Genomic DNA, 285565 nt, shown 5'->3' with positions numbered 1-285565 from the left:
CTCAGTCGCTTTCTTTCATTCTCATTTGAAGGGAGCTTTTAGACAGAGCAATTAACATACTTCCCACAGGCGTGCAAAGTTTATGTCTTGATTGATGGACTTAAGGTGTTAAAAGAAAATCTCTAATGGTGGAAACACCATGGAGGTACAGCACAAATCGCCGCCTCCACTTGGAAAGTCAGTGCTTTTCATGAGACAGGACAGTCCTCGCCCAGAGGGGAGGGAGCACGTCCTCAGAGAAAGAGGGGCAGGGTCGTGATTAAGAGCAACGCACACGTGTGTGTGTGTGGGAATGTGTGTGTATGTATGTGTGTATTATTGTTGTTTAGCCGCTCAGTCGTGTCTGACTCTTTGTGACCCCATGAACTGTAGCCCACCGGCCTCCTCTGTCCATGGCATTCTCCAGGCAGTAACACTGGAGTGGGTTGCCATTCCCTTCTCCAGGGGATCTTCCCCACCCAGGGATCGAACCTGCATCTCTTATGTCTCCTGCACTGGCAGGCAGGTTCTTTACCACTAGCGCCACCTGGGAAGCCATATGTATATGTGTCTATGTGTAAAGGTATGTGTGCATGTGTGTGCAGATGTGTATGCATGTATATGTGTGTGTTCATAAGTATGTATGTGTGAATGTGTATGTGTATGTATCCATGTGTGTGTATGTCTGTGTATGTGTATGTGGGTGTATGTGTGTGTATGTGTGTATATATGTGTGAGTCCGTGTGTATGAGTGTGGATACGTAAGTTTCTGTGTGTATGCCTCTCTGTAGTCTCTGTGTGTGTCTGTGTGTCTGTGTGTATATGCGTGTGTCTGTGTGTGTGAGTGTGTATAAGTTTCTGTGTGTATGCCTCTCTACATGTCTCTGTGTGTATATGCCTGTGTGTGTGTGTGTCCGTGGGATACCGCGGTCTGAGGCTCAGCAGTGCCTGGAAGACAAAGTGCCAGCTCACTGATGCTTTAGTCACGCTGAGGGGAGGCCCGGCGTGAAGCCACAGGAAGACGCGAGAGGACAGGACTCAGATGCGCTGGAAACGAGAACGGCTCACCACAGCGCCTGGCTCGCCCTCTGCCCTCACTCCGGCTGTCAGTGCTCACAACGGGAAAGTAACAAGTCTCACCCTGAAGCCACTTTTCAGAAACCGACCTCACACCACTGTTGTCTCGGCCCAAAAAGAAACTCGGAGCTGACGCCAGGCAAAGGGTCACTGACGGGCCCGTCCAGGGGGGTGGAGCCCCGGGGGCAGATGCGGGAGGCGTGGGGTGAGGTGCCAGGACCGAGCATGCGGGGGCCGCGCCGGAGCTCCCCGCTCACGCTCCTCTCCGGGGGCTCCGGGTCAGGCTGGCACCGGGGCTCGGCGGATCCTCCCCCTGGCTGCCTCGGGACAGGACTGTCCTCCGCTGGACAGACCCACGGCCCCTGAGAGGAGACACATCCTTCCTCTGCGCAGAAACAGGCTGAGATCGGAGCCGAGATGCCCGGCTGAGCGCCGCCCTGGGCTGTAAGCTCGGCCGTCGGCCTGTCTCTGCACAGCTCGGAGTCTTTCCATCACATCAGGTCCTCAGTTGGGACCTCACAGAGCTGGGCGGGGGGACAGGGCGAGGGGGGGTTTCCGAGGGTGCATCCACACCTCCCTGATAGTGTTTGAAGTTCCTGGTTACTGAGATGAGGCTTCTCTTCTGACAAGGACGTTTATAGTTGAAAGACATTGTCAAAGCAGAAGGTGCTGGGTTTTCAGCCAGCATTGCCCACAAGGGCCCTCATCAGCAGGGGCTTACCCGGCCCTGCCTGGCTCATCCCAGACCTGCAGACCTTGTGAATCCACGGGGAGAAGGCGGACGATGGCTACGGGGCACAGGACGCTCCCCCTTGGGCCAGGCCCCGCTGTGGGCTTCACACCCACACCCCTTCCTGAGCAGAGGCTACGGCTGTGCCAGAGGGTCAGCCATCTGTGTGCAAAGCTATTGGGTTCATCAGATGCAAGAGACAACTTGGTTATTAGACGGCTTCTCGTCTGTGGGCAGCTGACTGTCCCACGGCGATGCCAGTTTATCTGTGCCTTGGCGTCCCTTTTGAAGGGCCCGGGATTGGGTCTGCAGTTGCTGATTTGCGCCAAGGCTGGGGACAAGCCCTCCTCTCACCGTGAGGAGCGGAGGTTTTGGCCGCGGAAGGCGGGGCTGCTCTGGCCAGCTGGAGGGACTCCTGCGGGGCGAGGTTCCTTGGGGGTGGGGGGGTCTCTGCTCTGTGACCAGCTCCTCCCTCTGTCTGCAGCCACAGGGCTGCTCCTTAGGCAGGGCGGCTGGACTGATGCTGCTTCCACGTGTAACAGAACGCAGGACACCTTCAGCCAGTGGTGTTTCAGTTCGGTTCAGTTCAGTTCAGTCGCTCAGTCATGTCCGACTCTCTGCGACCCCATGAATTGCAGCACACCAGGCCTCTTGGTCCATCACCAACTCCCGGAGTCCACCCAAACCCATGTCCATCGAGTTGGTGATGCCATCCAACCATCTCATCCTCTGTCGTCCCCTTCTCCTCCCGCCCTCAATCCTTCCCAGCATTAGGGTCTTTTCCAATGAGTCAACTCTTCGCATGAGGTGGCCAAAGTATTGGAGTTTCAGCTTCAACATCAGTCCTTCCAATGAACACCCAGGATTGATCTCTTTTAGGATGGACTGATTGGATCTCCTTCAGGAGTTTGCAGATTTATTTCATGCGGGGTTGGGTTGGGGAATGTTGGTCCATCTACAGAACTGACATTACAGCGATGAGCTTTATAAAATTTTAACTAAGTTAGAGGATGCCTGGAGGACTTCCTGGTGGAGAAAGTGCCAACCCAGCCCTGTATTCTTGCCTGGAAGATTCCATGGACAGAGGAGCCCGGCGGGCTACAGCCCGAGGAGTCACAAAGAGTTGACACGACTGGACAACAGCACTTGCATTCATGCACTCCCACTGCACTCCCTCTTGATAAAAATCTAACGCTTATCTCCCTTCAGACACACGTTTTTCTGAATCCCCCCGTCCCCTGCCTCTGAAAGAGACCTCTCTCCTGGCGTTTTCCTGCCAGCTCTTACTCTTGATAATCACAGCGGGCGATGCTGCCAGGCATCTCTGGGCTTCCCTGCCTTACCCGTCAAGGGCTGAGAGGGAGAGGCAGCCCCGTGCCGGGATGGGGGCCAAGCCGTGAGCAGAGGTGCGCCACGGAGTGAGGTGCGCAGGGACCCCCGTGCCCGAGCTGGAGGGCGCCAAGGGGACGCGGGGCGGAGCGCAGGAGGGGCCCCAGGCCCCTGCCCCGGGGAAGCTGGGAGCGGCGCCCAGGCTGACTGGTGCAGGTGAGCCAGCAAGACCTGGAGGAGAGGTGAGCTCCCGACAGCCAAGAGCAGGCGTCAGTCTCGGGTTTGGGCGACAGGGGAGGGGCTCTGGGAACTTCCAGGGACGTCCGGCGAGGGCGCAAAGCCGCCAGGACATCCGGGAGCGGCGGGCCAGGGTTCTCCAAGGGCAGGGAGAAGCCCGTGCAGTGAGGAGTATTTGCATAGCGCCCAGGCCATGTTTCCGGAAGGGACGCTTTCACGGAGTAATGATCGCCCTGGAACAAAAACTGTGTCCTGTGAACCGGTCCGCCTGCAGGCTGAGCCCAGACCTGTGGGGGCCGCAGGGCCGAGAGGGAGATTCGGAAAGCCAGCTCTGTGGACACTCGCCTGCCAGTGGCCACCATGAAACAAGGACTTTTTGCTACTCATTCAAGATGATTTCAGTCACTTAAGTCAGACTTGTCCAGCGGTATAATATTTTTCCCCAAGAACCGCCCTGTGAAGCTGAGGAATGAGGCTCGACACAGAAGTGACGTCATAAAGTTTAGACTGGAGACATAGGGAGGTAAAGCTCGGGACGCTTGGGGGACGTTTTCCTTGAATTCATCCAGTCCAGACAGACCCAGGACATGGACAATGACTAGCTGATGAAGCCTCCAGGATACAGGACTGTGATGAATGAGTCATCAGCCAAAGGACTCGTCCTGCACCTGGCTAGGACATCAGACAGGAAATGCAGCAAACATCTATGGTCCCCACATAGCTGCAGACTGCCTGCCACCTCATCCACATCCCCCTTCCCCGTGGTCTCCCTGCGGGGGCCTGGGAGGCCTCCACGCCCACCCCTGTGCAGGTAGCCATGGTTTTCTTCCCTGGAATGTTCCTCTTTCTCCTTATGCTCTAGAAACTTCCACCATCTTTCCAGACCCCCCTCTTTCCAGGTCTCCCTCCCTCGCCTCCCACCCTTCCCCATACCCCCAATCCTGCCCATGCCTTTGGAGTTCCCCAGTCTTTCCCCATCTACAGGGCAAGGTAGGTCCTTCTTCAGCCTCAGGTACTGTAGTGGAAAACGACAGACCTGAGAAAATAAGGCAGCAGCCCTCCCTTACTGTGGGACCTCAACCCGGTGGGACTTCTGTTTCTCCTCTGCCCTCCAGGCTGTCTGTTCGGGTAGGCGGAGACCTCTTCCCACTCCCAACATCCTTAGTGCATTTTCCCTTCTCTTTCTTTTATTCCGTGTATTTTTGTTAAAAGTTCACCCATCAGCCAGCTGCACTGAGCCTCAGTGAAGGATTGAAGCATGCGGAGGTGTTTCAGAGCCTGGAGCACTCGCTGCAGCTTGCAGCTTGTCAAGAGAGATTCAGATCTTTGAAAAACCAGAGAAGCTACAGACTTTCTATCATGCTTGCTAAGTCCCTTCAGTCGTATCTGACTCTTTGTGACCCCATGGACTGTAGCCCGCCAGGCTCCTCTGTGCATGGGACTCTCCAGGCAAGAATACTGGAGCGGGTTGCCATGCCCTCCTCCAGGGGATCTTCCTGACCCAGGGATGGAACCTGTGTCTCTTATGTCTCCAGCATTGTCAGGCAGGTTCTTTACCACTAGCGCCACCTGGGAAGCCTGTCTATCATGATAGATTTTCCCTTATAACTAAAAAGCCCAAGGAACAGTGCTGTCCTTCTGCTGAAGGCAAGTCCCCCATGGGCCGACCTGGGAGGGACCTCGGCAGCTGCAGGACTTCGTGGGTCCCTGACCGGTAGAGAGAGCCCCGTGCCCCCAGAGGCCCCATCACAATGCTATTTGCAGGCTTGAACTGCCACCTACTGGAACCAAGCAGAAAGAAGACGAAAGGAAAGCAGGTTTCGCCCAGAGAGCCTTCCACTCTTGGCCTTTTGTTGCTGGAAACCTGGCACCAAGGTGACGAGTGCACACGTCAGGACTTGTGGGAAGGGGAGAGGGTCCGCTCAGAGCTCAGAGAGCCGCTGCACCGCCCTACGACTTAGCCCAAACACTAGGTCAAAGGACCAACCGAGCAGGAAGAATCCATGAGGCAATTGACGACTGAATAAACTTGTCACACAGGGAAGTATCACAAGTCACACAAACATGTGTCCTACATGAAACCTAAGAACAGACTCATACGTGTCTTTAGCCTCAGTAGTTTCTCATTATATGGTGGCCTTCTGTAACCTACTGAGGTATTTTAAGTATCCTTAGATATAGGATCCAAATGGCAAAATTTACAAAATTCCCAGCAAGTACCCCCTTGACCCTGAGATCGAGCTCTGGCGGAGGGTGGGAGGTATGACAATGATGACGCTGGCCACAGTGGCGGCCGTTTGCGAGAACTCAGTGTATCACTTCCTTGGAGTCTCTAACATGATGAAGGGTCTGGTCCTGGGATTATCTCCATTCTATAGGTGAGATTGTTCAGTCACTAAGTCCTGTCCGACTCTGAGACCCCATGGGCTGCAGCACACCAGGCTTCCCCATCCTTCACCAACTGCCGGAGCTTCTTTAAACTCGTGTCCATGGAGTCGGTGATGCCATCCAACCATCTCATCCTCTGGCGTCCCCTTCTCCTCCTGCCTTCAATCTTTCCCAGCATCAGGGTCTTTTCAAATGAGTCAGCTCTTCGCATCAGGTGGCCACTTCAGCTTCAGCATCAGTTTCTCCAATGAATATCAGTGTTGGTTTCCTTTAGGACTCACTGGGTTGATCTCCTTGCAATCCAAGGGACTCTCAAGAGTCTTCTCCTCTACAGGTGAGGAAACAGGCATAAAGGAACTAAGAAGCTTACCGAGGGTCCCGCACACCTGGAAGTGGCAGAAATGGACTCTCCACTTTTGCTAAATTTAATCCTGGAGCAATTTATACTTTTCACAGGTGTGTGAATCTGAGAATCACGGATGTTCCCAATGTGATCCAACACATAGGAAGATACTTTCCCAAAGGAAGACGACTTGCAGAATGCATCCCCAAACCAAATACAGGAGATGCTTACCTGTGCCGTTTAGGTGAGGGACATGTTTCTCTTCATCGTGGAGGTGCTTGAAGTCCACTCCAGAGCTCTCCCCGGATTCACAGCACAGCACAGCCCTGCATCTCTGACCCCCACCCCTTCCTGATCTCTGACCCCCACCCCTTCCCTGATCTCTGAGCCCCACCCCTTCCCTGATGGCTGAGCTCCCAGCCCTTTAGGTGCTGGAGGCTGGCAGGATCTCATCCCCTCTAAATGACTCATTGTGCCTGCTCCATTGGGCTTGTTGGTGCTTTGTTACTGCAGCCGCAGAAACTCGCTCCAGCTCTGGGTCTGTGCAGTCTGAGCCCGCCATGGCCCTGAACTTCAGCAGGAAATCATGGAGCCCGAAGGCCTCTGAGATCTTGTTCAGTTTTCACCACATCCAGTGACCTTGAGATTCGGGAAGAAACAGGATCCTAGTGACTTCAGGGTGAAAAGCACTCATCGTACGCCTCGGTTGCCCGTATTCCTCGGTTGTCCGTATGCCTCGGTTGTTGGCATCTCTGTTTCTATTGCATCCTCTTAACATTCTTAGTGACGCTTCTCTCAGCTTCCAGAGCCCAAGGCTCTCGAGATCACCCAGGAAGTGGTCACTGGGGCCACCCCCCTGCCGATTGTTGAGAGGCGACCTAGCAGTTCTCAGGGGGCGTCACATCTGAGTGTTTACATTCTGGGCGGGAAGGCTTAGGTTCACTTCCTTTGATATCCTCACTTAATCTTCAAAGCAGTCACAGCATTATTCAATAGCTTCTAAGACACTGCTTGGCAGTTCTATTTAATCCAAGAAATTTAATTGAGGGTTTAGGGTTTGTGGAGACTGGATGAATCGCGCTATTTCATCTCAAATCGGAGGCGGTGGGTACACCCCACAGAGGCCACACTGTGGGAACGTTTTCTCACTTCCCGTTTCCGAAGCGCGAACCTCACATCCTGTTCAGATTAGAAATTAGACAGGAGCCCGCCGCGGAGCTGACAGCCCCTGTGCTTCTTAGGAAAACGTCTGGTGAACACTTGGCGGCCATATTGCAATAAGAACATACAGAGAAAAGAGGTCGTTTCAGCCCAGCTCCGAGTTCACCATCTCTCCTGGGCACCACGGGGAAACCAACCCCAAGCAGACCCACGTCTGAGCTCAGACCAGCTCGGGCTCAATGGGCTCATGTGATGCAAAGCTCCCAGCCCCACACTGGACCCCCAGCCCTCCCCGCATAGCTGCGTCACGGCGTCCCACGTGCAGGAAAGGGCCGTGCGTGTGACAGAGAATGATGGGGGCTGAGGGACGACAAGACTGGGGGCTCGTGCGAGCTGCAGACTCAGGTGCCTCCGGGGCCTCTCGAGGGCCGTGTGCTCTGGGGCGCGGGTTCACGAAGAATGAGGCAGCCCACGGCCCCCACCGCCCGCACCTCCCACCCCCATCTGTAAGGCCAGCAGCAGGGAGCCTTCTGGGACCAGATGACCAGCCTGAGGCTGGAAGTGGACACCAGCCAGCAGAGGGGCAGTGTCCACAGGACAGACGAGCCAGGGCCCAAGGCAGATCACCAAGAGCCAGGGAGAAGGGCGCCTAGGCCAGGCTGTGTGGAGGAAAGAGGCGACCCCTGGGGCCACCCACCATGGTGGCAGGAAGGAACCCAGGGTGGACACAGAGCGGCCTCTGGATACGGGAATACCCAGTGCCTTGCAGCCAACAGACAGCTGCTCTGGGGCCCCCGTACATGGGGGGACAGGTCTGCCACAGGTGCTCCTGGCCCGACAGTGAGAGCAAGTGTACCAGCGCTTGTCCCCTCAAAGTCCGGAGGTTTCTTTCTCCATCACTGGCTATCCCACGGGAGCACATATTTGAGTCTGAAACAGAAGCTATTTCACACATTTGAGGTGTTTTAAAATTATTAGTGGATAATGTTGGCAATTTGATCGCTTGCCCTTTGGAAGAAAATCTATGGCCAACCTAGACAGCGTATTAAAAAGCAGAGACATTAGTTTGCCAAAAAAGGTCCATCTAATCAAACTTATGGTTTTTCCAGTAGTCATGTATGGGTGTGAAAGTTGGACCGTAAAGAAAGCTGAGCACCGAAGAATTGATGCTTTTGAACTGTGGTGTTGGAAAAGACTCTTGAGAGTCCCTTGGACTGCAAGGAGATGCAACCAGTCCATCCTAAAGGAAATCAGTCCCGAATATTCATTAGAAGGACTGATGCTGAAGCTCCAATACTTTGGCCACCTGGTATGAAGAACTGACTCACTGGAAAAAACCTTGATGCTGGGAAGGATTGAAGGTGGGAGGAGAAGGGGATGACAAAGGATGAGATGATTGGATGGCATCACCAACTCAATGGACATGAGTTTGAGTAAGCTCTGGGAGTTGGTGAAGGACAGGGAAGCCTGGTGTGCAGTCCATGGGGTCAAAAAGAGTCGGACACGACTGAGCGACTGAACTGGATAATGACTTTTCCGTGAAGAATGTCATGTCTCAGCCTTGATTCTGCAGCTGCCCCCTCCTATGTCCCGGGGTCTGAGTCACGGCAACACTGCCCCCTCCTCGCCCCCTTGACAGGGAGGGTCTGAGCTGCGGAGGGGTCTGGATGAGCAGAGAGCTGGTGTTTCCTGCAGCCGGGGGTGAGGTCAGCCGTGGACTGCAGGCTGTGTGCGCAGGGTGCGGGGGAGGCGTGTGCCGGGCTCTACAGTCCGCTCTGCTCACACGGCTCCCTCTCTCTCCTCCTCACACTAATTCCTCCTTCCCAGGTGCTGTGCGGTGTTTAAGGGTCTCCTTCAGGGTGACTGTCCTTAAACGTTTCCGTCAATTTCTCTAAGGTCCCCTCTCCTTAACTTCTCTCAGCACCAGTTTGGAAAGGGGCCCCTCACTCATCTCCGAGCCGTCCCGGGGCCTCCTCCCGGACACCGGACAGTGGTCAGGGGAGCCGGGCTCCGAGAAGCCGGGACGAGCTCGGCGCCCCGCCCCCAAGGCCCGGCCCCGCCCGCCCGCGAGAGCAGCCCTCCAGGCACTCTATCCCCTATCCCCGGGGTGGCAGAGGCCATCGATGCCGCTGCCACTCAGACCTGCAGGCCCAGCAAACCTTCCCGGCTCCTCCCAGGCCGAGCCCGGCTTCCTGTGAAGTTTGGAGACCGGGCAGGTCCCAGCCTGGTGCTCTGAGTGAGGTGGGGTGGCCCGACCCTCAAAGGGGTGCTCGTGCCCGCGACACCGCACCCCTGATCCTGGGACTGGAGGGACTGCCGCCCCGTGGGTGGGGGGCCTCACCCCCGGTCCTGTCCAGCGTTTGACGGGGACATTCTGGGACACATGGGAGGAAGCTTGCCGGACATGGGCAGGCCGTCAGCTTCCGGGCTCTAGTCCAGGGACGCTGTCCGTTCGACTTGTCCTTTGCATCCTTATCGAGCCCTTTATTGAGACCCTGCAGGCTGACAGAGTCTGCGGTGACAGAGTTGCAAAGGTGAACAGAATGCCCTGGTTCCTGGCTGGGGGGTGAGACCGACAGTTACCAAACCAAACAAGGGACTCAGAAGGTGGAAAGTTCTGGAAGGAGACAGGATGGTCCAGGACATGGAGAGGACTGGCCTTCACAGCCAGGTGGCCCTCCCCCTGCTCCCCTCCCTCCCTCCCCTCCCCTCCCTCCCTCCCCTCCCCTCCCCTCCCCTCCCTCCCTCCCCTCTCCTCCCTCCCTCCCCTCCCCCTCCCCTCCCTCCCTCCCCTCCCCCCTCCCCTCCCCTCCCTCCCTTCCCCCTCCTCTCTCTTGCTTTACCCCTGAGCCACCAGGGAAGCCAACGCTTGACTTCAGTGCTGGATATTGTGGGTGGTTCGGGAAGATTTTCTTTTTGTGTATTATCTGTGGATTTGTTGTTGTTCAGTCGCTAAGTTGTGTCCCGCTCTTTGCAACCTCATGGACTGCAGTACAGCAGACGTCCCTGTCCTCCACTATCTCCCAGAGTTTGCTCAAATTCATGTCCATATCTGTGGATGATTGTGTTAAAAAACAATTCTCAAGGTCTGAGGATTTATGTAAAACATGACAATGATTGTTAAAACCACACTATGTATAACTGAAATTTTCTAAGAGAGCAGAACTTTATTGTTACCAAAAAAGAGAAAAATATGTGAGGTGATGAATATGTTAATTAACTAGATGGGGGGGGTCTTTTCACAGTGTTATGTTTAAACAATCATGCCGTACACTCTAATATCTTACAATTTTGTCAATAATACCTCAATAAAGCTGAAAAATATGTATAAATGGAAAAATGTATAAATTCCTATGAAGCAAAAAGATAGTAATAGTTTTCAGAGATTTGAAGGCAAGTGCTACTAAGCTCCCTTGATTTCAGAGTTCTATGTCTGTTTTGAATGCACTGGTATGAATCTAAGAATATGAAAAGAAAGACATTTTTGTGAAAATCCATGTTGACAAACACTGGATGGCAAAGTTGAACTGTCAACTAAAACAAATTTCTAGTCTCTGGTCACCTGCCATCACCAAGTCCCAGACCACCGTCCAATCCAATTTTCTCCCCAGTGCAGGACCCAGGTCTAGAGCTTTTCCTGGACCAGTGACAAGAGTTAAGAGCACCAGACAACCTTGCAGGCCGGTCTCAGGGGCTCCCATGTGACCTGAGTCCATGTGCGCCTCGGGGAGACTGGGGCCATCTGTCTGTCCGTCTGTCCATCCGTAAGGCCGGCGCTCCTGTCTTCTCATGGCTGTCTGTGGGTCTCTTCCAAGGATGACAGCCTGACTCCCATTTCAGGGCCTCCCCCACCAGCCCCCAGCGGAGACGGGATCCAAGCGGGGGCCTCAGGAAAAGACGGGTTCCAGAGCCTCAATCCCTGAAAAGAGTCTGACCAGCGGCCGTCCTTTCTCACTGCTCTGCAGACCTGAGGAATCGTCTGAGACGCTGGGGAGCGACCAGGGCTGCATTGTCCACACGCTGGCCGCCCACCGGGTGTGTTGGTGAAGGGCTCAGAAAGTGAACTCGAAGCTAAAAAGCTGCAGGCTGTCCCGCCAGGAGCACCAGCCGGCAGAGGATGCTTCGCCCCAGTCCCCACCCTGCTTGGCCTCCACACGGGCCCTGCCTCTCCTGGCCAACAACCACCTTTGCTGAAAAGAGGGGTTGGAACTCAGTGTTACTCCAACCCAGCGGTCAGGCCTGCAACACTGGCTCACATGCCTCTGCAACTGGGGAGCTGCCTCCAGGACTATGGGGCCTGGGACAGCAGGGTCCACCTGTGGGCCCGTTGCCCCCATGGCCCACCGCCTGCTCCAGCCAACTGGGCCCGGCTCCAGCGGCCTCTGTGTGTCACCGAGTGGCACCCCCATCCCAGGAGGACACAGCCCGGACGTGGGTGGGGCTCAACCTCTGCCTTCAGGGCTGGCCGAGCTTCTGGCTGGCCCCCGGGCTCCAGCCCTGGCCGAGGCCCCCGGGGTGTTGCTCAGGGACCCCACAAGCGCCGCGAGCTGCAGGAGGCAGCCTGCTGTTCCTGCCCTCTCCCCTGCCCTCCTGTGCTGGCCACAGGTCCCAGGCGTGGCCCACGTGTTAACATCTGTGCCTGGCCTGGCCACCATCAGATGGACAGGAGCGGCGGTGTGCTGAAATGACCCCTGGGACCTGCCTGTCCTGAGTGCTCACTCCCTTCCTCTCTCTTTTCACCGCATCCCTAGAACTTCCTGCCGCTCTGCCAGCCTCTTAGGAGACACCACACCCTGACCCCAGATGTCTGAGCAGTCCTCTAGGAGAGCCCCGCCTCCTGCTCCCGTCCCCCTGGGGCTGGAAGCAGCTTTGGCCCTGCTCTGCTTCGGCTTTACCCTGAGACCCTATGCTCTGGTCTCTCCAGTATCCCGCACGGATGTGAGAGCTGGACCATAAGAAGGCTGAGCGCCGAAGAATTGACGCTTTCCTGTTGTGGTGCTGCAGAAGATTCTTGAGTCCCTTGGACTGCAAGGAGATCCAACCAGTCAATCCTAAAGGAAATCAACTCATATTCATTGGAAGGACTGATGCTAAAGCTGAAGCTCCAGTGCTTCGGCCACCTGATGCAAAGAGCCAACTCATTGGAAAAGACCCTGATGCGGGGAAAGGCTAAAGGCCGGAGGAGAAGCGGGTGACAGAGGATGAGACGGTTGGATGTTATCATCAACTCAATGGACATGAGTCTGAGCAAACTCCAGGAGACAGTGAAAGACAGGGAAGCTTGGCATGCTGCAGTCCATGGAGTCTCAAAGAATCAGACATGATTTAGTGACTGAACAACAGCAATAAATGGTTCATCTGTTTTTAAAATTCTTTTTTTTTTTTTGCTATTCCTCTAATCTGGCATTTGTATATTTGGCACTTCTAATTCTACCCTTGGTATCTCTTTACTTTTCTCGAGCAACTTGTATTTCTTTACTCTTTCCTGCAGACTCCTGAGGGCTGTCTCCATCTGATTTCTACTTTATTCCTTCATCCTGTATGTATCTACCTGTGATATTGTGATTTGTAATGAAAAATATGTATTTGGTCTCCTATTCCTGCAACAGAGCTCCTCAAACTCTTGAAGATCCCTAAGTGATAAACGGTAAGCTGTCTTTTGTTGTGCTAATGAGGTGACTTTAGCAAAGCTTCTAAGGATGTGGGCTTGTTGCCAAGAAACCAACCATGTGATTAGAGGATTAGACCTTTCAGTCCGGGAGGTAAGAGTGGCTGGAGATCCAGTTCAGTCACCAATGGCCCCTGCCTGAACGAATCCTGCCTGTGTAATGAACCCAGAAGGACGGATTTGGAAGCGTCCGGGTTGGTGACGACCTGGACGCAGGCGCTGGGAGGGCGGCGCACTTGGGCGGCACGAAGCCCCTCCCCCAGCCTCGCCCAGCCCATCTCCTCTCTGGCTTTTCCTAGTTACATCCTTTCTTAATAAACCCAGTAATCTAGTGAGTTTCCTGAGTTCACTGGTCACACCAGTTTAGCTGGTTTCCTGAAACCTTGCTGTACTCAAGCAAATTAATGGAAACCAAGAACAGGGGTCCTTGGAGCCTCAGATGTATATCCTGTGGGTCAGAAGCACAGGTGAGGACCTGGAATTGGTGTCTGACACGGGGCGGGGTGGGGGACGTGGGGGGGGGGGAGTCTCCTGGGACTGCGCTGTTACCCTCCCCATCTCCAGGCTGCTGTTTAGCGGCCCAGATGGTGCCAGAACTGAGTGGAACCGCAGGACCCCGGCTGGTGCTGGGGAGGCCTGGTGGAGGACCCCTCCCCACCCCAGGAACTGGGACAGCTATCTCCGCCCCGCCTCAGCGATGCTATCTACCTGCTCTTATTGTAGCAACTGCATTTTCCACGCCCGGTGTCCAGTCAGGGCTTCTATGGTTTCATTTCATATTGATATCTGTTCTTTATCTGCTTTGATATATTTAACATAATTATTTTAAATCCTTGGCCAATCCACTTTAATAATTCTGATTCAGATTATAATATTGTCTGTTTCAGGGTAGTGACCAGCCAATCCTTCTATGTGAATTTTAAAAGGCAAAATTCTTTTTCAAGTAAACCTTGTCATATCAATATATTATTTATTTATCAACAATTAGTATAACAAAGTCAATTTGTATAATTGTATACTTGTTAAACATGAAATAATAAAAAATTTAATTTTTAATCACAATGATTAGAAATTCCATGCCACTAGAGTATAATATTTATAAAAGTATGTTTTGCTTTGGCTGAGAAAATGTTTTAAATGCATTTCATTACGTCCTGGCTTCAATATTGCATTTTATAAACGGGCACTTGCTGCTGCTACTAAGTCACTTCAGTCGTGTCTGACTCTATGCGACCCCATATATGGCAGCCCACCAGGCTCCCCCATCCCTGGGATTCTCCAGGCAAGAACACTGGAGTGGGTTGCCATTTCCTTCTCCAGGGTATGAAAGTGAAAAGTGAAAGTGAAGTCTCTCAGTCGAGTCCAACTCTTCGAGACCCCATGGACTACAGCCAACCAGGCTCCTCCGTTCATGGGATTTTCCAGGCAAGAGTTGGAAATGGAGTGGGTTGCCATTGCCTTCTCTGAAAAGGGCACTTGATTTGACAGTTTTTATGACACTGTGGATCACAACCAACTTTAGGTAAATTTTGAGAAGCTACACTTTCCACTAGCAAATGATAGCTGTACATGTCCCAAGAGATTCAAAATTATTCAGCAATATTTCCAATAAATCACTGCTGCAAATAGATCATAGTACTTTAGTGGGAGTCATCCAATCTTAGAAAATAGCCTGAAATTTTTAGATTCTCATACACAACCCGCCCCTCCCCCCAGCCCCCCAACCCCCACCCACCCCAGGCATTGTCATCTTCTCCCTTGTTCAGCGGTAGATTGAGTACAGACACACTTTCGGAGCTGGTGGAATATCAATTCATTTAATTTCCAGATTTCATAAGTCATCTGGAAAACTGTAAAGGCCATAAAATTATTTCAGTATCTCAAAACCTTATTTCAAAATTATCATTGCTTCTAACATAGAAAAAAATTGATTTTTAAATTTCCTTATGTTTCAAAGATGGGCTGAATATAGGAAGAAAGAGGATTTTTTTTTTCTTTTTCTATTATTTTCTTTGTTGGCACACTTGGCATAAAATGTCAAGAGACCTCATCATCTTTATTTCAGCATTGATAGTATCATTTTGTAAACATGATCACTTTCTTTTCATTGAAATAATTTCTTGTCTATTCAATGATTTTCCGTGCGTTAAAGTTTGGTTCCTGCATCACTTTGCTATAACATTAATTTTATTTAGAATATTATGCCAGATCAGTAGAGAACAGATACAAACAAGAATAAGTAAAAAGGTATGATTTTGACTTGTGTTATGGAGTCTTCGTTTTTACTAATATCAATAAATTCCAAAGGAATGCTGGACGCTGCTTCTAAGAAGCGTCTCGGAACAACGCATCCTGCAGTTAGCCCCCTTCTCAGCGCATCACGGCCTCTGCCTCCTCGCTGCGCGGGGCAGCCTGCGTCTACGTGGCCCTGAAGCTGGGAAACAGCACCCTTGATTCCTCCTGCTTGCACTCCGAACGGCTGGTGGGTCTTCGCACTCTGGCCTTTCCTAGGTTGACTTCCCGTCCGCTGGAGGCTCTGAGGTCTCTGAGTGAAGACTCTACCAGATTTAAGCATTAACTGAGGTGTGAATTCACTTACAGACCAGGAGGAAGTTCCATTTTCTATAACAAATCTGAGCAGGCTCCCCAGCGACTTTGGCACAGACTCGGCCGTTTTCCTCCTCACTCTGCGATGCCCTGTCACTCACTCGGCGGTGTGTTTCCTGCCTCTCCCCGCTGGAGGGCACGAGCCCCGGCAGGTAGAGAGACACGCCAGGCAGCTTACAAGGACGTGCCCCTGGGTGCCATTCCTAAAGCGATGACCTTCCTGAAGTTTTGACCTGTATCGACCAGGTGTCTACAGCGAGGCGTCTGCTCCCCGTAGCACCCGGATTCCCAGCGATGCGTTTCAGCGACCTTCTGAGCCCCGGAGGGGGGTTTCCAGCTGGGTTCCATCTGCTTTGTTCTCCAAGGTGAGTGAAACCCCAGACGCTGGTCCCGACATGAGGTTAGTCTTTGTTTACTGAGGAGACAGTGAAATGGTCTCTTCACCTTCATCACCCCAGACTGGAGACACCGAAGGCCGGACTTAGATTTCACTTTGAAGCCTTTCCCCTTGAACGCTGACACCCACTGGTATCTGATGGCGCTGATAACGCTGCCGTTTCAAGGCGGGACGTTCACCCAGGCTCCTGGTGGTGCCAGATGACAAGCAGCCACACCACTGAGATGGGCTTTGCTCTGTCACTGCTGCAGGTAAGACCACCAGAGCTCCTCCCTCTAAGACAAAAGGCCTGGGGCTGAGCACAGGCTTCACAGTGTTATTTTGTTTGTTTGTTTAATTCTTACAGCTCTGTGTTGGTTTCTGCCATAAACAATTCGAGTCAGCCGTAATTATACAAATGTTCCCTTGTCTTGAGCCCCTCCTCCCCCCGCCCCACCCGTCCCAGTCATCACAGAGCCCCAGGCTGGGCCCCTGTGCTTCTCGCCAGCTCTCCATTTCACACACAACAGTGTCTGTGCATTGGTCTGCACTGTTGCATGTTGCTTTGTTAAGTAGAAAAAAGCAGAGAGACCAAATCTCATAGAGCCCCTACAGGCCAGGCACTTTCTGAATGTTTTACGAATATTAACTCAATTAATCCTCGAACTCCTCCTTAAGTTCTATCATTACCCCCATTTTAGGCAAAGAGAGATTAAGTAGCCTCAGATCACATAGCAGTAAAGTGACAAAGACAGGGTTTGGACCCCAAAAGTCAGAATCTCTATGCTTAGCCATGGCATAATACCTTCTCTGCCAATTTTCACTTTGGCCAATTGCATGAGAGGTAAGGCTATTCTGAAGGGGCTTCCCTGGTGGCTCAGTGGTAAAGAATCTGCCTGCCAGTGCAAGAGATGTGGGTTCGATCCCTGGGTTGGGAAGATCCCCTGGAGAAGGCAATGGCAACTCACTCCAATGTTCTTGCCTGGAAAATTCCATGGACAGGGAGCCTGGCAGGCTGCAGTCCATGGGGCAACAAAGAGTTGGACACAACTGAAGACACACACACACACTGTTTTGAAAGATTTTAAGTTAAATAAATGTAAGGGAATAATTTATAATGATTCGCTGATCAATTTAGCCACCAAGTCTCTGGCTCCCCTCTGCTTAGCAGTGCCACCTCCCAGAGTTGATCTGCTCTGGCCTCGGGGTCCTGCTCTGTAAAATGGGAAGACTGGTTCCTGCCTTGCAGAATTAAGCACACTACCGAATACACAGTAGAAAACCGGCATCATGAAAAAACAGCTTGTCCCCAGCCAGCAGGCTCTCATGGTAGAGTGGGGGGTGGGGGGGAGTTCAATTTAGTTCAGTCACTCAGTCGTGTCCGACTCTTTGCGACCCCATGGATTGCAGCACTCCAGGCCTCCCTGTCCATCACCAACTCCCAGAGTTTACTGAAACTCATGTCCATTGGGTCGGTGATGCCAACCAACTGTCTCATCCTCTGTCATCCCTTTCTCCCACCTTCAATCTTTCCCAGCATCAGGGTCTTTTCAAATGAGTCAGTGGCCAAAGTATTGAAGTTTCAACTTCAGCATCAATCCTTCCAATGAATAATCAAGATTGATTTCCTTTAGGATGGACTGATTGGATCTCCTTGCAGTCCAAGGGACTCTCAAGAGTCTTCTTCTCCAACACCACAGTTCAAAAACATCAATTCTTCTGCGCTCAGCTTTCTTTATACTCCAACTCTCACATCCACACATGACTACTAGAAAAACCATAGCTTTGACTAGACAGACCTTTGCTGGCAAAGTAATGTCTCTGCTTTTTAATATGCTGTCTAGGTTGGTCATAGCTTTTCTTCCAAGGAGCAAGCATCTTTGAATTTCATGGCTGCAGTCACCATCTGCAGTGACTTTGGAGCCCCAAAAATAAGTCTGTCACTGTTTCCATTGTTTCCCCATCTATTTGCCATGAAGTGATGGGACCAGATGCCATGATCTTAGTTTTCTGAATGTTGAGCTTTAAGCCAACTTTTTCAGTCTCCTCTTTCACTTTCATCAAGAGGCTCTTTAGTTCTTCTTCGCTTTCTGCCATAAGAGTGGTGTCATCTGCATATCTGAGGTTATTGATATTTCTCCCAGCAATCTTGATTCCAGCTTGTGCTTCATCCAGCCAGGCATTTTGCATGATGTACTCTGCATAGAAGTTAAATAAGCAAAGTGACAACATACAGGCTTGACGTACTCCTTTCCCAATTTGGTACCAGTCCATTGTTTCATGTCCAGTTCTATCTGTTGCTTCTTGACCTGCACACAGATTTCTCAGGAGGCAGATAAGGTGGCCTGGCATCCCCATCTCTTTAAGAATTTTCCAGTTTGTTGTGATCCACACAGTCAAAGGCTTTAGCGTAGTCAGTGAAGCAAAAATAGATGTTTTTATTGAATTCTCTTACTGTGATTCAATGGGTGTCGGCAATTTGATCTCTGGTTCCTCTGCCTTTTCTAAATCCAGCTTGAACATCTGGAAGTTCTCCATTCACATACTGTTGAAGCCTAGACAAACGCCTAAAAAAAAAACCACACTGCAAATGAATCTGTGGCAAACATAACCCAGGTGTGAATTGAGCACTGGCAGAGTCCCTGGGAAGCCGGAATCTTCACCCCAGTGGTCGGTTTGCACGTGGCCCTGAGGCTGAACAAACAACCATGAGGTGCCAGCCACTCCTCCCGGTGTTCGGGTTTCAACAGCAAACAGAAACACCTCCCCCGGTGGAGCTTACACTCTAACTGGGGGACCCGATCAGAATGAGAGTAAGTAACTGAAATACTAGAAGCAGACACGAACTGTGTAGAGAAGCGAGGCTGGGACCTGGTGACTTTGGGGTTCGGGGTACGCACTCGCAGGGCCCTCACCTGCTTCTCTCCGGATCACGACCCCCGCTTCCTGCGGGCCCCAGCGCCGTGCCCAGAGCGCGGAGCCCTCGCGCGTCCCCCGAGGGAGTCAGGCTCCCCGCACCTCCTCTGCACGGCTCCGCGCTCTCCGCTGCGCCTCCAGTACCAGCTGAGGTCAGGCGGGACCTTTCCACTGGGTCCCCCGGTGGGCCTGGGCTCGTGGTACCCCCGGAGAGGGGCACCAAGGACCTCGCGAACCTGTGCAGCTGCAACCCTGGGAAGGCGCAACGGGGACGGTGCGAGCCCGCGACTGGGCAACCTCAGGAAGGTGGGCGAAGTGGGCCAGCGAGGGCGGGGCTGGGGGGGACGGCGGAGGAGCAGGCGGGCGGGGCGGGGAGCGCCGGCCCCTCCCGAGCCCGGGCCCCTCCCCCGGGGACGCCCCCAACCGCCGCCCCCGAGGGTTCCACTCTGACCGCAACCCAGCGGCGGCCAAGTTCACGCTGCCGCCAGGACCCAGACCTGGACGCTCGCCGCGACCCTCAGCCCCCCGACCCGGATCCGGGCCCCGACCCTCAGCCGCCCGACCCGGATCCGGGCCCCGACCCTCAGCCGCCCGACCCGGACCCAGATCCAGACCCGGACCCGGACCCCGATCCGGACCCAGACCCGGACCCGGACCCAGACCCGGATCCGGACCCCGACCCCCACCCGGACCCGGACCCGGACCCTGACCCGGATCCGGACCCCGACCCCCACCCGGACCCCGACCCGGACCCGTGAGCCCTGCCTGGACCGGGACTCCCATGCCCGCAGGTGAGCGTGTCAGGGCGCGAGAGACGCCCCTTCCTGCTCCCCAGCCTGGACCTGGCCAATGGCTGTCGCCTCCGCCGCGACTAGCTGGGTCCAGAGCCGAAGCCTCGGTACCGCCCCTGGGCCTGCTGTAGAGGCGGGTCGGTCAGGCTGTGCTGTGGAGACCGGGTCGGGCCGGCTCTGCTGTAGGGGCCGGGTCGGGCCGGGTCGGGCCGGCTCTGCTGTAGGGGCCGGGTCGGGCCGGTCGGGCCGGGTCGGACCGGGTCGGGCCGGGTCGGGCCGGCTCCGCGCACAGCACTCGGCGCTCCGCCTGCCCGTTCTTCGCGAGGAGCCCCGGCCCAGCCCTCCAAGCCCTCCCTGTCTCCTCTCCGCCGGCCTCTGCTCCCGCCTCTGTACCCCGGCCCCCACCCTCCATCCAGGGGTGGCCTGAAATGCGGGTTTTCCGAGTCTGTTCCTGAGGGCTAGACTCTGAAAGGGCCAGAGGCCGTCCTGCAGGGGTGGCACCCAGGTTCTAGGCAGAGTTCCTGTCTCTTGTTGTCCCCAGAGGTATCCAGAGGGAAACGCGGGGTGCGGGGTACCTGCAGGTCAGGAGGTTGGGTGGTCCTGGAGGTTTGTGCATGGGTGCTGGGGGCTGGCAGTGAGCAAGGCTACAGAATGACTCGGGCAGCAAGTCGCCAAGCGGAAGGCCCTCCGGGGCTCCCCTGACCGTCCGGAGCCCCTCTCTCCTTCAGGTCCCGGGAGGCGGCAGGGGGCTGGCAGGCTCTGTGGGGTGGGGGCTGAGGCGAGCGCCGGGGTACAGGAGGTGCTCTGAGGTCCGCGGGCCAGTGTCTCTGTTTCCACCTGTCAGGTCTCCTTGAAAACAGAGGGGGCTTTTCTAGGACACTGTCGGCAGGGAGCTGGGCCCTGAAACGGCCCTGTACCCCCGTTTCTGTGGGACCTCGGCCGCCCTGCCTCCATTAAAATGTGCCTGGAGACAAAGTGTACCCCGCACCCACCCACCCAATTCCGGCGGGGGGTAGGAGGGGGTGTAGGCCGACAGAGAGTGCCCATAGGAAGGCCCCATCCAGGCTGGGCAACTGGTCTCACCTGGAGGGGGTGGGGGTGGGTGGCTGTGGGGGTCAGCTGCTTGTTGACAAGAGGAGGCTCCCCGAGTCACCCCTGCTTACCATGGCCGCGTCCGGCTCCCTCCTCCTGGACTTCCAAGGGTTTTCCCGCGCCCAGGATCCTGGTGACACAGGGAGAGGCCCCGGCCGCCCGCTGACCTGGGTCTGGTTAGGCAGAGCGGGGGCCTCAGCGTTGGTGTTCTGTTGCCCTCGTTCCAGGCCCTGGGCTGGGCCGGGTGCCGGCGGGGCTGTGGGCAGCAGGCACTGTGCGTTGGCGGGTCTTCCAAAAGCAGTTGTCATCTTTGCTCATCCTCCTGGACACCGGTCCGGCCCCATTCCCTTCAGGGGATGAGAGATGTGAGCCTGACCATCAGGAGACCCTTTGCCCATAAGACTTGGAAGACGGGCCCCTGGGACCTCAGTGTGCTTTGCAGCAGGATGAGGCGGGGTGGCTTCAGAGAGCAGGGCCTGCTCGCCCGTCGCCTGGGTAGCCAGGACCGGTCTCCCCACAGGGACCGCTGTTGGCACCCTGCCCTCCTCCCAGCAGGGTCTTTCTTCTAGAAGCAATAACTGCCCAGGAGCCTAAGTCAGCCAGACCTGGCTGCGCCGTTCTGCTCTCAACAAGGGTGGGCTGAGCACTGGCGGTGCGGACGGAGGGCAGGCCTGTGCGTCCCCCAGGCCTTGGTCACCTGACCCCCAGGGGCCGCTGGTGCGTCGTCGCAGGCATGGCTGGGGCTGCCCCCCCAGCAGAGGGGTGACCCTGTGCTCGGGCCTGGCAGACCCGCTCCTGCACTCCTGGCTCGTCCGTTTAAGTCCCCAGTTTTTTTAGGAAGGTGGTTGGTTTGGAAAAGTACAAGAACTGGCCTCCCCAGAATCTCTGGCTTCCTCAAAGTGTGGCGTGTCCTTGGCACGCCGACCGGGCACTTTGTACTTGACAGGACCTGTGCCCGGTGTGCAGCGTGGCTGGATTATGAGGGGGTGGTCCGGTCTCTGCTCCCACAAGCCGGCCCCGGGGCTGGGAACTTCTCAGATCATACCTGTCGTCCCAGGGCGGCTGTCACTCAGGAGAGGGTCAGAGTCGCCTGATCCTCCCGTCGTCCTGTCCTTACACCCGGGCACCAGCCTGGGCCAGAGGGTGGGTGGCACGGGGGGACGTCTCTGATTCTGGGAGCCTGGCATCTCCCTCCGCCCTGGGCTCCGCCCCCTCCCCGTCCCTCCGCCCTGGGCCCCGCCCCCTCCCCATCCCTGCCCCCTGGGCTCCGCCCCCCCCTAGGCTCCGCCCCTCCTCCCTCACCTAGGCTCCGCCCCCTTTCCGCCCCTCCCCACCCCTCCCCTAGGCTCCGCCCCCTCCCCATCCCTCAGCCCTGGGCCGCGCCCCTCTTCCTAGGTCTGCACCCTTAGGCTCCGCCCCCTCCCCTAGGCCCCGCCCCTCGACCCTCCCCCGGGCCCCGCCCCACCCCTTCCCTAGGCTCCGCCCTTCCCCGCCCCTCCTCCAGACCCAGCCCCCCTGGGCTCCTCCCCATCCCCCCCTCACCTAGGCCCCGCCCCTTTCCCGCCCCATGGGCCCCGCCCCCTCCCCATCCCTCAGCCCTGGGCCGTGCCCCTCTCCCTAGGTCTGCACCCTTAGGCTCCGCCCCCTCCCCTGTTCCTCCCCCTGGGCTCCGCCCCCTCCCCTCCCCCGGGCCCCGCCCCCTCCCCGTCCCTCCCCGCCAGGGCACTGCTCCCTTCCCCCGGCCCCGCCCCCTCCCCGTCCCTGCCTCCTGGACTCCGCCCCCTCCCCCGTCCCTCACCCCCTGCTGATCCTGCTCACTGCCCTGCCATGGAGCACCCCAGGCCCCCAGCTGCCCCTCCCAGGGGCCCTTAGAGGGACACGCGGTGGCTGCGGCCGGCATCCCCTCTGGACTGGCCTCGTGGGTGCTGGCATCACCAAGAGGGCTGTTCTTGGGGTTATTCCACTCGATAACGTGAGGAGGAGGAAGGAGCAGAGGTTTGCAGGGTGCCCGTGGGCACTGGGCCCCAGGTCCAGCTGTCGGGACACGGAGAGCAGGACCGAGACTAAGTGAGGGAGGCGAGACCGCGAGGCACCCACGGGAGGGAGGCCGAGCGTCTGCAAGGACGCGCCCCGAGACTCGCCCCACCGCGCCTGCGCGTTGGTGCCAGGCCCCCACACCTCGGGGACCCCGCTCCCGGCTGTTTCCTCCTTGTCCCCAAGGCCTGCTCAGCCAAGACGCCCTGGAGGCACTGCCCTCCAGACCCAGCGGCCCGGGGAACGGCACAGTGGATGTTGACAGTCGGTTCTTTCTTAGGGGATCTTGCAGGGTACACGCCTTGTGCCAGGAGTGGGGTGAGCGGACGCCGCTCTTGTAAAGGAAGCCACGGGTAGTTGGTGACCGCTCCCCAGAGAGGGACATGGCCTCTGGGGCCTCACGCGTGTCCGGCGAGCAGCTGGGCCCAGGGCCAGTGCAGCAGCCAGGCATGGACCTGTGCAGGGAGTGTGGGGAGCTAGCCAGGGGACTGGCCCCGGGACACGGGAGTCACAGAGTCTGGGACACGCTCGAGCCCCACTGTCTGCAAGGCACAGGGTCGGGCCAGGGTGACCGGCTGGTAGAGGCCAGTGGACGGTGGGAAGGGCTGAGGCCCGAGGAAGCGTTTCCCAGGCCCAGGGAACAGTGCTGGGGAAGGTGCAGAGGTGGAGGGTCCCGGAAGAATTCTGGGTGAGGAGGGGCTGGGAAGGAGAGAGGGAGGGTAAGGTGATGGAGAGGCAGTCAGGGTTAGAGGCCCCAGGGGGCAGGGGGGCATTAGGAGGGTTTGCCTGGAAGTGACTCCTCATCAATTCTCAGACATCTGGGGTGTGGTGAGGAGGGAGAGGTGTCGGGGAGCAGCCCCTCTGGTGGCCCGAGTAAAGGTGGGGCACAGGCCGGGGCGGCGGGAGCTGAGTCAGCGAGGGCTGCGTGGGGAGGGCAGGCTGGTGGGGGGAGAGAGCAGGGGGAAGCCTGCAAGAGGAGGAGGGAAGGGTCTGCTCTCTGAACCAGGGGGCTCTGGGCCCCAGAAGGAAGAAGGGAGGAGGGCAGCCCCCCCACCCCCCGCCACCACATGCTGCTCCTGGCACCACCAGGGAGCAGGGAGTGTCCCCCGAGATGCACACAGTAGGTGCAGAGTGGGCAGGGGGTAGGCAGGGTGCTCTGGAGAGAGAGAACCAACAGAAGAGACAGACAGACAGACAGACGCACCTTGAGCTGGCCCACGTGACCGCGGGGCTGGCAGGTCTGGACCCCACAGGGTGGGTGGCCGGCGCTGTGGCCGAAGTCGGAGGCCGTCTAGGGAGGGGCATCCTCTCCCTCCAGGGGCCTGGTCTTTCCTGGCCTTCACCTCCTAGGGGGCAGCCCACTTGCGCCGTGGAGGGTCATCGGCTTTACCTAAAGGCCAACTGATCGCGACATCCGAGAATCCCATCACAGCAACACCCCGCACCGAGCACGTGGTCCAGCCAGGAGGACACACAGGGGCCAGGAGGACACACAGGGGCCAGGAGGCCACACAGGGGCCAGGAGGCCACACGGCCATGCGTGGTCCTGAGCCCTTAGGACCCTTCAGGGTGCTGTAGCCCTGGGGTCCCAGGGCGGCCAGCTAACGTTGGTGACTGGGCCCCCAGCGCACGCCCACAGATCAGGAACAGCGATGAGGGGGGCAGTGCCCACCACCGCTGACCACGCTTTGCTTGGTTGGTTTGCAGTCTCGGAGTTTGCTGGGTGAGACTTGGACCGGCTCGGTACACGGAGGGCTCGGAGAGTCCCGGACGGCAGGCGCAGTTGATAAGCGGGGGACTCAGATGCCGCGCTCACCGTGGGCAGCAGCAGGCAGGACTGGCCCGTTGCCGGCAGTCTCAGGTTCACACAGAGGCCGTAAAGGGTTCCGTCACGGTCACCTCCCGGCCGTCTCAGCCCCACGGAGCTGCCGCAAGGCCACCTCCCTAACATGGTCCCTGGTGCGTGAACGGTGGGCAGAGGCCGCGTTCCGAGGACAGGGGCATGGACGGTCTGGGTCCAGCCAGTGGTCAGCCGGCAGTCACGCCTTCCATCACGGGAGGCCCGCTGGAGGCCTCACACTCCCTGACAGCCCACACGCGTGACCCGGATCATAGAATAAAGGGTGTTCTTCCAAGAGCCATGACTGACAAGCTGGCACAGCCCTGGGGGTCCCGGGCAGGGCCAGGCTGGGACTCGAGGGAGGGATCCGGGGCTGCTTGCCGAGGCCCCGTCCCATAACCTTACAGGCCTCGTGGTAGATGCAAAATAAATGGTAATGAAGACCCTTTGGGAGAGGGCACGGCAACCTCCTCCAGGATTCCTACCTGGAGAATCCCATGGACAGAGGAGCCTGGTGGGCTACAGTCCACGGGGGTCACAGCGGGACACTACTGAAGCTACAGCATGCGTGCACACACAGAGTCCTTTGGGGTCCCCCAGCATAGGAAGCCTCTGCTTCCCCAGGAGGTACCCCGCTGTGGGGGTGAGGTTCCTGCTCCGTGGAGCTTGGGCCCTGAGCCCTCCCCTTCCTGGGGGCCTCTGTGTCCTGGGCTGACCCTCAAGTTCGCTCTGGAACGAGCATGTCAGGATAGAAGCCCTGGTGTTCACCATGCGGGCAGAGGGCTCATGGGCAGCACACGCCCTCAGCACGTCAGGGCGCCCCCCTCCCCGGCGCCACCATCACTGAGGGAGGAAGGCAGGAAGGAAGAATGCTTTACAGGGTCTATTTCAGGGCTCTGCAAGCTCTGGCAGGGTTCCTCCATGAAGCCTGGGAACCTTGAAGGGAACAGCCACTCCCTGCCTGTCCTGGGGACCCCCGCCCTCCCTCAGGATGCTGCCACCCCAGTCCCCGCCTCGGGCTCCAACAGCGTCAGGCCTGCCCCTTGGGGTCCAGTCATGGCCAGTCGGGAGGAGTCACCTAGCTCGCTGGAGGCCCCTGCCAGCAAGTGGGGGGCAACCCGGTGTGTCAAGAGTCCCACACTGAACGAGGGGCCCTGGGGTCACCGCGCACGACCCAGGGGACAGCAGGCTCGTTTCAAGCCACCCGCCCACCAGAGGGGCCTGTCTGTGGGGTCCACCCGCACCAGAACTCGGCTTCCCCGGCGCAGAAGCAGAAAGCGCGGCAACAGCAGCCATCCCGACGGCCATTCCGAGAGGCTCCTCACGAGGGCGGGTCCAGCTGACCCCGAGTCTCTGCTCCCAGCACACGCGGTCAACAGTGCCCCGGGCCCCTCGTGGGCCTGCACAGCAGATGTGCCTGCTCCAGAGACCCGCGAACCCCCTGGAGAGTCTGCGAAGCGGCTCTGAATCTGCGTGGTTCGCGTCTCTCGTGTACTGCTGTGACCTGGAGCAAGTGGAAACCGTGGGTTGGTCCAGGAAATCCAAGCCACCTCGTAAAAGTCAACAGGCCGTAAACTCGGAAGGATCCTGGTCAGGGTCTACGGTGATGCTCTGCTCAGGGCATGGCGGCCTGTAGCACCAAGTGCGTTGGTCCAGCGCCTTTGACAGGGCTTCTCTTCAGCCAGAAGGGGACAAGGGGATGACCAGACGGCCATGACCTTGAGTCCTGGGGTGCACACACGCAAAGGTCCAGGGGCAGAGAACAGACAGGGCTGGCCCTCGGAGGGCACGAAGGCCAAGGACCCCGCTTCTCTGGGGGAGGTGGGAGCCGTTCTCAGGCTAGAGTGTGTGATCCGCCCCATTTCAGCAAGAGGTCAGGGCTGAGGTGTCGAGAGTCCTGGGGTGGGGGCAGCTGAGAGAGGAGGATCTGGGAGCTCCCCGAAGTTCACACTGGAGGTGAGGTGGGGTGTGGACTGGGAGGTGGAGGCGGGGCATGGCCTGAAGGTGAAGCCATGAGCACTTGCTGCCCTCGGGACTTGGAGGTGGGAGAAAGACCCCAGGCACACCTCCCCCCCCCGAGGGTGCTGTCCTGGGGGGGGCGGGGGGTGTGCCCAGGCGGGGGGCGAGGGCGGGGGTGTGCCCAGGCAGGGGGCTGGGGGCGCGGGGCATCCAGGCGGAGGGGCTCGTCTTGTTTCCCAGGGACCTGGATGGCTCTGTGGCTCCACAGATGCCTCCCGAGCGATTGTAGGAAAGGGCCCGCCAGGCATGGGGGCGGCTCGTCTCTCCTCGTCGGCGGGCACCAGCACCGCGTGTCCCGCGACTTTCCTTCTTTGCTGAGACCCTCACACCGGTTCCAGGGCAGAGTCCTGCTTTCAGATGAGCAGGCCCACTGTGGCCGGCTCTGCCCTTGGTTCTGTGCAGCCCACGTGGGACTCCCGAAGGCCTCACGGGACCCGAGAGCAGGGGCCGCACCTACCCGGCACTGCTGAGACGTGCCCTCCAGGGTGCAGAGGGTTCAGAAGCAGCAAAAAATTGTGCTACGCCCGTCTGCTTTCCACTCACCCCGCACAGAGTAAACCACACGCCCCCCTTCTCCGCGGTGGACCGCCCCCACCTCACCCCTCTGCCCCACACCCACCGAGTCCCTTAGCCCAGGACCTGCGGGGCCTCGGGGACCCAGGGACCCCTCCTCACTCTCTCGCTGACGGCGGCCAGTCTGGGTTTGAACCTGTGGCCAGCTCTGCACCCAGCACAGCCTCCGAGACCAAACGGGGCTCCAGCGTGAGGTCCTGGCACCTGGCAGCCTTTTGCCTAAACCCAGAGCACTCTGTGCTGAGGACAGGGCCCCCCAGCGGGGGCAGGGGCTACTCGGAAGAGCTGGCGGGCGCCTCTAGCCGGAGAGAGGCGTCCAGCCAGCAGACACAGACAGGTGCATCATGGCCTGTTTGTTCAGGTAACTCGCCTACTTGGAAGCACTCAGCCTCGCTAAATGCTGGGGAAGGCAGGTGCTCCCGCAGCGGAGGATGTGCCAGACGCCCCTAGGCCGTGGGCCAGGCTGACCTGCCCCCAAAGCCCTTGGCCCCCGGCTCCACGTGGTTGGGCAAACTGTTGGGCAAACTGCCGTCTGGCACAGCTGGCTGCTTTCTCTGGGCAGGGAGGGTGGGGACGGTGGGAGTATTGTGCCTCTAGATCCTAAGTTCCTGGTCCTGGCTGGGTCAGCAGAGAGGAGGCTCCCGGAGGGAATTCTAAGAATCTGCTCTCCTGGCTGAAAGGCAGCTGGAGCCGTGGGTGGGCCCGGCCACTGCCTGGTGAGGCCACTGCCTGGTGAGGCCACTGCCCGGTGACGACCGCTGACTTGCGTCCTTCTGGCACCTCCCTCCTCCCGGCCTGCACGGCCCTGCAGCAGGGCTGGGGGTTGACGCGGGGCAATGCTAGGGGTCCTCCGCCGTCCTCACGGGGCTGGTGAGGGTGATGGGGAGGGGTGGCTGGAGCGATTGCAAGCCTGGGCACACCCCGGTTTGACCCCCGCCCCCCAAGTGACGGCCGCAGGCTTCGGACGAGCGCCGGCCCCTGCCGTCTGGGTGACCTTGCCCCCCTCCTGTCGTCGAGTGAGGGGCTGGTCAGTGTGGCTCCGCCTGCTCTCCCCAGGGTCCCCGGCCCTGCCATCCTTCGGGGGCGGTTCCAGCAGACCCCAAATCCTGCCCTCTGCCCACCCCCTGTGCTGTGACCGCCCCCCAGCCCCAGCTCCCGGGTCCCATGTCTGTGCTCTGCGTGCACCTTTAGGCCCCTTCCACAGGGGAGACCCCGCAGGACGGGGGGACAAGGACAGCGTCCCTGTCCCTCATGACGGGACTCCTGGACAGCCGACACCGGGGAGGGGAGGAACTGAGAGCCGCGGGGACCCCCCCCCCGCTGCCCTGGCCCCCAGCGCCCCCCAGCGCCCCCATTCTCAGCCTCAGGGGTCAGGCTTAGGGTTGCCACCCTGTTTCCTGGGTCAGCCCCCCTGGTCCGTGCCTGCCGCACTCCTGCCAAAGCTGGAGTGAGACGGGAAGTGGGGGTGGGTGTGCAAGGGCTGCTCAGGGGACAGTGGCCGGGACGTAGGACGGGCCAGGACCATCCAGGGCCCTAGGACCGCTTTCTGGAAGCGGCACAGCCGGGCTGAGTCGGGGTGGGTGAGGAAGGCTCGGCGAGGGGGCTGTGGGGAGGGGGCAGCAGGGGGCAGTGATCATGCCCAGAGGCTCCATCCCGGACGTGGGCCCAGGCCGTTTGGGGGCGAGCTCTCCCCGACCTTTCAGGGGCCCCGCCCGCCAGGGGTCCTGCCCCCCCAGACAGGAGGGCGAGGCTCTGCCCCCGCCGACCCCACGTCCCCGTTTGCTCTGCCCTCGTATCCCGACCCCATCCCTGAGAGCTGTGTGGGCTGGAAAAGCCAAGCGCCCCCACAATGGGCCCTCGACCCAGGCGCTCTGGCACCCGGCGCCCGGCCGGGGAGGGACCCGGGAGTGGGCCCCACCGGGACCAGGTCCCTTCGCTCGCAGCCACGCCCGGACTGGCTGGTGGGGCTGGGCAGGGGCTGCGGCGGCCCCCGGACGGGCAGCGCTGATGGTGAGACGTGAGGAATTCCAGTGCATTTCTCCGTGCAGGGCCCGCGGTGGCGCCTGGCCGTAGGTCAGCGGGAGGAGAGGCGGCTTGCGCGCCGAGGGGTGGACGGCGGGCTCTCTGCCCTCATCCCCACCAGGGCGCTGGGCTCTCACTGAGGTCCAGAGGTGCGGCCGGCGCATGGGCAGCAGGGAGAGTGCCCCGTCCCTGCCTTCCCTCCCTCCGGCCTGGGCACCCTCAGGGTGTACCGCCTGCGTCATCACCAGGCCGGGGCTGTGGGGGGTCCTCAGTTCCCAGCGGGGGCGCATCGGGGAGGACTCAGCACTCTGCCCGCACTCCCCACCCAGCGGCACTGAGACCCCTGCACTTCCCACCAGGCTGAGTCTGCTGCTCACAATTCGGAGCCACCCTGGACATGCTGTGAGAGCAAGTGTGTGTCCCTGAGTCCAGCGGGGTCTGCAGTGGGGATCTCCGAGGCGCTGGAGCAGGGGCCTCTCTGCGTCAGGCTCCCCACAGATGAAGCCAGCAAGCCTCATTGCCTCTGGCCAAAGGCCCCTCCAGGAAGAGGGAGACTAAAAGCAGCACCTTAAGAAGCGGTGGGGCTGGACCAGGCTCCTCACTGGGCACGGGGGGGGGGGGGGCAGGCGGGTGACTCTCAGGGGGGCGGGCAAAGGGCGCTTGGGCGGGGTGGAGTGGGGGCAGGGTGGGCAGCGAGGGGCAGACAGAGCCCAGAAGGGCTTTGCATCTCCCCGCCCATGGCCCATGCCTTCCAACCCCTGTGGGGCCAGACATAAGGACAGCGGGAACCGAGTTCCACGGATCGGCCAGCCGCCCTCCAGGGGCCTCCTGTCTGTGGCCTGGAAGCCTCTCCCAGCCCCTCTCAGAGGGGGCAGCTCAGGGCCCCCCGGGCTCACCCAGGGACAGACATCTGGCATGCGGGCCGGCAGCGGGGCAGAAGCCACCTGCGGGCCCACCCATCCCCTGCGCTCTCCCAGCAGCTGAGAGGTCAGAAGCTCAGCTCTTCAGGGGCCCCTGGCCGGCAGGGGGCAGTGACCCCGGCCTGAAGGGCCAGGGTGGCCTTCAGGGAGACCTTGTCTGGGGCCTGGCATCGCCACTTCTGGGTTCACCTCCCTCTAGATGTGAGGGGAAGCAGGGAGCCACAGGGACCAGGGGTGCCTGCCCCTCCGGACGCCCCTCCAGCTCCTCCAGGCTTCCCTGCAGGGCCCTGGGTCTGCTGTCCACACTGGGGGCCTTGGGGCCATGCCCAGTCCCTGATCTGGAGGAGGAGGTGGTCCGTTGGGGAGAGGGGTCAGCGGGAGCAGGGTGGAGCCAGTCGCCGTGTTTATTTGCATTCCAGGCATCGCGGCTACTTAGGAGCCTGGACCTTGGCCTGGCCCCAGTGCCAGCGTTTTCCCAGCCAGGAGCTCACAGGGCGCCCGTCCCTGGAAGCCAGCAGCTGGGTGAGTCTGGGTGTGGTGCCCCGCCTGCGGCCGGATGGCAGAAGAGGGCCCCGTGCGGGTGACACGCAGCCCATCCACCTGGGAGCACCCCGGCTGCCGGCCCCTCCCGGCCCTGATGAGTCCTCCCTGCAGAAGCAGACAGAGGGCCCGGGTCCCAGGAACCGTGTGTCACCAGCGGGAGCAGCCCTAGGCCGGCGGGATGACTGTGGAGCTCCGGGACGTGCTGGTGCTGCTGCCCACGCAGGAGCGGCTGCGGCTGGCCGTGGGGGTGAGCGTGGAGGGGAGCGGGGCCTGGGGCCGGGGAGGCCGGGGGGTGAGCGTGGAGGGGAGCGGGGGTGCCCCAAGCCGGTGTGAGGGGGACGGCGGGGACCGCAGGGCTCCGCCTGGGGACAGCATGGGTTCTACCTACGTCCTGGCCGCCCACACCCTGGAGAAACGGACTCTGGCCCCAGCTGCCTTCACGCAGCGTGTGTCCCTCTCGCTCTGCGGCCCCCAGCTGTGGCCGAGGCTGAACACAGCCTGGAGCCGGTGTCAGGACGTGTCCTGGGCCCGAGGGCTGCCCGGTTCCCCTGAGGTGCCTGATGTCCAGCGTCTTCGTGGGCTTATTTTGCTCCGAGGGTCCCATCCCTTCTGAAGCCTCATCCCAGGACCTGGGGGGGCTCGGGGTGGACCTGCAGGCAGCTGAGTCGTCGGCCTGGAATAAGCACTCCAGTGGGTTAGAGGACCAGGCTGAGACCTGGGCAATGAGAGTCAGGCCCCTCCCGCCCTGGCTGTGGGTGACCGTGAGGTCCCGCCTGGGAGAGGAGACCACGGTCCGTCCTCCCACGAAGGGGAGAAGGCACGTTTTCACAGCAGGTGTCCTCCCCAGACCCCAGAGCTTCCTGACTCTCAGAGCAGCTGCCGTCACGCAGCCCCGGGTCCTGCATCCCCTCGACCCTTCACCGTCCACTTCCGCGTCCCAAGTGGCCAGGCTTCCCCCTGAGGTCCCCATCCCGAGTCTTCAGGGAGGGGCTCTCACGCAAAGCCGCCTCCCAGACCCCCCTCCCGCAGAGTCCCCGCCCTCCACAGCGATGCCCACTGTGTGGGCCTCCTGTGGACATGAGGCTCAGACCCTAGAGCCCCCGCCTTCCCTGCAAAGGGCAGCCCCTGAGTGCTGGGCCCGGGACGTGGGGCGGGAGCTTCACTGGACTCAGGTCGTCCTCTCGGGAGCGGCGTGCACTCATGAACGCCTGGCCCTGCTCAGCAGGCACAGGGCCACCCCGGGCGGGGGCACCAGGCGCAGGCTCTGCGGCAGCGAGCGGCCTGCGGGCTCCCAGCAGACGGCCCCACGGTCTCTGGCAGAGAAGCCGCTGCTCGTCCCCGTGGCAGAGGTGACGTGCGCTGGTCTGGGTCACCAGTCGTCTGTGAGGACTAGCGCAGCCCTGGGGACCAAGCTTGCCTCCCCACCGCTTGCCCCAGGCCCTGGCCACCCCAGGGACCCTCTGCAGGCGTTCTCGGGGCCCCTGCAGTCAGCCAGTACCGGGTGCATACAGGCTGGACCCTGCTCGCTCCGCCCTCCCTGGAGGGGGCTCCTGGAACACCGGAGGGACCAGAGACCACCCCCAGCACCCCGACAGGACAGCCCCGGGGAGCGGCTGGCGTGTGGGGTGTGTGGGGCCTGGTCTGAGCAGGAACACGGCGGGGACCCACTGGGCAGGTTGGCAGGGAGACTCAGCCCCCCGTGGGGCCTCTGGCACCCAGCCTGGCCCTCGGCATTCGGGGGCGGCTAGTGGGTCGGTGATGGGCTGGGCGGGTCCAGCCGGGACCTGGTGGCGGCTGTGGTCGGGGACCGGGTCTCCCACTCGCCCCAGGTGCTGAGCGGAAGTGACAGGCATTCAGGTTCCTCTGCGCCCAGTGTGGCCCTCAGGGCAGCTGCTCTCCCGGCGGATCTGAGCTGCGGGCCCCTCTGGCCCGTCCTCTCTTTGCTGTCCGGCCCAGGGCAGCCCCTTCCACACTGACCAGAGCCCTGGTGCGTCGGGCTCTGCCCCCTCCCTCCACCCTCCCCATGCGCAGCCTGCCCCTGCCCATTGGTCTGACTTCCCAGATGGGGAAACTGAGGCCCAGGGCTGGGGGAACTGGGAGCCCAGCCGGGGCTGCAGCCCGGGCCCTGCCCCTGCCCGCGGGGGTGGGGGTGCAGGCGTAGGGGAACGGGGTGCTCCGGAGGCCCCACGGGGGTGAGGTGCTGGGGAGGGGAGGCAGCCCTCACCTGGCCCATGAAGGGAGCAATTCTGATGGCGACTGTGAGGAGGAAGCTCCTGTTTCTGCACCTTCCTGGGAACGTGGGGTGGAGGGGGCGGGGGGGGGATCGGGGCGCAGGAAGCTGCTGTCCACAGGGAAGCATCTGTCTTGTGTGCTCAGCTGGCACGGGTGCTCAGGCCGAGGAGGACGGACTCTGTCTCTCTGTCCTTACTGCTCCCCTCACTGGCCTGTCTTAGTCGAGTTTAGATGCAGAGAGAAGTGCCTAGGAAGCTGGCTGGTCCCTGAGGGGCGTCCTCACTGAAGGATTTTTGGTGGTGGTGGTGTTCAGTTGCTCAGTCGTGTCCGACTCTTTGTGATCTCCTGGACTGCAGCACGCCAGACCTCCCTGTCCATCACCAACTCCCAGAGTTTACTCAAACTCATCCATCGAGTCGGTGATGCCATCCAGCCATCTCATCCTCTGTCGTCCCCTTCTCCTCCTGCCTTCAATCTTTCCCAGCATCAGGGTCTTTTCCAATGAGTCAGTTCTTCTCATCAGGTGGCCAAAGTATTGGAGCTTCAGCTTCAACATCAGTCCTTCCAATGAACACCCAGGACTGATCTCCTTTAGGATGGACTGGTTGGATCTCCTTGCTGTCCAAGGGACTCTCAAGAGTCTTCTCCAACACCACAGTTCAAAAGCATCAATTCTTCAGTGCTCAGCTTTCTTCACAGTCCAACTCTCACACTCATACATGACTACTGGAAAAACCATAGCCTTGACTAGACGGACCTTTGTTGCAAAGTAATGTCTCTGCTTTTTAATATGCTGTCTAGGTTGGTCACAACTTTTCTTCCAAGGAGCAAGCATCTTTGAATTTTACGGCTGCGGTCACCATCTGCAGTGATTTTGGAGTTCCAAAAAATAAAAGTCTGTCACTGTTTCCACTTTTTCCCCATCTGTCTGCCTTGAGGTGATGGCACTGAAAGATAGCTGTGGTTTATGAAAAAGCAGAACTTACCGTGAGAGGGGCCTGGCGAAGAGCTGGCTCCAGGGGCCTGGCGAAGAGCTGGCTCCAAGGGGCTGCCCTTGGGGCGAGGCGGGAGGGACCGCAGCGCCCCATGGCTTCTCTGCTCAGGGCCACGCTTCTGGTTTGCAGCCGAGCCCTCAAGCCCTGTGTCCCCATCCAGCGAGCTGGTCGTGGGTCTTCAGGGGGTTCACTGTGTCCTTAGAGCTGCCGCCGGCCGTGGGGAGGGGGCAGCAGGAGGAACTAGGGGAGGAGGGAAGGGAGGTGCTGGGTGTGGGCCGCGCACACATGAGGGCCTCAATTCCGGAGGGCTGTGTGTCTCCCTGCACTTTCTGAGCCTTGCTCCCTGGCTCCACAGAGACCCTCGGGGGCAGGTTCCCTGAAGGACAAGGATGCGCAGCCAGAAGGAAGGTGAGCCCGTGGATGCAGGCGCGGAGCTCCGCTGTGATGGGCCCCACAGGGCCGGCCTCCAGCACCTGCAGGCCTCCCAGTCCAACCCTGCACCTTGGGGCCAGCTTGCTTCCAGGGGTGTGCCCGCCGGGCTGAGCGCAGGGGCGGACCCCATGTTTGCCTGTACCGCGGCTTCACCCCGAGCGTCAGGAGACGATGGCTGGGAAGACCCAGATGGTCATTGCAGGCTGAGGGACCGACCTTCAACAAGTCAGATGGACAGTGGCAAGGCCGGCCCACAGCAACTGACCACTAAGAAGCGGGACGCCTATGACTGAAGATGGTGTAGGAGCCCTGATGACAGAGCTTCCTGAAGTCCCAGGAGCCACAGCCTCCCCAGGAAGCCTGCAACAGCGTCCTCGGACGACCCAGGCAGGCCCCTCGCTTAGCACGCGGGCCCACTGCACTCCAGCACCACAGCCGCCCTGGGCGAGCGGGTCCACCACCTGGGGCCTCCGCCAGCCTCCCACACACGGACGCGGCGCCGCACGGGAGCTTCCGTCTGTCGGGCCCAACCGCCAGTCCGGGAAACGCAGAGGATGGAGGCGCAGAGGCACCGGGGAGACGTGTCAGCCATGGGGGGCAGCACCCGGGTGCCCCGAAGTCGAGGCCTTGAGCTCTGATTCCAATCAACAAAGCGTGAAAACGCTGGCACTCGTGAGACCACTGGAAATTTACACTTGTGGGATGTTTGGTATAATGAACTTTTTAGGTGGACTGAAGCGTTTTTGGACAATGGAAAGCAGACTGGCTAATAGTTGAGCGAGCGCACGCCCTCCTCTGGGCACACGCGGGTGAAAGGGCCACTTGGGCTCTGACCGTGCGGGGTGGGCACACACCCAGGATGGGCCGCGTGGAGCTGGGAGGGGCGGGAAGGCGGCAGGGCTGGGGGCTCGGCCTGGGCCCTATGGGGTGTGTGGAGTCACAGACCCCCCACACACACCACAGGCGCCTTTCAGGGGTGCCCAGACCCCAGCCCCACTTCCAGGAGTGGCCAGGCAACATTGGCTTAGGGTGGGGAGAAAGCCTAGTGGGAGGCGTGGGGGCACTCAGCCTCTGTCCCTGGAGGGGGCAGGCTCTCTCTGGGGTCGGGAGGCGTGGGAGGCACCCGGCCTCTGTCCCTGGAGGGGGCAGGCTCTCTCTGGGGTTGGGAGGCGTGGGAGGCACCCGGTCTCTGTCCCTGGAGGGGGCAGGCTCTCTCTGGGGTGGGGAGGCGTGGGGGCACCCAGCCTCTGTCCCTGGAGGGGGCAGGCTCTTCTGGGGTTGGGAGGCATGGGGGCACCCGGCCTCTGTCCCTGGAGGGGGCAGGCTCTCTCTGGGGTTGGGAGGCATGGGGGCACCCGGCCTCTGTCCCTGGAGGGGGCAGGCTCTCTCTGGGGTCGGGCACCCCTCCCTCTTTCACAGGAGGCCCACTGCACGGAGGGACCCCTCATCGTCAGCCCAGGGGCCTCCGGGGACCCTGAGCGCTGACCCCGCTGGGTGGGAAGCCCCCTGAGCCGGGCCCCTGCTTACCAGCTCTGGTGGGTGGAGCCCCTCCTCTGCACGCCCCCCTCCCGGGGGCTGCCCTTCTCTGTGCCCTGAGTGCCTCCTGCCCTCGCACAGGTGCAGGCCACCGGGCGTGAGCTCTTCCAGCAGGTGTGCGACCTGACCGGCATCAGAGAAGCCCACTTCTTTGGCCTCAGCGTGGTCAGAAGTAAGAAAGTACCGCCCGCGACTCCGGGGCCCCAAACTCTTCCCAGAGCAGGTGTGGCAGGTGCTCGGGGCAGATGATCCCAGGCCTCTGCCTGGTGCCCCTCCACCGGCGTGTTCCAGGGGCATGCAGCTATTCCTCCTCCCTGCATCAGAGCACGCACGTGCTCACACAGGCACAGTCACATGCACACTTGCACACTCAGACAAATACATGCTCAAGTATCCACGTGCACACACACATGATCACACTCATGCACACCATCTCACATGTTTACATGTTTATACATTCACACCCATGCACCACTCACGCACTCACACTCACATTACACTTACATGCACATACTCGTGGGCACACACGCCCATGTATTTACACGCTCTCACACTGGTGGCACTCATGTGCACGCACACATACACACTCACTCCCAGCACGCTCTGCTCAGGCCCTGCCTCTCTTCGTAGACAACGAGCACGTCTTCATGGATCTGGAGCAGAAGCTCAGCACGTACTTCTCCAAGGACTGGAAGAGGCAGACACGCATAGTGAGTCAGCGCGCCGGGCGGGAGGCCGGGGTGCTGGCCCTCGAGTGGCCTGTCCCCCGGGTCGTGGCATGGAGCCGGCCCTGAGGGTGCAGGCACGTGTCCTGAGTGTTCTGGACGTTGCTTTTCCTTCTAACAAAGTGACATAAAGCCACGAGCTGCCCACGGGACGCACGTGGGCTCAGGCTGGTCTGCGGGGACGGGGTGGCTGCTCCGTCTGGTGCACCAGGCGGCAGTCAGCCCCCACCCCAAGGCCTCACTGCGGCCTGCTCTCCACGCTTCCAGCCCCAGGGCTGCGGCAGGCCGGGCGCCCCCTTTGTGGCCTTCCTCGGGGTGCAGTACTATGTGGACAACGGGAGGCTCATCAGGTAGGAGCTCGCTGTTCTCACGCCGTCAGGACGTGGTGCTGAGGCTGGAAGGGAGGGTGGGGGGCAGCCGGCCGTGTGGAGACCAGAGTAGAAACAGCAGGTTTTTATTAAGCGCAGGTGCTTTTATGCCCTCAGGTGCTGGGAGGGCCTGAGGGTTCTTGCGCAAGTGGGGGGCCGCCCTCCTGTGCAGCCCAGCGCCGGTGCCCCGCCCAGAGGGGAAGGCGGGCACACTGCAGGCTCCCCCTGAGCTCCTGGGCTGCGTTCCCGAGAGAACCCCTCGGAGCCCGTGTAGGGTAACAGGGACCCTGGAACCCGGGCCTGGGGGCGAGCAGGGCCTGGGTCCAGGAACCACCCCCCAGCAGGCGAGTGGGGCCCCCACAGGCCTCCCCAGGTGTGTGAGGTTCTGGAAAAGTCTCAAGGGGCAATCAGGCAGGTTGGGGGTAGGGAGGGTGGCCCTGTGCCATGGGGCCAGTCACGCCAGTGGTGGTAGAAGGTGTGGACTTGCCCCCCTCCCCCCGGGGCCCCTGCCCCCCGCCGTCTAGTCTGGGCAGTGAGCAGAGGAAAGGGGCCCACCCCCGGAGGTGGGCGGCTGCAAACCGGGCCTGCCTGCCGGTCCCTGGGCCCTGCTCACCTGGCTTCTCAGGAGCCACACGTCCACCTGTGCCTGCCCCGCCGCCAGGCCCTGAGGGCCCGGGGGGTGGCCCCTGAGCCCGGCCTGCCCCAACCACAGCCCCCTCCCCGCAGGGACCGGGCGGCCCGGCGCCTGTACTACCGCCACCTGAAGGAGCGCGTGCTGCGCTCGCAGTGCGTCCACCGCGAGGAGGCCTACTTCCTGCTGGCCGCCTACGCGCTGCAGGCCGACCTGGGCAACCACCGCCCCGCCGCGCACGCCGGCCGCTACTTCCAGCCGCAGGCCTACTTCCCGCCGTGGGTGAGGGTCTCCCTCCTTCCGGGGGGCGGGGGTCAACGCAGGTGGGGGGAGTGGGGGTGAAGGTCAGGGGAGCGTGTGGGGGCGGGGGGGCGGGGAGTCCACGGGGGGCGGGGAGTCCATGGGGGTGGGGGACCACGGAGGGGAGGGGCGAGGGGGGGAGTCCACGTGGGCGGGGGAGGGGGAGTCCACGGGGGGCGGGGAGTCCATGGGGGGCGGGGAGTCCATGGGGGTGGGGGGCCACGGAGGGGAGGGGCGAGGGGGGAGTCCACGTGGGCGGGGGGGAGTCCACGGGGGGCGGGGAGTCCATGGGGGTGGGGGACCACGGAGGGGAGGGGCGAGGGGGGGAGTCCACGTGGGCGGGGGAGGGGGAGTCCACGGGGGGCGGGGAGTCCATGGGGGGCGGGGAGTCCATGGGGGTGGGGGGCCACGGAGGGGAGGGGCGAGGGGGGAGTCCACGTGGGCGGGGGTAGCCACGGGGGGCGGGGTGTCCCCGGTGGGGGGGGGAGGAGTCCGGGGGGGCGGAGTCCACCGGGGGCCGGGAGGGTCCACCGGAGAGGGGCGGACGCAGGCTGGACCAGGCTGCGGCTCCCCGCACAGATCATCGCCAAGAGGGGCAGCGCCTACGTCCTCAGACACGCGCCCGCCCTGCACCGCGAGCAGCGCGGCCTGAGCCCCCGGGAGGCCGAGCTGCGCTTCATCCGAGAGGCCTGCCGGCTGGAGGACGTGCCGGTGCATTTCTTCAGGCTCCACAAGGTCCGCGCGGGGTGCGGGGGCGCGCCTCCAGGACCAGGACAGGCCGAGCCACCGGCCCGCCAGGACGGGGGCGGGGGGGGAGCGACAGTGTCCCCACGGCCGTCCTGGGACCACGACTCTGACCCGGACCAGAGGGGAAGTGAGAGGAGGCCTGGGGCCCCACCTCAGCCCGTAGACGCCCCGATCCACCAGTGAGGGTCAGTGAGGACGTCCACGGGCCTAGACCTCACTGATATCCATGTCCCTTTAGGATGAGAAGGAGGACCGACCCAGCGTGGTCCTGGGCCTGACGCTCGGAGGGGTGCAGGTCTTCCAGGTGACTGGAGGGGCCCTCTCCCCCGCCTCGTGCCCCCTCCTGCCCCCTCCCCCGCCCCCAGCACGGGCCTTGCCCCTCCCTGGCTGACTGTGGACTCAGCCCACCCTGCTGTCTTGCAGGAGGTGAACCGCACCCCACAACTGCTCTACGACTTCCCCTGGCCGCACGTTGAGAAACTGGCCTTTCTGGTGCGTGTCTGAGGGAGTCAAGGTTAGGGGGTGGGCCTCTGCCCCCAGGGGAGCCTGGCAGACGCTTGTCCTGCAGGGCATTGACCGGGCACGTCATCTCCTACGAGTGCAGGCCCAGCCCAAGGTCTGCGTCTGCGGGCGTCAGGCCGTGGAGACGGCCCCCGTCCTGGAAGCGCCCTTGTGAGGCGCCAGCTGCTCGGTTCTCATCACCAGAAGAACTTCTGACTCCTGGGTGGGGACAGTAAAGGGGTCAGGAGGGAGCCACGGAGACCCTGCACCAGGGGCTCTGCTTCCAGACCTCACGGCTGGGCCTGGCACCCGGTAGGGGGGCGGACGGGGGGTGCTCCCACCCTGGGCCGTTGGCTCCTTCTCTGGCCTCAGGTGCCCCACACACTGTGGGCCCAGGGGTCCGGACCCCCCCAGCCCAGCGCAGTGGGCCCCACGTTACAGCCACTCTCAGCCCCCCACCCTCCACCAGGCGAAATCAGACAGCGAGACAGAGACTGGGAGGGAGCCTCCCAGCCCCAGGCCTGGCGATGCCGCCGCCTGGTTTCCTCATGAAGTCACATCCATCTCTGCTCAGGGCAAGAGGTTTGAGCTCTGGCCGCATGGGCAGCCCGCGGCCCGGAGGCTTGTGTACCACACGGGCTGCGCCTGGCGCTCCCGCCACCTGCTGCGCCTGCTCCGCTCCAGCCACCAGCTGCATCTGGGCCTGCAGCAGGCACGCCAGCAGCTGCAGCGGCTCGAGGAGGCAGAAGGTGGGCACCATCCTGGCCCGGCCTACAGGCCCTGCACGCGAGCATGCGAACGTGCGTGGTGTGCCTGTGTGCGTGTGCCTGTGTGTGTGCCCAGGCTGAGATGTGAGGGCTTTGGGGCAGAGAGGACGAGGCGGGTGACAGCTTCCGCCTGGGGCCCAGGTGGTGACGGCACACACGGGGGCCCTGGTCTCGGGTGGCACTTCCCTCCCCCCCACCACGCCTCCAGGAGGCCTCGGCTCGCAGGGTCTGGCGGCAGACCAGACCCCAGGGCCTCCCTCAGCGTGCGGCCCCTCCGCCTCCTGTGCTGTCCTCACGGCCACTGCCCCTCCCCACACAGAGAAGCAGTGCTACCGGGAGTCCTATGTCAGTGACATGCTGGACGGCAACCAGGACGCGGAGCCGGCCGGCAGCGGGGACCACGCAGAGGCAGACCGATGTCCCCCCAGTCTCCGCTCGCTCCTCTTGGCCGGCAGCCGCTGCAGCTCCTGCTCATCGGGCGTCGAGGTGGACCCCCAGCGGGTGGGGCCCACGGAGCCGGGCGAGATATCGGTGGACGAGCCCAAGGGGGTTGCGGCGCTCTCCTCAGAGGAGTCCCCCGGCAGCCCGAGCACCAGCCGGAGTAGCCCTGGCACAGTTGGCGGCGGCAGAGGTGGGTGCGTGGGGGACACCAGGGCCAGGGGACGTGGAGCCTGCCGCCTGGCCAGACCCTGGCTGGGCCACCGCTGTGGGCACCACTGGGGGCCAGGGCCTGCATGACCCTGGCTCCTGGGGACTCAGTCACATAGGAGTCCCTGCACCACGGGGCGGACGGGGAGGGGCAGGGAGCATTGGGCTCCCTGCAGACACGGCGGGTGGTGGTCCCTCGGCCTGCCGCAGCCAGCCCCTCATAGGGAACCCAGCCCGGCCAGTGCCCCTCGTTTAAGACCCCACCGCGGGGAGGCATTCTGCAGCTTTCTCTCTTGCTGCCCAGGGTTAGCAGAAGCCATGTGACAGGAGGCCACTGATCACACTTGGCCGCTTGTGGGAGTTCCAGGACCAAGCGCCCACCCAGCTGAGTGTGGGCTCCTGGTCCTCAGAGATGCTTCCGCAGTAGGTCTGGGAGTGGGGAACCCTGAAGTGGCTCCTTGTCACCCCAGGAAGGTTACACAGACTCTGCTAGTCCCTGGGCGTCTGTAGCGCCTTGGAGAGTGGACGTGATGGGTGCAAGCCTCAGGGCCCGGTCACCCAGGCCCACCTAGAGGCACCCAAGGTCAGGCATGGGCACCCAGCATCACCCAAGGCCACCCAGAGTTGTTCAGGTCACCTAAGGTCACCCAGCATCATTCAGGATCACCCAGTGCTACCCAGGGTCACCCAGGGCCAACCAGGGTCACCCAAGGTCACCCAGGATCACACAGCAGGTTTGGGTCAACCGGCCCTGTCCACTTCACCTTCTGAGTGTCGGGTCCACCAGTAAAGGACAGACTGGCCTCCATTCCTGAGGCGTTGTCTGAGCATGTGGTCTGCGATCCAGCATGAGCAGTAATGTCAGTAATAGTAACATGGCGTCTGCCTGGATGTCAGAGCTTGGACAACCTCAGTGGCCAGTGTGGAAGGACGGGCAGCGGGAACTGGCAGGCGGGCACGGAGTTGGGGGGCTCCTGGGGGACCATCTGAGGGGAGGATCCTAGGTCGCCCACAGAAACCGTCGTTTCTTGAAGGGGCTCTGACCCCTCGTGTGGGGAACACATGTGATAGTCTCTGGGGTCGCAGGTGACCTGCAGGCAGGAGTCCGAGGTCAGCCCGCTGCTCTGCGACCCCAGGCCTGGGAGGAGGAGGGGGCGTGCAAGCCCGGGGTGGGCCCCCCTCTGCCGGGAGCAGGGGGGTGTCCCCAGGCCCTGCTCACACCCCGTTCACCCCGCAGCCTCCCCGCAGCAGCCGCTGGCCGTGGTGCAGGTCACGCTGGTCAGCATGAGGGGCCTGAGTGCTGAGGCCACCCTGCACCAGGTAGCTCCCCGCATGGGCCGGGCAGCCAGCTCTCTCCCTGTTCTCCCGTCAGGCCAGGGCCCCCCCAGAGGGTCCACGGGAGACTTGGTGGGCAGTGGGGGGTGGGTGAGGCTTTGGGGAACAAGGCAGGTGGGGGACTGAGAGCTTGGCCTGGAGTACGGGGATCTTCCTGGCTGCATGTGTGAGTTAAGGGGGGCGGGAAGGGGAAGGGAGCTGGACCACGATGGGGCAGCTACAGGATGGCCTCGTGGTCTCTCCCTGCAGATCCTGGAGCCCGAGGCGTCAGCTGGACACATGGACCAGCACAGCCGAAGCCTGGACCACACGTGCCCCGAGCCCGCTCCACGCCCGGCACCCCGCGGCCGTGCCCTCGGCCGAGCGCTGGACCCCGGGCCGAGGGGGTCCGTGAACTGCCTCTCCCCAGGCCAGCTCCGGAAGGACCAGCTCCAGGAGGAGTTTGTGGTGTAGACACCTCCGGGGTCTGCTTCACCACCGCAGGGCTCGGTCCACGCCACACACTCCACCCGCTTGGAGGTCTGTCCCTGCAGCACAGCTCCATCCACTCGGGGCTCCGCCTGCCCCCCGGCTCAGTCCCTCTGTCCATCTGAGCCGCCTCCCCGAGGCCCCACCTCCCCGGCCGGGCTGAACGCAGCCTCTGGCTCTGCCCCCTTCACCTGTGGTGGTGTGGGCCAGCCCTGACTGCCAGGCCTGGAGGTGCCTAGTAGGCCTCACCTGCCCTGCCGTGGGGACCACGGCCAGTCTGAGCTCCTTCCATCCGCACCTCCAGAAGGCAGAAAGCCACAGTTTGGGGGTCTGGTCCCTGCCCAGTGGGGTGTGGGCTGACTCCCACCTGCAGGGAAGAGGTCTTAGCAAGCTTCCCGGGACCCTGGAGCTCAGGGCTGCTGTTGTCCTCACTGCACTGGCCACAGGCTCCCCAGACCACCGTGTCCGAAGCGCCTGCCCCTCACAGTCCCAGGACTGTTGGACAGAGGCCCCTGGGGGAGGCGTGGGCCCAGCTGTGTCGCCCCAGACCCCCGGCGGACCCCACTCTGACCGCCGTATGCAAGAGCCACCAAGCCTGGAACTGCACACAGGGCTGCGTGGACACTGGTCCCGGGGAGCTCGTGAATCTGGCGACGGGAAGCGGGAGGGGCAGGCTCAGCCATGGTCCCCTCTGAGGGCACAGAAGGCATGTTCCAGAAGGAAGCCCTGAGTGTCCTCCTTTCGCGTCACAAGTCAGGCTCTGAAGGTGGCCCCTCCCCACCTCCAGCCCCAGTGTCCATCCAGCCCCAGGCCATCTGGATGTCAGGCAGCCCTGGCCTCTGGTCAGGTCAGCACCGGTCACCACCGCCCCCGGGCCATAGGTTGCCACCGCCCCCTACCCGGCGTCAGGAGGCCGGATGGGAGGTGGGGGGAGATGGGGCGAGACCTCCCCCTGAGCTTCTCCACCTCTCCGCTTGGGGTCCACCGGTGGCTGAATGGCTGAGTGGAGTTTCACGGGGATTTCTGGAAAGCACGCTGAGAGACTTTGACCCTCACCAGAGGCTGCACTGTGGGTGACTGAGAGGCGGGTGAGGGGCGCTGGGAAGGTGGGCTGCAGGTGTGCCGTCTCCCGTCAGGAGTCAGGGCGGCTGCCCCCGGGCAGAGACACGGCCCCCACCATCCCTGGAGGGCCCTGCGGGTGTGGGCCCTTCTCAAAGCCGTCCACTTGGAGGCTGGTGCAGAGGGGTGGGCTGGGCCCAGCTGGGGCAGGGACCGGCCTCCGGCTGGTGTTCTGCTTTCCCAGACGTTCTGGTGCACGTCTCACCTGCCTCCTGACCCCAGATGGGCCCCTGCCTCCCTTCCAGAGGCTCTAGGGGGCCGCTCTGGACAGGTGAGACCCCACGGGCAATGCCAGCCTGAGGCAGGTGACAGGCACCTGTGTGCGGGTGGTGGCTTAACCCACCACAGGTCCTCCGGCCTACCCCTCGCACCCTTCTGCCCTCTTTGTCTGGTTGCACTGGCCTGTATGGTTCCAAACGCTGTGCCCAAGATGGCACTGTCCCCCCTCATTCTGCCCGGGTGTGAGGACCACACAGGGACAGACAGAGGGCAGAGGGTGCAGCCCAGTCTTAACTGGGCCTCTGGGTCCTTTCTGTGAAAGGAGTCTTGTTTGTGCACACACCGGGCACGTGTAATGAAGAGCTGGACGCTGGCCCGTGTCTGCACCTGGACGGCCCGTGCTGGGTGGGTGGGGAGGCACGGCCACACTGGTTTCCAGTTGCCCTGGTGAAGGTTCCTGGGCTTCACCCCATGGGGAACCAACTCTGCACAGCCTGAGGAGCTTGACAGGAAGGCCAGCCCTGCCATTGGAGCTCACGTTGATCTATTCCTTTTTTGAAGTGTGACAAGAAACCCACCCTCACCTGTGGTCTGGGGTTGCTGAAGGGGCCGGCTGGCAGGATGGCCTGGGCCAGTCAGGGAAGCCTCTACCCTAGGCAGGGGTCACCCAGGAGGTCAGGTGCAGCCCTGGGTAGGTGGCACACAAGGGCAGCCCCCCCAACGCCCAGCACGGTGTGCACCAAGGTCCACGGTAGTGGTGCTGGACCTCTGGGGCCACCCGTCAATCCCGGGGCAGGGGGTGCCCACATGCCCGGCTGGGGTCCTGCAAGCAGGGCTCCAGAGGACACCCAGCCGATGGCCACAGAAGCGGGCGGCGAGGGCGGTGAGGCGAGGGCCTGGAGGACAGGGCGGGGCACCCGGAGCCCTCAGGTGGGGTCGCAGCCCCGCTTCTCTGCGAGTTCCCGAGGTCACACCAGGACGGTCCTAGTGGTCGGACACGAGGTCACATCAGCCCCGATCCGGGTGGGGTCCACAATGATCTTTTTTTCCTTTAAAGGAGCTTGTGAGCGCAAGAGCTCAGCCCGATGAACTGCCTTGCTGTTGCGCAGAGCTGAGCGTCAGGTTGGGGCTGGGACCCACATACACCCCTAGGCGAGCCCGCGTGTGCACACGATCGCAGAGCTCCCGCCCCAGTGCGTCCCACGGCGGCCAGCACAGGGAGCTGCGGCCCTGGGGGGCAGGGCTGGGTGGGGAGGGCGTGTATGGACGGAGGGGGAGTGTCTGGGTGGAGGAGGCGGGGCCCGGGGCGGGGCCTGTTGGGGGAGGTGCTGTGGCCCTGGGGGCGGGGCTGCCTGTGGAGGGGGCGTGTTCTGGGGCGGGGCCTGTTGGGGAGGCGTGCCTTGGCCCTGGCAGGGGGCGTGTCTGGGCGGAGGCGGGCATGCCCTGGGGCAGGGCCTGTTGGAGGCGTACCTGGCCCTGGGGCCGGGGCTGCCTGCGGAGGGGGCAAGCCTGGATGAAGGGGGCGTGTCCTGGGGCGGGGCCTGTTGGGGGACAGCATGTCCAGGCTGCCCTTCTGTTACCCTGATCCAACCCAGACCGGTGGAGGGTGGCCAGCACCAGGGCCGAGGGAGGCCGGCCCAGCATCCTGTGTCCTGGCAGATGGAGGCACCACTGCTGACCCGGAAACCACCAGAGCTCCGTTCCTATTTCTGCGCTCCCTCTGGGCCTTGTGGAGACGCAGAAAACTGTGCCCAGTGTCCACTCAGCAGCAGGCCATCCGTGGTGGTTGGGCAAGTACGGGATGGTCAGAGGCCGGAAGGGGCCTCGCTGTGGTCGCCAGCCTCTCCCGCAGCGGCCTCCCTCCGTCTCTGCCCACCAGGGGGCAGCAGAAAGCTAGGGCTGGAGCAGGAGAGGAAGGCGGCTTTTTAGCACGTCAGAAAGACCATCTTTTCATTTTGCCTGAATTAGACCAAAGGCCTTTAAAGCAAAGCAGATACTGGAGAGACCCAGGAAGACAGCTGTGAGCAGCAGACAAGCTGTGCTCTTCCCAGAGGGCCATCAGGGCTGCTGGTGGACTGATCACCGTCCCCCGAGGGCTGTGCAGACCCCGGGGCTGTGGCGGGGGGCTCCCACGCATGCCTCCCTCCACACTTGTCGGGACTGACAGGGAAGCCCCCAGGTTCCCTCTGACCCTGAAGCATGGGCAAATGGCTCAGGAAGTACAGGCCGGACATGACCACAGCTCCCCCAGCCCTGCCAGCTCGCTTTTGATGGAGACAGAGATCACACTAGCGGGTCATCCTCACAAGAAGCCCGGTGGCTTGCTCAAGCTTCACCCCCGGGCCAGCCACCAGCTGCTGGGGCCTGGGAACCTGCATGCTGACAATTCCCGCCCATCTGCCCAGGGGAATCTACCCAAGGTGCTGCCCTGCGGGAGAACTGGGAGGTGTCCCCCAGCTGCACTCAGGGGACTCTGGGGGCAGCCACCCCCCCACCCAGGGCTCCTGCGGTGTAGACTCCCCTGAGCCGGGCAGGCGGGGGACTCAGGGGGACGGCCTCTGCTGTACCAGGCGGGGCAGGGCAGGCTGACCGCCAGGCTGGCAGGGTTAGGCATTGGGCCCCGCTGGCATGTTCACGTGGTGACATGGTTTGGAAAAATTTGCAGAACCAGGATGTTTTTAACCATTAAGTGATTAGGCCGGCTGTGTCTCCACCCAGCTCACGCTCCATGACCCTCCCCATGGCCACGGTTTGGTGGGAAATACCCATGGGGTTCACAGTGACCGCCAGGAGGCCCCCTGGCTGCAGGGTTGGCCAGGGGGTCTGGGTCACGTCTCATGAGGACCTTGACTCCCGTGCCGGGCTGCAGTGGCAGGAAGGCCTTGCCACTCCTGTGTGTCTGCTGAGCCATGTCCCCGCAGAGGCACACTGGGATGGTCACTCAGAGCCTGGCCCAGGGCCGCGCTGTCCCCAGGGGGCACAGACTGCCTCGGCAGCCCAGCACCATGCGTGTTCCGTGGGCGGCTCCTTGGCCCCGCGGGACCCGGGGTGTGGCCTGTCCCTGTCTCTGGGCGCCCACGGCCCCAGCTCCCCCTCCACACCAGGTGCAGGACCAGCAGCAGTCCTGCCCGTTGCCGTGAGCGCATGTCCTGTGGAGAACCCAGAGCCCGCTGTCCTGCCTGTGAAGGCTTCTGATCCGCCCCCAACGCCTGGTCCCACTAGTGGGATTCCGAGCCTTGGCCAGCAGGCGAGGAACCACGTGAGACCCGGGGTCCCTGGAGTCACTCCCACCTGCTTAGGGCCAAGCCTTAAAGTCCTCAGAACACATCTTAGAGCTGCGGGTGGGGGTCTCAGGCTGGCACCGCGGCGGGGCTGGGGTCCTAGGCTCTGCAGTGCCAAGAAGGCCTGTTCCTCAAGCCCCGCCTCTCGTCCACACCCGCTGCTCACACCCCTCCCGACACTCCTGGGTGCGGACCGTGCGGGCGCTGAGCCCGGGGCACCGCCCTGCAGGAAGTCAGGCAGGATCACGCCCGCCGTTTCAACGCCATTCTTGGCAGGAAGGCCAGCGTCCTGTGAATCAAGGGAAGTTGACACCAGTTTGCTTGTCACATTACTGAGTTTTCACCGTTTTAGAAAATTCTGTCGCCATGGCCACACTGCTCACGATACCTGAGTTGAGAACATGAACACGCCCGTGTTGTTCTGCTTTTGTAGCCACATTCGTGGAGATGCCACACACAGAAGCATGTCCACGTAGCCCTTCTGTGTAAACTGCCCTCACTGACCCACCTACCATCGAGCTGATTGTCTATGTTACAAACCACGAGTGCAGACCGCCTCCCTCAGTCCCAGCCGTGCCCCGCTGCTGGGGGCCCCTTCTCCCCGGGCACCCTGGCTCCCTCTGTCTGCCCGCTGCCCTGAGTGGGCCTGGCCTGCTGGCCGCCAGCTGGGGGAAAGCACAGCCTGGAGCAGAAGCAGGAGGGCTGGGAGGCCGGTCAGTGACCTCCACCTGGGCCCGGCCCGGCCCACCCAGCACCCAGACAGGCTCAGACTGAAACGCTTTCCCGGACACTCAGCGGGGACAGGCTGGAGTCAGGACGCGCTGAAGCCATTTGGGCCACCAGGGCCACCATTGGCCGCGACAGCTCCAAGCCTGTTCAGGCCTCACGTCCACGCCAGAACCCACTGCAGGCCCAGGGCTGGTGGTGTCTGCGATTCCTCCGGGCAGCCCCCTTCAGCCCCCAGCACTGGCCCCTCTGGTCCCCAGGGAGCCACGTCCTGGCGGCCGGAACACCCGGGAAGCAGCCCCTGGCCGTCCCCTCCAGTGGCTGCCACCCCTCCCGCCGTGGGTGCCCCGGTGGGGTCCAGCCTGAGACACTGGGGGTCACTGTGGAGAGGAGCCCCCCCAGGCTGGGCCAGCGTGTGCCCTCTTCCCAGAGGTGCTGGCTGTGCCAGGCGCTGACCTGGGCCCACGTCAACCCACCCCTGAGCAGTCACAGCATCTCTGTCCGGCCGTCAGCGTTTCACGCCATCACTTTCCCATGAAGAAACAGCACAGATCTAAACCAGAGCGGGACTCCATTTGGCTCTCAGATCCCTCTGTCCCAAGCCTGGCAGCCCTTGGGGGGAGGGGGTTCTTCCCACCTGCACCCCCTCAACCCCTCACCTTCCTCCCTCCTCCCCACCCTCCTCCCTCCCCAGCCACCCTCCTTCCTCCTGCCTCACCCTCCTCCTTCCCTCTCCCTCTCCTCCAGTCCCCCTACTCCCTCCTCCCCACCCTTCTCCTTCCCCTCCCCCTCCTCCCTCCCCCTCCTCCCTCCCCACTCACCCTCCTCCCTCCCAACTCACTCTCCTCCCTCCCCAGCCACCCTCCTCCCTCCACACTCACCCTCCTCCCTCCACACTCACCCTCCTCCTTCCTCCCTCCCCCTCCTCCTCCCTCCCCACTCACCGTCCTCCCTCCCGACTCACTCTCCTCCCTCCCCAGCCACCCTCCTCCCTCCACACTCACCCTCCTCCTTCCTCCCTCCCCCTCCTCCTCCCTCCCCACTCACCGTCCTCCCTCCCGACTCACTCTCCTCCCTCCCCAGCCACCCTCCTCCCTCCACACTCACCCTCCTCCCTCCTGACTCATCCTCCTCCCTCCCCAGCCACCCTCCTCCCTGCGCTGCCCAGCCTCCAGCTGCCTCGATGGTCTGTCCACCCTTGGTTCGGCTTCACAAGCTGCACATTCAGCGTGTTTATTTTTACAGCACATACATTATAAGGAAAAGCCAGGAGCACATTTAAGGGAGAAAAGCTCTGAGCACGTCACCTCTCCTTCACCTGAGTTTTCTGGGCCCTGGACGGCCTCCCTCCACTTGCCTCGCTCGGGCGCCAAACCCCAGGCTCTGCAGCGTCTCGGCCACGTGCCTCTGGCCTGGGGACACGCACACAATCACCTGTAGCTTTGCTCACCTCCTTGGAGAAAGAAGTGACAATGTGCTGTTGGGAAGAGCCCAGGTGAAAGAAAAGCGTCTCTGAAGCCCAGCTCCGGAGGCATCAGCCGGCCCCCCGCGGCCTCCACACGAGCACCCAGAGGCCTGGGTGTGCCTGGGGAGGCTGGGGTCCCGCCTGGTGCTCTGTGGGCCCTCCAGGCCCTTGGGAAGGGGCAGCTGGGCTTCTCCCCGAAGTGGAAGCCCCCTCTCGCGTTGCTTGAAGGGCCAGCAGTAGGGGAAGCAGTTTGGAAAAAGACCTAAGGCAGGAAGAACAGCAGCGAGGGAGAGGAAGGAGGAAACCGCAGCTCGGCCGTGGGGATGAGAGCGTGGGGTGTGGGTGCCCGCCCCCACCCCAGCCCCGCGTGTCCCGGTCTGAGCGCTGGCCCCGGTCAGCATAGATCAGGGGCAGCAGCAGAGCTGGGAGCGGCCCCTTCCTCATCCTGTGGACAGAGCGAGAGGGGACCCTGAGGCCAGAGACGGAGCCACGTGGTCCCACGGCTCAGAGAAGCCCTGCGGTGCCACACCCGGGGAACGTGGGACCCGCCGGAGGGTCCACAACCACCCGGGTCAGACAGCCCTCGAGAACAGCGACCGTGTTAGCAAGAGCTGCGAGTCCTGAGGGGGGAGGCAGAGACCCCCAGACCAGCCAGCCCCCGGGCAGTGTGGCCAGGAGGAGCAGGCCCGGGGAGCAGGCCCAGCGGCAGGGGACAGGGCAGGGGCAGCGACCTCCCGGGCAGCCACGGCACAGCGGTACCAAGTGCGTCCTGCAGTAGGTGGGTGAGCCGGCTGTTCCGGTAGGGGATGTGGGCTCTGCCCTCCGCCAGCGCCCCCAGGACGTCCGAAAGTGCTGCCAGGCTCCGGTTGATGCAGGAAGTCTCCCTCAGGGCTGGCCCCGTCACTCCAGACACACCTGGGGGATGCAGAGACCTCCTCGTACAAGATTCGCATGAATCCTTGCTGACATCAAGAGGCAGCAGAAAAGTAAAACAGAGGCGCCACGGGGAACGTGCACTCTGCAGGGGCTGCGTGGGGGAGACCCGTCACTGGACGTCCCCCTGTGACGAGCTGAGGCCCCGTCAGGGAAAGCCCTGAGGCTCCCCTCCCGGCCGGGAGCCAGCGGGGTGGCGTGTGAACTGACACTCGCCTTGGTGCTGAGACGGCGCCAGGAGGGAGGGACGAGACTTAGAGGGCATTGGGGGCGACGCCACCCCTGGGACCCCCGTCTGCTCATGGTCAGGACCCCGGGGCCCGGCCACCCAGCGGCAGGCTCCCCGTGCTCACCGGCACACTCACCGCCCGCCAGGTCCACGAGCTGCAGGGTGGTGCGCACCTGCCCCAGTGGGTCTGGGGCCGCCCGCCCGAGTCTACGCCCTCGGGTCCTCGGGGGCACAGGTGGGCTCTGCCTCCTCTCGGTGGCTGGCGACCGGGCTCCAGGCCGGCGGGGCTCTGTGGACGCTGACCAATCTGACCGCGGGGCTGCAGCAGGGGTGTGACAAGAGACAACAGATGGTGCCCAAGCTCCCTGGGTCTCCCCTCCAGGTGGGAGCACCCCCAGCTCTGTCCTGCAGACCCGCGCCTCACAAGAAGTGAGACCCTTCCTCTTGAACACGGACAGGAAAAGGGCCCAGAGACCCTGAGGGGGTCAAAACATGAATTAACATCTAACTGTGCGTGCTCAGTCGCTAAGTCACGTCCAACTCTTTGTGACCCCGTGGACTGCAGCCCGTCAGGCTCCTCAGTCAATGGGATTCTCCAGGCAAGAACGCTGGAGTGGGTGCCAGGCCCTCCTCCAGGGGATCCTGCACTGGCAGGTGGATTCTTTACCACTGAGCCACCCGGGAAGCAGTGCCTAATTAGTCCCAGGAAAACTAAACAAGCTTCTCAGGGAGATTCGGTAATGCCTGTGCTTCAGGTGGCCTCGCGCCAGGCGGGTCAGGACTGTTTCCGCCTCCCTGGCCTGAGTCTGCAGTGCGGATGCAGTTTAGGGGTTAGCCCCTGGGCCGGGGGCTTCTCCGTGGCCTTTGTTACTGAGCACAGGGCAGGCCCTCGCCCTGGACGGGCGGCTTCCACGGGGCGCTGGCTCCCTGAACTTGGAGAAACATGCATCCAGGGCCCGATGGCGGGAAGGGCAGGGGGCGGAGAGAGGGTCACGCTCCCACCAGCCCCACAGGTGATGCCAGCGCACTGCCCTAGACCTTTGGGCCAATGAGGACCTGGCAACACGTGCGTTATTCTCTTACACAACTGGAACCATTGTGTGTGTGTGCCTCTGTACTGGTGTGTGCCCTCTTAAACCCAGGTCACAGAGTGATGTTCACGATGAACGCATCACGTCTCACGGGAAGACATGCCGTCTGTATTCTGGGCCCCCCTCGTTCTCGGCCTGGGTCCCCCTTCCTCCTGGAGTCCGGCTGCAGACCCTCCCCGGGCTCTGGGCGTGTCTCAGAGCCTGCAGTAGGCAGACTCTTCCCTTCCTCTGTGCATTTCTACCGCGGCCACTGACCAGGTGTGGACGGCAGCCCCCCGGGGCCACGGGGGGAGGTGGATGTGGCCACGGTCACCGTCATCACCAGGTGAGATCGGGAGGACTCGGCATGCACCGCGGTGGGATGCTTCACCCGCAGCTGCAGACCCCCGCCCACGAGCGTCAGGAATTGCGCGGCGCTGCGGACAGACCTGCGGGGGCACGAGAGGGTGCTGAGGGGCAGGGGGTGGTCGGGGAGGGCCTGCCCGCACGGACGCCTCCAACACGAGCCACGTGTACCCAGCTCAGGAAAGCAGTGCGTCTCAGACAGATGTAAACATAAGAAGTCCAACGCTTCACTTTATGAGATCAGTTTGACTTAGCGCGTCTCTCCTTGCTTTACCCTGAAATAATTAGCTGTTTTCGAACCAGACGGAGCTTCCCAATCTTCTCGACATCAAGCCTGCTGCATTTATGGTGCCCTCAAGGACCCCGAGATTTTAAAATACTTTGTCTGTCAAACCAAATTTCATCAACTTTATGAAATGCAAATTTAATTTACTTTCTCCTTTTAATTGATGAGATAAGAAGAACTTCTGATCTGCAGGAGAAAATGTTTTGATCATGACACCTATCAGTTAAAAGCTGACAGTTTGGGTTAGCTCGTGTAAACTTATGGTCAGATGTACGACCTCCTTTAGGATTTTTCAAATGTTAGAAATAACTCTCAACACATACATGTGTATGGCCGAGTCCCTCTGCTGTCCACTTGAAACTATCACAACATTGTTAACTGGCTATACACCAATACAAAATAGCATTAAAAAAAAAAAAAAAGAAATAGTCTGAAGACCCTTCCTCCGCTGACTTTGAGACCCCAGAATGGGCGGCAAGACCTTGACCCTTCATGCCTTCTCCTCCACGTGGGTCAGTCGGGTGACCCCTGCCTGGAGCAAACCTGATTCCTGAACGTGAGTTTAAGAACACAGAGCTCTGGAGGAGAAGCTGATTCCTTGGCGTATTCGGTAAAATTCTGATATGCCAACGGGACCCAAGGGCACGGGTGCCTAACCAAGGGGCCTCTGGCGGGTTCTGCGACTCCTCCACGCCCACCCCTCAGCTGAGCCCCGGGGATAACACCTGTTCCACCATCTCTTAAAGAAGATATTTTAAAGGACCATCTAATTTGTCTTCATTATGACTTTAAAAGATCGTTTCTAAAGCAAACTGAAAGTGATGAACCGCGCCCTGGGCAAACAAACATGGTGAACCGTCTCTTGGGAAGAGTGCCGACTCCGACGCCTCTCCTGGTTCTGCGAGGGGCCCCCTCGAAGCTGCTGCCGCTCACAGAGCTCGGCACCCAGTCACTCACTGGTAGGTCAGCTCGCGGACCTCCTTCTGTCCCTGCTGGGTCGTCAGCACCTGCCGCTTCACCCCAGAGGCCACTGGACAGCTGTCGTTAGCCAGAAGGTCAAAAATGTCATTGTTATAAACTTCCACTATGGAAACTCCCACCTCCGGGCTCCTTGACGGATCTTCTGAAATCAGCCTGGATGAGGGGTGAGACACACAAGACACTAAGCCATCAGAGGAACGTAGGTAACCCCAGGGAGACGGGTTAAAGAATGACTTCCGACAGGAGGCGGTCAGAGTCCGAGAAAGAGGCTGCAAAACTCAGGATTCAGGAGCACTGGGCAGCATCTCACTGACCAGGCAGGAAGAAGGGAACATCCTCTTTAAACTGCAGAGAAAATGACTGTCTTGGGAACACAGTTATTTTATCTGAGTTGTATCTAAATCAATACTTTCTGCCCTCAAACTCTAAATACACCGTAAAGATGCTTGAAGAGCCCACAGTCTTGACCCAGAAGTCACCACGCCCAAGTTGAGTCCCACACAGAAGCCCAAAGCTGGCTTTGAGCGCTGGCCCAGCACCCAGGCTTGTTTATTTTAAAATCTGTTCCATTTTGGGAAGCTTGAGTCCATGGTGTTGAGTCAGTCCCCCTCCTACAGCGCCTTTCAACGAAGCCCTCACCGTGCCCTCTCTAACACCCACCGAGGCTCTAAAGCAAACCAGCACACATCTTACTTTGCTTCAAGCTTTAAAGTACTACATGCAGACTGCAGACCAGTTTAAAAGACACGACACACTTAGCGAAAAACCCCATGGTCCCGCCCAGGAAGCAGTGACCACTGACCCTGGCTCGCTCTCCCCACAATTTCCCTGCTCCATCCCTTTGACCGAATGCCCTGCACCATCCGGTCACCAAGGACATCTCCTCGGGGCATGACCATGTCTCTGACGCTGGCCCAGGAAGGCCAGTCTGATTCTGACTGTGCTTCTCTCGTCGTAAAGACACTCTGAGCCCCGGTCTGGGTGAGTCCTTCACAAGCACTGCTAGGCGGGCTTTCCATCAGCATCCACAAGACACCTATGGCTAGAATGAGGCGTCAGCATTGTCCAACGACAAACAACTAAGGAAACCAAAAAGACTGCAATGAAGGAAAACATGAGCTAAGTTCTCTCGTGAAAGGAATTGCTGGCAAAGAGTTCTGGACATTTGGATAGTTCTCAGCACTGGGTTTTGCTGAGAAAACTCTAAGTGAATGTCTGAAAAGTGAAAAACCAAGGGAAGCTAAGCTAGAGACTCTACGTCCCCTCCCGACACATCAGGAAAGATGCACTCGGCTCCATGTCTCCGAGGGGCCCCAAACCGGAATGAGATTTCTCATCTCTACAGTACCAGGGAGCTCACTGAAACGATTTTCTTCTGTTTAATTATTTGATTTGTTTAATGCATCGATTCACTTGTCCCACAAGAATTACTCAATTGGTGGCAAATTTCGCAAACAATGTTAAAAACTAGTCCTCAGTCCTGGCTTTGAAGAAACTAAGTGCTTAGTAGGCAAATGACTCCAACAGAGTGTGATACGTTTTCTATAAAACATGCACAGGTTTCCTGAGATGTCACCGCAGGGTGGTCGCGGAGCCCAGAGGCGGTGGAGGGAGGTGGCCGGCCCCCCCACGAGCGTCCCTCCGGGTGCCCCGGCTCTGTGTCCTGTCCGTCTGTCCCCGCACCTGCGCCCCGGGCCCTGACCGCTCCCACTCTCTTGAGGGCTGGATGCTCTCACACGCATGACTCGTATTCCCTGTGCCTCCAGCGGTGTCTGTGCGTGTCAGTCGCTCAGTCGTGTCTGACTGTTTGTGACCCCATGGACTGTAACCCGCCAGGGCTGCCCATGGGATTCTCCAGGCAAGAACACTGGAGTGGGTTGCCATTCCATTCTCCAGGGGATCTTCCCGACCCTGGGATCGAACCTGTGTCTCCTTCATTGCAGCCAGATTCTTTACCACCGAGCCACCAGGGAAGCCCTCAGCGGTGTCCAGCAGGTAGAAAATTGAAAGTGAAAGTCACTCAGTCTTGTCCGACTCTTTGTGACCCCATGGACTGTACAGTCCATGGAATTCTCCAGGCCAGAATGCTGGAGTGGGTAGCCTTTCCCTTCTCCAGGGGATCTTCCCCACCCAGGGATCAAACCCAGGTCTCCCGTATTGCAGGCAGATTCTTTACCAGCTGAGCCCCCAGGGAAGCCTAGCAGGTAGAAAAGCCTTGCAAATGCCTTTGATGAGAGGGGCAGCTGAGCTCAACATGGAGGATGTGGGGGCCGCAGCCAGTTCCCAAGGAAGCGGGAAGGTGGAAGGAAGAAAGAATCCCCCCCGGACTTCATTGAAGATGCCGGGGACACCTTCCTTCGGTCCCCTCCGCAGTTTCGGAGTAATCATCTCAGGGCAAGAGGTCATATAAACACCCTCTGACACCGACGCCCGAGGTTATGGTGGTTTTGTGCTGGGTTTGGAGTCAGGCACAGACTCACCCGCCAACACGGCTGCACACGTTCCTTCCCGGGGTTTGTCCACTTCTGATTAGAAATCAAAGAGCTAGAAAACTTCCCACGTCTGGATCATTAGTCCTATTTTTGCAGGCGATGGCAGTGAGCCCTGGGGGCTGAGCTGCGCCCATAGCTCCCCACTCGGAAGAGAGTCAGCGTCGAGTCGGAAGGGTCTGACTCATTTCACTCCCAAGACTCAAAACGTGAAAGACCCGCTTTACAAGCAGGTGATTTAAATGCTCATTGACGGGAGGCCACCTTCAGGCGACGCCGTGTGTCCTGTCTGTGGAGATGCTGACTGTCCGAGCGTCGTCTGAACAGCCTCCCTCCAGGCGTTTTCAGGGGCTGCCGTCCTGCCCTGGGCCCTCGGCCTCTGTTTGCTGCCCTCGGGGACGAGCTCCATGACTTGTCAAGTGAGCACTACCTACGTTGGACTCACTGGATGTCGTGTGTCTGCAAGTCCAGCTTCAGTCTGGACCAGACCTGTGAGCAGGCACGTGGCTCACACTAGGCTTCAGTGAAGCAAAACAGAGGAATGCAGTCGGCCCGTGTCTCCGCAGGTCAGGGCTTTGCCTGCCCCCTGGGGCCCCTGCTTGAGAAGATGGCGGGGGTGCGAGGTTCAGAGCGGGCATCTCTGACTCCCACTGTCCCAGCCCCGTTTCTGGCCTGAGCTCATTCGATCGCTTCCTCTGTTTCTGGGCCTTGAAGGTCGGATTGGCAGGGAGGCATCACCGGTCGATGCTTTGAGACCTGCCCCAGCCACGATGTCCCCACGAGTCTGGACGGTTGTCTTAGCAGCACAGGTGCAGCTGCTTTAAATGTGGGCGGGGGAGTCGGGGGGCTTCTCCCCCAGAAGCTGTCGGTCCGCACCGCCCTCCCACCCACTCCCCGTCTCTCCGGGTCCCTCTCCCAGGACGCCCAGCAGAGCCTCACAGTCCTGCCTGGCTCACACAGGGCCACCCAGCTTCCAGCCAGCTGCCTCCTGCGGGGTCCCCGGGCAGGGACCAGGAGAGTCCCCTGGCAGTGCCGAGGCCTCAGTCTCTCAAAATAGAACAAAACACTTCATGCTGTCTGTGTCCCCAGAAGGAGGCCTTCGCCCTTGAACGGTGAGCCCTGCGTCTGCAAGAGCTGCTCTGCTGTTCACAGACGTCCCGCCCGCAGAGCTCAGGCCTGGCCGTTGCCTGCCCGGGCGGATGAAAGCCCGGGGTCCCCAAGGCTGGCCTTGGTCCCCGGGCCGCCTCCGTGTGTTCTGGCGGTCCCCCGAGCACCCCCCTTGAGGGCCTCATCCCATGGAGACCTGCAGGACACTTGTGACAGCTGCGACTCCCCAATGCTGACACTTTGATCTCCTAGGAAATGGTCTGATCTCAAAAATCACAAGGGGCAAGTGGAGAACAAGATCGACCAAAAACTGGGAAATATTTTCCCAAGGTTTATTTTCAGAAGGTTAGTAGAAGCGAATTAACAAAAACATCTTCTCTGTGCACTAATAATTGAAGAATATTGGTTCCAAGAGGCACCAAAACATCAGGCTTTTGTGGGAGTGACGTTTTGCCCTGATTTTGAGATGCTGAAGGATGATGTAGGGAGATACGGAGACAAACCTGAAATCTAGGGGTCGGGAGCTCAGACAGCACTCGGCCACGCGGCTCCCTGCTGCGGGAGACGCCTTACCCCCGGGACTTAGGACGCACGCAAAGGCTGCCCCTGCGACCCTGACAAAACGCACAGAAGCGAGGCCCTGCATCGCATGCGGGGCTCCCCGGGGCAGGAGGTCACGACATGCAGGAGGAGACGTCAGGACAAGACCTCGGCCCCGGGGCCCTGCCCCCTGGGCCACTGGGGCCACCGTCCCGGTTTCTCCTCGGAGAACGGTGGGAACAACATCCTGACAACGCAGAGAACGCGCCTCCATGACTCCCGGGCTCTCAGTGGGACAGGAGCCTCCTCAGTCGCCCACGAAGCGGACCAGCATGTCTGCTTCCCCGGGCAGGAGGCAAGGGTGAGACCACAGGGTTCCCTCTGTCCCGTCAGCTGCAGAACGGAAGCCCCACCTCCGCCCTCCCTTGACACAAGAAGCTGTCCAACTGGGGAGCCCTTTGAGGAGCGTTGCCTTACTTGGAACAGTCAGAATGTCGACATTATTGATAAATGTGCCATAAGGACTCGCAGCATCTGTGGTGGTAACGCCCGGTTCTGACCGCGTCCTAAAGGAGGATGGGCGTGGCCTCCCATCTCACGCCCGCGTCTGCTGCACCCCGCCCTTGTCCTCACCGCCCAGCGGTACCTGAAGAGCTCTCCAGCCGCCCTGGGGATGATGCCCACATCGCCGCGGGGTTCTGACGGCAGGGCCGGCTCCTCCTGGCAATGTGGGCCCAGCATGGTGAAGCTCTTCCCACTTCCTGTCTGCCCATAAGCCATGATGCAGACATTGTACCTGAAACGCAAGCCAGACTTCAGAGCAGAAAGACACGCAGAGGGCCTGGCGCCATGACCGGACCCTGAGAAGAGTGTTTGCATGAGTGATTCCCTCTGAATCCTGCTCCCTGAAAAGCCATCTTCAGCATAACCTGCCCCTGTGGCTGTCTGGGTGCACACTGGATGGTCATATTTGTGTTTACACACACGCATCTCACGACACCTGTTTCTTGTAGGCGTCTCTGCAGTTCCTCACGGGAGACCACGAGGATTCCTTCCTGGACCAGGCCCTCCTCCCAAATTCTACTCATTCCAATGTCTGGAGTCGCCTGAATTAAGTTCATCTTCATAAAATGAGGCTAACTAGAATGTATACGAAAGTTTGCATATTTTCATGTCTTAAAAATACTTTCCCCATTCCATTTTTTAAAAATAATTTTATTTGCTTGTTTCTTGCTGTGCCGGGTCTTCACTCTGCTCGGGCCTTCCTCTGGGTGTGGAGCGCGGGCTCCTCCCGGTGGCGGCTTCTCGTGCAGAGGAGCGCGGGCTCAGGGCGCGCGGGCTTCAGCAGTTGTGGCCCACACACGGGCTTAGTTGCTCCAAGGCGTGTGGGACCTTCCCGGAGCAGGAGTTGAACCGTGTCCCCAGCATCGGCAGGCGGACGCTTTATCACCGAGCCCCAGGGAAGCCCCCTGTTACATTTTGGATTCCTCACAGTGCTGACTCCAGGTGAGAAATGCCGTGAGGGGTTCTTACACCTTGTTTCCCGAAGGGTCTTGGGGTTCTCATTTCAGCCAGACTGTGCCGACCCTCTCGGGGCCCTACTGGCCTGCCCCACAGTCCTGGTCTGGGGTTATTTTAGTGCAGCTTGCTTCACAGAAGACGAAGACCCCTGAAGGATTTTTCTTCCACCTGCGCTGTTAGCCTAGAAGGTCAGTGAGAAGAGGGGAAGCATCTGTAGGAATATTTGAAGTAAGTCTACAGTGTAGCTTTACACACGTGGCCGTGGAGGTGCAGGGGAGCCTGGCACACAAGTGGCTGCAGCTGAGCCCAGACTGCCATCCGCCTCCCTGGGAAGGAACCCCCCAGAGGCAGGCCCCACCCTCGGAGGTTCTGATCCCGCTGCTCAACTGGGCTCAGAACCCTCCCCTCCTCCAGCCAGACAAGGGCTGTGGCTCCAGTAAAGTGACTCTGAATAGTGTTCTGCTGGGTTCATCCCTTGAACAGGGATCCAGAAAGCCCTCTTCCTCCAAGGGCAACTGTTCCCTCAATCGAAAAGACGATGGGAACCAAACGCGAGGGCGAGACCCATCAAGGCCCTCTCTGCCATCACCCTGCCCTTCTCTTCTCCCAGAACCGAGAGGACTCCAGGCATTTGTAACAACCCCCCACGTCCCACCTCTCACACCTTCCCTGAGAGATGCGCGTGTCTGGGGGTGGGGTGGGCAGGGGAGTGCCTTTGCCAGGACAGACGAGCGTCTGCAGCGACCTTCCAGACCACTGAGGAAAGGACAGAGGGAGACACAGCCCAGGACTCGACCTGAGCATCTGTTTCATATTTACAACAGGCAGAGACCATGTTAACCACGATAACATTTTTTATTTCTGGAATCTGCTTACTTGAAAGATGCCTACTTAGAAAAAAAAAAAGAGAGAGAAAGATTCTCCTATCACTTTCAATGGAAGAGCTCTCTTTGTCAGATGGATAGAAAAACCCCAGTGTTCCAGCGGGTGGGCCAGGTAGGCATGAGCAGTGATGACACGTGGCTTCTGTGCTGACCTGACTGTTGGGGTCACGAGCCTCCCCACAGCCCTGAGGTCAGATGCGGTCGCGCTGTGGCTGGGACCAACCCTGTCATTACAGTCCCCATTTCACTGGTGCTGGGAAAACTCAAATATGTCTTCTTCTGGATGTTTGATGTCAGCTTCTCCATCAAACCCAGATTCTTCAAAATGCCCTGAAGCGGAAAGTCTTCCTTTACTGGGTCTCAGCTAAGCCAGCAGAGCTATGCACGGCACTGCCAAAAAGTGACCTTTGTCCCGAGGTGATGGCCACTGCCTCGGAAGCCAGTAGCAGTGTCCACGGGGACAGGCTCCTTCTCACCGAGACAAGCCCCTCAATTTGGTGTCAGCCTTCTTAACAGACTTTACAGAAGGCTGAAATGTACAAACAATCCCGGAGAGAAGGCAGCTGCCCTCTCAGTCTGAAGATGACATGTACTTAGCAGGGTGATCGTCAGAGTTCCTGCCTGGAGGATCCCGTGGACAGAGGAGCCTGGTGGACCACGGGGCACAGGGTCTCAAAGAGTGGGACCCGACTGAGCACGGGTGCCCTGCACGCGACATAACAGAATGATCATCTGGACCCAAGGCACCCGTGTTCCTTTGACAGTCACTCCTCAGATCACGTCTCCGCCTCCTCCCGGGAAAGGGCCGTGGACACCGGGCCGTGGGTCTGCCCTACACACGCACAAAATACTCGGACACTAACAGCAGACCGTCATCTGTGGCAGAGATGAAATCTACTTACACGGACCTCCCACTGCGATAATCGGCCTCAGAAATGTTTGAACTCACCCATCTAAGAAGGACGTAAGAAGGGGACACACATCTTCAAACACCACGCTCTGAGATTCTGCTGGGCCATAAACTCTGAGAGGCAAAGGGAACATGATGTATTATTGGAAGAAAATGTAAATAAGTAAAGTAAGTGTGAGTCAGTCAGTCATGCCCGACTCTTTACGACCCCGTGGACTTTAGCCCACCAGGCTCCTCTGTCCATGGGATCTCCAGGCAAGAATACTGGAGTCAGTTGCCATTTCCTTCTCCAGGGATCTTCCCAACCCAGGGATCGAACCTGGGTCTCCTGCATTGCAGGCAGATTCTTTACCATCTGAGCCACCAAGGAAGCCCTGAGCTTTACTTTATTATCCAAATACAGAAACCTGAGACAAATAATATCCTTGTATATTTCTCATAGGAACCCCAACACAGTCACATTCATTTTTTTAGCAAAAAAAAATTAATTTTATTACTTTTCAAGCTAACAGAGGTTAAAGAAGAATGAAAATTGCTTCCTGTTATAAAAATGTAATAAGCATAAGCAAAGTTATAAATGCTTGCAAAGCAGAAAGAAAGAGCAAGCAAGAAAAAAAAGATATCATATAATTATCCCATAACTAACTTAGTTCCACTTAAGTGGGTCCAAAACAAGGATGTAAAAATCATACCATGGCAATATTTGATATGTAATACTTAATTTTTATGTTCACGCTCTTAAAAATGTTTTCCTAGGCCTCAGGTTGGTTCAGCCAAACGTTAATACACAAAATGGGGCTGGAATGCTGGCTATGAAAGGCAATCCAGTGCGGTTATGTGTTTATAAACTTGTATGAATAAGCCGAAGTAGGAAGTGACTTCCAGAAACCGCGGTTCACTGCACAGCATTAAACAAGATGGGACAAACGCTGGAGGGGAAAGGCAGGGCCTGCCTCCCGGAGCTGACGAAGCCGCGGAGTCGCGTGTGAACCGAGCGTGCTTGGATTTAAAGCTTCGTTTTCTGAAACACGGGTTTTCATTTAGCTGGAATCAAAGCTTTCTCTTCTTTCACTTTCAAACTGTGTCCTAATGCCCAGTGGAGCCCGTTCATCTCTAGAAGCAGGGCTGGTTTTCCACCTCAGGGGTCTTCCTTATAAATGCTGCTTGCTGAGCACAGCGAGGACGTTTAGAGCAGGGGACCGTCCAAGCGCTTATTGAACTGTCACCCCAAAACCCCACCAAGTAACAGAAGCAGGAAGAACAGCGAATGAGCCCAGTCTGTGCATCGCCAGCTCCGACAGTCACCCACCTCCTGACCTCATCTGAGCCCCCACCCGGAGCCCCGGAGCCCTCTGCAGCTGACTCAGGTCCATCTCTTCCACAAATGCTCACTACCTACCTCCAAGGGATGATGACTCTTTAATAAATCATCACAGTGTTTGTTACCACTGTCACACTTTTAAAAATTAACACTAATTTCTTGACATCATCCAGGAAGAGGGTAGTGTACACATTTCTCCAGTTTTCTGATATGTTTGTTTTTCCCATCAGTCTTTAAATAGCATTGCAGCTGGCCGAGCGTCTTCACAGATGTTCACGGGTGGCAAACTTTCTCAATGGGAAACATTTTAGGCTTCATGCACATCTTATTTAAAGAGACGCTGGAGTCTTTCTCACCGAGGAGGAAAGGCCTCTCACAGGCCTGCCGCCTGCTCGCTACTCAACATAGTACCTGCTAGCTACCTCAGGGACCCTAGGATCGCCAAGCGGAAGGACATGCTGACTCTGCTCAGAGCTGATTCAGCCAGACATCCAAGCAATCCGAAGCTGAATGATAAGAAAGTTACCAAATCAACCAGCAACTTTAGTAAAGTAGCAAGTGATACAATTCGTGTGCAAAAACCAACAGCGTTCAGGTATACTAACTAAACCAGCTCCCAGATATAACGGGAGAAAGACGGCACATGTGATAGGAAAACGAAAATAAAAAATCCTAGGCAGGAATTTGAAAAGAAATGTCTAAACCCTTTATGAAGAAAATCATAAACCACCCCTGAAAGACACGTAATCCCACCTGAATGAACGCACAGGCATTCGGCACCGTGTTCTGGGCTGTGAAGTCTCACCGTGGAGATGGCCCCGCCTCACCTGGATCACTAGGTCCCACCCGAAGTAGGCCACGCGGTCCGATCCACGTAAGAAATCGGACCCTGCAAGTAGCAGAGCCTGTGGGCGAATTCCTGTGTGACCAGGAGGCTCCCAGCTACGATCGTGGTCAAGGGAGAAAAAGACCTTTCACATGGCTGGACGATACCAGAAGCAAGGAAAAAGATACAAATGACTGAGCGAAATAGAGGCAACTTAAATCACAGACAAAAGGTTGATTTCCCTAATATATAAAGTGCCCCTAAAAATAGAGAAGAAAAAATTTAGAGTATAATAGAGCATTCCTTAAACTTCTAGTCAATTCCTTATATTAGAAAGCCTTTCTATACTTTTATGGAGAAACAGCTAGAGAAGGAAGACCTTGCAGAAACACGTCTGAGTCACATGAAGGACATCGGACCTGACCCCCAGGGGCGCCAGAGAGGCGCCGTTTCTCACCACGGCCTGCAGCCAACCTGGGGCCGGCGCGGGCCGGGGAAGCAGAGGGTCAGGACAGGCGGGCGGAGCGGGTGGAGGAAGGCAGGCCAGGGCGGGGGGACCCGCCTCTCCTCCCGGCTCCGCCCGGTCAGCTGGCTGTGGAGGCCCAGGGCCTGCGCCTCTGCCTGGCCCATCCCGCCCTCCCCTGAGCTGGACCCTGGCCACGGGGACTGGCCTAGCCTCGCCCGCTCCGTGGGCCCCTACACAGCATCTTGCCCGTAACAGGGGCTCAGTCATCACTGGAACGACTACACATGGACGTTACTACAGATATGCTGGCAGATACGTCGCAGCATAAACACACACACAACAGACACGGCCAAGAGGCCTCCTGCTGCCTGGTGCACAAATTATCCTCAAAACAATAAAAGCAGGGTCAGTTCCTGTCACTTTAAAAATAATAACATTCTGCTGTACTCAGGAGAGCCCGCTTTCTTCTGACCCTGGGTCCATTCATAGTTTCCTGAAAGGCAAGGCGTGTGCTTCCCTTGCATGCATTTGTTTTAAAAAGGAGTTAAGTGGGGCTTCCCTGGTGGTCCAGTGGCTAAGACTGCACTCCCAGTGCAGGGAGCCTGGGTTCCATCCCGGGTCAGGGAACTAAATCTCATGCTGCATGCCTCCGTGAACACCAAGGATCCCACGTACTGCACTAAAGCCCAGCACAGCCAAATAAAGAAACAAATATTTGAAAAAAAAAAGAGTTCAGTGCTAAAACTGTTGAGGTTTCCCTTCAGATGGAGATAAACTATTTTGACATTTACTCGTCCCATGAAAAGCTGCTAAAAAACAAACCGCACTGTGACTTGCTCAGACCCACGTGCTCCACCGCCTGTGACATCACCAGGCCCCGAGCCCCCTGACCGCCCAGCACGGAGACTTCAATTTCAGTTTTTCCTCCTCGCTGAGCCATCAGTGAGTTTCACAGATGGCTTCCTTTCTCTCTGGGCTCAGCCCAAGCCCCACAGTGCAGACGTCCCCTTCAATCCAAAGCCCTCACGTGGCCAGTGAGGCGCCGACAAGCGGGTGCTTATGTCTGAGCTGACGGCCCGCTGCCCGCTGCCCACTGCCCCCAGCCAAGGCGGGGGGCCACGGCGAGTCCCCCACCCTCCCCACTCATCCAAAAGGCAGCCAGTGGGATACAAAGACCTGACCACACTGGGCTGCCCGGGGCTGGGGTCTGCACCTGCCTCGCCCTCCCCAGGGACCCCCGAAGGCCAAGTGACCTCAGGTGCACGAACTAGCTTGGTGAAGTCGGACATGCTTATGCCCACGAGGGGTCGGACAGGCCCCGCCTGGCACAGGGTGGCCGAGTCAGGGTCTCCCGAAGCAGGCGGGTCTTCAGAGCCCTGGGGGCTGGAAGTGACCCCGGAGGCCGGAATGCAGCTGTGTCTGTCCCCTTGCAGCATCCTGGGTCAGGAGCCGGGCAGGGTTCATGCGTTTCCCGGTGGCGGATCCCCAGGGTGGCATCGTACCTGCGTGCTCCCGGGGTCTAGATACCGAGGAGCCCTGACCGGACGGCACGGGGGCCACCACCCTGAGGTCCGCTCGCCCCACCGGAGGGACACGGGGAGGCTGCTCCCCTCCCACTTCGTGAGGGCAAACGTTCACGCTGAGCTCCGCGTCCTCACCCATCCAATACTGACAGAGGAGCGTTAGCGTCTCTGGTCACAGTAACAGACTTACTGACTTTCTCTCAGGTTCTGTCGCATTTGTCTCTTATTCTGAAGCTCTGTCACAACCCTCAGGGCTGTGGTTCCTGTCAACGTAGATTCCTTTGTTATTGGGAAGTGACCCTCTTGCTCCCGAGTAATATTATTATTAATCTGAAATCAAGCAAAGAGGAAGCAGAGAGCCTCCTGATGCAGTGAAAGAGGAGAGTGAAAAAGCTGGCTTAAAACTCAACATTCAAAAAGCTAAGATCATGGCATCCAGTCCCATCCTTTATGGCAAATAGATGGGGAAACAGTGGAAAGACTGAGAGGCTCCAAAATCACTGTGGACGGTGACCGCAGCCACGATGTCAAAGACATTGCTCCTTGCAAGAAAAGTTATGACCCACCTAGACAGCATATTAAAAAGCAGAGGCATCACTTTACCAATTAAGGCCCATATAGTAAAAGCTATGGTTTTTCCAGCAATCACGTACAGATGTGAGAGTTGGACTGTAAAGAAGGCTGCATGCCAAAGAATTGATGCTTTCAAGTTGCGGTGTTGGAGAAGACTCCTAAGAGTCCCTTGGACAGCAAGGAGACCAAACCAGTCAATGCTGAAGGAAATCAGTCCTGAATATTCATGGGAAGGACTGACGCTGAAGCTGAAACTCCAATACTTTGGCCACCTGATGCGAAGAGCCAACTCACTAGAAAAGACTGATGCTGGGAAAGATGGAGGGCAGAAGGAGAAGGAGAATGAGATGGTTGGATGGCATCACTGACTCAGTGGATACGAGTCTGAGCAAGCTCCAGGAGACAGTGAAGGACACAGGAGGCTGGCGGGCTGCAGTCCACGGGGGTCACAAAGAGTCGGACACGACTGAGCGACTGACACTTTCTCCCCATCACCTCCCAGCAGCCACTAGAGTTCTGTCTTGTCCAGCATGTCTGTAAAGGAACAAATCCCAGTGAACCTCTGAGTCCGGCCTCCTCTGCCCACGACGGTGGTCTGTCGTCCCTTTGGGCTGCAGTCCATCCCCGGGACCCTCAGGCTCCACCTCCCACCGGCTGAGGGACAGCTGGCTTGTCCCCAGTTTTGTCGGTTATGAGTGAAGCAGCTGTAAACACCCACTGTCACAGTTTGTGCAAACACTGGTGTAAACGTTTCTGTACCTGTCTTGGGTGAATGCCCGGGGGAGGGTTGCTGGGTCCAGTGGACAGGGGTCCACCGCAATGCCTGCCACGGCCGCTTGGATTATCGGGGGCATTTCCCGAGTAACCGTAACCTGAGTCTCTGTCCTTGGAGCAATGCCTGTTTGGATGCTTGGCCTGCTTGTTCACTGGGCTGTCTGTTCTCTGATTTTCCAGAGTTCTGTGTGTATGCTGGATCCGGTCCTTTGTAAGCTACGTGATTTCCAAATATTTTCTCCACTGTGTGGCTTGTCCCCTCATCCTCTTAACAGTATCATAAACAAAAAAGAAAGTTTAACTTCTGATTCTTTTATGGATCATGCTTTTGGCACGTTTCTAAGAATCCCATGCTTAACCCAAGGTCACAAAGACTTTCTTCTGTGCTGCCTTCTAAAAGTTGTGTGGTTTCAGGCTTGACACTTAGTTTCCACTTTAGTTAATTTTTGCCAAAGCTGTGCCATCTGGACAAAGATTCATTTCATTTCTGCCCGAGGACGTCCAGTTGTTTCAGCATCACTTGTGGACAAGAGTGACCTTTCTCCACTGAATGGCCTTTGCCCCTTTGCAACTAGTCACAGTGACAGGATGAATTGTGCCTTTTATTAATCAAACCCTCGTGCAAAGTCTCCATTTGTGTAGCTTTGCGTTACCTGTCATCTCGAAAAGCACTTACCTTTCAAACGTGTATGTCTTATTAATCAGAGGCTGGCCAGGCCGGGCACACTCCACCAGGATGGTTTCCTAGAAGAAAAGAGTTAAAAACAAAAAAAGCAAGCTGCCGACCCCGCAGGGATCCGGCTGCTGCTGTAAACAGGCTCTGCAGGGACACAGCCCGCCCGGTCTGCAGACTATCTGTGCCTCAGTTTTCCCCCATGGAATGAGTAGCTGAGATACAGGCCACATGGTCCCAAGGACGGTGAGGTTCACGCTCTGGTCTTTTAGAGGGAAAGCCTGCCAGGCTCTGCTAGAAGCAAGGCAGGTCTACAGAGAGACACATCGCTCCTCCTCTGCCCCGAGCCAGGGTCAGCAGCCCCGGCGGCTCTTTCCAGTGAGGCGGCGTCAGACTTCCCGGGGCTAAAGGAATCTTTCTCAGATATCATCATAATTCAGTTACGACTGGTGGATTGTTTTTCAAACACATCAACTTTTGATCTGGCTAAACTATTTTCTTACACAACATCCTGTACGGAGAGAAGCAAAGGCTATTTGTTAGCAAGAAAGGAACCTGAGTTTCTCTCGAGCAAAGGAAGAACAAACCACTGGAGCTGGTTCCAAGCTTAAAATAAAATGCGAATCGTGAAAACACAACACAGAAAGAGGAAGAATGAACACCCCACAGCTGCAGGCACGCGAGACCTGTGGGCGCCCGGCATTTCCCTGGCAGCAGTCAGAGACCCTAGAGGAGGGCCCGGTCAAAGTCTTCCGACATCATCTTAGCAATATCACCAACTGATGTCAGCGTACACGGCGGTTTAGTCGCTCAGCCGTGTCCGACTCTGTGCGACCCCAAGGGCCGTAGCCCACCAGGCTCCTCCATCCATGGGATTCTCCAGGCACGAATAGTGGGCTGCCGTGCCCTTCTCCAGGGGATCTTCCCTGACCCAAAGATCAAACCGGCATCTTCTGCTGGGCAAGCGGATTCTTTGCCAACTGAGCCACCGGGGAAGCCCAATATTAGTGTGTGTGTGTATGTGTGTGTGTGTGTACACACTGATATTTATATATCTTAGTAATGCTGGTATCACCTATATATAATGTGTGTGTGTGTGTGTGTATACACACTGATATTTATATATCTTAGTAATGCTGGTATCACCTATATATGATGTGTGTGTGTGTACACACTGATATTCATATATCTTAGTAATGCTGGTATCACCTATATATGATGTGTGTGTGTGTGTGGGTATACACACTGATATTCATATATCTTAGTAATGCTGGTATCACCTATATATGACGTGTGTGTGTGTGTGTGTGTATACACACTGATATTCATATATCTTAGTAATGCTGGTATCACCTATATATGACGTGTGTGTGTGTGTGTGTGTGTGTGTACACACTGATATTCATATATCTTAGTAATGCTGGTATCACCTATATATGATGTGTGTGTGTGTGTGTGTGTGTGTGTGTGTACACACTGATATTCATATATCTTAGTAATGCTGGTATCACCTATATAATGTGTGTGTGTATACACACTGATATTTATATATCTTAGTAATGCTGGTATCACCTATATATAATGTGTGTGTGTATGTGTATACACACTGATATTCATACATCTTAGTAATGCTGGTATCACCTACATATGATGTGTGTGTGTGTGTGTGTGTGTATACACACTGATATTCATATATCTTAGTAATGCTGGTATCACCTATATATGATGTGTGTGTGTGTGTGTGTGTGTATACACACTGATATTCATATATCTTAGTAATGCTGGTATCACCTATATATGATGTGTGTGTGTGTGTGTATACACACTAATATTTATATTTTTTAGTAATGCTGGTATCACCTATATATAATATATGTGTGTGTATGTGTGTGTGTGTGTATATGCAAAATAAATACATATCAAAAAAGTGGCCTATTTAGGTTTTGCAGGCAAAAAATGTTCGCCTGTCACCCCGGCTCCTGGACCTGGAGTCTGCCCAGCAGCCTGGGCCCCGCGCCCGTGCCCTGCGGCGTTCCTTCCTTTTTCTGTTGCCTGATTGTGGGGCTGCTGCTTTAACATCAGCCAGAATGAAATCCTGGTGCCCCAGGAGGAACGGTGCGGACATACCCCCTGTCTGAAGCCTGGCTGAAGTCTACAAGTGCCTAGACTTGTTTTTCTGTTTACTCACACAGAAAAACAGCTGAGGACTGCTAAGGTGTACAGTCTCACCCCGAAGCTCCAGGTCACCATCTGAGGGCCATACAAAGCCATAAAGACAAGCCTGACCCCAGGAGATGCCCACGACCCCTTAGGAAGCCACCCCAGGGCGTGATCACTAGATTTCAAACAGCATCTGAGAGACGCCAAGGACAGAGCTTCATGTTTGCAAACACCGCGTCCGTGTTCTCTCCTGCCTCTCCTACATCACCCCCTCGCAACAACGCACACCCCTCCTTCTCGCAAACAAGAGTCCAGAGTAACCCCTCTTATCCAAATCCTCATGCCCTTGACCTCTAGACTTCCTCTCGGGTCCAAACACCAGGGTTCATCTCCGGAACTCACTTCATAGTCCCTGCCTCGCGGAATTACGAGGCTCTAAAGGAACAGCATGCTCAGAGTCAGTAATCAATAAGGGTCATTTATTTCCCTTACATTTAGCTGCTTTATCATCTATTTCATTTGCATCTAATTCCCTAGGAAGCTTTCAAAGCATATAGGGCGTAAAATTCTTAGTCATCAACTCGGTCATGTAGCCTTAGAGCTAATGGCAAATTTTAATTGAGCTCCCATGTTTTACAGAAACAAATCTGAGGCCAAGAGGGGTCAAGTCAGGCACATTCAGGAGGGAAGCCAAGCCTCTGGTTCCCTTGCCGCTTCCGCCCACCCTGGCTGCCATCAGGCTGTGCGGGTGGTTTCTAAGCCTCGGACACCCTTCTCTCCAAGGCCAGGGGTCCTCAGTCACGCCCTGGCCCCTCTGCAGCAGGGAGAGTGAGCCCACACTTTCCGGGACATCACAGCAGATGTCGGGGGTCCTCACTGTGCAGCCTGGGGCCTCATGTTTGGGGATGCTGCTCCTTCTCCTGTGACAGGCCGTGAGTCTGTAGACCTGGAGTGACAATCTCTCCTAGGAGGGGACACGGGGTACCTTGACCCCAAGAAGACGCCCTCTATCACCGCGCCCTTGCTGGGAACCCCACACTGATGGTTCCTGAACCAGTGTGGCCAAGTCTCAGCAAATCTGTGAGGGTAAAATACACCTGAAGCCAACCAATGACTTCCTGGGAGCAAATACAGGTTGGTTCATACCAGGTGATAGATTCAGAGAAGCTCGGAAATTATTAAAATAAACATGCAGGCACGGATTTTGAATCACCTTAAATCTCCACATTCAAAAACAGAACAACCAGATAGCAAAACCAAAGACCCACAGTATTCACTGTGAAAGTGAGAGACAGGTTTCCCTCCGACCTGCAGGCCCTGAGGGGGTGTGGAGGGGCCGGCTGGATGTGAGATAAGGATAAATCCATAAATCCACGGGGACAGAGTCCTCCCTGAGACTGGACAGGGAGGGACCTGAAGCAGCTCCTGGTGGGCAGAGATGGACCCTTCGGGCGCCAGGAGGCCAGCAGCGCATGAAAACCCACCGGCACGCTTCCCTCCACACGCTCACGACCTCAGCAAGAACTTCACCAGTGGCCTCCGCAGGACGCCAGGAGCCACCTCTTGGCTTGAGAGCCGATCGGTTTCAGGGGAGGAGCGATGCGTCGTCTGCCGTCCCTCGGGGGACAGCGGCTGGGTCAGAGGCTCCAGGGAGAGCCCACAGCCCCGACCACCACCTCCTCATCCTCGTGCTGCCGCCCCGCCAGAGCCCCCGCCAGAGCCCCCGCCTCCTGGGATCGAGCTGCCCGGCCAAGCCTGCGGTCCTGAGGTCCACTCCTCAGACGCGCAGAAGACACAGCGGCGGGCTGGGCGGCAGAGGATGTACCGCCGTGTGGATGGTGGGCGACTCCCAGGCCCCGGGCCGACACTGCTGGATGGACAAATGGTCGGTAAGAGGGAGACGAGGGAGGGGACCCAGAGGCCAGCCGGCTCGAGGAGGCCTGAAAGCGGGTCAGACTGAGCCGTGGGGCTGAGGGAGGTGCCTCGGGCAAGAGCGCACAGGGACCTGGATCCAGGCGGGTCTGACAGGCGGGTTTGCAGGAGCTGGACCAGCACGTGGCTGGTGAGGCCGCCCCGCCAGAGCCAGCTCCCAGCAAGGCCTCCTCAGCTCCGCCTGCACTTCCTTTCTCTTGTCCCCCTTGCCTGGAACAACGCGCGATCCATCTGTCATATTTGTAACATGTTAGTTTTTTTTATCTTTCTTATTTGCTCCGAGACACGCAAGATCCTCCCAGGCCAGGGATGAAACCTGTGTCTCCAGTGTTGGCAAGCAGGTTCTTTACCACTGAGCCTCCAGGGAAGCCCTTGCGGTGTGTTACTCCTTAATTGGCTTTTTAAGAGACATTATCCTGTATGCGAAGGGCTTACGAAACCATTTTCATTCCCACAGTGAACCTGGGTTAAGTCAATTGTTGGCAAAAAACCGTCTCAGTCTCTGAATACAATCTGCCCAGAAACAAATCAAGCTAGAAACATGCTTTCACCTTTCTATTCACTCAGGACAAGTATGTTTGGAGAGCTGCCCGAGGCGGAAGCTGAACGGAGCCTCCAGTGAACAGAAGGGACGTGCGCCTGTCTGTCTTAGAACAGAACTACCTGAAATACCACAAAGAACTCGAAGAACAGTACAGATGCGGTGAGACTGCAAGGGAGAGCGTGCTCGTTAGGCCAGACAGCAGGAAGGGCCTTCCTGAGGCCGTGATGCTCACCCTGCGTGCTGAGGATGGGTAGGTGAGCCGCGTGAGGGGGACATCAGGACGGGAGGGCACGTGCCAGGCCCTGAGGCGGCACGGGGTGGGGCTGACGGCCATCGGAGGGATGATGAGAACCCGCTCTGGAGCGCTTGTGTTTGAGACGCCGATGCGCCATCTCACACTCTTCCGGCCAAGCCAGCATCACTTCCTCCGCATCTGATTATCAAACAAGTAGACTAAGCAAGAGACGCAACGGGCAGCCCTGGAGACCCAGAGCCAGCACAGAAGCCGACTCCGTCTGAGCCGGGCTTTATTCGTAGGCTGAATTCAGAACCCTGCAATGTGGAATCGGATCGCAAATGGAAATCAAGCGCTAAAGGACTTCCCTGGTGGTCCAGCGGTGAAGGGCCCACCTTCCAATTCAGGGGACACGGGCTCAGTCCCTGGTCCGGGAACTAAGATCCCACCTGCTGCAGGGTGACAGCCCACGAGCCGCAACAAAAAAGCAGCACAGCCAAACAGAAGAATTGCACAGCTGCCTTACCCGCGCAGGACAAACGCGGACTCTCATTAGACTCTTGGAAATAAAAGCACAGCGCGGGAGCCCCCAGCTCCCGGGCCACAGAGCAGCTCACTTGGGTCTTCAGCACATCTAGTGACAGAAGTCCTTTAACAGGTCAAGTGAAGCTGAAAAGTGACTTGGATTCTGCTGGTTTCCTAAAGCACAATCGGAAATGCCGCAATGGAAAGAAATTTTATCTCATCTTGATGGGTAAAACATTTTCCTAAACCCTGGAAGTTCCGAATGTGAAGACTCAGTGGAATCTGACAGGATGGGCGGGGGCCACAGGGAGGATGAAGACGTAACCAAGCAACAGGGGGAGCCCCATACCCGGGGGCGGGGCTGGGGCGGATGTCCCCCCACGGGACGGGACGCTCCCCGCAGGGGGCACGTGCCCTCAGAGCGCTCGGGAGACGTAGGAAAGGCAGTAACTTAACCACTTAGAAACGGAGGTGGGGGCAGTAGGGTGGTCCTGAGGACCCCCTTTGACTCAAACTCCTAATAACAAGGATTAGCTGGCCTTCTTCTGCTCAGCCCCATGACACTTGTACTAAAGGCAGCCTACAAGGCACCGAATAATAGAAGGAAAAGTACTGAAAAGCGTGGAATTTTTTAAATGCTTATTTTATATGGAATTTTATAATCAGCTACAACAATTTTCATGGTTTCTTTATTTTAAAAAATTAAGCTATCAATCCATTAACTGAAGCTACTTTAAAAAGAGTTGCTGGGACTTCCTTGTCAGTCTAACAGTTAATACCCTGTGCTGCCACTGCGGGGGGCAGGGTTCGACCCCTGCTCAGGGAACTAAGATCCCGAATGCCTGACTGTGAGGCCAAGAAAAAGAGATTATATTTAAAAATAATAATAATGAAATGAAATGAAAACAAAAAGGGTTGCTCAAGTTTACAATACGTTATCACAATAAGACTGATTCAGACAACGGGCCTGGAGGACAAGCGCCGAGATTGAGAGCAATCAATGCAACCCAGGATCACCTTCCAAGAGGTCGCTGTACTCTAAAGGGCCTGGACTTACATGTTCAATGAAAATGACCAATAAGGGAACTAAAACTGTAGCAATTCATTTTGCGATGGTCATAATACAGCTAGAACATCTTTTGAACCTTTTATTTATGGAGACTTTCAGACACACACAGAATCGGATGAGGCAGGATAAAGGACCCTCACCCAGCATCTTGGGGCTTCCCTGGTGGCTCAGACAGTAAAGAACCCACCTGCAATCCCTGGGTCGGGAAGAATCGCTAGAGAAGGGAATGGCTACCCACTCCTGTACTCTCACCTGGAAAATTCCGTGGACAGGCTACAGTCCATGGGGTCGCAAAAGAGTCAGACATGACTGATATCTTTCACTTCCTGGATATATTCACTAGAATCTCCTATAAAGAAGAACTTTTCCTCATCAGTGAGGCATTTACCCTGAAACGCATTTCATCAGGAAGGGCCACACAAGGTTTCCTTCTTTCTTTATCGTGTCTTAGAATAAAGGACCGACACGCCAGCACTCTCCCAAGCTGATCAACAAGATCTAAAAATAATAATCGCTATGAACTGAAGGTTTTCGTAGGAATATGTTATTTTGGTCTGAGTCACTCACTCCCTAAGCTCCATCATCCCATCCGACACCCGTGGGCGCTCCGTTAAAAAGGCTCTGCGTCCTCCGGCGGGAAGTCCCGACCCTTCCCTTTCCTCTGCCCCGGGCTCTTCGGGACCTGTGACTCATGACCCCACAAGGAGCCCCACTGTCCTGCAGCCACTGCTGCTTCTGGCCTTTTCGACAGATAAATATGAGCAAAGAAAGTGAGGTGAGAGTCGCTCAGTTGTGTCCGATTCTTTGTGACCCCATGGCCTGCACTGTCCATGGAATTCTCCAGGCCAGAACACTGGAGTGGGTAGCCTTTCCCTTCTCCAGGGGATCTTCCCAACCCAGGGATCGAATCCAGGTCTCCCACACTGCAGGCAGATTCTTTACCAGCTGAGCCACCAGGGAAGCCCAAATATGAGGAAAATTTGGCTTTAAAGGGAAAACACACTCATGAGTTCATAACAGAAGTGTCTGTTTCAAATTTACACTACTAAGTTCATACTTAACTCTATTTGTTTTATACTTGCACTTCTTTCCTTGTGCTGCAAATGTTAGGACTCACTCACATGTGCACAGATTGATGTGGGGGCTGGAGAATTAATGAAAGAGGGTGGCTTCCCTCCCTTAGAGCTACCGGCGAACAGCCTTATGGGCTTGCGTGGGAAAGGCACCTAAGGGCTCGCATGGGAAACGCACCCAACACCCCGCAAATTTCACATCTGATAGAATTCAAGAAATAGAGACAATCTTTGTTAACTAAGAAAGCATGAATAAAGGAGGAAATTGCTTCATATTCACTCTGCCTCTGAATTACTCAGTGATTGAACCATCAAACAGAATGCTCCCAGATACAATGTGTAAGGAAAATTCACTCACGTCATCGACTGCATGGACCACTCCTCCGGACACAGAGCTGAGGGATAAAATGACATTTAAAACACACATTACGATGGATTCCCTCCGCGCATCCCCATTTCTCAGACTTCGGGCTCATTTCTGGCTCCCTCTCTTCCGGTCCCTGACATCTTGCATCTTGGTCTCGATTTTTCTATCCTTTCCTCCTTTCCACCTCCCGTCCCTCCTTCTGACCTTATCTTGGCATATTTCCCTCGCATACCTCCGCTCTGTTTGGTACTTCTGTATTCTCTAGCTGTGTTCTGTATTCTCTAGCTGTGTATCCCTCGCATACCTCCGCTCTGTTTGGTACTTCTGTATTCTCTAGCTGTGTATCCCTCGCATACCTCCGCTCTGTTTGGTACTTCTGTATTCTCTAGCTGTGTATCCCTCGCATACCTCCGCTCTGTTTGGTACTTCTGTATTCTCTAGCTGTGTTGTGTGATACATACGTCTACATGTAAATGCCTCCTACAGGTTAGAAGCTTGGGGGTGACTGAGACAGAAAGAAAGGCTTGGCAAGGTCTCTGCCCTCACGAGCCCCAGTATTAGAAAGCAATCGTGAATCCAGAGAGAGGTGACATGTGTCAGAGCTAAAATTAAGTAAACATAAATGATAGAAGAACATAAACAACAGTTTATGACGCCTCTTGGGAAGCTTTGCCAAGTCGAACAGCCCAGGGCAGTGCCGACTGATGGTTCTGTGATGAACCGTCCAGCAGCACACCTGAGATGTGGCCGGAGCAGCTGAGAAGCTACGCGTCTAGACGACTGAACTTTCACTCATTTAGTCACAGGACCACGTGAGGCGGGAAGTGACCCTGTCGGGCAGCACAGAAGCAGATGAATAATGTGACGAGGCCATCTGCAAACACCACTCCACGAGCGCAGGCACGGAGACACCACATTTCAGGGCCGCCGGCTGCCGGACCGCGCTGCAGAGCTGGACGGTCCGCCACGACTGGTTTCACACCACAGGGCTGACCAAGGGCTTCCTCAAGACCCTCTAAAGCCAAGTGTTACATTGTATCACGTGCAGAGAGGAGAGACTGGACGGGGCCTTTACAGAAGAATGAAGTGTGGCCAGGACACGGGGAGGGCCCTGAGGTGAGTGCAGTCACAGGGGCAGGTGTGAGCGGCCACCGCGTGGGTCTGGCCTCACCCGGCGGAGCAGAGGATGCTGCGGGCTGTGCGGGATGCGGGCCAGGTGAGCCCGGGGTCGAGAGCTGCTCCGACAGGCTGCGCAGTGGAGACGTCCATGGGGCATTTGTTTCATCGGAGAAAGAAGGAAAAGCCGGAGTATGATTTTCAAGGAAGCGAATTTCAGGTAATTTTGTGTCGCTCATCAATACCACGGACACTTCCTCTCAGTCAGGAGTGCTGAGTCAGTAGTAACCACCCCCTGAATTCTGAGGGGCCTCTGGGGGGAATCAGAGGGCAAGGACCCGCAAGAGCTGGCCCCGCACCACAAAGGCTGCCTGACCGCCTGGGCAGCAGGGCTCCTACGACCCCTCTCTTTCCTGCTCAGGTATTTTGGCCACGTTCAGGCACGTGCCGGAGAGACCGCCACCCACTCACTCTTAGCAAATCAGCTCCATCCAGAAAAGAGGGCCTCATCCGGAGACCAGAACACAGGAGGCGGGGTGCCACTTCTGTGCTTTGTCTCTGCACACACACACACACACACATGCACACAACACACACATGTGCACACAACACACACATGTGCACACAAGACACACACGTGTGCACACAATACACACCCCCCCCACACACGTGTGTGCACAGTGCACATATGCACTGAGAGGGTAACAGGCAGGAAGGCCAGGGGTCTCCACACGGAGGAAATAGGCTGCAAGTGGCACATTTTTTCTCTCTCTCTTAAGCGGCAGGAGGAAACAAACTAGTGTTATATTTTCCCTTCTCTATACAAATATAAAGAGAGGTTTCTCTTAAAATTTTGTGTTGCCATAGTTCCACCTGAACTTAACTTTTCTCAGACCTGTGCTAACCGATGCATTTTTCTTATGGAAATGTTTGTCTTCAGCTGTGTGACTGTGCCAGGCATTTACCTTAGACTCTGTCTTCAAGTCGGTTCCTCCTAAAGGCTCAGAACCGACTTGACAAACCGGTGTGTTATGCTCATACCTTGTTCTCCTAATTGGTGTTAATGAAACTATACGTTTGTATGGAAACCCGCCTTTCTTCAAGATTCATGTCAATCATTTTATGGCCCGGGATGACTCACCTGCTGCCAATGTTATCCCAGTGCATGTTGTGGGTGAGGGGCCTGGTGCCATTCTCTGAGTTTTGAGACATTTCCTTTCTTTAATTAGCAGACTGCTAGTAGCTATATAACATCCAGCTAAAGACTAGCAGGGGGCACTCTCTCTGCCCCTTCCGATGTCTCTGTCAGAAGCCTTCTCTATCTCTTTTATACTTTAATAGAACTTTATCACACAAAAGCTCTGAGCAACCAAGCCTTGTCTTTGGCCCTGGATTAAATTCTTCTCCTCTGGAGGCCAAGAATCTCTGCATCTTTCGTGGTTCAGCAACAGACTTTCAACACTACACACACATATGTACACAATACACATACAACATACATACACGCATGTGTGCATGCACACACATAAACACACACATACATGTGCACACAGAGGTGTGTGCACACACCACAGATATGTGTACACATGTCTGTGCACACGTGCATGCACACACACAGTGCAGAAGCAGATTACCTGTTCTGTGAGACCAGCTCCTGAGCCTCGTCATCAAAGGGCAGCAGAGGGCGGATCCGACAGTGGACTCTGATGTTGCCCTTCAGCTCCTGAAGCAGGAGGAGGTTTCCCATGAGCCTGGGAGCACGCAGAACCCAGGGACCATTTCCTCGATGAGCATCTGCTGAGGACTTTCCCCGAGACATGAGCGCTGGACTTACCACCAAGCCTCGACGCGGGAGAAAACCCCCACGGAGCAGGGACGGTCTGTGTCATCTCAAATTTTTAAAAATTCACTCTTCCATTTGCTCACGTGGCAAATGATTACCACTGGGCTGTGTGCATCAAGACACTACCGTGTAACAGCACCCCACACCCCGGGCTAATCTCTCGGGGATTTGAGAAGGCTTCTGAAATGTGGCTCGTTACCCAGACCCTCCCGGGGTGGGTGTGAAGAGACGATGCAGAAACGGAGAAGAAGAATGAGCCCCCGAACCTCCGCCAGCGAGGGAGCCACACCGTCCTGCACGCCGGGGGCTCAGAGCTGAGGCACTCGTTACCCCAGGAATTCACGGCAAGCTCGTGTTGAGTTTAGCCCGGTGGACATGGCCACGTTTCCGCCGGGCTGTGCCTGGGTCCCTCTAATGATGAGGGGGTCCTGTCTCCCAGGTGAGCTCTGAGTCACTGCTACACGGTTCTGCTGGAGCCTTTGACTCGCGGCCCTTTGATAACTTGGGGACCACACTGAAGGGGTCCTTCCTTTTCCACGTGCCAGCTTGTCGGAAGCCCTGCTCCTGCGTCCCTCAGAAACCTCCCTGCCTGCTCACCCCGCCAGCCTTCACTGCTCTGGGGCATGTCCACTGTCCTCCTGAGAAGGCTGAGATCAACCCAGCCCATCCATGTCCTTCCTGAAGCGTGTCGGGGATGAGAAGCACATCTCTAGGCAGAGGGAGTCCGCTCCGTCTCTACACTCGGAGGCTCTTCTGTCTACACTACTGGGCAAACCACTAGCTTCCTTGGCAGCCACGGACACGAATGGCCAGCCCCCTCCAGGACTCCCCGGGCACCCCGTGCCTTGGTGCCTGGGGGACTCTGGAGCCGTCAGCTCCTCCCCAGCCCCTCAGACTTTGGAGACAGTCCGGGAAAGCAGGAGAAATAGCAGCAAACTTGCCAGACGCCCGCAAACACCCCAGGCCAGAAATCTGGATGTGGGGCAGAAGCCACGGCTTCTCAGGGACCTGGGCAGACCCGTGGGGCACAAGAGGCCTGGGGAGAGGCGGCCGCTGGACGAGGTGGGGGACGCCCGGAGGTGGTGGCTGAGGGGTGAGCAATAGTGACCCGAGGCTTCTCACAGCTGCGAGTGACAGGCATGACCTCCCAGGACAGGTGGGCAGCCAGAGGCAGGGCAGAGGAGCCTGGAGACCAAGGGGCAGTGACCCGAGGGGACTTGTCACCTGAGCTTGCGCTGCAGGTCGGCCAGAGGGTCCCCTAGTAACGACAGTAACGGCGGCTCAGCGCGTGGGGAGACCCTAACGTGCTGGTCTGCCTAGGAACGGACCTCAGCCCAGCCAGGCGATGCCGTCACTGGCGGGGACCACACTGGGTCCCTGCACCAAGTGCCCGGCATCCTGGAGACAGGCCAGGTACAGCCTGCTGCTCCAGCCTGCTGAAATATTTTGCCGTTCAATCTGTCTGCGATCAATCCTTTCCAAACTTGTATCTTCAAATGTCATCAACTTGCCTGCTTATTTCTATCAAGTCACATGTAATTAGGACCCAAAGAGTCCAGGTCTGGACAGAGGCCGGAGCACATCCCCAGGGCCTTGCCCAGCTCTCACCTCTACGTAGACACTGGCCAGGTGGACAAGAGCTGGAGAAGGAGGCAGGGCCCGCCCCCTATGCCTGCGAGCATCTCAGAGGCGGCTCAGGCTTTACCGAGCTCCTGTCCTGCTTGGGGTCTCCGCCTCTGCAAACCGCTCCCCCACCCACAGCGCACCGGCCTGCCCAAAGGCCCCCCAGGTGCTGGGTGGTCACCTCCCAGCCCTGCGTCACCCAGCCTGGCCTGGGGTGGCCCAGCCCTGCCCCCGACAGAGCGCCCGGAGGACCGGGGAGGCGGCGGCCTGCGGAGGACAGGGACCCCGCCCCCGCTGGCCCCCGCTGTCTGGGTCGGGCGGACGGTCACCCACCGCCAGGGCCTCCTGCAGCCGCCGCCGCCGCTCCCGCTGCTCCCGCCGCCAGCGCTCAGTCACGTCCCGCAGGGACCGCTCAAGACGCCCCGCCTCCGCCGGCCAGGCCGCTGCAGGCAAGGTCACCCCATCAGAGCAGCTCTGGAGGGCCCGGCCCCTTCCACCAGCCCTGCGCCCAGAGCGTTGCGGGCCTTTGGCACCCAGGGCACCCGAAATACAGCCTGTGCCAGCCTCGGGGAAGGTCCTGGGTCTCAGGACAGCGGCCGTGGACGCTCATCTCCATCCTGACAGCCCGCTCCATGGTCTGGACAGGGGTGGGGGCACAAGGTGGGTTCCTGGGGTGCCATGGTGGGGTGGGGACCACAAGGTGGGTTCCTGGGGCGCCATGGTGGGGGCCCTTACACAGAGGGCCCTGTTCAGCCACAGGTTAAGGTCAAGGAGTCAAGCGGTCACCCAGAGAACAAGGACTCGGCCCTGCCCATGAGCCCGCAGGCCCTCGGCGCTGGGGGGCTGGACGCCGGCCTGCGGGCCCCGCCCCCATGTGGACCAGCGCACGCTCAGTCGGGGTCCGTCTTACCCTGCAGAGCCTCGCGGTGGAGCCGGGCAGTCTGGACGGCCCGCACTATCTCAGAAAGACAGTCCCGATGCTCCTCCTCCCGAGAAGAGGACTGCAGCGCCTCCACCTCTTGCTTCAGCTTCTGCAAAACAAGGACCCACACGACCAAGCTGATGGGCCTGAGCGCTGCTCGTCACAGCGCACTTGTAGGGCTTCCGCAAGGTGAGGACACAGCCCACACCAAACGACCACGCGTGGGTCATCATGACCCAGACCTGTTCACGCCGACGCCCTCAACCCCAGACCCGGGAACACCCGCCACCCCTGTGTTTCACTGACAGACACACCCCGGCTCACTCCCAGACCCTGAGCCCAGACCTGGGGTTTGCACTTCACAAAGCAGCCTGTGTGACTTGATACACTTATACAGATGAAGTACTTAAGAAAATCAAGTCTTTCACCCATTTCCGTAGGAAGCACAGCCCGTGGCCCGGTGGAGAGCTCGCCTGGGACGTTTTTCCGCCTGCTGTTTACTTCCTGCGACGCGGGGCTCCCCTCCCCGGAGCAAAGCTCTAATCTACTCCCCAGGCAGAGAACAATGCCCGCCTGGGTTATAAATGTGCACAGCGGAATTCCAGGCACATAAACACTGGATTCCAGAGCCCCGGGAACAATGCAACAACCCAACTAAACAGCATCCTCCATGTAAGGTGCGCTTTTTCTTCCTGAAATGACCTGAAGGTGTGTTGGCTCGAAGACCAGTCCATGGAATGAAAAAATGGAGGTGCTACTGTTTAATACCAAACACTTAACTCATGAAACCCTAACTGAACCTAAATACATGTTTACTGAACTTAAATACATGTTCTTTGTCCCTTTTGTTAAGTCTTTTCTGGCTATAAAGTGGAGACCCTTTCAGTGTGTTTAGGAAACATTTTCATAAAACATCAAAACTAAATTGAATTAAATTATTTTTACTTTATGGAACGCAGATAAAGTTATATACTTCATTGAAGGATGGAATAGTTTTAGCCAGTTGGAAGACAATGAAGAATTAATTCCATACAAACCCATTCTAAATAAACTAATGCAGTTCATCCTGGGGGGGGAGAAAAAAAACCACCCCAAGGGCAAGTTAATCCTCTTTACAGATGGTGTTTCTATTGTCGCAGTGATGACCTTTTTTCCTTCTAATCTTTACCCTGGTCACACTGTTTGTAACAAAAGGTGAACAATGCTTGAAAGGCGTCCACCTTGGAGAATTGCCCGTGGACTGTGTGCCGATGCCTCCAGCTCTTGTCAGGAGCCACGGTGCTTTTAAAGGAGGTGCTCTCCTGGATAATCTGCTGTATTAACGCCCTTTAATCAGATGTGTACAAGCCAGTTTCTAACTTTTGACGCAAAGAGTAAGTGAGAGCAGCTGTGATGCACAAACTTCCACGAGCAGGGAAGTGCAACACTTCACCTCGTGGCCAAAATGCGTTTTCCTTCCTGGCTCTGCACGAGGTCTCAACCGTGTTCTGAGGTTCAGCCTTCTATTTAGTTTCAGAAAGCAGAATGCCCACAGTGAACTGCGTCTACTACCGATTATAAAGATGGTAATCATTTGGTAGTTTAATAAACAAGACCAAGCCAGCCACATATAATACACTGTATTATCTACATATATACACTGACGGGCTTTGCTTCCTAAAATTAAAAGTGAAGTCGCTCAGTCGTGTCCGACTCTTTGTGACCCCATGGACTGTAAGCTACCAGGCTCCTCCATCCATGGGATTTTCCAGGCAAGAGTACTCGAGTGGGTTGCCATTTCCTTCTCCAGAGGATCTGCCCAACCCAGGGATCGAACCCGGGTCTCCCGCATGGTAGGCAGACACTTTACCATCTGAGCCACCAGGAAAGTCCTCCTAAAATTCAGGCTTCTTGTAATTCCGTGAGAGTAGATCATCAGGCTTCCCTGGTGGCTCAATGGCAGAGAATCCACCTGCCAGCGCAGGAGACAAGGGTTCGATGCCTGCTCGGGGAGGATCCCACACGCTTCACGGCAGCAAAGTCCGTGAGCCACAACTGCTGAGCCTGTGCTCTAGAGAATGGGAACCGCAGCTACCGAGGCTGGTGTGCCCTAGAGCATGCGTGCACAGCAAGAGAAGCCACTGCAATGAACCTGAGCACTGCAATCAGAGAGGAACCCCCACTTCCACAGCTGGAGAAAAGGCTGAACAGCAACGAAGACCCAGCACAGACGAAAAGAGACAAATGAAATCATTTAAAAAAGAGTAGATCCACCATGATAAATCACAAGGGAAAATAGTATTTAGAAACCCGAACTACATATGTAAGTGAATCACTTCTCTGCGCAGCAGAAACTAACATGACATTGTCAATCAGCTAAACTCCCATAACATAAACGCAGAGTGGATCTATTTTGACAGGCACGGCTTACACAATTCCCCCAGAAAATAGCCACTCTCCCGACTGAACACAAACGCTCATCCCGGGAGTGAAGACGGACCCTGGGAACGTCCTCACCTGGGCGGCGCAGCCGAGCTGGGTCAGGGCGGAGGGTGAGTGTCCTCGCCAGGGCGTCTGCTGCCTGAGAAGCGCGTGCGTCTCTGCCCTGCAGCCCCTTCCAGTCACTTCCCGGGACTGTGGCTCAGAAGAGAGGAAAAGACAACTTAGATCGTCAGGACGGACACAGGGGCCTTTTCTCTGAGGGAGACACTTCCTGATTGTCCACAGGGCCCCACCTGCCCACGAGGAGCTGCTGCCCAGGCCGAGGGCAAGCTCAGGGGTGACAGGGCATCAGTTCAGCTGCTCAGCCATGTCCGACTCTCTGCGACCCCGTGGACCGCAGCACACCAGGCCTCCCTATCCATCACCTCCTGGAGTTTACTCAAACTCATGTCCATTGAGTCGCTGATGCCATCAGCCATCTCATCCTTTGTCGTCCCCTTCTCCTCCCACCTTCAGTCTGTCCCAGCATCAGGGGCTTTTCCAATCAGTCGGCTCTTCGTATCAAAGTATTGGAGTTTCAGCTTCAGCATCAGTCCTTCCAATGAACACCCAGGACTGATCTCCTTTAGGATTGACTGGTTGGATCTCCTTGCAGTCCAAGGGACTCTCAAGAGTCTTCTCCAACATCACAGTTCAAAAGCATCAATTCTTTGGCACTCAGCTTTCTTTATAGTCCAACTCTCACATCCATACATGACCACTGGAAGAACCACAGCCTTTACTAGGCGGACCTTTGTTGGCAAAGTAGTGTCTCTGCTTTTTAATATGCTGTTGAGGTTTGTCATTACTTTCCTTCCGAGGAGCAAGCGTCTTTTAATCTCATGGCTGCAGTCACTGTCTGCAGTTCTAGTTCTCCCCAGAACTGCAAACAGTGATTCTAGAGCCTAAGAAAACAAAGTCTGTCACTGTTTCCATTGTTCCTCCATCGATTCGTTGTGAAGTGATGGGACCGCGGGGCACCAGCCACCAGAACAAGCCTGCAAGGGCCAGGCTGCGCGAGCAGGGCCCAGGTTAATGCTGCTTCAGGGGCAGGGCCGGCGCTGGGAAAGGCCCTGAGGCGAGGGGAGCAGCCCGCGGCTGGGGGGGCATCGGGGGGCCAGAGGCCCCCACAGTCTCCAGTGGGGGAGGGGCCTGCGGGGCGATTCCCTGGTCGACCCGCGGGTGGTGCCACGTCGCGGAGGACTTGCAGTCACTCTGGTGCCTGCGGGGAGGACAGGAGGGAAGGGGACAGGGCGCTCAGACTACGGACGACGGGCCCTCGTGGTCTGGACAGCAGAGCATCACTGTGGGAACGGCGATGGGCCAAACTCTCAGGATGGGACAGAAACGTGGACTCTGGCCTGAGCCGCTGGCGGGGAGGTGCGGGGAGGTCCTGGGCACAGCCAGCCAGCTTGGGTTTTCCTTCGACCCGACTGACTCCCACGGTGTTTATCCAGGCGTTTACGCTCTCACACTACGTCCTCACGAGCCAGCGAACGCTGCAAACAGTTTCTCCCCAGAACAGCACGCACACATTCCCACGCAGTGAGAACACGTGGTTAAACCACCCATGACCCCGATTTACCACGTGCCTGGGACAGAGACACACAGCTCAGAAGCCACACGAGAGATGGGTACGCGCTCACGTCATCAGCGGGAGCCACTGCTCGCCTTCCGGGGGCGGCCGGGCAGAGGGCAGAGGAGACGGCCGGGGGGCTGGTGGGACAAGCCGGTGAGGACACAGGCCCATCCCGTCCAGTGAACACGTGCTGGGGGCCTGCACTCGGCTGGTGGGACACCGGCCCCCGGGCAGGGCACAGGGGACACGGGAGATGATGCCAGCCGCAGGGGAGGCCAGGGCAGAGGCCCCAGGCGTGTGCTTGGAGCAGGGCACAGAAGCCTGGGAGGCGGGTCAGGGACCGAGCCAGGACGGGACCAGACGCTGAGCGCCTGTCAGCAGCCCACCGTCCAGGGGATGGGGCTCGGCAGCTGAGCAGCTGGGGTCGCAGGAAGGGCAGCCCTGCCCGGCGTGCCAGGGGACGCAGCTGACACAGGTGTCAGGCCCTGGGGGGAGCAAGTCCCCCCGGGACAGGAGGCCCGCGCCCCGGCAGGATGAGGGGCCATGCGGCAGCGGCTGGAGGAGCAGAGGCTGCAGAAGAGGGGAGGCGGTTTGGGACTTTCTCAGGGCGGGCGAACCCCAGGGAGAGGGAGAGAAGCAGGAGTCGGGCTGGACGAAGATCAACAGGAACACACGGGGCTGCTCAGGCAAAGGACCCGGGGCTCGTCCAGGCGACCGTGAACCTGAACACAGGAGTGTTACTCCTGGGAGGGCCGTGGAAACCAGACCCTCGCTCCTACCGTCGGGACGACAGCTGTCTTGGCCTGCACGGCAGGGGATGAAAATGGGAACCCCATTTCCTGGCAGAGTCCTTGAGAGCTGGACACACCGCCGTGGACACACACAGCCTGCTCCCACCCGGGCCGGAGGGGCTCAGCCAACGGTGTCAGATGCCGTGAGGGTACAGGGGATATGGGCCACAGAGACTGAGATTTCTCTGTCAATTTTCAAAAAAGAATATAGGGACTTATAAATGCTCGAAATTTTACAGGCTCTATCTGACAATCTATATCTAATGATCTTTACATGTAAAACAAGCAAAAAAAAATTGTCTCAAAGACAAACTGAAAAAACGGTTGGCATTCTGAAGCTCCCCCACCGGTAGAACATCAGATCCGAATAGAAGAATTGATGCTTTTGAATTGTGGTGTTGGAGAATACTCTTGAGAGTCACTTGGACTGCAAGGAGATTAAACCAGTCAATCCTAAAGGAGATCAGTGCTGAATATTCACTGCAAGGATTGATGCTGAAATTGAAGCTCCAATACTTTGTCCACCTGATGCGAAGAACCGACTCATTGGAAAAGACCCTGATGCCGGGAAAGATTGAAGGCGGGAGGAGAAGGGGACGACAGGATGAGATGGTTGGATGGCATCACCGACTCCATGGACAAGAGTTTGGGTAAACTCCGGGAGTTGGTGATGGACAGGGAGGCCTGGTGTGCTGCGGTCTATGGGGTCACAAAGAGTCAGACACACCTGAGCGACTGAAGAACAACAATCCACACTAACAGTGCAGACACACGTGAAAACCCCAAACATGAGCTGGAAGTTTATTCTGAGGTGTGAGCAGCCACGGCCACAAGGGGTTCCAGGCAGAGTGACCTGCCGGGGTGGCCTGAGTCCAGGACGATGAGGCTGGGGAAACGCCGCAGAATGAGTTCCGGCTGTCACCTCCCAGCAGTTCAGAGCAGCGGGTGGCCGAGAGAAGCCGTACCCTAAGTGTGCTCAGAAGCACCAGAAGATCACAGACTTGAAGATGAGCTGATAAATTAATATGCACTTTGTTTAAAGCTAGTGTGACTGCTGCTACTGCTGCTAAGTCGCTTCAGTCGTGTCCGACTCTGTGCGACCCCATAGACAGCAGCCCACCAGGCTCCGCCGTCCCTGGGATTCTCCAGGCAAGAACACTGGAGTGCGTTGCCATTTCCTTCTCCAGTGCATGAAAGGGAAAAGTGAAAGTGAAGTCGCTCAGTCGTGTCTGACTCTTAGCGACCCCATGGACTGTACCTACCAGGCTCCTCCATCCATGGGATTTTCCAGGCAAGAGTACTAGAGTGGGGTGCCATTGCCGACTAGCCCTAAATTAATAGGCTTTCCTTTTAAGCACTGCTTTGGTTGCATCCCATAAATTTTGGTGTGTGGAATCTTAATTTTCGTTCATCTCAAAATATTTCCTAATCTCTTTTTGGATTTCTTCTTTAATTTGTTGGTTATTTAGAAGTGTGTTAATTTTTACATATTTGTGAATTTATCAAAGTCCTCTCTGTCATTAATTCCTGACTTCCCTCTATTGGAATAAGATAACATATTGCATCTGATTTCTGCCTGTCTCAATCTATTGAGGTTTGTTTCATGGCCTTGCACGCCACCAGTGCTGGGCCCACCCTGCCCACCACACAGCCCCACTCAGGTCACCCCCAGGGCAGCTCGCTCCTCAACCCCTGACCCCACTCGCATCTCCCCAGGACTTGGCTCCACCTGCTCTGAGGAGACACTCCCGGACCCAGGTGAGGCCCACGGGGGCTGGACCAGAATGGTTGACCACACCCGGGAGCCCCTTCAGTTCCTTTCCAAGCTGACATTTACTTTGTGAGTATGAATTTAACTCAGATGACCATTTTATCTACTACTGTGGGCAGGAATCCTTTAGAAGAAATGGAGTAGCCCTCATAGTCAACCAAAGAGTCTGAAATGCAGTACTTGGATGCAATCTCAAAAACAACAGAATCATCTCTGTTTCCAAGGTAAACCATTCACTACCACAGTAATCCAAATCTGTGCCCCAACCGCTAATGCCAAAGAAGCTAAAGTTGAATGGTTCTACAAGGACCTACAAGAGCTTCTAGAAATAACAACAAAAAAGATGTCCCTTTCATCATAGGGGATTGGAATGCAAAAGTAGGAAGTGAAGAGATACCTTGAGTAACAGGCAAGTTTGGCCTTGGAGTACAAAATGAAGCAGGGCAAACGCTAACAGAGTTTTGCCAAGAAAACGCACTGGTCAGAGCAAACACCCTCTTCCAACAACACAAGAGAAGACTCTACACATGGACACCACCAGATGGTCAACACTGAAATCAGATTGATTAGATTCTTTGCAGTCAAAGATGGAGAAGCTCTATACTGTCAGCAAAAACAAGACTGGGAATTGACTGTGTCTCAGATCATGAACTCCTTATTGCAAAATTTAGACTTAAATTGAAGAAAGTAGGGAAAATCACTAGACCATCCAGATATGACCTAAATCAAATCCCTTATGATTATACAGTGGAAGTGAGAAATAGATTTAAGTGACTAGATCTGATAGACAGAGTGCCTGATGAACTATGGACGGAGGTTCGTGACATTGTACGGGAGACAGGAATCAAGACCATCCCCAAGAAAAAGAAATACAGAAAGGCAAAATGGTTGTCTGAGGAGGCCTTCCAAATTTTAGCTGAGAAAGGTATAGAAGCAAAAGGCAAAGGAGAAGAGGAAAGATATACCCATTTGAATGCAGAGTTTCAAAGCATAGCAAGGAGAGAGAAGAAAGCCTTCCTCAGCTATCAATGCAAAGAAATAGAGGAAAACAACAGAATGGGAAAGACTAGAGATCTCTTCAAGAAAATTAGAGATACCAAGGGAACATTTCATGCAAAGATGGGCTCAATAAAGGACAGAAATGGTAGGGACCTAACAGAAGCAGAAGATATTAAGAAGAGGTGGCAAGAATACACAGAAGAACTATGCAAAAAAGATCTTCATGACCCAGATAACCACGATGGTGTGATCACTCACCTAGAGCCAGGTATCCTGGAGTGCAAAGTCCAGTGGACCTTAGGAAGCATCACTACGAACAAAGATGGTGGAGGTGATGGAATTCCAGCTGAAATATTTCAAATCCTAAATGATGATGCTGTGAAAGTGTACTCAAAATGCTGGCAAATTTGGAAAACTCAGTAGTGGCCTCAGGACTGGAAAATGTCAGTTTTCATTTCAATCCCAAAGAAAGGCAATGCCAAAGAATGTTCAAACTACCGCACAATTGCACTCATCTCACATGGTAGCAAAGTAATGCTCAAAATTCTCCAAGCTAGCCTTCAACTATTTCATGGCAAATAGATGGGAAACAGTGGAAATAGTGGCTGACTTTATTTTTTTGGGCTCCAAAATCACTGCAGATGGTGATTGCAGCCATGAAATTAAAAGACACTCCTTGGAAGGAAAGTTATGACCAACCTAGACGGCATATTAAAAAGCAGAGACATTACTTTGTCAACAAAGGTCCATGTAGTCAAGGCTATGGTTTTTCCAGTGGTCATGTATGGATGTGAGAGTTGGACTATAAAGAAAGCTGAGAGCTGAAGAATTGATGCTTTTGAACTGTGGTGTTGGAGAAGACTTTTGAGAGTCCCTTGGACTGCAAGGAGATCAAACCAGTCCATTGTAAAGGAAATCAACCCTGGATATTCATTGGAAGGACTGATGCCACACTGAAACTCCAAAACTTTGGCCACCTGATGTGAAGAACTGACTCATTTGAAGAGACCCTGATGCTGGGAAAGATTGAGGGCAGGAGGAGAAGGGAACGACAGAGGATGAGATGGTTGGATGGCATCACCCACTCTATAGATATGAGTTTGAGCAAGTTTCGGGAGTTGCTGATGGACAGGGAAGCCTGGGTGCTGCAGTCCATGGGGTTGCAAAGAGTCCGACACGACTGACTGAACAACAATATTCCTCTTCCTCAACTGCGTATCCCCCGAGGGCAGGTGAGACAGCCTACACCTCTAGCCTGACTTCTGATATTTAGCTCAGGACTCAGAAGAGAGTAAAGTGGGGCGTGGGGCGTGGAGGGAGACAGACGTCCCTGGAGGGGGGAAACGGAGACCCTTGGGGGGGCGGGTGAGGCCCGGGAGGGGGTGGGGATGGGGAAGGCAGGGAGTGGGGAGGCGGGGATGCCCACCCCTGGCACGGGGCTGGGCGGGGCCCGCCGTTTGCAGCTCACGGATCCGCCCAAACCTGCCCGGGCTGGGCGGCGCCTTGAGTTGAGCGAGGGGCGGTGGGGTGCTGGTGGCCTGGGGTCCCGGGTCCCTCACCTGCAGTTGACGTTGCAGCTGCTTTGCCCGCAGCTCCCAGAAACCCCCCCAACGGCCGCCCCGCACTGGCATCGCCCTGGCCTGTGGGCCTTGGGTGGTCGCCAAGACGATGCAGGTGAGGGCGGGGGGTGGGGTGGGGGCATGAGTGGGGTGGGGGAGGGGCGCGCAGGTGGACGTGTAGGGGGACCGGGGGAGGGGGAGGGGGAGGGGCGGCGGGGGTCCGGGCAGGAGGGGCTGGGGCTCCGTGGCGCGCAGCCCACACCTGCCCAGAAGGATGACGGCAGTAACCGCCGGGCGCGCGGCCGCTTGGACGGAGCGCGGAGTTGCCTCTTCCGGCCCGGCGGACACCGCTCTAGAGGCTCCGGGCCGGGCCGGCGGGGACAAGGCCCCCAGCCCTCACTGTCCGCGCGGTGACCTGCCTCCAGCCCTGCGCCCTGCGCCCTGCCTCCAGCCCTGCGCCCTGCGCCCTGCGCACCGCGGCTGCAGCAGCTCCAGAGCAAAGTGCTGCCTCCGCGGCTTGGGGGCGTTTAGGCCCGAGGGGCGTCTCCACACACGGCGGAGATGAGCTGGCCACAGCTGGGATCTGCGCCCTCCACGCCTGGTGCCCCCGGGAGGCTGACCGCGAGACGGAGGCCGGGTGCAGCTGGGAGCCCACGCGAGGCCCCTCCGGAGGCCGCCCGACCCTGGCCCCACCCACAGGCCCCTCTCTCTGCTGTGATCGGTGGGGACGGGGGTCCACGGTTCCTTTGGCTGGCGCAGGAGACAGGGCTCCTTCCTGAGAGGAGACCGGGATGGAGGAGATGAAACTGCAGCAGCGGGATTTTTGAAAGATCAAATTAAGCAGCTGTCACTACCAGGAGAGAAACACATCACACTGTATCCAAAGCCTGGGAGGTTTGGGGATAGTTTTCATGGTCCCTGATAGCTCAGCTGGCAAAGAATCCGCCTGCAATGCAGGTGGATTGAACTTCTGTTCAATTCCTGGGTTGGGAAGATCCCCTGGAGAAGGGAACGACTACCCACTCCAGTATTCTGGCCTGGAGAATCCCATGGACTGTGTAGTCCATGGGGTCGCAAAGAGTCGGACACAACTGAGCGACTTTCACTTCGCTTTAGTTATCTTCAGTTACCCAAATGATGGTCCTTAAACAACAGCAATCAGCACAACCAAGAAGGCCCAACCCCAGCTGCGCCTCACCTCCCAGTTCTGGCATGCCTGGTGGACACTCTGTTCCTGAGGCTGCCCTTGTGTTTGGAGCCACCCTCCTGCAAAGGAACGGCTGGGGGCGGTGCAGGGTATTTTTTTTTGCCGCACAGTTCACCTGGTGTTTTTCTCAAAATTCCCAGTGTCCACTCAGCTATATTTAAAACAGATCATCAACAAGGACCTACCACCTACTGATAACACAGGGAACTCTACTCAGGACTCTGTAATGAGAAAGGAATCTGAAAAAGAAGAGGCACATGTGTATGTATAAATGAATCACACTGGTGTACACCTGAAACTAACACCACAATGTAAACCATCCTTGTTTGTTCACTGAGTCGTGCCCGACTGTTTGCGACCGCAGGAACTGCACCATGCCAGGCTTCCCTGTCCTTCACTCTCACAGAGTTTGCTCAGACTTATAACTCATGTCCATCGAGTTGGTGATGCCATCCAACCACCTGATCCTGTCGTCCCCTTCTTCTGCCTTCAATCCTTCCCAGCATCAGGGTCTTTAATGAGTCAATTCTTCACATCAGGTGGCCCAAGTATTGGAACTTCAGCTTCAGCATCAGTCCTTCAAATGAATATTCAGGATTAATTTCCTTTAGGATTGACTGATTTGATCTTGCTGTCCAAGGGACTCTCGAGTCTTCTCCAACACTACAGTTTGAAAACATCAATTCTTCAGTGCTCTGCCTTCTTTATTATGGTCCAGCTCTCACATCCGTACATGACTGCTGGAAAGACTATAGCTTTGATTATACAGATCTTGGTTGGCAAAGTGATGTCTTTGCTATTTTTAATACACCGACTAGGTTTATCATCGCTTTCCTGCCAAGAAGCATCTTCTAATTTCATGGCTGCAGTCACTACCCTCGGGGATTTTGGAGCCCAAGTAGAAATCTGTTACTGTTTCCATTGTTAACCCATCTATTTGCCATGAACTGATGGGACCAGATGCCATGATCTTAGTTAATATTGAGTTTTAAGCTGTTTCACTCACCTCTTTCACCCTCATCAAGAGGCTCTTTTAGTTTCTCTTCTCTTTCTGCTATTCAAGTGGTATCATCAACTATACTCCAGTATAAAAAAATTTTTTTTAACTAATTAATTAAAAAATAAAATAAAAATCCAATTTAACACCGGAACCATTGTTACCATTTTAGATTTAGGCCATTTTTACCTGTATTCTCTATAAAGAATAAGACACAAGTTCTTCAAGAGCAAAAAAAGAGGCCTAACCTAGTGAAGACGCGAGGACACTATGGCCCTCCCTTTCACGGTCACCCAGCCAGGTTCCCTGACGGCACCCCCTCTCCCCCAGACCTCAGCTGTGCCCCCATCTCCCTCATCAAACCATGGTCCACTTGGTGGTTCATGCTGGAAACCCACTGCAGGCAAACCCCAGGTATGCGGGCAAACCACCTGGCAGACGCTGTTCACTCTCCCTTCTCCCGCGATGGCCAGAGCCAGCAAGAAGCTGTGTCCCCCCGTATCCCGAGTTCCCCACCGGGATTGGGGCGCCCTGACCCACTGCTCGAGGGCAGCAGCCTTGCCTTGGTCCTCCTCTGCCTGCTCCAGTCTTTTCTCCCAAAGGGAGGACGGTTTTCTTAAGTCTACCATCTCCATGATTGCAGCGGGTCATTGTAGTAAACCTGCCAAGTGCCCAGGACATCCTCTTTACCCAGATCCAGCTACTAGGTGTATTAAATGAACCACGCATTCTGTCTCCCAAAGTCTGCTTTGGAGTACCTGGTGGCCAGGAATCACCGAGTAGGCATTCATGTTTATTTGTTGAATAAACTGTGCAAGGAGTTGGCTTTTTATATCCCAATTTCAAGTCAGATATGTTCCTGGGTAGCTCAGCTGGTAAAAGAATCTGCCTGAAATGTAGAAGACCGTGGTTCAATTCCTGGGTTGGGAAGATTCCCTGGAGGAGGGCATGCATGGCAACCCACTCTAGTATTCTTGCCTGGAGAATCCCCGTGGACACAGGAGCCTGGCAGGCTGCAGTCCATGGGGTAGCAGAGAGTTGGACACGAATGAGCGACTAGGCACATCTATCTTTTGGGGTGAAGTGACTTTAGATGAACTACATGAATATGGGCATGAAACTTGGTCACTTTTTGTACATAGTTCCCTTCTGCAAGTCATGCCACCTCAGCTTTGCTGGGGCCCAGCATTTCCTTAAATGGGTAAATCCTCGAGACCAGCCTTCCATGCACAAAGCAGAGAGGAGCTCCCTTTCCCGTGGCTACCCCAGAGAGCTGCCCAATGCTCGCTGACCCAGCACAGACCCCGCAGGCAGTCATTATTGCCACAAAAGCAACAGAGCCGTGTGGCCTAGGATGAAACCAAACCAATATTAACACAATCTCTAAGTCCCTGTCCTCCTTTCTGGGCATTAAAGTATACTAAACATGAATGCTTACAGCTCCAGTGTGGTAACACCCAGCTCTGCGAGGTCTCCACTTTCTACAATCCTGAGACCCCCCATTCCTTCATGAAGATCTTTCTTGAAATCCGATGGCCCTGCTCAGAGGCCGTGAAGGTGAACTGGCTGTGGGGGGACCTGCTCGCCGGCCCACCCCACCCCCAGCTGGACACGCAGGCACCCAAACATGTGCCCCTCGGTGCAGGGACGGGGCTCCCTGCCCTCAAGCACATCACATAGGCACCCTATTCACACAAGGGGTGATCAGAGGACAGGACGCTTAAGTGCAAGGCGTGTCCCGGACACCCGGAGGCTGAGTGTCCGAGTGGCGGCCACAGGGACTCGAACCCTCTGCTCGTCTGTGCGATCAGGAGGGGGAACGTCCCCAGGGTCCGGGGACACCGCCTGTCACAGCAGTGACGCTCGGTGGGCTGATGAGTGGGCGGGAGGGGGAGACAGGAAGGGGGGTTCTGTTGCCAATGAGTCTGTGAACACTGGTTAATAGCAAATACCCTTAAATACATACAAAGTTTATTAAAAATAGGTTGCAAATGAAATACAGTAGAAATGGAAAACTACAGCAGTTCTGATGTCTTCTCCATAGTAACGCACAGTCATGAAAAGCACTTTACACATATTCACATTTGACCTAATCGTCCAAGGACAGCCAAATCCACATGAATGGGTTTACAATCACACATAGAAATTCCCTGCATGTAAATATTTACATGTATTTGCATGTACTCATGTGTGTCTGTTGTTTTTCTATATATTAACAGGATAATAGTTCACCTGCATCTTTTTCTCTAAAGAAGGTGTGGATTCAGTCCCCGTAAGGCTGCCAGTGTTTGCGAGACGTCAGGAGGCGCAAGCATGCAGATCCTTCATAAACACTTAGAACTGTTTACTCGCTTACTTAACGAGGGAAATGAGAGAAGCACACTTCCAAATACGAACCCTGACGGACGCAGAAAATATTTACACTCGCGTTGTAATGATTTATCTTACAGCTTTGAGGAAAGGGATTTCTAAGGCAGACAGCCCCCCTTCTCCTGGAAAGTGTGCGCATCTTCCTAACACACCTATTGTTAAGAGAACAATACGGTAAAGTCATCTAGAGCCGCAGCAGGGCTTGTCAAATAGAAAATCTGCTCATGATCACAAAATCATTGACTGTTTTAACATCACATAATATGAAACAAAGTGAGGTCCGTCTCCCCAAAACCAGCCACATATTCACAGCTGAAGAAGTGACAGTGGTAACTAATAATTCAACACATGACAAGAACTCTATTCGAATGTAAAAAAATAGCCTGAACTGCCATGCGTCTCTCTTCCAGCATTTCAGTTACAGATGCCATTCGCAATGGACCCTTCCTTCCCTGACAGCAGACCGGTATAAATCCAGTTCTTTTTCTGAGTTTAAATTTCTGAGCAACAGCTGTGCACAAGCGTCACCTACTGAGCGCTCCTCTTCTTAGATATTTTTGTTCCTATTCATGTCAACACTGTTTAGTAGATATCCTCCTTTACAGATTCCCTTGGAAGAGTTGAAACATTTAGTTAACTTTCTAACTTAAGCGCCATCTTCAAAATCCCTAATGACTTATTGGCATAATAATCATCTGGTATTTATAAAAATAAAATTTCCTAAGCGTAAACCCTCAAAATTTTCTTCTTGGAGAAACTTGTTTCAGTCAAATACTAGAGCTGATTTGGAGGGCTGCCGGTGAGGACGGCGCTGCAGCAGTCATGCTCAGGTCCACCCGTTGCCCAGCTGGCACTCCTTGGCACACACACACGTCCGTGCGGTCTCCCCAGAGGCCATGCCTGACCCTCCTGCAGCAGTCTGCAGCTGCCTCTAAGTAGTGCAAACAACAGTCTGGGGAGTTCAAGCTACTCTGATCAGTGAACAGCAAGTTTTAGAAAAAGAACAGAAACAGGACTTCTTTGTGCTCCTTGGGGAAAGATGGGGGCGAAGACACATCTCAGGATCTTCTTCTGCCCCTTTCCAAACCCAGACCCTAAAGAGACTGACCAGAAAGCTATCTTCCTGGGAATCAGGTCATTAAGAAGACAGTGTCTAGATTGTAGAAATGACAATCTCTTGGTAAAGTAAAGCGGAATTTCTTAGTGATGGAACACTTCCACATGCCAAGCCTTCTAGAAGCAGGCTCCCTGGGGACCTGGGTCCTCAGGCGGCGCCGTCACCAGCCCCGAGGGACCGGGCTGGACACAGGGCCGTCCTCACTTCGTGTTCAGCTCGTTTTCCAGCTCTGTTAACTTGCGAGAGGCCTTGACTTTACTGGAGACATCGTGGCCTTGGGAGAAAAGGCGCTGGCGCTCCCTGAATGTCAGGTTTTCAGGGGCTCCGGGACCCCCGGGGACATCTGCTTCGTGGCTGCAGGAGAGACGGGAACAGGGTTATTTTTCAGAGTGGAAACGACCCGTCAGCAGGTAGCTCGGCTCATGTGAGGGTGATTAAGTAAAACTTTCTAAGGGAGAGGCTCATTCTTTGTTTCACTCTGTCATAACCCTGCCGGGGCTGCATTCAAACCCACGTGGGAACGGGCACAGGATTCTCCTTAATAAAAATGTTCACTTGCTCCAGTCACACCCAACTCTCAAAAAGCTAGCAACATCAGTGTTAGCAAGCAGACAATCCTTAGCAATTAAGTTTAACTGAAGAGTTCAGTTTTAAAATCCAGCACTTCAATGAACCCTACCTGCATCTGAGAAGCCTCTATCAACATACTAACGGACAGTGATAACAAGTTACCCTGAGATAGTAAAGAGGGAAGCACGCTTTGGGCATCGGCAGTTCTGACTACACCCAGCTGAGGACGTCTGCTGAACTGGGGGGTGACCTCGCGTGGTCCAGTAGACACGGGGCTCTCCCCTGGGCGTCCCGCTCCTCTGTGCTGGACGCAGACAGCAGCGTGTCTGGCTCCTTGCACAGTCCCCACCAGAACCCCTGGGACCTGCGCATCGTTTGCGGCAGAACCATATCAGCAACACGACGTAAACAAAGCCTCTGTGCTCACACCACTCTGCACAGCGAGAAACGCCTGAGCTGACAACCCAGCCTCTGAAATCTGAATCCAGCCTCACAGAAGGTAGTGCGAGAAAAGAAAAGCGCCCTCAGTGACAACGAGACACCGTGCAGCACAGCTTCAGTGAGTACCTCTTAGACGGTTTCTCTCTCGGATCCTGATAAGCATCATGGGCTCCAAAAACTGTTCCAGCAGATCCCACATAAGAGCTTGGTCCTTTTCCGTAAAAAGAAAAAGTCACGGTTAAAGTATCTGCATCATCTCCAGAACCACACTCATGATGAAGATGCAGTGCTCAGGATCTCTTAAGTCCTGAAAAAGAAGCAGCGAAAGGCTCTTCGAGTCAGTGGAAGATGCTCAATGGAAACTACATCCCTTGGTGGCCTGAGCAACCCCATCATAGCCCTTGCAGACGTGAACCTGGCCCGCAGCCTTGCTATTAAGGGAAACATAAGTCTAAGGGAGTAATAGCTACAAAGTTCAAGTCAGGTAAAATGTGTAACTAGCATGAATTCACAATAAAAATCCATAGATGGCAAAAATTTTTCAGACACCCTGATACTAAGAACTTTCTTACAAGATCACAGGGAGCAAATGTTCCTCTTTTCAGAGCAGTTACTAAATTTTCCCCGCAAAGTAAATGGCTATAATTCTTAAAACATTTAAAAAAAAAAGAAAAAAAGAAGGGGTCCTAAAACTCCCTAAGGTCTGAGAGTAATGCCGCAGACACAAAATCGCTGACCAAAAAGGAGACCCGAGGCAGCACAGCATGACTGTCAGACCTCTGGCTGGGGACCCAGCTCTGCGGGTCAGCTGGCCGGTAGCTTTGGGGGAGTGACCACCCGCCCATTACTGAAGAGTGCTGCCGAAGATCAAAATAGACGACACCTGTAAAAGCTTTGAATGTATCCAAATATAACATCAAAGTGCCACTAATGGTAAGATGGTCAAATCACAATGCAGTAAATCAGTCCCGGTGTCAGCAAGAAAATCTCACACTTTGAAGAATCTTTTGCTTCTAACCTAGGCTAGGATAATAAATGCTCAAAATACTCAGCAAGTGCTGACGACAGAGCTGCACACTGGACTCCACAGGCCAGGAGACAACCACAGTATCTCAGGGCTAAAATGACCCTTCTCCACAGGTTGCAGAGACGAGTCTATGCTTCTTTACTCCCTTTATAAAGAGGTATCTTTTGCACAGTCGTGTGGAGTGCATCCAAGGAGCCTGGCCACTCTTGGTACCCTCCCAGCACCCCTCCCGGGACCCCTCCAGGTACCCCTCCCAGCACCCTCCCGATAGCCTCCTGGCACCCCTCCAGGTACCCCTCCCGGCACCCCTCCCGGCAGCCTCCTGGCACCCCTCCAGGTACCCCTGGCACCCCTTCCAGCACCCTCCCGGTAGCCTCCTGGCACCCCTCCAGGTACCCCTTCTGGCACCCTCCCGGCACCCCTCCCAGCACCCTCCCGGTAGCCTCCTGGCATCCTTCCAGGTACCCCTCCTGGCACCCTCCTGGCACCCTCCCTGCACCCCTCTGGTACCCTCCCTGCACCCCTCTTGGCACTGCGTCTTTTTCATGAGTCAGCTCGGGGTCCCCACAACCAGGGTGCAGAAGTGGTCCTCTGCCAAGACTCAAGGATGAAACAGAAAAACGTCTCCAATTTAAAGTGACCCATTCTAGACCTTCAGATAAATTATTGGCAGAGTGAAAAACTTTCCATTTTAATTCTACGTTTTTTGTTCAATTTGCCTTAAAAACGTTGTGTTTCATCTTTTGAGTTTTGATTGAGGAATACTTGCTTCTTCCCACTGGTAAAAATAAATTGTTGAAAATTTTCAGAATTTTTGATCAGTGTATCAGACAGTCTGGGCTGAGAGCCGCCCGCAGAGTGGAAAAAGGAAACGGGAGTTGGAGGAGCACAGACAGGAGGGTCGCAGGCGGAGCAGATCACCCCCCACGCCGTGATCGGGAACCTGATTTCAAAGCCAGTGCTGATCAGAGGGGCCGCGCTGGGTGCGGGCGCGGGGGGTCAGGCGATGGGGGGCTGGGGCGCCCCGGCTTTACCTCGACCTCTGGAGTGGCCGGGCCGGGCGGGGCCGGGTTTGGAGGGAGGGGGCGGGGGCGGGCCGGCCCTGGGCCCGGTCCTGCTGGCGCGGGGCGGGGGCGGCTGGAATGGGCCGGAGAGCAAGATGCCGTCGGAGGCCGGGCGCGCCCTCAGCCCGGAGGGCCTGTCCTGACCTGCCGGCTCGTCGTCCTCATCCTCCTCCTCGTTGTAGGCCACGAACTTGGCGGTGTAGAGGGCGTCTGGGGAGAAGGCCTGCGTCTGCAGGTAGGAGGCGGTGCGCTGGGGCGGCGGCGGCGGAGGGCCAGCGGGCTCATAGCCGCGTGGGAGAGGCGGGCGGCCCAGGCCCGGCTCCTCAGGCTCCAGCAGCCGGCGCTCAGCCTCCTCGTGCAGTCGGCGGCGCTCGGCCTCCAGGCGGCTGTAGTAGCCGTCCTCCTGCCGCTTCTGTGGCCGGGAGACAAAGGGCGGGTCACAGGGGAGCAGGAGGGGGGTCCGCCCCAGGGTCCCCCCCAAGCTCCAGCGACTGCGACGGCAGCGGGCAGCTAGGCCTGGACACCGAGCCGCTGACACAGAACCAGGCGGAAACAGGAACGAACCCTGGGCTCCTTCCTCTCCTGCTTTCAGTGGGATATCCACTTACCTGTTGCTCCTGAGTTTAAAGACAAAAGGGTACGGTAACTAGGCTCTGACTGGCACCTGTGAGGGGCCAGCCCCCGCCCCGCCCCGGGGCGCGTGGAAGAAGGGCAGGCCTAAGTCGCCTGGCTCATTTCCAGTGACGCAAAGGGAAATTAATAGGAAATCCAGACTGTCTCTTCCCAAGGTGACCCCCAGCAAACACTTGTTCCCCAGCCCTTAGTTTGTGTCTCCCTGCCAGACAGGAAATCGGAGAGCCAGGCACGACAGCAACAGCAGCGGATAGTCCAGTGTATTTTGACACATACTGTACACTTCTGACATACATCTAGGTGCGCAAACTACAGTTGACAGTCTTAATTTAACATTGAAAAAGGTTAACAGCACAGTTTTGTTGAAGATTGACAGCAGATTCAGAGCACAAGAATAAAAGCGAAGAAAGGAGTGGAAAGACCCAACAGAACGATCTGCCTTCTGAAGCTGAGGTGTGCTCGGGGCGCAGACTTTAAACCCACGCACCCGGGGAGGCCGGCGGCACAGAGCTGCTGGCACCAGGAGCAGGGCTTCCAGTCCCCGTGTCACTGTGCACGCTTTGCCCCCTGCACTCTACACGCACGTGCGCACACACACACATGCAGAGTGAACACACAGAGTGAGCGCACACAGCCAGGGCGCTCTGCCATCCGGGGGCGGGGGACATGCCAGCCTCGTCGTGGCCCTGACCACTTTCCATGCTATGCTGAGCCATCTGGAAGGAGAGCCTCTTCATCTTACTTCTACACAGAATGAGCGTTCTCTTACAGAGGCGATCCCGTCTGAATGAGCTCCGTGTACTCTGAGTAGAGCCCGCGGGAGGCCCAGCGCTCCACGAACACCACTCGTGTGGTGACGTCTCAGGGAGACACCCCGGCTAGTCCTTCAGTTACATTAAGAGCAGACAGCCACGTGATGTCGTTCTGCCTGACAGGTGCGAGGTCCTCCTATGACAGAGCAAGCCCACCCATTCTGGACATTCTATATAAAAAAACAGCTCATCTGGCTTCTTTTTGCATGGAGCACTCAGTCATGGAAGCAGGTACCCAAACACAAGTGCATCTGACATAACCACAAGCTGTGAGAATGCACGCTGCAAAAAAACCCCAATGACTGAGTCTCCCCAGGTGGAGAACAGGCCGGCCGTCTCCCCACAGTGCTGCTTCCAGGTGGCCGGAGGCGCAGGGGAAGTGGACACTGCAGACCCGGGGCTGGGGGCTCAGACCGTCGAGGCCCACCTCCTCCGAGGGCTCACTGAAGCGCATGGGGTCTCCCCTGAAACCCAGACGCTCTGGGCACCTCGCGACTGCCCAGGCCCCACCAAGCGCTCGGGGGAGGGGAGGCGGAGTGGCCACCCTGTCACCCCCGGAGCCCACGTGGCTCCCTGCGGCCGGGCACTCTCGCCTGCACAGAAGGGACCACGTGGACAGCCAGCACTGCTTGTACCCCGTCCCTGGATCCTGAGGTCTGGCAGTGAGCCCAGGGCCAGTGGTGCGCCCAGAGTGGGGTTCTGCACTCGCATCTCAGATTGGGTCACGTGTGGTCACATTAAGACCGATTAAAAGGGTTCCCTGACCCTTAGAGAGTATCTACCTGTGGACACACTAAGTGGAATGGAAACCCCCTTGTGCTGCGTTTTCTGTAGCCCCCTGGCCAGAATCAGGTCACTTTCGTAAAGAATCGACTCTAGATCCTGTTTGTCCTCCTAGGCTCCTATCCTTCCCCAGGCCCAACCTAAACCGACCACTTCCCAGCTACCGGCCGGACGCCGCCCAGCGCAGCAGCACAGGCCCACGGTCTGCAGGCCGGTGGGACGCGCCCCGAGGATGGTGGCGGGGGCCGGTCCGCAGGCTGGGCGGGAGGCCAGCGCGGGAGGCCAGCGTGGGGGCGGCCCTGCCCGCCGCCCAGCCCCGCCCGCGCTCGGGCCGCAGCCCTCAGAGGACCAGGACCTTGTCTTCGGCCTCGCGCCTGACCCGTTCGTCCTCCTGCCGGCGCCGCTGCTCCTCCTGCCGCGCGCGCTCCTCCGCCTCCCGTGTCCGCATCTCCTCCAGCTGCTGCTGCCGCCGCCGCTCCTCATCCTGCAACTGACAACAGGGGCCCATCAGCCCGTGCCCCGGACCGGGGACGCGCCACGCAGCCGGCATGCACGCATATGCTCACGCCCGACAGACACGTGCACACGGCACACACGCACGACTGACGAATATGCACACACGCACGGCTGAGACACATGTGCACGCCCGCCGGACACGCGCACGGCCAAAGGACACGACATGTGCGTGGCTGACACACAATGGCATGACCGACACGCGCGCATGTGCACGCGACACACGTGCGGCCAACAGAGACAGCACACACGAAAGTCGAACAGTCGACAGACACACCCGACAAACACAGCACGGCCAACAGATGCACGTGTACATGACATTTGACACGCGCACAAAACACACGCACATGACACTCAACACACATGCACACGACACGCGCACACAACACTCAACACGGCCCAGCCCAGAAACGGCGTCCGGCTGACAGACGCACCCAACACACGCATGGCCAAGACACGGACACGCACGGCCAACAGACATGCACACGGCCGAGATGCACGCACATGGCCAATGGATGCACGCACACGACACACGCACGGCTGACGGACATGCACACACAACACATGTGTGGCCGAGACACAAGACACACATGCAGGACCAACAGACACGTGCACGCGCACAGCCGACAGACGCGCACACGACACGCAGGCGGCCAACAGACACATGACACTCGCACACACGACACCTAACACACATACATGATGCAGCAGGGCCGGCAGGCGCGCACACGACACTCGTGCACGTGACACTCGACATGCAGCTGACAGACGCAGCACACACGACACAGCACGCACACCACACATGCTCGGCTGACAGACACACGCGGACATGGCACTCGACACGTGCACGCACACCACACATGCACACGCTCACGGCCCAGACACGGCACTCAGCCGACAGACACATGCACACAACACACACACGCACGGCTGACAGACGCAGCGCACACGACACAGCACGCACACCACACATGCTGGGCTGAGCACAGACACCAGGCCAGGTCACACGGGGCCACCTCACAGCTGTCCCCACCCTCCAGAAGCACCTCAGAGGAGGAGGTGTATCCTACACACTCACACAGCAGACAGGCGTGACACTTCTACCAGAACAAACCCACGAACCAGCTCGTGGCCACCAGCAGTCGGACCCTGGCACATGGAACCACAAAACCCTGGACCGCCTCCTGCCTGTGCCCCATTCCCACTGCCACCATGACAGTCAAGAAGCATGCCTGCACTCCTGGCCCATGGCAGGTGAACCCCAGCCTCTCGGTGGGGTGGGCTGGCGGCCCTGGGGGGCGGGCCACCTGCCTAGTTTGGGGGCCAGGTTTCGAGCTCTCTTTCGGTCCTGGCCCTTTGCCATCCACTCCCTCTGGGTCCCATCCTGGACTTAAGAATGCCTCTCCAGCTCAGGGGTCCCCTAAATGCTGATTTGCAGAATCTGAGCCTGAAATCTGGGACAAACCTTATTCTCACTCTCTCCTGCTACACCTCTGCCAAGTAACATCCGCTGTGTCTGAACACCTCCAGGGTCTGGGGACCCAGAATCCACCTCCCACCAGAGCACATGCCATTTTCAGGGAACTGCTCGTCAAAAAGCACGCCTGCTCTTCTAAAACTACCACCTGACCACTTCCAAGTTTTTGTTTTTCAGGATCTGTCTTTTTCAAACAATATAAATTTAATCTCTCTCCTTCATACCATTCAAATTCTTAAGGACAACTTCAAAGTCCTAAGATGTATTGTATCTGGCTTTCAGCTCCTTCAGTCTCCTGGTCACATCTCCTATACGCTACAGGACGAAAATTCCTCAAGGGACCCTGGAAAAGCACGTGTGACTGGCAGAGAACAGAGAGTCTTTCCATCCTGTCCACAGGACACAGCGACTTCTGCTGTCACAGCCTAGGAGGACGCAGACTTTTTCTTCTCCATCACAGACCTGGGCCAGGCTAGCACCCACAGCCCCGTACCTCCCTACTTCAACGAGGAAGCCAGCAGAAGTGCCTGCTCCGTGGAGGTGCAGAGGCAGGCCCTAGCCGGGATCAGCTCGCTGGAGGGTCTGCAGCACCACTGCAGGAGGCATCAGCACAGATACAGGAAACAGCTCCCAAATAAGAGTGACGAAATAAAACAGCAATTGATCACACTAAGTATCTCCAGAAAGAGAAGTATGGAAGAAGGTAAAACTGCAAGAATGCAACAGAGACTCTTCTGTTACCCAACAAAATACAAACTAACTCATTATGTCTTACCTTTCCTAGATTTAATTAAAAACAAGTTCTAATCAAGAAAAAACATATACACTGAACTCACCAATGAGTTCTTTTACATTAAATAAAAGTATAGTTTTAAGAAGTCAGAATAATTTCAATTTTCACAACTACTAAATCTAAAAACAACCATTTTCCTCTTAAAAACCTTCCTCTTTTAAATCCTGAGGGTATAAGCAAGAAGCCTTCTCCCTGTGCCCAGTTCACTGGTTTCTATTTTTAAAGCAGCGAGTGAACCAGTGCTATTATAACTGAGGCAGTTTCTTCCCACTATTTGCTAAGTTGTTTCGGGTATTTTCATTTTCAAAACAAACTGTTTTGTTTTTCACAAATATTCTGCTTTACTCAAAAACAAGCAAACAACAAACAAAAAACCCAAAACACATAAATGAGAACACAATCTCTTAATCTGCCCCAAAAAACAGATCTAGATGCTACACTGAACTGTACAGTTCACTCACCTTTCACAACAGTTAGAGGACACCTCAAATTAAGTTAAAAAGTTAATGACTCTGAGCACCAATGACAAACCGCATGCATAAACACTGTAGCTAAATGCAGAGAAGACAAGCTTGCTGTCTGACACTGAAGGATGGAGAAAGTCGCACGCTACCAGAACAGCCTGGCAGGAAGCTGTATTTGGGGAAACACACCTGAAGAGATCAAACAGTAATTCTTACAGAGCGTCAGCCCAGCCCAGCCCAGACCACAGGCATGGAAACCAGCTATCGTGCTGGGATTTAAAAGCAGGATGCAAGCCTTGACCAACTTCTTACAACACTGGTGCAGCCCACATTTCTCAGAAAGGTATTTTCAGAGGTTAAAAAAAAACCAGTATGCTGAGATTTCTGTGTTTATATTTTTGTACCACAAAAATATACTTATTTCATCTTTAATTTACAACAGAAATCCCATCAAGGCAGACAATCACACTGAAATATCTGAGTATGAAACAGGGTCAAACTACTACCTGCTTTTTGACATTTTCTCTGAAAAGCAACTATAAGTCTAATAAGCACACGACCTGTAAGAAACCTCTCTCTCTGTGGGCCTTGTCTGCTTATGCTCCTACCCATTAAAAATACTCACCCTAAAGAATTTCAAGGGCCCCAATAAAGATGAATCATCCTGAGCAGCCAATTATTAGGACAGGACTTTGGGTCCCGGCCCGGCAAACACAGCTCCTGCCGCGTCTCCCAGAGGAATCTGCTCAGGGTGGGGGGTGGCTCCTAGGGAGGAGGGGCGGTCCCTCACTGGGTGACACAGTGCTCGCCCTCAGCCTGCAGGGCTCCCTTCACTTCTCTTCAGCAGAAGAAAGATACGTGGACCCAGAGCTCCAAGGTAAGCCTCCAGCTGCCGAGACACTGGCCGCGGAGAGAGCCGGAGGCGGGGCTCCCCGCACCCCCCCACGCAGACTCCCGCAGCTCCAGGCAGCGCACCGGGCAGAGTGGGGGAAGGCAGGAAGTCAGCTCAGAACAGGTGCAAAGCGGTCAGGTGGGCGCGTGCACACAGGAGTCGAGGGTGGGAGACAGGATGGAGTGCATGCGGGGTGCGTGGACCATGGGCCTGGAGGCAGCAGGCGTGGACGGAGGGAGTGGCGGACACCGGGAGAGCGGAGATACGGCAGCCCTTCCGCTTCTCTCATCACCATAGCAACCCGCACGGGGCGGGTCCTACACCAGCGGCCACGCCTCTGCCCCGTCCCCAGCGCCTCTGGGAGGCCAGGGCCTGACACACGGGTTCTGGCAGCAGAGCTGCCCCTGGGGACACGGCAAGAACTCAGCGATAACATTAACACCTTCGGGGTAATCGGGCTAAGAAACCTGGTGCCCACAGTCAGTATTAACACTGGAAATAATTATCTTTAAAGAAACAAAGAACAACGCTGAACTCGTCCTTTGAAACAAAAATCTCAGTGCACCCCATTCTAACAGATTGTGACTCACCTGTCACACACCCCGCAGACATGGGACTCTCTTGGGGGCCCAGGCCGGCCCGGCCCACACGCGTGTGATAAGGACATGGTAAGTGGGTGACTGCTGCTCCCCCCTTCCTCCCCCCACAGACACCTTAACACACACACAGGCAGAGAGAGCAGCACACTTCCTGTCTCTGTCTCACGTGGAAGAAAAAGTCAAGCTCAGAAGACACGCCTTTCAGTCACCGAGGAGAGGAGGGGTTCCCCTTCGCAGTGGCACTGCCACCGGGATATTTAAATTCAAAAAGGAAAACAGAACGAAACAAGGAGGGCTGCTGTTTGGGGGAAAGGCCGTTCAAGTCAAGCCTGGATTCAGATTCTTCTCCAAGGATGGTTAGATCTGGCCTTGTGTCATTTAAAAGTTGACCAGCAACAAAGGCTACTTAAGAGTCAGTATCAACACCCCGGTAAGAACATAAGTGACAGACACCCAGTCCTCAAGCACAGTGGGCGCTATTACAACCCACTCAATCCCCCGGCGTGGACGTGAGACACACCCCGGTCACTGCACAATGCGACTGTATTTTTCGCAAGGAGTGTTTTTCAGCAACGAACTGGTATGGCTGGTAAGTTAAACTGAAATCATGTGATATTAAAGAAAACAGAGTAACATTCACTAGAAATTCCTCTTTCTCTACCAACAGACAGTTAAATCCTAACTGGTAAACAATGTCAGAACCAGTTGAACTGAGCTTCTAATGTTACTTACGATGTACTTCTAATGTAACAAGAATGAGTCATTACTCGCTGCAAAGTTTGCTCTGTGTTTATGAGTACACAGGAATGTATAGTATGAACTTTAGGACTAAAGCTGAGTAAAGGTCAAAACCAAAACCAAACAGTAAGTGACACTTAAAATTAACAGAGAAGAGCAAAGGATACTACATCTAAACACATTGAAAGGCATGCTTCCAGAGTCAGGGAACTACAGACAGGTCCTGATCTAGGACACCCCTAGGACCAGATCTACTGAAAACATAAAACCACCACCACTAAAGGAAAAGAGGAAATCAGACAGGAAAAAGGTACCCAAGGGAAAGAAACAGGAACATACCAAATCTAGAACAGAGATTGCTGGCATAGCAGTCTGCTGCAGGCAACAGAGAAGGAAAAAAAAGAAAGACGAAGTGTGAAAAAAAGGCTCCGTTAGGACCTGGATCCGCCATCAGCACGTCTGTGGTCTCAGCTTCATCTGTGCTTGAGGACAACCCGGAAGAGAAGTCCAGACTAGACTAACTTCTAGTACTCAGAAACAGAAAAGTGCCCACAGGGTGTTAAACACTTGAGCTTCGTTAGTAAGACACACAGAAACCAAAAAAAGTAAAATTTCCCTTAGCTCTCTTACTTGGAGACTAAGACATCAATCTTTAACATAATTAATGATAAACACAGATTTATTAATTATCATAAAGAACTGTCTAAATAGCTTGACTCATACTAAAAGGCTTTGAAATATTCAGTGTTTCAATCACTTGGAAAAACTGATAGACCTTCAATAAAAATTTAGTCTTCAGAGAAAAGAATAACTGTAGAAATATTACAACATAGTTCCTAACTTTCCCCTAAGCAATAAATTTAATCATGTCCACTTATTTACCATGAACCTCAGCTTTAGGCTCAGAGTTAAGCCTTCTTTCCTCATGTGGGGCCAGAGCCCAGGGCCACGGCCATGCCCGCTGGGCAGGGGCCCACCTGCAGCGCACCCACGAGGCCCAGGTGCAGCAGGTGTGGCAGCCGGGACAAGCACACAGCTAACTGCCTACACATGGGGCCAGGGCGCCAGGCAGAGGTGGGCACAGCTCAAACGAGTCTTATGCTCCAAGTAACTGTTCATCAAACAGCTGCTCTGTCAAAGGAGACAGTCATTCTGGAGGAGGTGTACTCCTGATGACTTAACTAATAACACAGTGTAATAGTTAACACTTAGACCTTTGTTTATGAAACAAGTTTCTCAAGAGAGATTCCGGCCGAGTTTTGGACTAAGTCATATGCTTGTCTGTCTGCTAACGTCGATCTAACAAGAAACATATGCGGTGATGTCCCAGGCCTTAAGGGCCCACACTGCCCACTCAGGGCACTCTCTGCCAAGGGTCTAGGGCTGAATTTCATCCTGAGCTGGAAAGATTCGAGGGTCTGACAGCACAGCCACTGGTTCAGGTCTCCAGCACAGACGGCATCAGAGGGGAAATTAGACACAAAATCCAAAGACAAAAAGGACATGCCCTTTGCTGTCTTTCCTCGCAACACTGCATTACACTAAAAAAAAGAACATCACTAACATTTGTTAACATAAAACGGTCACTAGCACTCGCTGCAAATTAACACCAATAAGCGCTTCTCTGTCAACAGCTCTCCTGAGAGGGCACCAAGGGGTATCAGATTTGGCATTTTAATAGTCTAGACTGCCCAAATTAATATGGATTTTACTTTCTTCTTTTATGTGATACAAAGGCAACAGAAGTTACTTTCATAGTATGGAAAACTATAAAGTCCTGGGTTCTCAGTGCCTTCACACTACCACTGAAGCGTAACGCCGGTTGATTTAATAACAGCCACTTCATCAGTGTGTGACAACCACGCAGGGTCTGTTTCTGGGAGTGACAACGGACTTGCCTCTGCGGTTGTGCTCAGCCCCCCCCCGGACCCCAGGGAGCGCGGATGGTGGAGACCAGGGGCCGCCCGGTGGCACAGCCCGGAAGCAGCCTAGTGCTGCCGCCAGAGGCTTTCATGCTCTAGTAGTGGAGCCGGGCAGTTAAGAGCCTGGCCCACCAAGCCAGAGACACTGACTCTCTGGCCATTTTAGCAACCACCCCCGGATCACGGTGACCACTGGCTATTACGTAACTGGTCTCCACCAGCACTGGGGAGAGGGCTGAAGCCAAGTGTGCTCCCCGCACGGGTTCAGTGCCAGGCGCACCGCAGGAACCGCACATCTCCGGAGCAGCTCGCCCTGGTCCCCGGGGATAGCTCCGGCAAGGCACCCCGCCCACCCGCCCGCCCGCCCGGCCCGTTACCCGCGCTCTGCGCTCGGCCTCCAGGCGCTGCATGAGCAGCACGGTGTCCACGTCGTCGTCCTCCTCCTCCTCGTCGTCCTCGTCCTTCTGCTTGGACTCCTGCAGCCGCTTCTGGAACTGCCACTCCAGCAGCAGCTTGCGCAGCCGGTCGCTCTCCTCGGCCGAGCGCTCGGCCTTGCCCTGCAGCTCCTGGATCTCGCGGCTCAGCAGGTCCACGATGTGCAGCTGCTGCTGCTTCTCCAGCTTCTCGCGCGCGTCGCGCTTCCAGGGGTCGGGGGACAGGCTGTCTCCGGAGGCCAGCTCCTCCCTGCTGACCGTGATGTACTGCAGGTCCCTGCGCTCGATGGTGCGCGGCTGCTGCTGCGGCTGCAGCTCGCGGATCACGGTGTCGGGCGCGCGGGCGGGCGCGGGGGGCGGTGCGGGCGCGCGCAGCTGGCCCAGCCGGCGCTCCTGCTCCCGGCGCCGGCGCTCGCGCTCCTCGTCCAGGCGCGCCTTCTCCTTCTCGTACCAGCGCTGCTGCTCCTCGCGCTTCTTCCGCTCGGCGGCCGCCTGTGCCTGGGCGGCGGCGGCGGGCGGCGGGGGTGAGTCTGCGTCCGCCTCCCCGGCGTAGGGCCCGGGAGGCGGCGGCAGGGCCGGGTCGGTCCGCACGGGCGGGGAGGCGGCCGGGGTCTTCCAGCGCCCGGGGCCACTCTTGGTGAGCGTGGACGCGGGGGTGCCCGCCTTGGAGGGGGGCCCCAGGTGCTCCTGGCTGGACGCGCTGGAGCCCAGCGACGAGCCCTGGGTGGGCCAGGCATCGCCGCTGTCCGACCTGCGCTCCGCGGCCGCCTCCGCCCGCTGCCGCTCAGGGTGGTAGGCGTCCTCGCGGAGTTCCTCCTGGGAGCGGGTCACACGCTGGAGGGAGAGGGGCGCGCATGCCTCAGCCACGGGCAGCGGCTCCTGAGACTCCCCGAGGTTCCTCCCAGGAGAAGCGGGCGTTTGGGAAACTGCAGCGAGGCCCGCGGGGGCCATCCCGCACTCCCATGCCGGGGCAAGCGGCGACTGCCTCTGCCCCAAACCCCGGGGGGCAGACGGGGTGCAGCAGGAGCCAGCGCCTGAACTGAGCGACTGGACTAACACCCTGAATCCCAGACGGCAGACACCCCTCCCTGCCTTCCAGGCCTGGCCGGACCCAGCTCAACTGGAGTCTCCCCACTGCTGCGATCCCAGGACAAGTGGGGTGACTGCCTCCGCCCCCACACCCGCCAGCACCTGAAGTGAGCCACTGGACTGCAGACACCCCCTCCCCTTCCAGGCCCAGCCAGACCATCTCCCCACCACTGCGATTCCAGGAGGACAGTCTTTCCGAATTAGTGGGGCACGTGATTGTCACCAAGCCTAGGCTGGGCCTACTTTTAAGCGAACATTTAACTTCTTTCCCTAGTCTTTCGGTGTGGACAGTTACCTTTCACACATGGAAACACACCCGACAGCCCTACCCTGCTCAACTTCTACCGGACGGGGCCACATCCCCATCCCCGGGGTAGGAAGGGGGTGGGGGGCGGCAAGGTAGGGAGGTGGCTGGGGCGGCTCCCAGGAAGCATGGAGGCAGGCGTTATCCAAGCTATCTGCTAACTTCATAAAGCCCCAGGCCCTTGGTTTGGCCCCGAAGGCCCTTTCCTGCGGTCACCCTGCCTGGCAGCGCTCCTCTGATCAGGCGGCGGCACCAGCCCCCAGCGCCCTGCCTGTTCCTCCTCCCGCCGCTCGCTTCCGCCCCAGCTTCAGCCCCGCGGGTGGACCGTGATGTCTCTGCTTCCCCAGGCGTGAACAGCCACGTGCCCTGACGCGGTCCCAGTTCTCAGTCTGCCTCCCACAGTCTGTGAACCTCGCATGCAGACCGCAGCGAAGTCTCACGACGAGCGACGTTCATTAAGTGACACTGAGTGCGTGGAAAAGCCTGCACACGTCACGACAGGCCTCCTCTCCTCAGTGACCATAGACCCCAGGACAGAGAGGAGGCGGCAGCCCTGGCACTGCTGTACAGCGAACGCTGACTGGGCCCGTTTGCCTGCGTGCTGGTCTCCTGGGGGCTGTGGATGACCTGGGCCCGCCCCTCTCACCTGGACGGCGGCGCTGGAGTGGTTTCCGTCTCCCAGCCCGTGGGGCTTCTCCTCGAAACCCAGCCACTGGCTCTGTGGGGGTGCCACGCGGTCCTGGGACTTGGAAGCTGGGAAGGTGAAGTACTCCCTGGTGGACGTCTGGGTGGGAATGGGGTAGGCTTCGGGGCGGGGCGGAGGTGTCTGCTCCTGCGGGGGGGCGGGAGCAGCTTTTAGCAGTCTGTACCACAGACTGACTTACCTTCAGGGATCTGTTTTAAAATATAATCTGTGTATTTTAAAAAATGTTAAAAATGTAAACTGTTCAGTCCTATGCTGAGAATAATAAAAATGTTTTATTTTGTGCTGAGTTATTAACTTAAAGCTAATTAACCCATTATATTAAAACCTTAAAACCCAAACACTCAGGACCCACAAACACTGGGATGTTTTCCCGGAGGATGCAGGCACTCAGGGGAAACCCGTGTCTGCCTGCTCATCTCCCACACCTCAGCGCAGAGGTTCCCCGTGGAGACAGACGTGATCTTGGCTGCTGTTCCCGGGGCATATGCACTCTTCCCGCCAGGACTAGGAGGTTGATCTGTTGGTGGGAGACAGGAAAAGAAAGTTCAGTGTTAAATAAGCAACCCCGACGTCACGGCACGGGAGCTGTTCACGGGCAGCACCCGTGTTGGCCAGCGTCACTGCCAGGGAGAAGCGGAGCACAGACCTAAAGCCCAAGGCCTGCGGAGGTGGGGGCTCTTCAGTAACCAGACCCGGAGCCCCGAGTTTCCTGTGCGGACCAGGGACGGGCAGACATCTCCACCGTCTGACAAAGGGCCAGACGGGACGTCATTTCAGGCTCTGTGAACCTGGTACCTGGAGCACAGCCTCCTATGCCTGCTGCTTCCTGCCGACAGCCCTTTACAGTATAGAGATTGCCCGCACTTGCGGGGAGCCGGCCACCTTCTACCCCCATCAGTGCACCTGCCCAGGGCACCCCCGGAATCAAGGTCCCCAAACTAGCTTTTAGCTCCTGTTAGAACGTTAGTTGTAACGTCTCTCAGGGAAAACACACCCCAGTTAGCTAACCTATGCAGGTGAGAACGTTCTTTAATGACCGATAGCCCCGGAATGCCCCCCCCCCCCCCGCAGTGAGCAGACGTGTGTGGGGGCAGGCCGCGGGAAGGGCCACAGGCTCTCTCACTTGCGACGTTGGGGCTAGAGCGGTGGTCCGCCCTGTGCTTCGTCAGCCTGTCGTCGCCCGGCAGCTTCTTGGGCTCACTGTACTCGGCCCAGGGCGTCTGCGGGCTCTCCGGGGACCCGTTCTGAGCCGAGTTGTTGTACAGCTCAAAGCCTTCGCTCTTTGGTCGGGGTTTACCTGACCCACGGCGGTCTGAAACTGAAATCAAAATACATTGAAGATCTGGTCGCTTGTTCTCGATTCTATCTTAAACACTGCTTAGTTTTAAAGGCAACATAATTAATTTACCAACATCTAACATTCCCCAGGTAAGAACTGGTTTCTTATCAGAAGAAATGAGGTATTTTCACAGGAGAGCAGAGAGAGTCTGTCTAATGACTCTCCAGAAGGGGCTTCCGAGAAAGCGACACTGGTGAGCAGCAGCCCTCGGAGCTCACCTGCTTCGGTGACGAGACCCCCGCCACGGGGACGTCCTGGCTAAAGCGCACACACCCTTCCCGCACCTGGAGAGCCTCAATCCTCCGATCGCCCAGGGTGCCCCTCCTCCTGGGCTGCTCTCGTGTGCTGTGGTCACTCACTCCTTATACTTTCCTTGGCTGTCCTGCTACTCAACGGCCATGACGTTTGGCTCCAGTGCTTTCTCTCAGTGATTCCTACCTCATCATCAAGAATCAGAACACCCATACGTTAAGTGTTATGCTATGAAAAAAGCAAAAAACAGGTGCCGTATGAAGGCCGTGCCTTTTGCCCGTCTCCACGCACAGCAGCCCAGGCTCTCGGGTGATTTACATGAAGCCAGCGTGAGGCCAGGCTCTGGGCTTGCCCAGGGTACTGACCTACGCACCTACAGTGAGCCAAGGAAATGCAAAGTAGACAGCGATTTCTAAGATAATGGGACTCAGAACGGTTTTCCCCTGGCTTCTGAACTAATTCTTTAAAAAGTCTGACATTTATATTCACTTTTTTCTGAGATTTTTGATGTACCTTCAAAACCATGATTCTTATCAGCAAATTATTTTTCAAAAACTGACCGCTGACTTACAGTGGACTCTCTGTAACAATCGTGTCCTGTCACAGAGCACGTGATCCAGACCTAACTGCTCATAAACAGGCCTTCAGGAGAGAACTCTGCTTGCTCTCTGAAGACTCCACAGCCTGGGTCTGCCTGTCAGAACTGAGAAATCATTCCTCCACTCACTACAGACCAAGTTCCCTGAGTCGCTGGCACGGGGAACACTGGGTCCTCCGCAGTCACCAGGCCTGCGCAGGTGAGGCCGGGGGCTCCTGGGGGCCAAATAAATTAGCACTGTGTCCGAAGGCTGGCTGGCCACACCCAGCCCGGGCCCTGGAAACCCACGAGCATGCAATCCTGGGCATCCTCACGCCCTTCTCTACAATCTGGACAATGAACACAACAGGGCCTGCTTCGACGGGTCCGTGAGCGTTGGAAGAGGTCACGTTGGCTGCCCAGCCCACGGCAGGCAGTCGCGGCCCGTGGAGGAGACGGCCCCTCCACCCCCCTTACTTCTCTGCATCATAGGGGAAGGCTGGTTGAGCAGGGTGGCGAGGCCGTGGTAAATGGCTCCTTGCTTTGCTACTTCGAGCGTCACCACGGAGCTTGTCCTTGTCATCAGTTCTGCTGCCCTGGGAAGAGAGGTCACAGGGTGAGAGCGTGGGGCAGGTCCCCTGTCCCCAGGGCAGGCCAGGGTCAGAGGGGGCTGCACCCCGCGGCCCCCCGCTAGTCTGAGTCAAGGTCTCAAGCGCCCTGCCTCTGAGGACAACTCTGCACACAGCTCCTTTGGCTGTCCTGAGAACAGCGAGGCGACCCGCAGAGGTCTCAGCACACGCCAGAGGCAAAGACGCCTTTCAGAGTAAAACGCACACTCTGCTAAAGTCTTTTCCTCTGAAAGAGGAAGGGCACAGCTTTCAGCGTGGTTTCTGTCTTCTGATTCCAAAATTTAATGTGAAATACCCCCAGAAGTGCATACTGTCATCTTTAAACAAATAAACAGTACCTTTCTTGAGACAGTCCCACCAGACTCCGTCCATCCACGCTGAGCAGCTGGTCACCCGCGGCGAGCCGCCCGTCCTGAGCATCCCAAGGCGTGGGCAGGTGAGGAGGGGGCGACAGCGGGGGAGAGGGGAGGAGGAGGCCAGCGGTGAGCACACCCAGACTCGGGCTTTCGACAAACACACAACACGCTGGGGGCTTCCACCGTAACTACTGTGTACCCACCACGTCTGCAGCACCTCCCTTCACAACGGACTTGACGTAAATCCCAAGTTTGTCTTGACCGGCGCCCTAAACAAAGACAAGGAAAAACCCCACGCTGAGAACATGGTGAAAAACACAACAGCCAGTAAAAAGAATAAAATATGTATACAGGTGACTGGAATAAAACTCTTAGCTCTTGCTTTTACGTGAAAATTAGAAATACAAAAACTGTATTAATAGAATGAACGCTTCGGTAAGTATAAGGAAACTCACAGGAAATGTACGTACTTTGTTTTCAGATTAAGAAAACTTACAGAGGACCCTGGCAGGCTACAGTCCACAGGGACGCAGAGGCAGACACGACTGAGCTACTTCACTTTCACTTTTCTTTCACTCCTGAATACTCAGTTACCAGTCAGCTGACAGAGAGACCACAACAGACTTGCCTCCCTGAAGGCAGGGACGGGCTCTCTCCCAGTGGGTGAGCTGCGTTGAGACACGTGCAATAATCACTTTAGCACACAAGCAGCTCACCAGAGGGGTCTGCATTCCAATACTCACCTGCCTCCCTCACACCCTTATTCTTTCACTGCTGCTGTTGTTCAGTCACTCAGTCGTGTCCAGCTCTTTGTGATCCCATGGACTGTAGCCCGCCAGGCTCCTCTGTCCATGGGATTCTCCAGGCAAGAATACTGGAGCGGGTTGCCATGCCCTCCTCCAGGGGATCTTCCCGACCCAGGGATCGAACTCAGGTCTTCTGCACAGCAGGCGGATTCTTGACCACTGAGCCATCTGGAAGGCCCTATTCTTTCTGTACACATAGTTTAAAATTTAAAACAAGAAAAATCTTTCGTTGCAAACAATGAGAGGGACTTCGGCAGAGACAATTATGGAGAAAATACTCCACGTTGCCTCAATTTAAGGGTCATGTGCCGTAATGCTAAGGAAGTCCTGAAGCTATGAGCCCCCGTCCAGAGGGAGCATTCATATGTATGAAATGTCATTGGATACGTCCGTGCATATTCTACAGCTGAGTGTATTTTTTGGTTTGGAACCTCAATACTTAAAAGATATGGTGTCACAAAAGCAAAAATATCAGGCATCACAGAAACTTATAAAGACAGCTTGATAAACGATTAACGGACAGGTTTTTCTACAACATCCTGGAGCTGCATAATCTCCACCTGCACACTCCCTTTCCCCTCTGGTCAACAGGATGGGCTCAGAGGACCGTCTGGCGGCTCCTGGTCAGGGAGGACTGAGTAGAGGCCCTGCTGTGAGGCTGACAGCACCCCCCCGCTCCCCCGAGAGCCAGGCTCGCAGCTCCACCCCAGACCCCCGTGCCTACATACCCTTGAGCAGACTCCATGAAAGCTCCACACAGCCCCTGAGCGCACCGGGCTTTCTCGACTCTTCCCCTCAAGACCTGCCTCTGTCTGTCTGTACGTCCGCCCTGACCTCCTCACTTGTCTCTCTGGTCCAGACACATGACCACCCCCTGGAGGACTCAGCGGTCCTTCCACATGACGCAGTGCCCCTGCCCCGTGCTCCGGGCTGGGCCCCTCTGCCACACACGCTCAGTTACTGGGGTACTTGGGAAAACTTGCACTTTTGGGGTACATTTGAGGTTTCACACACACACACGTGCTTAGACATGTGTTTGTATAATCACTCAGTGGGTTTCCCAGGTGGTAAAGAATCTATCTGCCAATGCAGAAGACCTGGGTTTGATCCCTGGGTCGGGGAGGTCCCCTGGAGGAGGGCATGGCAACCCACCCCAGTACTCTTGCCTGGGGAATCCTGTGGCCAGAGGAGCCTGGTGGGGTACAGTCTATGGGGCCATGAAGAGTTGGACACAACTGAGCACACAATGAATGAATCACTCAATAATGGTAACTTTCTGAATTTTAGCCCATCTCTTAGCCAAGAGTCAACAAACGCAGCTTCCAACCGCCTTCGATGACAGCAGCACGGCCCTCCTGGAACCTGGGCTGGGGTCAGGGCCAGCCAGGCTGAGGGGAACCACCTCCAGGGCAGCCCCTCAGCACAACCTGATCAAACGGCTTCTTCAGGGCTGTCTGTGCTTCTGTGTGACCACGTTTCATCACCTAATCCAGCTGTCTGAAAAAGAGTTTCGCTCATCCCACAAACAGTCACGGAATGCCTGCATCGCCCCACCTCCTTAGACACGCGAACAGACAGACACCACCCCGCCTCCAACGCAGCTTACACGCGAGGCGGTTTTCACCGTGCCTGTCAGACAGCGTTTCTGATGGGGCACTGCAAATCCCTCTTTTCCTGCCATTATGTCCTTATAACTAAACCAGTTTTTTTTTAAAAAAAGGGTTTTAATGCATAATTCCTTTTTTCTTCTGTTCTCCATCTGACTGATAGAGAAAAACAACACTTCTAAACTTCAGATTCCCAGTTTTTAGTGCGAACCAACACACTATATTTCCATAAGCACTACTCTTGGGGAGTGTAATACTGTCCTTGTAATTTAAATAATAAAAATTGCACTTTTAATGAGATAATCAATTACCACCATCTATGACTAAAGAAATCTCTAGCAGTAATACCAGCATAGTAGTTTTAGTAAATGCTGCTGTAAAGGACATATCAAATACATACTTTCAATATATATGGATATTTTAATATGTATGGATATTTTAAAACAATTATATCAAGCCTTCCTCCCCCATTTCTGGCATACTTTCTAAGATTATTATTAACAAAGGAAAAATTTCATTTATTTAGCCCAACTGTAATAAGAAAACTTTAATCTTTCTATGGTCACCAAGCAGAATGATACAAGCAAACAGTGGGAATATGGTCCTCTCCCCCTAATAAACTAAGACCTGGCGAGCGTGCTTTTGCTGGACGTCTGTCCGTGAGGCTTCTGCGCGTCGCAGCTTCCTGCTCCCACGGCCACAGTAAGCTAGAGCCACGCCCCACGCCTCCGTCCTGTTCCCAGCCGCTCCACTCAGACCAGTCATCACAGGCCATTCTAGAGCAACACACAAGCTTCCACTCTGCGGACCCCGTGTGAGCTGTGGACGGCACCACACATTACATGCAATATATTTAATAAATCTAAGTTTAAATATGCAAGCAACTGAGCCCATAATATAGATATTTGATAGACTTATTAAAAATCTGACTGAAGTCACATCTGTAAACAAGCATTAGTTTACACTGTAAATTTCAGAAAAGTCCTGGCAAGATACGGACGCTCTCCTGAGACTGACCCGCCGGCTCCTCTATCCAAGCTGCCTTAGGAAATTCTTCCTGCAGGCAGCCCCCTGCCCCGAGAGGTGGCCAGTTGCCTGTAAGCAAGCAGAAGCCTCCTGCACGGGGCACCCACGTCAAGTGCAGGCCCCCCACACCGCCACATGCCCCCTTCCGCCCCTCAGCCACGTTCCTGCCACACACAACGACCTTCTGATGCAACAGGTCAGCCCGAATCCTTTGATCATCTGACTCCTGGGCTCACCTGCCCACCCACTCACCGCACCTGTCCAGGCACGATGCCGCCCTGGCTCACTCGTGTTCCCACGGCACCTCCCTCGTTCTCGAAGTCGGTACAGAGGGCCCTCGCCTGCTCCCTTCCAGGGGAGCTCCCGGACCTGTGGTCAGGCCATGGCAGCGCAGTCAATCTAGACGCTACCTGAATGAACACACCAGCAGGCTACGGAGCGGCTGATCGTCCACTACCAGTGAGCTGCCGACACCATACTGATGACAGCGCAAACTCCTGGTGCAGAGGTGAGAACCCTGAGCACTTCTGACCGTGACACCGATGTGCTGTCCTCGGAGGGACAGCAACCAAGCTACGAGAAACACTGCTTTCTTACATGATGGGAATTTACCTAAATTCTAAGTGACAGTCATTCCTTTTAATTCCAAATAAGTTCAATTTATAAGTACATGTCATTGTGACAAAAGGTTTACATCCGAGGGAAAAAAGGACTCAATTCAAAAGACCACTAGCATCTAAAAGGTCTATTTAAGGTTGGTCATAAGAACTGACTTTAACAAAAAGTCACTGAGAAAGCACCGTGAAATAGGACTGCTTAAAAAGACTCCTGGGGGTGGGGTGATAGTCTAAGAGGTGTCCGACCTCGGGGTGACATTTGAGCCTTCCAAATGTGGCCTCAACCTTGCACTGTTTACCTGGTACACACACTCTGGGCGACCCAGGGCTCTGCCTACACGTCTGCCAACGTGCCCCCACGCCCGCAGACCCGCTCGATTCAGCAGTGACTGTCTCTGGGGGGCGCCCTCCTCTCTGCCAATTTGAATCTTACACGTATTTCACATGTAGCTCACAGCTGTAAACTGACCATAAAAATTTGTAAATGCAACTAGTGTACAGATAAATCATAGGTTTTTCTGTAAGTTGCTATGAACTTTTTAGCCAACTCAAATACATAATATTAAATCAACAATACATATATTAAATCCTTTCAACCCCAAAGACCACAACCTTTGATCCAGTGCCTGGCTAAGGTGATCCAGTGCCTCAGTCTGGCCAGGGCAGGCTCAGCTGGACCAACCCCGGGACTTGGGGGACAGAGAGTTGGTGAGCTCTGCCTGGTCCCTGCCCACCGCCGTCTGAACTGGGAGCAGGTCAGCTCTTGGAAGGAACCAAGACATAGTCCTTCCTTAACACTCCCGAGTTCTCTTGCCACCAGCCCCATTTCATCTGAATAAAAACATTACAGACTGTGATAAAAAAATTCAACAAAACAAAATTACTTTCAGAAATATTAAACCACTCATGTCCTATTTCTATATAATAATGTACACACTAGTCCAGTAAGCCTGAACCTAAAAGAAAAAAAAAGTATTGAACAAATTCCATTAAGTTCCTCTTCTATTTACGTATACACACAATTAAAATTCATTTGCTGGTAACTCTACTTTTTAAATTAACAAATAAAAATAGGGCCCAGAAATTACACTTTCTTGCTACTAAATCAAGGCATCCCACCTATCTTTAAAAGAATATAAAGATGAACTACCTAAGCACCGACCAACAGCCAATAGAGGACCACAGGGAGTCTCCAGATGCTGGTGAAGCTGTGTCAGCGCTGGCGGCCACGAGGCCCAGGCCACGGGGGCTGGGGCGGGTGTGTCCCAACTGAAACTCACAGTCCAGAGCAAAGTCCGCCCCAACTTGAAAGACCGAGTAGGAAGAGTCTAAAGTGTCTCACCAGCAACACAGTGACTACTGCATCAAAGGAAACACACTGTTAATTTTAGTTTCCCTTATTTTTTTAATGCAGTTAATAGAAAATTTTGATTTATCTACGTGGCCTGAGTTACAGGACGATGTTGCCCTAAAACTAAGCTTTTCATAGTAAACCTATGTCATCAGTCACCGCAGATACCAGCAATAAATCTGTTATGCAGATAATTGTTTAAAACAAAATCTTCCCATAATGCAACATATATATTAACATTATACACCTTGATTTCCAACTGTGAGAAGAGTAACCACAGGATAATAACTAAACGCATAGCGTAAAAAATTTCAGTAACTACTTGCCTAAAGATATCTGAACTGGCATTTGAAAAAACATTACTATATTTTTGGTCTATTTGTATTCTTATCTATTTGGTCTATTTGTTACTTATGAAATCAAAATGAAAAGAAACACTATTCAGAATTATCCACTCCCCATGTGACAAATCAAATCCCTTTTTAAAAACTACCTTGTGGAAAGTGGTGATATATTGCACACGCATCAGGAATGACGAATTCCACTGGATAACATTTTGGAATTTAATGCCACTTAAATACTAAAAGTACATTTTAAAAAACCAAAATCGAGCCTTCCCTCCCAGAGGTGCTGAGGGTAGCACGGCCGCACAGCCCTGCAGCCGCTGTCCCACCTCCGTGACGTGAAACGTGGTTTCGGACGGAGCACCCGGAGCCGCTCGCGCCAGCCAGGGCACAGACGGAGGCCAGGGGCCAGACTGGGACCTGAGCACGCAGCCACGGTGGACCACTAAGGGCACGCCTGTGTGAGCTCAGGACTTCATCCTGAAACGCATCCTGGAGCTGCTTTCCTTTCCCATAAGAGGGAGAGGAGGAGGCTCCAGGAGAAGGAGCCCGCGAGGAGGAGAGGGGAGGGCGGCACCTCACCTGGAGTTTGCCCGGGGCAGGGACGAGGGCACGGCGGGGCTGGCAGAGGGGCCCGGACAGCAGGCAGAGCCACGCACGCCTCCCAGCACCTCTCGGGCAGCTGGCCTGCGGGTCCGAGGAACGGCTGTGAACCTGCAGGAGGCCGCCCCTCTACCTCCTCAGGCACCCGGGAAAGCCTGAAGCTCAGGTGCGCTGATCTCCCGCTCCGAGACGCCGTCAGAGGGGCCCACGCTCCCACCATTCCAGCTGCAATTTCCGACGGAGCGTGGGAGTGTGATGTGACTAATAGCATAAAAACATCATTACGACACAATCCAAAATGGAAAAAAAAGGCAGCAGCAGAAGGAAGACGGAGCTGCCAGCCAAAGAGCATGAATCCAGCCCATTGTTCCCAGGCATGGAAACAGGCAGGGCTGGGATGACCTAAGAGCCGGGCGTGTTTAAAACTCATCAGGCCATCCGGACAATGCTCCGCCGCCTCCTCCTTAGGGTCTGCAGCCGCTGCTTCTAGTCAGACAAGAGCTCTGATTCATGAACAACTGAGGTTCAGAGTAGAGGTTCAACAACAGCACTGCACTCTCGCTCTCTGCTAGGAGTGACCTTAGAACTGAGACAATCAGTATTAAAACCCACGCCCAGGACACTTCCCACCCTGGCCACCTGGACAGCCCCGTGAGGTGAGCGCCCTTTTGCCTGCAAGGTCAGGGCTGTGCACTCGTTTCCTGTTTACGTTCAGTACAGACAACGAACATCATGTTATCCATCTTCCCACTCCCCATGAGATAAAGGAGCAAACCACACAGCCTCTGACGCCGGGGCCCGAGACGGGCTGCAGGGGACCGAGGGGTCCTGAAGGGTGCACGCAGAAGTGGGTGCGAGGAGGGGTCTCCAGAGCAAAGGTGCAGCTTCCCGAGGGTCTCAGAGAGGGAGGTGATGACGCTGCCCCACAGGCCTCCGCACACGATGCCCAGGCAGGTGCCCCAGTGCGGGGAGCCCTGACCCCGGGCGGGGCTGAGGGCACCGGAGAGGCCGGGCCCTCTGGACCATCCCTAGGCAGGGTCCCCCACGGCCCTTCCCCCGGACGCCCTACACCATCTTTATCTACGAGAACCACCTTGGGAAAGGAGGTTCTGCTTCAGAGAACTAACACTCCTGTTTAATGACTTTCTTCTAGTTCTGCAACTGAGTCAGCATGGCAGTCAACCAAAGCAACGTGCGCTCACGCCGCGACTGTGAACGGAGAGGTAAACACATGGTTCTTTACACATTCTGCTGTGAGAACAGAAACACAAACTGTCCAGGTTCGCAGCAGCAGCCGTGTGGGGACGTCCTGTGACCCCGTGCGCTTTCGGGAAGGAGCCAAGCGCCTCCCGGGTGCCAGCAAAGGACGCACGTGAAGGGCCCGGGAGGCTCGCGCACTGAACGTGGCTCACAGAGACTGGTCCAGTGGTGAGGAGGTGCCGTGTCAGTGAACACTGCTTTCACCATCTCGTTCCTCAGGCACAGCAATTTTTTAAAGCTAACTAAAGATTTAAAACCTTAATACTGTATACACTTAGACGACAACCAAGATTCAATTAACCATTCATCTCTAAGTAAAACACTAAAACCTCCTAATAAGTACCTTTTCAACTGTCACTTTTATGCTTTCAGCAATGACCTGCCGTGGACAAAGCCTGCAGTAAACACCACCGGAACGGCCAACGTCCTGCATTATGGACATTCTTGCGTCTGTGCTCAGCAATTCTACAGCACTATTTCAAGCAGCATCCACCATACCACAGTTCATTTTTTTCTTATATAAAGTACAGAGAAGCCTCTTATTTTCTGAGCCCTAAGAAGCCACAGCTCGGAGCTACAGAGCAGTAAGCACCCAGGTGTGTGACCACGAGCTCCCCGAGCCGGGGCGGACAGCGGCCACCAGAGAACAGCTCGCCCACCGGGGCCCCAAGGAGACTCACCGCAGGCTCTGCCCTCCCGACAACGGAGAACCACATTCTGTCTCTCGGGCACATGGACCTCTCAGCCGGAACACAACTGCCTGGTCCCCACGGTGGTGACAGCCAACACACAGCTGGTCTCTCAAGAGTGGCCGCCGCGGGCATTGAGCAACTCCAACCAGCGCCCAGGCAACCTCGGGCTCTTACGTAACCAGGCAGCTCAGATTCTCGCTTACTTTGTACTTTATTAAACATTAAAAAGAGTTAGAAAAATAAAAAGGAGGAAACAGTTTCTATTTTAAAAACCCAAATTAAACAGGAAGCGCCATGCTGGCCCTCAGCTGAGCGAGAGGCAGCACCCTGACCCCCCCGGCCCGCAGGCCCCCACCATGGACGGCGCGGACGACCCACGGCATCTGGATTCCATAAAGTGGCCGCAGCCGGGAGGGGCGCTGGCGGGCTGACATCAGAGCCCGCCAGGCGCACGGCCCCGAAGCCACAGGCTAACTGGGAAGGCGGAGGACGGAGCCAAATACTGACACAAAGGCCCAGACAGCTCACAGGGAAAAACAAAGCACACAGACTCCAGTCAGGGCTACGGGGTGAATCCAACACAGGCTGAAAGGGGACCATGAGTGACCTCAGGGACCATCTCCAAGGCCCCCAGCCTTCCCCGTGGCTTGAGCTGCGGCCACGCCCAGGGATCCACGGGTGCCAAGCGGGGGGCAGGGTGGGCCTGAGCCCCGGTGCCCCCCTGGAGGAAGCAGCTGCGGGCAGAGCCCACCCACGCCGGGCACCAGCAGGGTGCCACCTAGCGACATGTGTACGGCACACGACCTGTTTTCCCTGCAAGTCCCGGAGAGACCACAGCTGAGCTGGACGAGAGAGGATTCGGTCAAGCAATCAATTCCACAGGTGAACAGACGCTAACATATGCCTTCCTGCCTGAGGACAGCATGCTGCCCAGCTACCAGGGCACAGTCTCTGAGCTACTTCCTTTACAGCACCTGTAAGCCGGCACAAGTCTGCATCTCTGCCTCCTGCCCTCTGGGTTGCACACTCTCGTATCCAACACAAGCAAACAGGAAAACACCCCCAGGTGCAGCTGCCTGCTCTCGCCCGCCCCGCCCACCCCGGCTGTCCCGAGCACCACACTCAGGACCTGTACGGGAAGGGGTCAGTCAGCTCGAGTCCCGGCCGGTGGGCTGGGCCAGGCGGCTCTGGACGGGCCCAGGTGACCCAGGGCCTCACCGCTGGCCGCCGTGCCCTGGGGCACCCCTGCTGCTGCGCCCCGGCCCCCGGCTCCAGTCCTGGCATGTAGTCCTCCCACACGCCACTGCCCTGAAACCACGGTTCCCACAGGTCCCCTTGCTGTTTCAAACCCTTCGTCTCTCTGTGGGGCGAGCTCCACCTGAGAACCGAGCGTCTTTAAAAGGAACGGAGCCCCCTCTCCCCCTCTGCTCCCCCAGACACGACTGGGGCACTGTTCCCTCACTGCAGCTCCCGCCACGCCACGCGTCTGGACAGGTGCCCAACGGCCCCTCCATGCACGGGCTCTGGAGCAGGTACCCTGAGAACACCACGCACGCAGCACATTGTTCCCACGCCCGGCCCCCAGTGCAGAACAGGACATGCCGCCGACTCGAGGACTAAAGGACAGGAGGGCGGCAGCCGCACCCGCACCCCGTCCTACCTTCGCAGCGACAATGCTAAGGCCCATTCCGTTCTGCTTTTTGAGGGTCACAGTGATGACTTCAGGTTCTTTACGCAGAGGCTGCGCCTAGGGGTGAAGAGAGAAGTTTACTGAGAGCTGAAACCAAAGAGGAAACAGAAGCAGTAAAAACCAACCCTTGATGGGGTAACCTGGCAAGGTAAATACCAGTATTCTTCCTTGACTCCAGAGCCGTCAAGAGAATCATCACAAATGCTAAATATTTACATGCTGTTTAAAGACCTTAATTTACAAAACAAAAAAAAAACCCTGGTATCACTACCATGTAAGAAAAACCTGGTCTTAAAGACATTACAATTTTACTTTATTATCTTTTAAAACAAAATTACTGGACATTTTTGGAAGAAATTTAAACTTACTCTATGCTATCCAAGGGGAAGACAGTTACAACAAAGATGCTCTCGCATCTCTGTATGTTGTGAAGAGTGAAGTCGCTCAGTCGTGCCCGATTCTTTGCAACCCCATGGATTGTAGCCTGCCTGGCTCCTCCGTCCACGGATTTTCCAGGCAAGAATACCGCAGTGAGTTGCCATTTCCTTCTCTGGGGATCTTCCCAAACCTGGGATCGAACCCGGGTTTCCCACACTGCAGGCAAACTCTTTACCGTCTGAGCCACCACAAACCTATCTTGTGAAAATTCAACAGCAAAAATACACTGCCTCAGCCGTCAGGCAGCGGGCCCAAAGCTCAGTGTGCCTCTGTGAAGCCTGTGGTGGGGGATCAACCGGAAGGGACGAAGTGCGTGTCCAGTAAGGCCAGCTCCCAACAGATCCACAGACAAATGAGACAAGGAAGTCACACACAGAGTCACAGGTTCTACGTACGTCCTTGCCTCACAGGAACAAGTTAACAAAGTTAGAGAAGAGTATCCCCAGGCCCACACACTGGGCGTTTAGTTAATTATACACGTAAGTATGAAGGCACGCTGCCAAAAAGTGGTGATTATACACGTAGCTTGTTTACTGGGAACCAAAGTCTGTATGAGAATATTTTAAGGGAAATAAATAAGATCAGGTGACAAACCTTCTACAAAGCATCAGGACCTAAAATCACCTGAGGGATCCATAAATAAACCAGAAAGATGGAAAAAAAAATCAGTGATTCCATCTAAGGTGTTTGTTTTTCTATAAAATCTGGAAACTAGAAATTGCTGCTATTAGCTAAACAACAGGTAACAAAGGGCATGCACGGCCCATTCACTGTGCCGACAGCCAAATGTGCTCTATCTGGTGTGACAGCAATCACCAGCTACGCCACGTTTTGGAGATGCGCAAAACAAAACTGCTCAGTTTTTCTACTGAGCAAAAACAACTGCTTTGGATTTAATAAACAAAACACACACCCACCGTTGCCTTAAGTTTAAGTATTGCCTCCTCACATGATCTGTCTTCTTAGAAATTAGGTGAGAACCAGGTGTGTGGTTCTGAGTGACCGATGGATAATTCAGGTCACCACAGGAAGCTTCTAAAGCTCCAGAAGACTCGTGGTCATTCTTCAGAGACGAGAGTCCGCAACCTTGGCCCAGGGGGCCGAACAGCCACGCCCCCCGCATGGAACACACTGGCCCCCGTCCACCGTTACCTGCCAGACGTGCAGCCACACCTGCTGGGCTCCTCCGAAGCCTCACATGGCTTAGGAGTCAGTTACACTTAAGGTGAATGAAAGGGAACAACGAGGTTCTAACAGGAAAAGACCTGACTCGTCTGTCCTCTGTGGACGGACGTGCAGTGCACGTAGGAAGACAACTCTGGTCTGGAGTCACTTTCTAAGACACGGTAAAGCTCCCTTTCTAATTTAAAACTCTCTGCAGGAAACAAGTAGGCTGGGTTTCCCCTAAAATCTATGAGCCAGCAAACATTAATAGGACTGGCCAGTCTTTCACTAAGATACAAAATATTAGTAAGTGATTTGGTACATAGCTAAGACAGGGTAGGGGCGTCCTTGGTGGCTCAGATGGTAAAGAATCTGCCTGCAAAGCAGGGGACGTGGGCTCAACCCCTGGGTTGGGAAGACGTCCTGGAGAAAGGAATGGCTACCCACTCCAGTATTCTTGCCTGGAGAGTTCCATGGACAGGAGCCCGGCGGGCTGGAGCCCATGGGGTCACAGAGAGTTGGACACGACTGAGCGACTAACACTTTCACTAAGGTAGAACTGACCAGAAAATAGAAAATCTTTTATCACAGAAAATTTTTTCTAATAAAGCCCATTAAGATTACCATAGTAATATATTTTAAAAATACGTGTGATGTTTAACTGTGGGTATCAACATACACTACTGTTCCGATCTGGCCTCTCTGTGTGGGCTCTGGGATCTGAACTCCTTGACCAGGACTGAACCTGTGCTCCGCGTTGGGAGCTACGAGTCTCAGCTACCGAGTGACCAAGGAAGTCCCCAAACAGGCATATTCTTAAAAGCAACATTTGTTTACAGATGAAACTGCATAGACACAGCCTGAAAATAATTAAAAAAGTATTTTCAAATCGAAAGGAATCAAGTTTCCTTTTCTGGTCCATCTACCACCTCACGATACTTGCCAGTTCTGTGCTCTCACGCAGAAGGTGACTCTCGTAATCTGCACCTTCAAAATATATCGTCCAGGTGCCTGGGGAGCGTGGGTGAGGAATTAACCTGCAAAACCCTGGGGAGAAAAACAGGCAGGTAGTGAGCATGAAAAGCCACCACGTCAGAGGCCTAAGCTTCAACAAGGGGGCAAGGTAAGGCACCAGCCGCAAGGTGTTTCCCTCATGACACTGCTGGCTGCTTCCACTCTATAACCTTCACCCTCTCTGAGAAGTGAGTTATCAGACACTTGACACCACGTGCCCATCTCAACACAGGACCTCCACACAAATATTTGTGTCAGCTTTACTCATGATTAAAATCTATTTGTTCTGGTCCAGTGTAATTTCAACACCAGCAGAAAAGCGAAACTGGTTTCCCCCTCTTTTTTATTTGAGAAAGCTTTCTTCTCACGTCTGTGAGAAATTACAGACTCGCACTGAAATGCTTCCGCGCACATCTGTCTCCTCCGCTGGACTAGGAGCTCCTCAGCCAGGCTCTCCTCACTCCTCTCCGTCATTTCCTTAGAGGTCACATTTACATTTTTTCCAAAAATGTGACAACGTTTTAAAGAACACCTTTAACATTTTCATCACGGACTACTGACATCTTTACAAAACTAAGCCTGTGTCATCCTTCATTTGTCAGATCTTACGGGGTCTTTCGGAAATTTTGTGACAAAATTGTATCACACACAAACACAGACACAATTCTTTCCTCTCAAGCACCAGCTGACAATTAGGAAGCGCACACTATTCCAGACGCCCCCCAGCCCCAGCGCCTCTTGTGCTCACCTGGCGGCACGATCGGGTCAGACATACAGACCAGAGCCAGGGGTGGTGCGGCCGCCCACTGCACAGGTGGAAGTTCGGGGGTGACGGGGGGCTCAGGGCTCGTCTGCTCCCGCTGCTGACCGCTCTGCTCCAGTGGCCCCGACACACAGGACTGATGGAGCCCCAGACGCACACGGACCCGGAGGGAAGACGGAGCCAGTGCCGGCGAGCGGAAGCCTCAACGCAGGCGAGCAGAGGCGCCTGGAGCGGCCGCGCCACGCCTGCTCTGACCCGACTGTGACGCCGCGTGAGCAGAGGTGCCCGGGGCGGCCGCGCCACGCCTGCTCTGACCCATGACGCCGCGTTGAGCAGAGGTGCCCCGGGCGGCCGCACCACGCCTGCTCTGACCCGACCACGACACAGGCGAGCAGAGGCGCCCCGGGCGGCCGTGCCACGCCTGACTCTGACCCCACATCACCACCGACCGCGTCTCTCCAAGCCCCGGGCCCCGATTTTCCCAGAAGCACACAGGGTGTGCACACGTGGGGTAGCGTGACACACGTCAACACACGACGAGCACAAGGCCCACGGGCACGCAGGGAGCGCAGACGCCAGGGTGGGCAGGCGACCCACCTCTCTGGCAGAGAGGGTCCAGGAACTCCTGCAGGCCATTGGGGACGTTCCTGACGACGTCACAGGAGTAGCCGTCCTCGGGCAGCAGGAAGGGCAGCTGCAGGTCGGGGTCCTCCTCCAGCCGCACCTCCCGCCCGTCGCTGCGCGCCAGCTCATCTGCCGTGTTCTCGGCCACGGCCACCACGTTCTCTATCAGGTCCTGCTCAGAAAACAGACACGGGCTCGGGAGGCGCTCGGCGAGCGGTGCAGCTGACCAGGGATCAGCAGACGCGCTTGGTCACCACACGCGGTGTGGCCACATACACGCGGGGCGCCTTACAGAGGGAAAGCCCGTTTGTCCACAATTCAAACCGGCCTGGAGAGCAACCAAACATCAGCACAGCACACACTCTTACTGTACGAGCTGAAGATGTCGTTAACTTGTAAATAAACATCTGTCAGTTTAAATAGAAATTGTTTGACCACAATAAGTTTTTTTCCTTTTCAAAAATAATTTTTTCCTTGCACATTTTTTAAACATCGAGTTGCTAATAACCTTATTTTTGTACTTAATGACAGGAAAAACTTCACACAATGTTAAATATTTAAAAAAATACATATTCCCAGGTTATGCAGAGGTTGTTGCCTTTTGATGGGTTTACAGGTGATTTCTGCTTAAGAACTTCCAGTTACTAGATAATGTACATACAGAACAGTTCACAGAGTGAACACCCCCTCCTCACCCCAGGTAGGGGACAGAACCACACCCCAGAGAAGCTGCCCTCCCTGCCCTGTCCTCTGTCCCCAAAGTCACGGTCACCAGGCTTCTCCCTGGGTCCTCATGTCCCTGAGCAAACATGGCCCAGAGTGTGGACCACGGCTCTACCCTCCTATGGGGCTGTGCGGCCACGTCAGGCCCCCTTTCGGGACTGTGACCCCCTCTATCTGGGGACAGTTGGTGGGTCCCAGGTTTTGGCGATATGGCCCCCACCTTCTGTCGGCATAAACTCAGCACTGGAGGGGAAGCCATCCATGTGATCGGGTCCCCTGCACACTCGACTCTCAGGACACCTGCATCCAGCTGCTGTTAACGCGGGGCTGTGCCTGGGCCGTGTTTCATGAAGAGCCGGCTGCATCGCGCACTCTTCTCTGTGATCTCTGCCCTCTGCTCCTCTGGCGAGATCTCTGGACAGCAGACTCTGCTCTGCGTGAGGATCTGACTTCCCCAGGCAGGCGCCTCGGTGCAGCTCTGGGAGGCAGTCCCTGGGGGAGGCCCTCCCCTGCTCCTGGCAGCCGACGTGAGGGGCCCTGGGATCTTGGGTCACAGCGCTGAGCACTGAACTCAGGGTCAGGGCAACTTCCTCACTCCCTGCCCCGGCTTTCCAAGAACCTCGTTCCCTGAATTAAATCCTCATCTACTAAAACGCTTATGTGGTTTCTACTTCTTGCAAGGAACCCTAACTCCTACAGACATCAACAGCACAAGTGACCTCGTAAGACAATTAAGTAAACACTCTCATTCTTTTTTCCTTTTCCCTGCACAGACGTGATGCATGGGGACTGGCGCCCCCACTTACCGCAGGGACAAAAGGCTCGTCGGGTGCACAGTGGTAATTCTGCAGTAAGGCTTGGAGCTGCAGCGAATTTAACTTGAAGCAGGTGCTGTTTATATTTGGAATGTCATCAGGGGCGTACTTATCCATCGTAAGCAGAGTGGTCGCCTGTGAGCAAGCGACAGGAAATACCATGATTTAAAAGTATTTCATAAACATTCCCCTTTATGTAATATTTGTGAAACTGAAGTAACTTGCTAATTTGACTTTAAAATGCAGGGTGTTTTTAAGAAAACACACTTCCATTCACATTACCTATATGCGTCAAGTTGAACTCAAAGCACCATCTACTTAAAGGGGTTAGATAACCTCTTGTGTGTGCGCTCCATAGATTCAGTCGTATCTGACTCTTTCTGACTCAATGGACTATAGCCCATCAGGCTCCTCTGTCCATGGAATTCCCCAGGCAAGAATACTGGAGTGGGTTGCCATTTCCTTCTCCTGGGGATCCTCTTTTATTAAAATTGTATATATAATGAGACTCAGTAATTTATGCAGAAAGCATTTAAAAAGCCTTAGAAACTTTAAACATTTATATAACCATTTGGATTACCAATTACTAAGGTCTGAATAAAATAACATTGCAACGAGCTTTCTAATAATTAGCTGATTCAATCAAAGTAAAAGAGCAGAAATCTCTACACGGTTCTCTTTAAAGGATTGAGAAAAACATACAAAATTATACACTAAAAATAACAAAACAGGTCGCAGGGGATGAGGCTACAGACACTTGTTTCCTTAACCGCACAGCACCAAGGTCTAGTTTCCGAGCACCAGGAAAGCCCCAGAACGGGTGAAGCTGCAGAGACCAGGCTCTTGTGTGTCCCATGTCCCTTCTGCTGCTCCTGCCCTCTTCCTGGTGATGTGATGAGTTTCTGAGTGGGGTGGTCACAGTCCTGTCTCTTTATCTGTGTTTCTACTATAGGTTTTTGCTTTGGGGTTACCTTCCTTGTAGTCTTAACTTTCTGGGTTACACTGGAGTGCAGCTGATTAACAGCGGTGTGTTAACTTCCTGTGTTACACTGGAGTGTAGCTGATTGATAGCGGTGTGTTAACTTTCTCTATTACACTGGAGCACAGCTGATTAACAGCAGTGTGTTAACTTCCTGTTACACTGGAGTGTAGCTGATTAACAGCAGTGTGTTAACTTCCTGTGCTACACTGGAGTGCAGCTGACTGACAGCGGTGTGTTAACTTCCTGTGTTACACTGGAGTGTAGCTGATTAACAGCGGTGTGTTAACTTTCTCTATTACACTAGAGCACAGCTGATTAACAGCGGTGTGTTAACTTCCTGTGTTACATTGGAGTGTAGCTGATTAACAGCGGTGTGTTAACTTTCTCTATGGAGTGCAGCTGATTGACAGCAGTGTGTTAGTTCAGGTGGACAGCAAAGTGATTTGGTTATACATACACATGAATCTATTCTTTTTCAAATTCTTTCCCCATTTAGGCTATTACAGAATACCGAGCAGTATTCCCTGTGCCATACAGGAGGTCCTTGTTGGTTATCCACTTTATTCTTCATATTATTAAAACGCCAGCTATCATCCATTCTTAAATAAAGAGTTTATCTTTCAGTGTATATAGCTTTATGAAACACACCTCACTGTTCTAGGTAGTTATTCTGCTGATCACTACCTGCTACAGGCTGTACTGTGTCCTCTGAAATTCACACTGTGAAACCCCAACCGTGTAAACCTCAGACTGTGACCTCATCTGGAGAAAGGATCTTAAGAGAAGGAATGAAGTTAACCGAGGCCAGTAGGTCTGGGGTCCCTATGAAAGGCAGAATCTGGGGCTGAGATGGGACGCTGGAGAGCAGCAGCGGCAGCGGAAGGCTCGGGAGCCAGGGGCATGCTCTCCATCCGGGAACCAGTGTGCCCCGACCTCAGCCTCAGACTTCTGGCCTCCGGGACAATGCGCTTCTTTTGTTTAAGCTACCAAATTGCTGTAACTTGTGAGAGCGGCCCAGGCAGACAAGTCCACCACTGTCTCATACTAGGTGCACGTGAAGACCCCGGGGAGGTGCTGAGATGCCCCGGGGGGAGTCAGAGAGGTTGGGGGCCACGGGGCCGCAAGGCCAGCCCACCCACCTGCACAATCCGGCTCAGGTGGCAGTCGGCCGCCAGCTCCAGGCCCTGCTTCTCGGCCCAGGCCTCCACGTGCCCGAGCTGCTGGCGGAGGATGGCGCCCCAGTAGTGGGAGCAGAGCCCCGATTCGGGGTCTGTCACTAGCCGGTTGAACAGCCACATGTTGATGAAGTGGAAGAGCTGGGAGAAGAGCTGGATGGTCAGCGCAGCGTTGACCCGGCAGCGACGCAGCAGGGACATGGCGCCCGTGAGCGTGTGCAGCACGTCGTCTGTGAGGGGAGCGGGCTCTCGGTCAGCGCTCGCCCCCGTCGGCTGACACCTGCCCGTCCAGCCACACGCAGGTGTTCACCACACCTACCGAGAGGCCCGGCAGGGCCTCCAAGAGGAGAGCTGTTCCCATACAGAACGCAAGGGGGCTCGCCACCCCAGCAGGACGTCTCGCGGACTCTGATCACACCCCCACCCTCAGACCGCGGACACGGCAACGACCACCCCTCGGACCGCGAATATTAAAATGAAGGTAAACGCAGAGGTGGGAAGGAGGGGCTGAAGCAGAAAGAGAAAGGCCTAACCTATTTTCGGCCTCTGCAGACTGTCCTCTTCGGGGTCGTCCAGAAAGGCGGGCATGTAATTATTCAGCTCTGACTGAAGACAGTGAACCAGGTACCTGAAAAACATTGACAGTTTTAATAACCTCAGCATGACGCCCTGCTACTATCACACAGATGAAACAATCTGTACTGTTTAGAAATATTTTCCATGTACAACACTTATGTAATAGTTTTCCTCTCAGGATTCTTGAAACCTATCTAATTGAACTCAATTTATTAAACCAACACATTTTGCATGTAGCTATTTATGCTTCAGTTGTGCTCCCATACTAGTAAGGTAATGCTCAAAATCCTTGCAGCTAGGCTTCAGTAGTACGTGAACTGAGAACTTCCAGGTGTACAAGATGGGTTTAGAAAAAGGCACAAGAACCAGAGATCAAATTGACAACATCCATTCAATCATAGAGAAAGGAAAGGAAGCCCAGAAAAACATCTACTTCTGCTTTATTGACTATGAGAGAATCTTTGACTGTGTGAAACACAATGAACTGTGGGAAATTCTTAAAAAAGATGGGAATACCAGACTACCTTACCTGTATGTGGGTCAAGAAGCAACAGTTAGAACTGGACATGAAAAAACAGACTGTTTCCAAATTGGGAAAGGAGTACATCGAGGCTGTATACTGTCACCCTGCTTATTTAACTTTAATGTAGAGCTCAGTTCAGTTCAGTCACTCAGTCGTGTCCAACTCTTTGCGACCCCATGAATCGCAGCACACCAGGCCTCCCTGTACATCACCAACTCCCGGAGTCTACCCAAACCCATCTCCATCGAGTCGGTGATGCCATCCAGCCATCTCATCCTCTGCCATCCCCTTCTCCTCCTGCCCTCAATCTTTCCCAGCATCAGGGCCTTTTCCAATGAGTCAGCTCTTCACATCAGGTGGCAAAAGTATTGGAGTTCCAGCTTCAGCATCAGTCCTTCCAATGAACACCCAGGACTGATCTCCTTTAGGATGGACTGGTTGGATCTCCTTGCAGTCCAAGGGACTCTCAAGAGTCTTCTCCAACACCACAGTTCAAAAGCATCAATTCTTCGGAGCTCAGCTTTCTTTATAGTCCAGCTCTCACATTCATACATGACCACTGGAAAAACCATAGCCTTGACTAGATGGACCTTTGCTGGCAGAGTAATGTCTCTGCTTTTTAATATGCTGTCTAGGTTGGTCACAACTTTCCTTCCAAGGAGTAAGCGTCTTTTAATGTCATGGCTGCAAGCACCATCTGCAGTGATTTTGGAGCCCAAAAAAATCAAGTCAGCCACTGTTTCCACTGTTTCCCCATCTATTTCCCATGAAGTGATGGGACCAGATGCCATGATCTTAGTTTTCTGAATGTTGAGCTTTAAGCCAACTTTTTCACTCTCCTCTTTCATCAAGAGGCTTTTCAGTTCTTCACTTTCTGCCATAAGGGTGGTGTCATCTGCATATCTGAGGTTATTGATATTTCTCCTGGCAATCTTGATTCCAGCTTGTGCTTCTTCCAGCCCAGTGTTTCTCGTGATGTACTCTGCATAGAAGTTAAATAAGCAGGGTGACAATATACAGCCTTGACGTACTCCTTTTCCTATTTGGAACCAGTCTGTTGTTCCATGTCCAGTTCTCACTGTTGCTTCCTGACCTGCATACAGGTTTCTCAAGAGGCAGGTCAGGTGGACTGGTATGCCCATCTCTTTCAGAATTTTCCACAGTTTATTCTGATCCACATAGCCAAAGGGTTTGGCATAGTCAATAAAGCAGAAATAGATGTTTTTCTGGAACTGTCTTGCTTTTTCAATGATCCAGCAGATGTTGGCAATTTGATCTCTGGTTCCTCTGCCTTTTCTAAAACCAGCTTGAACATCTGGAAGTTTACGGTTCACGTATTGCTGAAACCTGGCTTGGAGAATTTTAAGCATTACTTCACTAGCGTGTGAGATGAGTGCAATTGTGCGGTAGTTTGAGCATTCTTTGGCATTGCCTTTCTTTGGGATTGGAATGAAAACTGACCTTTTCCAATTCTGTGGCCACTGCTGAGTTTTCTAGATTTGCTGGCATATTGAATGCAGCACTTTAACAGCGTCATCTTTCAGGATTTGAAATAGCTCAACTGGAATTCCATCACCTCCACTAGCTTTTTTCATAGTGATGCTAAGGCCCATGTGACTTCACATTCCAGGATGTCTGGCTCTAGGTGAGTGATCACACCATCGTGGTTATCTGGGTCGTGAAGATCTTTTTTGTATAGTTCTTCTGTGTATTCTTGCCACCTCTTCTTAATATCTTCTGCTTCTGTTAGGTCCATACCATTTCTGTCCTTTATTGAGCCCATCTTTGCATGAAATGTTCCCTTGGTATCTCTAATTTTCTTGACGAGATCTCTAGTCTTTCCCAATCTGTTTTCTTCTATTTCTTTGTATTGATCACCGAGGAAGGCTTTCTTCTCTCTCCTTGCTATTCTTTGGAACTCTGCATTCAGATGGGAATATCTTTCCTTTTCTCCTTTGCTTTTCGCTTCCCTTCTTTTCACAGCTATTTGCAAGGCCTCCTCAGACAGCATTTTGCTTTTTTGCATTTCTTTTTCTTGGGGATGGTCTTGATTCCTGTCTCCTGTACAATGTCACGAACCTCCATCCATAGTTCATCAGGCATTCTGTCTATCAGATCTAGTCCCTTAAATCTATTTCTCACTTCTACTGTATAATCATAAGGGATTTGATTTAGGTCATATCTGAATGGTCTAGTGGTTTTCCCTACTTTCTTCAATTTCAGTCTGAATTTGGCAATAAGGAGTTCATGATCTGAGCCACAGTCAGCTCCCGGTCTTGTTTTTGCTGACTGTATAGAGCTTCTCCATCTTTGGCTGCAAAGAATATAATCAATCTGATCTCGGTGTTGACCATCTGGTGATGTCCATGTGCAGAGTCTTCTCTTGTGTTGTTGGAAGAGGGTGTCTGCTATGACCAGTGTGTTCTCTTGGCAAAACTCTATTAGCTTTTGCCCTGCTTCATTCTGTACTCCAAGGCCAAATTTGCCTGTTACTCCAGGTGTTTCTTGACTTCCTACTTTTGCATTCCAGTCCCCTATAATGAAAGGGACATCTTTTGGGGGTGTTAGTTCTAGAAGGTCTTGTAGGTCTTCATAGAACTGTTCAACTTCAGCTTCTTCAGCGTTACTGGTCAGGGCATAGACTTGGATTACTGTGATATTGAATGGTTTGCCTTGGAAACGAATAGAGATCTTTCTGTCGTTTTTGAGATTGCATCCAAGTACTGCATTTTGGACTCTTCTGTTGACCATGATGGCTACTCCATTTCTTCTAAGGGATTCCTGCCCACAGTAGTAGATATAATGGTCATCTGAGTTAAATTCACCCATTCTAGTCCATCTTAGTTCGCTGATTCCTAGAATGTCGATGTTCACTCTTGCCATCTCCTATTTGACCACTTCCAATTTGCCTTGATTCATGGACCTAACATTCCAGGTTCCTATGCAATATTGCTCTTTACAGCATCGGACCTTGCTTCTATCACCAGTCACATTCACAACTGAGTGTTGTTTTTGCTTTGGCTCCATCCCTCATTCTTTCTGGAGTTATTTCTCCACTGATCTCCAGTAGCATATCGGGCACCTACCGACCTGGGGAGTTCATCTTTCAGTGTCCTCTCTTTTTGCCTTTTTATACTGTTCATGGGGTTCTCAAGGCAAGAATACTGAATGAAGTATTCTTGTACTATTGAAGTATTCTTGTACTATTCCGTACTATGCAGAGTATATCATGAGAAATGCTGGACTGGATGAAGCACAAGCTCGAATCAAGATTTCCAGGAGGAATATCAATAACCTCAGATACGCAGATGACACCACCCTTATGGCAGAAAGTGAAGAGGAACGAAAGAGCCTCTTGATGAGAGTGAAAAAGCTGGCTTGAAGATCAGCCTTAAAAAACTAAGATATCTCAAGAGGGAGGGGACACATGTACACCTAGGGCTAATTCACGCTGATGGATGGCAGAAATCAAATCATATGATAAAGCAATTATCCTTCAATTAAAAATAAAGTAGGAAAAAAAAAAAAAGGCAAAAAACAATAGGATCATGGCATCCAGTCTCGGGCTTCAAAATCACGGTGAAAGGTTACTGCAGCCATGAAATTAAACGACACTTCCCCTTGGAAGCAAAGCTATGACAAACGTAGACAGCATATTAAAAAGCAGAGACATTACTTTGTTGACAAAGGTCCGTGTAGGCAAAGCTAAGGTTTACCAGTTGTCCTGTACGGATGTGAGAGTTGGATCTAAAGAAGGCTGAGCACTGAAGAATTGATGCTTCTGAACTGTGGTGTTGGAGAAGACTCTTGAGAGTCCCTTGGACTGCAAGCAGATCCAAGCAGTCCATGCTAAAAGAGATCAGTCCTGAATATTCATTGGAAGGACTGATGCTGAAGCTGAAACTCCAATACTTTGGCCACCTGATGCAAAGAGCCAGTTCACTGGAAAAGACCCTGATGGGGGGAAAGATTGAGGGTAGGAGGAGAAGGGGATGACAGAGGATGAGATGGCATCACAGACTCAATGGACATGAGGAGTCTGAGTAAGCTCCAGGAGATGGTGAAGGGCAGGGAATCCTGGTGTGCTGCAGTCTATGGGGTGGCAAAGCGTTGGACACGACTTAGCGACTGAACAACATTTACACTTCTTGATATCCATCTTCAGGTAGGGTGAGTGAAAATCTTTACCACGAGTTCTGAGCATTTAAGGAGAAAGCATGACCGAGGTCTTTACAGGACACGTGTTCTCACTTGAAGGCCATCTGCACCAAGTGCGCCAGGACGTCCTGCGCGTCCAGGGTGATCCGGCTGAGGTCTCGGTCCTGCTTGATGAAGTTGAGCAGCTCGGACGCGTTGGCCATCCAGAAAGCAAGGGCCCCCGCGATGTTCTTCTGTTTCTGCAGACAGAAGGCAGCTCCGTAAACAGCCACAGGACAAACAAAAAGCACAAACGTAAGGAATGCTCCTGAAAAGCTGCCGAAGATAGACCAGTACCTCCCCATTCTCGCCAGGGTACTGAGCACAGATACCAGATACTGGCAGAGGAATTTGGGTGCAGATGCAGCAATGGGCAGTAAGCCCCACTGCAACTCCTCAGGATTCAGGTACAGACACATGGCTCTAGTGAGCAACAATTTACGGCATCAGTGGGGAAAGGAGCCGTCAATACTACAACACTGAATTGGAGACTGCACGTTATCTGGTAATCTGCGATGCATACACACGTGTATCCATGGCTACCCACCGCCACCCTGATACTCGACGTCACTGGCGCGGACACCAAGCAACTCGGTATCAAGTACTGATCTATCGCGTCATCTCCCGACCATATGAGCAGGCCAGGCAACCTCAGATGAGATCCAAAGAATAGGAACCAAGGATAAACAACAAAGAGGAGAAACAGAACTTTTGTCATTTCATATCCACACTGAAGTGCATTAAGCAAAAGTTATGAAATGCTGATAAAGGTTGCACAGTCAAAAAAGGATTTTAGTACTGCATGTTCCAGCTGCTGAATGAGTGTTATGAGCCTCAGTCCAGTTGTTTTGTACTTTGACATGGAAGCAGCATGAGAAACTCAGCTAAGCCAACACAGCTAGGACCGGCTCCCAGCAGTATGTCCTACCTGATCAACCTGGTCTACTTCCTGGAGAAAAACAGACGAGGGGGAACCAAGCAGAACGAGAGAAAGAAACTCGTAAACAGTCATGATCGTTAAAAAAATCAAACACTAACACGAAGGCACGACATGAGGGCACGACATTGAGTTTTGTGTCCCACGTTACACATTCCTGTGGCTCCGAGGAGCTCGGGAAATCTAGGCATAAAGGGTGGGCTTCCTACTCTCAACGCTGGCACAAAAACTAAGGGAATTCCTAGACTCTGTCTGTACAGAAGATGTTGCAGTGAACAAATGAATACACTGACTTTCTTTGAAAGATTTCAAAGAATGGGCTTCCGAGTGTCTCTGAGCGACACTGTGTGTTTGAGACGACCTAAAGGTACATGACTTCAGAGTCTATTCCCCTGGACCAGCTAATTAGGATGAAGACGCAGGAAGGACCAACAGACACGGTAAGAGCTGAGAACTCTAAAATGCATCAAAAACTTGTGTTATTTCTATACTAGAAAGGAGCAAATTGCTTTTTGCAAGTAGGTTTCTCATAAATTAAAGATTTTTAATTATTCCAAAATTTCTCCCTAAAAAGTCAAGATTCTTTCAATCACACGCTGAACCTAAATCTTAAGTCTGAAAGCCCTGTCTTAATAATGTGATTTCACTGCCAGTTCCAATAAGAAAAGCCCATCAGAAGTGTCTGCTGATGGGAGTTTCATAATCTGAAATCCAAGCATGAGGGAGACAGATGGCAGCTCTGAACGGCAGCTGAAAAGGAAATCCATGTTTGTGTATAAAACAACAGGAGTAACACATTAGTGCGCAAACAGGAGCAGCTTCCTTTTCATCTACTTCCTCCCTCAGGGGAAGACTCTTAAACTCCTTAGTCACAGGCTAACCACTCACACAGGAGAAGTCTTTTTTTGAAAATGTTAAAAAAGCCTTCTATGACAGTTCTGAGGGGATGAAAAGATTAGCTTGCCTCCAACTATCCTGACAGGAGAAAAGCAACCAAATCATCTAATCATATTGCTTAAGATCACGTACCTAGAATCTCACAGCTGAATAATGCTGACAAGTGGTTTAGGAAAACTTTTTTTGGAAGTCTGTAAACTTACTTTTAAGGACTTTAAAGATTAAATCTCCAAGTTACCTCTAAGTATAAAAAACTGTTATGCCAATTTTATCAACTGTAGGCAAACAGTAATAAAGGAAACAAATCATTCTATCAAGAGAATATGCTAATTTCCTGAAATTTAAAAACTGGTTTATGAAAGAAGTTGAGCCTGATTTTCATCGTGAGTGAGAAATGTCATCACGTCCATGGTACCTACACCCATGATGGGAAACCCAGAGGCCGACTACCAGGAGCCACGTGGGATCATTGTCAAAGAGAGAGTCCTTTTTTACAGCAACTGAAAGATTTTGAGCAGGTGGTCGTTGGGGACCCATGGGGCGGGTGATGCAGAGAACTGCTGGGTGAGCAAGGGGTCCATCGGGAGGACGGGGACCTGGTGGAGCCAACCACAGGCAGCTGCGGGCCCTGAATGCGACCCAGCTGCTCACTTTATAATGGTTCATTTCACAATATGTAAATTCCTTTTTAAGTCTCAGCACCCTCTCACGACTAGTGTAATTTTAGGGTCTTTTTCATGAGCGTTATGTGACCACGCACAAGCTTTCTCCTCCCTTAACTTTTGTAGGAAAGAAAACAGAAGGGTTACATTTCTCCTCGACTTTAAAGCCGCACAACGCGGAATCCTGCTTACGTAACTTACGCTTTAAAGCCGCACAATGCGGAACCCTGCTTACGTAACTTATGCTTTAAAGCCGCACAACCCGGAACCCTGCTTACGTAACTTATGCTTTAAAGCCGTGCAACGCGGAACCCTGCTTACGTAACTTATGCTTTAAAGCCGCACAACGCGGAACCCTGCTTACGTAACTTATGCTTTAAAAAAAATTATTCAGATAAAGTCAAGCATGTAAGCAAATCTGAAACGTTAAAAAAAAAAAACTGACTTAGTTGATTTAAGAGTGACCGCCACGGTCATGGGCTGGTGCGGCCCTGCAAGTTGGTGCTTACCTGGATCACCCCTTCCATCATGCTCACCATCTTGTTGACGATGGCCATGACTTTGTGCGTGCGTTCCGCGGGGCTGACATCAGGTCTGTACTGGCTGGACAATACATACCGACATGCCATGTATAACACGTATGTAGGTGACAACTTAAAATGGACTGTAGAGCTATTAGTGTAGTTTATAATGGCGGATAAAAATGAATCTTCAGCTGTGAAAAGATTTCAAAAAAGAAAAAAAAAGCCATGAAAACTCAGATGAAGAAAAATGGAACAAGAAATAATTCACTACTAGTGGAATCTGAAATTACTCACAACTTTCCCTGAATTCAATGCTTGCAGGCAGAATCAGGTCAGGCCCGGGAGCATCCTGAGTTCTGAAAGAGCAAAGTGTCCATCTCTTAAAACCAGGTTACATTAGCTAACAGCACCCCAACAAACAGTGCGGATTCTGCAACTATTTTTTAAAAGTTGATGCTGTAAACAGAGTCTTGGCTCATTTTCACGTGGAGCCTATTCCAATATGCGGGTGAGGAAGCTGGGGGTCACTGCAGCCCAGCAGCTCACGGGTCAGCTCCTGAGTACCTGCTTCTGGCAGGAGGGCACACCCGACTACGAGTCTATCATTGATGAGACACCCTGCACTGTAACGACGGGGCTGCCGGGCACCTGCTACCACGATGGCTCGAGTAACAGTGAAAGACACCATTGGGAGAGAGAGAACGTCTACACCTCTCTGGGCTCGAAACGGAGCTCTCACACACAAGAGGGAAAAACGTCCTAACAGCCGGACACCGCCTGCCTCTCCCGGTCACGTCACACGGGTGGTCCCGGCTGGTCCGGCCCGCGGCCACGCTGTGTCAGCATCCGTCCAGGCGCACAGCGACGGCAGGTCAGGGGGACTGAGGCAGCTGACCACAGGGCTATGGGCCCGGCCTGGAGAACCACGGCAGCTCCTGCAACAGTCTCGTCCTGCCACACTCTCCCTCTCCACGCACCAAAGCCGAGGAAGGAGGAGATACAACAGGAATCCATTCAAGCTACTATAAGCGTCAGAAGTAAAAACAAAAACCTTCTTTTCACCAAACTACGTGCTTCCGAATTTATTACCCAGTCTACGATTTATTAATTTGGATTTAATTCCACACTTTAGGTATAAAAATGCTCTTAGAAACACAATATAATTCAAAAGCTCAATTGTTTCTAATATGTCTTTCTTACACCGCCATATTTGTAAACATCCAGAACTGTTCACCAAGCACTGATTTTTCAATTTAATACCCACAACATGAACCTGGGTAAAGTTTACCAATTTAATGCCTTATCACTTCAACAAATCTAATAAAAACAAGGAACTTAAATTCTCATTGAAAATTTTAAAAAATGTGTCAGTGATACTTTAAAAGTTATCCCCATCATTCAAAAAAATTTCTTCCTTGACTAAAATTAGTATTTAATCATTCACTGATTAAGCCTCTCAGATTTTATGACTAAACCAGTAAAGAGAACTGCAGATGCAAAAAAGAGATTGAAAATGGGAAGAACCACATTTCCATTACTGTCTTCATATCAACAAAATAACATAGATTTATATAGTTCAAGTAAAACTTTAATAAGTTTTGACAAAACAAATGACCTTGCAAAAAATTTAATTAAAATATATGTTCACAGAAAAAATAATTTGTGACATACAATTAATCATCACATGGCTATTCTGACGCCGTATTATCATACTATGTTTACTTATTAACCGTGTATACTTATTAATTTTTCATATACCGAAGACATTATGCCAATCAATCTTCCCCTGCCCCATCTCGGTTATTTGCTTCTTCAAATACCTGTGGGCTAAGAACCACGATCCATACATCTCTATCACCTTATAAGCAGACAGAGGTGCTCCGCATAGTACTAACTCACCATCCTGAACATCCTACTCTAGAACACACTACCAAAAACACGCATGCACACAGCAAGGAGATGACCCGTTATTACAGCTAAAAAAAAGCAATATAATTCATACTGTAATTATAAAAAAATTCACAAAAAATACTGAATAATAACCAAAAGCACACAATAAAAACGAAGTAAAAACATGAGGTTCCCATGAGTCTAGAGATTTAATTACTGGGATGAATGCTCCTTAAATCTCAGGAGGCACAGTGCCCTCTGCTGCAAGACTTCAGAACTGCACTGGCCACTTGTCACTCAACTGGTCCCTGAGCAGCCCTAGCTAACGCCCTGGTTACAGGATCTGTACTGGGATGGTCCGAAGGGCTCCGTCAACAACCTGAGGTCCACTGCTGATGGTGATGGTGAGAGAGTCACACGATGCTCCCTGCTTCCATCTCAGCACCGAACCGAACCATCTGCCCTCCCACACCGAAACATGCTATGAGTCACAGGGAGACAGAACTCTGACTTATTAAGGTGACATATACTTAAAAAAATCTTAAGAAAAGGAAGTAACAAAAGCTCCAAGCTCTCTTGTTCAAAGGATCTAGGCAAGAACAACACCAGCAGAAGAAACAACATCCCGTTTGTCAGTCACTGGAGCAGGAGACAAGGCAGGTGGGCACTCTGTGACTCCTGAACACACAGCTTCAACATCATTTTAAGCCTGAGCACTTCTTCTAGAAATGGGTACAATGACTGCTGCTGCTGCTAAGTCGCTTCAGTCGTGTCCAACTCTGTGCGACCCCACAGACAGCAGCCCACCAGGCTCCCCCGTCCCTGGGATTCTCCAGGCAAGAACACTGGAGTGGGTTGCCATTTCCTTCTCCAATGCGTGAAAGTGAAAGCGAAGTCGCTCAGTCATGTCTGACTCTTTGCGACCCCATGGACTGTAGCCTACCAGGTTCCTCCATCCATGGGATTTTCCAAGGAAGAGTACTGGGAGTGGCTTGCTATTTCCTTCTCGAGGGTAAAATGACTAGGCTCATCTAAATATAAAACTTACCAAATTATTAAAATCCTCTAAAAAGTCCCTTTCTCCTATTTTTACAGAGTAGCTAGCACATTTAACTGGAGAAGGCAGGCTACCATCTCTGGGGTCGCACAGAGTCAGATACGACTGAAGCGACTTAGCAGCAGCACATTTAACATAGAAACATTTTAATTCAGACTGCCTATTTCACCTAGACACAGCCAAAGTATAATACGATTGTTGATGAAGCATTTTCTTTTTTAATTAGGTGACATGAAAAGGAAATAACCGTAAGGTCTGCCAATATCCCAGAGGCGTTCAGCTGGACCTCGAGAGTGGACACCTGACCCAGCCCCTCCGTCACGCCCCCCTCCCGGGCAGCCAGGGCCCAGCCCCACCTGCTGTCCTGACGGCGGTAGTCCAGCTGCTGCTCCACGCGCACCATCGGCTTCACCATCCCTCTCTCGGCAGTGCTGGAGGCGGACGGCGTCCTGTCGCTGTCCAGCCTGGCGGCGCTCTGAGCCGGGGAGACACAGGCGCTTAAACAGAGCACGCGGCCCACCACGTGTGACAGCTGGTGTCACAGGGGATGCGGGTGGGGCCGGGGGGCCAGCACAGACCGGGAGGGGCCACAGCTGCGCACCCGAGCGCACAGAGCCCCCGTCCTGGGCAGAGAGCAAGACCGCGGCTCTGACACAGCTGCTGGGGTGCGGGCAGGGAGGGCCCCTGTGGCATCTGGACCCCAAGTGGGTCTCGGGTCAGGACACAGCGAAGAAAGCACATGCACAGTGTGAAGAGGCTGATCTCTGTTTTACTTGTGAGTTTTAAGAAAGGATCTGCAAGCTCACTCATGACAGCGCAAAACCCAACGAAGACCTCAGTGCAGAAACCGGCTCACTTCCTGCCCTTAATCGACACAAGGAAAAGACAGCCACGTGGCAACCCACATGGGCACAGACGCCCTTCCGAGCAGTGCCCGGTGCCTGCGGCCTGCGGCCGGTGGGGATGGCGGCCGCGGCTCAGAGAGCCATCAGAACAGACCTTTACATTTAGGCGCAGAGTCGTGCAGCAAAAATCTCTGCACTTCTTCTCACTGCACCCCTCCCTGCAGAAACTGAGCACAGACACTGAGGCCGCCAAGCAGAGATTTACACTGTGTGGGATGCATCTCCCCACTCCTTGTATCGAAGCAGAGATTTACACTGTGTGGGATGCATCTCCCCACTCCTTGTATCGAAGCAGAGATTTACACTGTGTGGAATGCATCTCCCCACTCCTTGTATCACCCCCAAATGAGGCAAGTGGAGAGACCCAGCTACCCCGTGTCCCAGCCACCAACCACCCCACCCCAGGAACCAGCAGCAAGGCAGCAACCACAGAGAAGGAAACACCTGCCGTCTCAGGCCCGGGTCGGGGGGGCCTGCTCCCCAGCGGTGGGCCGCTACCCAGAGCAAGGACGGTGCAGGCGAGGAGGGTCACGGGCAAGCGTGGTGCCCGCGGAGAGGAGGGGATGGCTGGGAGCTGGGACCAAGCTGATGTCACAAGAGCAGCAGCCATGACCTCTGGGGTGACGTGAGCGAGGAATCTGGTCCCAGAGGACAAGCCTGGGACACACTGCTTGGAGAGAAAGCGCACGCTCCCGGCCTCTGCAGCCGCCAGCACGCAGGCCCCGCAAAGCCCGCACCACGCTTCCCTATGGGTACCGTCAGCGGTTCACCACTGCCACCTGCCACGCTAACACAGTCCTGTCGGTGACGGACAAGCACCCACCTTGCTCGCTGGTAATGCCGCTCCACTGTGAACATCTCCTCCTAAATCAAAAGTTGTCTCCTGAACAATTCTGCTGACATAAAAAAGAAAGCCACAGAATTAATAGCTCTCAAATGATCAGAGGCAGTCTCGTCTTAATAGTACAAACTGTTAAAATCCCAGTGTTCAAAGATCTTCAAGAAATCACTTTACTGTCAGAATATGAATCTAATGAACTAAAAAAAAAAACTAGACTAACTTTATTGTCTGTTTTTTCCAACATATACTGAATGCTCTCAAGATCAGATTTTTTAAAACTAGTGACACAAAATTGAAAAGAAGCATAAAGAAAAAAAGGAGCTGTTCTGCTGTGCGAGTTTCTTAATTTTCCAGTTTAATATGGACCCGTTTGCACTGCATTCTGGGTATGTGAACAATTACGAAGTGACTCTATCATGACTTTGGTGGCAGAGCTCACGATGGCACGGTGCTCAGGGAGGCGGGCAAGATGAGCATGCAGGTCCATCGACACAGCACCAGACTGATCACCCCACATGGGTCATCAGCACCAACCGTGTTGCCCTAGGGGTACCCCACCACCAAGGCTTTGAAGACAGAGACCCCAGGTCTGCAGCTAAGAACACACACACATCATGCATCCTCTGAGCAAGCAGACTAAGAACAGCAAATGAAGCCCAGGTATAAACAAATGAAACGGGGGCTGAAAAGACAACAGAAAAGACCGTAAGAGACGGTCCTTTCAAAAGATAAACAAAGCAAACCCTCAGCTAGACTGACCGAGAAAAAAAAGAGGACTCAAGTCAACTGGAAATGAGAGAAAAGATACTGCAGTCAATACCACAGAGACACATCAGAACACAGCACTATGAACACCAACTGGAGAACCTGGAAGAAATGGATTAATTTCTAGAAACAAAATCTTGTAAGACTAAAGCATGAAGAAATAGAAATTCTGAACATATTGATAACTGGAAAGGAGAGGGAATCAGTAATCAAAGGCCTCCTGACAAACTAAAGTCCAGAACCAGATGGCTTCACTGGTGAGTTCTGCCCAACATTTAAAGAAGAGTTAACACAGACGCTCAAAACTCTTCCAAGACATAGAAGAGGGTGGGGGGACACTTTCAAACTCATTTTATGAGCCATCATCACCCTGATGCCAAAAGCAAGACAGGGACAGCACAAGAAAAGAAATTTTCAAGCCAACATCCCCACTGAGCACAGACACAAACATTTCAACAAAACACCAGCAAACCCAATTTAACAAGACATTAACAGGCTCATTATAACGGCGACTGATTCCAGCAACGCCAGACAGTTCAACACTCACAAATCAATCCACGTGGTACACCACGTTCACAAAAAGGAAGGGTAAAAATCACATGATCGTCTCAACACACACAGAACAAGATTCGACAAAACTCAACATCCATGTGTGGGACTCCCCTGGTGGCTCAGTGGTGAAGAGGCTGCCTTCCAATGAATGTGGCGTGGGTTCAATTCCTGGTCAGGGAAGTAAGATTGATCCCACATGCTACGGGGCAACGAAGCCCGTGTGCCACAACTAGAGAAGCACCTGGGCACTGCAACTAAGGAAAGCCGTGTGCTACAGCGAAGACCCACAGAGCCAAAGAAATAAAGGTGTCTCTACACACTAGTAACAACATCAGAGGGATCAGGAAAACAATTCCAATTTACAATGGCATCAAAAAGAATAAAACACCTGAATTCAACCAAGGAAGTAAAATACAAACACACTGAAAACTTTAGGACATTCATCATGGAAATGGAAGAAGACACAGATAAATGAAGATACTAGATATTCTGTGTTCATGGACTGGAAGAATTAATATAGCTAAAATGTCCATTCTACCCAATGTAAGACCAGAAACTATAAAACTGAGAGGAAAACATAGGCCAGGACACTCTGACCCACCTCCTAGAGGAATGGAAATAAAAACAAAAATAAACAAGCGGGACCTAATTAAACTTAAAAGCTTTTGCACAGCAAAGGAAATTATAAACAAAGTGAAAAGATAACCCTCAGAATGGGAGAAAATAATAGCAAATGAAACAGCTGACCAAGGATTAATCTCCAAAATATACAAGCAGCTCATGCAGCTGTATACCAGGGAAAAAAAAAACCCCAATCAAAAGTGGATGGACAAACATTTCTCCAAAGAAGACATACAGATGGCTATTAAACACATGAAAAGATGCTCAACCTCACTCATTATTAGAGAAATGCAAGTCAAAACTACAAAGAGGGATCATCTCACACCAGTCAGAATGTCCATCATCAAAAAATCTACAAACAATAAATGCTGGAGAGGGGGTGGAGGAAAGAGAACCCTTTCGGACTGTTGGTGGGAAGGTAAACTAATACAGCAACTAAGGAGAACAGTGAAGAGAGTCCTTACAAAGAAAAACAAACCAGGAATAAAACTACCGCATGACCCAACAATCCCACTACCGAGCACATACCCCGAGATCAAAATTGAAAAAGACACACGTACCCCAACGTTCATCGCAGCACTATTTACAACAGCTGGGACGTGGAAACAACCTAGCTGTCCACGGACAGATGAACAAAGCAGCTGTGGCACAGAGACACAGCGGGGTATCACTCAGCCATAAAAGGGGTGCACTCTGAGTCAGTTTAATGAGGTAGACGAAGGTAGAGCCTGTTATACAGAGTGAAGCGGTAAGCCAGAAAAACATTCTATTAAAATATATATATATAGAATCTAGAAAGACAGTGCTGATGAACCTATGTGCAGGGCAGCAATGGAGACGCGGACACAGAGGACAGAGCTGTGGACACAGGAAGGGAAGGAGAGGGTGGGACAGGTTGAGAGTAGCAGAGAAACGTGCCCTTCACCAAAGGGAAAACGGACAGCCAGTGGGCATTTGCTATTCGACACACGGAGCTCTGTGACCTGCAGGGCTGCAGGGCTGGAGGGCGGTGCCCGAGGGCGCAGACATGCACACCTGTGGCTGATTCACGCTGATGTGTGGCAGAAACCAGCACAACATTGTGAAGCAATTATCTTTCAATTAAAAATAAACTTTAAAAAATCACGTTAAAAGTAATAACAAAAAACCCAAGGTCATAGATACAAACGTACTGGTGGTAACCAGAGGCAGAGGGTTTGTAGGTGGGGGGGGGGGGGCGGGTGACGCACAGCACAGTGACCAGAGCTCAGTGGTCATTAAGAGAGCAGCCCTGAGTGTTCTCACCACAAGAAAAGAACTCCTGTAACTCTGACGGCGAGGGACAGCACCTCCGCTTACTGTGACCAGAGTCTGTAGGACGGTGCTGTATGTATGGAAGTCACTGAGAGCAATCTTGAGTGTTCTCATCACAAGAAATAAACTCCTGTAACTCTGACGGTGATGGACAGCATCTACATTTACTGTGATCATTTCATGTATGTGCAAATACTGAATCACTATGTCCCACACCTGAACTAGCACGTGAATTATATCTCATTTTAAAAGTATCCATAGATGTGTGTAAAAAAGAATACATGAGTTGCTTACCTAGAACTTTATGTAATGGTTTAACATTAGAACAATACTAATTTTTATAAAAGTGAGAAGTCTGTTCTATTTATGGATGTACATGTAAGTACTGGTATAATCAACTACTAAGCAGTTTCCACTAGTTTTGCAGGAAAAAGATTCCAGAGATGGAGTTTCACAGGGGCACCACCCCGCCACAATCCCAGCTCATCGGGAGACGTGACTAGACACCGCAGTCCCTCAAAACAGGACCCTCTGCGGCAAAACAGCAGCAGGAGGCCAAGTTCTCAGACAGACACACATCCCAGCAAGGCTGAAAGACTGACTGTAACAGGGGGACAGAGACAGCTCACAGAACTGTGTTTCTGACAGTGATGCTACAACGGACACCGTCGGAAGACAGACGGCACAAAGCCTAGGAGTAAACCCAGCTGCAGACGAGGGGCGCGGCGAGGAGAGAGGGGAGGCAGGGGCTGGATCCCCGGTGCCAGGAGCCGGCAGGAGACAACGTGGGAGACTGAAGGCCCAGGCACGGCCGAAGCACGTGCCCCAGGAGGCTCCAAGGCGGGCGGGGACCAGGGCAGACCTGCGCTGCCTGCAGCCTGAGCCTGCAACACCAGGGGGCAGGCTACGCACCTGCGGCCCGAGCCCCACACCCGCCAGCCTGAACACCGGCAGTAAAGCCTCTAACACCAGTTACTATCAGAGACGGCATCCTCCTCCCAGCCCTCGGACAGTAAGCCTTGCCTTTCCGGCCACAGGCCCGTGTCGCAGGTCCTCAGAGGGGCACTAGGTGGAGCCACAACGCTTTAAATTCCTTTAAAAAGACCGTGTTTTACCACTAGTGACAGAAAAGGTACATATGCCTCAAGAAAACCCCTAGATGTCTAGGTTCAGAACACTGTAACTGAAAGTATGGCTTTAAAGTATCTGCTAAAAGACAAAACTTAGAAAGAATTTAAAAAACCAGCCACAACTTCCAATTTCAAGACAAGGTTAAGACCCTTCTTTCTTCTTCTCTGAAACCAACCTAAACCCAACCTGAACCACAGATGGTGAACTCTGAATTTTTAGAAATTAAAAGACAACAAAACACACAGTCCATGGCTAATTTGCATCTGTTCCAGCATGATCACGCCCTCCAGAATTCTCAAAGGCACATGTGCTCTTACCCAGACTTATGTCTGGGGCCCTTCACGGTCAGGCCCCCGTCCACAGATCTCTTGGGGAGCGTGTGGTCCTGGCTGGGGTCCACGAACTTAAACACGTGGGACGCCCCGAACTGCACCTTCATCCCGCTCTGCAGCATTGTGGTCTCCGAGATGCGCTGCCCGTCCACGTAGGTCTCAGCGTCCATGCTTCTCGGCGTGACCGTGACCACCCCGTCCATGTTCGTGAGGTCACAGTGATGGGGCTGAATGCCTGAACCAAACAACTAGGAAAGAAGGAAAATCCAATAAACTTCCGTCAAGCACAGAGCATTTAAAACTGAATTTTAAGACTCTGAGTCCCTCTTTCATGATAAATATAACCTAATAAACTCTGGATTTTTGGTGGTTTCAGGGAACTTCTCTCAATAGTAAAAAAGTAATTAAATATTGTCAGAATAACTATTTTATTTTTAGCTTCCAGGAGCCTGATGCAAGGTGTTCTGTAACTGCATTAAAAAGCATAGTCATCCCGAGTGCTTCTAAGATGATAATGGACCCATGCGGACGGACCGCTGGAGTGCTCTGCTGTGGGAAGGATGGAGAAAGAGAAGGACCCGAGTCCGCCGAGAAGGACCCGGCGCACAGCTGAGAAATGAGGGCACAGAGAGCGTGGCCTGCCGAGCTCGGCCCCAGAAGGCGGGCCGAACGTCCTCACTCACAGGCACGCGGGGCCTGGCCCAGTCCAGCCCGAGCGCCGCGCTGAGTGGTCGTGATACCTGCCTCCTCCCAGCGCCTCCCACTGCGTGTGGGCCTGGGGGCGCGCCTGCGCGTATTGTCTCCTGAATCACCCTGTAACAGCAGCTCTGTGTTCCGGGGAAAAGCCAGCGGGCCAGAGCACTGGGCCGGCTGGAGACGGACGCTCACACCGCAGCCCAGAGCCCGCGCTGTCCGCGCCGAGACCGTCAGAGCCCGCGCACCGTCCACGCCTGATCTTCAAGGCGCTCTCTACGGCCCCGCCCCAGGACCGCCCACTGTCCGCGCACCTGGATGGAGCTGTCCTCGAACTTCTCGGTCCCCACCTCGGTGACGCTGAGCTGAAGGCGGTAGAGCTTTGGCTTGTCTCTGGAGTCAGAACCGTCTGCGGGAGGAGAACAGGCTTCACTGCGAGTTGAGGGCTCTCGCCACGTGATTTGAAACAAGCAAGCAAACAACAGGTGATCTTTGAAAAGACACAACCGCTCTCAGTTCTCAGGGTTTCTTTTCAAAGAACCCCCCAGGTTTACATCATGCAATTTAACTAACCGGATACACAAAATGCAAATGAAGACATGAAGGTATCAGTTTCTGCTTATTACATTACAAGGTACTAACACCAACCTTCTTACTAAGCTTTCTTATCACATAAAAAACGTTTCCCACCCACACGGTCCTGGACCCATCTGGTGCTGAATGAAGACCAGGGAGGAGACGCGCCTCCAGACTGGGCCGTCTCCCCGCGAGCCCAGCACACAGCTCTCCCGGACCTGGGGGCAGACCCGGGGAGGCGGCCCCACGCCACCCCGCGGCCGCTATCGCGCTGCGTCCCAGTAGGAACTGTGGTGAGGCGCCCACCTCCACGGAGCGCAACTGGGGAGACGCACAAATGGAGACTGCAGCTTTCTGTGTCATTTCAAACTTCCCAGAACCACGGAGACATTCCCCTGGCTGTGCAGGAACTTCTCTGACCTGGCGGGGTGGCCTAGGGGGCAGGCGACCACACGTGCTGAGACCCCTGCTCAGTGAGGCCCGGACGCTCACCCCCACATCCTGGCTAGCGCAGATGGTCACTCTGACCCCAGCCCCGGCGCACAGGCGGGGACGAGCCTCAGCCCCGACACGGCCACGCCAGGACGCGGTCCCGGGCCAGACAGCAGCCTCGCAAGAGCCCACGCTACGCGGATTCCCGCTGCACCAGAGGCTCACTGACTTCAGACCCACTCACCGAGGGGTCAGGGACATGCACTCCGGAGCGCACACAGGATGGTCCCAACGCTCACCGACCCCGACACCGGGAACGCGGGCACACAAGCCGGCAGGGGGTTGGTAACTTATGAGCGCACAAAAGAGCAGACCGGTGACAGGTTTCCTGTCTGCAAGCTACTGCGGCGATCCCTGAGATCGGGTGAAGAGGAGGCTGAGCCCGGCTCCGCGGACTCCGCCTCGAACAGACCCCACGTGGGGCATCCCCGTCGCAGGCGGGCGCAGCGGAAGCTTCCTCTGAGCCATTTTGTTTCACCGCCAAGTGCTGACCCAGAACGGGGCATCCGTCGTGTGGGGTCTTCCTGGACGGGCCGGTTCCGTCAGACCTACCGGGGGCGTATTACTCTGCTGGCTTTCAACACCTCGGGCAGCCCTGGGATCAGTCCTGGCTGAGAGGCACCGTCGGCCCTGCCGCCCCCCGCGGCAGCTTCCTCACCCCCACCCCCGAGCTCCCAAGCAGATGGGCGTCTAAAACAATCTCTTTACAGCTGGCACTCAGCACAGTGCGTGGTCCACAGCGTGCATCCCGTAAAGACAGGACCGGTTAACAGTGAGTAACTACTAACTAAAAATGAAGAGAACAGAATAATGCGGTATGGCCACACTGAATTACACTACTGAATCATAAAGAAAGCAAAAGAAGCAAATTAGTTATCAAGAACAACTGTCTCAATTACAATGTTTAAAAAAAAAACCGAAGAATGTGAAAATTGTGTTTAGCAGTGAAAGAAAAATGCACAGCTGCTTTCTTCTTAAATTCTGAATGCTTCTGAAGGGCATCTTGTGAGCTAATAACCTGATAACACAAACTTTTTATATCGACATTTACAGCCACGAATTTAGAAACATAAAAAAAGGGAGTGCTACCAACTTCCTCAGCCTCCCCTTTCCCACCATTTCCCCGCAGCAGAAACCTGCCGACGGACGAGCAGGAGCCCCCTTTCCAGTCCCCCCTTTCTCACTGCTCCCCAGGAATAATGCAAGAGAGACACCTTTACAGGGTGTATCTGGAGTAACCGAAACGCAGGCCACAGATGCCGGAGACAGAATGGAGCCCGGGGGCCGTGGGGAGAAACAGAAATGCAGGCAAGGAAGGTGCAAGGAGCCAACTTCTCCTTGTGGGTCCGCGTCCCCCTCCTTGGCAAAAGCAGTCATCTCAGGGCCCAGACACACACTACAACTGCTGCTTTTCTGTAAACAGGGATTCTGTAAACAATGCTTCTGCCTGGAGGGCAGGAGCACCCTTCTCCCTTCAAGCTACAGCAGCTCTGGCGAGGCCCGAAGCGGGAGGTTAAGTCCTCCTGAGGAACCCGACCACATACACTAGTGCTTCTCCCAGAGGTTTTCAAAGTTTTTTAAACTTTGCACTTTTGCCTTAAAAATATGTGTTGTTGTTCAGTTGCATTCGACTCTGCGACCCCATGGACTGCAGCACGCCAGGCTTCCCTGTCCTTCACCATCTCCTGGAGTTTGCTCAAACTCATGTCCATCGAGTCAAATAGGTATGTAACACAATCATATGGTTCAAAACTCAAAAGGCACGACAAGTCCAGGTGAAACATCCCCGCCTCCACCCAGAAGCAAACCTGCAGCGGAGAGAACAACCCGATACCCAGCTTCCTCCTTCTCCAGTGCTCACACCCGTCAGACCCAGTCAGGGCTACAGAACGCAATGCACAAAACCCAGTCAGGCGTCCAACACCTGACTAACCGGTGTCTCCCCTGACATTCACCCTGAATTTCGTTTGCCAACTCTGTCACCACGCCTCCACAGCCATGCACTCCTCCTGCACGCTGGTCTGCTGCAGCTTTCTTCAATATTCCCAGCTGTGCGAGCAAACACCAGAGACCACGCTGAACAAAGCCTACGAGCACGTCCATGGGCACCTGCCTTCTCACTCGACAGCACGTCCACACAGCCAGCTCTGCCTCTGCCCCCGACCGCCTCCTCTGGGCAGCCGGCTGGGAGAAGCGGCTGGGGTCCTCCCGGCCACCCCGCATGCGGATGGAGGGAGTGGGACTCGCACACGTAGGGAGGGCTGACCGTGACCACGGCCCAGGCGCCGTGCACGCACAGTGAGGAAGCGAGTGACGTTCACGTGCCCAGAGAGCTCACACTTCAACAAACCATCAAAAAAGAAATGTGAATCTTACTGAAATAGGACTATCGAGAATATTTTCACTAACTCTATTGGAAAAAAAAAAAATCCAAAAAACTAAGTCTCCTCAAATAGAACTGGCATAAAAACTAAGAACACTTTAGTAAAGTTAATGATTGTATCATATGTATTTTTGGTACATGCCAGGTAAAAAAAAGAATGTATTTTTCTCTCTATTGTTCCATTATTTTACAGTATGAAATTAAAAAACACAGGAAAACATTAGAGTCCTTTTCAGGAATAAAATAACAACTGAGACATGTCTAAGACTCTATTTATGTATTATATCAAAATAGGTGATAAATACTGGGTTCGATCCCTGGGTCGGGAAGATCCCCTGGAGGAGGGCAGGGCATCCCACTGCAGTGTTCCTGCCTGGAGGCTCCCACGGACGGAGGGGCCTGGGGGCTCCAGCCCAGGGGGTCCCATGGAGTCGGACACGACTGAGCGACTAGACGCAGCACACAGCACGGGTGATAAATACCATTTGTTTCTACTTTTCTTTAAAAAATGACCAAATCCCCCAAACTACAAGTTTGGCTAGTATCTGATGAAAACCTGTATGATCGGTTTGGACAAAGTTCAACAAACCAGTATAAGATGCTAAAAGGTGAATAAGCTTTATATATGAGAACGTATTTGACTGTTACATTCGACATGCAAAAAATGACATTTAAAAGATAAAAACAGACCAAAGAAATAATTCCACGTACTATTTAAGATAGACTCTACTGCACAAAATTTGAGAAACAAACCCTAAGAAAGCACAGCTCTGCTGACAAGAAATGAGTTTCAACTGGGAGAACAAGGAGAGCCCTAAGGACACCGCTGAGAGCCCCACCAGGGCGCCCAGGTGTGAGTGGCACCTGCTGGCCGGCGGGCTCCTCTGCAGCCTCCTGGGGCATCACACACGTGGCCTCGGGCAGCACCCCCGCCCCACGGACTGTGCCCCACCTCCCAGCCCAGGCCCTCTCTCTCTGGGCCTGGGTCTCAGGGGGTCTGTTCCCCGCCCCAGTCTCCTCCTCCCCCGCCTCGCCCCGTCTGCTTGATTGTTTGGGGGGAGAGAGGAGCCGAAGGTCAAGAAAACAGCTCTCTCCTTCCTCACTCCAAACTCTCACTTAAAACATCCTGAACAAAGGAACTGGAAATTTCTGAAAACAAGTTTCTCTTAAATGAATTCTGGATATGGAACAATTACTAGATACGTATAAAATGAAAGGACATTAAACTCTTAGGAAAAGTTATTTATATTAATTGAAAAATGAACATATCACGCATGTGGTCAGTTCACATTATTCTGCCCGTGAGGCGGTTAGTGCTCTAGTTAAGAAAGTAGTAGGAAGCATAGCGTTACCTTCAGAAGTGTGATAGCCGTAGCAGGCAAAGTGGTTCCTTCTCCCTGGGGTCGGAGACATGCACGGCACCCAGGTGAAGGCCGCAGCAGGACAGAGGCCATGCAGAAGGCGTGGGGGAGAGACAGGAGAGGGTGAGCTGCAGGGGCGACTGTCCGTGGGAAAAGCACATCACCTGAGCCCGGGGCGCGGACACGACAGCCGTGCTCCACGCGGCCGAGTGTGAGAGACCGAGGCCCACTGTTAGGGAGACACTGAGACAACAGGTGAGTGCCCGAGGCGGGCAGCACTTAGCCCAGCACAGGGAGACCCCCGCCCTGCCCGCAGCAGCCGATCGCTTCCGCCCAGAGAATAACATGGCTTGTTACCCCTGTCCCTCCGAAAGACAGTGGAAGCGTCCACCCACATCTCAGAAGCCTGGACAACACCTGCGGGCCTCAGCTCCCCCCGCACCCCAGCCAAGGACACGTGCTGGCTGACCACGCGGTGACACGGCCCTCACTCCCAAGCCGACAGCACACACCGTGCTCAGTGCGCGGCGGCGACACCGGCAGGTCAAGGAGCTCTGGAGAACGGCCTTGGGGGAAGAAGCCCGTGGCAGGCACTGGGCCCGCCTCCACGACCCCCGAGTGCGGCCTCCATGACCCCCGAGTGCGGCCTCCATGAGCAGAGAGGCTCCCCCGCAGCCTCCGCACCTGGCAGGGCGGCAGACCCCCGGGCGCATGACGCCCGCCCGCTCAGACTGAGACAGCGATCACACGAGGGCAGCGTGACCTCTGGCCCCTCCGCACCCACTGCCCAGGGGTTGGCAGCAGCTCCGTGACCCTGACTGGAGGTGGCAGCGGCTGGGGCACTAACAAGGGCGTGATGCATGCTGCCAGCGTCTGGTGGCAAGCAGGACACAACTGACATCTGTGCAGGACCTCCATCCATCCCTCTACACCTACAAAAGTTCTCCGCATTTTATGACCTGGGAGACAGTAAGTATGAGATAAGCAGTCAAAACAGCACCTTCCCGAGGGAATGCAAGTCCCAAGGTCGGGGGTTTAATCTGACTTGCTGCTGCTCCACCTCCAAGGCCCAGAACTGCATCTGCCACCTAAGAAGCACTCGTCATCCTGTCTCTACTACCACCCAGGTCAGCTTGCTGTTCTTCATTTCAAAACTATTCTATGTCAGCCGCTGTGTATCAAATATCTCTGGGCTAATACTATTTTCAAAAATTTTGGTTTGGTTTGGGAAATTAATCATTAATTTCCAGCACATACTGCAAAAATTTAAAGGACAGACCCAATGCCCAAAGACCCTGAAGACTAAGTTCCAAACCCAACGGCCGTCTCCCAGCCACCGTGCACTGCTGCACACATCTCAGCACCAACCCTCACACCCGATGCCAGACACGCCAGGTTTCCAAGCCAAAGCGTCCATGAACTTGTCAGACGGAGAACTCAGAGCAACACTCACATTTCCCCACAAACAGCTGATCAATTTAAAAACCTTCAGACACAGACACCACTGCCTGCAGCACAGGGCCATAGACTATAAACTACACTGTCAGTCAGAACAGCTGCCATTCTCCCTGTGTCAACACCACACAACCCAGCGGACACCCTGGACCACAGGGACCACGGCCGATCGTTAGTGAGTCAGAATTCTGTAAGCAAAAATAAATACTCAGGAGTCAAAGAGGAAAACATACTTCCTGCCCATGGATCCACAGGCTATCTACATACCAGTTTGCCTTTAGCTAACTTTTTCTAGGATTACTTACTAAGCTTCATTCAAAAGAAGCTCTGGGTGGGAGGGTCAACTCGGTTCTTGATAGCATTTTACGGTACAGGTCACACGGCACCATTTTAACCAAATAAACAGAAATGACGCAGTTCAGCTGAATGATACATGTGTCACACATGTATTAAGTATGTAAGCAGGTTAAGTACATTATATAACAATGTGTGTGTATAAGACATTTTAAGAAAGTCAATGTATTTCTCTACCTGATGGCTAACTTGTAACAACAGCTTTAGCTTAAGAGAGCTCAACAAACACACCGTTTAGAAGGCTGACCCGAATATAAACTTAGTCTATTATCATTTTAAAACTAAGCACATACCCTTCCTCTTACACATGGATTTCTTAGATACACAGGTAAGTTTACAGATAGTCTTTAGGACGTTCATACACTGAGCAACAGTGTGACATACACACACACACACCTGCCTCTAGAAAATCTGTCCTGAGAAGAGAGTGTCTCAGTTTCCTGATTTTTAGTAGCTTAAGTATTTTACAAGGTTGTTTTGGGAAAAAAAAATTTTTAAAGGGAGTACAGATCATTTAAATGTCTCAAAAACTCTCTATATTCACTATTTAAGATTTTGTTTTTCAATATCCATTTTTGTGCATGTGATGTTTATTCTTATGCATGAATATACATATCCTATGATCTTAACGGTTTTTGTTTTTTAATAAATACTGTCTAATGATAGCTACTTAAAAAAATAAATAAACGGTCTAAAAAAAAAAAAGGATGTCAACCAAAAGACAGGCTATTCAAGTAACATTCACCAAAAAGCGCAGCACGCCCACCATGGCCCTGCTCACCCGGGCTCAGCTCCACGAGGTAGGGCAGCTTCTCGGGGGGTAGAGCAGAGCCGTAGGCCGACCCGTCGGCTCTCTCCTTCCCCTGCAGGGGCTTCCCGTCCGCGTGCTTCTTACTCTTCTTTGGGATGTGGTCTGGTGGCCTCCTCTTCAACTGAAAGACTAAAATCCCTAGAACAGAAACACTGTAAATTATCAACTAACTCAAGTGAATGTTGATGGACAGCTGATTGACCATCAACTGCCTAAGGTTCATCAAGAAAATGCAATTGAACATCTATCTCCCAAGGTGGCTCTAGTGGTAACGAATCCACCTGCCAATACGGAAGATGCAGGAGACCTGGCTTGACCCCTGGGCTGGGAAGATCCCCTGGAGGAGGAAACAGCAGCCCACTCCAGTGTTCTTGCCTGGAGAATCCCATGGACAGAGGAGCCTGGCAGGCTACGGTCCATAGGGTCGCAAAGAGTCGGACATGACTGAAGCGACTTAGCACTGTACGGCACTGCCCAAGGCATAATTAAGAAAAGCTCACGCAATTTAACTTTGTGTTCTTGAAAACTCTTGCCATTCTATTGGCAAATGACCCTATGATCAATACGTCCATACACACATGTAGTAACATAGGCGCACATTAATACATATACACATATATTCTTAATTCAATTGAATTAACTCACAAGAGCAATTTGACTTTAATAAAGTTTAAGTTCATAGTGTCAAGGAAAAGTACTAAGCAAGTGTACGTTTAAAAGTACCAATCTACATTAAAATATGTCAGGATTAACCGGCAGTAAGTTTTCACGTCTTCATCAACACGAAGGCCCTCCACTGAGCAACAGTCAGCTTAAGCAGCACATCTGAAAGCAAGAAAACTGTTCTCTCATCAAAAACACACCTTTATGCCCTCACCGCTCTGAAATAATCAGGAGAAATAGTCTGAGTGGTGGAAAGCCTAGATTCCTTATACAAACTGATTAGACAGTATTTAGGGTTGAAGGTTGAAGGTTATCGTCCCTATTACGACAAGCCTGCCCAAAAGTCCCCAGTCCGTGTGGTCAGCAGGGAAGGAACCAGGTGCCCACAGGTGAGAGCCTCTCACGGCCTGACAAGGTGCTCTGGTCCGGCTTCTGTAGGACCCAGTGGCCCTGCCGCTGCCTGACGGCCTGTGCCAGGGCTCCTGCCGCACTCACCTGGCACAGAGCGGCCCTCAGGAAGAGGGGACCAGCGAGGAGCCCCTCCCGGAAGGAGGAGGAAGCCAGCCCAGCACACAGTCCTCAAGAGACACTGCCATGCACACCTCCTGCCTCTTCCGGCAGGTTAGACCCTAACCTATCACGTATCCCAGAGCTAATTCCTTAACAAATAAAATCTCTCTTTACCTCTGTCACTCGGCCATTCCCTGAAGATCTGTAAAGGACACTCGTCATCGTCAAGGATAACTTCTTTAGCACCTTTTTCATCAGAATGCTGGGCTCCAGGAGGAAGCATGACCTAAGAGGGAATAACAATTAACTGTGACTACACCCAAAAAGTGAATCAGTGGGTATTTAAAAGAATTTTTTGTTTTTGAGGAAATAAAAAAAAAAGTCACTGTAAAACTGAATTGTTCAAACACTAAAAACAATCCTGAAAAATATGGACAAAAGTGAAGGAAAAGTTTCCAATAAAAACCTCAGCCAGCTGACCAGACTGCTTTTACTGGCCTGCTCCTCTGTCCTGCCCCGAACGCTAGTCGGGTCTGCTCCCTGACACGCTCTGTCGGCAAGACTGCCTGCGATGCTCAACCTGTGAGGAGGTTCTTATAGACAGGTGACTGCATCACCGCAGACCCACTGGTCCACAGTCTACCTTCCACTATCACACTGGTGTGAATAAGGCAGTTTCATCTAACACATCCTCTGCAGGAGAACCATCACGTAGCAGCAGAAGAAGAAACCGGCTTTCCTCTTCTTGCACAAAATTCATTTTATGATTAAATTATAATCAGATAGTTTAGATGCAGTACACAGCCATTCATTCAACAAGTGCTTTAAGATACTGCACGCACGATACTCCCACCTCTGTAGCACTGTATTACTTTTTATTCTGTTTTAATGGCAAACAATTTTCTTAATCATTGGAGAAAACCCCCCATAACAGAGAGGAAAGAGCCAGTGACCAGGGCTCAGTCTCCGATGCCCTGCTGAGTTCCAGCCCATCTCTCAACAGCAACCAACACACGACTACAGAAGACAAAGCCAGTCACTCGCACCTCGAGATTATTTTCAACCTCGAGTTAATTCGGTAACGTTATAACAGATGTCATGCCCAATTACATCACATGCGCACATACCAAGTGGCTTGGATGTCTACAGAACCGTAAAACTTCTCTCTACACTGCTACAAATTACCCTAAAAAGACAAGTTTATTATTACTATGACACACCCTTACGCTAAAGTAACTGATATCTCCTCATAGTGTCTGGTACTAAACGTAGCATCCTGGGCTCGGAACGTGCGCTGCTCCAGGGTCTGACTCACACTTGTCTCTTTGGTCTCACACTCTGCCACGCAGCCTCAGAGAACAAGTCCCTCGGAACTTCTCTGGATTCTGCGCCGGGCCACGAGACCCCACGCTGCACTGTGCCTGCAAGGCCCCTCCCAGCTTCGGGGTCCAGCAAGCGCCCCCCTCACCCCTCGGCTCGGGGACAGCTCTTCCAGGGAGCCTTCCCCGACCTCTGCGCTCGGCGCAGACCGCTTGCCTGTATTTTTTTCTCGGCCGTCTCCCTTTACCAGGAACTCTTTTGAAGGCAGGTCTTATCTCTGACCTAACACAGTATCTAACACAGTTAGCATGGTATCTAACAAAGAAAAGGAACTTACCTATGCACTCAATAACTCACTGAAGAGACAGAATAGATGAGTGGATGAATATGAAAGAGCTTCATATCACATGATCAATGAGATGACAAGAAAGCAAGGATTTCTATTTCAAGGCCAAAAACGATCACCAACCCCTAACTCATTTTGCCTAAACTAGCAGGGAAAAAAAGAAAAAAATAATCAAAAACATAGTATTTAGAACAAAAACCCCAAACTACATGACAGTCAAAAGAAATCATCAAATGATTTCAAAGGGACTGTCAGAAAATGCCCAAAGAAAGTATTTTATAACTTCATGATCCTGACTAAGGTGCTCTTTCATGTTCTGATTTTCATCAATAAAATCAGGCAGAAACGAAGGAAAGGAAGAAACACACTATGAAGTCCACATCACACAGCCTCTCAAATGCAGCTTCATGGAACTGAGAATCACTGAACAGACTTAAACACACTAAAGATGCTCCCCTGGCAGACACCTGGGCATCCGTCCCAAGAGTCAGGCGGTGGTGGCCGAGCTCCAGCGCTCGGGGTCACAGCCTAACAGGCCCAGGTGGAAAAGGGTCAGGGCTCTGCTCAGCAGGGCAGACTCTACTCACACCACTGCTTTACTGCTTTTATCCTCAGACACTTTCCACAGCAGTTATTAACCGGAAGCATGAGGGAAATGGACCAAAAAGACTCAAATCCTTCAGGTCTGGGAGACACACTAGTGTTATTTCTTTGATAACTTCTATCTCTCCACTTCCTATTGCTTTTTGTACCTGATCCTCTGTTAGGAGATCCTAAATTTCCCTATCTCCTGTCTTTCTGTCCTCTGGCAGATATCCTTCACATCACCTTTCACCCCTGCTGCTAACATTTCACCCCGGCCCTTCTCTGCAGGCTCCTCCCACAGCACTCTGGTCCATCCCCCCAAGCACCAGCCCAGCCCTTCTGTCTCAAGTCTCAGCTTTTGAACAGTTCCATCTGCTTTGTCTCTTTCCTCTCAGGTTCTCTCATCTGCTTGGGTTGGTCTGTCTTTCACTTGAAAGGCATTTTCCAGCATCTGTTGAGTCTGGGTCGTCCTCTCACACTGACGGCGAGTCCAGGGAGGGCAGGTGGTTCTGGTGAGTGAGGGTGGCCGCTCGTGAACCAGGACGTCCAAACGTCAGCGCACATACAGACCGCTCCTCCCTGAGAGCCGGCGCCATCCGGAAGGGATCGCTCCTCTTCTGGCTGTCGGTACCCGGGACACAGCCTCCCTCCATCCTCCTGCTTGTGGTGAAGGCCTTGCTACACCAAGACCCCTAATCCCGCAGTGTGACCATGGCCTTCAGGAGGGGAGGTGACAGGGCAGTCAGAACAGCGGAGGCAGGCTGGTGGAGGCTACTCCCGGAAACAACTCTCAGGACAACCTGTCTTCAGACAGTTTTCAATGCTGCCTGGGGAAGTGCTGGAGCCCCGCACTCCTGGGTCCTCTGGGCTGGGACGCAGGCCCCTCTGCAGGTGGCTTCCGGCCCAGCAAGTGAGACACTCCTCCTTCAGGTCTTGCGTTCGTGTCTACGGCCACACCACCCTGAATGCGCCGGGCCTCAGAAGCTAAGCAGGGCCTGGTCAGCACGCGGGCGGGAGGCCTGCGCGTGGCTCTTGCAATCTCTTCTCTTGCTCCCTTTGTTCTTGGGCATTTACACCGGGCTTTTCATTCCTTTACTGTCATCTCAATGGGATAAAAACGTCTGTCTTATCTGTTTTCAGCTGAAAATTGGGCTTTATTCATAAAATTATAGATCTAGCAAATGGTTTTTCCAACAGAATATAAATTCTCAGCTTTACAACAACCAAAAAAAAGCCATAAAACTCAAGCAAGGCCCCTTATTTAACTCCCTCTGTAGCAACACTGCCAGTACCGCTGAGCGCTCAGAGCAGACGGCACTCGGCTCACAGCTTGAAAGACTGAGCACTGCCAGGGTTCTGAGTCGTCTGCACAGTCAGTGCAAACCCACCCACAATTCCAGCAGGTTTCAGGTAAAGACTGATAAGCTGATTCTAAAACTTATGTGTAAATGCAAATAAGTCAGAATTACCAAAGCAATTTATTAAGGCAAAAGGAAAAAGTGCAATAGGGACTTTATATGGTTTTAAAAGACTTACCATAATCTACAGTAATCAATACAGCTTGATATTGGCAAAAATAGACAAGATATGTAAATGAAACATCAGATTCCAGAATTATAACCAAATATATATATGGCCAACTGATTTTCCACAAAGGTGCCAAAGCACAGAGGGAAAAAAGAAAGTCTTGTAACAAATGGCACTGGGTCACCTGGGTGTCTGCACAGAAGCGACTCTAACCTCATACCATACACAGACATTACCTTGAAACAGAACATACAGCCCCAATGTAAGACCTAAAGCTATGACACTCCTAAAATAAAATACAGGTAAAAGTGTTCACAACCTTGGAGGAAGCAAATTCTCATATAGAATAAAAAAGTATAGAATGCTAAAACAGAATTAGCAAGCTAGACTTTAACGGTTTTAATCATTGAAAGATACTTTAAAAATGAAATGGCAAGCCAAGCCACAGACTGGGAAAAAACATTTACAGCCTATGTATCACACGTTGGACTATTTAGATCATCAGGGAAATGTAAGATTTTTCCAAAATGAGATACAACTACACCCATCAGAATGGCTAACAGGTAAGACGACTGACCAAACGAAAGATGGGAGCAGAGAGAGCAATGGGGTCTCTCGTCTACGTGTGGGGAGCTGTAAGTCGCATATCCACGCTGGACATGTCAACAGGATCTCTCGTCTACATGTATGGACGTGTAAGTGGTATATCCACGCTGGACACGTCAACGGGGTCTCTCGTCTACGTGTGGGGAGCTATAAGTCGCATATCCATGCTGGACATGTCAACAGGATCTCTCGTCTACATGTATGGACGTGTAAGTGGTATATCCACGCTGGACACGTCAACGGGGTCTCTCGTCTACGTGTGGGGAGCTGTAAGTGGTACAGCCATGCTGGACAAGCACACGTGCCTCCTGCGGACTGAGCCCTCTCCTGAGTCTTTCCTCAGGAAGAGAAGTACTGCTACGAGAAGACCTGCAACGTGTGCTCACAGCAGTCTCCCTGTAGGAGTTAAAAAATGAAAACTGGAAACAATGCAAATTCCGTCAACAGGTGATGGATGAACAAACCGCGACACACCCACATAATGAAATAAATACACAGTAGAGAGAGGCTCAAGGAGGCTTCTGAGGGGCCACTGTGCCGACTTGCCAAAACTGACAGTGATGTCAACTTCAATACATGTAACATGTTGTACTTTAATTATTCCTAAATAATCTTGTGGGAGGAGGAACTAAGACTACCACACTTTGATTATTTAACAATCAATTGCTAAGATGAAAGAACGGAGGATATTTTTTAAAATCTACTTTCAATGAGATTCTGACAGAAACAATGGTTACAAAGAAGCTAATACCTACTTGGCACTGACTTAAAGGTGATGGATTTACCAGAAAGTTTGTCTTACAAGAAAAATCTGCTTGATTTTACTTAGTGTGACCAAATCAATTCTGAGGTATAAAATTTCACTGTTATTTCTTGAGAACTAGGGTCAAAGACACAACCTTTATCTATAAGAGAGTATGGATGGCAACGAAGTCTATCAACCAAATATTGGTTAGTGGCAAACAGCAAACCAAGGTTTATTTAAATGTTGAGTCGTTACGATAAGAAACAAATCACTAAAGCAGATTTTACTAAAATAAAATTGTTACCTATATATTAGTATATATGCTAAATAAAAATTGGAAGGGTATGTATGAAAATGTAAATAGCTCTTATCCTTTGGCACTAGAACCACAAAGAATTTTTACCATCTTCAATTTGTCTTTTTATACTTAGTTTATAACAAACAGAAACACAAACTACTTTTGTAATGGAGGGAGAATGTTGTCTTTTATACATGTGCACACACGGTCTCGGTTTACCAGATTCTAACGATACGGTAGGGAGAAAGTCACCCCACATTCAACTCTATCTAAAGCACATCTGCCCACGCGAGTGCCACTCCCGGGCCCGGGTGACCTGGGGGCACTCACACGGGCGATGCAGTAATCCCTGGGGTTCTCCTTCTCCAGGCCGTACTTCTCCAAGGCTTCGGCCACAGCGAAGTCCGCAGGGTCTGTAGTGGACAGCAGGATCGTCTTGTAGGGAATATTTGGCTTTAAACTATCTGCGTAAATTCTCAATGTTCCACCTGAAAAAAAAAGTTTGACACCTTTAAGCCCAACTTTTATTTTACTTCAACAACAGAGAGCTGTACACAAATTCCAGCCCCACCTCCTCTTCAACGACCCACGTGGCAGGGCCGCGCTGGCCCAGTGACCCTTAGCCAGAGTGATAAGAAACAGTCCTGTGGGGTAAGGCTGCGTGTGTCCTCTCCTCGAGCCCATGCGGCTTTCACATCTGCTCTAGGTAAACGATGGAAAGGAGGAGACCCCGGAGCGTCCTGAGCGCTGCCCCTCCTTCACCTGCTTTCCCACTTCCTCACGTGCACCGAGCTAGACACCGCCTTCCCCCGTTCCTAGACTTCCTGACCAACAATCTGAAACCTGTCCCTTCTACCTGTGAACTCATTTGGAGGAAAAACAGTCAGCTAGAGCAGAGCAATTTGGATACCCCAAGGTTTTCTTCTTTGTATGTTTCTCTTTAATGGACTCTTTTACATGTTGTAATATTGCATTTTTGGTGTCATAATTTGCTTTCTACTTACAAGATTTTTAAGCCCTACAATTTTAGGTCTAGATGAAAGACTCCTGGGGCAGGTGTGTGCAAGTAAGGCAAGGCACATGTTCCCACGCCACGTGGGACCTGGAGGTGGGGGGCACGCTTCCTTGGACTTCTTTGTCCCACCTTTAAGTTAAAGAGTGAGAATAAAGATCTGTGCACCTCAACGCAAACTCTAAACTTCTGTGACTCCCTGCGTCTGCTGAATTCTAATGCAGTTATTCTGGCTACTGAATGCTTCTCACACCCTTTGCACACAAGTCTGGCACACACTGCATCAGGATAACCTGACAACAATAAAATAATGCTGGTCTCCTAAGATAATCAGCAAGTCCAGGGTAGCATTAGAATGCAGACCTGATGACACAGGCCAGGAGGAAAGCTATCTACAGACTCACAGGGACGAAGCCCCTCCTGGGTCAACAATGAGGACATAGCATGGACCAGTCACTGTCACAGACTTTCAACAGCTTGTAAAGGGTAGACATTAAGGGGAGAAAACTAACAAGAAGGGGAAGTAAAAAATATAGATCTTTTAGAATGTGTCTGAACTTAAATGACTGATAGTTTAACACAAGTAGATACAGACCAATGTATACGGATCCATAGTATCCACAAAAACCTACAATAAACACAAAAACTAGAAAGAAGGAAACACAAGACCACCACTAAAGAAAATCAACAAAATACAAGGGAAGAAACAAAGAAATGAACAGAGAAAAACTATGTACACTAGCAGAAAACAAGTAATGAAATGGCAGTAAGTACATATCTATCAGTAATTACTTCAAATGTCAATGGACTAAATGTTACAATCAAAACACACAGGACGGCTGATTAGATAAAAAACAAGAACCATCTACATGCTGCTTATAAGAAACTTCCTTCAGAGCTAAAGACACAAACCGAATGAAAGTGAGGAGACAGAAAAAGACAATTCATGCAAACAAACGACAAGAAAGTGGGGGCAGCAATAATGTAAAGGGATACAAACACAAGATGCTGATCCACTCACTCACACGCGTGTGCCTGTATATGAGCCCCTGACTGTATGAAGCTGATCCGAGCAGGCACGGGGAGAGGGCCTGACAGTAACACAACAGCACCGGGGAGCCTAACACCCAACTCATCCAGGGACAGGTCAACAGACAGACAAACGGACAGTCTGATTTAAGAGGTTTTCACTGTAAAAGCATAATACCACAGAATCAGCACAACAGAAACACACACCTCCCTAATCCCTGAGGAGGGGGAGACAGGAGAGAGGCTAACGTTTCAAAACTCCTACCGGCAACTATGACCCGTCTGTGTAAACACACGTTTCAGTTCTAAAGCTAAGGGAGGATCGCTCCCCTGTTGGGAAGATGTACAAAGCGTGGCCCACAGAGCAGAAGGATCCCGGCAGCACACGCGACTCCCAAGACTGTTCACAGGAAGCTGAGGCGGAAGGGCTGATCCCACGGGCACTCTGAGGTAGCTCACACTTGGGAGGCATCAGAGTAAATACACCTGAGTGCTAAAAACACTCCCCAAGGTGCAGGGCCAAAGCCGCTACGAGTGACGACTTCCGACACGTTGTGAAGGGAGGCGGACAGTGCGTGTGAGCCCCTCGTGAGAACCTGGGGGACCACCCTGAGGCTAAGAGGACGGGACATTTCTGTAAGTTACTAATCAGAAACAAACCGACAGCAAACTTCAACTCACTCCATTTGACTGTCTTAGTATCAACACAAACAGCTGTTCTACCAACAATCCCTGGTTCCTCAGGGTTTCCTGGAAGTCTGCACAGGTTCCTTGGACCACAGCCATCCCTTCAGCAGGCAAGCCCTCCGCTCCTGGGGGTTTGCGGTTTCTCCTCCTCGTCCTGCAGAGGTCTGTCCTGTCTACTCCTCAACAACGGCCTTCGTCCCACGTCTGTATTACCTGCACCAAGTCTCTCCCACGCCCAGTGACACCGCTGACTGGTTCTCAGTCACCAAGCTGGCGGCTCCTCCCAAGACACACAAGTGAATCCCGGGTACCCCTCCAGACGTCCCTTCACCCCGCTGACCCACAGCCATCCAGCTGAAAACGGTGTCATCCTGAAGGGCTCCCCTCGGCAAAGCCCACCAGGTGCTGGCTCCCTTCATCCCCTCTGCTAGCGCTTACCTCTCCTGTCTCTCCTTATGGCTACCGTCCATGACGGCTCAGACAGGCCGCCCTTCCAGGGCTGCACTCGCGTCTGACGGGGGGCCTGCTTCCAACCGCAGCCCCCTCACGTGGACCCTCTACTCCACTCTCAGAGCAACCGCCCGGATTTGAGGCCTGGGCTAGACTGGAAGCTTTCTACTGATAAGCGCCTAGCTTGAACTTTTTGGACGTTTTTCCTAAAACTTTTACATTCTTCCTTCTTCATTTTTGTAGTTCCTCTCTTCTTCCTCCTGGTTTTTCAATGCATATATTTTTAAGTCATTTCAAATCCTTGCTGGAAAAAGACAGGATAGGTCTCAAAATCCATCTATTAAATTATTTATAGAATAATAAGTCTCTCAGCGCCCTAGTTTTTTGAGTTACCGACACCACAATTCCCATGAAACACATAATGAAGACTCAGTTCGTAAGGGCCCTAATAGTCACAGGAAAGGCTGACAATGCCCGACTCTGAAGCACCTCAATGTGACCCTGTAGGAGAACCAGAGATGACGACCTACCAGGTCGGACATTTTCAGGAAATGCCACATCAGTGCCACAGTCTTCTAATACAGAGACTTTCTGAAACAAGCGATTATCTATTATTTCCTAACAAGTGAAACTACTGAATAACTAACTTGTGACTTTACCACAGACACTCATTCGCACACATCAGGCGCGTCACTGGACGGCAGCACTCGCGTCAGGTATAAGAAGGCGCGGCGCGGGGCCCGTACCCGAGTCCGGCCGCCCGTCCGAGCTCCGGAACTCCTGCATCCGCCTCTCTAGCTTCTGCTGCCGCCGCCGCTTCATGACCACCTCGGGGTTGGAGATGGTTCGCGTAAAGCTGGTCTCAGGCATGTCTTTGTAGACCTCAGCGGCCAGGCGAGAATTCTCACTGTGGGGAGAGGAGGGGGTAACAAGAGACACACCAGGTGTGACATCAGAGACAGGCACAGCGCTCTCGCGGACTCCCACGGCGCGGGTCCTCCAGCCGCCCCTGAACCCTGAGCAGTTCCGCCCTGCCCGGGTCTAATGACGACACATGAAGTTTCTCTCGGTACAAACTAAACCGCTGAACTAGGCAGAAACTCCTAATTAAAATTTTACAGTTGAGTTCACAGAACTTGAGTATTCACTAATAAAACTAAAAGAAAATGTATAAATTATACATTTCAATTATTTCTACAAGGTTTCTTTATCTCAAAGAGATTGAATAAGTAATACAGCATTCCAACCACAAGAAAAAGAACTGAATATACTTCAGCAAAAATCTGTCTGCAAATTACGTATGCACGCTCAGTCGCTCAATCATGTCCAACTCTTTGCGACCCGGTAAGTCTTGAAGAACCCACACGGCATGATTCTTTAACAACTGAAAAAGGAAACAGCTCCCAAAGTTCCTACAATAAGTCAAGTATATAGAATGATGAGTTGGAAACTGAATATTTAGGTAAGACTAATATACTTGACTGCTACTGCTACTGCTAAGTCGCTTCAGTCATGTCCGACTCTGTGCGACCCCACAGACGGCAGCCCACCAGGCTCCCCTGTCCCTGGGATTCTCCAGGCAAGAATCCTGGAGTGGGTTGCCATTTCCTTCTCCAATGCATGAAAGTGAAAAGTGAAAGTGAAGTCGCTCAGTCGTGTCCGACCCTTAGCGAACCCATGGACTGCAGCCTACCAGGCTCCTCTGTTCATAGGATTTTCCAGGCAAGAGTACTGGAGTGGGTTGCCATTTCCTTCTCCAGACTAAATTTTGATAAATATACTTTAAAGATGTCATAAAAATCATAAAATAGTTTCCTTAAATCAGTCAAGCTCTGAATCAGTCAAGTTGAACTTAACTCATTTTAAGTAACTTACTTTCTCAACACAAGTAATTGATCATCCTGTACGCTAAATTAACAGAATGACTATAGCCTAAGTTTTAAATTCTCCTCTTCCTTGATATGAACTATGGACAGAGGTTCGTGACATTGTACAGGAGACAGGGATCAAGACAATCCCCATGCAAAAGAAATGCAAAAAAGTAAAATGGCTGTCTGAGGAGGCCTTACAGATAGCTGGGAAGAGAAGAGAAGCGAAAAGCACAGGAGAAAAGGAAAGATATTCCCATCTGAATGCAGAGTTCCAAAGAATAGCAAGGAGAGGTAAGAAAGCCTTCCTCAGCAATCAATGCAAAGAAATACAGAAAAACAACAGATTGGGAAAGACTAGAGATCTCTTCAAGAAAATTAGAGATACCAAAGGAACATTTCATGCAAAGACAGGCTCGATAAAGGACAGAAATGGTATGGACCTAACAGAAGCAGAAGATATTAAGAAGAGGTGGCAAGAATACACAGAAGAACTGTACAAAAAAGATCTTCACGACACAGATAATCACGATGGTGTGATCACTCACCTAGAGCCAGATATCCTGGAATGTGAAGTCAAGTGGGCCTTAGAAAGCGTCACTACGAACAAAGCTAGTGGAGGTGATGGAATTCCAGTTGAGCTATTTCAAATCCTCAAAGATGATGCTGTGAAAATGCTGCACTCGATATGCCAGCAAATTTGGAAAACTCAGCAGTGGCCACAGGACTGGAAAAGGTCAGTTTTTGTTCCAATCCCAAAGAAAGGCAATGCCAAAGAATGCTCAAACTACCACACAATTGCACTCATCTCACATGCTAGTAAAGTAATGCTCAAAATTCTCCAAGCCAGGCTTCAGCAATACGTGAACCGTGAACTTCCAGATGTTCAAGCTGGTTTTAGAAAAGGCAGAGGAACCAGAGATCAAATTGCCAATATCTGCTGGATCATCAAGAAAAAGCAAGCGAGTTCCAGAAAAACATCTATTTCTGCTTTATTGACTATGCCAAAGCCTTTGACTGTGTGGATCACAATAAACTCTGGAAAATTCTGAAAGAGATGGAAATAACAGACCACCTGACCTGCCTCTTGAGAAACCTGTATGCAGGTCAGGAAGCAACAGTGAGAACTGGACATGGAACAACAGACTGGTTCCAAATAGGAAAAGGAGTACGTCAAGGCTGTATATTGTCACCCTGCTTATTTAACTTATATGCAGAGTACATCATGAGAAACGCTGGGCTGGAAGAAACACAAGCTGGAATCAAGATTGCCAGGAGAAATATCAATAACCTCAGATATGCAGATGACACCACCCTTATGGCAGAAAGTGAAGAACTAAAGAGCCTCTTGATGAAAGTGAAAGAGAGTGAAAAAGTTGGCTTGAAGCTCAACGTTCAGAAAACTAAGATCATGGCATCTGGTCCCATCACTTCATGGGAAATAGATGGGGAAACAGTGGAAACAGTGTCAGACTTTATTTTGGGGGGCTCCAAAATCACTGCTGATGGTGATTGCAGCCATGAAATTAAAAGACCCTTACTCCTTGGAAGGAGGGTTATGGCCAACCTAGATAGCATATTTAAAAGCAGAGACATTACTTTGCCAACAAAAGTCCATCTAGTTAAGGCTATGGTTTTTCCAGTGGTCATGTATGGATGTGAGAGTTGGACGGTGAAGAAAGCTGAGCATCGCAGAATTGATGCTTTTGAACTGTGGTGTTGGAGAAGACTCTTGAGAGTCCCTTGGACAGCAAGGAGATCCAATCAATCCATCCTAAAGGAGATCAGTCCTGGGTGTTCATTGGAAGGACTGATGTTGAAGCTGAAACTCCAATACTTTGGCCACCTCATGCGAAGAGTTGACTCATTGGAAAAGATCCTAATGCTGGGAAGGATTGGGGGTGGAAGGAGAAGGGGACGACAGAGGATGAGATGGTTGGATGGCATCACCGACTCGATGGACGTGGGTTTGGGTAGACTCCCGGAGTTGGTGATGGACAGAGAGGCCTGGCGTGCTGCAATTCATGGGGTCGCAGAGAGTCGGACACAACTGAGCGACTGAACTGAACTTCCTTGATATTTTTCATATGTGAGCAACCTATGTGTACAAGTTCTTCCTCTTGCATAAATACACTGAGTGGAGTTTTACTATGTAATATACTATACTCAGGAGTTCATGCCCATCACACAGGCATCTTTGCCTAACAGATTAAGATCTAAATCCACTCTGATGCAATCCACAGCGGGTTCCAACTCCACTCTGAAGTAAACATCCTTCACTGACAAATGGTTAACATCCTCAAGACACATGCAACACTTAGAATCAATCAAAATATGGGAAAAGACTTGAAGAGGTCACCGCAACAGAAGCACATAAACAGTTAAGAAGCCTGCAGAGACAACGGCCTTGTTAATGGTAAAGCAAGCTGCATTCACTGATGCTCACACACACTGCAGGGATCAGACACTGCCCTGTTACACTCGGCAGTTCTAAGGGAGGCATGAGGGACCCGTGGGCTGCAGACCCTTGCCTGGCAACACAAGCATGCCACAGTGTCTCTGAACCATTCTTCTGGAATATTTCCTAAGGAAGTATTCAAACGAGTCCTCGAAATTGTAGAAACAAGGACATTCGCTGGAGTGGATGCAGTCAACACCAAGACAAGGAGGCGGCCTTGGAAAAAGCAGCTGATGATGGAATGAACTGACTGGGCTGAAAACCAATGAGGCTACACCGAGGCCAGGAGACTCTGTGAAGAGGAGAGGCCAGGTCCTCCTCACGCCTCCTTTCTGTTAACCCCTCGGCTCCGAGGTCAGAGGCCTAAGTCCCTTCAGACAGGCGAGCACACCTGTGCTGGGGCCGGTGTACAGGAAGGAAGGAGAGGGGCTGGGTGGGCCCAATGGTGCCTCTGAACTGAGATGGGGACACCGGCTTTTCTCACTGGTCTTGCCAACTCCGATCAGGTGTTAAAGGTATCCAAGGTGTCTGAGAAACCACTGCTGCCTTAAGGACCGGAACAGCAGAGAGGGAGGGAAGGCAGGCAGGGATGACGAGAATCTGACCCCATGGTTCACCGGGAAAGGCAGCCCCGTTCGCGGGTTCACCACTCTAAGATGAGCAAGCGTCACAGACTGGCAGCGTCAGCAACACGTGCTGCTCAGCAGACGCCCAGCTCCCCTCGGCACGCGGAGCCAGGGCACGCCGGTCACTGAGCTGAAGTCACCCCTCCCCCGTTTATCTGGGAGTTTAAGGAGGCCTGCTGCGGTAAAAACATTTGGCTTAGGACACAAAGAAACAGGAATATTTCTGAAATCAACTTACATGTCATCCCCAGGGAAAGGTCTGTCATCTTTATCAGACGCCTGTCTCACTGCCTCTTTTTCTCTCTTCTTTTTTTCCTTCTTTTCCTTCTTTGAGAGAGTTCTCTTGAAGTTCTGGATAACACCTTCTTTTTCCTGCTTTTCAGGTCCGTTACTTTGAGCCTTCTGATAAAAGCAACATTATCACTCCACCGCTAAGACACAGAATCACACAGAGCCATCTATGGGGATCTAACCACATCTCACACGCTACAGCCTAAAACAGCCACTGGGGCAGGGAAGGCCTGGGGTGAGAGATCTTCTCTCGACTGTGCCAACAGGTACGTGAGTGTACTGATCCAAAGTTACACACTCAAGATCTCATTTCACAGAGTGAAAATTTCACCTAAATTCAAACCGATAACCAAGGAAGCAAGCAGACAAGAAAACCCAACCAAGTAAGAAAACTGGGGTGGGAATCACACCAGCTTATTTATCATTTTTAATAAATAAAAATCCAAATAATTAGTAATTTAAATAAATGGAACCTGATGGAAATACAGAAAGAACGTGTGAAACATTATCTACTTTATAGCTGTTTCCTTTAACTTCAGAAGAAACGCCAAGAGCCCTAAAAAATTGGCTTTTATGAAGCAAAGTTATAAGTATTGTATTTATGCAAAAACTTCTCATTTCTTTTCCTGATCTTATTTTTTTTTGCTTATTCTTAACTTATAGCATGACCTGCCTGCAAAAGACACAGAGACACATTATTTTTTATATGACTTCAGAGGCTGGCTGGTAAAGAATCAAGAAAAATAAAACATTATTTTATGGGGAAAGAAAACCGCCTTCAGCTGTGCCAGCGGGCACCTCCGTCTCCGTGCAAGCTGCCTTGGCCCCGTCCAGTCGTCCCGACCCTAAGAAGGGCTCTACTACACCCGGAGCGGGACCCGGGGCCCCACCAAAAGGCACACCAGCTGAAATCATGGGCTTAGTCGCTCAGTCGTGTCTTTCTCTCTGTGACCCCACGGAATGTAGCCCGCCAGGCTCCTCTGGCAGAAAAAAGTTATCCGTTCTTATTTTGTATGTGTTCACTGCAAAGGCGACAAGTCCTGGGAGCACAGCTGTGCCCCTGGATCTTCCACACGGGACGCTGACGTCACACAGACACTGTGAAAACTGCTGCCAGAAGCAAACGACAGCACTTTCCCCAGATCTACTGGGGAAAATTAAATGCAAGATTTTTCTCAAAATACTCTTAACCTCTGCCTTTGCTATCACTTGTCAACACCGAATTCTAGTGTGTAAGAGGCCACCTGACTTGAAACAGAATTATAATCATTTTAAAGCTTTCTCTGTACGTCACAGTAGTCCACGTGAAAAGAACAGCAGCACGGAGCCCCGATGTCCTACCAGCTGGGAGAGCGTCTGACTCGCTCTGTTACGGCACCAGAGACACTCAAGGAAGCTTCCTAAGTTTTAACCTTCCACATAATAATACGAAAAAGGTCTTAAATACGCCTTACTATTGAGTTGTATCTGAAAGTTCACATATAAATAAGTTATTCAAGTTTTATTTTCCCTTCTGATTCTCATTAAAACATATTTCGACTTTATAATTTGAGGGGAAAAAACCTGAAGCTGATTCCTTGATCATGAAGTCTTGGAGTGACAAAAGCTCACAGACTTCTTTGAAAAGGAGAGAATAATATTTGGGATTATTCCGTGAAATAGAGAATGAAGCAGGGAGAAGCTGGGCTACTCTTACAGTACTTTCCAGGAGGAAAGTAAAAGGGCAGTTTAGGGAGAGAAGCGAAGACGAGAATGAGCCCTGTGACCCCCAGTCATAGGCGGCCCTGGAACAGCATCAGCGAGGCCCCAGGCTCTCACCTTCGCAGGGATGGCATCATTCTCGTTCTTAAGGACAAACCTGCCCTCTCGGTCATCCTTATTCCAGTTCAGCTGCACCACCAGGGGTTTCTCATCTATATCCAGTCTTCTTTCTTCTTCACAACACGAAAAGAAAAAAAAACCAAAAAGCCATGGTTATTTAATGGCACTAGTCAATACAACATTACAACATTCTGATATACAGTAAATTTTATAGACAAAAAACGTCTTGTAACCTTCATTACTTACTGATAGACTGAGTGTAGTTTAATTCCTTTCATGTGGAAGTGAGCGTTTCAATGACTAATTCAGGATTTGGGTGCTACTGTATGTATACCTACCGTGTGTCCAGCGCCAGAGATGGCCCGGCACAACTTCCTGACAACATTTACAATCTAACCAGGAAAATACGAGAAATACAGACGGACTAGTAAAAAAATACATGTAGGGCCTTGCTATATGCTTATTTCTGTAAATCAAGCTCTCTCACATTCAACTGGAAAACGAGACACTCCTCTGATGGATGAGGCTCTTCTCACGTCAGTTATGTGCTGATGAGGCATGGCCCTGCCCTGCCAGCATCCATCCTGGGCGTGAGTGACCCCTGCGTGCCTCCTCCCACTCTGTGTTCTGACTCCAGCTCCAAAACGCTCTGGGCTCCACCCCGACACCCCGCCAGCCAGCAAGCACCACCATTCTCTATGTGGAGATAAAAGGCTAAGTTAAGAGTCTACTTCCTTCCTTATTTGAAATCTAAAAAGCTCTTGGCAGCCCCCTGAGGGGCCCCACACCTGACCACATAATAGGAGGTGACAGCTGGCAAAGACTATCCAGGTAAGAGGGCAGCAAAGATGGGCAATCACTGTGGTAAAGGAGGCGGAATCAACCAGATGAATCCAAAGATTTACAGAGGCTCTCAGTAAACGTTACGGGTCAACAGCAACGTTAACTACCAGAATACAGGTCAAACAAACTCTAAAGTATTATTGTATCAGCAGAAGATATGAGAAAAGACTAATAAATCAGAGATTGGGCCAAGCGATTTTGAAATTCCTGCTTCAAACCAAAGTTACCAAGTTGCCTAAGTGGCAAAATTTGCACTGGGTTGAAATCCCTCACAGCACATTTTTAGAGAACTAACATTCAGGACAATTAAGCCTAAATTGTAAAACAGCAGAGAGAGAGCTGCCTTGAAACACATGTGCCTGACAAATGCATGAAGATAAGTCAAGGTCCTGCTACAGTCTACATCACGTGTGCCTGACGACTGCACGCAGATAGTCAGGGTCCTATTACTGTCTACAGTCAACATCACATGTGCCTGATGACTCCATGCAGATACAGTCAGGGCCCTGCTACAGCCTAAAGTCAACATCACGTGTGCCTGATGACTCCATGCAGATACAGTCAGGGCCCTGCTATTGTCTACAGTCAACATCACGTGTGCCTGATGACTCCATGCAGATACAGTCAGGGCCCTGCTACAGCCTAAAGTCAACATCACGTGTGCCTGATGACTCCATGCAGATACAGTCAGGGCCCTGCTATTGTCTACAGTCAACATCACGTGTGCCTGATGACTCCATGCAGATACAGTCAGGGCCCTGCTACAGTCTACAGTCAACATCACGTGTGCCTGATGACTCCATGCAGATACAGTCAGGGCCCTGCTACAGCCTACAGTCAACAGCACATGTGCCTGATGACTCCATGCAGATACAGTCAGGGCCCTGCTATTGTCTACAGTCAACATCACGTGTGCCTGATGACTCCATGCAGATACAGCCAGGGCCCTGCTACAGCCTACAGTCAACAGCACGTGTGCCTGATGACTCCATGCAGATACAGTCAGCGCCCTGCTACACTCTACAGTCAACATCACGTGTGCCTGATGACTCCATGCAGATACAGTCAGGGCCGTGCTACAGTCTACAGTCAATATCACGTGTGCCTGATGACTCCATGCAGATACAGTCAGGGCCCTGCTACAGCCTACAGTCAACATCACGTGTGCCTGATGACTCCATGCAGATACAGACGGGGGCCCTGCTACAGTCTACAGTCAATATCACGTGTGCCTGATGACTCCATGCAGATACAGTCAGGGCCCTGCTATTGTCTACAGTCAACAGCACGTGTGCCTGATGACTCCATGCAGATACAGTCAGGGCCCTGCTACAGCCTACAGTCAACATCACGTGTGCCTGATGAGTCCATGCAGATACAGTCAGGGCCCTGCTACAGCCTACAGTCAACAGCACGTGTGCCTGATGACTCCATGCAGATACAGTCAGGGCCCTGCTACAGTCTACAGTCAACATCACGTGTGCCTGATGACTCCATACAGATACAGTCAGGGCCCTGCTACAGCCTACAGTCAACAGCACATGTGCCTGATGACTCCATGCAGATACAGTCAGGGCCCTGCTATTGTCTACAGTCAACATCACGTGTGCCTGATGACTCCATGCAGATACAGTCAGGGCCCTGCTACAGCCTACAGTCAACAGCACGTGTGCCTGATGACTCCATGCAGATACAGTCAGGGCCCTGCTACACTCTACAGTCAACATCACGTGTGCCTGATGACTCCATGCAGATACAGTCAGGGCCGTGCTACAGTCTACAGTCAATATCACGTGTGCCTGATGACTCCATGCAGATACAGTCAGGGCCCTGCTACAGTCTACAGTCAACATCACGTGTGCCTGATGACTCCATGCAGATACAGTCAGGGCCCTGCTATTGTCTACAGTCAACATCATGTGTGCCTGATGACTCCATGCAGATACAGTCAGGGCCCTGCTACAGCCTACAGTCAACATCACGTGTGCCTGATGACTCCATGCAGATACAGTCAGGGCCCTGCTATTGTCGACAGTCAACATCACGTGTGCCTGATGACTCCATGCAGATACAGTCAGGGCCCTGCTACAGCCTACAGTCAACATCACGTGTGCCTGATGACTCCATGCAGATACAGTCAGGGCCCTGCTACAGCCTACAGTCAACATCACGTGTGCCTGATGACTCCATGCAGATACAGTCAGGGCCCTGCTACAGCCTACAGTCAACATCACGTGTGCCTGATGACTCCATGCAGATACAGTCAGGGCCCTGCTATTGTCTACAGTCAACAGCACGTGTGCCTGATGACTCCATGCAGATACAGTCAGGGCCCTGCTACAGCCTACAGTCAACATCACGTGTGCCTGATGACTCCATGCAGATACAGTCAGGGCCCTGCTACAGCCTACAGTCAACAGCACGTGTGCCTGATGACTCCATGCAGATACAGTCAGGGCCCTGCTACAGCCTACAGTCAACATCACGTGTGCCTGATGACTCCATGCAGATACAGTCAGGGCCCTGCTACAGCCTACAGTCAACAGCACGTGTGCCTGATGACTCCATGCAGATACAGTCAGGGCCCTGCTATTGTCTACAGTCAACAGCATGTGTGCCTGATGACTCCATGCAGATACAGTCAGGGCCCTGCTACAGCCTACAGTCAACATCACGTGTGCCTGATGACTCCATGCAGATACAGTCAGGGCCCTGCTATTGTCGACAGTCAACATCACGTGTGCCTGATGACTCCATGCAGATACAGTCAGGGCCCTGCTACAGCCTACAGTCAACATCACGTGTGCCTGATGACTCCATGCAGATACAGTCAGGGCCCTGCTACAGCCTACAGTCAACATCACGTGTGCCTGATGACTCCATGCAGATACAGTCAGGGCCCTGCTACAGCCTACAGTCAACATCACGTGTGCCTGATGACTCCATGCAGATACAGTCAGGGCCCTGCTACAGCCTACAGTCAACATCACGTGTGCCTGATGACTCCATGCAGATACAGTCAGGGCCCTGCTATTGTCTACAGTCAACAGCACGTGTGCCTGATGACTCCATGCAGATACAGTCAGGGCCCTGCTACAGCCTACAGTCAACATCACGTGTGCCTGATGACTCCATGCAGATACAGTCAGGGCCCTGCTACAGCCTACAGTCAACAGCACGTGTGCCTGATGACTCCATGCAGATACAGTCAGGGCCCTGCTACAGCCTACAGTCAACATCACGTGTGCCTGATGACTCCATGCAGATACAGTCAGGGCCCTGCTACAGCCTACAGTCAACAGCACGTGTGCCTGATGACTCCATGCAGATACAGTCAGGGCCCTGTTATTGTCTACAGTCAACAGCACGTGTGCCTGATGACTCCATGCAGATACAGTCAGGGCCCTGCTACAGCCTACAGTCAACATCACGTGTGCCTGATGACTCCATGCAGATACAGTCAGGGCCCTGCTATTGTCTACAGTCAACAGCACGTGTGCCTGATGACTCCATGCAGATACAGTCAGGGCCCTGCTACAGCCAACAGCACGTGTGCCTGATGACTCCATGCAGATACAGTCGGGGCCCTGCTACAGTCTACAGTCAACATCACGTGTGCCTGATGACTCCATGCAGATACAGTCAGGGCCCTGCTACAGCCTACAGTCAACAGCACGTGTGCCTGATGACTCCATGCAGATACAGTCGGGGCCCTGCTACAGCCTACAGTCAACATCACATGTGCCTGATGACTCCATGCAGATACAGTCGGGGCTCTGCTACAGTCTACAGTATCTTCTGCTCATTCTGCTCAAGTCAGAACAGCAGAAGCCTTTAGTTTTCCAACTGACTTCACACAAGAAATTCCAATGTGGAAAAGGGCTCCGAGTGGCATTTCCATGGTACTGGGCCAGTGCTCTGTGCCCCCACTGGCTGAGGTGCCAGGGGCTCACTAGGCACATGTCACCCTTCCAGGGAACACGAGCTGCACCTGCCAGATGCGGCAGGAACCACGGGTCCCTGCAGGGCTGAGCACTGTCTCTCCTGTGGGCGTCCCATCCATGTCAGGTGGGTTTGCCATGGCACTGCGGAGACCAGGAGATGGGGTAATGCCTCCACTCCAGAGTGGGGCAGGGGGCACTCAGGAAGCATGGCCCCCCATCAGGGAGCAACTGTGACTGGGAATGGAATGAAATCACCAGTTTTCCTATTATGTGTACTATTTTCACAAATAACCTGCAAGCTGTTAAGAACATAAATCCTTATGAACTTGTCTGGATCTACGCAGTAAAATAAAGGTGATGCCACAAAAAATTTCTGACACACTATGGGTTCTGAGGCCCGGCACCGGGCCCACTCCTCTGAGGACTTGCATCCACGGGCTCCGCCTCTCTGAGGCCCTGCTGGAGCCACATGAAGGTGCAGAAGGACACAGGCGGGCCAGGCTGGCTGAGCGGTCACTAAGGGGACGGGGCTGGGGGTGGGGATCGGACACCTGCTTCTTTACACACCTTCCTGGCGTCTTCATCCCATACAAGTAACATATCTTACTTTTTAATTAAAAACAAATCTAGCAGAGAAAGTTTAAGGAAAAAATATTCTTAGAAAAAAACAAAAAATGAAGCCCATTCCATTTTTAGATTTCAAATCCCAACCGTAGCTGTCATTCCAAAGGCCTCATGTGGTGGTGTCCACACGACCAACGGTGCAGAAAGAAGAGTGCTAAAGATGAGAAATGTTACCCTCCTCTCTGCAAGCTACGCACAAAGATTCTGAGGTAAAAGGAGAACTCGGCCTCAGAGAAAACATCCAAACTTGGGACCATCCTCTCCTGTCAAATTTAGTCTGGGTACGATGTATGCAGGTGATACCCCAGTGAACTTGAAACAGTGATGAACAAATATGGCCCACCTAACACGATGCTGGTAGTATGTGGTGATAACCTGAATTCCACACACTAGAAAAATTTTAGCCCAATTTCAAACAAAGCTATACTTCAGGAAGAAAACCAACTAAATAATGTTCAAACAGGTTTTGTGGCTAGAACTTAAATAGATATTGAAATAAGATTTCTGCTATCTGTAATTCTTTATTTACATTAACTGGATTTTGCTTTTTTTTTTTTGACAGTTGACTCAGTATTTCCAAAGCACTGTCATAAAAAGTTTTAAACATTTCTACAGTCCTAATCAGTTCAACCTAAACTGCCACGTGATATACAGGATATTTTCAGAAACTTCAAACCTTAAAACAAGCAGAAATTATTGACCACATGAAGAGTTTCCTCACAATGCCTGTTCTTCTCAAGAACATGGTTCCTGTTCCATAGGACAAAGATAATACAGCAAGACCGATAGGCCATACTCACGAAACAGTGGGCTACTTCTAGCTGTAGCATGGTAATCTATAAATCGAGTTACACAAAGTATTTTCTGCAAAATCAAGCAGCACCGTGTATCATCAAAGAATCTGCCAGACCTGGAGAATTCCAGTATGAAACGCTGCGCTCCTTTATCTGGAGAGGAAAGCAACTCCCAGGTAGGTTCCTGTCCTACCTGCTAGGAACCTGCTAGGACATCTCACGGACATACTTGAGTTTTGCCATCTGTTTCACTGCTCCCTCAGAATAGGACGGGGCAGCAGTAAAGCGGGCCCCAGGAAAGTGAGCGTCTCACGACGAGGACCATGGCCCGCGGCCCATCCCGCGCACTGACCTCCGCTGACATGCACCTCGTACAGCGAGTACTTGGGTGACGACAGCATCCGCATGTCGGGGCGGAACTTCTCGGCCAGCGTCTCCAGCACGTCCTGGGTGGTGGCAGTGCTGGAGACCCGGATGCATTTCGTGGCGAAGTTCCCAGCAGCTTTATCTTGAAAATAAAATCTCATCACTCCGTGGAACTCCAAATCCTGAAAGGAAAATGAAATGATGCATCTTTGAAAAAACAATAGCCTATAAAAAGGTGTCTTCAAATTTAGTCCAGTGATTTGGGACGAGCTATTTACAGTCTGCCTCCCTCTGCGTGTCTCAAGAGTCAGGTCCGGCTACAGAGCACCTATGTCAGCAGCAGCTGCCCACTCGGACCGGAGCCCTCAGCTACAGCCAGGCACCACTCCCGCGAGTCTTCATAACCACCCAGTGAGGCAGACGATACAATCAAACCCCAGCCTCAAGATCTGGCCACGAAAACTCACAAAGGCTCAGTATCCTGTTCAAGCAGGATCAAAGCGAGTCTAGAACTAAGCCCAGATGCACTGAACTTCGAGGTCCACACCTGTTTGGCCCTGAGGGCCCATCCTGTCCCAAGATTTCAAAGGGGAAATGCTAACCCAACCCCACGATGAATGTGAATGAATGGAAACTCAACTTTGGTGGAATCTAAGAATTTTCAGTATGAACTACTTGCCCCAGATCAACAGGCACAATGTAGGTTTTTCTTAAAATCTCTTTTATTTTTTTTAGTAATCTTACTTCCAGAGAAAAGTACAATGGATGCCAAGCAAAGACCACTTCACGGGAGGCCGAAGCCCATACACAGGACCCTGGGAGGCCCCTTCCCAGGGCTCCTTTGCTTTTTCAGTCAATTACAGGGTTTATTTAGGCAACACTCTTGGTGTCACCACAATAACGAGACTCAGGAGTTCACACCCAGGGGCTGGGGGCTGCTGCATCACAGAGCACCCGTGTTTGTCTGGTGGGTCACACTTTGCCAGATGATGCTGTGTACCCCGGGACCCCCTGGACAAAGCACAGCGCCCCACAGACCTCTGCGAACACGTCCAACCCCAAGGCTCCCCTCCCCTCACCCCGACACGTCACGTCTTCCCACCTCCACGAGCATCCAGAGCCACCCCCACCCTAAGAGCAGGCAGCTGAGCCCCCCTCACCCTCATCCTCTCAGAGGTCCCTACGGCCTCAGAGCCCATCACAGTCACTTCTAGCCACGTCCCAACCCGCCAGCCTGCCCTTCCTGGAAAGGCACCATCCAACGAGTCTTCACCTGAAGGAACGTAAGGGACATGGAGTATCAGCATGGGCTTAACAGTCTATTTGAAAATTAAACTGGACAAAGACACCATCGGGCACATTTCCAGCCCCTGGGTTCCTACTGTGTCCGCCCAACTCTGCTGCGGGCCACCTGCCCCTGTTCCTCCCGCCCGGGGTAGGAACGCAGGGATGTGTGGGAAGGACGACCTGAACCCCAGATGCCGGGGTAAAGCCGGGCATGAGCACAGGGCGGCAGCTGAGAAAGCCTAACAAGCTGGGAGCCGTCTCTGTCTGAGCCAAGAATCAGGCTGATAATCATTTTAAAAGAAATCTCTCTATTGATGCTTTTAAAGAAACAATTCTCCAGGCTCGATCAAGCCTAAATAATGTAGACTATTACAACTATCTTTCATCTGATTTGCACTAAATAAGCATTAATAAATAACTAGCAGTTTAGTTTGCCGGGTCTCCTTAACATCACACTGGAACACCTGAGCTGAGTCGTTACTGGGCAAGTCCCTTTAATAAAGGAACATGTTAGCTTTCTGCTCAATTATTCAGCCAGTGTCTGCCAGGTGTACGTAAGTCTACAGAATTTTATCAAAACTGAGAAGACATAAAATCAAGTTCCTGAACATTAAATTGGGCAGGTAGTGATCAAGCTAACACACAATAATAATTGTAACTAATGTATGTTACAGTCTATCACGTGCCGGATACAGACGGTCTTCAGCATTTAATTCCCCAAGCTAAGGGGCAGGAGCCACTATCACGCCCACTGCGCAGAGGGGACAAAGAAGGTCCAGGGAGGCCAAGCGTGAGCCGCCCGCACACAGCCGCCAGGCGGCCAGCACCCCTGCCCCCCCCAGAGCTGCCTCCTCGCCACCAGTCCCCCCAGGGTCAGCGGCGTGACCCCCCCCATCACCTGTGCTCCGCAGCCGTCGCTGCAGCTCAGGGCACAGAAAGGCAGGACGACCTAGCTGAGTGGTCACTGGGTTCCTTTCCTCAACGGCCACCTTTCCTGACAGGAAAACCGCCTTCTTTTTACCTAAAGGATATCCTCACCTTTACATAAATTCTTCCCTGAGAAACACGATCACCCACGGTCACCACAACGGAAATGAATACTGTCGTGTTACCTCTCTTGGAACAGAAGCGTTCTTGTGTTTATCAGAAGGACACAAAGAGACCAAAAAAGAGAGAGAGAAGGCTCCTTACGAAATTACGCACAGAGTCAAAACAAGGAGCAAAGACGTACAGATGGAGGTTTGCTTTTCAGTATTTTACCAATACCCATCAGTTAATGGAATTGATGATCAATCGGCCTTCTTATCCAAACCAGCAGAAACTCACCCAGACAACCCCAAATCTCCTTCTGTTCAAGCTACCGAGAACCACCTGCTCTAAAGCTTTAACAGGCTAAAAACCAGGCTCTGTTCACATTCTTCTCACCGTCTCCAGGATTTCTATGAAAACCAGGTCCCAGCCTGCAGCCCAACAACGCTGCCTGCCAACAGGTAACTACCTTTCCAACTCTCTCGTTGACAGGACCATGACTTTATCTCACACACACATTTTATTCCCCAGAATGCTGCCTCCAAGACAGCTGTGTGCCTTCAAAACACAAACATTACTGTGCATAAAGCCATCAGCCAGATGATGGCTGTTTGACTCACCTTGTTAAAAACAGCAGTAACGTTTGAATGCCAACAGTTTATGTAGAGAATGGACGAAATACCTGATTATGGGATTTTTGGAATCATACTTGTATAAATACTATTTTTTGAACTTGTATAAACTACTTCTTAAACTATTTTTTAAACCAGTACTGAAGAATACTTTTTAAAACTATAGGCATTTCATTTACCTATAACTTTTATACGACAGATACTCCAGAGGGCTCAGCACTGTCTGGAGCAGACCTTCGCCCACCCCTCTCCCCAGGGCACACGCCTCCACCCCGGCCAACCTGCCACCGGGGCGCCTCGCTGCGCCACACTCCACGGGCACTGGGTTTGCACAAACGGAAGGGGTGAAGCTCCCCAGGAGTCTCACATGATGGACGGCTAGCATTTCTCGGCAATCAAGTGTTTTGCAGTGGAGGCAGGTACACTCTTTTTTCAGACATAATGCTGCTGCACACTTAACAGACTCCAGGACTACATGTGAACGTGACTGTTATTTGCAACCGGAAACTAAACACACTGGTGAGCCTGGCTGCACGGCGGCGCTCTGGACCGAATCCGCTCCTCTGGGCCGGGCCGGGGCGGTCCCGAGCCCTGCCCTCTGACCCGGCCGTCCTCACCAGGGAGCACAATTCACTGCACACGCCTCACGGGTCTGCGTGAGCCAATGATTCCAGTACGGCTCCCTGTCTGAAAACTAAGGCACGATCTCTAACACATCCCAGCGCACGCCTTCCCGATGTGAGCCAACCACTGTTCTCCCAGCATCACCAGAGCTGAGGTGAAGCAAGCTCACTGAACATGGGAAAAGTCACCTTTCAGGGCAAGATTTCAGAGTTCATACACGTTCTCTGGTCTAAAGAACCGACCCCAACACACACACCCCACAGAGAACGCACGCAGATCACCCCTTTATGAACTGTAACAAACCACCCTGTATCCAACCACGTAAGCGTTATAAGTAAGACAATTCTCTGCCAGGAAACAGTCTGCTGTGTAAACCGATCAGCGAATATGGTTTTCAAAGGCCTCAGTTATAGCCACCAGCACAGTTGTAAGTATAAAAAAGCAAAAACCACACTTGTGATTAAAGATGATGTCTTGATTTCTACTGTAACTCTTAAGTACTGCACTTGTACAAATCTGAAGTGCAAACGTACAGAAGTAAAGAAGTGAAGTGAGATGAAGTGAAAGTCGCTCAGTCGTGTCCGACTCTCTGCAACCCCATGGACTATACATGGAGTTCTCCAGGCCAGAATACTGGAGTGGGTAGCCTTTCTCTTCTCCAGGGGATCTTCCCAACCCAGGGATCGAGCCCAGGTCTCCCACATTGTGGGCGGATTCTTTACCAGCTGAGCTACAAGGCAACAAAAAGCCACCTCTCTAGTCCGGGGGTTCTACTCAACTTTGTCCAGGATCCTTCAGCAGACTGGTGAGGCCTATGCCACTGCTCTCAGAGTAAAAATGTTAAATGCATAAACCACAGAGGATTGCAAAGTGAACCATCACAGTAAAATACAATTATTAGAGCTTCCCTGGTGGTGCAGTGGTTAAGAACCCGCCCTGCAATGCAGGGGACACCAGAGAGATCACTGGTCCAGGAAGATCTTCGGACCAACTACGAAGCCTGGGAACCACGACTCCTGAGCCCTCACCCTGGAGCCCGGGAGCCGCGACTCCTGAGCCCTCGCCCGCGGAGCCCGCACTCCACCGTAAGAGAGGCTTCCGTGACGAGAGGCCAGCAAACCGCAGCCAGAGTGGCCCCCACTCGTCACAACCAGAGAAAAGCCCGGGCAGCAATGCAGACCCGATGCAGCCAATAAAGAGAGAAATCTTTTAAAAAGTACAATGATTAAAATATTTTAAAACCTGTTGACAGAATGAGTGGTCTTTATTAACATATTAAATAAGGTCTAGGCCTTATTTTTGTGCGTTTAAAATTTTACAACTTCAATTTTGAAGGAGATATGAGTATAAACTTGTAAGTGAAGAAAATGCTACATTTCAATTACAGGCTAATAAAAATTTATTTACTGAAATTAAGATGTCATTATTTTCTCATCCATGGAATGTATCTATAGCCCTCAAGTAAGAAGGCAGCCCTGGAGCGGCTCCAGAGATGACCAACACACTTGACAGCTACAAAATATTGCCGTTTACAAAAGCAAAACTCATCTCATGTCACTTTGCCAACCGGGCTGAACTTTTCCTGCTGGCATCACCGAGCCCGATGTTCAAATCGAGGTTTGAGCGTGACCTTCTGCACAGGGGCAGTGCAGACGTCCCAGGCACCCTGCACTCCAGGGTGAGGGTGGGGGCAGCCGGTAGGATGGGCTGGGACTGCAGCTGCAGGCACCCCTGGGCTCCTCGGGAACAGCCACGCAGTGCCTGGAACACCCCTGGCCTCCACCTACCGGACGCCAGCAGCACCCGCCAGCTGGGAGACCAGGGTGTCTCCGGACACCGGCCCGGGCCCCCGGTGCCTCTGAGCCGCAGTGTCCAGACGTGGCCAGTGAGCTCCAGGTGCATCTAACCAGCTGTAAATGAACTGCTAAATCTAAGCGACACAGCTTGATGGTGACCATCTAAGATTGTTGATTCACAGGAGGCGTCAGTAAAATGACAATTCTTGAGTCACTGCCACCTTAGCCCACCTGCAGCCTTTCCCCAGCTCCGCACTAACCGGTTAAACCACAGACTGTGAGTGCAACTAATCACCTGTTCCTGGGTTTCCCCCGTGAATCAGGGGTAAAGAATCTGCCTGTAAAGCAGGAAACACAGGTTCGATCCCTGGGTCGGGAAGATGCCCAGGAGGAGGGCATGGCTACCCACTCAGTATTCTTGCCTGGGAAATCCCGTGGACAGAGGAGCCTGGCAGGCTATGGTCCTTGGGGTCACAAAGATGCGACTTAGCACAGCACAATCACCTGTTCCTAATTCATCTCACTGTACTTAGATCCAGCCCTTAAACAGAAGAGCCGGATAAAAGACATGGTTGATTCCTTGATAACGTCCAGACACATCATGACTAATCCACTTCCCTGATCTACGAAGCTGGCAGCCCGCTCCCTCAGGCGCGCGCGCGCGCACACACACACACACACACGCAGTGATGTCACTGCGTCCGCTGAGCCGGGCTGGGTCCCGTGAGTGGGACCGACAGCCTCCCCAGCCCCGCACCAAGCTTCCTTTCAGGGCCACCGGAGAGCACTTCTAGGAACAGTTTAAGTTCACGTTTACAGCGTTAGTATACACCGCCAGTTCACACACTGCTTTCGAAACCTGTATTCTGTAATACACATCTTTATGGAAACCCACACTTTAAAAATTACAGACGTCCTCATAAAGCAATTTAAGAAACGTAAATAAATTTGTCTACATAAACTTCCATTTGGGGGGGAAAAAAAGGCACGCAATAAGTCAAGTCCAAAGATGACACACTGGGGGGAAAAACATTTCCAACTTACGTGAAGGAAGGAAATATAATGTAATATATAAGGAGTCTCTAAAATATGAGAAGGAAAAAAAACCCACTTCACGATGGATTAAAAATACCTCATGTTCACAAAGTCAATATGACTCAAATAGGAAAAAGGATGATCCACCTCATTAATGACAAAATAACTGTAACTTCAAAATAAGATAACATTTCTCAATCAAAGTGGTAAAAATCTGAACGTCTAACCGCCCTTCTATCCGTGGGGCCAGTACGAGACGCACACCCCCGGAGCAGACCTGGGGCAACGTTCTGCAAAACGAGACGCCCCTGCGCACCCGACAGGCATGTCCGCTCCCGCGGGTCTGTCCAGAGACACACGAGCGACGCCCTTCACTGCAGCAGCGGTTACAACAGCGGACGTCTGGAAGTGACGCAGCGAGCTACACTGATTGAATAAACTCTGGTTCCTTCATATAATGGAATGAAATGCTGCCATCACACTGTGATGAGGCACGGAACACAAGGACACATTTCAATGAACGCAGGAACACAACAGTGTATGTATTACAGTATGGATGTGAGAGTTGGACGGTGAAGAAAGCTGAGCGCCGAAGAATTGATGCTTTTGAACTGTGGTGCTGGAGAAGACTCTCGAGAGTCCCTTGGACTGCAAGGAGATTCAACCAGTCCATCCTAAAGGAGATCAGTCCCGGGTGTTCATTGGAAGGACTGATGTTGAAGCTGAAACTCCAATACTTTGGCCACCTCATGCTTAGAGTTGACTCATTGGAAAAGACCCTGATGCTGGGAAGGAATGGGGGCAGGAGGAGAAGGGGACGACAGAGGATGAGATGGTTGGATGGCACTGACTCAATGGACATGGGTTTGGGTAAACTCTGGGAGTTGGTGATGGACAGGGAGGCCTGGTGTGCTGCGATTCATGGGGTCACAAAGAGTCGGACACAACTGAGCGACTGAACTGAACTGAAAGCACCTTTTATGTGACACCTGATCATATCTGCAGAAAGAAACCTTCCCTAAAGTGGACAAACCAAAATGCTTCCTGAATAGGGAAGATCCCCTGGAGAAGCCAATGGCAACCCACTCCAGTATTCTTGCCTGGGATCGCAGAGTCACAACTTAGCAACTCAGTAAGAACAGCTCTTGTCACTGAAGAAGTCTTAAAGCAAAAGACAAGATGTAAGATTAAGTGTCTCTAGCACCTAGACTGCTGTCTCTCAATCCTTTTCTCCACTAAAAGGAACCGAGGATCCGTGGAGAAATGGTCTAAGCCAGGTCTGGTCAGAAAATGGACAAGATGAGTTTGCGACATCTTACTACACCAGAAAACAAAGACGTTTTCCAAAAAAACTTAAAACCGTCTAGCCACCAAAAGGTGCACCTGGCCAAATCTGGACAATTTGATTACCAGCAGCAATAATGACTGCAAGTGACGAGACACAGAAGCCATGAAAACTCCCAACTGCACAGCGGCAGGAAAGAGCAGGGAGAACGCCAAAGCCAAGGTCACTGTCACCGCTGCAGGCTACTAGGGCACCGACCCTCTTTGGTCGGAAAATAAGCAATTTGAGTCGCAGAATGCGAGATTCACTGTATTCCTGCAGCTCAGATGAGGAAGACAGGCTTTTAAAGAATTCCAGCCAGTAAACGTGAAAGAAATGACAGAACTGGGAAATCAGGATTTTTTTTAACTTACTTGATTCGGGCGAGGACTGACTGGCACCGCCCCAGCCAGGACCCTGCGGGTGCAGGGGGCGGGCCGCCGGGGCCGCCTCCTCCACCCCCAGCTCCCACCCCCAGCTCGGGGCCAGCCCCCGAGGCCCTGCTGGGCATGCATGTGGACCTCCCTCAGCTCCATCACGGCTCTGAAGCTACAGAAACTCCCCACTACCACGCTGGAGAAGAGGGTCCAGGGACAGGGACATCCTGCAGGAAAATTAAGGAAGTGAAGTCGCTTGTCATGTCCGACTCTTTGCCACTCCATGGACTGTAGCCCACCGGGCCCCTCCGTCCATGGGATTCTCCAGGCAAGAATAATGGAGTGGGTTGCCATTCCCTGTTGAACCTGGGTCTCCTGCACTGCAGACAGACCATCTGAGCCACCAGGGAAGCCTGTTTTCATCAGCAAGTCTGATGCAAAATAAAAACACGAATGGGAGAGGGGTCAGAATGTTCTAGATTAAAAGAGACATACGAGAACTAAATATATCGTATGGGCCCAGACTGGATCTTGATGCAAACTGATTAACTGTAAAAACACATTTTCCAGGGAGGCAGGGAAATGTGAGTATGGGCTAGATATGAGGTAATAAGGGAATCGTGATCAATTTTGTTGATAGGATTAACACATTTATGGTTAGATTGAGATGTACGTTGGAGTAGAGGAGAAATAACATGTTAGCTTCCAGGACTGGCTTTACAACAGTTCAACTAAAAACAACAGAAAATAAGGAACTACGAATTATAAAATTTTGAAAATTCTGAAGTCGGGGGGGATATAAGTGAGTTGTATTAGTATCTATATTTGAAATTTTTCCTATTAAAATATGAAAATAAGTCGTAAGTGCAAACTAAACATTAAATATAAAACAAAACTGTTTTCATAAAAATACAGAGATTCTGGGGGAAAATTCAAAGAATTTGATTCCATAAATAGGTAACGAATTACCGTCAGAGGCCAGACACCTTCAACAACACTGAGCGGGCGGCGAGGGTGAGGTGGACAGAGGGACGGCGAGGCAGACCTCGGGAGGGTCAGGCAGGAGGAGGACCTCGGGAGGGTCGGGCAGGAGGCGGACCTCGGGAGGGTCAGGCAGGAGGAGGACCTCGGGAGGGTCAGGCAGGAGGAGGACCTCGGGAGGGTCGGGCAGGAGCTGTCACTTAAGATGAGGCGGACCTCGGGAGGGTCGGGCAGGAGGCGGACCTCGGGAGGGTCAGGCAGGAGGAGGACCTCGGGAGGGTCGGGCAGGAGCTGTCACTTAAGACGAGGCGGACCTCGGGAGGGTCGGGCAGGAGCTGTCACTTAAGACGAGGCGGACCTCCGGAGGGTCGGGCAGGAGGCGGACCTCGGGAGGGTCGGGCAGGAGCTGTCACTTAAGACGAGGCGGACCTCGGGAGGGTCGGGCAGGAGGCGGACCTCGGGAGGGTCGGGCAGGAGCTCTCACTTACGATGCACACAACTCTGGGCAAGACATCCAAGTCCCTCATTTCCCATCTGTACGATGCAGAGGTTACTGTTTACCTCACAGGGTTGGTGATTACTATGCTATTTACAGTATATAAATGCACCTGCCACAAATAAGGCACAAAAAGACACATGTCACTTCCCATCTAAAAATTCTCAAGTGCTCATACACTTAAACACGAGAAATAATTGAAAAGTATATAATCCTATCTCTAGCAAAAAGAAAAGGCAAAAAACTGAGGAGATTAATAGTCTATACGCATGCATATAAAAAGAGCAAAATATTAAAATCCACAGAATAAAACACTGTACATTCATAATTCTATTTCTGAAATTCCCTGTCCAAAAGTTTCAATCATTTTCAATGCTCTGATTATAACCAAACCAGCATATAAAACGCTGAAATGTCTTCTCTCAGATAACCATGTCTCTAAACTCAGCTTCAATATTAAAATGAGGAAATTTTCTTTTAAAACCTGTTTCTTATATCTGCACTGAGTCTGAAGTATGTGAAATATTAAAAAGTTTCTAAATCTGAACAAGGGTAATGCACCATACAACTATATACAGAAATTGGTAGACTATCATTTACTGTATTTACATAACTTCCAAGTAACTACTCAACTGCAACAACTGATTCAAAGAAGCTTCATACAACTGAAATGCTACCATCTGAATCTCTGTAATATACTAAAAACTGAATTCACGGTACTCAACCTGTTCTATTAAGAAACTTATCTAAATTAAAAAATTATCTTCAAATCTTTACTGTCGTATACACTGCATTAGTAACCCAATACACTTTGAACGGTTTTTGAGTCCTTCCGGTATTCTGAGGCCTTTCACATCCTCTGTCAGACACCCGGACGGGGGTTGGGGGGACAGGTTAGAAACGAGCCTTGGGGGCAGAGGGTGCAGGAGCAGTGACGTGAACACGACCACCTTCTGGCTGGGGTTTCACAGGCAGCGGCACTGGGCCTGACGTTCTCTGCCTGGTTTGATGGGGGCCCGAGCCCCACACTTGGTGCCAAGCGGTACCTCCGGACTGCACTTCCTGCCTCACTCTGCATTATCAGATGACCACAGCAGATCGGAATGTCGCCTGCGCAAAACAAAAAGGTGAGCTGCACGCATCAGCACACAGGCTTCAGAAAGGACCACATTGTTTAGGAAGATGGTTAACAGCACCGATCCAGAAAGGAACAGGAGGGCAGGGCGACGCGGCGGGAACGCTCCCTGCTCCACTGGGTTTTCTTAGCAGAATCGCACACGAGAACGCTCACGAAAAGCAGCAATCACTGAAGTGGACTGTCGTTCTGCTCACCAAAATAACACTTCTATTCCAGAATTTTCCATCCTGAAATAAGTATTACAAATATGTGGGGCATTTAACTATAATGCATGCGTATATAGCCTAAAAAAAAAAAGTACATTCTGGAATAAATTCTTTAGATAATTAATGGAATATGTCATAGGCATGAACTCAAAGACAAACAGAAATATGATGATAAAAGAAAAAAAGTGTTAGGTTCCATAAAATGAAAACCTCAAAAAGCACTGATTTGTTTTTATACATAAAGTTACACTATATCTTTTAAAGAAGATATTACCATTTCTAGACAAAATCAGAAACAGTAACAAATAAGATTTTTTTTCAGCTTGAGATATGCAAAGCAGAATCAACCTAAAACGTGCAATTCTAACCCAGAATGTGGTGCTGGGGACCTCCCCTCCCCCACAAGTGACCTCAACTGACACAAGGCTGAGCAAAGGGATCTGAACTTGTGTCCTGTGATGAGCAGCGAAGACCTTCTGCTGGAGCAGACAAAGCGAAACACGGGAAAGGAGAAAAAACACAGCTAATAATGACAATAAAACAACAGGAGGAGCAACAGGCACCCACCCTCGAGAATCATCACCAGTCCAGAAGGAAAGCGCCACCTGGAGCCAAGCGCTTTCTCTGCATCATCTGCTTCTCTTCCGGCCACGGCCCTGTCCACAGACCCTCAGCTGAGCCCGGGACCACGGCACTTCCAGGCATGGCCCCACGGGGCGGGCACCACTGTCCACAGACCCTCAGCTGAGCCCGGGACCACGGCACTTCCAGGCACGGCCCCACGGGGCGGGCACCACTGTCCACAGACCCTCAGCTGAGCCCGGGACCACGGCACTTCCAGGCACGGCCCCACGGGGCGGGCACCATTGTCCACAGACCCTTAGCTGAGCCCGGGACCACGGCACTTCCAGGCACGGCCCCACGGGGCGGGCACCACTGCCCGGTAAGCTGCCTGACCAGGAGCACAGGGTAGCACCCTTGGGTCAGAAGGCGGATCTGAGACAAGAAGCTGTGCTTCTCCGTCCGAAGCGAAGCTGCCCTGTTTCCCTGTTGGGAAGAAAGGCTGTACCCTTCCCACAGCCAGTCAGCATCCCGCTACTGGACAGGTTACACACTCAGCGCTCGGACACACTGAGTTTACAGAAGGGAAGGCCCGGAAAACCAGCACCGAGGCTCTAAGGGGGTGGGGGAGTCCCACAGGCAAAGGCACTCTAGGCACGGAAAATATCTACAGGTAAAGTCAGACTGCAAACCCTTCAGAATGGAGCACTGAGCATACTCCTCAAGCAAGAGAAAAGGTATAAAAACAAAAGTCTAAGGAGAAGACCGAGGAACCCAACTACGTTTTAAGTCTTTAAATCTGTGTGACAAAACACTGTAAAAGACTTTAAAAAAAAAGATGAACCAAAACATACTTGCAACATACACATGCTGCCGCTAAGTCGCTTCAGTCGTGTCCGACTCTGTGCGCCCCATAGACGGCAGCCCACCGGGCTCCCCCGTCCCCGGGATTCTCCAGGCAAGAACACTGGAGTGGGTGGCCATTTCCTTCTCCAGTGCGTGAAAGGGAAAAGTGAAAGTGGAGTCGCTCAGTCGTGTCTGACTCTTCGCGACCCCATGGACTGCAGCCCACCAGGCTCCTCCATCCATGGGATTTTCATCCAGATCAATGTGGCATAATCTGCGTCTGGCCTCCGACGGAGAAATCACACATCTAGGTGTCCTCCTGAGCACCGCCCCCGGCCCAGAAGTTGACAGGGACGAGGGGGCTCTGGAAAGCCTGCTCTGGAACAGGGACAACGCTGGACAGCCTGGCCGGCCCGAGGCGGGAGCGGAGATGCGGGGCAGAGGACCACGACGCACCTGCTGCTCTGAAGCACAAACCTGCCAGCCTCAGGCGGCCGTGATCCCTGGGGCAGAAAGCGGGGAAGACGGGTAGGAGGGATGGCCGAACCTGTTAACTCTGCGTCCTGAGGTTTCCCGGGCCTCGTGCAGCTGGAAGATCCCCCGATGACAACAACTGCACCTCCCTCATTGACTTGGGAATTAAACGGAGCACCGGGCCGGCGGTGCGTCTGAACCACTGCTCGGCAGGCGACACGGCAGAGCCGTGAGCTCGGCAGTGATGCGCGGAGGGGGTGGCCGGGAGGGCTTGGCCCCCCAACAGCAGAGGCCCCAGGACGCAGACGTGCTGGGGCCACGAGTCTGTCGGGGGCCGGCCCAGGCGCTGCAGGACCCAGGCTCCCCCCCCCCAGGCCAGTAATGATTCTCACGGGGCGGAGAGGAAGAAATGGGGCGGGGGGGACTGTCTGGAGGGAAGGAAACAATAAAACCAACACCCAGGGTCAGACGTGCAAAGCCGGGCCCAGATCAGCCAAAGACAAAGCCCGCTTCACAGTAACATTTTTAAGCCGCGTTAAATGCAAACATTCAGTAAAATGGAATAGCAATCTATAATAAATGTTTAAAAAGAAATGAAACTGTAATTTAGAAACAAAAAAATAGGCTCAAAACAGACACTAAGCCCAGGGGATAAGACGCGTCTCTCTTCAGCTAAGTCATCTTCACCCCTCCAACTCCAGGCAACGGGGAAGAAGGACAGCAAACAGCCTCTGTTCTCAGGGACTTGTGATCCGACAGGAGACCCTGGGCGACAGGCGGACACCGGCAAGCGAGGCGGAGGGACCGAGAGCCCCGGGAGCCGGAGGGAGGGGAGCCCAGCGCGCTCCGAAAACAGCAGGCCCACGGCGGCCGGGCGGAAGGAGACGGGGCGGGCGGCACCGCAGCTTCTCAGGACGGAGGCCACACCGGGCTCCGGGTGATAGCGCAGCCACCTGAGGGTCTGAACGGAAAACTGCACCGCTGAGCTGAAGGCTGAGAAGCGCACCGCCGGGACTGCGGCAGCAGCAAGACGTGCTGAGACGCGGAAGATGCCGACGATGCTTTGGAGGCAGAGCCGCCAGACTGGGAGGGGTGAGGCCCGGGAGAGCGGGGAATGAAAACGGGGCAAAGGGGTGCCAGTGACCGAGACGAGCAGCGGCCGGGCGGTCCTCTGGCCGGGAGGCTGCAGGGTGGCTGAGCGGAGCGCGGTGCAGAGGCGGGGCGAGGGTGCGGGCACTGCCCGTCCGCTCAGGGCGGCGTGGATGCCGGGTGCGGGCACGGCCCGCTCAGAGGGGCGTGGGCGAGGGCATGGGCACGGTCCGCTCAGGGCAGCGTGGGTGCCGGGCGCGGGCACGGCCCGCTCAGGGCGGCGTGGGTGAGGGTGCGGGTACGGTCCGTCCGCTCAGGGCGGCGTGGACGCCGGGCGCGGGCACAGTCCGCTCAGGGTGGCATGGGCGCCGGGCGGGGGCACGGCCCGCTCAGGGCGGCGTGGGCACGGCCCGCTCAGGGCGGCGTGGGCGAGGGCGCGGGCACTGTCCGCTCAGGGCGGCGTGGGTGCCGGGCGCGGGCACGGTCCGCTCAGGGCGGTGTGGGCACTGGGCGTGGGCACGGTCCGCTCAGTGCAGTGTGGGCACTGGGCGCGGGCATGGTCCGCTCAGGGCGAAGTGGGTGCCGGGCACAGTCCATCCGCTCAGGGCGGCGTGGGCGAGGGCGCAGGCACGGTCCGCTCAGGGCGGCGTGAGTGAGGGCATGGGCATGGTCTGCTCAGTGCAGTGTGGGCACTGGGCACGGGCACGGTTCGCTCAGGGCGGCGTGGGTGAGGGCATGGGCACGGTCCGCTCAGTGCAGTGTGGGCACTGGGCACGGGCATGGTCCACTCAGGGCGGTGTCGGCGCCGGGTGCCCCGAGGAAGAAGGAGCTCTCCTGGAGCAGAGAGGAGGCCGCAAACCGGGGCTCCTCCACTCCGCAAACCGGGGCTCCTCCACTCCGCAAACCGGGGCTCCTCCACTCCGCAAACCGGGGCTCCTCCACTCCGCAAACCGGGGCTCCTCCACTCCGCACAGGCGAACCAACCGGACCCAGGGGCCAAGTGGAGATGAGGCCAGGGGATCAGATCAGAGGCCCCGGAGGTGATGACCGGTCCCGACGGCCCGAAGGGCACTAGTGACCCAGACAAGAGCCGTCTGGGTGAACTCAAGGGTTGGGCCCTCAGGGTAAGGAGCAAAGAAAAAGTTCTAAAATTTCATTTTCATCTTTAAAATCAGACAGCTTACATTGATAGCAGAGCGTAGCTGCACTCCACTGGTCACATCCACAAATAACCAAACTGGCGAAACAGTCACACGTCACTGATTGTCTTCACAGCGGGGAATGGGTCAGCAGAGACAAACAACTCTGATACATACACTCGCAACCCTGGAGCTCTAATGACGACTTTCACAAGAGGACTCCCCTGAAGACACCACTTACTGTGTCCAATATACCACTCTCTCGCACACCACAGAGAAGACTCTAAAAGATAACTCCAGGAAATAAAACCGCCTTTTTTTTAAAAATATTAATCTCATTAGAAAAGACCCTGATGCTGGCAAAGATTGAAGTCAGGTGGAGAAGGGGGCGACAGAGGATGATATGGTTGGATGGCATCACTGACTCAATAGACATGAGTCTCAGTAAACTCCCAGAGTTCGTGATGGACAGGGAAGCCTGGCGTGCTGTAGTCCATGGGGTCGCAAAGAGTCAGACATGACTGAACGACTGAACCGAACTGAATCATTTTTTAACCCATTAATTTATTTTCTCTACTGGGATGTTTGCAGATATAAGTTGAAAAAAATACATATCATATCACTAAAACAAATCAAACAAATTAGAAGGAAGTTTTAAATAGTCAGATAACCTTAACTATTTACAACTACCAATAAGGCTGATTTATCCAAAGCTCACGGCTTAATTTCAAACTTCTAAATCTCATTCTCTGGTTTTTGCAAAGGTTTTGTTTAAGTTCATTTATGTGCTGTACGTGCTTAAGTCACTCAGTCATGTCCGACTCTGTGACCCCATGAACTGTAGCCCACCAGGCTCCTCTGTCCATGGGATTCTCTAGGCAAGAATACCAGAGTGTGTAGCCTTTCTCTTCTCCAGGGGATCTTCATGACCCAGGGAATGAACCCATGTCTCCCACATTACAGGCAGATTCTTTACCGTGTGAGCCACCAGGGAAGCTCACTAATTACTGCTAAAACAGAAAAATATACCCCTCATATCCAAAGTAGTTCCACAATGAAAATCCTTAAGACACAAACCTATCTGTGTAAGTCTCCTCCTGATACTATAAATTCTGGTGGTGGAAAGTCTAATAGAATTGAGCCTGATTTAAGAAAAAAAAGACAGCCCACACTCTTAAAAAATAGGGCAATTACTAAACCAAAAGAATATATGCTGTCAGCCGTAACTCAAGCTAAGACAGCTACGATTTTAAAATAGGGGCTCCCTTGATTTTTTAGTTACTTTTCAAGTACATAACAATGAAGAAACAAATGACTAGTAAAATACATCCAGATAGATATAAAGTTAAAAGACCAAAATGACTAAATAGAAAAAAACATTTTTTTAATACAGGATAAAACATCAATACGTTTTATTAACAGCATTTGTACAAATTGAAGAGATTAAAACAAACATCCCAACAGAAAAAAAGACACGTCACATAGAAAGTATAATGGTTGATGAATTTGTAAAAGACGCTCCTCCTCAACAGTGAACAAGGAAATGTGAAGTTTGAAACCAAGGACTTCTGTCAGGCTGAAAAAAGGTGAATCCCCAGCAACGCTGTTAGGTGAAGGGTCACACCCACTGCAGCAGGGTGTGAACTGGAAGAGCCTTCTAAGATAAGAACTCAGCCAAGTCTATCAACATGTTCGATGTGTCCACCCCTCCGATGCAAATTGCTTTCGGAAATCCATTTCTATTTTATAGAAATACAACTGCTGCTAAGTCGCTTCCGTCGTGTCCGACTCTGTGCGACCCACAGACGGCAGCCTACCAGGCTCCGCCGTCCCTGGGATTCTCCAGACAAGAATACTGGAGTGGGTTGCCGTTGCCTTCTCCGAGAAATACAACTACAGAGAGATAATTATGCAAAATGTTCACAGGAACATTACTAGAACACTGTATTGTAGAGACAAAGTGTGAATAATATGACTCGTACAAGAAATATTACATAGCCATTAAAAAACAAGAGCATTTCTTGTGTTATAAAAGTGTCCAAAGCTTCCTTCTAAGTAAAAATAACCCAGGTACCACTCACCTAAAACAGCTTACTGTTAATTCTTCAAGAGCCACTGCCCCCAGGGGGTTCCGCTCCTCAAGTCAGACACAGACATTAACACGGAAGCAGAAGCAGCCACCGAGGTTCCAACTAGAGACCAGGCTCCGGGACCGACGGGCGCAGGCAGACCTCACAGTCCCTGAGTTCTGAGTGTGCACAGCCCTTACCCATGCGCCTCCCTGATCTCAGGGTGATGGTGCCACACTTAATTACAGGCCTTTCTTTACTGAAAAAATAAACAGAGCAAGAGTCCAGTGTGAAAATACAGCGCCAAGAAAGAGGAGCCAGATGGAGTCACCCGTGACACCAAGAAAGGGTGGGAACACACAGACACCATCACAAGGAGTGGGAGGCCAGAGGGGCCGCCGGGGCTTCTATGAGGGGCACCTGGTTTGGCGGTGAGCACATCAAGGCTTCCCTGGTGGCTCAGACGGTCAAGAATCCGCCTGCAACGCAGGAGATGTGGGCTCGATCCCTAGGTTGGGAAGATCCTCTGAAGGAGGGAATGGCTACCCACTCCAATACTCCTGCCTGGAAGATTCCACGGACAGAGGAGCCTGGTGGGCTACAGTCCATGGAGTTGCAAAGAGTCGGCCACGACTGACCGACTAACACTTTCACATCAAGTCCACTGGAGAAGAGCAGGTCAGCAGGGGAGGACCGGACAAAGAACGCAGGGGTCAGGTTTTTCTTGCTTTTTTAACTCTGGCTAAAGGGAAACTGGAAAAATCTTTAAGAGATGGGAATGCCAGACCACCTGACCTGCCTCCTGAGAAACCTGTGTGCAGGTCAAGAAGCAACAGTTAGAACACGACATGGAACAACAGACTGGGTCCAAATTGGAAAAGGAGTACGTCAAGGCTGTCTATTGTCACCCTGCTTATTTAACTTATATGCGGAGTATATCATGTGAAACACCAGGTTGGATGAAGCACAAGCTGGAATTGAGATTGCCAGGAGAAATATCAATAACCTCAGATATGCAGATGACACCACCCTTATGGCAGAAAGTGAAGAAGAACTAAAGAGCCTCTTGATGAAACTGACAGAGGAGAGTGAAAAACCTGGCTTAAAACTCAACATTCAGAAAACTAAGATCATGGCATCCGGTCCCATCACTTCATGGCAAATAGATGCGGAAACAATGGAAACAGCGACAGACTTTAGTTTCTTGGGCTCCAAAATCACTGCAGATGGTGACTGCAGCCATGAAATCAAAAGAAGCTTTCTCCTTGGAAGAAAAGCTATGACAAACCTAGACAGCATATTAAAAAGCAGAAACATTACTTTGCTGACAAAGGTCTGTGTAGTCAAAGCTATGGTTTTTCCAGTAGTCATGTATGTATGTGAGAGTTGGACCATAAAGAAAGCTGAGCTCCAAAGAATTGCTGCTTCTCAACTGTGGTATTAGAGAAGGCTCTTGAGAGTCCCTTGGACTGCAAGGAGATCCAACCAGTGATGCTGAAGTTGAAGCTCCAATACTTTAGCCACCTGATGTGAAGAGCTGACTCATTTGAAAAGACCCTGATGCTCGGAATGATTGAAGGCAGGAGGAGAAGGGGACGACAGAGGATGAGATGGTTGGATGGCATCACCGACTCAATGGACATGAGTTTGAGCAGGCTCCGGGAGTTGGTGATGGACACGGAGGCCTGGCGTGCTGCAGTCCGTGGGGTCGCAGAGAGTCGGGACTCGACTGCGAGACTGAACTGAAGGGTACCACCAGGGCTTCCCAGGTTGTGCTAGTGGTAAAGAACCCTCCTACCAGTGTAGATAGACAAAAGAGACACGGGTGTGATCCCTGGGTGGGGAAGATCCCTTGGAGGACGGCAAGGCACCCCACTCCAGTATTCTGCCTGGAGAATCCCACAGACAGAGGAGCCTGGTGGGCTACAGTCCATGGTGTCGCAAAGAGTCAGACACGACTGAAGCGACTTAGCACGCGCGCTCATACTCAAGGGTACCACACCCACCCAATAGCCAAGTGCAAACCTGGGATGACCCTGAACGACTCTCTTCCGTCCTCTCGTTGCACGTGAGCTGCGGCCTTCATTCCACAAGACGAAGGCCCTGCACCCGATCAGCCTCCTGCCGCCAGGCCGCTCCCCCTTCGCCCTATGGCCTCTGCTGCCCAGGAGGGCAGGAAAGCTCAACTGGAAATGTCATCACCTTCCTTCAGCTACAACGTTTTCACCTTGGCTTACAAGGCCTGCAAGAAACCCACCTGTTAACACCTGCAGCTCCTCAGCCAGCGGCCAGCAGGCACGCCTGTACGTCCAGACACACACAGACACACGCGGTTTTCAGTCAGTAGGCCACGCTACAAAGACAAACGAACCCAAGAGCTCAGGTGCCCAACTTCAAAAGTCCACTGCTCTCTCACGATGACACGCGTCTCTGTTCCAGGCTTCCACACCAGCCCCGCCTGGGACACGGCTTCACGGGAGATGGACGAGCAGAAACGCAAGGTGGATTTGGGGCTTAGAGCTGTTGCTCACGGTGGCCTGTCGCTGACCAGAGCAAGGCACGTGGTCAGGCCTGGTGCAAGAAGGGGAGCTCCTGGGACCCAGGTTCAGGGAGGCATGGAGAGTCCCGAGGAACGGCGTGCCTGTGTGCACACGGGCCCACAGACGGACTCACTGGGTTATTTCTAAGTAAGCTTTCCACCTTTTCTACAAATTCCTCAGGATTCAGAGGGAACATTTCCTGAAATGAACTTTGGGAAGCCGTGCCTACGCCCCAGGAAAGGCACGGCCCAGGCACTTCCCTGCCCCGCACAGCACAGAGCACAGCCTGCAGACCTGGGCGCACCGCCCCCAGGCTGCACCCCTGGAGGCATTTCCCTGGCTCACCCGGGCCCCACGGACATCAGGTGAGCACATACTTGCTGAGTGAGTCACGCTCTTGGCCAGGAACACCCTCCCCGGAACCACAGAGAACGTTCCCTGTCATCTGAAGAGCCATGTCAACGGCTGCACAGGGCACCTGCTCCTCAGGACCCAGACGGGGTGCGCGCCACGCTCCAGACACACTTTCCAGTCCTCTTGCACACTCAGACAGGAGCCACTGCGGAAAGCACAGGGGTCCACGGAGCTCCACACGCCCCGCACTCGCAGGGACCAGCCCATTGAGGTGAGCGCCAAGGGAGCTGCACCTGGAGGCCGAGGGCCTGGCGCCGGGCCGGCGGCCGGGCCCCAGCTGCCTTCAGGGCACCCTGGGCCCCTGATGCTGGGCAGCCCCCTCAACCCCACCCCAGACGGCAGAGCAGGCCGCGTGCAAAAGGCCCAGGCCCTGCACACAGCATCTAAAGCACAGCAGGCACTCGGAACACATCACTCTTAACGAATGCACGCTGCACTGGCCGATGACAGACGCAAGAGAAGGGCTTAGACGTCATAATTCTAACAGCACTAAGCCACTAAGGAAAGAAATAAACACAGATGTGTCACAGAAGCAATTTCTCACAACACTCAGGCCCTGAGGTAAGTGCATAACCATTTCTGAAATTTTTGCTCAGAAGTTCATAGACGCAAACAGCAACTATCATTCTATTTAATATAAAATCTGTACGGTTTCTCAAGAATCAAGCTGTTGATACCAATCACGCACATTTGTAACTACACATGCTAAATATAAAATGTCTAAAAATCTCATTAGACTAATACATGGAACATTACTGAGCATTGGAAACTTGCTTAGAAGCTGTGCAAACCACAAACATGTAGTATTTGGTAGTTTAGGAGCCACCTAGTGCAAAAACATTAATAACTTGAACGTTAAATTACACTTCGCTCTGGAATATGAACCACAAGGCAAACACAATCTCAAAGTGGCACAAATACAGACAGCAGGGTGGGTGACGAGCTGAAGCTCCCTGCGTCCGGCCATCCTGGGACACCAGCTCGGTGAGCACGCGGAGGCCGCGGTCCTCACAAACCCGGGCACGCGGACGTGCCACTCCCAAAGTCAAGTATTCAGTCCCTGACTCGTAGAGAAAAGCACACTCAGCTTCCACCAAGGAAGCTCCTCCACGCTTTACCGCTTCCTTCAAGAGGAGCAAACAGGCTCCGGAGCAGAGAAGGAAGAGTGTGATCCGGGAGGCCCCCTGAAATGGCCGTTTTGTCTGAAATCCTCCCTTCCAGGTTGGGAAGAGCAACTGTGTACTCAGGAGATGTTAGTTAGAATCATCAGCAACAACCAGGGAACTAGCTCCAGAGGGCTCTGCTGAAACCACAGTGCACGGGGGAGACTGCTAGTTAATATGTACACAGCACCCCAGGAAGGCAGAGTAGGCGGGCCCTGGCAGTGACCAGGGCAAACAGGTTTCGCCTGTCACGCCATTTCAGGCTCAGACCAGGGAAGGGCCGGGGCCACACCCGGATCCAGGGGCGGGAGGCCCTTCAGGAGGAAACGGCCTGGTGAGCAGACACTGGACCCAGGCCGAGCCCTGCGGCCAGAGCAGGGTCTCCACGCGGCAGGACCCCAGCCTCGGGGAGTGCAGGCCGCCTGTGCCGCCCTGGGGACAGGAGACGGCTCCACCTCGGACACGCTTCGCACTCCAGCTGCTGGTGACCGTGCAGGACACAAGCGGTCCCCGTCTGCAGACAGCGAGAAGAGGGTGGCCACTCCACGCTGACCACACAGCACACTCGCCCATCTAAAGACACAGCAAGGCCTTCCAGTCTACATACTCATGTTTATATTTAGGTTGGTGCAAAAGTTAGAGTTGCGCTGTTGAACTTTTCTGTCTGACACTGGAATACACTCTTAAATGTGGCTGTTATACATCATCTCAACGCACATTTCTTGCTTTATGTTTTTTTGCCAACGACTCATTACCTGTTTATTTTATATTTATTTTTGACTACAGAAATGATGTTAGACAAAAATCAAATTCAAGCGATTTTTTTATTCGAGTTCAAAATGGGTCGTAAAGCAACAGAGACGACTCGCAGCATCAACACTTTTGGCCAGGAACTAACGAACACGCAGCGCAGTGGGGGTTCAAGCAGTTTTGCAAAGGCGACAAGGGCCTTGAAGACGAGGGGCATGGTGGCCGGCCATCGGAGGCTGACAACGACTAACTGACAGCAGCCATCGAAGCTGATCCTCTTAGAACTACAAGGGAAGTTGCTGAAGAACTCAACGTCGACCACTCTACAGTCATTCAGCATTTGAGGCAAATTGGAAAAGTGCAAAAGCTTGATAACTGGGTGCCTCGGGAGCTGACCAAAAAAACTTGTCATTTTAAAGTGCTGTCTTCCCTTCTTCTCTGCAACAACAATGAACCGGTTCTTGACTGCATCGTGACATGTGACAAAAAGTGGATTTGATAAAGCTGGCGCCGACCAGCTCAGTGGCTGGACTGAGAAGAAGCCCCAAAGCACTTCCCAAAGCCCAACTTTACAAAAAAGTCATGGTCACTGTTTGGGGGTCTGCTGCCGGTCCGATCCACTACACCTTCCTGAACGCTGGTGAAACCACTACATCTGAGAAGTACGCTCAGCAAATCGATGAGATGCAGCGAAAACTGCAAGGCCTGCAGCCAGCGCTGGTCAACAGAAAGGGCCCAGTCTCCTCACGTGTGGCGACACCTGACCACACGTCGCACCACCAGCACTTCAAAGGGGAACAAACTGGGCTGCCAAGCTTTGCCTCATCTGCCATGTTCATCCGACCTCTCGCCAACCGACTGCCATTCTTCAAGCACCTCAACCAAGTTTTGCAGGGAAAATGCTTCCACAACCAGCAGGAGGCAGAAAATGCTTTCCAAGAGTTTGGCAAATCCCGAAGCATGGATTTTTATGCTACAGGAACAAACAAACTTATTTCTCGCTGGCAAAAATGTGTTGATTGTAATGGTTGCTATTTTGGTTAATAAAGATGCGTTTGAGCCTAGTTATAATCATTTAAAATTCAGTCCAAAAATCACAATTACTTTTGTACCAACCTAACAGAAGATATATATACATATACACGTAACATTTCATTATATCATGCCTCTGGTTATTCCTTAAAATTATGCTCTAAGTTGTTCTATTTATAAACTATTTTTCTATAAAACCTGCAAACACTGTTTTTGTTGCAGTGATCTTAAACCTTCAGAGTCCACAGTGCTGTGTTACAGGAAGGCTCTGTTCCAGAACCACGCGACCTGGGCAGATCACTGCCCCCAGCTTACCAGCTGTCCACCCACCTACAGGACCGCTCTGAAACTAAGGGAGATGATTCACGCAAGGCACTCACACTAATGTCAAGTGTACGGACACTATACACCCACAGAATGTTAAGTAGCACAGCTATCATCAGAGTAACCTACAAAGCTTTTAAAAACTGGATTCCTGACAAAAGCTGTAAACTCAATAACATGATTAATAACAAATGATCCAGTACTGGGTTAAAAATGCAAATAATTAATAACTAAGTATGTATACTTCAAACATCTCCCAAATATTCAAAAGCAACATAGAATTTTCATAATACAAAGAAAGCAAATGCCTTAACTCCTTCATGTCTAATAACATTTTCAAGAATACACTTCACAAATAAACCATAAAACAACATCACAAATTTTTTTAGTGCTTTTCCAGATTTACTGGCCTTAATTTTACTGTTCTTGACATTTCCAAAATAACAATTTCATGAAGATTATAAAAAATTATTTTTAAAACTGAAATCAACAAGTTTGGCATAAAAACACATGAATTATTCTATGAAGTCTACAAGGCCACCTTTGCCAAAACAGAATTAAAAACATATTTCAAAATATTTGAGGCCCTCAACATGAACCATGGTGAAGACACTGTCCACGGTGCTCTGGGCAGGACCCTCCTTCTGAGTAAGACAAGCTCAGCTCATCTACAAAGGAGCCATTTACAGATTCACTTACTCTGCAACTCAGGTTCGGATCTGTATTGTGTTACTCTGGTAAATTAAAACAACATGTCTATTAATAAATATGTCTCATTATGTGGTTAAAAACAGTGCTCCATCAAACGAATTTAGTAATACTACCTATAAAAAGAAAATGGTCACCAAAGCTTCAAATGAACTTACAGCTCACCATGAAAGAACAGCACAATACATCTGCTACGAAAAGTCACCACCCAGCAGATAAATTAATCTTAAGGGTTGGTAATCTTTAACATAAATTCAATATTCTAATATTTTGTTTTTGCCATATGCATTTTTAAAAGTAGTATGCTCACATACTGTTTATAACTATTAAAATCCCACGTCATGCATGGAGGATCTTAGAATATAAACACTAATCTGTGCGGTCTCTCTCTCTCAGGAGATACAGTACAGGGGAAGCACAACCAAAGACAGCAGGAAAAAGCCCTCTCAGGGTCGGTCGCTCGCATCGTGCAGAGCTCCTGCTTGGAAGGGGAGGCCTGGAAGGACCGACAAGTGCCAGAAGACAGAGCCCATATCAGCAACACACCTACCGACCAGGCTACCCGGAATATCAGGCACCAACGCTCAGAACCAGACACTGACCAGGAGGAAGTGGGCCACCCCACAGCCCGAGTGTCAGAGCAAAGAAACTTCAGTCACCCTTCAGCTAGGTTGTAGCCAGTAGCTCTCAACAGCAAAAATGTACATGCTTGCATCTTATTTACTGATAACTACAAATTCAAATTTTGTATTTTTCCAGTAGTCATGTATGGATGTGAGAGTTGGACCATAAAGGCTGACCGTGAAGAACTGATGCTTTCCAATTGTGGTGTTGGAGGAGACTCTTGAGAGTCCCTTGGACAGCAAGGAGATCCAACCAGTCCATCCTAAAGGAAATCAGTCCTGAATCTTCATTGGAAAGAGTGATGCTGAAGCTGAAACTCCAATAATTTGGCCACCTCATGCGAAGAACTGACTCACTGGAAAAGACTCTGATGCTGGGAAAGATTGAAGGCAGAAGGAGAAGGGGACGACAGAGGATGAGATGGTTGGATGGCATCACCAACTCCATGGACGTGAGTTTGAGTAAACTCTGGGAGTTGGTGATGGACAGGGAGGTCTGTTGTGCTGCAGTCCATGTGGTTGCACAGAGTCGGACACGACTTAGCAACTGAACAACAACAAATGAAAATAGGTATTTATAAATAAAAATAAGTAAATATATGCAAAATAAATGAATATATGTTAAAACCTATGTTTCCATCATAAGGAGTATTACGTTCAACCTTAAATGATATGAATCTGTTGACTGTATAGCCCTAGTTGGAAAATACCATGAATATAGACTTTAATATCTGCCTTAGAATATGTTTCAAAAATGAGCTGAAACCAAAACTCTTAAAAGCAATCACCAAGTATTCCAGGCAGCAGCTCACAAACTAACCCAGGAAGCCCTGAGCCCCTCTCAGGTCCACAGTGAGGTCAGAAGCTCTCCCGGACCATGCAGGCACTGGAGCCTCGCAGCGGTGGCCGTCATGTGGGCGGTTCGAGCAACCCGCGGGCACACGGTGCTAACAACAGCCGGGCGCCCGTCACTGCGACAGGCACGTCTAAAGAGGGCCCGTCTCGCTCAGTCAGACTCTTGCGACCCTACTGACTGTAGCCCGCCAGGCTCCTCTGTCCATGAGACTCTCCAGGCGAGAACACCGGAGTGGGTTGCCGTTTCCTTCTCCAGGGGATCTTCCCAGCCCAGGGCTCGAACCCGGGTCTCCTGCATTGCAGGCAGATTCTTTACCAATTGAGCTATGAGGGAAGCTTCCCAATACTTAAGATTTTTCTAGTCAGTGTGGACATTAACAAATGGGCTATTTTTATATGGTTTAAAGAAGTTTATCAACATATGGAAAAAATCCACATAACTCAGAGAACCAGTATTTTCCAAGTGGTCAGTGCTTGATGGCACAAAACCACACGTGGGTACAACATCCATTCAAACTGCAAAACAGACAAATGGATGTTAACCTAACAGAATATGAAAAAGATTTAAAACAATCTTCCAAAGGAGAATTAGCACCAGAAACGGAAACACTTAGGCTCAAACTAGAAATCTTCATCAAACTCTTACTTTTATTACCCATGTCTCTTAGAAATAGTCACCTCAATAATCCCCCCAAGTATTTGCCAACACAAAAATTCATTACAGTGAAAAATGTAAGATAACCTAAGAACTCATTAAGAAGCTCATGTATAATAATGGTACACTACAAACTTATGTAAAATCATGGTAGATTTTACAAGCTTTTTTCTGTAAATCTGGAGCACTCAGAAATTTATTCAGAAAATAATATCAACACCTACCTAAAAATAATGTCTCTGCAAGACATCTTCCCAAGGTCCAGAACTAGTTAAGTATGTATATGGAGAGAGGCACGCACTTTTAAGAACACAGTCGTTTTTAAATATTTGATTGTACTGCTGCTCCCAGTCCATCTTCTCTACCAACCATGTAGAATTAGACCAGGCTCAAAGCAAAGCGGGAAAACTAGCAACCTCCAGCCTCCATACCAAAAGCTGGTAACAGCAGCACAAAAAGAAATTACAAGTTAGAAATTGTGCTGGCTCTCCTGCAAGACTCAGGAAATAAAAAGAGTAGTAAGTCACCATGGGGAGTACCACTATTAGCCAACAAGGGTACAGAGAAAGTATGTTCTTTGAAGGAACAAATGGTTTAAACTAGTGGAGAGTCGGAGCCTGACTTTCCTTTAACAGAACATGCGGGAAACGGAGCAACAGAGAACTGCTAAGCCGTGACTCGGGATGCGGCAACCCCCCCAGACGGCTCGTGAGCAGCCAGCAGTAAGCCTGAGCAGTGTGTCGTGGGCCAGGCCCTTCACGCAGCTCCCAGGGTGGGCTGGGGGGTGCTGGGGGGCTGCAGGGAGCCAGGGGAGACCTGAGCCCCTGCGGAAACCCGTCTCCCTGTCTGCACCGTCATCGGGAGCAGAGACAGACTCAACGGGGACGCGTCCTCCCCCAGCGTGTGGGGCTGTGGGCACACTGCTTAGCCTCGAACTCACAACTACAGGTCACACACATTTCCGCCACTGTCCTAGGCATCATCAAGGTAACTGAGTGACAAACAAAACCAGCCAGGAAGCTAAAAGCGACAGAAAAATTGTCAACAAAAACCAACAGGCTCTACCTAACCTGAAAATCATTTTCACTGAAGAGGTCGGTTCAGTTTTATGTTACATAAATATTGGTCGTGTCTATTCTATGTATAATAGAGGAAAGCAAGCTTCTACCAAAATAACTGCTATATTATCTATTAGTGTTTTCTGATATTACACTTAAGTTCAAGTCTGACAAACTGTTTATAAACAAATTAATCTATGCCACCAGAATAATAACCAACCACTATAAGATGCTTTATATACTACAATTACTCAATTAAATCCCTATTGACATAACCTTAGACCTTTTTCTCTTAAACATCCCACCAACTTGGTATCATATCCTGGTTTTCAGCGAATCAAACTTTTTCATGAATATGAAAGAACCACTTCTGCTATTCAACTGTTGCTGTTGTTTGGTTGTTAAATGGTGTCTCTTTGCAACTCCATGGACTGCAGCATGCCAGGCTTCCCTGTCCTTCACCATCTCCCAGAATTTGCTTAAACTCATGTCCATTGAGTCAGTGATGCCATCCAACCATCTCATCCTCTGTCACCCCCTTTTTCTCCTGCCCTCAATCTTTCCTAGCATCAGAGTCTTTTCCAGTGAATCGGCTCTTCGCACGAGGAGGCCAGAGTATTGGAGCTCTGTATTCTACTATTAACCGCAATCAAAATCTGACAATTCTAGAAATGCCTGAATTTACAACATTTACATTCCATTAAGTCCATAAACCGCATAAAGCAAAATTACTGCTTCGTTGGCAGAAACACAGGAAAGTGAAGCTGGTTGAGATGCAGCTTCAATTCAAGGTAAGGAGACAATGGTGCCCTGACCTCACACCCACAAACACAAGCCACAACCAATTACTACAGAAGAAAAAAAATTTTTTTTAAAGGAATAGAGATGTCTATAAATACTAAAAACACATCACTGGCAACTGCCTATCTCATTACACACTAGTCACCAGATCTTCCAAAGTACCAAAGTTTAACAGTACAACTGCTATTTCCAAAACAGTCTCAAATATAGTTAAGTTGTATGATAAAGCACAGTTACAACCTAAGCATTAGTCCAAAGTATAGACTAAACTCTGTGCTTATTTGCTCAGTCAGGTCCGACTCGTAGCGACCCCACGGGCTGTAGCCCGCCAGGCTCCTCTGTCCATGGGATTCTCCAGGAAAGAATACTGCAGGCGGTTGCTATGCCCTCCTCCAGAGGATCTTCCTGACCCAGGGATCAAACCCAGGTCTCCCACACTGCAGGCGGATTCTTTACCATCTGAGCCACCAGGGCAGGCCAGATTAAGCTCCAAATTATGCAGTTACTACGACCTCACCTGAAGACTTCCTGCTCCACCTCTGCTGACAAACTACGAGCTATTTTTCACATGCACCTCTGGGTAGTCTGGGTAGTATGAAGCACCACGTTACTTTTCAAGACTAACCAGAGTATTAAAATATAATGTATTTACCTTCAATAAAGAATAAAGGGGTAGCCACAAAAATTCTAGGTTACCTTTTTCCCATCGATGCCAAAAAAAGGGCAATGAATTCAGTAAGTAATACACAAAACAAATACCTCACAAAAGTGAAGTGGTCCACTAACTGCCCAGCACAGTTTTTGCATTCAGGTGTCAAGTTTATGCAAAAGAGTAAGACGTGAAACGACAAATATTTAACAGCCTAACAGACGATTTCACTACGTTTTTAAAAAGCACATATCCCTGTTTAGTCAAGAATAAAGGTACACAAAAAGGAAGCCATATTCAGCATTCTTTTCACAGAATATTTACTGAGCACGTACCATGTGACAGACATAAAATTGACATTTCAAACAATAAACTCTAAGCTCTTGCCTTCATGCAATCAGAGAAGGATTCAGACAAAACCAATGGCTATAATGACAAAATTAGGGTAAGTTAAACAACAGAACACCCCAAACAACACGCAGATGTTTGGGTAACCAGAGAAGCCCTCTTCTGAGGAAGTGCAGAGATTAGCAGCAAGGACTCTGCCGTGATAAATAATCAGAAACCCCTAAAAGAAGTGAAGGCTTAACATTAAAAATAAGACAAGGACAGGAGGGGCTAAGAAGCTCTTATAAGCATTATCATGCACTCTAGCTCTCCATGGTGATCAAGATGTTAATTCAGCTTAATATCAATTTCTTGGTGATAAAGCACTGACTCTAAGTTTGGATCACCAACTTTCATTTTAAATATAATCGGGGATAAAAAACACACAATGATAAAACATAATCTGTTTCTTCTTTGGAAGCCCTTCTACATACAAAGGTGAATACGAAGCAAACTTAACGAGGTTGATGTTAAAATATATTCCAATTTTCTTTAAAAGTGAGAGTAATCCAAAAAGCCAAGCTTATCTTCTCCCTAAACATAAACACCCCAGATCAGCAGTTAGCAATGCTGCCCGAAACCACCAATCACAGATGGTCAACAGTTATGTAATTTGGTAACAGATACTGATCACTGTAACCCCTCCAAAACAGCTATCAAAAGAAAACAAACCAACAACTATACTCTCACATATGTACATAAAAAAGATTCTCCAAATATATAAATGCATGGCTTACATCTTATTTTTACAAATCAAATTCTGAAGTAAAGTTGCTCGACATTTATTGACCATAATAAAGGCCAGTATGATGTTGCATTCTTACAAGAAAAATTATTTGTGATGGACAAATAGAGTGAAAATTCATCATTTCCCAGATATTAAAAAAAGGTCAGACAAAAAAGTTTAGATAAAGCAACTCAAATCCACTGGCTTTAAAATATTGATTTAGGGAATTATTTAATGAAAAATACATGCTAAATGTGAAGCTTAAACTTCCAAAGACCAGAATAAACCTAACGGTATGCAAAGGTTCTCCAGAAAACAAAGAATGGAAGAGCTAAGAAAACAACACAGATGTTTTAAAAAGCCAATTATTTCATCAAGAAACACTTTCTAATATAATTCTGGAGGATCATTTCTAGAAATGTTCAGGCGTAAGTGGGGAGGTTGTTGTTTAGTTGCTAAGTCATGCCTGACACTTTCGCAACCCTGTGGACTGTAGCCCATCAGGCTCCTCTTTACATAGGATACTCCAGGCAAGAACACTGGAGTGGGTTGCCATTTCTAAATGAAATATATAATCATTTGCCTCAAATGTCCTTCAACTTTTGCTTTGCTTCAACATCTGCATAGCAACTTTTCACCCACAGAATAACCAGAAAAAACATAGTTCTTTGAACGACAGGCCAGTTTTACTTTAAAAACTACTCAGATAGTGTATCTTAGAAAAGAGAGAAAAAGTCTCAACGGAGTGCTTAAAAACAGAATTTAATAAAATCAACCGTGTTTCTGATTCAGGATTTTTAAAAATGCCAATGCAATTCAGAATCCCAAAGAGTAAACTGAATTATCTATCACTACAGTGAAAAAAGATTCCTTTTCTCAACCAGACTTGGGAAATTTCTGAAAAAAATAATTATACATAGGTCCATTCAAACAGAAAAACAAAATAACTATGTACAAAAATAATATTTTACATCTGAATTTTTTAAACCAGAAAAAAGAAAAATGAACTCATTATTCTGAAAGACAACACAATCCTGAAGGTTAAATGGCTGCTCCGTCACCTTTCAAAGACCTGCTAATAAACCTATGAATGAACACAACTACGCATTATTAATTTGTTTACTAGCACCTAACTCGTAAAATCATTAGAGAAGATGAGTTGTGAACCAGGAGTAACTTATCATCAGTGTTCAAATTGGCAACCTGAACCTAATTCATATTGGGATTCAGCTACGGATTGAGACGGATGGCTCTGCCAGGCAGACAGAAGAACTGGATCCCCCCCACCATGGGCAAAATCATGACACCGAGACGCTGAAAGTCAAGTCTGCTCAGAACTATAAACTGGGGTTCGATGATAAGGGACTCAATTTCATGAGAATGTTCAAATTCGTCCAACAGGACTAGGGCCCCAAAGACGGCCTTTCAGTGAACAGTGTTAACTTGTAATTACCTACTGGGACAAATCAGAAATAGATGCTACTAAAACCAATTCCTAAGAGGACAGGAGTCCCGGGTCAGGTGTCTCTCCCGCGGCTGGAGGACGAGCTCTCAGGGCCCCTCCACGGCCCTCCCTCACCTCTCCCTGACCAACGCACCGGGAGGAGACCTATTTGAAAAACAGAAAACTGCTGGGAATTCTCTCAGCCGCTTTGCCACAAACAACTACCATTGTCCCAGGGCGAAGGCAAGTGAGATTTCCTCCTTTTCCAGGAGCACGCCCAGGGCGGACTACCCCCAGCCAGGCCCGGAGCCACCGCGCGCGCCCCGCCCCGCGCCCCCCGCCCCTCCGCAAAGCCCCCCCAAGCTTACCCCTGCCGACCCCTCTCCTCCCCCTCCCCCTGCCGACCCCCTTCCCTCCCCTCCCCTCCCCTCCCCTCCCCTCCCCTCCCCCTGCCGACCCCCTCCCCTCTCCTCTCCTCCCCTCCCCTCCCGACCCTTCCCCTCCCCTCCCCCTGCCGACCCCCTCTCCTCCCCTCCCCCTGCCGACCCCCTCCCCTCCCCCTGCCAACCCCCTCCCCTCCCCCTTCCTTCCCCCTCCCCTCCCCCTCCCGACCCTCGCCCTCCCCTCCCCCTCCCGACCCTCGCCCCCCCCGCCCCCTCCCGCCCAGCGCCCCCCTCTCCTCCGGGCCCGCGGCCGCGCGCACGGCCGGCGCGGGGAGGGGCGCCCGCCCGTCCACCTGAGCGCCGGCAGCGAATGGGAGGGACCGCCTCTCCGCGGAGTTCAATTCCGGGCCGCGTTATCAGCGGGGCCGCACGGTTGGAACAACTTCCCCGACATTCGCTGTGCGCGCCCGGCCGCCGAGCCCGGCGCCCAGCCCCGAGGCCGGCCACACGCCCGCGCGCCCCAGGGACAAAGGTCCTCCGGGCGGGGACCCCGCCAACCGCGTCCCCGCCGCGCCCCCCGCCCCCGCCCCGCGCCCCCAGCCCGGGCGCCCCCCGCCCCGCGCAGGTGAGCGCGCCCCGCCCGCGCCCGCGCCCGCGCCCGCGGCCCGCACCTCGGTGGGCTGGCTGATCTCGAACAGGTCCAGCCGGTTGGCGTTCCAGTGCTGGATGATGTCGGCCAGCTTCCGCCGCTCCTCGTCGCGGCCGCCCGCCGACATCCTCCGGCCGCGGGGTCGCTTCGGCCGAGGGGCCGCGCGCCGGGGTCGGCGGGCCCGGCTCGCCGCCTGTCCGCCTCGGCCCCGCCGGCCGGCGCCCCGCGCTCTCGGCTCCGCGCCCCGCGACCCTGCCCGGCCGCCTCGGCTCTCGGCTCCGCCGGCTGCTCGGCCGCGTCCGCCGGCCCCGCGTCCGCCGCCGGCCGGTGTGAGTGCGCCCCGAGCGCCCGCCCCGCGCCGCCCCGCCCGCCGTGCGCGCCCCCGCCCGCGCCGCCCCGCCCGCCCGCGCCGCCGGCCTCCGCGAGGTGCTGCTGCTGCGCGCGCGCCGGGCGGGGCTGGTCCCGGCGGGCGGCCCGGTCCGACCGCCGCGCCGGGTGCAGAGGCGCGTACTGGGTTCAGACGGCCGGGCCGGGTTTAGCTGGTACCGGCTCCGGGCCGACGGTCCCGCGTCAGATGGGCGGACCGGGTTCGGGCGGTACCGGGTTTGGACCGGCGGTAGCAGGTCCGACCGGGGGGGTGGGTGGGTGTTCGGAGGGACAGTACCAGGTCTGGCCGGGGGGCCGGGTTCGGACGGTACTGGGTTCAGATGGGCTGGCTGGGTCCGTATGCTGATGTGCTGGGTCGGCCGGCCTCGGATCGGGCTAGTGGGTGGAGTTCGCATGGACAGTGCCGGGTCCTCCGGGCGGGCCGGGTTCGGCCAGGCGCGCTGGGCTGTCGAGGCCCCAAGGCCAGGACGCGCGGGGCCCCTGTGCGCGCTGACCACACGGGCCCCGCAGCGCCCGACCGGGCCAGCTCCAGGGTGACCCTGTCCGACCCGCCCGGGGCCGGGCCCCCTCGCCCGTGTTTGTCCCGCGGTGTCCGGTCCGCGCGTGGACCGGAAAACCCGGCCTTTCCCAGCACAGGCTTCCAGCCACGGGGCAGGGGGTCCCCCCAGCTGCTCCCGCGGGGATATGCCTGTCCACTGCGCGGGCGCCTCTGAGGCTCCCGGTGTCCGCGCAGACCCCACATTCATCTCAGTAGCAGGTTTTGTCCATTTTAGGAATGTTTATTTCATTAGGGATTTTTAATTGCCTCTTGTCCGTGTTCCCCCACCCCGCCCCCTTTTTAAAAAAAAAACTGGCTGCAGAACACCTGCCAGCAGACAGATCCCTGCCCAGCGCTCGGCCAGGTAAAACCAGCCTCCTGCCTTATCTGTGATGTGTGGGAACAAAAAGCCCTCATCTCTGAAATACCACGCCAAGTGATGAAAACAGCGAGCTGCGTCTGACAGAGCCTCTTTATTTGTGTCATTACTTTGTCTTTTGCAACGTGGAGACGATTTTCCTCTCCACCAATTGGATCTCTTCTTTTCTGGGAAAGATGAGAATTCTACCATCCCTGCTGGGTTTTGTCTTCAGCTCTCTTTTCTGCAGCACTGGTACAGTTCAGCTTCATAAGGAGGCTTTTCAGCAGAGAAGCCAGCGGTGTTGAACCAGTGCCATGGGGGGATGAATTCTTCAATAGATCTCTGGCCTCCTTTCTCAAAATTAAAATGTGGTGACTTGCAGAGGAGCATATGTGTATAAACAGCACATCCCTGTTCTGACATTCTGTTCCTTTATGCCTTTTAGTTCCCGTGCTTCTTTATAGACTCAAGTCGTTTTCTGTTTTGAGATTTTGTTTTTTTGTTTGTTTGTTGTGGTGAACATCACTGTGTCCATACAGCTCAGAACTGTCCGGCTAGGTTGCATGCATGCCATGTGGGTCATCAGCTATATTGTCAGCTGAATTCTAACAGTAAGAGCTTTATTCCTGAAGATACTGTTAGCAAGGATCACTTGGCTGTTAGAGCAAAAAAAGATGAGTTTGCAAAGCTGGCAGTTAGGTTGCTGGTGTCTGAAATAAGTACACGTGGAAAATTTAGTTTTGCTAGAAAATAAAAATGGGCTCCCTGTAGTGTTGTTTTTGTAATAAAAAATATAAAGCATACATGAAATGCCTACAGTTTGATGCAGAGAAGGCTCTAAATCAAAGCACATTATTACCATTTTTTTTATTCATTAAAAATCCCCATTGGTGTTATGAGTGTATGAGCATATAGCTCCTCCGTCCATGGAATTCTCCAGGCAGCAATACTGAAGTGGGTTGCCATTTCCTTCTCCAGGGGATCTTCCCGAACCAGGGATCGAACCCTGGTCTCCTGCATTGCAGGCAGATTCTTTACCGTTTGAGCTACAGGAAAGTTCTTAAATCATGAAGATCCCTATTTAGGCCGTGAAAATTTAAAGGTAACAAATTCTGCTAGTTATTGTTCAAGGCCCAAGAAAATATGCTGAGCAATATGTTAGTTTTGATGCCACATTATAAGAATAATAAGTAGGCATGCCATCCATCTTCTGTTCTCATTGCACTGCTGAATTCTGATACATTTTGGAAATTATATGTAAGTGCTATTCAAGAGGTGCTATATGAAAATTAAGTCGTGTGGGGTTTATGATTAATCCTGCCATGTAGATAAGAACTGAGGTATGGAATGAGAGACCAGACTGAAAGTAAACAACTCTACACTGGATGAGGGTGAAAAGATTTTTTAATCTGAGTCTAGTTTTTAAAATTAATTTTCCAATTTATATATTTACCTTTTGGTTTCCTTTTTAAGTATTATTTTTAGCTACATTTTAAGAAAAGAGGTCCTGTTTTAAGTCAGCACTGACCTACCAATAATTCTAAATATCTGTAAAACAAATCTACATAAAGCCTGGCAGTGTGATATCTTATAAATATATAAGGACAAATAAATAATGATAATTTTAAAATTCTGGTTAAGCTTTGGACATTTGTAAATATTTTTTGAAACATTATGAAAACCATGTTCTGAGACCAACCAAATGAAATGAACCTATTCCTGCCCCAGTTTTCACAGGCTCTGGAAAATAGAAAATGCCAGTGAGAAGATCAGGAGCTTAATTCATCTCAGAAGAAAAAAAATGATACAAATATATTAACTATATATAACTGTATCAACTATATTTAGTGACCAATGGGTCATTTTCTAGCCAGCAATAGATTTCATATTTCAATAAATTAACTAAATTTAAAATACTTCACCCTGTAATTGTACTAAGCATCTTCTAAGCTTTTTCTTGGATATATCAATTCAGAGGATCATCTTTAAATGAAAAGTAAAGGGGTGTAATCAAGGTTCAAATAGGAGAATTTCTAGGATAGGCTACCTTCCTTAGTAGCCTAAAGCAAGTGAAAGTTAATTTAGTTTGCTAATCTAAAAGTTAAATAACCAAACTCTTCCTTTGCCTAACCCATGGCTAGGAAGGTCAGTGTGGTTAATTCAGTTTAAAAAAAAAAAAAAAGAATTCCAGAGAATTAGGTCTCAAGAAATAAAAGTAGGATTTACTGGGTAAATGGAGAAATATATACTTATACTTGAAAGAAATATACTTTATACTCTCTTCATTATATTCCAGTGTTCCCAATATTTAGTTAAATTTTAGATTATGTAGATTTCAAAGAAAGCAGAGCCATAAAAAGCCCTTAAAATGAGAATTTAATCTTACTTATTTAAAAATATGTATATATACATATATATATTACTAACTCAGAAAGACTTCCGTGGTGTGTGTCCTCTAGCATTTTGTAAACTAAAGATAATGCTGAAAAAAACAGATCTATTTATCTAAAACAGATAAATAAGATATTTACACTGAGTGTAAAGAAAATGGCCCATGTGTGTCTGTCTGTCTATCTGAGTGTGTGTGTGTATCTGTGTGTCTAGTGGTAGATGGAGAATTTACCCCATGGACACTGCTCACTCCCCCGTGTGATGTGCTGGAGAGGGATGCCATGTGGTCGCCCCTGGGGACCAGGCCTGTCTTGCGGTTCCTGCGTCTGCCCCCTCTCCCAGCGCTGTGCGCAGAGGGTGTCGGAGCCTCACCCTGACTGGTGAGCGTGGCGCACAGGGGGCTGCTAACGCACAGCATCCGCAGCTGCCGGCCAGCGTCCCACAGGCCAGTGCTTGAGCAAGGGGTCTTCACCAGGCAGTGTCCTCAGCCTGGAGGTCTGGGAAGTCTCCCATCAGCTTTTCCCTATTCTCGTGCCCACAGTCCCAAACAAGGGAGCTGGATGAGGAAAGTGCCTCATTCCTAACACTGAGGTCTTGAGCTCCTGGGCAGCCTCTGTAGGAGTCCATCACCTGACTGTCATTGATACAACAAAGCAAAAGAAAATGTAGGAGACCTTATGGAAACTAGGTTCTGTGATGAACTAAATGTAATCGACCTGACTCCTGCAGCAGTTTTCACAGGCTCCAGGAAATCAAAGTGTCAGGAAAAAGATCAGTGTCTTAATAGACCTAAGAAGGCAAATGGTACAGACATATTAACTGTTATTCTGTGTCTCATACCATGTTCTGCTAGAAAGTGGGTATTTATATATTGCATATATATATATACATATTTAATACTTACGGATATAAATACATAAACTTTTATATGTTATATGTAATTGTACAACATATGCTGAGATATGTAATATGTATGATTTTGCTGGAAAACATGATTTTGTTTGTTCTTTTATTGAAGTATCCCTGGATATACTTCCTTGGGTTTCCCCAGTGGCTTAGCAGTAAAGAGTCCGCCTGCAGTGTGCGAGACACAGGAGATACAGGTTCGATCCTTGAGTGGGGAAGATTCCCCTGGAGGAAGGCATGGCCACCCTCTCCAGTATTCTTGCCTGGAGAATCCGCATGGACAGAGGAGCCTGGAGGGCTACAGTCCACGGGGTCGCCAAAGAGTCTGAGCCAGCTGAGCGACTGAGCAACGAGATAGGATGTCGCGTGTAGGTGGTGTCACGTGGTATCTGCCTTTCTCTTTCTCACCTCTCTTAGTCTGACATGTCTGAGTGCATCCGTGTTGCTGCAGATGGCATCATTTCATTCTTTTTATGTCTGAGGAGTAGTCCATTGTATATACCCACGTCTTTTTTACACATTCATCTGTCGATGGGCATTTAGGTTGTTTCCATGTCTTGGCTGCTGTGAGCACAGGGGCACATGCATCTTTTTGAATTATAGTTTTCTCTGGGCAGATCCCCAGGAGTGGGATTGCTGGATCACATGGTAACTCTAGTTTTCTGAGGACCCTCCATACTGTTTTCCACAGTGGCTGCACCGACTTACATTCCTATCAGCAGTGTAGGATGGTGCCCTTTTCTCCACACCCTCTCCAGCACTTGTTATTTGTAGACTTATTAATGATAGCCATTCTGGTTGGTGTGAGGTGGTACCTCATTGTAGTTTTAATTTGCATTTCTCTAATAATTAGTGATGTTGAGCATCTTTTCATGTGCCTACTGGCTATCTACATGTCTTCTTTGGAGAAATGTCTGTTAAGATCTTCTGCCCATTTTTCAATTGAGTTGTTTGGTTTTTTGGTTGCGTGGAATGAGCTGTTTGTATATTTTGAAGAGTCAGCCCTTGCCTGTCATATCATTTGCAAATATTTTCTCTTATTCCATCGGTTGTCTTTTTGGCTTTTTTTTTAATTGTTGGAAAACATTTTTAAATGCAAACTCCAATTAAATTGTACTTAAATAAAAGCATAAAATGAAGGGAATGCATGTTATTAAGGCTTTAGCAGCTTCCCTGGTGGCTCAGAAGGTAAAGAATCTGCCTGCTATGCGGGAGACCTGGGTTCAATCCCTGGGATGGGAAGATTCCCCTGGAGGAGGGCATGGCAACCCACTGCAGTGTTCTTGCCTGGAGAATCCCAATAGACAGAGGGGCTTGGTGGGCTACAGTCCGTGGGAGTTGCAAGGAGTTGGACACTACTTAGCGACTAAGCACGGTACAAACACAGCAGTAAAAATAAGATAAACCGGAGAAGAAAGTAGCCTGTAGCCTGCCAGGTTCCTCTGTCCACAGGAGCCTGGAAGCTCTTCCTCACCCACCAGCATCTCTGGAGACCAGAAACACCAAATCACAGGCGTTTGCTCATGGAAACGCAGCACAGCTTAAACAAGGCGCTGCTGACGTTTGCAGTAATTCCGTGAGAAGTGGAAGGCTTGGGTCAGCTTCTGTTATGATGGTGTTACAGGTCTATGCACAGAGACTCCAGCTCTGATGATACACGAGTGATAGGTGAAAAATAAAGAGACAGTGTAAGTTTAGAGGTCACTTGAGACCCTGTGGCCATCTCTGAAGATCGGCGTCTGGACAGAAGCGCACAGCTGTGAGAGGGGCCTGGGGAACTGACCTGCTGGACCTGGGGGCCCGAGGAAGTGATCTGCCAGGAGCTGGGTCCTGTCAGGTCGGGGACTCCAGAGCATGCCCCAGGAGGAGAGGAGGCCTTGATACATCCTCCGGCCTAGAACTGAGCTGAGCCCCGCAATGGCTGCCTCTGGGAGACCGCCCGTCCAGACCACACTCACCCCAGGAAGAGGAACGCCCTGTGTGGGACAGGGCAAGGCCTGCGTTAGCCAGAGAGAGGAGTGAGCGGAGAGGCGCTGAGAGACCAAAGGAGATGGCCCCCGACCTGGGCTGAGCTGACAGACACAACGTGCCGAGGCCCACGTGTAGACCAGGTGCTGAAGGACCGTCAGAAGCAGCAATCTAAAGATGAACGCACTCTAGGAAAAGTAGTAGAACATTCTAGAAAACGTTTTAAGTGTTTGGGAACCTTTTAAGAAAATTTATGTATTTACTTGGCTGAACCGGGTCTTAGTTTTGCATGTGGGCTCTAGTGCCCTGACCAGGGATTGAACCCACGGCCCCCGCACCGGGAGCTCAGTCTCAGCCGCTGGGCCACCAGGGAAGTCCCAGTGTTTGGGAAACTTAAGGGAATGTATGATGACGTAAAATCCATAAAGAACTCAAAGAAAGAAAGCAGCACATTTATAAAGAAACAGAGATCCTAGAAATGATCCATGTAGGCACTGACATAGAAAAACCACCATAGAGGGAAGGCGAGTGCTGAGAAGCACGTCTGGAAAGCAGAAGGGGGAGAAAGAGACTTCCAAACGTAAGCGTCTGTGAGCCTCAGGTTGGCTGGTGGAGTTCGGTCTCAGTCTCATCAGCATTCCAGGGGACCGAGGAAATGCAGAGAAGCCATAAACGCTGGGGAGTTTCTAGAATGGGAAAAATGAGTCTCCAGGTTACAAGAATTTCAGACATGCAGCAGGTATAAAGTAATGGGACTACACGGCAAAGGTCAAGGTGGAAATGTTACCAGTTACCTTGGAACAGACTAAAATCAGAGGGAGAAGGGTAGAATCAAAGACAGGGCCCAGAAGACAGGTCCCTGGTTTGGGGGGAGCAAACCGTCCCTGAGAACACGCGCTGCTGGCCACTGGCCCCCTCCTCTGTGTTCTGCACGCCATCTGCGGTCCCCCCGTCTCCGGTTCCTCACTCAGACGCATGTGGGCGCGTGTCTGCAGCGGCCCCGCTAAGATGTAGCTGTGCACACCGTCCAAGTCACAGGGAGCCACTGTCATTGCAGCTGCATCATCACAAAAGTATTTGCTGGGATAGTTTGTTTTTCAGCTTCTTACAAAAGCACTTTAGTGATACACACGGGCGTCATAAGAAGGCGCTCTTCCTTCTCCTGCCCTGATGACCCAGCTCCAGCAGTTACTGCAGGCCTGCTTCATGGACCCTCTACCCTCTTCCCTCATCCCCAGATTATTTCAAAACAAGAACCAAAAAATAAATAAACCAGAAAACTAGATGTTGTATTGATTCATTACTATCTTAGATGCATTAATATTTTCAGAAGACAAGGACTATTAAATATTAAAATACATCAGTTCAGTCGCTCAGTCGTGTCTGACTCTTTTCGACCCTGTAGACTTCGGCACGCCAGGCTTCCCTGTCCATCACCAACTCCCGAAGTTTACTCACACTCATGTCCATCAAGTCGGTGATGCCATCCAACCATCTCATCCTCTGTCCTCCCCTTCTCCTCCTGCCTTCAATCTTTCCCAGCATCATGGTCTTTTCCATTGAGTCAGTTCTTCACATTAGGTGTCCAAAGGATTGGAGTTTCAGCTTCAGCAACAGTCTTTCCAATGAAGATTCAGGACTGATTTCCTTTAGGAATGACTGGTTGGATCTCCTTGCAGTCCAAGGGACTCTCAAGAATCTTCTACACCATGGTCAAAAGCGTAAATCCTTTGGCGCTCAGCTTTCTTTATAGTCCAGCTCTCACATCCATACGTGACTACTGGAAAAACCATAGTTTTGACTAGACGGACCTTTGTTGACAAAGTAATTAAAATACATAGTCCCCTAATATTATTGTCATACTGTGAAACTGAACGATCCTTCCTTAAAGTCATCAACTATCAACTCAGCGTTCACATTTCAGAGGACTTTTGAAACCTCTGTGTTTCCTCTGCCCGATCCCAGATGCAGAATCAAAATGCAGGGCTAGTGCATGATTCTGAGAGTCAGGTCTGATCATCAGTGGCTCAGATGACCACTGAGGTCCTTTCTGACCTTGACGCTATGACTTTCCCAATGACACACATCTGCAGTGACACCTCTTCTTTCTCCTGGGTAAGGCTGGTTCCCTTGTATCACTGAACTAGCGTGGAAATCAGTTGTATGCGTGTGATCAGAGGTGCTAGATTGAGAAGGTTGTTGGGAAGAGTCAAGCCCTCAAGTGTGAGGTCCATCTCTGAATTACAGGATAGTGGACGGGGTCCTGGTAGCTCTCTTGAGGCTAAGTTTCCTCAGTGAAGAATAAACTTCATGATGGTAGTGACCCCAACAACCCATCTTACAGAGCTGATCACAAGCTTACAGTTGAAGTTAAGCATGTGAATGTGTTCTCCAAGTGCCTGTGGGTGTAGGAACATCTTCGTTTTAGGTTTGAACGCTGGCATGTGTGTGTTCAGCCCTGTCCACTCTTGGTGACCCCATGGACTGCAGCCCACCAGGCTCCTCTGTCCTTGGGACTCTAGGCAAGAATACTGGAAGGGTTGCCATTTCCTTCTCCAGGGGATCTTCCCCACCTAGGGATGGAATTCGCAGCTCCTGCATTGAAGGCAGATTCTTTACCCACTGAGCCACCTGGGAAGGCCATTGAATGTTGGCCCTGCAGGGGGTTAAAAAGGTACAGGAGGAGAAGGAAAGTTTAGGGGAAAAAAAAAATGTTTTTTTAAATAGACTTGGATGGAAGTGAAACAGTACAGAAGTATTCATGCTTATGTGTGTGGGGGAAAAAAAGATCATTAAATTTTAATTTTGTATGCAAATTTGAATTATTGAAAGAAACTACATTAGCACTTCTGTTTGCGCAGAGTATTGAAGCAAGCCTTGGGAAGGTTTCAAGCCATAGCATGTGTAAGAAATAACTGACTGTATTGTCCTTGTTTGGGCTATGGTTCACTGGGATTGTTTTCACTGCAACACTGCATTCGGTAAGTACTGTAAATGTTTGAACTCTGCATCCTAGACGTGGGGGAGAGCCAGCGCATGCTCAGCCGCTCCTCCTGAGTCCCTCAGCCGCCTTTCCAGCTGGTTTCCTCGGCCGGATTCAGGGTGTCTTGCTGCCCATCCCCCGCTTCCCTGCAGCCCCCTCTCCCCCACCCCTCCACCGGCCTCCTCGGAAAGCCTGGCTTAGGGGCGTGTCCCTCTGGTCTCAGTGCCCTCCCTGGCTTCTGCTCTGTCCCGCTGGGCTCCCAATCTTACAGCTCTGGTGATGACTCTCCGCACCTGAGGGGTCCTTCACCGCACCCTCTTGCCAGGTCAGACCGTCTCCACCTTCCCAACACGCTGCTCTGATCTATCTCTGTTCGCACCAATAAGACCAAGCCATCCAAGTTGACCCAGTCCAGTTCCTTTTTCAGCTCAGCTCCCACCGCCTCACATGTGACTTCCAGGCAGATTGTCCCCGACTCCATCTTACCAACACCCTCTGCCCTCTACCTGCCAGCTTCACTCATCCCTCCAGGGGGAAGGCCCCTTCAGACTCACCGCTGGGGCCCTCACCGTCTCCCTGAGACCTTAGCACCGAGGACTGGTCTGTTTTCCTCCCTCAAACATGCAGAATGTCACCTTGCACGGGTGATGTCAGGCAGCTCACGGGACTTGTTTAGGTCAATGAAACGGTGTAGAAGTAAAGTGTGTCTCTTCTGGGAGGAGGAGCCCGTGGGTGACCGTCCAGCCCTGTTTTCCCCGCCGGCGGTGACTTAGTCCACGTGGGAATGAAGGCCCCATAAAGTCAGGCAGCCGTCTCAGCCCAGCTGACCCTGCAGGGGCCCTGAGCCCTGCGGTGGGTGTGAACACGGCAGTTCAGGGCCGCTTATTACCAGGGCACAGCCTGGCCTGTCTGCAGAACCGTCATTGACTCCCAGACACAGGTGGACGCCCCCCTCCCACTGGAAGTGATCCCCCCCCAACCAGACTGCAGGGCCCCTCCCCCCCCCGGGCTCTGTCCCTCTGTTTGCGGTCATAACCTGGGTGGCCCTCTTTCAACGTCAAACTGCCCTTGGCTACTAATGCCGAACCCTCTTTCTTTTCAAAGCTTCTTTTTGACCTGTGGACCTTTTTAAAGTCTTTATTGAGTTTCTTACAATATTGCTTCTATTTTATGTTTTGTTTTTTTAATAGTCAAAATGGACAATGATTTTATTCATTTAAAAAGATTGTTACTAAGACTATACTTTCAGGGATCATTTCTATAGTTTGTTACTAGAGAAGTTTCTCTGAATGTGTAGAGCACCCGAAACCACGAGGAGGAGACACAGTGTTCTCTCCTGAGCGTGAAGCTGACCATTGGTACTGCTTCTGCAGCTGCCATTGGCCATTGATGATCGTTCTTCTCTTCCTTTGGGAGAGTAGGAGGGAGAAGACACTGTCTGAGTGGTTTTGTTTAAAAAAAAAAAAAAAGATTGTTACTTGCTTATACATTGATATGGACCAAAAATCAGAACTATTTACAAAGGTATTGTAAGTAGTCTTATTTCTATTTTCCACATCCAACCCCCATTTCATATAAGTAAACTATTTTTTTTTAGTTTCTTTTGTATTTCGAGGGTGTTTATGCACGTACGATTAAATTGCTCTCTACATTTTTATACAGAAATATCCACTGTTCGGCACCATGTGGTCTTCATGTAACAGTATATACTATGAATAGTTCTATATCAATACATGGTATTTGTTTTTTTGACTGTGAGTCGTGTAGGGTCTTAGCTTCCCAACCAGGGATGGAACCTGCATCCCTGGCATTCAAAGGTAAAGTTCTAACCACTCAACTGCCAGGGAAATCCCTTGAACTTTTTTATGAAAGCCAGTTTTCATGTCTAAATATTTGACATGATGCCTCTGAAGTGTAACAGATGAATGAACTGCACTTCTGCTGGAGAAGACAATGGCAACCCACTCCAGTTCTCTTGCCTGGAAAATCCCATGGACAGAGGAGCGTGGTAGGCTGCAGTCCATGGAGTCGCTAAGAGTCGGACATGACTGAGCGACTTCACTTTCACTTTTCACTTTCATGCACTGGAGAAGGAAATGGCAACCCACTCCAGTGTTCTTGCCTGGAGAATCCCAGGGACAGAGGAGCCTGGTGGGCTGCCATCTATGGGGTCGCACAGAGTCGGACACAACTGAAGCGACTTAACAGCAGCAGCAGCACTTCTGCAGTAATACAGACATGGGGCTCCCTAGATGAAAAACCTTTCCCTTGACATTGTTCTTTTCCTTGGCATTGTTTTCTCTTCACAATATACAATTATGCATTGTATAGGAAATGCACAACCCTAAAGTAATCCCAGAGGGTAAGATTTTATTTTTATTTTTCTGCAATTTATAGAATAATTACAAGACTGAAAAGATAAATTTCTCTGCCCAGTACTTTTACCAGTTTAATTTCTTCTAAATAAGGCACAGATATTTATTTTTTAAAGTAGTTAACAAGGCAAACCATAACTATAAATAATTTGATAACATTATTACACAATATTCTTACATTTCTAAAAAAATTTTTAGATTATTATATAAATTTATAAAAAATCAATTTTAAAAAGCCAATTATGTATCAGAAAAGTTGAAAATCATAGACTGAAAAAGTTTAGTTGTTCATATAATATCTCCAATTACCTTTGACCTGAGTGAATATCTGTTTTGATATGTGGGACAATTTTTGGTTTCAAGGGTTTTTCTTTTTGTTTGTTTAATGCATACTTAAATATCAAGGATAGAATGAACAAATATAGAGTAACTCACATTTTAGATAGTTGTTCAGTTGCTCAATCATGTCCGACTCTGCGACTACATGGACTGCAGCACGCCAGGCTTCCCTGTCCATCACCAACTCCTGGAGTTTACACAAACTCATGTCCGTTGAGTCGGTGATGCCATCCAACCATGTCATCCTCTGTCGTCCCCTTCTCCTCCTGCCTTCAATCTTTCCCAGCATCAGGGTCTTATCCAATGAGTCAGCTCTTTGCATCAGGTGGCCAAAGTATTGGAGTTTCAGCTTCAGCATCAGTCCTTCCAGTGAATATTCAGGACTGATTTCCTTTAGGATTGACTGGTTGGATTTCCTTGCAGTCTAAGGGACTCTCAAGAGTCTTCTCCAGCACCACAGTTCAAAAGCATCAATTCTTCAACTCAGCTTTCTTTATAGTTCAACTCTCACATCCATACATGACCACCAGAAAAACCATAGCTTTGACTATACAGACCTTTGTTGGCCAAGTGATGTCTTTGCTTTTTAATATGCTGTCTGGCTTTGTCATAGCTTTTCTTCCAAGAAGCAAGCATCTTTTAATTTCTTGTCTGCAGTCACCATCTGCAGTGATTTTGGAGCTCAAAAAATGAAGTCTGTCACTGTTTCTGTTGTTTCCCCATCTTTTTGCCATAAAGTGATGGGACCGGATGCCATGATCTTCGTTTTTTGAATGTTGAGTTTTAAGCCAGCATTTTCACTGTCCTCTTTCACCTTCATCAGTGAAATTGCTTATTTGTGTCCAGTGCTTTTTGACCCCATGCCAGGCTCCTCCTCCCAGGCTCCTCCATCCATGGGATTCTCCAGGTAAGAATACAGGAGTGGGTTGCCGTTTCCTTTTCCAGGGAATCTTCCCAACCCAGGGATTGAACCCAGGTCTCCCACATTGTAGGCAGACGCTTTACCATGTGAGCCACCAGGGAAGGTGGAAGGAAGTTTTAGGTTAGATGGAAGGAATTTGTTGTTTGTATAGTAAATTCTTCTTATGTGTTGATACATCCTGAGACCATGACTTTCTAATAGGCTAGCAGAGAGCCGCAGCATGGTCAGGAATACACACATTTCTAACCCAACAGTACCGGGTACTGTGTAGTTTCAGTATTTAATGGAGGTAGTTCTCATGAGAAGCTTAAGTATCATTAGCGTCTTGTAAAACATTAATGTCAGCAGTTTATTATGAGAGAATTTTCTATGGTTGAGTCCTATTTCCATTGGGATTCTGGAAATGGATTCTTTTTGTTTAATAACAAGATTTTTTTCAAGAAACAATTTTTAATTATAAATTTCCCCACACCATTATTAATTGGAGAAGACAGGATTACAGTTTGAATTTCAGTATATATAGTAAATTGACAATGAATGATGGGAAATGTTGAGTATCTGGTTGAGAAAACAGAGACTCACATTATTAGAGTGGAAGATGGGCTTTATTAGTATTTTTCAGGAAATTCAGCAAATTTTTTAAAAATAGTCACTTTATTGAAATACAAGTCACATACTATAAAAAATTCACCTTTACGAGTATACATTTCAGTGAGTTTTCATATACTCACAGAGTTGTGCAAGCATCACTACTAGTATCAGAACATTTTTTTCAGCCCAAACCTGTTAGCAGTCAGTCTAACCTGACTGACCCCCACAGCAATGTTGCCCAACCCCCACAGCCGTAGTAAACACTGACCTTCTGTCTCCACTTTGATGCCCACCCTCGATGTCTCATTTAAAAGTCGTCGTGCGTTGTGCCGTATGTGGTCTTTTGTGACTGGCTTCTTTCCTTTAGTATGTTTTCAAGGTTTGTCCATGTTGCAGAACAATTTTGTTTTAAAATGAAAAAGATTACCATACAAATGCTATACTATGATCAAAATATAACCATTACAATAATAGACGTAGTTATTCCTACCCAATGTGTTTTGTACATAAGGTGCTAATATTTATAATGAATTTTACAGATTAAAACATTCTTGCCTTAATTCATTTTGTTGAAAGGGGGAAAAAAAAGTTGCAGGGTAATGATGTACAATTAATATTTCTAAAATGTATTCTTAGTCAATGAAGAAATCTTCCTAAATTATTAAATATAACTAAAAAATTGGATGATGTATTTTGAATGATGTAATTATTAAATTGAACGCTTTCATTAAAAATAGAGGGTAACTTATCTTGCTTTTCTATACAAATTAAAAGGGTGAAACTTCACAGCTAACCTGAGAAGCTTTAATTTGGAAACATTCAGGCCTGAGGTTTTATGAGATGCCAATACTCTACTCAGGTCTCGAATATTCACAGCACAGACGTCTGGGGTGGGGAGGAAATGAAGATTGCAGTGGATCACAAGGCAGTATCTTGACTGTGGTGATATTTTTATGGGCGTGTACACATGTGAAAACTAAAAAAAAGTGTACTCTTTAAATGTATGCAGTTTATTGTATGTCAATTATACCTCAGTAAAGCTGGCAAAAAAGATTCTCCCCCATCGGAAACCCCAATCATGTCATATGTCTGCTAAATGGTGTGCCCTTGGTCAAAGCGGTTTCCTGTGTGGTTTTCACTTCTTGAAGTAGTTAGGCTTAGGCAAAACTCTGGCTGCTTTTTTCTTTCTGATCCTTTTTAAGAAGATTTCATTTTGGCAATTTTGCTGCTTTTTTTTCATGGGCAAATATAGCACAAACACGTTAGAAGTAAATCAACAATCAATATTGGAAATAGAACATACATTTCAACTGTGTAAAATCTTTCTCTGTGCCTAGAAATGAATTTTACTCTCTAAATTTAAATATAATTTATTTTTTAAAAAGTGTTGTCTAGTAAGAAATCCCTGCAGAAATGCACACATAACACTGACTTAGAAATTTTGTTTAGAGACCGGAACAATCAAGCTATTGAGAAATATTAATATAATATTATTGGCTTTGCAAGAAAAAAAATTGTACAACGTGCCCACACTCGGGTGCCACATCGCAGTGCTGAAAGTGGCCTGGTCTGAAGAGTCCAGAGCTGGGGGGCGGAGTCCCAGAGCTGGGGGCGGAGTTCCAGAGCTGGGGGCGGAGTTCCAGGGCTGGGGGCGGAGTTCCAGGGCTGGGGGCGGAGTTCCAGAGCTGGGGGCGGAGTCCCAAGGCTGGAAGCAGACTCCTTCAGGATGTGCTGTGTCTCTGCTACAACTCTGATTCCCCTGCTGGTTTTCCTTCTGTATTTCATGTTCTACGTGTGAAAAACAGGATGGTAATGCCAGACTGTGAGGCCTGTTTAAAAGCATTGACGGTAATAGATCTGTCACTGAAAAATCTAGATACTCAGGAAGCTAGGAGGGAAGTTCCGGCGTTTGTGGTATGCTGGTTTCTCGCTCACCGGGAGGGGGGCCGCGCAGCTGTCTGGTGGGGACGAGTGCAGGAACCAGGCCCGCTTGCACTGGAATCCTGACGCTTCAACGTCAGCTTTGCGACCTTGAGCGGCTCGGAAGCCTTCCTCGGTGTTTAATTTGTTCTTGTTGCTGTTTGCTCGCTAAGTGATGTCTGACTCTTTGCGACCCCATGGACTGCTGCACGCCAGGCCTCCCTGTCCTTCACCATCTCCTGGAGTTTGCTCAAACCCATGTCCATTGAGTCGGTGATGCCATCCAGCCATCTCGTCCTCTGTTGTCCCCTTCTCCTCCTGCCTTCAATCTCCCCCAGCATCAGGGTGTTTTCCAGTGAGTCAGTTCTTCGCATCAGGTGGACAAAGCATTGGAGTTTCAGCTTCAACATCAGTCCTTCCAATGAATATTCAGGGTTGATTTCCTTTAGGATGGACTGGTTGGATCTCCTTGCAGTCTCCTTGCAGTGTTTGATTTATTTATCTGTAATAAGTGGAAGCAGATAGCCCACTATCTGGACATGATTCTCTGTGGGTCTCTTGGGAACGGAGCACTGACGTGCTTTGTCACAGCTGTCTTTCCCAGGATGAAGGTAGAGCAAACAGTCTGGGGGGATGGAGCAGCTCCCTTCGTTGAAACTCACTCACGGGGCCGGTTTTCACTGTTGTTTGTAGTAGAGACAGTGTCTCCCCCTGGAGTCGGGGGCAGGTTGCTTGCAGCCCATCATAAAAGACTGGGGGACCCTGGGCTTGGAGTTGGTCCCCTGGGATGCAAACCCCCATGGGACTTGGGGGTGGGGGACAGAGGTAGGCGTGGAACTCAGGCTGCCTGTTATGCTGGGAGTGGTGGGTGCTTTGACTCTGAGCCTGGAGGCTCCTGTCTTCCGCCAGCTTCCCTGGCACTGTGCCAGGCTAACCCGCCAGCTTCCACGGAGGGTGAAGCCTCGCCTGCTGCCCGCCACTGATGCTCACCTTCAGGTTTTTGGGAGGATGGGCAGAAGCACTCAATCACTCTGGCAAATGCTAGTCTCTCAAAGTCATGCTCCCTTCCTCTCCGACACCAAGAGCTGTTTTTTTCACTGTAAATACTTGTCAACTCATCATTACTTCTTTTAGGTTTCAGTTGATACCCGCAATTAGATTCAAGTTCCATATCCTGATTATACCTACGGGACACACAGGCAGATGAAAACGAAGTGCATTTTCTAGCGTTTTTCTCGCAGCTCAAGTCAGCTGTTCAAGTATCTCCGAGGGTAGACGGAAGCTTTCCCTGTCGGGTGGTACCCGAGTATCTGGCATCGGGACCTATTTTAAACGTTTCCCATCAAATGTGCACCTTGTATAGTCCAGCATGTTTGTTTTTAAAAAAATATGCAAGCAAAGAATGTCCATCAAGCATTAATTCTGTCTTGCATTTCTTGTTGTAGTTGACAGGAAATAGAAGAGTAGGCTATGAATAGATCACGAAAAGAAGAAGGAGCACTCATTCTCGTGAAGGTACAAGCTGACTCCCAGGGCTCACCACGTCACCGCAGTATGAATGAAACTAACCGTGTCATGTTCTCGGGGTGGAGTCTCCTGAGAGCCTCACAAGTGCTGTGGCGACTTCCTCTGTGTCTAGTTCCCATCTGAAGACAGGGCGGAGTCCTCCTAACTTCTGTGACTGCATCCTTGCCTGCTGGACCTCTGCCAATATTGGATATTGATCGTATGTGAGATCACTGCCCTACAAGAGTTCACAGTGTTTAAGAATTTTTGCCAGAGCTTCTCGTAAAAATTTCACAGAGAAATCATGAAATATTAAACCACGTGATATAGCACTTCTTTGTCAAAACACTTCATTGTAACTTCTGTTTAAGGAAAGCATCCAAAACCACCCAATCGTGCTGAGCTTGGTCCCAGTGAACGGTGTCTTTGTAACGTGCTTCTGGGGAATTTCCTGTCGAGCCCCTCTCCCAGAACGTACACCCTGTTTGCATCTTGTTTGTCAGAGATTTGAGTTTCCCTTTTACTCTGGGACACTTTTCCGCCTGCGGACGCCTTGTTCACATCTGTAACGGGTCTGGCTGTAACTGGGCGACGAGAGACACCAGCACGGCGTGTGAGGATTGCCCTCCTTGTCGTCTGAGATCAGTGGTGTGGTCCGCCGTCTGGCCGAGAAGAGACCGGAAGCGCCCAATCGGGGCAGCCTGGGGCCAGCCGGACCCCCGCCCCGCGTGCAGGTGCTGGGCAGACGGCGCCTGTCTTCCCAGCACTCGGTTCTGTACACGTGCGCGCCCCTCCGCGTCCTCGGGGTCTCACTGCTCCCACCCTGGCTGGCTTGTAGAGAGACTCGAGGCAGGATGTTAGGAAGCTCAAGGCCTGGCCTGGTGAGGGTCCTGGTGACGTATCAACAGTGGAGGAAGGGACGACGCGGTTCCTGATTCCTGTGCCTGCCTGCTCTCAGCCAGCCTTCCCTACCCAGCTCTGTGCCCCTGGGGGTGGCCTGCCCCCTGTGAACTGCAGGCGGCACAGGAGGGAGGGTGGGGAGGCAAAGAACATGGGTCTCTCTCCCCCCTGCTCCCCAACTTCCTGCCGCCTGGCAGTGGCTTTATCTCCTGGACTCGGCTCTTGCCGAGGGGCCCTCGCCAAGGGGCCCTCGGGACAGCCACCCTCTTGGGGTCCAGCATCACTGGTCCCTCCCCTCCAGCCTGGGGCCAGCAGGTGGTACTGCTTCCCTTGTTGCTTAGTTCCGAGTGGTCCAGAAGCTTCACCCCCCACCCCGCCCTATATATTGAGATACATAATGAGATACAGTTGGCACACTGTCCAGTTCACCTGTGTGAAGTGTACCATTCGGTGGTTAGGGCTCCATTCACAGACTTGTGCAGCTGTCTCCACCAGCAATTTTAGATCCCTGTCTGCAGCGGCCACCCCTGCCCCACGCCTCTGGCCCGAGGGAAGCACTGCGCCCCTCTCGCCCGTTCTGGACATTTCGCACGAAGGGGCTCCTCCACCATCTCTCCTCCCTCTGTGTTCCGGTGGCCCTGCCCACGTCTGTAAACAGTGCCTCTGTAGAGCTCTCCTCGGTTGAACCCTTAGCGGTGTGCCACCTTTTTGGCCGGGAGCCCACTGGCTTAGACTTGCATGCCAATCTGGTGTGAAAAAAAGAGAAATTGATTTCCCAGCTCTGGGCATCAGGTGGGTGACGCCCTTAATAAAGAAGTGGAAGCAGAAGGTGTCTGGTTGGAGTCACCCTGACCGGCCACAAGATGCCTGCTCAGTGGGGGCCCAGCCTGGTGCTCAGGAGCGTAGCGTAGCCCCGAGGCTCCATCCTGAACCCCCAACCTTCGCCCCCAGCCCCCACCCCCACCGCAGAGGCCCAGCTCAGGACCAGAGAAACCCTGGGAGCGGCCCAGGCTCTTTTTGCTCCTTGAAAGGTGTGAAGACCCCCAGCCCCGCCCTCCTGACCCCATCACCCTTCAGACGCCTTTAGCTGCGTCTTCCGACGCCCTTTTCCGGTCCCCGTGTCCACGGCCTGCCCGTCCTCCACCCCATGGCGTCTCCGGTCCCACAACAAATGGGACCAAGTTTGCAGAAAGGGGAGTGAAACGTGAACCAGTGGATGGAGCCGTGGCCTCTTGACAGGCCGCAGCCTCCGTGGGCTCTCGCTTCCCCACTGATCATGGAGTTAGCAGAAGTCTAGATGAATCCTTGGGGGATCTGGCGTTGATGGACAGGAGGAGGAGGGCAAGGAGACTGTTCGGGAAGACGCAGGAAGCATTCGGGGAGAATCAGGGAAGGGCCTTCGGGGTCCCCGGGGGGACCCAGCTCTCGGGTTGACCAGTTTCGGAACTCGTGGGCGACCAGCTCGGACAGCTTCTCCAGGGAGTAGGCTTGGTGAGGCTTGTTTCCCTACTAGTTGGGAGGTTGGGAATCAGACTTCAGCTCTGTGGAGTGTGAAGGAAAGAGTGGAAGTCGAATCAGGAAGTGCAAGGTTTTAAGAAGTTTGGTGGCAAAGGCAGCAGAAGAGAAGAGCAGAGTCTGAGGATTTCCAAGGAGGTGCGAAGACCTCCATCCAGGAGGCGACGGGGCGGCCTCAGAGGAGCGGAGAGCAGGGTGAGGACGTGGAGGGGACAGGAGGGAGCGCCTGCCCCCCGCTCTCCATTCTGGCCGGACCTCCGTGTGCTCGCGTCCAGTGGAGGGGCTGGGGCATCTCTCTAACAACAGCAGTGCCCCTCAGCTTCACTGTTTTCTCTTTATCCTGAGCCCGCTCTGCCCTGAACTTCCTTTCACTCTCTCTAATTCTGTAGCCATCACGTTTCTCAGCCTGCAAGGTGAGATATGAAATCTATTAAAGGGACATACAGCAAGAAGTATGAGGAAGAAGAAGAAAAACTATAGAAAGAACAAATGCAGGATTTTAAGGTCACTGAAGTCTGGAACCACTGACCGTGGGTACGAAGCACCCTCCGTAATTCAATGGCTCTAAATGACATAACTGTCCAAAAGTTACTCTCTTAACAAAGGCACAGAATCACACACTTACAAAAAGGTTAAACTGGTATGTGTTTCAGAATGCAGAAAAAAGGTTTCACACATTGCAAACTGTCTGAAATAGAAGTATTAGCCCTCCTCCCTCCCCATCACAGCCGTCTAGGCTGTCACAGAGCACGCGTTGAATACACTCTGTCACCCAGCAAACTCCCGCTGGCTGTCCGTCTTACATGGGGTGATGTGCACGTCTCCACGCTGCTCTCAGTTCGTCCCACCCTCTCCACCCCTCCCACCCCTCCCCGTCTCCACAAGTCTGTCCTCTCTGTCTGCGTCTCCATTGCTGCCCTGCAAGTGGGTTCATCAGTACCATCTTTTTAGATTCACGTCGTTGCGTGGCAGAAACCAACACAATATCATAAAGCAATTATCTCTCAATAAAAAAATTTGATGCAAAGAGCTGACTCATTTGAAAAGACTCTGATGCTGGAAAAAATTGAGGGCAGGAGGAGAAGGGGACGACAGAGGATGAGATGGCTGGATGGCATCACCAACTCAATGGACATGGGTTTGGGTGGGCTCCGGCAGTTGGTGGTGGACAGGGAGGCCTGGCGTGCTGTGGTTCATGGAGTCGCAAAGAGTCAGACACGACTGAGCGACTGAACTGAACTGAAAAAAATTTGTGAAAGTATCAACCCTTAAGGGAATAAGTTTCCAATGTTTAGAAAAATAAATCATGTGAAACCATTCAGTCTCTGGTAACGCCCACCAAATAATGTGTCGGCGCCTGGTGCTCACAGGATGGACCGATGCTCACGGACGGTGCGGAGGCGGAGCAGTGGGCGGTCTGGGTGCTAGGACTGGAGCCTGTGGCCTCGGGGCCCTGGAGCTGCACACCCGGTCCCAGAGGCCGCCAGCTTCACGGGCTGGACCCTCAGGGGTCCCCTGAACTGTCCCAGGCCCTCTTTTCAAGAAAAAAAAAAAGAAAATTTGTTTTAATGGACGACTACTTGCCAACTTGAGTAACTTGAAACTTGGTTCAGTTTGTTACTGAATGAAATTTAGGTGTTTTAGGCAAATGTATCCAACCTTAGGGGCTCTGCCTTTCAGTTTTCCTCTGTAGACCAGTAGGAATAAAGAGCAGCATCTGCAGTTCGGATCCCTGCCCTGACAAGGAGCCTCCAGCGAGGCTGGGACGAGAGGTCCTGCCTCCTTCGAGGGATCCTGTCTGACCCCACCCATCACTGTCTTCCCCTTCTCTGCTTTTCTCACTGTTACTTCTTGGGTGTGTCTTCTGGGCTAGAAGATAAATGTTTCCAGAACATAAATGCCTCCACCTGCACAGCACCTTTCCTCTGTCCCAGGGCCCTTCCCGTGACTCTCGCTGTGCTGTGGGTGTCCAGTCAATTCTCAAAGACGTGATCCAACTGACCTGCAAACCCTGGCCTGAAACCAAGAAAGCCGGCCTGTTTAGAGCGACGACATACCGCTTCCAGAACAGTCGGCACACTGCCTGTTTGCTCGTCTCACCAGCAGCCGACGGAGACTTCTGCACCGAATCAGATGAGCCTGCTGAGGGAATGAGGAGGCGTGAGGGAGGCAGCTGCGTGGCCGGCACAGCGCTCAGCAGGGCTCTGAGAGCCTCCCCGGACGCCCCTGGGGTCACTGAGGGTCACAGGAACTGTACCCCAGCCCCATAGGCTGCCAGACGGAGTCAGAAAGGGCTGGCCTCCTTCTCCCACTGTCCACTCTTGTCTGCTCTGCACAGCTGAGGCAGCCTCATCTCCGTCACAGAACGAAGTTTGAAAGAGTGAAGGTTACGGTTAGAATCTGAATCACCAGGAGACTTAATGTAGCTCATTCCAAAGTTGGGGAAAATCTAGTTGTTGATCTGAGTCATTCTCCACAAACACAAAAAAACACGTTGAGCAATTCGGACAAATGAAGGGTGAAGGTTAACTAACTGTACCCGGACTCAGAATCTGACTGAATAAAGAAGGAGACCTTCAGGACCAAGGTAAGATTTGAGTTCTGTTTCCCTTGGCTGGTGAAAATCACTTAACCTCTGGAACTTCCGTTTAACCTCAGAAGGCTTTCCGTCTTCATCCATAAGGAGACGGTTTCTTTATTCGTCAGTCCTACTCTTTTCTGTAACTCTCCCCTGAGGGCTAAGCCCCGAGTTCGGCACCGCACGCGTGTTCCGGAGCCCGGGTGCCTCTCCCCTTTCACGTCAGGACCCGTGGTGAGACTGCAGGACGCTGCTCCCGTTTCCACCTCAGAGTCGGAGACTCGGGCGCGCAGGCCGGAGTCGCGGTCAGACCTGTGCTCCCCACCAGGACCGCGGTGTCCCCTCACCAGACCCGGCGTAGAGACGGCCCCGGCCAGGATGACCATCAGCCCTCCCAGGAGGGGGCTCAGAGGGCTGGTTTTCACCAGCGGGCAGGACTCCCCGGGGTCAGTGAGCCTTGCCATGCATGCGGTGAAGGCCCCATTCTTCCCGACACCCCCTGGTCCTCGTCCCCCCTAAGTCTCCGTCCCTTAGGACCCCCTCCGCTGTCCCCCAGGTCCTCATCCCCCCTCAGCCTCCATCTCCTGGTCCCCAGGGACCCCCTCCGCTGTCCCCCAGGTCCCCATCCCCCCTCAGCCTCCATCCCCTGGTCCCCGAGGACCCCATCCGCTGTCCCCCGGGTCCCCATCCCCCCTCAGCCTCCATCCCCTGGTCCCCAGGGACCCCCTCCGCTGTCCCCTGGGTCCCCATCCCCCCTGAGCCTCCATCCCCTGGTCCCCGGGGACCCCCTCTGCTGTCCCCTGGGTCCCCATCCCCCCTGAGCCTCCATCCCCTGGTCCCCAGGGACCCCCTCCACTGTCCCCCGGGTCCCCATCCCCCCTCAGCCTCCATCCCCTGGTCCCCAGGGACCCCCTCCGCTGTCCCCCAGATCCCCATCCCCCCTCAGCCTCCATCCCCTGGTCCCCAGGGACCCCCTCCGCTGTCCCCCAGATCCCCATCCCCCCTCAGCCTCCATCCCCTGGTCCCCAGGGACCCCATCCTCTGTCCCCCAGGTCCCCATCCCCCCTGAGCCTCCAGCCCCTGGTCCCCGAAGACCCCATCTGCTGTCCCCTGGGTCCCCATCCCCCCTCAGCCTCCATCCCCTGGTCCCCAGGGACCCCATCCGCTGTCCCCCGGGTCCCCATCCCCACTGAGCCTCCAGCCCCTGGTCCCCAGGGACCCCATCCGCTGCCCCTCAGGAACCCCACCGCTGCTTCCAGGTCCCTTGGAGGGGAGGCCGAGGGTGCAGCTCCTCCCCAGCTCTGCTCTGCCCCATCTCACCACTGCCCACTGTCTTCAAGGATTTAAATATTAATACTAAACCACAGGCCCTTCTTTAGTTAAGAAAATGAATTTTCACTGGAGTTGTTGCCATCAGGTGGAGGGGGACGGGGAAGGTGGAAAACAGAGCGGGACAGCTCTGCTCTGAGAAATGCTGGGCAGACGTGGATTAAGCGCCCACTGTTTACCCCTGGTTTGTGTCCATTTAGTCCTCCGGGACCGCAGGGCTGAGGATGCTCGGGGACCGGGCTATCCGTCTGTGAGGGGCAGGGCCTTCAGTCTGCGGGCGGGAGCAGGGTGGCTGTCCTGCACCCCGGCTGGCAGAGGAGACCGTCGGTTGGAGCTCCACATGGGGCCCTGCCTGGAGGGCCTGGGGCGACGAGCCGCCCACGTCCCTGCCCGCCGGCTGCCGGTCACGGGGCCATGTCCTCCCCGGAGCCAGGGGCCATCCTCACACGCCCGGGGGTCCTCCAGGTCACGGTGGGCGAGGCTGCCGTCTCGGGGAGCCGTGCGCGGGGACACCTGCAGGCTCCGTGGGACAGTTGTGCTCCGTCCCCGGGAAGGAGCCTGCTGAGGGTGCTGGGTCACAGAGCCCCCCAGAGGGCCTCGCCTTCCCTGGGTGTCCCTGTGACTATGCTTTGTTCATCAGCTGAGGTTCACGGAGCCTCTGTCAGGCAGGGCATGTGGTGGTTGCAAAACAACAGGGGGAAACCTCCTCCCCGCCCTCCAGGAGCCCCACCAATCACCGGAAAAGTAGAATGAGACATGTGAACATGTGCAGTGAAAATAAAATGGATTTCGTGACCAAGAAGGCCCAGAGTGTCTGCCGACGGGTGTCAAGGATGTCGGCGGAATAAGTGCTCTGGGAGGCGTCAGATGAGGGCGGCTTTTAAGGAGAAGGAGCTAATTTGGGAGGAGGGGTCTCAGAGCCCCTCTGCCTCGATGGCTGACAAAGTACGCTGGGACTGAGGTGATGATCAGTCAGTCCAGTCGCTCAGTCGTGTCTGACTCTCTGCGACCCCGCGGACGACAGCACGCCAGGCCTCCCTGTCCATCACCATCTCCCAGAGTTTACTCAAACTCATGTCCATCGAGTCGGTGATGCCATCCAGCCATCTCATCCTCTGTCGTCCCCTTCTCCTCCTGCCCTCAATCTTTCCCAACATCAGGGTCTTTTCCAATGAGTCAGTTCTTCGCATCAGGTGGCCAAAGTGTTGGAGTTTCAGCTTCAGCATCAGTCCTTCCAATGAATATTCAGGACTGATCTCCTTTAGGAGGGACTGGTTTGATCTCCTTGCAGTCCAAGGGATGATACTCAGCATTTAACCTGTGGGAACTTGAGCCAAAACCCCTACAAGAGGGCTGCTTTGAAATTCTGAGACGTTGAAAGTGAGGAGGACTTTGGTCATGTTCTTATCAAAAATTGCTCTGAATATTGTCATAAAAAGAAAGGAAGTTGTGGCCTCAGACGAGGCCATAAAACATGGATGCTGTTACAGCGCTCACACGCGTTTCTTTTCAAAGGGCTGAGGGGGAATACATCAGACTCACACCTTTGTGGGCAGGCTGCTCACCTGACGTGGTCAGTGGCCCCGGGCTGCCTGGCGCCTAGTTAAATGGGAAGGGACGGACAGAGGGTTCTTATTTTCACGGGGTTTTGCATTTTAAGGACGTAGGTTCAGTCGTCTGACCTGTGGAGGTCGGCCCTGCGGAGAGCCGTGGAACGGCCGGCATGCCTGCGGGCCTTCTGACCTGTGTGACGGTTCTCGCTCCTTATGGAAGTAATGACGCACAGCAAGTGAAGCGGAAGTGAACTCGCTCAGTCGCGTCCGACTCTTTGCTACCCCGTGGACTGTAGCCCACCAGGCTCTTCCGTCCATGGGATTTTCCAGGCAAGAATACTGGAGTGGGTTGCCATTTCCTTCTTCAGACTTAGTTAATTTATTTTTTTTAAGAATTCGCTTATCTTTAACTGAAGGATGATTGCTGTACGATACTGTATTGGTTTCTGCCGCACATCAGCACGAGTCAGCCATAGACATAAGTCCCCCCCCTCGTGAACCCCCTCCTCCACCCCCCCGACCCCTCTAGGCCGTCACAGAGACCAGATTTGTGTCCCCTGAGTCATACAGCAGATCCCCATGGCTATCTATTTTGCATATGGTGACGTGTATGTTTCCCTGCTGTTCTCTCCGTGTCCCACCCCTCCTTCGCCCACTGGGCCCATAAACCTTTTCTGTGTCTGCGTCGCCATTATGACGTGTGTGCTAAGTCACTTCAGTTGTGTCCAACTTTTTGTGACCCCATGGGCTGTAGCCCGTCAGGCTCCTCTGTCCATCGGGTTCTCCAGGAAAGAATACTGGAGTGGGTTGCCATGCCCTCCTCCAGGGGATCTTCCCAACCCAGGGATCGCACCTGCATTTCCTATATTGGCAGGCAATTTCTTCACTGCTGAGCCACCAGGGAAGCCCAAACTTTATTGTTAGGGTGTTTCTTAATTTGCATTTAGCAGTCTAGAACCTAAGCATGCAAGTCCTTTTATAAAACATTTTACTTTTATTCATTACATCTTTATACAATTCATTAAGTTTGCCAGTAAGAAAGTTGCATTTTTCTTCAATTATGTTGTAATTCAGATGCTTAATGAACTAGAGGGGCCTTACTTTTATAATTGTAAACTGATGAGATTTGATTACAACTTGCTTTAACCGGGTGTGAAAGTAGATAATCACGGGTGAAGCAGGTATTCGTTACGTCAAGCCATTTCACAATCATGAAAACTGTCTAGTTGAGGCTTCTCATTTGTGGGCGTGCAAGAGGGTGAGAGGGTCTGGCTGAGCACTGAGCACCCTCCTTCCTGCCCAATGCTTCTCCAGCATCTCCCGGGTGTTCCGGGCACGCTGCTGTGCCGGGATGAGGGGCCTGGCTGTGCCTCAGACTCTGAGCCCAGGGCTGCGCTCCTGCTCCCCTCAGACCGTGCTAACCCCCCACAGGCCAGCCGGCCCTGAGCTCCAGACAGGGGAGACCCTGCCCTGGCCGCTGGCTGCACCTGAGTGGTCTCGTCGTTGACTCTGGCCATCGGAGGACATCCCGGAAACATTCAGGAGGACCCGCTGTGCCTCCTGGGGCAGCCGGCACACTGGGTCCCCAGGACGGGACCACAGTGCTCCCTGATCCTCCCCTCCAGACCTTCGTCACTTCGGGGGTTTGACTTCCTGCCAGAGGAAAAAGGGCCCTGGGACACTGGCCTCCACACTTCCATCCATGGCCTGCCAGCACCAACACAGTTATAATTTAAGAGAAACCAGGATAAAAACCACGAGGCAAAATGCGTTTAAGGGGTGACCCCTCTGACGTGGGCGAGCGGCCGAGAGCGTGGAGCCTGGAGCTCGGCCGGCAGTGGCCTCTGACCGGGCAGCCAGGCACCTGCTTTGGGCCCATCTCCGCAGAAGGGACGCTAACTGACACGCCGTGTGCTGAAGGTTCCAGCCTGTGTCCTTAGTTAGCTCGATTTTCTCCTTCAAAGCACATTATTTTAGGAGGTTTAAAAATGAAATATTAAATTTTCCATGTAAAGTGAAAAAAAAGATAAAATTAAATTCCTTACAAGTAGAAAAAAAATCACTGCTAGGATTATGTTAAATGCCACCCTTCATGGAACACTGAGAAACGCTCCCCACAGTGTGGCCACGGATCACCAGCTGCTCTGAGGGGTGGAGTGCCCGTCCAGGGCATCACAGTCTGGAAAGAGGCGATCTCATCCACGAGCTGTAATGACGGGCGGAGACGCCTATGTGTAGACAGAGAAATACGCTTATCCTGAGCGTCCATAGCATACATACATCAGTTATGTACCAAGTGACAGATTCGCCTTGATTTCTGATTTGTGTTGAATTTATTCTCCCCTCAGGAAGGCTCTGTAACCACTAGAACCCAGCAGGGAACAGGGCGAGACGGCGGGTTGGGGGTTGTTCAGGGCCGAGGTGGCCTGTGATTGACACGAGAGGGGATATGGGAGAAGCAGGTGGCCCGGGAGGGCTCAGGGTGCAGCCCCCTGGGCACTGAGAGCACACGCTTATCCGGGTCCAAGTGGCCCGCTGGGGTCTGCGGTGCTGGGCGAGTGTGGCCCGGCCGGCCCTCGGCCTGCTGGAGGGGCCCTCTCAGGACGGCCCCAGCACACACCTGCTGGGAGGTGAGGACCTCAGCACCTCGGGCTGGGAGAGCCCGGTCCGCTGTGCCAGCAGGAGCTTGACCGCGTGTTTCCTGGGCTGCGTGATGTGTCTGTGAGGATCTGTGACTTTGCACCTGAGATTCTGAGCTTAACCGGGCACCGGAAAAGGACAGGAGGGGTGGGAATCAAGGCAGAAAAGAGGACCCGAGGTTTCCCTGGGGGTCCAGTGGTACAGGATCTGCTGGCCGGTGCGCGAGACGCGGGTTCAATCACTGGTCCAGGAAGATCCCACGTAGCTCAGAGCAATGAAGCCATGAGCCTGTGCTCTGGGCCCCGAGCTGCAACGGCTGAGCCCATGGCCGCACCTGGACGGCAGCCCACGGTCGCCACAACCGGAGAAAAGCCAGCGCACCCAAAAGTAAACAAATAAATCAATTTTGTTCAGAGTTAAAAATAAATTTAAAAAAAGAGGATCTGAGCCGGAATGCAGGGGACCAAGAATCTACAGCAGACTGCAAGTAGGGAAGCTTCGATCCTCAGGTTTTAAACAGTGGGTTGGATTTGGATAGAAAGAGAACATAGCTGTTAAACAGTTAGAGCTTGGTTGATTATAAGCTGTTAGCCACTCAATAAACATGCTCTTTATATTGTTACCAAGGATGACTGGTATTTTCACTGCTCTGGGAATCAAGCTCTCTCAACATTTTCAAGGCATAGTTCACCCAAAATTAAGGACTTTTTTTTGCATTTAAAAAATAACCCTCTTTTAAAATGATGAATGGAATGAATACACATTATTAATAACTTGGAAAAATAGTGTTTTAAGCCGAGATAAAATTACCCGTTAATTCCACTTTCTAGGAGGGTACACAATACTTTGTGGATTTTGTTTCAGTTCTTTTTCTGTGCTATAGAACTGGGATACTACAGTGTGTTGGTGATTCTCAGAGGAGGGGTGCACATTAGAATCAATGAGTGAACTTTTAATAAATACAGAGACACGGGTGACTTTGACATGCATTCCTGGGGAAATCATTGTTATTTACAGAGATCTGAGCCTGTTTTTTTCCTCTTAACTTTGTCACAAACATTTTCCAGGGTCAACAGATATTTTTCAAAATCACATTTATTTAAATGACTATAGTTTTCTACCAAATGGAGAAAAAAACACAATTAATTTCTCCCTTCTCCTGTTCTCAAACATTTAGGACCCATTATTGTTAATAATGCTGCACAAATATCCTTATATCTGAAGCTTTTTCCATTTCTAAAACGCTTTTTAAAATCTGGCTGTGCCAGGTCTTAGCTGCAGCGTGCAGGCTCATCACTCGTGGCTGTGGGATCTAGCTTCCTGCCAAGGGATTGGCCTCTGGCCCCTGCACTGGGAACACAAAGTCTGAACCACCGGACCGCCTGGGAAGTCCCCAGACTTTGCACATTTCTGATTCTTCCTTGGATTCACAGAACTGGGATAAACGGGTGATAGCATCTGAAATTGTTAAGTCTCTTGGTAAATTCACATTCCTTCTACCCGTGTTTGAGAATGTCCAGATCTTTACCAAAAAAAGGCCTTTATCAAAACAATAAAAACCAAATAAGTGCAGTATTTTCAGTGATGAATGGATTTCTCATTGTTTTCATGGACTCTTCTTAGAATTTCAGAGAAGTTGAATACTATTTGATGTATTTGTTATCTATTTTTAATGAATTGCCAGTTAATACTCTGATCCCATCTGTGTCATGGGGATTATCTTTCACTTATTGATATTTAAAATAATCAAACATATTAGGAATATTAATGCTTTATTATGTATAATTCAAATATTTTCTTCTAATTTTCATTTGCTTTTAATTTTGTTCATTGAGAGTTTGACTCCTAAAGATTTTATCAGTTCAGTTCAGTTGCTCAGTTCTGTCCGACTCTTTGCAATCCCATGAACCATAGAATGCCAGGCCTCCCTGTCCATCACCAACTCCCGGAGTCTACCCAAACCCATGTCCATCAAGTCGGTGATGCCATCCAACCATCTCATCCTCTGTCGTCCCCTTCTCCTCCTGCCCTCAATCTTTCCCAGCATCAGAGCCTTTTCCAGTGAGTCAGCATCAGGTGGCCAAAGTATTGGAGTTTCAGCTTCAGCATCAGTCCTTCCAATGAACACCCAGAACTGATCTCCTTTAGGATGGACTGGTTGGGTCTCCTTGCAGTCCAAGGGACTCTCAAGAGTCTTCTCCAACACTACAGTTCAAAAGCATCAATTCTGCAGTGCTCAGCTTTCTTTATAGTCCACCTCTCACATCCATACATGACCACTGGAAAAACCATAGCCAGACGGACCTTTGTTGGCAAAGTAATGTCTCTGCTTTTTAATATGCTGTCTAGGCTGGTCATAACTTTCCTTCCAAGGAGTAAGCATCTTTTAATGTCATGGCTGCAATCACCATCTGCAGTGATTTTGGAGTGCCCCAAAATAAAGTCAGCCACTGTTTCCACTGTTTCCCCATCTGTTTGCCATGAAGTGGTGGGACTGGATGCCATGATCTTAATTTTCTGAATGTTGAGCTTTAAGCCAACTTTTTCACTCTCTTCTTTCACTTTCATAAAGAGGCTCTTTAGTTCTTCTTCACTTTCTGCCATAAGGGCGGTGTCATCTGCATATCTGAGGTTATTGATATTTCTCCTGGCAATCTTGATTCCAGCTTGTGCTTCTTCCGGCCCAGTGTTTCTCATGATGTACTCTGCATATAAGTTAAATAAGCAGGGTGACAATGTACAGCCTTGACGTACTCCTTTTCCTATTTGGAACCAGTCTGTTGTTCCATGTCCAGTTCTAACTGTTGCTTCCTGATCTGCATATTCCCATCTCTTTCAGAATTTTCCACAGTTTATTGTGATCCACATAGTCAAAGGCTTTGGCATAGTCAATAAAGCAGAAGTACACGTTTTTTTTGGAACGCTCTTACTTTTTCGATGATCCAGTGTATGTTGACAATTTGATCTCTGGTTCCTCTGCCTTTTTTAAAACCAGCTTGAACATCTGGAAGTTCACGGTTCACATATTGCTAAAGCCTGGCTTGGAGAATTTTGAGCTTTATTTTACTAGTGTGTGAGATGAGTGCAATTGTGTGGTAGTTTGAGCATTCTTTGGCATTGTCTTTCTTTGGGATTGGAATGAAAACTGACCTTTTCCAGTTCTGTGGCCACTGCTGAGTTTTCCAGATTTGCTGGCATATTGAGTGCAGCACTTTCACAGCATCATCTTTTAGGATTTGAAATAGCTCAACTGGAATTCCATCACCTCCACTAGCTTTGTTCGTAGTGATGCTTTCTAAGGCCCACTTGACTTCACATTTCAGGATGTCTGGCTCTAGGTGAGTGATCACACCATCGTGATTATCTGGGTCGTGAAGATCTTTTTAGATAGTTCTTCCGTGTATTCTTGCACCTCTTCTTAATATCTTCTGCTTCTGTTAGGTCCCTGCCGTCTCTATCCTTTATTGAGCCCATCTTTGCATGAAATGTTCCCTTGGTATCTCTAATTTTCTTGAAGAGATCTCTAGTCTTTCCCATTCTACTGTTTTCCTCTATTTCTTTGCATTGATCACTGAGGAAGGCTTTCTTTTCTCTCCTTGATATTCTTTGGAACTCTGCATTCAGACGGAAATATCTTTCCTTTTCTCCTTTGCTTTTCGATTCTCTTCTTTTCCCAGCTATTTGTAAGGTCTCCTCAGACAGCCATTTTGCTTTTTTGCATTTCTTTTTCTTGGATTAAGGTTTTATATTTTTAGGTGGAAAAAAAAATCTACTACAGTTTTGTTTATGGGTTCTTTCTTCACTTTTGTGTGTTAAAAAAAAATAGCCTTTCTGGGAATTCCCTGGTGTCCATTGGTCAGGAGTCGATGCTTTCACCACCGTGGGCCTGGATTCAATCCCTGGTTGGGAGCTAAGATCCCGCAAGCCATGCAGGGCAGCCAAAAACAAAAAAACCCTTTTCCATCAAAAGATCATACTAACACCTAAAGGCATTGTCTTTTTTACATCTGACTTCTCATAGTCAGTATATATAAACATTATTTATAATGAATGTATAGTTACAGAATCCCTTCACAGTTATTAATAAAATGATATTCTTTCTGAGATTTTTAGAGTAAGTGATGTGCTCTGAACACTGAATGAAATTTGCCTTTGGAGAAATGTGGTTGTTCACTAACGGTCATATGCTTGGTGCAGCCAGGCTGAGAGGTGAAAGTGAAAGTGAAAGTCACTCAGTCGTGTCCGACTCTGTGACCGTATGGACTCTACAGTTCATGGAAATCTCCAGGCCAGAATACTGGAGTGGGTAACCTTTCTCTTCTTCAGGGGATCTTCCCAACCCAAGGATCAAACCCAGGTCTCCCGCATTGCAGGCAGATTCTTAATCAGCTGAGCCACAAGGGAAGCCCAGGAATACTGGAGTGGGTGGCCTATCCCTTTTCCAGTGGATCTTCCTGACCCAGGAATTGAACTGGGGTCTCCTGCATTGCAGGCGGATTCTTTACCAACTGCGTTATCAGGGAAGCCCATAGGCTGAAAGTTAAATGCATACACAAATTTTGCAAATACAATATTGTGAACATTTCAGTTCTGAGCAAGCCTTATGAGGTTGGAAGAGTGGGAAAAATTGGAGTGGGATGTAATTTTTGAGCTTTAGATTCAAACAGTGTAGATGATTTCAGAGGTCATTTCAGCTGTTGACTGGAAAGGACTCCTCTGGGTAAGAAGTGATCATAATCAGCCTCTGCAATTATAAACTAATGGGCCACAGAGGATGAGAACATGCTGGGGTGTGGACGGACCCCAGCCACGGGGACCAGTGCAGGTCAGACTCGTGGCTGAGGCTCCAGAAGGAGGTGACCCTGTGGGGAGCAGCAGGCTTGACACAGGCCAGGTGGCGTCTGCAAAGCTCACCCCAAATTGCCCTTTGTTATTAAGGAAGCAGGGTTTTTTCTTTCTCTCCTTTTTAAAAAAGGCCTAAATTATTTGGGTTGCATGCCCTTCGGGCTCCAGAGCAACTAGTGGGCTTTCTGGGGACACTTCGTGGAGTCACTTCTACTTACCATGAACTGCACATACATGTTGGGAGCCGGGAATTTCGTTGGTGGCATCTGAGCGTAGGAATACAGGACCCACTCAGAAATGAAATGAAGATAAATATTTTTAAACATTCGCAGGTAAAACACTAAAAATATTGATTAAAATGATTTTCAATGCTCTCAGGTCAGTGGCTGGTGGAAGGTCCACTTTGAAAGATGGACGTCCACACCCGCGTCTTGGCCTTGGGCTGGGGTCAGAAGGAAGGAAGCCCACGTTAATCAGCAAAACGCCACCTTTCACGAAATTCAGCCAGAAAATGGAAGGCCAGGAAAACACATGGGGAGAAACAGGATGAATCTTCTTCATCTTCAGATGACTGCAGTGTTACACAGAAATATCAGGAGAGTGATTTGATAGAATTCCCAACTCAGGACTGATTTGAAAATATCCTCCCTTTTCAAGATGTTGGAGTCGTTAAAGAAGCTGATCTTTGTTATCAGATTTTATGTAAATCTCCAGGCTTCTGGTCAGATTTAAGGCTTGTTTTTCCATCAGTTATTTTAAAAAGTTAAGTTTAATTCAAAAACAGAAAGCTCTCTTTTCTGACTCAGTATTAACAGTAGCAAATACATTAATCTCTGAAGTGTTCTCTTCACTATGCTTTCAGCGGAAATGTACAGTAGAGGTGTAAATGAATTATTTCTTCTAAAACATGCCCTGGCGTGTAGAAGAAAAAAAAATAGGTGAAACCACTATTTGTTACAGTAGCTTTTATTGGACTTGAAACAGAATATTCTGGTGCATCCTTTTAAATTTGTAAAATGTGTCCAAAGATGAGTTTTTTTGAAAAAAAAAAACAACAAACTGGCTCTTTTTTTCCCTTCAGGCAAAGATGGCTCCTGGTCTTGGAGGGAGAATTAATGCAGTGGATTAATTTTTCATTTCCATCCTGATTTGGCTGTGGTTCCTGCAGAGATGAGAACTGTGGGTTCTTGAGACCAGAGCCCCACATCACTGAATCTTAGCGCTCACAGAAGGGACCATTGCCTCCTCCCTCCCCACTCCCTCCCTCCTTCCTTCTCTCTGACCAGTACCTACTGAGCACCATTTGCCCAGCTGGCTCTGGTTAATCCCGGGACCCCAGGCACAGTCTCTGCCTTCAAGGAGCTCACCACTTGGAGGAGGAGAACCAGAGGGTAAGCAGGGAACAGGGTCCAGGGTGACAGTCTGGGCTACACCCTGATGCACTGCAGTTGAGAAGAACTATCTGTTCCCATGACAGCTGTCCATTGCTCCATCCACGGTGCTCGCTCGCATTCCCTGAGGGCATTTCTAGGGGGTGTGGGGGCCACCCCTGCCTGTGTAGCTCACCCCAGCCCTCTCCCTGGAACTCGTCATGGAGGTGCCCTTCCTCCCGGGGAGGTGAGGGCCAAGGTCTCCCTGCTCTGAGTCCCTGTGGGGCCTGGCTCCTGTCCCAACCAGTGATGTTGGTGGAGGTGAGGCCGTATGACCTTGGAGGCAGCAAGCTTCTGCCCGGCTGTCTGCCCATCAAGACCCCACCCTGGGAACCCGGCTGCCAAAGGCAGAGACGGTAAATCTTGAAGAGAAGATGCCCAGATAAAGGGGAGGGATGATGCGCCTCTGGAAGTTTGACCCTTGTGAGGGTTAATGTTCTGTGTCAGCTTGGTGAGACATGATCTGCTGTTCTTTCAAACGCCTTCAGATGCGCTGTGTACATGTGATTAACATTTAAATCGGCCGGCTGTGAGCAAAGCAGGTGCCCTTGGAATGCGTTGGGCCTTGTCCAGTCAGTCTTAGGAGCGAAGGCTGTGATTTCCTCCTTAGGGATTCTGCCTCCAGACTGCCTTCAGGCTCAGGACTAGCCGGAATCTCCAGCCTGCTGACCTGGCCTGTGTGCTGCAGACCCGCCGCCCTCAGGTCATGGGGCCAACACCTAAAATCCCCTTGATATTCGTGTCGGTATTTCCTACTGGTTTCGCTTCTCTGGGGAATCTTGACTAACACAGAACTGAATCACAGCAGTAAAGCTCTGGAATCATTCCTATAATCAGGCAAGCTGCGGGCGATGCCTTAGTGGAGAGATCCCCACGGCACTGACCCGGGATCGTGAACTGAGGTCTGGTGGCCGCCAGCGAGGCCGGTTGTGCAACATGCAGACGGTCAAGCCCAGCCCAGGCCTTTCTGGTCCGTTTGGTCCGAGAGGCATGACCCCAGTGTATTCATTCAGAGATTAAGTTCGGGGTCAGACTCAGAAGCTCGGGCCTTCACTTGGTGTTGGCCCACCCTCAGCTGAGCTCCCGAGCAGGGTAACGCTTGGTGTCATCACTTACGGAATCCAGAAAAGGACACAGGACACGCCTTCCGGGAAGATCAAGTGACACTAGGTGGCTTCTGCCATGGGGTGGGGTGGGGCGCAACAGAGAAGCATTTCCTTCGGTAACTGAAAGTGGGGGTCTGGCCATTAAAGAGACAAGGTCAGTGGAAAAAGCGCTTTGCTTTATTTCGGACGCTGGCAGCTGGGGACGGGAGTGGGGAGGGCAGACTCCTGTCCAAAGGCCGACTCGCCACCACTGAGAGTCAGCAGGCAAGAGCTTTTCCAGGTGAAAGGAGGGGGCTGCCTGCAGAAACAGTGCAGTCAGCTCTGACGGTCATCTTGAAATGGGTCACCGGTGGTCTGACCAGCGTCACCTTAATTAAGTTCGGCTGGTATTCGCTTCCAGCGTCGGTGTGTTCCCATTTCCTTGAGGCCAGCTCTGGGAAGTGCGGCAGCTTACGACACAGCTACAGCCTGGTCATCGTGTAGTTAACCTCTCCATCTGGGGGGGTTAAGTATCCGTAAGACAGTTCGCAGGACACAGCTCAGAATATTACCTACAGCCCTTGCTGCTGCTGCTGCTAAGTCGCTTCAGTCGTGTCCGACTCTGCGACCCCATAGACGGCAGCTCCGCCGTCCCTGGGATTCTCCAGGCAAGAACACTGGAGTGGGTTGCCATTTCCTTCTCCAACAGCCCTTGAGGAGAAGCTAAAGGTCCTTGACTTTGCTTACCGACTAGACTATTATTGTTTCGTCTTGTTTGACTACTTTTCTTTGCTTCTGCATTTTCTCACTTCGCTGATTAAACTTATTCTTGGCTAAAGTGTTTCCACAGACAAAAGGCAGGCAGAGGAAAGGGGTCTAGAACCCTGGGGGCCTGCTCAGTCTCACTCCCCTGCCGCCCTTTGCCAGACCCGGTCCCTGAGCCTGAGCCGGGCTGAGGCCACGTCGCTCAGTGACTCAGGCCGTCATTCACTTATTCACCCACCAAGCGTTTCACGAGGGCCTGATTCATGAAGGTGCAGAGTTCTGGGCTGGAATCACCACTGGTCTCCCACATGTGTGGCCCAATAGCGGGGGTCACATACTCTGACGGGCTCCGTGACGTGTGTTCAAGGACAGAGTGCCAGAAGGAATTTCAGTCTCCTGACGCTGGATCCTCCCCGTTCGCTCTGAATAGTGATGCTCAACATCCCTGATCTTCAGTTCAGGCACCGAGCAGACACAGGGATGCTCAGACAGAGATTCAGAATCTGCGCGTGACCACCTGACCCTCATCTGTGGGCAAAAGCAAGAGCGAGTCTCTTGAAACAGAGTAATTGCTGGCCCCACAGCAGCTCAGACTCAGAGACCCAGCGTCTCTGTTTCCAACGCTCTCCTCCGTGACGACTCGGGGCTATTCACGCGGGCCCTTCTCCTTGCCTCTCAGGGCGCAAACATGGATGCACTGCGGGAGCGGGCCTGTGAGCACCGAGACAGCTGACTGGCCAGCTCCCCGGGGACACGAGGCTCTGCACGTGGTGAGCAGCACGTGGACGGCTGGCTCGTGGACTCTGCCGCCTGATTGAGGACGAGGACGTGCGTATTTCAACACTCGGGTGTTTGGGTTCATAGGACAATACCTGCGCCTCACTGGGGAGACACGACTAAATCTTAGGGGACACTCGGCAGCAGCAAAGGGCACCCAGCAGAGAAGCAGATGCGCGCAAAGTGAGGGGCCTGGGAGCTGGAGGCGCCAGTGAGGATGGGTCCTTCTGGAAGCCGGCCCTCCGCACCGGTCTGCTGGTCCAGACCACGGGGACACACCTGTCACTTCAGGCCCAGCTCAGATGCACCTGCTCCACGACACCCTGTCCGGGCCATTTTAGCCTCAAATGCACCTTTTGCTCCTTCTATTGCGGCACGATCGCTTCCACTCATGTGGTGCCAAACACTAACAGTCACTCTTTCTATCAGTCACATCTTCCTACTTTGACTCACGGCAGGCTCATTTAAGCCAAGCACCTGCCGCTCTATCTAGACTGTTTCCTGCACACGGGGGTCTCTCACAACTGGTCCAGGAGTTGGAAGAGACAGGCTGTGCAGCTGGGGGGAGGGGACCCATGGGCTTCCCAGGGGTCAGGTCGGCGGGGTCCCTGCTGTGGCCTTCCTCTGGAGTGTGATCCCAGCAGGCCGTGCTGCCGCTCGGGGGCCAGTTCCCAGTCTGTGCCGTGGGGACTCAGGCACACCCCTGGCTGCCGCGTGGGGAGGTGGCAGGCCAGGCCATGCTCGTCACAGAGCCCTGCGGTCCCTACCGGGAAGCGGGGAGAAGCCAGGGACGTGGCTGCGGCCGGAGCCTGGTGGGACCGAGGCCAGGAGGAGGCGGGAGGCGGGCGTGGCTGGCGTGCTGGGTGGAGATCTCACCTGCAGGCTGGGGAACAGGCCAGGTGAGCTGGGGCCCTGCGTGGTCAGCAACTGCGAGGTGGGAGCCTTCCGGAGCGTGGGAGAGGCCTGGCTGAGGGGTGTCTGGGGGGCGAGGCTGGCTGTGACTTCCGAGGGAGGAACTCAAGGAGGGGCGGCAGGGGCGGGGGTCAGCTGTGCGCTGCCTGATCGGGTAGGGTGGGCAGAGGCTGGGAGAGGAGCTGGGAGCAGAGCGGGGTCCCGGTGTGGCTGGAGGCCTTGCAATCCCAGGGCGGGGGTGGAGGCCGCAGAGAGGAGGCGGCGGTGTTCTCCTGGGGAGGACGGGGCTTCCGAGCGGCTGAGCACCAACCTGGGGGCCAGATCTGTGCTGACGCCGTGAGGACCTGTCCGCCTGCTGCCCGTGGGTGACGGGGCCGGGTGGACTGTGACCGTGGTCCCTTCTCGCCTGGTGCTCAGGAGCCGGGGAAGAGAGGCCCCTGGGACGTGAACACGGCCCCGAGCGGGTGACCAGCCCTGCCGCCTATTCAGAAGCAGCTGCCGCTGGGCCAGGGAGCTAGAGATGCTGTCCTTAATGGAACCGGGGACAGTTCCCGCTCCTACATGGCCAAACGGACGTGCGTGCGCTTCGCCCTGGTTAGGGCGCGTGTCGGCCCACCAAGCGGGTGTGCTTTGTCTGCTGTGTGACTGAGGTGAAGCCAAGTTTGGATGGAAAGGCTGCACAAGCTGGTACTTCTCCGCTGGCGCCACGGCTGGTGACCTGTTCAGCTGCATTTGTTTAAGCTGACACCTTCACGTTCTCTATCTGAAATTGGCTCATTTCCACTTCCCTGGAGATGCCCTCCCTTCCCTGGGCCCCCAGGACTGGCCCGTGACTGCCCTTCGCTCTCCAGCGTCAGGGAGACGTGATGTCCAGTCAACCCCCATTCTCCCGGCTGTCCTCCTCTGCCAGGGTCCTCAGCTCCAGACCTGGGGACCCCTGGAGCCTGTGGAGCTGCTAGAGCCTGGGGGGTGCACCGGGGGTGCACGGGCGGAAGGTGGTGGCCACTGCAGCAGCGTCGGGGCTCCCGGGCTGTGGTTCTCGGGTCAGCGGATGCTGTGGGTGGATGATGCTACCCTGGAGGTCATGGTGACTGCAGATCTGATGTCAACCCCGGTCTCAACGCCCAAGAACTTCTTTAAAGCTGATAAAACCCTTGCTCCCCACTCGCCTTCAAAGAATAGTTATAGCAAGTCTCCCACTTCTGTAAAGAATCCTGCCCAGTTTAGAAAATCTATTCTCTGGGTTTCTCAAAAAAGACTTTCTCATTCCACTGTAAACAAAACGATCTCATTCTCTATTTGTGGGCCAAGCTGAGAACTAAGTAATTGGGGAAAGAAATATGTATAGTGTGGGTCCCACGCGTCTAAATATTTAGACAGTCGAGACAGACAGCAAGAAATTCCAAGCCTGAGTAATCACGGTGGTGCCATCAATCCCACGGCAAGGTTAGTCTGCAACTCACACCCGTGACTGTCACGGCTTCGCTGGTTACTCTCCCGCCTGCCTTCTTCCGTTAGGATGTTGGGCATGTGTCCACGTGGAAGGCATAGAAGAAACAGAATCTTTATTAAAAGCAAATACTTGAATTGGATTGTCGGACCCCAGTTAGCAGAGAGTTGACTGAAGTCAGGCCTTTAGTGGGCACATCAAAGGAATGAGTCACTGAGTTTGCAATCGAGCCTGAAGTAGGCAAATAGGAGGTGCCCGGAGGGCAAAATGTGGCCGGAAGAAGGCTCGCGTCTGGATGGAAGGACTCAGATGCCAAGGGAGCGCTGCGAGAACGAGCGTTTGGAGCACTCATCGTGGGGCGGGCATAGCGTCTCCAGACCAGCCGGTGCTGGCGGTTACTCGGGGCTGAAGGTGGACCAGGCTCTCTGGATGCACCTTCCCATTGCATCCTCAAAGCATTCAAGGAAGGCAACTGGGTAAACGGCTTGAGAATTTTCACTGGTCCATTTCCTGACAATGCTGATCTAGTGCTCCTGGGATGATGAAAATGACCCAGGCCCTTCCCTAGGACAAGACGTGCAGGCTGGCCAAGTGCCCAAAGAGGCGTGATGGATACCAGGTCCATCCCACGCTAACACCCCAATGACCACAGAGCATGCAGGCCATGCCAGCCTCTGGGCTAGAGTCTGGGGGCGGGTGAGGACACAGGACTGTGGCCAGCTCCTCGCTCTGCTAGTTGGATGCCAAAGCCATCTGCGCGCTCTAGAGGCCCGCCCTGCGTGATAACTTAATAATCTGCCATCCTAGCCCCAGCTGTGCACCTGGGTATGGCCACGCAGTAACAGGCACTCAAGAAGGAACTGAGGGGAGAACACCAGCCTGTCTCCCCAGTGCTTGGTCAACAGCATGGCAGTGGCTGTGACAAAGGGAGGGTCGTGTGATACCACAGTGATGTGAGTTCTGGCGGAGACTCGCCGTGGCCGCGGAAACTCGCTACAGACGTTATGACCTCTACAGACAAACTCGCTTCCTGTCTCACTGTTTTCTGGAAAACTTAAGGCTTTCCTGCAGTGCTGCACTGAATTTCTTATTAAGCAGTAACCGCAGATTCAGAATAAAATATTGTCAGCACCGCTCTGGGTAGGTGTGTTAACGCTCCCTTCTAACCTCACGATCATGCTCCTCTGAGTCTTTCAAAGAACAAGGAAGAGATACTGTTATGAGATCTGCCACCTGGAGCATCTTTGGATGCCGCGTCATACCAGGCTGGCTTGGAGCAGGATTTGATATAAGCAAGAATGCATTAGGAAAGCTCTATTCCTGGAATTAAAAGCAGGTTGATTATTTCAACAAAACCATCGGCATTGACCTAAGTATGGGCACAAATGGTGCCAACATTTGTTACAAATGAAAATGCTAATCACCCAGATATTTTAGGAAGAGGATAATCTTGTTCTGCTAAAGGCATAGTTTATATAAAGAATATTTGTGATAATTAATGAGGAAAAATTTTAAAGGACATCATAATTCAGTTTCATATCATAAATATTTAAAATAATAAAGCATAAACATTTTTATTAAAGGATGTTAATAAATCAAATTAAAAAAACATGGAGAAAGTACTATCATAATCTCTCACACCTCCTACTCTGTGGCTGAAATTAGTCAGGCGTTTCAGACATGAAATATTTACTAGAACTTTGAAAAAATAACACTGGTGTAGCTGAATCATTGTCATCTAGATTTTTGACCCTACTGCCTGAAAATGTGCATCTACTGAAATGTGAAAGCAACTTTTAGAAAAATTTAGAAGCCAAGCCAGCAAAATCTCTGTCCCTGTTGGTCATACTTCATCTCTTTCACTTAAGAATATTGTGGTACTATATTTGAAGTGCAAAACGCAGGGCTCTGGAAATGGTTTAATGGTTTGGTTGATTTCGTGGTTCTGGAAGGGGTAGATGTAGCTACACATCAATCATTATCCTTAGAGCTTGAAAAAATAATTTCAGAGGAAAAACCTTCCTACAGAAAATAAATTGAAAACATATGATCAGTGTCCATGTATCACAATTACACTGCAATTGCAGTTTAATTGCAATTAATTGGAGAGAGAAAATGTGTCACTTCTGCTAATTTTTATAAAAATTTCCAAGTGTTTTAATTTAGATCATCTAAAATGACCACATTTGATTATATCTGACTGATATAATAAAATATGTAAATTGATCACCTTTCAGCTTTTCTCAAAAAGCTTTATATTTGTTTCATATACCAAGGAAACAGCAGAGCGATGAAATACTCTGTCTGAAGAAGTAGGAATAAAAATAAAGGAAATCGGAAGAAGATCTGGATCTTAGCCTGTGTCCTGTATGGCTAGAGGTACTGTAGCATTTAAAAAACGTATCAAGGTAAGTTCAGCCTCTCTAACAAAATTTGTAATCTGAAAGACGATAAACATTTTAATTTGGGCTTTGGTAAACACTGCCCCCCAAGAAAACTGTCAGTACTTTCCGTAGTATTGCGAGAAAGACGTTTCAGGTATGCAAGAACAAAGAAAGCTTTCAGACATGACTCTTGCAGGTGGGACCCGCCCTGAAGATTCAACTTAAAATTTCAAAGCCGCCCCTCTGCCCCCAGAACTCCTGAGCTCCCTTCCAAGCTCTGACCCTCCCTCACTGTGCTTCTCACCTTCAAACACGCGCTTTCCTTCCTGCTATGCTTGTTTTTTGCTTTCTTTCCTCTGCACTGTGGGCTTCCCTGGTGGCTCAGCAGTAAAGAATCCCCCTGCAATGCAGGAGATGAGGGTTCGATCCTGGGTTTGGAAGATCTCCTGGAGGAGGGCATGGCCGCCCACTCCAGTATTCTTGCCTGGAGAATCCCATGGGCAGAGGAGCCTGGCGGGGTACAGTCTGTGGGGTCACAAAAGGGGGAACACGACTGAAGTGTCTGAGCACGCAGGCACCCCTGTACACTGTGAGCCCTTCAGGGCAGAGATGCTTGTTAATGTTATTATTGATTCTGATCACTGATGTATCCCACGTGCTTACCGTGTACATCACCCTGGTGGGTGCTCCATAAATATTTCCTGAGTGAATGAACACATAAAAGAAATAAACAAAGTCATGAAGGAAAAGGAGAAGATTATACTCAAGAGAAGAAATAAGACATGAAATTTCATATGGAAACATACAGTGGCTGGTCCAAATGGAAGAGCCAGCAGCTTGCCTAAAAAGTTATGTGAAAAGGCAGTTGTGGTTTAATGAAAAAAGGGAAAAGATAAAATGAAATGTTAAGGCTTTTAAATCCGAAATTCTGAAACTAGGTCAAATGACACGTGTGAAGTTCCATGGAGAAAGAAAATTCAGCTGGCTATTAAATATGACAACCCAAGAACCAATTATCAAGATTCAGTTTAATAGCTGAGATGTTGAATTTGCAAAAATGTCAGACAGTGGTCTTGGAGATGGAAGGAATCTTTGCACGTGATGGGTGTTAGTGTCACAGGCGCTCACACAAGTTCTGCCCAGTGAGCCATGGTCTGGGTGTTAAAGAACTAATATCGCCTAAGAACGGTGTAATTAATGGGTAAGTTGGAAGGATTTGGCGGGTCCCACGTGGATCGTGGCTCAGTCAGGGGCATCTTATAGGAACAGCTTTGTCAAGTAAGCATCACACCAATGTTCTCAGCTGTCTGATGATTTGGAAAGTATTAGGCTGGATAAACAATTTGGGCCACAATTCATGTATCTTCGTAGATGGTTTTACAGAACTATCGTGAGATAACGTTCATGAGATAGTGATATGGTTTAGAGAATGAAGAGAAAGATATCTTGTCATTTTAAAGCATATGTTGATTTACATACTAAATGCTTTGCTGGTCAGTCACCTGTTTTGATGCTTCCTCACTGCCCTGAGCGTCTCTGTGGTCGGGACCAGGAGTGATGGTTTGTGACGACTCGCTCTGCAGGCCTTCATCTCTTCTGAAGGTGTTGCCATCCTCTTGGGCCACCTCCATGCCTGTGAGGGGCGCCAGATGAAAGCTCCCACAGGAGGGTCCCGAGATGACTCGGGACAGAAGTCACTTGGTCGGGCTGTTCTGGCCTGGAGGTGAGGGTGGCATGTGAGCTCACACGGTGGCAGGATCTGAGGACCTGGCGAGGGGGCAGCGGCTCGTCCTGTGACTGGGCCGGGGGCTGGGGTTGCTGGAGCCTCGGCCCAGAGCGTGTGCCGACCGCCCTCTCGGGCCGAGGGGCCTGGCTTGGAGGGGCGGCGTGCACCACCGGGCTGGCGGGCAGAGAAGGACAGAAACCCGCTCGGGCATGGGCAGGGTTGTCGGCCTGTCCTTCCTGGGAGGACACCGCGTCCTTCCCGTCAGGCGAGGTCATCGTTGGAGCCCTGCCCATGTGGGACTTGGGTCAGAAGGCCTGCTTCTGGGGTCCTGGCTGCCCGCCCACCCCACCCTGTGTGAGGCTCAGGGGGCTTCACCAGGCCCCTCCCGTGAGCCCGGGGACAGGGGACACCAAGCTGTGAGCGGTTTCCAGGTGGGACAGTGGGGACAAGCTGTATTAAGGCAAAATATTTCACTGAAATGGAGGCAAACGTGCCTCGTGCATGTTTAGGGACGTGCCGTGCGGGAGAGCCACGTCAGACACGCTTCTTACGTCACAGCCGTGTGTTAGAAAGGAGCCTAATGGGGTTTTTCTCGAGTTTCCATTTGGTCGTGTGTCCTGTTCTTTCAGGTGAAGCTTGGTCCCCGCACAGCACTGGACAGACTCTCAGCAAATTATTCTGACGGTCTCAGAGGAGGACTGGGGAGTGCGAGAGACCATCTCCTGAGAAGGAAGACGTTATGGAAGACGAGCCCAGCACCATATCCCGGCGGGCTTTCAGGTCCAAGTGCCAGCTACAGACTCAACCTGAAGAAGGAAAGAAAGACTCTGGACAAATAGCATGTGCGTTTTTCGATCGTTTTAATAACCTGGGGAGGAAGTAAGTGGCCACCGAGGAGACCTTCCAAGGCTTGAGTCAGGGATGGAGGTGCCAAGTGATGGAGCTGGCATGCGCATCGTGCTGGGGGCAGAGGGGGCCACGGGAGTGCTCCCTGGCACTGCTCCCTGTAACCCTCATCGCAGCCCCGCACGGTTCGTTGAATGCTGCGGAGGCCTTTCAGAGCAGCCGTCGGAGACCACCCCGGGGAAAGCCCGGGAGCCCAGTGTGGCTGACACGTGCTGGCCAGCCCTCAGGGTCCTTCCAGCGTCAGTGATGCTGCCACATGGTGACTGGACCAAGGACTCGTGCCTGGGGGGGTCTGTCAGCATGGAGACCGCGAGCCCCGGGTGACCTGCTGGTGACTAAGCAGTGCCATCAGATCCGCTCCAGGGTGTGGGCCCTGCCCTCCAGGCTGGCCCTGCTGTGCGCACCTTCCCACGGGGCCAAGCGCACCCCCATTCCAGACCAGAGACCCCAGTGGCGGGATGGCCTGAGCCATCTCTATCTCCCAGCCACCCTTCGATACATAAACCGCCAGCTTCTAGGGCGTCTGAGGAGGTCGCAGCCCTGCAGGCTGAGAGCTGGCGAGCACAGTCACCACGAGTGCCTGTGGGGAGGACGGCGGTCACCCAGCCAGCAGGTATCACTACTCAACACAAGCCAGATGCCTGCTAGATGCCTCGGGCCACTTCACACACAAACACCACAGCACGACGGGGACGCTGCGTCCTTTCCAGTTTACGGGCCAAGGCCTGCACTCCTGGGCAATAGAGCAGCTTGTTCAGGCGGGTTAGCCCGACCCAAAAGCCTGAGCCCAGCAGACTACAAGGGCCACCCCACCCGCCTCTCCCAGGCCTGGCGGGAACCACATGGTGTCCACCCGTGTGAGAAGGCAAGCGTGTGTTCCCAGGGTCTGCACACGGGTCAGAGGTGATGGTGGAGGTCAGCTCTCAGCCTGGTCACTAGGGAAAGCGTGCTCAAGACAAGTTGAAATCTGAGGTTGTGGACATCAGACTGATGGAGCCAGGTCACCAAAAACAGCTGGGCTAAGTGAGTGAAGTGTCCCCTGCAGAGCAGGTGACTGCTGAGCCTCCCTGGAGGGCGGGGTGGGGGGGTGGGCACGTGGTCAATGAACAAACCCAGAGTCCATGTCGGAGTTGGATTCGGGGAGGTCGACCAGGAGGCTTGACCGGCGCCTGTCCCCCACTGAGGGTCTTATACTGTTTCTCACTGGCCACGTCCAGTGGGGACTTTGAGCACCCAGCCTCTCTGTCTCTGACTGGAGATCAGGGACCCCGCCCGCTGAGCGCTGCCTCCCCTGGGGCCAGGCTTACCCGCAGGGACCAGCCCTGTTGTGGCGAGGACGCCCCTGGAAAAGTTCATTCAGTCTGGCTGTGCTCTCACGCACACGCTCTTCCTCTTGGCTGAGGCCAAGTGAGTTCACAGTCTTGTTGCTGCCCCAGGTGCTGCCTCGTGATTTGGAGCCTGGAGGGTGAGATTCTTCTCCAGGAGACTGAGTTTCTGATTAATTCAAATGTCGTGGGCCCATAAATGTCTTTGAAGATAAGTGTGTTTAGGGTAACTCGCACAGAATTCGGAATCTGCTGGGATGGAGCGCGAAACCTCCCAGGAGTTCTGCCAGGATCCAAGGCATGTCGTCTTAGAACCTCCTTTGCCAGCAACGCACTCTGCTTCGCTCCCCGCAGCCGAGTGAGGAAAGGCCAAGCGCCAAGTCCGCCATGGCGCCCTGACCTTCCCCCTCCTCCGGTGGAGGCCAGTCTGGCCGCCTCTCCACCCTGAGCCCTGAGCGCTGTGCTGCCTCTTCCAGGAAGGCCGCCCTTCCAGGCCTGTGGACACCCCGGCGTCCACCACCAGCCTTACGGTCCACATGGGGCTGGAGCCGCTCCCCAACCTTGCCAGGTAGGCACGATTACCCTAATCTTTTCTCTTTTTTTGGGCCATGCCACGTGGCATGAGGAACCTCCACACCTTGTCACGTGGCCATGGCCACCGCGGGGGGTCAGGAAGGCCAGCCCCCCATTCGCTGGGAGAGAGGAGGACACTGTTCACGTCAGCGGGCAGCGCTAGCTGCCCCCTCCACACCTGAGCAGCACCAGCCCTTGATGTGATGTCCAGAAGAGCTTAGCTGGCCAAGCGTTCACTTCACAGGAGATGAGGACCTTGAGATAGGTAACAGGCAGCATGGATGACATAGGTAATGGCCTTGTTTCCAAATCAGGAGGAAGGGACTTCCCGGTGGTTCAGTGGGGAAGACTCCAGGCTCTTGATACAGGGGGCCTGGTTCAGTCCCTTGCCAGGGAACTGGATCTCACAGGCCACAGCTAAAGTCCCCGTGTTCCACAGCTAAGATCTGGTGCAGCCAAATCAATGAATAAACATAAATACAAAATCAGAAGGAAAAGCGAGATTACCTTTTATTTCTCTCATTCTCATTGTTGGCCTTTGACTTATGTCCCCTGGGCAGCAACCTTACAGAAGCTTAAGGTAGATCAAGTCTGGTACAAAGAAATGAAAATTGAGCATAGTTTCTGCAGAACTCAGTCCTAAGATTGTGCTTATTGGCGGTATTGGAACCCCCGGCAACCATGCACGTTATCTACCGACCAAAGCTGTTTCCTCTCCTTTGCACGAGAATGAAACACAGAGCCTCCATCGTGTCCTGGCGCTCATGCTGTCTCCTGGCAACAGTCACGTGCTGACATGTGAATTTACGCTGGTGGTAACAAGATCGAGAAAGAGCTCATAGCTCATTGTTGTATTTACAATAGAGACTGGCCCGGGAATGCGAGTCTCATTGTCACAGAGCACAGTGCCAAGGCCGTGGGAGATGAGATGTGCTTGGCTGTGATCTCACCCATCAAGGCAATCAATCCCTTTGGTCACTCTGGTCCTGGTAATTGATCACAAAAACCCAATTAGTATTCTTCCATAAATGAAGTTTAAGCCTTAGCAAAAATGCAATGTTGTCCAGAACTGAGGTGGAGTTTGTGGGGAAAGGAGAAAGGCTTCCACGGGCAGGTAAGGAATGGTGTTAAGGAGAAAGGCTTCCACGGGGAGGGTAAGGATGTTGTTAAGGAGAAAGGGTTCCACGGGGAGGGTAAGGATGGTGTTAAGGAGAAAGGGTTCCACGGGGAGAGTAAGGATGGTGTTAAGTGTGGAGATAACAGGAGAATGAGGTTGGGATGGGCCTTGAGTGGGGTTGATGGGGAAGATACCTGGGGAAGCTTCCTCCTGGGCCTCAGAAGGATGCTCATCGGGCTTCATCTCATCAGACTTCTGTTTCATGTTTTCTCTGTGTGTACAGACTAACACATGTGACAACACAGGCAGCAGTGCATGTCATCTCCTATCCTTCCCTTTGTCAGCTTGTCTGGACTGCCAGCTCACTCATAACCCATAAGCCTTGTTAGTAATAGATATACCCATGAATGGATGGACCCATAAGCCTTGTTAGTAATAGATATTCCGATGAATGCATGGACCCATAAGCCTTGTTAGTAATAGATATACCCATGAATGGATGGACCCATAAGCCTTGTTAGTAATAGATATTCTGATGAATGCATGGACCCATAAGCCTTGTTAGTAATAGATATACCCATGAATGCATGGACCCATAAGCCTTGTTAGTAATAGATATACCCATGAATGGATGGACCCATAAGCCTTGTTAGTAATAGATATTCTGATGAATGCATGGACCCATAAGCCTTGTTAGTAATAGATATACCCATGAATGGATGGACCCATAAGCCTTGTTAGTAATAGATATACCCATGAATGGATGGACCGAGAGATGGACAGGCAAGTAGATGGACAGATGAATTAACAGATAGATAAATGAACACGTGGGTGGATGGTTGACTGGATGGATGGGTGGACAGGTAGTTGCATGGGTGGATGGATGGACTGGCAAACAGATGGATTAACAGATGGTAAAGGAACAGGTGAGTGGATGGCTGAATGGATGGATGGCGGGAAGAATGGGTGATTGGATGGGAGAATGGATGGATGAACAACAGGCAAACAGATGGACAGATGGGTTAACGTTTAGATGGATTAATAGATGGGTGATTGGAAGGATGGATAGACAGAGGGACAAATGGATGGATGGATGGATGTGTGGACAGGTGGGCAGCTGATTGGATAGGAGGACAGATGGACACCGAGTGGATAGCTATAACCCAGTGTTCTGGGAGAAGGGAGACTCTAGCATGGAGATTAAGTGTGAGGCCCATGGAGCCACACTGCCTGTGTCTAATTCCCAGCGATCAATATACGGACCATGGTCTTGTGGGGCTGTGTAAGGGCCTGGTCTTCTCAACTGTACAATGTGAATAAAAGCAGGGCTATTGTGAGGATTATGTGAGTTAACACGTGAAAGTGTGTGAAACAGTCTTCTGCCTCTTCGTGAAGATTAACCATTCAGAGCCTCCCAACTATTTGGCTTCTTTGTGTTAGCCAGGCTGGAGGAAAACCGTGCAAACCCCATTCGAGGAATGGACCACACAGCCTCTGGACAGAGGGGCTGAGTTTTCCTAGTTTCAATGTGTTCCTCTCCTTTGATCTTGGCACTCAGAGGCTGACGGGAACCCTCAAGCCTGTGGTCTCTGGCAGAGCAGGAACGGGTCTTTAGGAAACACTCCAGCCGCTGGTCACTGGTTCCCACACCCCTCAGCAAGTCTTCAGGTGGGCACCGAGCAGGTTCTGCTCACCGACTCCTGCTTTGCTCCTCCATTCAGCCGTTCACCCCCTCACAGATCCTTGCTAAGCGCCAGCTGTATGCCAGGTGTGGCTCTAGGAGCCATCACTCCAGCCTCACCCCCGGCGTCAGGTCGTTTCCACAACACTGTCTCCCCTGCTCCGCTCTGTGTGGTCCTGATGCTCGCCAGGCGTTCTGGATGGGGTTTGGGTGGCCTGAGTCTGGAACCCTCTTCTCCCAGAACCGCGAGGAGGAACCAGTGGGTGACCAGGCAGGGCTCAGTCCCCTTCCTTCTGTGTCTCCTCCTCAAACCTCATCTCAGTTTCCCCCCTTCACGTGCGGCCCTTGTCTGCAGAGCTGGGATAACTTTCCCAGGAGTGCAGGGGGTGAGACGGGACATTAGGGCCTAGGAGGAGACTTGAGGTTCCCGGACACCCAGGTCAGAGGGTGGTCACGTTGGGGGTGTGGTTCTCTGTTACTTCTGCTGTGTACGTGCTTGGGGAGGGGGCGTGGTGGGGAGGACTCCCCGCCGGGGGTGTTCGGACCACACAGGTTCTGGCTGGACTCTCAGGACAAGGGACCGCGTCTGGACCTGAAGCAGAGGCCAGGCAGCCCCAACATGGAAGGCCTTCCACCTTGAAGATTCCTTCTTGAGGCAAGCCCTAGTGTGATTTCTGTTCAAAGCAGCTGAAGGTGGAGAGGGACCCTTGGGGGCAGGAGTGAAATATGCCTGCAGGCTTGGAAAGAGGAAAGATAAATTGCACATTAAGATGAAAATAACTTATAAAACTGCAATGAACGGATCCGCACAGAGCCATCTGTTCGATGAACGGGGACACGACTTCTCACTGGCTGCAGGCCCCACCGCCGCCCTGCTCCTCTGACCCTGTGCCTGGACCCGCATCTGTCACCCTCTCCACAGTCGTCCCGAGGGCCGCAGAGGCCCGGCTGTCCCCCGGCAGTATCACTGCGTCCTGCGTGTGGTGTGGCTGGGCTGGAGAGGGGGGTGGCCATTAAACATCTCCTGAGAGCTTTGCCAAGTGCGCACGCCAACCTGTATCACAAACGCCTCTATTTTGAACAAATTACCCAGCTGACCCCGTAGGGGCCCCGCCTCTGCTTTCATCTGAGCATCTCAGTGGATCACACTTTCCAGATCGGGTGAGCGGCCTGGCTCCTCCGGAGAACAGACCCTTCCCTGAGCACCAGGCTGCCCCCAAGCTGTGCAGGGCAGGGAGCAGAAATCCCAGCCTCCTTGCCTGCATCGTCCCACCTTCTCTCTTTCCTGGTCTTTCCAACATGAAAGCGTGGCTATTTCTCTTCTCTCAGGGAAAAAAAAAAAAACAAATTCCCCTTGGCCCCAGTTCCCTGCCTCTCCTGTCGGCAGACCTCCTAAGGGGCTGTCTCTGCCTGAGGTCAGAAGCCCCCGTGTGGTCCTGTAGATCTGGGCCACCCCTCTGCTCTGTCGCCGTCTCCTCCATGTTGCCTGACCCCAGGTATGACCTCCGTCTTCTTGACCTTGAACCCTGTGAGCCTCCGGCCAGCAGATCAGCCCTGCTCTGGGGCTCCTGGGGCCCCTGCCCCCCAGCCAGTCTCCTCCCTCTCGGCCTCCCCTCCGGCCACGGTGTTCGGTCCAGCCCTCCCTGCCGGTCTCTCCTCTCTGCCTGGGGGTGAGAAGGTCTCCTCTCCCTGAGGCGAGCATCGTCTTTGTGCTGGTGACTCTCAGTCCGAGCTCCAGGACAGCCCCTCTCCCAAACTCCAGACCCACCTGCGCAGCTGGCTGGGTCCCGGGTCCCTCTGCTCAGGTGCCCAGTGGGCATCTCAGGATGCATGTCCCCTCTCACCCAAGCCTGCACCCCGCGACTGCCATCTCCGCTGGGGTGAACCCAAGTTTCCACCATACAGGCCCCCCTGGGGGGCATCATTCCTGCCATCATGACCTCCCATCCCACACATCCACCCGTCAACAAGTGTGTTCCGTCCAACTTCAGAAGATGCCTGAACCGAATCCCTTGCAGGCTCTCCGCGTGGACGATTGTACTGATCTCCGCGGAGTCCTCTAGGCCTGTTCTTAGTGCTTCAGGGGAGGAAGGGGACCAGGAGGCGTGGTGGCTCACGTCCCATGGGTGTGGGCAGCGGCTTGCGCTCAGTGGAGCCCATCTGTGCCTGCTCTTCCCTCTCCATTGCATCCTCTCCCAGCCGAGGGGCCTCAGCCTCGGAGCAGAGGGGTCCCAGCTGTGATGGGAGAGGCACCCTTGCACCCCCAAGACACATGGCCGGTGCTCTTTCCCCGACAGCCTGGCTGTGGGCACTGAGCACCCGCAAGGCCTCCGTGCGGCCCTGAGCTGCGGGGATGACCCCCGGGCAGCAGACAGCCCGGTGCTCGCAGACCGGTTCTTCCCGGGCTCTGACGCTTCACTTATGTCAGAGACATTGTGGCTGAGTGTCAACCCTCAGGACGTGTAGCTACTGACTTCCTGAAGCCGCCGGTGGACATTTAGGTGGACGACAGAAAAGAACCAGTGAGAACCACGTGCAGATGGCCGTTCACCATCCCAGGTAGAGAGGGAAACTCCCCCACACCCGGCTGATCCACAGGGGTGAGAAGGGGTCAGGGTCTCTGTGCCCTGTGGGGAAGGTCTTCGGAACGCCATGCTAAGTAAGAAGCAGATTACAGACTGTTTCTGGGAGGGATGGAGAAGAAGCTGTTATTAGCACGACCCTCATTTGCTTACAGAAACACAGAAAGACAGGCGCAGGCCTAACACAGGTGGTTAGCTTACGGGAAGGCGGGGGCACTGGACAGACACTTGTTTGGACGCCGTTTGCATAGTTCAACAGTAAACACAGCTACGAGTGAGGTTACGGCTCAGCACCTGGACCCTGCGTCTGTTGCTCTTCTTGCCCGTGGCATCCTCTGAGGCCCAGCCCAAGCGCCAGCTCATCCCGACGCCTCCAATCAGGTTCAATCACCGGCTCTCAGCCCCTCGGTGATGCACCTCCTAGACGTTTATTAAAGCGTTTATTTCATCCAGCCTTGCATGAGAGTCAGTAATTAACCTGCCTGTCTCCCCTGAATGATAGAGTTCTCGAGGGAGAGAATCGTGTTATTCATCACAGCGCCTTGCACAGAGTGGCTGACTGAGCAAATATTTGCTGGGGGATGAATAATTCAAGGGATCCCCATAGGGCTCACACCTGATTGTGTGGTTCTGAAGCTGGGTCCGTGGCTGGGTTCTCTCTAGGATGGACTGGGACGCCCAGGTTCTATCAGTGCCAATCTCTGGTTTGACTATGGGGTGCCGTGGACACTGGGTCCTAAGGCCACATTTCTTCCGACCCTGGGGCCGTGGGCTGGCAGGCTCCCTTTGATTCACTGAATCCTGTCCCAGGGGAATGGCTGTTCAGTTTCCAACATGAAGGTGGAGGACGCATATGCCTGCATTGCACTTTCCCAGTTTACACAGACGTGTCTACACATGCCAAATAACTTGACAATGTCATCAGTTAGAAAAAATGTAATGTTCAGCGAATGAGAATAGCAATGGAAATAATAATAGTCAATGAGATGGTGGCACAGTGGTAAAGGATCTGCCTGCCAATGCAGGAGACACAGGAGACGCCGGTTTGATCCCTGGGTCGAGAAGATCACCTAGAGAAGGAAATGGTACCCACTCCAGTATGCTTGCCTAGAAAGTTCCATGGACAGAGCAGCCTCGTGGGCTACAGTCCGTGGGGTTACAAGGAGTCAGACACAACTTAGCTCGTATGCACTCAAAATGAGACATTAATTAAGAATCAGTACTTGATTAGCTTGACCGAATTCTTGGGCTCAGAAACACTGAGGCCTCCTTAGGTGAGAGGTGCAGTCGGCAGGGTGGCCGGTCTCCCTGCAGCACGGCCCTGGGCCTAAGGAGATGTGGCAGGTTATGGAGGGTTCACCTGAGGGGGTGCAGGTGCTGAGTGCTGCTTCTAGAAGACGTGAAACCTTCCTGCACGGCCACGTGTCTCCCGACAGCGCTTTCCATCCCGAGTCCCCAAGTGGCAGGGCATGGGCCGACAGCCTTCCTGGTCGGCCTTTCACCTGCCTGTCTCCTCAGCCCCTAAAGAAGGCTGCATGCGGCTCCCCAGCTCCGGCCAGCTCTGGGGGAAGCTGACAACCCCCGCTTCAGAGGTGCCCCCTTTGCTCTCAACGATTCATGGGTGTCTGACCTTCCAGGCAGGCAGAGCCTTTCTAACTCATCACAGGAGCCCCGGGTCCTGGGGGCCTGTGGTTGCCCCCCGGCTCTGCAGTGGAGCTGGGTCCTGCGGGTCAGCTCCGTTGGGTCAGCATCAGCATCTTCCACATAAAACCACCGTGTCATCTAAGCCGCACCTCCTGTCGGCTTCGTGTCTGGAACTCACCACCGTTACTGCTGTTTGTGCAGACCAGTTCCCACCCTCAGTCTGCGATCCAGGCTGTGGAATTCCCTCACGTCTGTGTAAGTCCCCTGCTCCCTGGGCACCAGCGGAGGCGAGAGGAGCAGCAACGACAGCTGAGCACCTCGTGGTCCTGCCTGACGAGGGCTGCCTGCACGTCACTCCCGGCCCGGCCTGTCAACCCTCGTGTTCTCCCCGCCACACCTGAGGCGCCCCACAGCCATCCGCATCTCACGGCTGAGACTGCTGAAGCCCAGGGGTCCTGACGCTTGGCCCCAGACCACCCAGCCCCTAAGGGGCACACACCCCACATCACCCCTCCCACGCCCGCCTTCCTGCGCGGACCCCAATGACACGCTTTAGTTCCCTGAAGCCTTTTGCCAACACTCTTCAAAGGGGGGAAAGCCCTTCTGAGCACTAGACTGAGTGTTGCTTTAAAGTTGTAAAAAGAATAAAGGAAAACCTGGATGTCAGTTTGAAAAGCTCAGCATTTTGACCGTGAACCTGCAAGTTTGCCGGGTCCCCGGCCACTGCTGGGAGACGGAGCTGCAGGTGCGGGGAGCTTGTCTGGGACCAGGTTTGCTGGTTCTGGTCCTCCTTGGGGCACGTGGGTCAGGCCACACAGGTCAGTGAGTTGCACTTTTGGTCACTGGGGTCAGGCCGGGAGTCCTGAGCCCACACACAGTGAGGGCCTGCGGCCTGGGCCCCAGCTCTCGGGAGTCCCTTAGGAATGCAGAGTCTCAGGCACCCCCACACACTGCTTGGAATCTGCCCCTAGGCCGGTGAGGTCCTGGGCACATGGACTCTTGAGGGGTGGCACTGTGGACACTGTGGGGATTTCTGAGGTCTCGCTGAGATTTGAAGAGATCTCTTGAGGAAAATTAGAGATACCAGGAGCAGTTCATGCAAAGATGGGCTCAATAAAGGACAGAAATGGTATGGACCTAACAGAAGCAGAAGATATTAAGGAGAGATGGCAACAATACACAGAAGAACTGTACAAAAAAGATCTTAATGACCCAGATAACCACGATGATGTGATCAGTCACCTAGAGCCAGACATCCTGGAATGTGAACGCAAGTGGGCCTTAGGAAGCATCCTACGAACAAAGCTAGTGGAGGTGATGGAATTCCCGCTGAGCTATTTCAAGTCCTAAAAGATGATGCTGTGAAAGTGCTGCACTCAATATGCCAGCAAATGTGGAAAACTCAGCAGTGGCTTCAGGGCTGGAAAAGGTCAGTTTTCATTTCAATCCCAAGGAAGGGTAATGCCAAAGAATGTTCAAACTACCACAAAATTTCACTCATCTCACATGCTAGCAAAATAATGCTCAAAATTCTCCGAGCTAGGCTTCAACAGTATGTGAACTGAGAACTTCCAGATGTTCAAGTTAGATTTAGAAAAGGCAGAGGAACCAGAGATCAAATTGCCAACATCCATTGGATCATAGAAGAAGCAAGAGAATTCCAGAAAAACATCTACCTCTGCTTCATTGACTACGCCAAAGCCTTTAACTGTGTGGATCACAACAAACCGTGGTAAGTTCTTAAAGAAATGGGAATACAGGTCACCTTACTTGCCTCCTGAGAAATCTGTGTGCAGGTCAAGAAGCAACAGTTAGAACAAGACATGGAACAATGGACTGGTTCCAAATTGGGAAAGGAGTATGTCAAGGCTGTACATTGTCACCCTGCTTATTTAAATTATATGCAGAGTACATCATGTGAAATGCTGAGCTGGATGAAGCACAAGCTAGAATCAAGATTGCCAGGAGAGATATCAGTAACTTTGGATATGCAGATGACACCACCCTTATGGCAGAAAGCGAAGAGAAACTAAATAAACTCTTGATGAAAGTGAAAGAGGAGAGTGAAAAACCTGGCTTAAAGCTCAACATTCAAAAAATGAAGATCATGGCCTCTGGTCCCATCACTTCTTGGCAAATAGATGGGGAAACAGTGGCTGACTTTATTTTCTTGGGCTCCAAAATCAATGCAGATGGTGACTGCAGCCATGAAATTAAAAAAAGCTTGCTCCTTGGAAGAAAAGTTATGACCAACCTAGACAGCATATTAAAAAGCAAAGACATTACGTTGCTGACAAAGGTCTGTGTAGTCAAAGCTATGGTTTTTCCAGTAGTCATGTATTGATGTATTGATACAGTGGGACTGTAAAGAAAGCTGAGCGCTGAAGAATTGCTGCTTTTGAACTGTGGTGTTGGAGAAGACTCTTGAGAGTCCCTTGGACTGCAAGGAGATCCAACTGGTCAATCCTAAAGGAAATCAGTCCTGAATATTCATTGGAAGGACTGATGCTAAAACTCCAATACTTTGGCCACCTGATGTGAAGAATTGATTCATTGGAAAAGGCCCTGATGCTGGGAAAGACTGAAGGCGGGAGGAGAATGGGACGACAGAGGGTGAGATGGTTGGATGGCGTCACTGACTTGATGGACATGAGTTTGAGTAAACTCCAGGAGTTGGTGATGGACAGGGAGGCCTGGCGTGCTGCAGTCCATGGGGTCGTGAAGAGTCGGACACGACTGAGCAACTGAACAACTCCAAGCCTTGCAGCCTCGTGGGTCAGGCTCTCTCTGGGATCTGGAGGTGGAGAAGCCAGCCGGGGGGTCTCATGGGCGGCCTCCTTGGCAGCAGGTGGTCCCCACCCCCCTGTCCCTCTCCACCTCAGCTGCTGTCCACGGCCAACCCAGAGCAAGAGCCATGGCTCCCGCTTTCTCCTCTGTGGATTAAGACTGAGATGGCTGGGATCTTGTCTGTAGTTTTTCTCAGTCACTGTTTAAGCGGGAGCTCAACTGTTTGCTCCCCAGTAAAACTTGTGGGACAGCAGAGCTGATGCCAGGGGCTTGTCCGGAAGTGCCTGGATGGGCCAAGGTTAGGGTGGGTGAGACGGTCAAACGTCCCTCCGGGTCATGGGGGTAGGGGTAGGGGCTGGGCCTCTGCACTAGGCCAGACTCCCCCATGTCCAGATCGGACGCTCGGCCTGCTGTAGGGCTGTGGGGTCAGCATAAGGGTCCAGGGCCGGCTGTCTGTGGCCAATGGTTTGGGGGAGAAGGCAGGGTCGGGCTGGTCAGTGCAGACAGAGAAGGAGGATGAGTGGGCACGCCGGACACCCCCTCTGTCCAGCCAGCCCGGCTCCAGGACGGGGCGGGCTGTGACCCCAGGTGCAGGGTGGGGCGTGGGTGGCACAGACGCCGTCCGATACCACCCTGCTTTGTGGCCACACGTCTTTCCGACTGTGCGGCTCTGGACAGGCCTTCAGACCCTCGTGTCCCGAGGGCTCCTGGTGCAGACAGAGGACGGGGCCAGAGAAGGCCCACGCCCGGAGCAGTGAGGCCGAGACAAAGGGAATGGGGCCTTGTGCCTGCCTCCAGGCTTCCTGCCCAGTGACCTGGGGTAGTAGGGGTGCCCAGGGCCCCCAGAGCCGAGCTACATGATGGACAGACAGACGGAGGTTGCGGGCCGCTTCCTGAGTCAGTGGAGAGGCCTGGGGTCCTGACGCCCCCGTCCACTCCTGCCCAGCCCCCGCTTCCCCAACCACTCTGGACCAGCCGGCCCTGTTGGAAGCTCTGCTCAGAGACGCTCAAACAACAGGCTGGTCTCACCAGGTCTCTGGGAACAACAGAGGAACCCAGACGCACTGTCTGATCCATAATCGCAACTCCTGTGGGGCTGACCCGACAGCAGCAGCCTCTGCTTAGAGGATGGAGCTGTGGGACAGCCCGCCTGGGCACATCTCAGGAGACCAACCCGAACGAATTCATGTCCAGAGTGCAGGAACCTGGCTGCACAGAGAGACGGGGCCCTCTCCCTGCTGAGCTGCACCTGGCGGGCCCTGGGCATCTGAAGGCGCCCGAGATGAGGGTGGAGGGGGAGGTGGGCAGGCGGGGGGCAGCCTGTCATCAGCTCACGGTGCCTGAGTCGACCGCAGCCCAGGGAGGCGGTGTTCGAGTCAGCCTTGGCGCCGTCATGCCTGCTGGGAGCAGATAAGAGGTGCTGACTGGTCCTGGGGAGAAGCGAGGGGCTGTCTCGGGGGAGACTGGTCACGGGGGAGAGGTGAGGACCCGGCCCCTGGTGCTTGCCCACCCCGGGCGCTCCGAGGGAGGAGGTGGAACGCCACCTTTGTCTCAGGGTTCTCCGGGCTCTTTGTTGGACGGGCACCGTGGCTGGGAGTCCCGCTCCAGGGAGCGCCGCAGGCTGGCCGTGGAGGCGTCAGAGGAGTCCTGGAGCCACATGTGTGCGTCTGATACGGGATCCAGGAAGGGAATGTCAGCTGCTTCCATCTGCGTTGGCTTTTGTACCTTTCACTTCAGAAATAATCGACACCTTCAACCTTGCTTTTTGAGAGCTGTGTTCATTGCGTTTATCCACTTCGGTGTGCATTTCGTCTATAAAGTTTTGTAATAACCCCTGGGACACCGAAATCCATTTTCTCTGTGCACAGAGGGAAACCTGGCTAAAGCCAGTGGACACTGGGGCCCCTGCGGCTTGGGGGGGACCCCTCTGCCCCATGGAGAGCCCCCGGCAGGCTGGGCGTGGGCAGAAACCCACTGAGAGGCCCCAACACGGCACCCACTCCCACGGGCTTGAGCGTGACCTCCGGGCCTTCTCCGAAGCCACTGAGGCCTTGGACCCGCCCCTTGCTGACGGTGCTGCACGGCCCCAAGGAAGGGCCAGGTGGCAGGTGGGCTGGCGGGGAGAGCCCACCCTGCTCAGCCCGCCAGGCTCCGGGAGCTGCCGCCCCCACCCTGCCCTCTGCCCCAGCATCTGCCCGGCTCACCAGCACCTCGGGCCCTCAGGAGGCGGGTCAGCGTCTGGGGCCGGGGGAGTTTGGCAGAGCTGCAGAGGACTCTGGGAAGCCAGAGAAGCTGGGGAACACCGAGACAGCAGTTTCCAGGAGCTGCTCTCCTCACAGTGGGGGTGAGTCCAGGTCTGTCCAGGGCTGGGGGTTTGTAAGAGATAGCAGGTCTGTACACACGCTGTTCAAGGGTGCATCCATCCAGATCAGCCTCACACCTGGTGCTGCGGTTCTTTGTGAAGAACAGGGTGGGGGGGTAGGGGCCCCTGGAGGTTAGGGGGCAGGAGAAGAAGGTGGAGAGGGTGAGGGGGCCAAGAGGGCAAACCTGGCCCCACACCCTCTGCCCCTCTGGACCCTCTGCCCTCTGCCCCTCTGCCCCTCTGCCCCTCTGGACCATCCGCCCCTCTGCCCCTCTGGACCCTCCGCCCCTCTGCCTCTCTGCCCCTCTGGACCCTCCGCCCCTCTGCCCCTCTGCCCCTCTGGACCCTCTGCCCTCTGCCCCTCTGGACCCTCTGCCCCTCTGCTCCTCTGGACTCTCCGCCCCTCTGCCCCTCTGCCGCTCTGGACCCTTCACCCCTCTGCCCCTCTGGGCCCAGCATCTCCAGTGTGGCCTCTGGACTCACTACTCCTCCCTCGGATGTGGGCAAAGATCCCTGAATGGATCCAGCTGGGCCGGACCTGGTCACTTGCGTAACTTACTCCTGAAATAACAAACGTCTGCCTCCTCAGTCCCCATCCGGCCCCGCCTCTCCTGTGGGACTCAGAGTCCATGGCCAAGTGGAGGCGTGGACGCCGCGTCTGGCACTTCCAGAAAAGCCACTTGGGCAGACCCGCCCTCAGTCCTGGGGCCACTGGCGGGCCCCCCACCCAGACACCCAGAGTCTCGGCAGAAACCCAGGGAGGGAGTCCACGGGGCCCCTGGAACGCAGCGGGTTTGCGACTCCAACCTCACCCAGGATGGAAACCCAGGAGCTCGTGGCTGTTCAGACCCTCTGTAGTGGGGAGGGAGAGCTGGAGCCTTTCAGATCGTGAAGGGACCAGGCTGACCTCGTGTTCTGATGCCCCCAACCCAGTGCCCCCCGCCAGGCACTCGTGCTGGGCTCACGGCCTCGCGTACCCGCCCCCCGCAGAGCAGGAGCCACAGCCGTGAGGACGCGGCGGCTCACTTCACGTTTCTAATAAAAAAGCTACCAAGACAGACTTTACAGCTCATCAGAATGGCCGTTCATTAAAGGTAGTGAAATGCATAAACTGTGGGCTCGCAAGGGTGTGTGGAGGCCTCTGTGGGACCGGTGACTGAGGAGGAGGAGGTTTGTAAAGAGAAGCCCTTAATCAAGGTGGAATCCCAAGGCGGGAACAAAACGATGCCACCGGCCTTTCGCGCCGTCAGTTCTTTAAAAAAAGATAAAAGTAAATTGTGAGTTTTTTTTTTTCCTTCCAAGACCTCAGAAGGGAGGGAGATTCAAGAAATAGGGGACACATGTACACCTATCGCTAATTCATATTCATGTATGACAAATCAAACAGATGTGGCAAAGCAATCATCAGTCAATTAAAAATAAATAAAAATAATTTTTTAAGAAGGCCTTAGAAGGTGCCGCTGAGACTGTCCCCACGCGGCCTGCGTCTCGTCAGCAGCCGTCCTGAGGACGTGCCTTTCGGGTTCGCCGAGGCCATCGTCCACACAGTCCTCCGGTCCCCGCACACTTGACACCCAGCAAGGCTGCCCCCGGGTCTCAGGTCCTCAGAGAGGCTGCGGCGCGGTCTCCTCCCTGCTCTGAGCCCGGTTCGTGTCTCCAAGGGGGCGGCGGCCAAGGGCTGGCCCCGAGGCCCCCAGCGGTCCTGGGGCTGACCCTGCTGCCCTCTCGTCCCTCCGCGGGGTGGCTCTGCATCTTGTGGGGGCCAGCCCTCCACAGTGGGGACAGATGAGCGGCTTTTGCTCCAGGATGCTGGGCGTCGCCTCCGAGGGACGCGGACAAAGGGCGATGTGATGCTCAGGGCCTGACGCCCGGCCGCTCAACACTCACACGGGAGGAGGCCTGGCCGTTCTGAGCGCTCCTCGCCGCCCAGGGGGCTCTGACTCTGGAATCCCTGGGGCACCCTCTCCCTGTGGAAACCCCGGTGTCAGTCCCAGGCTGGGCACTCTCAGGCCCGGGGCCCCAGAGCTGTGGAGCTTTGGGGAAGACGCTTGCGGGAGGTGCCAGGAGCAGGTGGGCACTCCAGGGCCACAGAGCCTCCCGCTTTGCTTCCGTCTGGGCCGGTGGGCAGTGAATTGAATTAAGCGACATCAGCAAGTACAGAGAATAATTACTGAGGGCTTGCCGCCTGTGTGCTGTGGGTTCCCATGATTCGGGGGCTCCGAAGAGCAGAAGCCATGTGGAGACGTGGGGTTTCCTGGGGTTGGGGTCACGGGGCACACAGGTGCAGGGCATCCTCTGCCCGACGAGAGGGGGGCTCTTCCCTGGACAGAGTCACGCCCCCTTTCACACCCACTCCTTTTCCCTCCCAGTCTCACTCACACACACACAGACACACACAGACACACATGCACACACACATGCGTGCATGCACACACACATGCGTGCATGCACACACACTCATACACACACACATGCACATACTCAAATGCACATACGCGTGCATACACACGCACACACGCACACACGTGCACCCCCCACCGAGTCCGACTGCAGGAACTGAGTAACCACGATCGCGTCTCCCCGTCTCTCTGTTCTTTGGTCCCCCCTTCCTCCCGCCCCCCTTCTTTCTTTTCCTTTCTTCCCTCTTTTCTTCCTTCTTTCCTTCCCTCCTCCCCCTTCTTTCTTCCACAGCAAGGACACTAGTCGACACAACAACACACCACACAAAAAGAATTGTTTAAAAGTAAGACTTTGTTGTTGTCTCTTTACCAAAACACTGTGTTAATTCAAAAATATTTTTACATTGTTTGAGTTCAACATTTAAACCGCCCCATTGGTAAACAGACATAAACTGACACTGTTCTAAATACATTATTTATTTTGTTTAAAAATTTACAACAAGCTCATCAATAATGCATCCGACTGGAGAACATTCATTTGCTTCAGGCCAAGCACCAAAACGCCAAATTAGACTCAGATTTCTCACCGCTCCACCCTCTGCGGTCAATATTCTCGCGAAGCCGTCCAGACAAAGCGGGCAGAGCAACCCCAGGACGGAACAGCCGTGCCTCCTCCTCCCGCTCCACCCGCCGGCGAGCCCCAGGCCCCCCGACTCCTCTGTGTGCCTGGTCAGGAAACATGAGCACCGAAGGCTGAGCTCCTGAAGAGCTGAGTCCGCACAGTCATGTCCAAAGGAGTTGTTAAGACCTTTCCTGGGGGAGGACCGTCCCGGGAAAGAAGCGTCCACAAATAGCTATTGCTTTTTTTCCCATATAGAAGTCCGTAAGGATCATCTTAAAATTGGTTTTTACTTAAAAAAAAGCCCCAGAGCACAGATCATGTATCCAATCACTAAAATATTCCAAACAGCGAGGAGTCATTTGATAAACTATCTGGTTACAACAGCTCAGGCATCTTCCCAAGCCCACGAGTCTGGGCTGATTGTGAAAGAGGAGCTGGCCCTGGGCACGCTTGCTGTCCCCAAACCACCGGGCTGTGACCAGCCCCGAAAACCACCCCACCCAGAATGAGCCAAGGCGCGGGAGGCAGGAGGGGCATGGCCGGGCAGAGACGGACGGGGGTGGGGGTTGGGGCGGCCCCCTTCAGGGAGAGCGCTGCTCGGGGACCACTCTGACGTGCCTGCCTCCATCCTGGCCCCGGGTGGGCATCATTGTTGAGATTCGGCAGAGAAAATCCTGGGGGAACGCCAGGCCCATAAGCGCTGGCTCTCCTGGGTCGTGTCATTCAAGAGATTTCTGGTTTTGCATCCACGTTCCAGCAGCAGGTTTGCAGCACATCTGGACACTTTTGTGGTCGGAGGCCTTGCGGCAGGCAAGGAGGGCACTTATTTTCTGTGAAAGCTGAGTGTCTCCTCTGAGCGGGGCCTGGGCGGCCTTGCTTCCCAGTGAGGGACTGACCCTGCGTGCCGGCAGCCATCCGGCTGGGGACCAGGGAGCCATGGGGGGCAGTGCTGGTTGGGATCGTGGACACAGCTGGCCCCAGGGGTCCTGGCCAGCGCTGCTTGTGGGAGCCCCAGGGAGGGTGACGGGGCCCTCCCAGGGCTTAGGGGGCCGGCTAGAGAGAAAGAGACGGACAGGTCTGCGTGCTGAGTGCCCCCTTTCTTTAACGTGGGTTTCCCTGGGGCTCAGACAGTCAAGGATCTGCTTCTAATACAGGAGACCTGAGTTCAATCCCCAGGTTGGGTTGATCCCCTGGAGAAGCGAATGGCTACCCACTCCCGTATTCTTGCCTGGAGAATCCCATTGACAGAGGTCCCTGGTGGGCTACAGTCCATGGGGTCGCAAAGAGTCAGACTAAAAAGAGAAGCCAAATATTTAAGTTTTTAAATGGAATTTCATCACCTAAAAGCGCTGGCAAACCAGCAGACCTATGGGAGAGACGCCCTGCCTGGGGCCGGAGTCCAGCCTTCCTTTCGCAGATGGGACCCCCAGGCCACGAGCAGGAGGCGGCCTGTCTCAGGTCCCACAGGCGGGTGAGGCAAGAGGCTGCGGCTGGAGCTCTAATCTCTGGGGCAAATGCCAAAATCTGTCTGCGGGGCTGGCTGATGATTATACTTTGAATCAGTCATCTCTTCCCTGGAGGGGGCGACCTGACTTACACATTCAACGACACGGGTAGACCATCGCCCTGAGTGCTCATGGTCTTTAAGATTTAAATATAAAAATAGATTTTAAAAATAGGTACATGTTATTTAATATATGCATGTATTATATTAGATTTTACTAGTAAGCGTTAGTGGCTCAGTCCTGTCCAACTCTTTGTGACCCCATGGACTGTAGCCCGCCAGGCTCCTCCGTCCATGGGATTCTCCAGGCAAGAATCCTAGAGTAGGTTACCATGCCCTTCACCAGGGGATCTTCCCAACTCACGTCTCTTGCATCTCCTGCATTGCAAGCCGATTGTTTATCATCTGATCCACTAGGAAAGCCCCTAAGATTTTGCTATATTCTAAAAAAAAAAACACAACAGAATAGAAGGTTTTACTATATTCTATTATTACTATATGTGATTTAAATATGTAGCCATGTTACACGTTTGAAGAGAAATAAATGCCTCAGGTTCCAGCCCCTGGTCCTCTTATCTGCAACATTCCCACACCCCCTTGGGATTCTCCGCAGATGAATGAAAGACAGGGGTCATGGAAGACTTCCATCACTGATACTGAAAAAAAAGGTACAGGAACCTGACAAGCCCTCTGATAAGGAGGCAGTGGAATGCCTGGAATTCCCTCTGAGTCCACATCCTAACCTGCAGGCATGGAGGGGCAGCTGGGGCCCAAGAGGGGGAGACTGGCCTGGGGGCTCAGCCCTGACCCCATCATTTCTGTGGGTGGGGCATTTCTGGCCCTCATCTCTGAAATTAGAAGGCTAGGCTGCTATCTCTCTACCCCAGAGCTGGTAATGTCTGGGTTCTGAGAGGCCAGGTTTCAAATACCTGACCCGGGACCTGCCGTGGCAGGCAACGTGCCTTCTCTGTGCTTTGACTTATCTGTGAGAGTCATCTGTTTGGATTCACTGAGAAGATCTGGCCGTGCCTGCCTCGTGCATCCCACCCCAAGACAAAGGCATCTGCCTTTGCCCAGTGCTCGCCCCAGATAAAAGCTGATTGCAGAGCAAGAGTCGATGATGTAATGCGAGTGTCCAGATGTGTAGAATGTGGGGTTTCACAACGACCGCAACACCCCACACCTGCTGGGAGCGCCGCGCTGTCGTCTGGGGGGCGGAGAGGCCCGCTGAGGACTGCTGGGGGCGCCCCCGATGGCTCCCTCCACAGGCAGGGTGAGGTCAGGGTTTGAGGAAAGCTGGGAACTTGTCCACAAAAACAGGCACGGGGGCGCGCACACCCTGATTCCCCCCGGAGGCTTCATGAACTCTAGGAAACCTGTCCCTGGACCTTGGTGGCTTTGGGATGTCCCCAGGGACAGCTGGTCACTTACAGCTGCCCGTGGACCCAGGAGGGGCTGATGCTCACACCCTCACTTTGTCCTGGAGATGTGGGATTCATTGTGGGTGATTCAGGGGACCGAGGGTGAGTCTCTGCCACTGTCCGTGGCCTCCTAGAGGTTCATGGATCCCGGTCTGCGGGGTCCCCATCTGTGGGACACGTACGCACAGCAGTAACACCCAAAACCATGACAGCTGTTAGCCACGGAGTGTCCTCTGTCCTCAGAGCCCAGGGTTCAGGTTCAGGTCCTTCAGACTCCGGAGCAACTGCCCACCATCCTCACGAGTAACAGAAATGTCTGACATTATGCTGGAATTGCCCTGCTGTGGGAACCCCATGGCCTTCCCGCTCTCGGTTCCCTGGGGCGTCTCTCAGCCGGGAAGTGGATCGCGGCGTCTTCTTCCTGCTGGTTCTCAGCTCCCAGCTGCCCTCCCGTCCCTTCCCGTCTCCTCCAGGGTCTGCCTCCCTGCAGGGCTCGTGTGGCCTGAGCAGCGGGTGCCAGCAGGGTGTCTGGGGGCCCAGGCATGGTGACTCCTGGAGACTTGGTCACAGATGCCCGGGTCAGGGAGCCCCGCCGGGCCTCCTGGTGGCCACTCAGCGTGGCGGCCGGCCCGGGAGCCACCAGAGCTCAGGTCCTCAGCAACGCGCCCCCAGGCCGGAGATCTCCCGAGAGAAGCTCACCCTGAAAAGTGTTTTCACTGTTCCATTTGTCTGCCTGGAAACAGGAATCACCGTGGCTTTATTAACTCAAACGCTGCGTGTAAATCCCAACTAAGTCGTCTGATAAGCACAGTGAAGAGGAAGATTCTTAGACAAAAGCGGGGTGGACCCTGTACCCTGACCCCCTCAACCAGAAGGGGTGTCCCCACAGGGAGGGAAGGCCTGGCTGACAGGACCACGCTGCCCAGGGCAGCTTCTGGGGCTCCTCACTTGGTCAGAGAAGGAGACGGGTTCGTGCCACCCTCAGGAGGGGGCATCTCCCGTGTTCATCGCATGGCACTTGCTGAGGGCATGCTGGGTTCTCGGTGTGCGTCCAGGTGCTGGGTGGACACAGGTGGACGCTACCTGGTCCAGGAAGGGAGATACACACACAGACCTGCCCTGTGGGGAGTCCTGCTGTAACCGGGGCGTGGAATGTTCTAGAGCTCAGAGAGGGGCGTTTCGGGCAGCGTCTACAGGCAGGTGAGGAGTGAAAGGAGCGCAGCCGGGAGGACAGAGGCCAGTGGTGAGTGTGAGGCCGCCGTGTCTGAGCCTCCGAGAGCGAGGCAGGGGCGGGCGCAGGGCGGGGGAGAGCCCGCCTGAGCTCCAGATCAGGAGCAGGTCCAGCTCCTTGAACGGGGGTTTGTTTTGGGGCCGAGTCCCAGAGTGACTGGGATGGTGCACTAGGGGGAGCAGACTGCAAGGGCCTCTAGGGACCCCCCCTCCCAGGAGAGGGACGCGTGGCTCCCGTGGGGCGGGCAGGGCCACAGGACACGCAGGTCGGTGCTGAGTCACTGCTCCCATCAAGGCTTCTGGGCCGATCCCGAGCCCCAGTGAGCGGGCCGGAGGGGCTGATACAGAGGGCAGCTTCCTGGCCCAGTCACAGTCCTGCTCTGAAGCCGCGTGCAGGGGTCTGGCACTGCCTCCCACGGAGAGTGGGCAGGGTAAGAAGGCCTGGACTGGTCACCGCCCGGCCACTGCAGGCTGGGCTCCCCACCAGCCCCTGCAGTCCTGCTTCCTCCCTCCACCGCACCCCTACCCCCACCCCACCCCCACCCCCATCACACCCCTCATCACCTCACCTCCTCCCCCCACCCCATCCCCATCCCCCATCCCCATTCCCCATCTCCACCCCCACCCCACGCCAACCCTATCCCCACCCCCATCACCTCACCTCCTCCCCCACCCCATCCCCATCCCCCATCCCTACCCCCATCACCTCACCTCCTCCCCCCACCCCATCCCCATCCCCCATCCCCACCCCCATCACCTCACCTCCCCCTCAACCCCACCCCCATTCTCCACCCCCCACCTCCACCCTCCTGAGGCCCTGCAGAGCCCCCACCCCGTCCCCATTGTGTGAGGACCACGGCCCACCCACTTTGGTGCTTTGTGACTAGGACTCCTGAGACTTCCCACAAAAGGCCTGAGGACACACACGTCCCCTGGCCCTGGAGGCTGCAGGGCTGACCCTGAGGACTGGCTGGGCTGGCAAGGGCTGCTGGTGGGGGCCAGCAGCAGCAGGGGGATCAGGCTCGGGTCGGGGCAGCCGCTGGCGGAGGCGGGGAGGACACAGACTTCTCCATGAGCCGCGGGTGTGGGGCAGCGTCTCTTCTACAGGAGCCCACGGAGCGGCCGTCCACCCGCAGTGACCCCAGGAGCTCCCAGCTTGTCAGCCAACCAGGTGCCAGTGCCGTATCGAGTCAGGAGCGAGGCTCCAGAGTCCTTGTTGCCCCCTCTTCTCTCTGTGTAACCCAGATCAGGTGACTTAACGTTTCAAAGCCTCAGTTTGTCCATCTGCAGAATGACCTATTGTAGCAGTGGAGTTGCTACAAGGATTCTGCGGCCCTGGAGACCTTGGGGACCAGGCTGCCTCAGCCCTGGGGGAGGGTCCGTCCCCAGCACTGACCTGAAGCTGAGTCCTAACTGAGCCAATTCCCTGGCACGGGAGCTTTCTGTGCCTTGTGGGTGGGTCACTCAGCGCAGTGCCTGGTACCCAGCGGGAGCTGATTAAAGCCAGCGCAGGAGTAAGAGACCAGACGGAGTCAGAGGCACAGAGCTGCAGGTCTGTGATTACTGCCCACGAAGCCAGCCCAGCACCAGGAGGCCCAGGGTCATCTCCGCCTGCAGCTCAGCCCAGGGTGGGGGGTGGTCTCGGTCCAGCCCCCTCCTGGGACGCAGGCCGGTGCTGGCTGGAGGGAGCCTCGAGCAGCAGACTCGAAGCCTCCCTGTGGGGTGGGAGGGGGTGCTGCCGTCCGTCCCCTGCCCAAGAGCCGGGGCATCGGGGGCCCCCACCCCAAGGCTGCAGCCGTGGCTACCACGCCCTCGGCACCGTGGAATTGACACTCAGACCCCGCCGTCGGAGGCTGACTGGGCAAGCCGTCTTTGAAAACACTGTAATTAAACCTGAACCGCCGAGGGGCACCCGGAGTTCAGGGGAGGGGCCAGAGGAGGTGGGGTGTGTGGTGGCTGGGGGTCCGGCCCCTCCCCTGGCCGAGGGCACGTCCCTGCAGGAAGTTGCACAACGGCCTACCCGGGTCCAAGCACGCGCGGAGTTCAAAGGCGGGGAACAGTAGGTCGAATGTCAGTCTCCGCGGGATGAATTTAGGCCATTGTTTAAAATAAAACATTTGGTCAGAAAGCCCACGCTTGTCCAAACACTAGAGGAGGGCGGGGGCCCCAGTGAGTCAGCGAGGGCAGCTCGGCCTGGGACGGGCCAGTGGCCTCACGCCGCCTCGAGGCAGAGGAGCAAAGGGTCGCTGGGACTGGTGTCAAAGGCCTGGGAGGCCCCCCCTCCCCGGGCACAGGGTTCCTTGGCTCCGTCCTGAGGGCAGCTGGAGCCCCTCCCAGGAAAGCATCCCGGGCACCCCCATGCAGAATTCTCCCCAGGGTTCCCCACTCGCAAGACCCTTGGGGGCTCTTAGGACCGGGCAGCCCATGAGAGACGGTGGATGCTGTTCTCCAGGCCATAGTCTGGGACAACGACGACGTGCAGCTGACTTGTGTCCGGGCGTGGGACTGCTGAGCTTGGGTGTGGGGGGAAGGGGTGAGTCCAGACGTCTTCCAGCTCCAATAACTGGATGCTTGACGTGGCAGAGCCAACCGGGGTGGGGGTCGGGGGCAGGCTGGCATCCAGGAAGGTGATGGGCACAGCTCTGACCACGTTGGACTAGAAGCCACTTGGGGCACATGACGGGAGGGGCGGGTGAGGACTGTGTGTGTGGTTCAGAGCTCGGTGAAGAGGTGGGGCTGGAGACTCTGATTGAAGATTTATCAGCATTTGAATGATGGCTCTGGAAAGAGGCAACTACCCTGTGGCTCAGAAAGTAAAGTACCTGCCTGCATTGCAGGAGACCCAGGTTCGATCCTGGCGTCAGGAAGATCCCCTGGAGAAGGGAATGGCTGCCCACTCCAGTATTCTTGCCTGGAGAATCCCAGGGACAGAGGAGCCTGGAGGGCTACAGTCCATGGGGTCACAGGGAGTTGCACATGACTGAGCTAGTAACACTTCACTCCTTGGAAAGAGGAGGCCAGGAGGGCAGGGACAAGGGAAGGGCGCGGAGCGGGCAGCCCAGGACAGCTGCGACAGGTACCGCAGGTGCGGGCCCAGCGGGGACTGAGAAGGCCCCCCGGAGAGACCCTCAGCCCCACACACAGGACACGCTGCTCAAGCTGGAACCTCTCCCCCCACCCCCACCCTCCTGGCTGCCCTGGCTGGAGTGGCTCACTCGGTGTCTCTAAGTGGCTCGTCTGGGGCTCGGTGGGTGATTTCGGAAAGTCTGATGGAGAAGAACTGAGCTGATCACATGTAGTTTGTTGGGTGATGGGGTCCAGGGCGAGGAGGGGTGATGACCAGCGTCCCCGGCACAGGGGGACCTGGGATATCTGGGCGCAGTAAAAGGGCTCAGATCCCACCCTGTTCCTCGCCAGCCCAGCAGTGCCCAGCGCTGCCCTGCTCACCAGGCTTCGGCTACCAGTCACAGAGGTCAGCTCCTGCCAACTCAAGCAGGGGGGCTTTGTCTACCCCGCACCCCTGGCTTCTGCGTTGGTTGTTCTCCCAGGCAGGCTCACTCCTCAGGAGGAGACAGGGCCACCCAGGGCAGGGGTGCCAGAGGGGAGAACCGTCTCCTCGTGGGCCCTACAAGGCCTTGCGTGCCCCTCTCCAGGGGGGGAGTGGACACAAAGAGCCACGTGGACAGCAGGGCAATGTAGAGATGGGGAGCTTCCAGAAAGGGTGACACTGGACAGCCCAAAACTGCAAGTGAGCACACGCGTGCACACTCGCAGGCACATTTTCCTATCAGTTCTGTTCAGTGGCTCAGTTGTGTCTGACTCCTTGCAACCCCATGGACTGCAGCATGCCAGGCCTCCCTGTCCATCACCAACTTCTGAAGCTTATTCAAACTCATGTCCATCGAGTTGGTGATGCCATCCAGCCATCTCATCTTCTGTTGTCCCCTTCTCCTCCTGCCCTCAATCTTTCCCAGCATCAGGGTCTTTTCCAATGTGTCAGTTCTTCGCATCAGGTGGCCAAAGTATTGGCGCTTCAGCTTCAACAGTCCTTCCAATGACTATTTTCCAATGACATACGGTATTTCGCATCCCAACCTCAGTTTCCCCATCTGTGGAAGGTACCTGCATGCTGAATGAGTGCTGAGTGAGCCCATGCAGGTGAAACGCTGGGTCCAAGTTGGCCTGGACCCCCACCAAGGGCCGGTGGCAATGTTACAGCAGGATGAAAAGCCTTGAGAGCTCGTGGCACTGGGTGTTAAGGGGCACCGGCATTTGTGCAGTGCACATCCCAGAGCACGGTCCAGGACCACTCGCCAGGTGAGCTCCAGCTCCAGATGAAGACCTGGAGGAGGCATGAGCAGCCCTGGAGCTGCTCGGGGTCTGAGGTGGGTGGACCCAAGGGCCTGGCGGTCCAGGCCTTCTCTGAAGAGCTGCATCTTCAGTTCTGATGGGAGAGCGGGGCCCAGAGGAAGGAGGACACAGAGTGAGCAGGGGCCACGGGGTCCGGGGACAGTGTGCCCATCCATCCAGTCCTCCCAACCATCCATCATCTCCCAGAAAGCGCTGTATCTCCAGAGCCCATGGGTGCTTCCATGACATGGGGTGCTGGGGAATTATCCGCCAAACGGGTGAGCTTTTATGACCTAACGTGTGAGACACGTTCTGAATGTTTTCTGTTTCATCTCTTCCTTGAAAGAGGACCTCAAGGAAGAGACAGAGAAGAAAAGAAAGGACCGGTTTCCGTACTGATTCCCCCCTCCCGGCCCTATAACCTGGCTGCCACCCCCAGAGCCACCACAGATGTAGGCATTTCTGACCGTCTCATCACACCCCTAGTGCAATGTAGATTTATAGTCAGTCACCATTTAATAAACATGTTCTGGAAATTTTCATAGAAAAATGATCTAAACACTGAAATTATAAAAGGACAAAGCCTGTTTTCCTCTCTCAGTCTCCCTAGCAAGGAACTGCCCTAGGCCAAGCGCACGTGCCAGCCTTGAATAATATCTGGGCTTTTGATATCATCAGCTCAATAATAGTGCCTGTCTTGCCACAATTGGAAAGGTATTGTCCTGAAAAATTCTCATTCTTCAGCCAGGATTTCCTTTCTTCTTTTAAATTCAGGGTGAATTCTAGCCAAACAAACAGCTGTGAAATCTGGAATGTCCCACTTCTGTTCTAAGATGATGGTCTCTCTTTGTGAGGCTGGATTAGTGATGCCGGCTGACTGCTCTGGGCATCTTACTGATTTATTTGCAAATGGAGAGAGAACTGGCACGCAGGCTCCAATTTGCTCTGCCAATCACCCAGGGCTCCTCTCTGCACTTCCTATCGAGACAGACAGATTTTAAACGCTTGAGCAGCTTTCAGCATGGGCTGAGTAACCAGCAACACGACCTTGAGCCAAGCGGGCAGGGAAGGCGTGCCTGCCCATGCCCTGGCCTCACGGGCTCTGACTGGGCTCAGTTCACGTCCTGGGCCCAGAACCCGACCACGCGCCGTGGAGGAGCCCAGGTGACAAGGAACATGGGTGCAGGGCCTCGTCCTGAGCCAGAGACTCCTGTCTGGAGAAGGTCGAGCGCGCGGTAACGTGCGGCTTATCAAGCAGAGGCGGCGGGAGGCTGGGGAGCAGCTCACTGAACAGGCCGAGGAGGCAGCGCCCGGCCGTGTGGCCAGCAGACTGGAGCCCAGGCCTGAGCGCCTGGTGCCCCTGCCAGTCGTCTCGCCTGCAGCCTCTCTGCGTGTCATCCTGTTTGTGAAGATGAAAAATCAAACACGGTCATGGATTTGAAAACACTTTACAGAAACTGCTCATTGTACAGGATAAGCAAGTTACAGGTAAATTACTAGGATAAAAGATGACTGTGTTGTATTACTGCTGGATAGATGTTTAAGAACAGCAAAACCAAGGACTGTGACAATGTGTATTTATGTTGCAAGAAAAAACAAATAAAAAAGAACTAAGAGGGAAAATTTGCCCTCTCAGGTATCATAACACAGTATGAGGTTATTTGAATCAGTGTGATGATGCAGGAGTGAAAAAGCATTTTAATGGTACAGAATGGAGGGTCTAGATTCGCTCTGAACTAGGAAGAAAAATTGCAGATTATTTAATAAATGGTACTGGGACAATCATTCATCTATTTGGGGGAAAAGTTACATTTCAATTCATAATATTTATAAAAATAATGTTCAGATAAAAAATTGAATGTTACAAAACATCTTAAAACTAATGAATGCAAATAACTAAGTGTATTTCAGTTTTCAGAAATAGGCCCTCCCAAGTAAGCAAGACCCAAAGGAGACAATGAAATGAAAGACTGATGAATTTGACCACAGATAATGTGAAGAATTATCACAGACTTAAATTGAAGAAAGTAGGGAAAACCACTAGACCATTCAGGTATGACCTAAATCAAATCCCTTATGATTATACAGTGGAAGTGACAAATAGATTTAAGGGACTAGATCTGATAGACAGAGTGCCTGAACTTTGGACGGAGGTTCGTGACATTGTACAGGAGACAGGGATCAAGATCATCCCCATGGAAAAGAAATGCAAAACAGCAAAATGGCTGTCTGAGGAGGCCTTACAAATAGCTGGGAAAAAAAGAGAAGTGAAAAAAAAAAAAAGAGAGAGAAGTGAAAAGCAAAGGAGAAAAGGAAAGATATTCCCATCTGAATGCAGAGTTCCAGAGAATAGCAAGGAGAGATAAGAAAGCCTTCCTCAGCGATCAATGCAAAGAAATAGAGGAAAACAACAGAATGAGAAAGACTAGAGATCTATTCAAGAAAATTAGAGATACCAAGGGAACATTTCATGCAAAGATGGGCTCAATAAAGCACAGAAATGGTAGGGACCTAACAGAAGCAGAAGATATTAAGAAGAGGTGGCAAGAATACACAGAAGAACTGTACAAAAGAGATCTTCACGACCCAGATAATCACGATGGTGTGATCACTCACCTAGAGCCAGACATCCTGGAATGTGAAGTTAAATGGGCCTTAGGAAGGATCACTATGAACAAAGCTAGTGGAGGTGATGGAATTCCAGTTGAGCTATTTCAAATCCTCAAAGATGATGCTGTGAAAGTGCTGCACTCAATATGCCAGCAAATCTGGAAAACTCAGCAGTGGCCATAGGGTTGGAAAAGGTCAGTTTTCATTCTAATCCCAAAGAAAGGCAATGCCAAAGAAGGCTCAAACTACTGCACAGTTGCACTCATCTCACACGCTAGTAAAGTAATGCTCAAAATTCTCCAAGCCAGGCTTCAACAATACGTGAACCATGAACTTCCAGATGTTCAAGCTGGTTTTAGAAAAGGCAGAGGAACCAGAGATCAAATTGCCAACATCCCCTGGATCATCGAAAAAGCAAGAGAGTTCCACAAAAACATCTATTTCTGCTTTATTGACTATGCCAAAGCCTTTGACTGTGTGGATCACAATAAACTGTGGAGAATTCTGAAAGAGACAGGAATACCAGACCATCTGACCTGCCTCTTGAGAAACCTCTATGCAGGTCAGGAAGCAACAGTTAGAACTGGACATGGAACAACAGACTGGTTCCAAATAGAAAAAGAGTCCGTCAAGGCTGTATATTGTCACCCTGCTTATTTAACTTCTATGCAGAGTACATCATGAGAAACGCTGGGCTGGAAGAAACACAAGCTGGAATCAAGATTGCTTGGAGAAATATCCATAACCTCAGATATGCAGATGACACTACCCTTATGGCAGAAAGTGAAGAAGAACTAAACAGCCTCTTGATGAAAGTGAAAGAGGAGAGTGAAAAAGTTGGCTTAAAGCTCAACATTCAGAAAACTAAGATTATGGCATCTGGTCCCATCA

At 52.9% G+C, this 285565-nt stretch overlaps 3 protein-coding genes and 1 non-coding gene across 29 annotated transcripts; 2 read left to right on the top strand and 2 right to left on the bottom strand.

Annotated features, from left to right (window-relative positions):
- The first annotated feature begins 19259 nt into the window (after window positions 1–19259).
- FRMD1 (FERM domain containing 1) lies at window positions 19260–46338 on the top strand. Of its 8 annotated transcripts, XR_014064316.1 has the most exons (17): window positions 19260–19602; window positions 29542–30169; window positions 30522–30624; window positions 30757–30892; window positions 35922–36012; window positions 36471–36550; window positions 36833–36915; window positions 37660–37846; window positions 38444–38599; window positions 38850–38915; window positions 39035–39103; window positions 39582–39861; window positions 40199–40510; window positions 41765–41847; window positions 42112–42381; window positions 44726–44849; window positions 45328–46338. XR_014064316.1 is itself a non-coding variant. In XM_081526142.1 (15 exons), the coding sequence occupies exons 4-15, from the start codon at window positions 30824–30826 to the stop codon at window positions 42313–42315; spliced, it is 1575 nt and encodes a 524-aa protein (XP_081382268.1). In that variant the 5' UTR covers window positions 19260–19602; window positions 29542–29594; window positions 30522–30624; window positions 30757–30823; the 3' UTR covers window positions 42316–43053. The 8 variants fall into 8 exon arrangements, 7 of the variants coding, with proteins under 7 accessions (XP_081382268.1, XP_081382270.1, XP_081382267.1 ...); XM_081526142.1 differs by lacking the exons at window positions 44726–44849; window positions 45328–46338 and having other exon boundaries at window positions 29542–29594; window positions 39687–39861; window positions 42112–43053; XM_081526144.1 differs by lacking the exons at window positions 44726–44849; window positions 45328–46338 and having other exon boundaries at window positions 29542–29760; window positions 30760–30892; window positions 39687–39861; window positions 42112–43053.
- Window positions 46339–48877: 2539 nt separating this feature from the next.
- On the bottom strand, window positions 48878–89453 carry KIF25 (kinesin family member 25). Of its 6 annotated transcripts, none has more exons than XM_081529649.1 (14): window positions 89181–89453; window positions 82518–82713; window positions 80010–80130; window positions 79433–79542; window positions 77268–77356; window positions 74509–74545; window positions 66616–66683; window positions 60496–60570; window positions 57788–57937; window positions 52982–53158; window positions 51649–51821; window positions 50439–50621; window positions 49900–50055; window positions 48878–49128 (listed from the first exon to the last, which is right to left on the bottom strand). In XM_081529649.1, the coding sequence occupies exons 1-14, from the start codon at window positions 89321–89323 to the stop codon at window positions 49106–49108; spliced, it is 1701 nt and encodes a 566-aa protein (XP_081385775.1). In that variant the 5' UTR covers window positions 89324–89453; the 3' UTR covers window positions 48878–49105. The 6 variants fall into 6 exon arrangements, with proteins under 6 accessions (XP_081385775.1, XP_081385778.1, XP_081385779.1 ...); XM_081529652.1 differs by having other exon boundaries at window positions 82518–82697; window positions 89181–89263; XM_081529653.1 differs by having other exon boundaries at window positions 50427–50621; window positions 82518–82634; window positions 89181–89263.
- A 3869-nt stretch (window positions 89454–93322) lies between these two features.
- Window positions 93323–212835, bottom strand: AFDN (afadin, adherens junction formation factor). Of its 14 annotated transcripts, none has more exons than XM_081529636.1 (34): window positions 212508–212835; window positions 180207–180402; window positions 173647–173762; window positions 171776–171939; window positions 167332–167492; window positions 163738–163895; window positions 158155–158266; window positions 156778–156945; window positions 149690–149784; window positions 148668–148930; window positions 143971–144043; window positions 142599–142717; window positions 139590–139651; window positions 139281–139486; window positions 137204–137224; window positions 136330–136475; window positions 131513–131607; window positions 130944–131209; window positions 128814–128957; window positions 127258–127456; window positions 125827–125930; window positions 123252–123338; window positions 113489–113554; window positions 113268–113341; window positions 112778–112896; window positions 111256–111450; window positions 110558–110649; window positions 110073–110258; window positions 107977–108867; window positions 106017–106052; window positions 100557–100691; window positions 98118–98385; window positions 96009–96093; window positions 93323–95225 (listed from the first exon to the last, which is right to left on the bottom strand). In XM_081529636.1, the coding sequence occupies exons 1-34, from the start codon at window positions 212610–212612 to the stop codon at window positions 95072–95074; spliced, it is 5361 nt and encodes a 1786-aa protein (XP_081385762.1). In that variant the 5' UTR covers window positions 212613–212835; the 3' UTR covers window positions 93323–95071. The 14 variants fall into 14 exon arrangements, with proteins under 14 accessions (XP_081385762.1, XP_081385764.1, XP_081385763.1 ...); XM_081529638.1 differs by having other exon boundaries at window positions 106017–106049; XM_081529637.1 differs by having other exon boundaries at window positions 143971–144040.
- Window positions 212836–223252: 10417 nt separating this feature from the next.
- Window positions 223253–223466, top strand: LOC145522151 (small nucleolar RNA U3). The gene has a single exon (XR_014065955.1). It is a non-coding gene; the product is annotated as a small nucleolar RNA U3 (small nucleolar RNA).
- The last annotated feature ends 62099 nt before the right edge of the window (window positions 223467–285565 follow it).

Source organism: Giraffa tippelskirchi, chromosome 9, assembly GCF_054371585.1.
Source record: "Giraffa tippelskirchi isolate mGirTip1 chromosome 9, T2T-mGirTip1v1.2.pri, whole genome shotgun sequence".
In the NCBI taxonomy this organism is placed as follows: Eukaryota; Metazoa; Chordata; class Mammalia; order Artiodactyla; family Giraffidae; genus Giraffa; species Giraffa tippelskirchi.
The sequence above is the reverse complement of the archived record's forward strand: the minus strand, read 5'-3'. Positions and strand labels throughout refer to the sequence as shown.

Bases quoted from the DNA above. Each gene is read 5' to 3' on its own strand.
- AFDN (XM_081529635.1), bottom strand. From the start codon at position 212,612: ATGTCGGCGGGCGGCCGCGACGAGGAGCGGCGGAAGCTGGCCGACATC. The intron at 158,267-163,737 runs GTGAGTGCCCCC...ATTCCCTCTTAG, and splicing joins GGGATTACTGCATCGCCCGT to GTCATGCTTCCTCCTGGAGC. The intron at 131,608-136,329 runs GTGAGAACACGT...AATGTTTTTCAG, and splicing joins TTGGTGCAGATGGCCTTCAA to GTACCTGGTTCACTGTCTTC.
- FRMD1 (XM_081526139.1), top strand. From the start codon at position 30,824: ATGACTGTGGAGCTCCGGGACGTGCTGGTGCTGCTGCCCACGCAGGAG. The intron at 36,013-36,470 runs GTAAGAAAGTAC...CTCTCTTCGTAG, and splicing joins TGGCCTCAGCGTGGTCAGAA to ACAACGAGCACGTCTTCATG. The intron at 39,862-40,198 runs GTGGGCACCATC...CTCCCCACACAG, and splicing joins GCGGCTCGAGGAGGCAGAAG to AGAAGCAGTGCTACCGGGAG.
- KIF25 (XM_081529649.1), bottom strand. From the start codon at position 89,323: ATGCCCCCACCCCACCCCCCGCCCTCACCTGCATCGTCTTGGCGACCA. The intron at 82,714-89,180 runs GTGAGGGACCCG...GTGGACAATCAG, and splicing joins AGCTGCAACGTCAACTGCAG to GAAGTGTCTCCCTCAGAGAA. The intron at 53,159-57,787 runs GTACCGCTGGGC...CCCCTCATCCAG, and splicing joins GCGGCTGGAGAGCTCTTCAG to GCTGATTTCAGAAGATCCGT.